Source organism: Oryza glaberrima, chromosome 1, assembly GCF_000147395.1.
Source record: "Oryza glaberrima chromosome 1, OglaRS2, whole genome shotgun sequence".
Lineage (NCBI taxonomy): Eukaryota > Viridiplantae > Streptophyta > Magnoliopsida > Poales > Poaceae > Oryza > Oryza glaberrima.
The window spans coordinates 6,283,559-6,564,597 of NC_068326.1; the positions used below are offsets into that span (position 1 = coordinate 6,283,559).

General features: G+C 42.6%; 28 protein-coding genes, 1 long non-coding RNA gene and 3 pseudogenes across 56 annotated transcripts; 22 read left to right on the forward strand and 10 right to left on the reverse strand.

Annotated features, from left to right (window-relative positions):
- Positions 1–1,054: 1,054 nt before the first annotated feature.
- On the forward strand, positions 1,055–3,523 carry LOC127760528 (reticulon-like protein B1). The gene is made up of 5 exons (XM_052284810.1): positions 1,055–1,405; positions 2,351–2,531; positions 2,645–2,786; positions 2,869–2,938; positions 3,038–3,523. Exons 1-5 carry the CDS (start codon positions 1,126–1,128, stop codon positions 3,202–3,204), a joined length of 840 nt encoding a protein of 279 aa, XP_052140770.1. The 5' UTR covers positions 1,055–1,125; the 3' UTR covers positions 3,205–3,523.
- A 724-nt stretch (positions 3,524–4,247) lies between these two features.
- Positions 4,248–10,148, reverse strand: LOC127767186 (uncharacterized). The gene is made up of 15 exons (XM_052292477.1): positions 9,702–10,148; positions 8,856–8,977; positions 8,672–8,760; positions 8,556–8,594; positions 8,241–8,334; positions 7,509–7,551; positions 7,320–7,420; positions 6,656–7,214; positions 6,493–6,580; positions 6,196–6,363; positions 5,361–5,929; positions 5,108–5,246; positions 4,964–5,032; positions 4,751–4,870; positions 4,248–4,619 (listed from the first exon to the last, which is right to left on the reverse strand). The coding sequence occupies exons 1-15, from the start codon at positions 9,911–9,913 to the stop codon at positions 4,506–4,508; spliced, it is 2,526 nt and encodes an 841-aa protein (XP_052148437.1). The 5' UTR covers positions 9,914–10,148; the 3' UTR covers positions 4,248–4,505.
- Positions 10,149–13,165: 3,017 nt separating this feature from the next.
- LOC127760474 (U11/U12 small nuclear ribonucleoprotein 59 kDa protein) lies at positions 13,166–19,269 on the forward strand. 5 transcript variants are annotated; one of them, XR_008015085.1, is made up of 10 exons: positions 13,166–13,310; positions 13,405–13,601; positions 13,730–14,105; positions 14,198–14,281; positions 14,385–14,450; positions 14,950–15,022; positions 15,881–16,266; positions 16,662–16,702; positions 17,209–17,364; positions 18,943–19,269. XR_008015085.1 is itself a non-coding variant. In XM_052284742.1 (9 exons), exons 2-9 carry the CDS (start codon positions 13,414–13,416, stop codon positions 17,303–17,305), a joined length of 1,311 nt encoding a protein of 436 aa, XP_052140702.1. In that variant the 5' UTR covers positions 13,166–13,310; positions 13,400–13,413; the 3' UTR covers positions 17,306–18,666. The 5 variants fall into 5 exon arrangements, 2 of the variants coding, with proteins under 2 accessions (XP_052140702.1, XP_052140700.1); XR_008015083.1 differs by having other exon boundaries at positions 18,946–19,269; XR_008015084.1 differs by lacking the exon at positions 18,943–19,269 and adding an exon at positions 18,695–18,935.
- A 2,193-nt stretch (positions 19,270–21,462) lies between these two features.
- Positions 21,463–27,135, forward strand: LOC127761206 (S-type anion channel SLAH3-like). 5 transcript variants are annotated; one of them, XM_052285487.1, is made up of 5 exons: positions 23,996–24,474; positions 24,604–24,710; positions 24,790–25,431; positions 25,555–26,334; positions 26,433–27,135. In XM_052285487.1, the coding sequence occupies exons 2-5, from the start codon at positions 24,618–24,620 to the stop codon at positions 26,892–26,894; spliced, it is 1,977 nt and encodes a 658-aa protein (XP_052141447.1). In that variant the 5' UTR covers positions 23,996–24,474; positions 24,604–24,617; the 3' UTR covers positions 26,895–27,135. The 5 variants fall into 5 exon arrangements, with proteins under 5 accessions (XP_052141430.1, XP_052141422.1, XP_052141447.1 ...); XM_052285495.1 differs by having other exon boundaries at positions 23,999–24,474; positions 25,555–26,325; XM_052285470.1 differs by lacking the exon at positions 23,996–24,474 and adding an exon at positions 21,463–21,583 and having other exon boundaries at positions 24,790–26,334.
- Positions 27,136–45,064: 17,929 nt separating this feature from the next.
- Positions 45,065–46,498, forward strand: LOC127766604 (uncharacterized). The gene has a single exon (XM_052291702.1). It carries the CDS (start codon positions 45,126–45,128, stop codon positions 46,314–46,316), a length of 1,191 nt encoding a protein of 396 aa, XP_052147662.1. The 5' UTR covers positions 45,065–45,125; the 3' UTR covers positions 46,317–46,498.
- A 6,097-nt stretch (positions 46,499–52,595) lies between these two features.
- On the forward strand, positions 52,596–54,891 carry LOC127755854 (transcription factor GAMYB-like; annotated as a pseudogene).
- Positions 54,892–60,540: 5,649 nt separating this feature from the next.
- LOC127753004 (probable chlorophyll(ide) b reductase NYC1, chloroplastic) lies at positions 60,541–66,814 on the forward strand. The gene is made up of 10 exons (XM_052278460.1): positions 60,541–60,931; positions 61,858–61,936; positions 62,049–62,184; positions 62,552–62,626; positions 62,741–62,936; positions 63,123–63,191; positions 63,343–63,482; positions 63,653–63,775; positions 64,620–64,812; positions 66,102–66,814. Exons 1-10 carry the CDS (start codon positions 60,614–60,616, stop codon positions 66,285–66,287), a joined length of 1,515 nt encoding a protein of 504 aa, XP_052134420.1. The 5' UTR covers positions 60,541–60,613; the 3' UTR covers positions 66,288–66,814.
- A 7,530-nt stretch (positions 66,815–74,344) lies between these two features.
- Positions 74,345–79,170, forward strand: LOC127754107 (proline-rich receptor-like protein kinase PERK1). Its single transcript, XM_052279575.1, has 8 exons — positions 74,345–75,086; positions 75,739–76,254; positions 76,799–76,885; positions 76,991–77,061; positions 77,441–77,517; positions 77,673–77,820; positions 78,266–78,427; positions 78,667–79,170. Exons 1-8 carry the CDS (start codon positions 74,681–74,683, stop codon positions 78,985–78,987), a joined length of 1,788 nt encoding a protein of 595 aa, XP_052135535.1. The 5' UTR covers positions 74,345–74,680; the 3' UTR covers positions 78,988–79,170.
- A 1,071-nt stretch (positions 79,171–80,241) lies between these two features.
- Positions 80,242–83,833, forward strand: LOC127782646 (ras-related protein Rab7). Its single transcript, XM_052309918.1, has 7 exons — positions 80,242–80,466; positions 80,593–80,619; positions 80,745–80,844; positions 82,393–82,539; positions 82,625–82,705; positions 82,792–82,937; positions 83,316–83,833. Exons 1-7 carry the CDS (start codon positions 80,414–80,416, stop codon positions 83,383–83,385), a joined length of 624 nt encoding a protein of 207 aa, XP_052165878.1. The 5' UTR covers positions 80,242–80,413; the 3' UTR covers positions 83,386–83,833.
- Positions 83,834–84,420: 587 nt separating this feature from the next.
- On the forward strand, positions 84,421–87,085 carry LOC127782636 (cytochrome P450 71A1-like). The gene is made up of 2 exons (XM_052309909.1): positions 84,421–85,565; positions 86,161–87,085. The coding sequence occupies exons 1-2, from the start codon at positions 84,561–84,563 to the stop codon at positions 86,836–86,838; spliced, it is 1,683 nt and encodes a 560-aa protein (XP_052165869.1). The 5' UTR covers positions 84,421–84,560; the 3' UTR covers positions 86,839–87,085.
- Positions 87,086–89,461: 2,376 nt separating this feature from the next.
- Positions 89,462–92,724, forward strand: LOC127761269 (cytochrome P450 71A1-like). Its single transcript, XM_052285543.1, has 2 exons — positions 89,462–90,511; positions 91,870–92,724. Exons 1-2 carry the CDS (start codon positions 89,462–89,464, stop codon positions 92,569–92,571), a joined length of 1,752 nt encoding a protein of 583 aa, XP_052141503.1. The 3' UTR covers positions 92,572–92,724.
- A 5,603-nt stretch (positions 92,725–98,327) lies between these two features.
- On the forward strand, positions 98,328–102,341 carry LOC127759802 (cytochrome P450 71A1-like). The gene is made up of 2 exons (XM_052284027.1): positions 98,328–99,535; positions 101,651–102,341. Exons 1-2 carry the CDS (start codon positions 98,546–98,548, stop codon positions 102,278–102,280), a joined length of 1,620 nt encoding a protein of 539 aa, XP_052139987.1. The 5' UTR covers positions 98,328–98,545; the 3' UTR covers positions 102,281–102,341.
- Positions 102,342–108,682: 6,341 nt separating this feature from the next.
- Positions 108,683–115,579, forward strand: LOC127760782 (cytochrome P450 71A1-like). 3 transcript variants are annotated; one of them, XM_052285080.1, is made up of 2 exons: positions 108,683–109,756; positions 109,863–111,216. In XM_052285080.1, the coding sequence occupies exons 1-2, from the start codon at positions 108,737–108,739 to the stop codon at positions 110,490–110,492; spliced, it is 1,650 nt and encodes a 549-aa protein (XP_052141040.1). In that variant the 5' UTR covers positions 108,683–108,736; the 3' UTR covers positions 110,493–111,216. The 3 variants fall into 3 exon arrangements, with proteins under 3 accessions (XP_052141040.1, XP_052141045.1, XP_052141053.1); XM_052285085.1 differs by lacking the exon at positions 109,863–111,216 and adding an exon at positions 114,569–115,579 and having other exon boundaries at positions 108,684–109,756; XM_052285093.1 differs by lacking the exons at positions 108,683–109,756; positions 109,863–111,216 and adding exons at positions 113,222–114,202; positions 114,569–115,579.
- A 3,756-nt stretch (positions 115,580–119,335) lies between these two features.
- LOC127760215 (cytochrome P450 71A1-like) lies at positions 119,336–121,627 on the forward strand (annotated as a pseudogene).
- A 4,506-nt stretch (positions 121,628–126,133) lies between these two features.
- On the forward strand, positions 126,134–128,965 carry LOC127756101 (probable LRR receptor-like serine/threonine-protein kinase At3g47570; annotated as a pseudogene).
- Positions 128,966–129,384: 419 nt separating this feature from the next.
- On the forward strand, positions 129,385–133,109 carry LOC127760676 (probable LRR receptor-like serine/threonine-protein kinase At3g47570). The gene is made up of 2 exons (XM_052284967.1): positions 129,385–132,350; positions 132,713–133,109. Exons 1-2 carry the CDS (start codon positions 129,386–129,388, stop codon positions 133,054–133,056), a joined length of 3,309 nt encoding a protein of 1,102 aa, XP_052140927.1. The 5' UTR covers position 129,385; the 3' UTR covers positions 133,057–133,109.
- Positions 133,110–133,245: 136 nt separating this feature from the next.
- LOC127760680 (uncharacterized) lies at positions 133,246–136,693 on the reverse strand. Its single transcript, XM_052284975.1, has 3 exons — positions 136,394–136,693; positions 135,237–135,328; positions 133,246–133,999 (listed from the first exon to the last, which is right to left on the reverse strand). The coding sequence occupies exons 1-3, from the start codon at positions 136,562–136,564 to the stop codon at positions 133,600–133,602; spliced, it is 663 nt and encodes a 220-aa protein (XP_052140935.1). The 5' UTR covers positions 136,565–136,693; the 3' UTR covers positions 133,246–133,599.
- Positions 136,694–139,092: 2,399 nt separating this feature from the next.
- On the forward strand, positions 139,093–142,514 carry LOC127760677 (pentatricopeptide repeat-containing protein At5g25630). Its single transcript, XM_052284968.1, has 4 exons — positions 139,093–139,425; positions 140,111–140,244; positions 140,354–141,328; positions 141,407–142,514. The coding sequence occupies exons 2-4, from the start codon at positions 140,146–140,148 to the stop codon at positions 142,259–142,261; spliced, it is 1,929 nt and encodes a 642-aa protein (XP_052140928.1). The 5' UTR covers positions 139,093–139,425; positions 140,111–140,145; the 3' UTR covers positions 142,262–142,514.
- Positions 142,515–142,800: 286 nt separating this feature from the next.
- On the reverse strand, positions 142,801–145,717 carry LOC127760678 (uncharacterized). Of its 3 annotated transcripts, none has more exons than XM_052284971.1 (4): positions 145,632–145,717; positions 143,973–144,563; positions 143,533–143,718; positions 142,801–143,427 (listed from the first exon to the last, which is right to left on the reverse strand). In XM_052284971.1, the coding sequence occupies exons 2-4, from the start codon at positions 144,495–144,497 to the stop codon at positions 143,149–143,151; spliced, it is 990 nt and encodes a 329-aa protein (XP_052140931.1). In that variant the 5' UTR covers positions 144,498–144,563; positions 145,632–145,717; the 3' UTR covers positions 142,801–143,148. The 3 variants fall into 3 exon arrangements, with proteins under 3 accessions (XP_052140931.1, XP_052140930.1, XP_052140929.1); XM_052284970.1 differs by lacking the exon at positions 145,632–145,717 and adding an exon at positions 145,485–145,565; XM_052284969.1 differs by lacking the exon at positions 145,632–145,717 and adding an exon at positions 144,973–145,237.
- Positions 145,718–147,239: 1,522 nt separating this feature from the next.
- Positions 147,240–150,713, reverse strand: LOC127760679 (hydroxyphenylpyruvate reductase). 2 transcript variants are annotated; one of them, XM_052284972.1, is made up of 2 exons: positions 150,098–150,700; positions 147,240–147,956 (listed from the first exon to the last, which is right to left on the reverse strand). In XM_052284972.1, the coding sequence occupies exons 1-2, from the start codon at positions 150,527–150,529 to the stop codon at positions 147,438–147,440; spliced, it is 951 nt and encodes a 316-aa protein (XP_052140932.1). In that variant the 5' UTR covers positions 150,530–150,700; the 3' UTR covers positions 147,240–147,437. The 2 variants fall into 2 exon arrangements, with proteins under 2 accessions (XP_052140932.1, XP_052140933.1); XM_052284973.1 differs by lacking the exon at positions 147,240–147,956 and adding an exon at positions 148,158–148,881 and having other exon boundaries at positions 150,098–150,713.
- Positions 150,714–152,375: 1,662 nt separating this feature from the next.
- On the reverse strand, positions 152,376–156,814 carry LOC127759970 (uncharacterized). Of its 2 annotated transcripts, XM_052284180.1 has the most exons (5): positions 156,496–156,814; positions 155,583–155,675; positions 154,155–155,459; positions 153,817–153,937; positions 152,376–153,266 (listed from the first exon to the last, which is right to left on the reverse strand). In XM_052284180.1, exons 3-5 carry the CDS (start codon positions 155,445–155,447, stop codon positions 152,617–152,619), a joined length of 2,064 nt encoding a protein of 687 aa, XP_052140140.1. In that variant the 5' UTR covers positions 155,448–155,459; positions 155,583–155,675; positions 156,496–156,814; the 3' UTR covers positions 152,376–152,616. The 2 variants fall into 2 exon arrangements, with proteins under 2 accessions (XP_052140140.1, XP_052140139.1); XM_052284179.1 differs by lacking the exons at positions 155,583–155,675; positions 156,496–156,814 and having other exon boundaries at positions 154,155–155,471.
- An 8,195-nt stretch (positions 156,815–165,009) lies between these two features.
- LOC127754985 (transcription factor MYB3R-1-like) lies at positions 165,010–173,106 on the forward strand. Its single transcript, XM_052280605.1, has 12 exons — positions 165,010–165,385; positions 166,208–166,446; positions 166,529–166,583; positions 167,192–167,249; positions 167,878–167,972; positions 168,064–168,167; positions 168,551–168,679; positions 169,086–170,874; positions 171,090–171,295; positions 172,104–172,188; positions 172,425–172,634; positions 172,875–173,106. Exons 2-12 carry the CDS (start codon positions 166,328–166,330, stop codon positions 173,004–173,006), a joined length of 2,982 nt encoding a protein of 993 aa, XP_052136565.1. The 5' UTR covers positions 165,010–165,385; positions 166,208–166,327; the 3' UTR covers positions 173,007–173,106.
- Positions 173,107–174,602: 1,496 nt separating this feature from the next.
- On the reverse strand, positions 174,603–178,123 carry LOC127766907 (uncharacterized). The gene is made up of 7 exons (XM_052292085.1): positions 177,538–178,123; positions 176,970–177,301; positions 176,337–176,676; positions 175,635–175,783; positions 175,468–175,561; positions 175,095–175,166; positions 174,603–174,971 (listed from the first exon to the last, which is right to left on the reverse strand). The coding sequence occupies exons 1-7, from the start codon at positions 178,069–178,071 to the stop codon at positions 174,927–174,929; spliced, it is 1,566 nt and encodes a 521-aa protein (XP_052148045.1). The 5' UTR covers positions 178,072–178,123; the 3' UTR covers positions 174,603–174,926.
- Positions 178,124–178,401: 278 nt separating this feature from the next.
- LOC127766899 (TOM1-like protein 9) lies at positions 178,402–186,513 on the forward strand. Its single transcript, XM_052292072.1, has 10 exons — positions 178,402–178,709; positions 180,146–180,224; positions 180,672–180,770; positions 180,856–180,969; positions 181,162–181,304; positions 181,916–181,997; positions 182,625–182,710; positions 183,079–183,312; positions 184,879–185,357; positions 185,504–186,513. Exons 1-10 carry the CDS (start codon positions 178,609–178,611, stop codon positions 186,229–186,231), a joined length of 2,145 nt encoding a protein of 714 aa, XP_052148032.1. The 5' UTR covers positions 178,402–178,608; the 3' UTR covers positions 186,232–186,513.
- A 19,643-nt stretch (positions 186,514–206,156) lies between these two features.
- Positions 206,157–213,141, forward strand: LOC127778249 (protein EMBRYONIC FLOWER 1). The gene is made up of 6 exons (XM_052304826.1): positions 206,157–206,721; positions 207,459–207,851; positions 208,930–209,360; positions 209,447–210,555; positions 210,866–212,423; positions 212,509–213,141. The coding sequence occupies exons 2-5, from the start codon at positions 207,667–207,669 to the stop codon at positions 212,312–212,314; spliced, it is 3,174 nt and encodes a 1,057-aa protein (XP_052160786.1). The 5' UTR covers positions 206,157–206,721; positions 207,459–207,666; the 3' UTR covers positions 212,315–212,423; positions 212,509–213,141.
- Positions 213,142–213,217: 76 nt separating this feature from the next.
- Positions 213,218–215,937, reverse strand: LOC127778261 (rac-like GTP-binding protein 1). The gene is made up of 8 exons (XM_052304836.1): positions 215,670–215,937; positions 215,455–215,542; positions 215,168–215,277; positions 214,420–214,483; positions 214,203–214,267; positions 213,853–213,918; positions 213,633–213,739; positions 213,218–213,504 (listed from the first exon to the last, which is right to left on the reverse strand). The coding sequence occupies exons 1-8, from the start codon at positions 215,778–215,780 to the stop codon at positions 213,471–213,473; spliced, it is 645 nt and encodes a 214-aa protein (XP_052160796.1). The 5' UTR covers positions 215,781–215,937; the 3' UTR covers positions 213,218–213,470.
- Positions 215,938–222,158: 6,221 nt separating this feature from the next.
- Positions 222,159–224,385, forward strand: LOC127760040 (uncharacterized). The gene is made up of 3 exons (XM_052284250.1): positions 222,159–222,439; positions 222,584–222,724; positions 224,023–224,385. The coding sequence occupies exons 1-3, from the start codon at positions 222,239–222,241 to the stop codon at positions 224,182–224,184; spliced, it is 504 nt and encodes a 167-aa protein (XP_052140210.1). The 5' UTR covers positions 222,159–222,238; the 3' UTR covers positions 224,185–224,385.
- A 124-nt stretch (positions 224,386–224,509) lies between these two features.
- LOC127760039 (uncharacterized) lies at positions 224,510–227,479 on the forward strand. Its single transcript, XM_052284249.1, has 4 exons — positions 224,510–224,917; positions 225,046–225,186; positions 225,294–227,087; positions 227,178–227,479. Exons 1-3 carry the CDS (start codon positions 224,705–224,707, stop codon positions 225,462–225,464), a joined length of 525 nt encoding a protein of 174 aa, XP_052140209.1. The 5' UTR covers positions 224,510–224,704; the 3' UTR covers positions 225,465–227,087; positions 227,178–227,479.
- On the reverse strand, positions 225,953–232,610 carry LOC127760038 (putative E3 ubiquitin-protein ligase LIN). The gene is made up of 14 exons (XM_052284248.1): positions 231,747–232,610; positions 231,382–231,654; positions 231,068–231,177; positions 229,740–230,969; positions 229,257–229,401; positions 228,916–229,164; positions 228,225–228,534; positions 227,933–228,057; positions 227,734–227,850; positions 227,508–227,639; positions 227,289–227,408; positions 226,950–227,213; positions 226,100–226,354; positions 225,953–225,970 (listed from the first exon to the last, which is right to left on the reverse strand). Exons 1-14 carry the CDS (start codon positions 232,584–232,586, stop codon positions 225,953–225,955), a joined length of 4,188 nt encoding a protein of 1,395 aa, XP_052140208.1. The 5' UTR covers positions 232,587–232,610.
- A 1,494-nt stretch (positions 232,611–234,104) lies between these two features.
- Positions 234,105–236,621, reverse strand: LOC127756293 (bark storage protein A-like). Its single transcript, XM_052281673.1, has 4 exons — positions 236,399–236,621; positions 235,641–235,708; positions 235,043–235,438; positions 234,105–234,482 (listed from the first exon to the last, which is right to left on the reverse strand). The coding sequence occupies exons 1-4, from the start codon at positions 236,619–236,621 to the stop codon at positions 234,105–234,107; spliced, it is 1,065 nt and encodes a 354-aa protein (XP_052137633.1).
- Positions 236,622–245,560: 8,939 nt separating this feature from the next.
- Positions 245,561–260,079, forward strand: LOC127779644 (uncharacterized). 9 transcript variants are annotated; one of them, XR_008018709.1, is made up of 6 exons: positions 245,561–245,911; positions 248,537–248,647; positions 248,740–249,087; positions 249,413–249,554; positions 250,116–250,269; positions 250,991–260,079. It is a non-coding gene; the product is annotated as an uncharacterized LOC127779644 (long non-coding RNA). The 9 variants fall into 9 exon arrangements; XR_008018711.1 differs by having other exon boundaries at positions 253,141–260,079; XR_008018712.1 differs by having other exon boundaries at positions 258,951–260,079.
- A 1,349-nt stretch (positions 260,080–261,428) lies between these two features.
- LOC127760520 (transcription factor bHLH68-like) lies at positions 261,429–270,273 on the reverse strand. Of its 6 annotated transcripts, none has more exons than XM_052284797.1 (9): positions 269,643–270,273; positions 268,981–269,338; positions 268,375–268,452; positions 268,148–268,183; positions 267,968–268,033; positions 267,180–267,245; positions 266,015–266,074; positions 262,719–262,778; positions 261,429–262,034 (listed from the first exon to the last, which is right to left on the reverse strand). In XM_052284797.1, the coding sequence occupies exons 1-9, from the start codon at positions 269,972–269,974 to the stop codon at positions 261,837–261,839; spliced, it is 1,254 nt and encodes a 417-aa protein (XP_052140757.1). In that variant the 5' UTR covers positions 269,975–270,273; the 3' UTR covers positions 261,429–261,836. The 6 variants fall into 6 exon arrangements, with proteins under 6 accessions (XP_052140757.1, XP_052140756.1, XP_052140759.1 ...); XM_052284796.1 differs by having other exon boundaries at positions 268,981–269,341; XM_052284801.1 differs by having other exon boundaries at positions 261,904–262,034; positions 262,719–262,800; positions 268,981–269,341.
- Positions 270,274–281,039: the final 10,766 nt, after the last annotated feature.

Consider the following 281,039-nt stretch of genomic DNA (forward strand, 5'->3'; position numbering starts at 1 on the left):
GCTCTAAAAATGAACTTATTTTGGTACAAATGGAAGAAACTAAAAATATGGGACGGAGGAAGTACTCATTTAGGAGTAACATTCAAGTTCATAGCTTTTTTTTTTTTTTGAGACGGAGCTAGTTGTACTCAATATAGAGAAAATATATTTGATATTGAGAAAATGTCTTTCAACGTTAAACAAATTTGAGATAAGGGAGCATGTGGAAAACCCAAATCGTCACTAACATGATCTTAACCAACTTTTATAACCTCAAACAAGTTCTTTTTTTTTGAAAAAAGGAAAAAACATTGTAACAATATACTAGCATTCTACTATAATTGATAGCATAGTTTAAAAAGGTACTCCCTCCGCCCTAAAAGAATGTTTTTTTACTATGAATAGTGTCTAGGTTCAAACAAGATATAATTAGGTATCTAGGTTCAAACAAGTAGATAGAAAATACTATTTTAACTATGAATCTGGATAATATCCATTATCTAGGTTCTATTGTCCATGTTAATTGCTAAAAATACATTCTTTTGGGGATGGATAGTGTTATACTCACTATAGAGAAAAATAGTCGACGTCGAGAAAATTGAACTTGGATAATCAACCTCAAATAAATTTGACAGAAGGGAGTACCTGAAAAAAAAAAACCAAATCAGCTCCGCTCGGTGTTAGCTGATTTGGAGAAAAATCTCTATGCTCAAGCTTCCTAAAGTACTAAATGTTGCTCTTTTTTTAAAAAAAAACAGAAAAATCACTTAAAAAATCAAATCAAATCATTTTTAATTTAATAATAATTAATAATTAATTAATCATGTGTTTATCTTTTTTTTCCCTCCTTCCAAACACACTCGAGTACCCCAAGCATTTCCCCATTCCAACCCTGCGTAGCCAGTAGGACATGCGTATTGTGGTCCACTCCTCCGCAAAAAGCGCCCCCCACCGTCCACCCCCATCGCTTTCCACCGTCCAATCCAAATCCAACGTTCACGATTCCCCCATCTGCCCTAAACCCCCAACCCCACTATAAAACCCCCATCCCCTTCCACACCGTTCCACGTCTCCTCAACTCAGATCTCCCCCATTTCAACTCCCTCCTCCTCCACTTTCCCCCCCGCATCGAGCAGCGAAGCGGCGATGGCGGAGGAGCAGCCGCGCGCGGCGGCGGAGGGCGGCGGCGAGACGCTGATGGAGAAGATCGCCGACAAGCTCCACATCGGTGGGGACGGGTCGTCGTCCGACTCCGACGCCGACGAGCGCAAGCAGCCGAAGCCCTCGGCGCCGCCGGCCCCGGCCGAGGTCGCAACGGAGTCGTTTGTTGATTCGGCTGCTGCTGCCGCGGCCGAGGCCAAGGCCAAGATGTTCCGCCTCTTCGGGCGCGAGGAGCCCATCCACAAGGTCCTCGGTGGAGGCAAACGTATGGCTGCTCTCTCTCTGCTGATGATCTCTCTCTCTGTTTCAAAGCTGATTTGGTTTGAATTTGTTAGAGCGGGTGGGGATGGGCTGGATCTGGATTGATTGGGAGTGTTGGGTTTCGGGCTAGATCTGGTAGATTAGCACTTGGCCAATGGGAGTAGGGTTTTAGCCTTTTGCTATGTGTGACCATCTATTCAGATCTGTGGGTATTTGGGGATGAGTTTAGATATCTTTGACAAATCGGAACAACTAATGTGATCCTCGCTGTGCTAGTTAATTCAAATTTCGGCAATGCAGGTTGCGTGCATCTCGTATACTCGTATACAATCTGATCTATGTGATTTCATTTTATCCGTATCTTTTTGAGTAAGTAGTGGACATGTTTAGCTTTGATGAATCATAAGCGATTGTGGCAAAGAGAAAAGATATGCTTGTATGTGTCAGGATCCATGTGAAGCGGGGTTTTGATTGACATGTAAAAAGTAATGGAATAATTGAATTCATGATTTCCTTGGTTGGTCTGTCACATTATTGTCTGCTGGTGTGCTAGTACTGGTCCCTTTAGAGTGACAATGAGCATGAATTGAACTGTTTGTAAACAGTATGTGTTTGAAGGTTAGTGATTAGCAATAGTGTACTCCGCCTCGTCACACAGTTAAGCCGTAGCTAACACAATCATATTGAATGAGGATGTACCTCATTCTGGTGAATCCTTATCAATAGCTACAAAGGATTACTATAAGCCACATGTGCTGTTGATTATTGCTATATTTGTCTGGGATTGTTAGTCTTCTGCTGTCCTGCCTTCAAAACAAACACCTTTGCTCTCTCCATAGGGGTGGTCATATTTTGTGGTTGAGGTGAAATTTCCATTATGTGCTCATGTTATATAGCCTGATTATCCATTGTTCATCCTGCCATATTGATTTCAGTTCTCTATTTGCAGCCGCTGATGTGTTCCTATGGAGGAACAGGAACATCTCTGCCGGTGTACTAGGCGGTGCCACTGCGATCTGGATCCTTTTTGAATTGCTTGGCTACCACCTCCTGACTTTCGTTTGCCATGGGCTCATATTCTCTTTGGGTCTTCTCTTTCTCTGGTCTAACGCCTCATCATTTATTAACAAGTAAGATTGTTTTTCATCTCTATCACAACTTGTTCAAGTTTTGGCAAAGCATAATCATGTTCCACAGGTAGATAATTACATAAAAGGTCTCTAAACTGTGCCCTTTCTTTCAGGTCTCCCCCGCGGATCCCAGAGGTGATTATTCCAGAAGATTTGGTTGTCAACATTGCTCTATCTACACGTTATGAGATCAACAGGGCCTTTGCCAATCTTCGTCAGATTGCTCTTGGCCGGGACATCAAGAAGTTCCTTATTGTATGTCTGTGATGCTTTTGTGTTTGTATAATTATTGTTCCCATAGCAAACTGAATATTTATGATCTATACCACACTTTTAGGTGATTGCTGGCCTTTGGTTGCTTTCTGTTCTTGGAAGCTGCTGCAACTTCTTGACCTTGGTTTATATTGGTAAGTGGTTTGGGCTACTTTGGACAGAATTATTCTTTATTACCTCTTCAAACTATAGATTTGACTAATGTTAGATCTTTTGCTTCTTATGCCAAACAGTGTTTGTGGTGCTGCACACAGTCCCAATTCTGTATGAGAAGTATGAAGATCAGATTGACTCATATGGTGAGAAGGGGTGGGTTGAGATTAAGAAACAGTATGCTGTGTTCGATGCTAAGGTCCTGAGTAAAGTACCAAGGGGCCCCTTGAAAGACAAGAAGCACTAGGAAGAGGTGATGCAGTGCCTCGTGGCAGGTGATAGTAGTGGTTGGGTTGTGGTTCTTGAGATGCACTGCTGTCACCTATTGCCTTGTGTTGTGTATGGCTCTTTTGTTGTCTGGTCTTGATGGGAGTAGCTGAGTAGCTTGCCCTACAACAGTATGCAGCTGCAGCGCATGCTTTGCTCCATCGCTGTTTGATTTTTGATCTGTAAGATGTCGCATGCATATTGTTTATGCGATATTGTTTTGTTACTAAGATTGCTGCATTTTGGAATTTGGTGATATTTATGAACCAATGTTGAGACTAGATGTCATCTACCCGTCATTTTTGTTGTTGACGTTGGTGAAAAATCTTGTTATGTTGTGCTATTAAAGATTCAGCCTGCGATGTGCACATTTATTTTTTCAGTTTGAAGAAATTTTGAAGCTATTCCAAACTTTGGCTTTAGGACTTGGAAAAATTTGTGGTGTTGCGTCACTCGACGAGTCATTTGGGGAATGCAGCATCATTTTCTATCCATAATGAAGTTTTAATATTGAAACATCATCTGATGCTGCTTTGTAAAGGCTTATAAGGAACCAAATTTGGTCCCTTCGACTCCTTGAGTCCTTGATCCTTGAAAGCAAACGTAACACTTGGGCTTCTGATGTTCACTTTTGCTCTTCTTCCAGGCTAATCTATGAGCTGCCACAGCTTTCTCACATGCCAATGTTTTGAGTAACCATGGTCTCATCATGGGCAGCACTACCGGTCTACCTTTGCTTTTTTGCTTCCTCATAAGCCATTTGATTGCATTAAACTCTCAATCTGGCTAATATAACAAGCTACACTTTCGCTCTCAAAAGATGATTCTTCCGCGTCATGGTTCGTGCGATGCGCTTAGATTCTTGCTGCAGCAGTGCAGCTAGCCGGCATCGCTGGAACTCGTGGCGTAATGGCATGTTTGGCTGGTGCCAGCCACACTTTGTCATGCCATACTTTCTTATTTTTGGTTATTTTGGCACGGAGGAGTATGCAAAAAGAGCACAGGGATGGAAATAAAAAAAGAGACAAAAGAAAACAAACGTCCGCTCCGGATTCATTATTCTGAAGCACAACAACCGGAGGCAGGCAAAACATAGTCCCTGTGTATGGAAGTTCTCTATCAAGTTTTACAACAAAAAAAAACCGGTTTCATAACCAGGCTCCTTTGGTCCCAAACATTCTTAACTGGTGGAACTTAAAACACTGGACTATTTTCACATGGTTGTTTTCCGTCTATTCTAGTTTTCAAATTATGTTCATACACTCTGGATATTTAGATAGTTCAGAGAAAGTATGTCAACTGTTGTTTCTTTCTGGAGCCTCCTTCACCGTACAACTCATTCCATTGCTTCAGCTCACCCATTATTGTTCCTTCAGCAGCAAAGCTTGCCGCCACCTGCATTTCAAAGTTTCCACAAATTGTTAACAAGCAAGTATAATGCTAACAGTTTTTCAGTTTTATATTAGCAAGAATTACGTTCTGTGCATGTTTCAGAATTCTAAATTCATCTGTAACAAAAGATTCACCTGGTTTTTTGCTTCTTTCAAATCTTTCATGTTTAGTGGCCTTAGTATGATCGTCTCGTCCTTCTCTTTCATCTTCGAAGCATCTGAACCATTGCCTCCTTGTTCCCGCTTCTTCTTCTCCTGAAGATATTAGGCATATATATTTTACTTTTAGTATAAAATTTCACAAAATTGTCTCCAGTGAATGCTTAAGTATCACAGTGACTAGATTACCAGTTCCTTCTTTCTTTCCTTTTGGATCAGTTCCCTCACTGGACGATATGCTGCTGTTGTGCACAGGTTCTGTCACACAGCAGACTACTGAGTTAACCAAAGAGTTCTTTGGGTTGACATAGATTCATGTCTTATGATACTGACCTTTAGATCACTGCCACTATATCCTTCAGTCATGGTGGCTAGTTCCTTATAGTCTAGCCCGCCATCAACTTTCTCCTTTGACAGAAGGCTCCTCAAAATCAATTCCCGACTTTCCAATGATGGCAGGCCGACCATGATCCTAAAGAAGCAAGGCAACACACTCAGGCATGGAACTTGGAACAATCGAAAGGGGCTAAAAAAAAGTTTAGATACAGATGAGAGAACTAGCATCTAGCAAGGAAGAGATGCAAACCTGCGCTCAAACCTTCGAATGATAGCTTCATCAAGATCAAAGGGTCGGTTGGTCGCAGCAAGGACAAGAATTTTTTGATCTGGTCTTGACAAGAGGCCATCCCAGTGTGTCATGAACTCATTTTTTATCTTCCTCATTGCCTCGTGCTCTCCAGCTCTGTTCCGCTGACCAAGCATGCTGTCGACCTCATCGACAAAAATGATCGTCGGTGATACTTTGGCAGCTAATGTGAACAATGCTCTAACATTCTTTTCATCTTCACCAAACCATTTCGATGTGATAGTCGACATTGAAACATTTATGAAACTCGCTTGAGCTTCATTTGCAATAGCCTTGGCTAGCATCGTCTTGCCAGTTCCAGGAGGACCAAAAAGTAATATACCTCTGCAAGGTTTAAGAAGACCCCCTTTGAAGAGATCTGGTCTTCTGAGAGGGAGCATGACAAGTTCTTGAAGGGATTCTTTGATATCACTTAATGCACCGATATCATCAAATGTGACACCGATTTCATTAGCAGGTATCACTTCAGGTCTGATGCGCTTTTCAAACTCATTGTCTGGCGGCATTTCCTGAATACACGAAAAGGATGCAATTACACATTATCAAAATTAGATTCATGGGGCTTGTGAAAGTAACATAAAACGGCACAAGATATTTTTTAAGAACTACGTATGATATATCAAAGTCATAAAAAAACCTTTCAATAATTGATTTCAAGGAACTACGCTTTACTCTGCACAGCATTTAACAGAACGACACTTCCATAATAACCAACGGTTCTGTAATAGTTTTGCTGGTGCACGTGTGCTTTTAGACTTTTAATTAATGCTCTTACAGGTGCTTTTGCAGCTGGAGATGGATTATCCTTCTTCTCGAATTTCTCTGGTTCTGCTTTGCTCTCAACAGGAGGGGCAGCAGCAGCTGTAGGAGGTACTGGTGGTAGCAAAGTTGCAGGTTTTGTTTCTGATTTTGCAGCAAATGGAGCAATTCCCCTGTCAGCCACCTGTAAGTGAGGCATAATACATGAATAACGGTTCGTTAAAAAAAACATGAATAACTACAAATCAACAGAATATTCTGAATTTCCTGAAGCGTATGAAGTTAATCCAAAAGCAGTAGAAATAAAACAAACCTTTGAAGCATCACGCTTTGCTTCCAACTTCATGCTATCCTTATCATACATCTTGTTCTCTTGAAAAATTTCCAGTGCATGGGACAAGCTGTGTCATGAGAGAGTCATAAAGCGGAGAAGAGATGAAGAAACCAACAGACAACTATACAAAAATGCTAAGTACCTCTTTGCAGATAGAAGTAATTTTCCGTTTCGGTACTCCGGATCTTTCTTATTCATCAGGTGATAAGAAACTGCTGAAACCACAATCTCCTCAATGTACCTACCTAGAACCATAGTATCAGATAGGCATATCGAGCCTAAATCATCACACTCAAGGTCGTTTTCGGCAAGGACTTCCGTAATATGGTTCCGGTTATCCTGGAACTGAATCATCTTCATATCTTCTTCTAATTGGGAGTTCCAGCTCACAAGGTGGTTCTCATTTTCTGGTGGCTTGATTTCGATGTTGTATGGAAATAAAGCAGTTAGTCTTTCATCCAACTCTTCATCAAAGTCCATATCCACAATTCTTGAGCCAAGGACTAGCACTGGCCCTTCAAGTTTATTCAGTAGTTTTTCAAACATGACATACATTTTTTTGGACTTGTGAAGAAACTTCTCAACATCTCTTATGTAGAGAACAATTGGGTTCTTCTTAGATACTGAATGCAGTACCTTGTATACTGCTTGCACCAAAATCTTCTCATCAAAAGTCCAGCTGCTAGCACGTCTGAGAGAAGCTGCAGTGTTTAACCAAATACAACATGACTCATGAGAAACAGATATAGGTGCAAAATACCAGAAGCCTCAGGACAAATTTTGTGTGCAAGAGATTTTAATATGACCTGGATTATTTGGAGGGCCTTGTGATGCCAGACTACTCATATCAGATGAAGTTGAGGCATTCCTTTTAAGCTTCGGGAAGCTGCTCGTACTTTCAGAGCTCCTGCAAAATACATAAAGAAAGCATATCAACAGCAGCCAATGATTTGCAGTTTCTGTAACAGGTTCACAGAAGCACAATTTTCCAGTACCTTAATTTCATGTCCGTCATGCTGCTTTGTCTACGAATAGTTCCTGTGATAAAAAATAAACCAAACTAAGATAACAAATATACAGCTGCAAAACTTCCTGAGGTAGAATGAAATACATAATTCAGTTATGCTCTACGGTCATTCAGCTGCAAAACTTCTGAGGTAGAACGAAATACAATTAAGTTATGCTCTACATTCTGCAAATGCAAGCAAATTCATTTTTTTTTAAGGTAAGCACTATTACATTCGTTCACAGCATCAGAATTTCAGACCAACTTGAGGCTAAATTATGTGAAGTCAAGAACAGTTGTTTTGTGCTTTGCTGGCAGTAAGTGTACTTATTCATTCTCTCAGTTCAGCAGGAATTGTAGTTTTCTGAAACTCTGTTTGAATACCGATGCCATTCATCCATATTAATAACAGCATATACAGATGGAATCGCTAGACATTTTTGTTTCAGATAACTGAGAATGACAGCAACATGGCTGTATTCAAGATCTCAACCGTGGTGTGCAAAAGTGTGAATTTCACATGAAAATACATGTTCCATCTAGTTTGTTCTAATAGAAATGAAACCAGAAAAGTTCATGTCGTCTGCTAATGACTGAGCAGAGTTGCAAAAATTCCATGCAAGAACTGAAGCAGACTACTGACAAGCAAACATAATTATTCTGCCCTACTTCAGAATAAGGAACAGTTGAACATTTCTTATTGTGAAGTCGATCATGTCACCTTTGGGTTTCTCCTTTTGTGGTAGAATCGAAAGAGATCCAAGTAATCCAGACACCTTTTCAAGGGTCGTCTCAGATATGGATCTTTTGAAAGACTGATAAGGAGAAAGTGCTCACAAGTTAATAGTTAATTTAAACTGGCCACTACTTGGGTAGTTGATAAAAATTCTAAATTTCACAACAATGTAGGGAAAAAAAAGCACTACAATGTCAAGAATAAGCAAAACAGGACACACACATTTATATTCTCCAAGGTTCGGAAATCAGAAGAATGGTGACCTTACAACAAATACGACAAAGCGTGTTGAGTTCTTACCGAGTCTGTGCTGCTACCACCACCATATTTGCTATGGATCTGTGAGGAAGAAAAGTCTGTATCACAAACATACTTAAAAATGTACATGAAAGGAAATCTGTGCCAGCCAAACTCACCTTTATGAGAAAATCTGTAGGATCTAGCAACAGCAATTTTGCTTCAAAATAGTGGGCAAGCGCTTTGGCAAGCATTTGCTGGTAAAGTTCTTCAAGATAGGAACTTAATTAGCCTTAACTTAGTCAGGGCCAGAAGAAGAGTGATTCAGCAACTCCTTAACCTGTGCAATGGAATATGATTTACCTGCAGGGCCTGACAATAGAATCGCACGACTAGCTGGTGCAAGATTCCTGGTGTATTGTGAGATGTCTGCTTGCTTCAAGTGAACATACGCCGCGCTTGTCAGCAATACACGCGTTTGCTCGCTGCAAATCATAGTTTGGGGAAAAAGAGAAACAAAGGATGATGACATGGAGGGTGGAAAAGGAAATGAACGTGTACATTAAAAAAGAGAACAGAGCTAGAAATCTATCGTTCATCTAGCATCTTCCTTGTCCTGCTGGGTGATCATTAAAATTGAATTCCAGCTAATATTTTGATCTTGAAAGTGAACAAACAGACGTTTGACGTCTCATCGATGTTGTTCTGTATGTGTTCTATCGTCCCCTCATTTTTTTCTTTAACCAATTCTACCAGCACTACCTTTCAAGGCTGCCATTTTTCAATCACAAAGAGGAACATTTCAGAAAAGCAGGGTTGTCTCTCGTCGCCTCCCACGCAAAATTATGAACAAGCTAATCTACAGAAATATAGCAGTGCCACTGTCTTCAGTCAGAGCGTTCATTTTGTGATCTCCGAGCCAAAAGATTGTTGAAACCTTTCAAAACATTTCTCTCTCTCTCTCTCTCTTTCTAATTTGCCAAACTACACAGTTCATCTGAAAATCTGTTGCTTGCATATCACAGACATAGAATTATTTGTGCATGATAAGGTCATAAGAACGGAGGGAAAAACATATCCCCTATACAGGACAGAACAAAGGGAAAAAAAATCCTAAAAAAAAAAAAAACTGACGATGCAAGGTGACGGAACAGTTGCATAGCTCGATGAACGGGAGGAAAAAAAAAAGACGTTGTTGATGTTAATCACCTGAGGTAGTAGGGGAACCCGTCGAAGGTGACCCTGCTGTCGGCGCCGTCGACGACGAGGCGGCGGAGCTCCTGCTCCACCCTCTCCACCGTGACCCCGACCCTCGCCCCCTGCCCGCCGCCGCCTGCCCACGGCGCGGACGCCAGCCCCAGCCCCACCCCGACGCCTATCCCGATCCCCACCGCCGACATCACCACGTGCTTCCCCTCCATCCTCTCCCCGCCGCCGGCGTTCGTCCTCCTAGCAAGGTGGTGAGACGCACGGAGCGCAGCGATCGATCGGTGGCGCGGCGCGGCGAGCGGAGGAGGAGGAGGAGGAGGGTTAATGCGGGGGAGGGGTGGAGGTGGCGGAATGGGTGGCTCGGCGAGAATGGATGGGAGGGAGGGAGGGAACAACCAACAACAGCTACTGCTCGATCGATCGATCGCCGCGGGTTTCTCGGTGCTTCTGCTGCTGCGGGCTGCGTGTGCTGCCTGCGTCTGCGTGCGCGCGTCGCGGCGGGGGGGCAAATCCGGGGCGGCCACGCGGGGCGCGTACGTGGGCTATTTCACGGGGAGAGGTGGCGCACTGTGGCGCTGTCCAAACCGGGGGGAGGTTTTGCGTATGGGGCCACAAGTTTCTCTGTAATTGCGTGATGGTTCCTTCCCTTGTTTTCTTTCCCTCACATGGATGTTGGGATATTCCTTGAGCAGGTACAATAGTAGGCTATAAGCCAGCTATAAATATATTTTAAAGAGATAAAGTAAAAGATAAGAGTAGCGGGCTATATATTTATAGCTAGCTGCAACACGGACTCCAAGACGTAATGTGTGTATGACAGGTGGGACCGGATATTAATAGTATAGTAAGCAACTATGGTATGAATTGGCTACTACATTGGCTATAGATGATTTGGAGCCAGTAGTGGGCTATACTATTGAACTTGCTCTTAGGGCCTGTTTGGTAGGCTCCAACTCCTAAATTTAGCTCCATGAGTTGGGTCTGGAGTGGAGTTGTGGAGCTGCCTAAACCCAGCTCCACCTCTCTAGTTCATTTTGTGAGAGAGCTCCACCTAGCTCCGTTCACATTTCTAGTGGAACTGAAACTGTTTGTCTAAGCTTTAGCTCCAGGAGATGTCCTGGATTCTTATACTGTGAGTTAGAGAAAGTACTTCTATCGTCTCAAACATAGAATCTAGAATTCGTGTTATGTGTCACATTCTGTATTGGATTTTTTTATTTTATTTTGAAACAGAGAGGATGCTGAATTCGATACATCATATTATTGTAAAGTAAAGGAAAATTTTGGAAAATACCATCGTATATGAGAATGACATGTGGGGCCGAACCCACATGTCAATGACACATACGATGGTATTTTTCAACTCCGTGATTTTTGTGATGGTACTAAACAAATTAGGCCTATTGTAAATTTGGATATATCTATGTCTGAATTTATACTCTCTCCATACTCATAAAGAAAGTCATTTAGAACAATGTTTAAGTCAAACATTGGGAATATAAATCATGAATAACTCTCAAGTTGTTGAGTTTGAAAATATAAAAATTATATGTACAGATTTGTCTTGAAAAATAATTTCATAAAAGTATACAGATATCACTTTTCAATAAATATTTTTATAGAAATAAGAAGTCAAAGTTATGTTTTGGAGACCGTGTCGCTGTCCTTAACGACTTCCTTTACGAGTACGAGGGAGTACAGTTTTAAGAACGGTCACTGTTGGTTTTTATTGAGGACAAAAAAATGATTTTTTTTTTTACGATTCACTGCATGTATCATAATTGATTGGTTCAATAATTCAAAGCAAGGGATTTGATTCGATCATATTGATTTTTTTTATAAAAAAATCGTATACAGTTATCCACAAACCCATGTACGTGTACGGGCATCAACGTCGACTCGTGTGAATTGTGACAGTTTGACACGACTGGCACGATCTCTGGCAACGAAAAGGAGAAAAATGGCGTAACTCGGGACTTGCACCGTCCGTCCTGTTCTTCAGGCAGCTGCGGATTGGAGGAATCAACAGCGACCATGCATGTGCCAGCTACATAAGTATTTTAATGAGATAAAAAGATAAGAGAGAAGAGTAGCGGGTTACAGATTTGTAGCTAACTGCAGCATGGACTCTAAGACACAATGTATGTATGATAGGTGGGACAGTATACTAATAGCATAGTAAACAACTATTGTATAAATTAGCTATTAGATTAACTATAGATAAATTGGAGCTAACAGTTGGCTATATTATTAATCTTGCTCTACTGCGGTGGAATCACCAATCCCGGATTTTACCGGCCGGGGCGACCTGAACATGTCCATGCCCATACCCATGCCCCATGCAGATGCACCGATATGATCCAACGCACCTCCGCTTGAGATATGATCAAACTGTTTTGAATCATTGGCATCCCCCAACTTGCTGTACTACTTACCGCCCCGCCCGGTGTCCCCGTGCAACGCATCTCGCCGCAAAAATCTACACCGGTTCCTGTACAGTTCTTAGCCTGGACTGCGACTTAGACAGTCATATTATGGCTATCCATTAATTATTATAACAAAAAGCACAAAATTATTATAACAATGTTACTGTAGCATTAATTTAGACCTTCCATTGAAAAATTAAATGAACAAGCTCTTGTGTAAGCTCCTAACGAGAGCAGCTGTAGATGAGAATGCACCCGATCCCAATGTCGCGCGCTCCATGCGCTGGGCGCACGGGTTAACTGCCGCTGGGTTGCACAGAGACAGAGGCTGCGGACTTCAGCTGCGGGTGAAGCCGCCACCCGGCACGTCGGGTCGGGACTCCGGGAGCGAGTACGCGCTCTCTCGGGTGTCTTCGGTGGTCGCATCGAAGGCCTTGTTTAGTTTTAAAGTTTTTTTCCTAAACTTCTAACATTCCATCACATAAAACTTTTCATGCATAACTTTTTAGTCACATCATTTCAATTTCAAACATACTTTCAAACTTTCAAACTTTAGTGTAAAGTAAACATGAATAAAGTAAAGTTTTTTTTTTCATCTCTCTCGTTTGCCACACGTCCTCTCTCGCCGGAGCACGCGGTGACGAGACTCATCGCTGGATAAAATGCCCAAAGCCTCAGATGCAGAGTTGAGAAAGAAGAAGAACGCTCTAGTAACCGCCAGTCCTTCATGAGTTCATGTGCTTCAAAACCAAGCTATAAAAGATAAATATTTTTTCTGTGCTTTGGACGATGACAACCTAGCGCGACGTGGCAGCGCGCCACTGGCTCGGAGAGGCTACGTGGCACGCATGCACACGCCTCGGGATGCGAGCGAGACGCAGAAAGAAAAATATCTCTCACCCGGCGGCAGGCGTCCTCGCGGCACGGGCCTTCTTCTTGCGGCCCACCAAGGGGAGGAGGCGAAACGTACGTGGGCCACTGGGCCGTGCGTTTCGTTTCCTGGACTCCACCGAGCGAGCCCGCGGCTTCCTCCTCCTCCTCCCCTCTCCCTCCGCTCCGGCGGAGCGCCGCGAAACGCCCGCCGCAAACCGAGCCCACTGTCGAGGCGATCGGCGGCGGAGGCGAGCGCCGCCGCCTTCCGTCGCAGGGGTCACCGTCTTCGTCCTCCCCCGGTCTCCCCCTGGTAAGACTCGATTTCCCCTGAGCCTGATTCCGCCCGTTCCTCGCCTCAACTGCAGCATGGTGAACTGACCTAATGGAGGGGATTTTGAGGGAAGCTGCCCGCCATGTTCCGACCACCGGGTGCTTTCGTGGTCGCACCCCCGCCGCCGCCGCCGCAGCAGCAGCAGCAGCATCAGCCATGGCAGTGGCAGCCGCCTTTCCAGCCGCCGGCCGCTACATCCTTTTGGCAGCGGGACAATGTGCGGGAGCATGTGGGGAGGCTGCAGGAAACCATCGAATTAGCCACTGCAGTGTGAGTTCCTGAACCGCCTAAAGCTAGCGATAATCATGCAACTTTGTCTCAAAATCGAAGGCATTTCCTTTATTGCTAATTTATTAGACCTTTTTTTTTGTGGACTGAAAATGGAATTGAATTGGCAGGATAAATGAGCTCGAGGAAATTGCGCAGGCTAGAAGCTCGGTCGATGCTAGCACGCAAGGACCTGACTCGTCTTCAGCAAAATTGTCATCAGAGCCTGATGGTTCTTCTGCAGATAGGCCCCGGCATTTCGTTGAGCTTGCTAGAGCTATGAAGATTAGTCAAGACACTCATGAGTCTCTGGCCACAGATGCTGCTAATTATCTTTGTTCTCAGATTCAGAACCTTCTTGCACCTATTTATCCTGCTGTGAACCAAGGGGGTCCTTGGGAAGAGAGGTCTGCAATGATTAGGTTAGCTCAGAAGCTGCAGAAATCCAAGAGAAATAAGCGATGGAGAAAGAGAAAAAGAAAGCATGTTGCAGAGCTTTTCCAGAAGGTGCGCTCATCAATACGTTTTTCTGTTTATATTGTGATCAAATCAAAGTGACAACTGACCATAATGACATCAATTGTCTTGATGTTTCACAGGAGCATGCAGATTATGACAGAATTGATCAGGAAGCTGATGAATGGAGGGCTAGGCAAATAGCCAAGGACATGGCGCAGCGCAAGGTTCTTTCTCATTTTTGAATTTGTCATTTTGTTAGTGGGGTTGTTTTGGGTAAGATACTCTGTTGCTCCACAGATGATCAATTCATTGATACTGTGAAATCAGGTGGAAAACATGAAGCAGATTGCCAAGAAAAAAGCAAATGAGGAAAGAAAGCGTCTAGAATCTGAGGTAAAGTTAATGCTTACATTGTGGTGTGGAAATCCTGCTTGTCTGTGGACATCTGCGTGGAAGTTGTGAGCGCTATGTTTCATTAATTCATTTGCATACACTGCTGAATTACTATACATTGTGATACCTTGAGTTATGAATTTTGTTAAGTTGTAGTAAGCATTAAGTTACACCATTTTTTATCTTTGACCTTATCTGATTTTCTACAAATTTAGGAAACTCTATAAGCTTGCTTCTAAAATTTCTTAAAGTCTTGTATATTTGTGTTTGATATGCTGCAACCCAACATCTTCAATTACACCACCTACCTACCTGTTTTCTTTCATTCAGAATTATTGTGCAATCAGTTTGTGAATTCTTGAGTGGTTATTTCAGTATGTTATATTTAGATTCCAAACTATTAATATTCTCTGTAGAAATTGTAAATTCAAGAGTGGCAAATACAATAGTCTTGTTTTCTAGAAAACTAATTTTCTCAATACAAATCTTCTATTTTCAGCTTGAGCTTGCCCTAATGGTCGAGAAACTACAGGAGCTTCGCTCTATGAGAGTTCAAAAAATGAAGAAACAAGGCAGGATATATTCATCTACCCATTATTTTTAAGAATTTCCTTCTTTTTATTTATTTCAATATATGAGTCCATCAAACCTATAGTCATAATCTAAAGAGTTGCAAAATGTGGGAAATGGTTAATACATGGGGGTCAATCTTACTATAATGGGTCAATCACATTGTAATGCTTCAAGAATTTGTCCCTTGTTTAAATGATTGCCAAATTTTGGCATTCCCATTCTTCTCTGTCATATCTGATGCATTTCTTGCCAATCTGTTGTCCAAATGGGTGGTGTCTGAAAACTTCACAAAAATATTTGCTATAAAATTATGGTAGGCTCGCGCGAACACACTAAGGCCCTGTTTGTTTCAGCTTATGATTATTATAATCTAGATTATTAAGCCAGATTACTATAAGCTGGATTATAATAAGCTGTCATAGAATAAGCTGTGAGTTGTTTGTTTGTCTGGATTATTGAAGGCATGGATTATTGGGTTTGAAAGGCTAAAGTCTATAATGCCCTCAGCTATCTGTTCGGTTGATGGCATAGGTTGGTAATTTTTCTCAAGTATGTAGGGGTAGTGGGTCTTTAGCCACTCAATAATCTGAAAAAAGCTCCTCTAGAGCAGCTTATCAGATTATAATAATCTGGCTTATATATTATAATAATCTGCTATAATAATCTACTTGTTTGTTTCAGCTTACTCCTAATAAGCTAGATTATAATAATCCTAAGCTGAATCAAACAGGGCCTAAAATCACCTGCAAACTTTGCTTTTTCCTTGTTAGTAGCTGTTTTTTTTTCCCTGTTTTAGTACAGTTAATCAACCTAAACACATGGAACTGATGCATGAGTTACCATGTAATATATTTCAGGTCATTTTCTGCCAGAAGAAGATGATAAATATCTTGAGCGTGTTAAGGCTGCAGTTGAGGAAGAGGAGCGCCAAGCTGCAAGTGCTGCTCGGACTGATGCTGCCAAGGATGCTATTCTGACCGCGGAAGAGTCGAGGAAGGCTGTGCAGCGTTCAAATTCAAGAGAAGATGATTCTGATCAAGCCAAAAGTGCACCAACACTGGAACAAAACCAGAGAGATCCAGGAATAAGCGGCAGAAATCATCATGCAAGCCAAAAAACAGAGCATGAACTTCATAAAGATGACAGCAAAGGGCATGGGCATTATGATTCTGTTTCCAGTCTGCCTTTTGAGTTCTACCATTATTATCATGGAAGCAGCTACGACATGGGAACACTCATTGAGGTAACTTATGCTGGCTTTTCAACTTCATGCTACCATTAAGGTTTTGTGGAGTGTATAAGAATAAGACAGTGTAAATTTGAACTTGGCTTTGCACTATCAGTCTATCACAGCCAAAATTCTGAACTAGGCTTTACATATCAATCTATCAGAGTCATAGATATGGCATGGCGGGTTTCACACTTCCATTGAATACCATAATTGGCTCATCTGGGAGTTTTGCGAATGCTTTATGTGTTAATCAGTTAATGTGATTTCTACCAAGTGGATGTTTTAGGATGATCCTATCGATGGTCTCATATCAATGCAAATGTGCAATTACTCAATATGTTTTTTGATTGGGAATTACTCAATAGATTCACTCAGCCATCATGTATGTATTCCACCTTTGATTGCAGGTCCGCAGGATGTGGGATTCCTTTATTAGAGCTGGAGGAAGGTATGACTTTCACTCTGCTAAATATAATATGCAAACTAAATTCACTCAACAAGCATCTTTGCCATACAACAAAAAACAATGGAAATATATTTTGCTGATTCTCTGAAGAACTAATACCAAGATGAGAAAAAAAGAACTCATGAGAATATATAATGTTCTATTGATTTGGGTTATATATGAGGTTTATGCCATAGGAAAGTGCAATCTCTTTTAGTAAACAGAATGATGGTTGTTGGATACATTCGAAGTTTGTTGGGCTACTTGTATAGTACTCTGGAACGCTTTCTTGTAATTTCAGTACTGGGATAGCATTATAGTGCTGAATGTCCTGTGGTTCTTTCAAGCCATCTACTAATAACTTATGGTAGCATTCATGTTATTTTATTGAAGTGCTCTGATGATAGGATTTAGTACATTGTGCTCTCGATTGTAGTGCTTTACCATGTGAAACGAATTCTATGTAGCATTCGCTTATTTAACAGTGCAATTGTCTCACCTGCCTGCAGCCGAATACCTGGGCACTGGGTTCAGCCACCCCCTCCAGCTGATGAAGTATGGGCATCCTATTTAGTGCAGCCCAACTGTCCAAGTAACTCCACTTAGCTGTAATGAATTTAATCTTCTTCTGCCTAACCACTGGAAGTTTTCAAGGTTATCACAAGGCAAGTAGGTGTTTGAGTTGCTACTTTTTCCCCTTCATGTCAACTATTAATGCAGAAATTTGATTTAATATGTAGCCAATTGCATTGATGAAAATTAAATTGACTAAGCAAAGTTCAATTGCTTGCACTATGAACCCTCAGTTAAACACTTAATTATCTTATGGTTTCACATGAGTTATCCAATATAAGGCCCTGTGAGTTTCTTCACCAGCATAAACACTAAAAAAAATATTACGAAGAAATTGTGTTCCGGTCTATGCTTTTTCCAGGATGTCTTTTTGCACATCCATGATACGCTCCACTTATGGTCCGAAAATTTTAATCAATTTTGTTGACTGTGGGGCAAGATTGATACTGTCAGTGACCCAGTCCTGAACTTCTGATAAGTGATAACCGCTTCTGCAGTCTTGAGTCACCATTGTAGTTCAAATGTGTTGCTTTGTAAGTTCTATGTAATCAAGTACTAAACATTGGAAACACCATTAAACTTCTTTGCCTTCTCTAAAGAGAACTTATTGTAGTTCATGCCAAGGACCAAATTGGATGTATACAATTCAGCCTTGCGAACTCGTTTTATATTCGGAATCAAGAAAAAATGAAGAAAAATGCTAGAATGGGCATCCCTTTTCTGATAATGGTATGCAGACATGGTGGAGGCTTTTCTATGTGATGATTACTGGCCACAGGTCCTTTTCTGATCTGTTGAGTAGTTCATGACAACTACCAGATCGTGACTCAAAATCAATGGGATTTTACATATTAGATCAACCAGTGTTGTTCCTATCCACTGCTCTAATTGTTACGAATGCATGGAGACATCATGTTATACTTACGTACCCATCTGTTCTTATGGTGTTGAACTGAACGTACAAAACTATTGTAGGCTGTTGCTTAGACTGTAAGCTATATATTCAACAGGCTGGTGATATACCTTGAATAAATGTTAGGAATCGTTTGCCCCCTTCCTAATGATATTCCATAGTAACCTGCATCATGAATCACCACCTGAGAAATGAATAGCTTAGCATATGAGCTATAATGTTTCAGCATTTGATCAAACTCCCAGTACAGCCCAAGATTATCTTGAAATCTAAAACACTGTTGTATGAAAATTACATATTCATAACATAACCTTAGTATTAATTATAGTTATAGTGTTTATTCAGTTAGTACCACAATACCAGTTAAATTTTACCCTATATATCTCTTTGATATGAGGTTTTCATTGAATATTTATCTACGATGCAATCGGTCCTGAAAGCACTTTAAAAAAATATATATGTTCTACTCTGTTTAAAGTTTCTGAGAAGCTTTGTGTTTGTTGGATCAGATACCCTGGTGAAGATTTAAACCGAGGAATGTTTTGGATTCAATTTTCTGAGTAAGATAGGACTAAGAAGTGGACCGGCAAATCTAGACTTGGAACTGTATCTAGCAATAGTCAACAGATACGAGCAAATAACTTCATAACATGATAGCTTAGATGAATAGCGGATTTGTTCTTCAGCTTATCATTTCAATACATTTTATTCATACTGAGTGCTTGACCATTTCTATCTCCATGCATTACTTTTCCAGCAGCTGCATTTTGGGACTATTGGTTAGGACTTCAGCTTTTCCCCTATGATGAGCCATATAGATGGCCCCGAGAAAAAGATGGCCAACGAAAAAATCGTGGACACCATTAGGAGAAAACAAGAGGTTAGTGAATTGGATGGCATTAGCACCCAGTACTATATATCTCTATAATAGAGTAATAAGGACACGGCATAATGCCTGCTGCCTTTCTTGTTGTGCTTGCTTGCTCCTCCCATTTTCTTATCTCTTTGAGGTGATTAGTGATTACACAGACCAACAACTGAATCCTAAAGCTCGTAATGACAAATTTGATGATACTTGCAATTATGGAAAGATATCTTATTGCTTTTATGAAAAAATAATGCCGCTTTAGTCATTGAAGAATTATTGGGTGCACTTGGTTTTTGGGCCTAATAAGAAACGAAGCATTCTATTATGATGAAAGAATGTTGATTCTTCCTGGATTTCGAGAAAACTGTGCTTATCAAGTAACCCTCTGACTTTGCTGGGACGGTTTCTTTTCTGCATTTGGGCATGACGGGTTAGAAAGCAGGTCAATGAAGCAAAGCAAAGGTAGCATGCAAAAAAACGTGCTCCTCCTTGCGGGTGACAAGAATTTTGAACATCGACATGTTCTTTAAAATGCGGCTGACCACTAATTTCTGCTAAAAAGAAAAATAAAAAACAATACAAGTATAGTATTATTAAAGTTATTTTCAAGGCGATTTTAAACATACGATTTTCATACATCCAACATAAGCATTTAAAAAGATATTTATGCTCAAGGTTTGTAAGGTTTAACTTAAAACATGTCCGGAAAATGATATGTTATCGCAACAAGGTAGTTTCTTAGTTTGTCGCCAGAAACTCAATTTACAAAAAAAAGAAAGAAATAAATAAAATTGATCTCTCACACAAGGGGCGCTCGCACTCAAAATTTATAAACAAATCAATATCCCAAGTTTTTTCCATCTGAACTCTATTATTGGTTTAAGCTATTTTGAATGTAATTCAGATTGCTAAAGGTTAAAAACGACTTAATCGTGCTCTCTCTTTTTTTTTTTTCAAAAAGTAACCAAGCTTGACTATTCCCCTTTTGTTTTCACCTTTTAGTTTGTACTCCCTCCGTTTTTTAATAGATGATGCCGTTGACTTTTTCTCACATGTTTGACCATTCGTCTTATTCAAAAATTTTATGCAAATGTATAAGATATAAATCACACTTAAAATACTATGAGTGATAAAACAACTCATAACAAAATAAATTATAATTATGTAAATTTTTGGAATAAGACGAATGGTCAAATATGTGAGAAAAAGTCAACGGCGTCATCTATTAAAAAACGGAGATAGTAATAATTTATACAGAATTTGTCCTTTCGTTTAAATTAAAGCGTGGCACCTTTGGCTCTTTTGCACTTTTCTTCCCCTCATCTTTCTTGCAAAAATGACCTTGATTTTGACATCCCCTTTTCCACATAGTCTGGTGTGACACTCTCCTCAGCTAGGCTGTATGTATACCTGCCTGGTCATGCACTCATGTCAAGTGCTAATGATGCTTTAAAGAAAAACATAGGATATGTTTATTTCGCAACCTTACTTTACTATGTCTAACCACCTTAGACATGCCGCAATAATCAGTCAGGTTTGTATTAATCGCAGGAGTCATGGCAAGCATATGTATATAGCTTCTCTGGGTACATGTCAGGTTCTGTTTTACCTTGTTTTAAATTTTGTTTTACTTGTGGCTAACAATTTATTGGTCGTAAAGTATTTAATCTATAATATTATTAAAATAATTTTGAAATGAGATATCACGTTCGCTGTGGATGCTAGAAATTCTCACGTTAATCGAAGAAAAAGAGAAAGAGAGCTCATGTAGGAATACAATTTAGAAATAACTAAAATTCTAAATTAAAAATAAACAATATTGAAAAAAGAGTCCATATAAAAACCAAATACAAGAGTTCATATCGAACAAGCAAATAAAGAAATAGGTGATAGAAATAAGGGGGTAGTAACTGGTGTGACTTTCAAAAACTATAAAAGTGGAATCATGGAGATGATAAGTTTTGGTTTCAAAGTATTATGACAATGAGATAGTTGTTTAGTAAATTTTAAGTAAAAATCATATTAAAAATAGATAATTTTGTACGTATGCTAACCGCGCAATTGAGCGGACCACCAGTTAGTTTTGGTAAAGATCATATTGGCAACTTGCAATTTACGAAAGCATATTAATTCAGTTAAGCACGTGCACACTGGGGTTATTTTTACAACGAAACCGAGTGGAAGGTGGATAACTGGATATTTACAACAAAATAACTTATGAGGTGAAATATTAAACTTCAAATAACTTTTAGAAATGGTTTTTGTAATTTTCCCTACTACTACTACTAGTCTGGAGAGGGTAGTTCGTTACTGCAAGGATGTTACTCCGCATAACTGGAGAATAGAGACCAGAGGTGGTGTAAACTTCCGTATATAAATTGGACGTGCGAGGCTGAGAGAGAGACGCACACATGACACACCGGCGGACAAGGCGAGCGAAGCTGCGAAAGAGCTGCCTCTGCAACCCACGTCAAGAGCTCCCCACATCACAATGTGTGCTGTGTATGCCTGATCTGTCAAAACTCTCGAGGTCAGTTCACTTGGTGTCTCTAGAATCTCCAAAAATCTTTCGTTTTCTACACGTGCTTCCTCCGTAAAACAAACAAACCTAAGTTAGTTTTTTACGGAGAAACCGAGAGAGTACGAGCAGGTATAATAGCAGACTGTAAGCCAGTTATATACATATTTTAAAGAGATAAAAGAGGAGAGATAAGAATAGCGGGCTACATATTTGTAGCCAGCTACAGGACGGACTCCAAGATACGTATATGTATGACAGGTGGGACCAAACATTAATGATGTAGTACATGTTTATAGGTAACTATTGTATGAATTGGCTATTAAATTAACTATATATGATTTGGAGCCGATAGTTGGCTATACTATTAAACTTGCTCTAACACTCTGAGTGATAAGTTCTACTACCTCCGTTTCAAAATACTTGTCTCTTTAAGATTTTAATTTTGTCCCCAAATACTTATCACTATGGAGTACTTGTTGTCCCATCAATCACTTTCTATTCAAAAGTTTTCCTATTTTACCCTCAATAACCATTTCACTTCTCATCATACATTATTTATAAACTTTTGTATTAAACTTTAATCTATTCTAAACAATCTAGAATCATAACTATTGTGGGATGGAGGGAGTAGTACGTAGTAGGAGCATCACAACTATTGTTCCTAACTGCACGAATCACGATGCATCGGTAATTCTATTTGCGCCCAGAGTCACTCACCGCAGGTCATCACGGCTTGGACCCCACATGTCATGCTAACGCAGCCTCTCACGTACCCGGGGTGTGGGGGCCCACATGGACCAGCCCCGAGAGAAGGCTCCCGGCTAAGCTGAGCCGTTGATTCCTCGCGCTGGGATCCCAGATCGACGGCCACGATTACCACGAAGGACCCCCCCCCCTCCCCCGAGTCCGACACTCCAGCCCCACAAGCAGCCACACAGAGAGAGAACACCCGCCACCTTCGCGGGCCACCCACCACCGATCGCCGCCGCTCCGGCGGCTCCCAGCTCGCGCGCCGCGCCCCCACGACCACCGCCGCCTCCGCCTCGCCGGCCGCCGCCGACATGACCGGACTCCTCCTGCATTCTTCCCTTCCCCCACGTGCATCCCGCCCGGGTAATCATCCTTCCACCATGCCGATGGAAAATGCTTTTCTCTCTCTTTTTTTTGGTGAGATCGATTTTGCTGAACCTGAAAAATTTCCAGCCTCACGCGGACCGCATAGCCCACACGCCTTCGTCTTCCTCTCGACACGCTTCTCGGCCATCACGATGCCCTGCCAGTTAGGGATGCTCTTGTTTTCGCTCGCTCCAGAATTCTTCTCTGAAAGCGACGAGAGGCCATGTCTCTGGCGTGGTTTACTTTCAGACCTCGATGGCCTGCTGTTCTTGAGTTCGGTAGGAGGGGTAGTGAGACGCTGTCAGTGATGGGAGGGAAAACCTTGAGCTCGATCGCGTTGTCTGCCAGATCGTGCAGGCAGTTCGTTTTCAGTTCAGAAAGCTTGCAGTTGGCCTAGTTCATTTGTAGGTGTCGCTGATCATAGAAAGATACGCGTTTACATGCAAGAATGGGGCAGGGTAGAGGAAATTCGGAGAGGATTTTCGGTTTCTGTTCCATCTTGGTTGATGGTGATTGCTGAAAGAGTTATATAACAGCACAATAACAGGTGTCCTTATGCATGCATCCGTTCATGAAATTTGGTAATGATTTAGTATGATATTATGACCAGATAAATTTATCATATAAAGATCATATGCCAAGATTAAAACTTAGGTGCCTATCTGAAGAAGATACATTAAAAAAAAACCTTTAGAACTGCTTCCTTTTGTCCATGATGGGTGAGAATCCTCTACTATAATATTACTACCATTACAGTTACTGTTATGTTTGTCCCACACGTCAGTGCCTGTAATGGTAGTGCCATACTACCAGTATGGTAGAGGATATGAACCCCCTTATAATATATGACCGGCGGGGTATGCAGTTATTAACCGGAGAAGTAGTAGCATAACTGCATAACCAAATTTTCACACCATACTTTTCACATACTTTTTTCTTGTTTGTAGAGATGCGTCCAAATAAGAGGACAGTGTATGTATGATAAGCGAATCGAGCACATTCTGTCGTGTCATCGACGACTCCCAAAAACACTATGATTTAGTGGTCAATTTCATGCTGTTGAGATTTTTACTGAGACCGGCCGAAGATTAGCAGTCAGACAGAGAACTGGTAGAAACATTCAGAGCTTTCCTGCACTGCATGCGTGCCCTGCCCTGCCCTGCCTGATGGGCAGCATTTCATCTTGCCTATACCGAGCCTGTTTTTGCAGTAGATGCCATCATCGATGTATCTGACTTACTGTTATCTTACCCAGATTTGCTCACACTCTTCACAACCATGAGCTGATGAGTGATGAGACTAGACTACTAGAGTCTAGAGACCAAGGCTGGTTGCCAATTGCGAGGGTTACCAGCCACCCAGGACAGATTCTGCCATTTATGTCTCTGGAATTCCCTGCCTAACATTGCTAAACCTGCAGCCAGAAGCCCAGAACCAAAACTTGAGTGCCACAAGTGCCAAGGTTTGCTTTGATGTCCTGCACGAACGCCACACATTTGTACGGCCCAGAATGCATCTGCATTTGACTGCAATCTCTGCCTAATCAGGCTGCCCCGTGAGTTATACGACTGTTGCTGGTTTGAAGTTGCATTCAATGCTGCCGTATAAATGCACTCACTGATCAAGCTAGTAGCAGAAAACATTGGCGAGACTTGTGTAGAGTTCAGATAAGCGGACAGAATCTTCTTCTGATTCTGATAAGATAAGCAGAAAGTTCGAAGCTTGGTTTGGTCTCACGGTGAACTCATTGTCGTTGCCTAAGCCGCATTGCAAAGTGTGCCCTCGTAAGACACATCTCATGGCTGAAATATCATTAGTTGTATCTGTTCTTGGACACTAAAACAATGTGATCTCAACTATCCATTCTTGATTCTTCTTCTTCTTATGATGATGATGGTTTACATGTGTTGCAGGTTTCCCGAGGTTGATGGAAGCTGACGAATCCGGTGTACCGCCGCGGCCGGTCGCCGGAGATGTTCACATCCCGGCGAGCCGCTCTGCCAAGGAGCCAATCTTCATGGTAAGTTTCGGGCCGTCTTCATGGTTAACGCAGATCACCTGATCGGAGCACGAGTATGAACAGTCGCGTGCCGGTGTAGGAGCGGCACGGCGGCGACCTGCTCATCGCCATGGCGTCCTCCCCGGACACCACGCTGGCGTTCCACGCGGCGCGCCCGGTGTCCATCAGCCTGCCGGCGTCGCCGACCGGGTTCGACGTCGCCAGGTCCGGGGTGGAGCTCCAGCGTCACGCCATGACGGACGCCCCGTGCATGCTGCCGCTGCCCGGGTGGCCGGCGATGATGGCCGTCGCGCAGCCCGACAGGATGATCTTCCGCTCACAGCCGATCGCCGTCCTCGGCGGCGCGGCCGCTCTGCCCCAGCAGAGCAGAAGCTCCCAGGTGCAAGACGGCACGAGCCGCGATGGCGCGCCGCGCGCGGCGGCGACGACGACGGGCAAGGCGCGCGGGCGCAGGGACACGAGCTACGACTCGTTCAAGACGTGGTCAGGGAAGCTGGAGAAGCAGATCACCACCCACCTGAGAGGCGGCCGGCAACAGCAGCAGCAGCAACAGCAGCAGCAACAGCCAGAGCAGCGGCGGCAGGATGAGGAACCCGAGGACGACGACGCGGCAGCGGCGGCGGCGACGACGACGGCGAGCAGCAGCCGGTCGTACTCGTCGATGCCGAGAGTGCAGCGCTTCTTCGCGGCGCTGGAAGGCCCCGAGCTTGACAAACTACGGGTACACCATCAGCAACCCTCTCCCTGTCGTCTCGCATTGGTCGAACAGTTGGCATGCACCCTAGTACGTAGTCGCTCACAACGCGCCGCCGTGGTGGTGGTGTTGGTGTCGTGTCGTCGGCAGTCGTCGGAGGCGCTGGTCCTGCCGTCGGACAAGACGTGGCCGTTCCTGCTCCGGTTCCCGGTGTCGGCGTTCGGCATGTGCATGGGCATGAGCAGCCAGGCGATCCTGTGGAAGAACATCGCCATCTCGACGTCGACGAGGTTCCTGCACATCACCGTCAAGATCAACCTCGTGCTCTGGTGCGTCTCCGTGGCGCTCATGTGCGCCGTGTCGGCGCTGTACGCGTGCAAGGTCGCCTTCTACTTCGAGGCCGTCCGGCGGGAGTACTACCACCCGGTGCGCGTCAACTTCTTCTTCGCGCCGTGGATCGCCTGCCTCTTCCTCGCCATCGGCGTGCCGCCGATGGTGGCGGCGAGCCTCCCGCACTGGCTGTGGTACCTGCTCATGGCGCCGATCGTGTGCCTGGAGCTCAAGATCTACGGGCAGTGGATCTCCGGTGGCCAGCGGCGGCTGTCGAGGGTGGCGAACCCGTCCAACCACCTGTCCATCGTCGGCAACTTCGTCGGCGCGCTGCTCGGCGCCACCATGGGCCTCCGCGAGGGCCCCATCTTCTTCTTCGCCGTCGGGCTCGCCCACTACATCGTGCTGTTCGTCACGCTGTACCAGCGGCTCCCCACCAGCGAGACGCTCCCGCGCGACCTCCACCCCGTCTTCTTCCTCTTCGTCGCCGCCCCCAGCGTCGCCTGCCTCGCCTGGGCCAGGATCACCGGCGAGTTCGGCTACGGCTCCCGCGTCGCCTACTTCATCGCCATGTTCCTCTACGCCTCGCTGGTACGCTACGTACGCACGCGCACACTGACACTGCCTAGCTAGCTTTCTACGCCGCGCGCCATTGCAGCGAGCAGCTGATGCGATCGATGTTGGGTGTGCTTGTGCAGGCGGTGAGGATCAACCTGTTCAGGGGGTTCAGGTTCTCGCTGGCGTGGTGGGCGTACACGTTCCCGATGACGAGCGCGGCGATCGCGTCGATCCGGTACTCGTCGGAGGTGAAGAACGTGTTCACGCAGTCGCTCTGCATCGCGCTGTCCGTGCTGGCGACGCTCACGGTCACGGCGCTGTTCCTCACCACGCTGCTGCACGCCGCCGTCCACCGCGACCTCTTCCCCAACGACATCTCCATCGCCATCACCGAGCGCAAGCTCAAGCCCATCGCCGAGATCCACGAGCAGCAGCAGCAGCAGCGCGACAAGAACGCCACCACCGCCGCCGACATCCACCCCGACTCCGCCTGCATTAAGGACCTCGAAGCCGGCGTGCCGCCGCCGCCGTCGTACGCCGGCGATCGATCGACGACGACGACGTCGACGGACCCGTGCCCGCTCGGCGCCGGGCAGTTCTGACCGTGCGATCGATCGATGGTTCTTCAGACAGCGACGTGGACGTGCGTGTCAGTGTAATTAATTAGCTTAATTAATTTGCTGTAACTACTCGTATCGTATGCGTACGTGGCGATGTAGATAGGAGATTGAGTCGTTGACGACTTGGGATAAGGCTAAGCTAGCGCCAGTAATAAGTCCATCTGTCTCAGCCTCTCAGAAGCATATGCACCATGCAGTGTACAATGGTTCGATATTGTGGTCATCCCCGGTAGATCGTGGCGTACTGGCGTGAGTATGATGAAGTACTACCAACGTCTCCCATTGTTGTAGACTTGTAGTACAGTACAATTGCGACTTTGCCAAAAAGACAGGCCGACTCGTCCAGCTCGGCCCAATACCAAAGGACGGTTGGGTGGAATAAGTTCACTTTAGGTCTCTCATTTATAAAACCGGATCACAAGAAGGAAAAGGTCCATTTCTCATCCCTTAGCTATGGACCGAGTTTTGATTCGCGTCCCTCGATCACAAAAGACTCTTTTAACTATTAAAACCGGGTATTGACATCCTTGACTCTTTTTTAAAACAGTTTTAGCTGATATGATGTCTACATGACATGTTCACTTGGTCTTCATCCTAGATGAGGCTTGCATGGCACTTACATGAAAAATTATAGTTAAAAACAATTTTTTTAAAAAAAAAAAGTGGCACCCACATGCATGGAAGTGGATTTTGATCCCTGCAGGGGATATCCCCTTGTTGCTTGTATGGCACTCAAATGCTTATGAAAAAATTTGAGAAGATGTATTAACATGCGATATATCACTCCATAAACATGAAAGTAAAAAATTCAACTTCTACATCTCGCAACGAAAAAACAAATTTGACTCTGAATATACGTTAACTATGTACGATTTAATTCATTTTTTTTACGAGATGTAGAAGTTGAATTTGAACTTACATGTTTGTGGAGTGTTATATCACATGTTAATACACCTTCTCAATTTTTTTTAAATTTTTTTAATAATCATTTGAGTGACATAAAAAAAACGAGGGGATATCCCCTCGAGAGATTAAAATAGTTTGTCCACATGTAAGTGACAACCCTTTCCTCTTTCTCAACCTAAAGAATGGTACCGCAGTACTGCGGTTTGGACGACTATGCATGGCGCGAGCCCACAACAATGGCTACCCAACTTATGGAAGATAATGATTCCGTTGCAGGAGTTGCACCAAATATTTATGGAACTTTGCTAGGCATGTGACTTCCTCTGTGTGTAGAACAAACTAATGGGTCTCACCGGCTGTGTAAGTGAAGAAAATTTCCAACGGTTCATAGTTTCATACGAGAAAACAACAATAATGGAAAAAAAAAAAAGCGTTTGCATCTAAGCAGAGATTTTTTCCCTCAAAAATACAGGAGGACGCTGCATTTCATTTTAGCCTTTTAGGCCTGTTGGGAAGAAAAGCTTCGGCTGTATATATAGTAACAGCAGCAGAAGTCACACTGCTTATACTGTTGAGGCAGTGCAGCTATCGCCGCAACTGCCTCCACTGTAAGAACGCTGGTAGCTGGGATAATGGAAGGACACGGTGCGATCAGGCAGGTGGTTTTCCTCCATTTTCTTCGTACCTTGATCTCCTGATGATCCATTGATCGGTCTTGACGACGATGGATAGAAAGGAAGCTCGAGGCGTTGATGCTGTGCAGCGAGTAGGGGCAGGGATGGTTGCCGAAGCTTTTGACCAACACGTGAAGAAACCGGCGGTTCATCGTCGCCGGAAATAATTCCGGCCGGCGGCGGTAGCAGATCGCCGGACGGAGAGAGATCGATCGGCGCAGCTAGCGCAGGCGGCGGCTGGCTGGGCGGACTCGACGCACTCTAGGGCGCGACGAGTCAGGGGTTTTGCCAATGGACAGGCCGAATCGTCTGGGCCGGCCCAATTGGCGGAAAACTGCATGTTGGTCGGCCTGCGGTTGAGTCACTCCTGCCATCTGTGCCCCCCAACGTTTATCCCCACATGGGCCGGCCCATATTGCAAGAAAATATGTAGCGTAAATCACAACTATAGAAAATGTGAAACTTACCGTTGATTAAAAAATAGACGTCTCATATTTATCCATGTACTGCCTGTAAAATTTTTACTAATAATTTAATCTAGTAGTAAAAGTTTTACTGATGTGAACAACCTTAGACACCTATTTTAATCCAATGATAGTTTAGCATTACATATATAGTTTGTATCACATATAGGGCAGGTTCACTTTGATATCCTTTTCGACCATACCTTCTTTTTTTTTTAAAGTTGTCAAAAAAATGTCTACGTTTAGTTTGTTGCTAAATTTGGTCAATACATAAGAAATCCTGCCAAAATTTAGTAAGGTTTGTTTTGGCTACAATCTAAACATGCTCATACTCTCATGTATCTCTACTAATTATAAAAGCACAGTTTTACTGACAAAGGCAGGAGGTGGTCGGCTCCTTTTGTGTGTACGTAACCATCGTAGAATCCTGTTCTCAGTTCATCCACCCACCTAGTCAATCAATTACTCCCTCCATTTCATAATGTAAGTCATTCTAATATTTTCCACATTCATATTGATGTTAATAAATCTAGACATATATATTTATATAGATTCATTAACATCAATATAAATATGGGAAATACTAGAATAACTTACATTGCGAAACAGAGGAAGTGTTATATAGGTCTGACTCGTTGTAAAGCAAGAACATATTACTAATTGAGGGAAAAGGCCAAATCGTTTCCCTGTTCAGGTGAGGTTAACTTAAAGGTAGCAATTAGGATGCATGCATCATCAGGGGAGCGTATCCTATGCACACAGGCCCTCACGTGTACACACCGTGTACACCAACTAAAAATTTTCATAAAAAATTCTAGGAAAATTCATACATGTACTTTTAATAGTATTACATCTACGTGTAAAGTCGCATATTCAAATTCATTCTACATAGAGAATAACAAAAAAGATAAAATTCTGACAAAATTGCAACCTTAAAACTGTCAGATTTTTTATTTTTTTTGTTACGGCTAAAATATAATGAATTTGACGTTAAGATTTTAACCTAAGTGTAATACAATTGAAAGTATGTGTATGATTTTTTTTAGATTTTTTGGTGACATTTTTTAGTTGGTGTGCACGTATGTACACGTGAGAGCCTGTATACATAGGATATGTTGCCCATCATCAGGTGCATGTGCGATTGTGCATGCACGGAACGTTGGGTACAGCGAATCGAGACCCTGCACGCGGCGTACGTACGCAGGCGAGTCCATTGCATGCACATGCATGCATGCATGAACAACAATGGATTATGGATCAAAGCGATCGAATATATGGCCGGCCATGGTCCCGATCAAGAGAGCGCCGACGCGCCCGATCGTGCTGCTCATGCATCGATCTACTGTTATATATAGTACGTACACCAGGACCAGTACTCCAGTAGCATATGTTTCTTTTTCCGTGCACGGCCTTTTTCCTCGACGGGGAGCTACCCGTGTATGCTGAAACAGTAAATCGACCATGCATAATAAATGAAACGCAACGCTATTGTAGGTTGAAAAAAAAAAGGACAAAATCATATACTCCCTTTGCCCTACAATAAGTCATTCTAGCATTGGATATTACACTATCTAGCTGTATAACGAATATAGACAGCCTTCAAATTCATTGTAGTATGTCAGATCCAATTTTAGATTGTTAGATTTCCCTACTAGCTGTCAATTAACACATGTTTCTAATCTATTATATACTAAAAGTCCATTAAACTTCCTAGAAACGCTCTTAAGCCGCCATGTGGCGTTCCTACAAATACTCCTAGACCGCCACATGGCACTGTTTAATCTCACCGTTGATTTTCATTTAAATTGGTGGACCCGATACTTTATACCGTTAGATTAGATATACTATTTAAAAAAAAGGTATGCTGTGGGCGTAAAAGGAAACAAAACATAAGTAATTCATGTACGTACGTACGTACATACAGGAAAGGAAAAATGAATCTTATCTCATGTTCATCGGAAGAAAATAAAACATGCATACCGACTTACGATAAAAGCGATTAAGTAAAAAAAAAGCATACGTAATGTTGGTACGTAAAGCCATTGAAGAAAAAATCGATGGTCCATAAAATAGGATTTTCTACTATTTTAAAATAAAATATATTACTCTATAAACTGATGCAAATATGTGTAGTTAAACTAGATCATCTACCATAGAAAAATCAAATATCCTATCAATGCTCTTTAAATGTCCTATATATAATTATTTTAGAATCATGGATCTAATTTGTGATCCAGTTGGATTCCTCTAATTAAATAAACTATTGATGTCTATGTTCCTAAATACATCGTAATACATGATGTCGACATATAACAAAAAAATGTTATGATAATATTTTAAGAAAAGAATAACGAATTACCCTTGAACTATCACGGTCGACCGAATTACCCGCATAAACCCGAAAACCAGCCAGCTTTCATCCTCAATTATTAATACCGGACGAATTACCCCTCCCCCCTCAACTCAACTCAGAGTGGTTTTGGTCCTAGGTGGCAGTTCAGTCAGCATTTTCTTAAAAAAATGGTGGGACCTAGATATCATATCTCTTCCTCACCCCTTCATCATCTCTCTCTCTTCTCCCTCCACATCTGTCAATCGGCAAGGCTAGGGGCGGCGAGCGGCGGAGGTGACTCCTCCTCGCCCTCTGCCAGCACACGCCTCCTTGACGGTCGCGTAGTTTCTCCTCGACCTCCACTGGTGCATGATGAAGCGGACATGGCGGGGCAGAGGAGCTCGAGCGGTGGAGGATGCTCCACCTCAGCTATCTCGGCAACTACATGTGCACTCCAGCGGAGGCCGTCATGTCCATCCTTTCCGTTGCATCTCATCGTCATGTGACGAGTGTTGCGGCTGCCGGAGATGAGCACCTGCATTGGTCCTCAATGGCCAAGTTCAGCTATGCCCCCGCCATCGAGAACTCGCCCAACAAATGCGGCGGCAGCTCTTTCTACCGTAGCATGTCATCCCACCACAATTCTTAATCGATCCCCACCACCAGTGCCTCTCTCCGGAAGAGACAGCGAGGTAGATCAATCAAGCAAGCAAGACCAAGGGAATAGACAAAGGAGAAGGAGAAGAGCGTCGGCCGGCCCTTGCATCAATGGGAGGGAGAAGAGAGAGGCCAGGGAATGGGATTGAGGAAGAGAGGGAGAGAGAGAGAGGTGAGAGGGGAGAGGGACAGAGTGGGTGGAGAATGTGATAGCCATGTAGGAGCAAAACCACTCAGTGTTGTGTTGGGGAGGGGGGATAATTCATCCGGTATTAATAATTGAGGGTGAAAGATATCTAGTTTTTAGGTTTACGTGGGTAATTCGGTCAACTGTAATAGTTAGGGGGTAATTCGTAATTTTCCTATTTTAAATAATTTTACATCATATTTCAGGTGTCAAATATCACTTGACGAATATACAATGCTAATTTAAAGCTACACGTGTAAAACAATTGAAAACAACACAATTTAGTTGTGTATTTTTAATTTGATATGATTTAGTTTTAATTTGTCTAAGATTAAGATTCTCATTTTTTTTCTAATTTATAACTATTTCATTAGTATATGATAAGTGGGCAACACAAATGTACATAGATGTAAAAAATTATGAAAAATATTTCAAGCCAATGATCTTGCTATAATACAACCACTTAGTTCATCATGAGATTTATAATCATATATGTATATTTTTCTCTTTGTCAAATAGTTTTGGTAACAAATGAACAATCAAGTAACATGCGCAATAAACAACTCATAATATATTTTCTTACAGTTGAGGAATTCCAACATATCAAACATAATTTGATGAATGTATGTCATACACCCTATTGACGTGACTATGAAATATACTTCAATCAATTAGTTATTATAAATAAGTTTGGAAAAGTAGATTCATTCTCCAAATTAATTAGTAAAGGTGTCTTTTGTGATTATGAAAAATAGGCGTTGAAAAACACCAGATGCAAAATTATAGATATTTTGTCAACATATAACTAACAATATGGTCCTTTAGAGATTTTATCATGATGGTATTTAAAAAAACCCTTATTCAGGTTTAAAAAATCACATATAGCACAAATAGATATGAAACAACTCCATTATTCTATTATTGTTTCATTATCATGACACATGTTGTTCTCATAAATTCATGTTGTTATGATAGCGGTATGGTTTCAAGTGATGCGTCCAAACCAGATATTAAAAAAACATGTTTAAAATAGTGTCAAGATCTATGTTAAAAATATAATCCGCATGTAAACATTCACAATAAAAATTCAAGCAACATTAAATAAGTGCCCGCGCATATGCGCGGGCTAACATCCTAGTTGAACTAGTAATGTATCCATACTCTGCAACGTGTCAGATCTATATAACTAAAAGTTGACTAGGATGTTAGATTGAGGATAAGGCAGGAGCTAAGCCTTATATAACTGGGATTGTTGGGTGAGTGAATTAAGAAGAAAGTGCTGGATACTATAATGGTTACGCGACCTCCATGGTGAGAAAGGAATAGGAGGATGAAGAATGTGCTTTTAAAGGAGCATTGATGTTAATACTATACTACATCTTCATGGAGCACAACTTTCGTTTTAACTTGTGATGATGTGCAACTAGCTAGTAGCTAGAAACATACTATGCCTTGGGTAAAGAAACAGCTGTGGACAAAACCAACACTAGTAGATCGATCAGCTATCTCCGTTCTCCTCCGGCTCCACCACACTAGTACGTGGCTGATCCCCCTGTTTTACACTCCAACAAGGCAATAATGCGTCATCCGTGGACCATCTGGTACACGCCAAGTCTCTTCTGGTCCACGCCAAAGTAAAGTCTCTTCGCTCAACATATATACGTGAACCATGCATCAGAGCCCACGAATGCTTCTTGTGGGGGATCGATCGATATGATCAGGCCGGCCGGCCGGCGCTAATCCATCAATCACCACTCATCATCAATCAGTTACAGCTGCTGCTGCTGCTGCTTCGCACGTCACCCTGGCCTCTCGGCCTACTGCTACATATGAGTGGATCGAGTACCAATCACACGCATGCATGCATCGATCTGATCTGATCTGGCGATGATGATCTCTACCTGGTTCCCTCCTGTTCCGTGCACTTGCCTCCCTCCCCCCTCGACCCCACTTGATATTAGATTCACATGTGTAAAGTTTTAGCGTATCACATTAGATATTATATGAAGTGTCGCATGAAGTGTTAGGGCACTAATAAAAAAATTATTTACAGAATCCGTCAGTAAACCGCGAGACAAATTTATTAAACCTAATTAATCCGTTATTGACAAATGTTTACTGTAGCGCCACATTGTCAAATTAATCGCAATCTATATAATTAATTATTTTTAGCATATATTTAATACTTTATGCAGATGTTCAAACGTTGTAAAATTTTTACGTGGGAAAGTCTCACTTCTCATCAGTTTCTCACCAAGCGGCCGGGCGGGACGAGCGAGGGGACCCAGGCGACGCGACACGGGCACGAGCGTGCGACAAGGGTAGTAGGACAAGAGGCGACACGTCAGTCGCACGTACATCTGCCTCCCCCTGCGTGGCCCGGCCCTCTCTTGCACAGTTGCATATGCTAAACTCTCCTACCGTGTTTAGTTCCAAAATAATTCTTTACACTTTCAATTTTTCTATCACATATCAAAACTTTTCTACACACATAAACTTCTAACTTTCCCGTCATATCATTTTAATTTTTACCAAACTTTTAATTTTGGTGTAAATTAAACGCAGCCTAAGTCTCTTTTTGGACGACTTCGCTGCTTGATTCATGCATGCCGTCCCCCCTGGCCTCTCGACCTCTTGGCTCTTTTGCTCTTGCATGCATGTACAGCGTGTACAGTGTACGCATACACACGCAATACGCGTGCATATATACGTGATGAGACTAGGTACAGGTAATGTATATGTACAATTAATGTGTACGCAATGCGACAGTGTACATGTCGTTTCTGCCAGCCATACACTGTAATGTGGCGCTTAATTCACTCTTTGAGAGATACGTAGTACAGCTCATTGAGATATATTATACATGTTTGATCACAATTTTATATCAGAATATATATCTTCATGAAGTAATAAATTTGTACAATTAAAAAGTGTGTAGTTTTTCAAGATAAATATACATGTACCATGCATCTTTTATGTTTTTAAGCTATATAAGGCCCCCGTTCGATAGGGAGGATAGGCCGGGGTGAGCTTATTATAAGCTACACATAAAACGAAGCGAGTGATTAGGGTATAATTAATTGAGTATTAACTATTATAAGATTAAAAATAAATTTATTTGATTTTTTAAAGAAACTTTGACATGAAGAGTTTTTGAAAACTGTATCATTGAGCGGTTCAGTAAGTGTGCTTAAGATATACAGTATAAACGAGAAAGTAGTCCCCTAGAGTAGATTAATTAATTAGAACGGGGCAAAGTAATTTATAGCCGTACAAATCAACGATATTTAAATCTTATATATATCCAAACCGTAATGATTTGTGACCGAAACGAGTACTACCTCCGTCCCAAATTAGTGATCACTTTAACATTTCTCTTGTAACGTTTGACCATTTATCTTATTTGAAAATTTTATGTAAATATAAAAAAGATAAGTCATACATAAATTACTTTTGATAATAAAACAAATCATAAACAAAATAAATAATAATTTTATAATTTTTAGAATACGACGAATAATAAAAATTACAAATAAAAACTTAAAATGATAAATATTTTGGGACGGAGGAAGTACAGATTGGTTGAAACGGAGCTTCTTGGCTAGCTGCAGGCCAAGAGCTTGCGTCTAACCGCAAGAGTAAGCAACACATATGCCCCCGGCTCGAATGGCTAGCTAAACTAGCTTGCTGCTTCCAGCAATCCGACACAACCAACTCCAAGCAATCGATCACGAGGCATATGCAGTTTTAATCCCTGCTGATCTCGTCGGCGCGATCTCCGAGGCAAGTGTATAGGGTTGTGTTTAGATCCAAAGTTTGGATCTAAACTTCAGTCCTTTTGTATCACATCAACCTGTCACATCATCTTCAACTTCAAACAAAATTTAAACTTTGTGCTGAACTAAAGACAGCCTACGTCATCAGCTCCGTTCAAAGAAACCCATGCAGCTGTTCCAGAGGAAGATATTCGTAGTCGTAGTAGCAGCAACAGCAATTTTTACAGCAAAATTAATGATACAGTATGATTCGATTCGGTACGAACAGAGAAACCATTTCCCCATGTTTCAAACGGGCAACAGTGTACGTACGTCATCCCGGTAGATCGATGATATCATATCCATGCTTGCACATGCATGTTAAAAAAAACGATACTACAGACTTATTATTCTATCCATTTGCATGCGTTTGATTCAAGATGTGGGATGGGTTGGTTTGGATCAAACTATTTTTCATTTTATTTGGTTTGAGAATAAGGGAATTAATTGGATGATTCTTGAGATCGTGAGGCCTGGTGGGGATTGGAGGGGAATTAAGGGGGAATAACTCACACTAAAATAATTGTGGAATAATTTTCCTCCAATCCCTTCTTCTCGAGGATTAATTAAACATGACCTGAAAGAGAATATTTTCATAAAGTCTGGGTTGCCCTTTATCCTTAAAAAAAAAACTAACGGACTAATTCAACTTACTTTTTTTTTCCTCTTGATAACATGCTGGACATCTTTAAAAAAATAGAACTATTCCATTTCTTATGCCAAACGAATCCAAAAACAAGGATGAGTACGTTCAACTTTATCTCACCTCGTCACAAACCAAAACACATGAGATTATTCTATTTATCTACTGTTCCGGCAAAAACGATAATGTATTGTATACTAGCTAGTACGTTCACGCATGCACTGATATGCACACAACTCCAACTCCTGTAGTGTGGTAGCTAGGAGGAATCGTTCACTGTTTCGTACATTTGTTATTTGCGCGCACACACTGTTCTTACGGTGCACTGCACATACGCACGCATGGGGGCGAGCAACCCTTGTCGGTCGATCGACGAACAAAAACTGTTCGTCATCACTAGTACGAGTCCAGCCTGCCAACATGCAGGCATGCAGCTGCCGCCATGGCGTTGACACGATGATGACGACGACGACGACGACATATGTTGTCACGTTGAAGGCCACTACAACAAAACAGTTTATTTTTCGAGATTTAGAGGGAGAGATGCTGCTCCAACAATACTTTAAGAAAAAAATGAGCATGTTGAGAATTGAACACGGACCGGACCTTGGTTGAAACTACAAACCCTTTATTAAATAGCTATCAAGTACATCTTTACAATAAAACGGTAAATAAGGGATGATCCTATAGATACATGAAACTTTAGACCTGGGGTTTATCAAACCGCCGGAGCTGGGGTTACCGTGTCCCGGCAGTAAGCACGGTTACCGCGCGGTAACCGTGGCAAACAGTACGAAACAGTGTAAAATTTATCAAAATTTTAAATTATTTTTTAAATTTACTTAAATTTAAGGAGGTTACTGTAGTTTTCTTTTTACCGTGCCCCACGGTAAATATGGTTACCGGTGGTTGTGTAAACCCTCGATGCCAATAGAGCTTTACGTGGTAGAGCTGCTCTCCGTTCACCTTTGTGAACTACTCCAACAAAGGACGACGTACGCTTGGATTTGGATGCATGTATATACTTGATCCACAGCGACGTGTACTATACTACAGAAGCATGCATGCATGCTGTTGCACGTACGTATACTGTCGGCTCAATCTTGCGTCAAGTCGATCAGCATGCAGCTGTTGATTGATCACAGGTGCTGGCTGGCTAGCTTGTCACGTCAAGCACAAATGTTGAGCTGCTATAGCTGGTGTACGTGGTGCGTTTCATCGATCGACACAAAACTTAATATGCGTTCATGAACGCACGCATGGTTGTACATCTTCCATTCAGCTCATATATTACTGATCTCTCTGTTTCTAACATATACTAGCATTAATTGTTAAGTTCTTTGAAAAAAAAACTAAGGTAACAGGAAATATTATTTTTTTTTTCACTTCGGTAGTCGAATTTCGAATTTCAAATTACTTAGATTTTCTTCTGAAGCATCTCATTGGCTAAAAATATATAGATTTCCGTGCATTTTAAAATCAGTGCTAAGAAATCCTTTGTACATCAAGATGAAGAAGGCATATTTCATTCGTCTCAAAATAAACCAACCTCGTATTACAATGTGTCACATGCCAACAGCGGTGAACCTAGAAAAAAAATAAGGGTGCCTAGTACATATATACTAATAAGCTAGTAAGTACTTGAATAACACTACAATTAACGTAGCTAATACAAATAAAAATGGACAAGTTATATATCCAGTGTCTGATGCATTCACCGGGGGCGCAAGCAACATACATAAGCAAGGCTGTGATAGCGTGGTGGTTGATGTCTTAGGCTGTGAGTCGTAGGGTGCTGGGTTCGAATCCTGATATCCCTCCTTTTGTTCTCTTGACTACTTGACTACTCACTCTTATGCTCCTTTCGAATTTCTATAATTTGTTTTATTTTATAAATAAAGATAGAAAAAGAAAACGTGAGAAAAAAAGAAAAAGCATATTAATAAAGAATGAGAGAGAGAAGAAAAAGGGAAAACTAAAAATAAATAAAGATAGAAAAATAAAACGAGAGAAAAAAAAGAAAAAAAAATATTAATAAGGAGTGAGAAAGAAAAGAAAAAGGGAAAACTAAAAAAGAAAAAAAAAAGGAGAGATGGGAATCGAAACCTGCCCCCCAGGGTTAAAGAAGAATTCTACTACCATTGGGCTATCAGGGAGATGTTACTTGGAATGCCTCCGCATTAATTTAAATCGTAGGGACCTCAGTGCCAAGTTATTTGGCGCTAAGCTTCGATGACTCAGCAAATTCATGCCACCTCGGATTAGAGCTTAGCGCCAATGACATTGGCGCTGAGACGTTATAGTTCAGCCCCAAGATCATGGCGCTGAGTCTACGGCCTTTTTTTGGCTGAAGTTTTTTATAGGGACTAGTTACGAAATAAGTTTTTGAAAATGACCAATTTATTTAAAAAACGGCTGCCGTATTTTTTTTAATAAATTGGTCCTTTTTCAAAAACTTTGCAGAAACGCCCCTGCGATCGAGCCAGTGGATTTCTATACCAGTGGATCAGTTGACTGGTATAGAATGGAACCAATTAATATAATCCTAGCTAGTCGAATGTAGGAACATCCTTTTCTTCCTTCCAAAATAGTGATGTGCAAAGCTTTTACACATTCGAAAAAAAAAAAGGGAACATGATCGCCAAAGCTGTGTATACACACACAGTATAGTAAATAACCTTAAGAGGGGTATCAGGCTAAGGGTACAGACGTAGAGTAGCATGTAACATACTCGTATATATATGGTACAACCATAGTACTATACCCTTTTCCTTTCTTTTGCTAGGAGTACATGGAATAAGGCCTGGTTAGACGGCACTACAGTTGCAGGCTATTCAGGATAAGAAGGGTGAGGAGACTATAGAGGCAAAAGGGCCCAACAGGGTTGCAGGTGATTTGATGTTGGGGAGAAATGCGTTTTCAAATCGAGGCTGTACGCTTGCCACTGCCACAGTACCTAGTCTCCTTTTTTGAAACTCAATGTTGATCAACAGAAAATTTTCCAGAAATTCTACGGGCAATGCCTTCCAAACAAGCCGGCCTCAAAAACCCTGCATGCAGCGACACACTGTTCAGAGAAACCCTGTTGGAAGTGGAGTGTGCTCTCTTAACTTCGTTTTGTTTTTTCAACTGTTACAAAACTGTCACAAAGGTACACATTTTATACTATGTGTCAAGCTACAAGAAAACCTACATTCTGTCCTGGTAAAAAACATACTCCTAACATTGTTGAGCATCTGATCAAATTATGCAGTACATTACTGAATTTGCTTCCCTGAAGAATTGCAGTGGCCAGTGTGTATGTGTTTTCAGATTTGGTTTGATTTCTCTGTTCTTGAGCTAGAGCTAAACTAGTTGAGTCAGTAGAGGCATGGTGCCTCTGCCCCAGCCTTAGACAGGAAAGCATATGAATGAATGGAGTAGTAATGGCCATTGGAATGTTGCCTATGGATGCGAAAAGCAGAGGCTAGTTATTGGAGGATAAGGACATGCATCTGCTCAAAGTAATGCTAGGTCAAGGACTCCTGCCACGCCTACATGGGAGAGTTGTTGAATGCAGCGTCTATGATTGATGCTCAATGCATAGGAGTATCAAATTTATGCACCATACACTGCAATTTATACAAAGATACACTTTTTTCATGGTTGGTTTGGTTCATCTCCTTATCGGCATGTTTTGGTAGCAAAATAAGGATCCGAAAAAACGCATTCATACTGCTGGATTTTACTGAGTCAAGAAAAAAAATCACTTCCGAGAGTCGGTTATTGTGTCAATGGTTTAACTACTCCATTCGTTTCATAATATATGGTGTTTTTGCTTTGTTTGACCAAGTTTACATTCTTATAATATATTTTGAAGAAGTTTTCGACCTAGATTAAAACCAAAACATCTGACATTCTGAAAAACGGAAGGATTACGTAATATTCTTGTTCTTCTTGATATATGGATCAGAGATAGTATATACTCGCTCCCTCCTGAAAAAAACCCAATCTAGGATGGGATTTAACCCCTCCTAGTTGTCCAGATTCATTGTACTAAGAGGAGTCATATCTTCTCTTAGGTTGGGTTTTTTTTGGAACCGAGAGATTATGTACTAGAAAAATAGGAGTATATGATTTTATAAATGCAGGGTATATATAGGAGTATTTGTGGATTGTGAGATGCGTTCTTTGGCTGAAAGCATCAGAATTCATAAGCTGCAGAGGGAGTAAAGGGAAGGTGGTGGATGCAGAGGGGAGGGCGTTGGAAACATCCTCTTTGCCAGGCGAAATAATGAGGCCATCCATTTCAAATGTTGCATTGGCTAGCTGCCTAGTAGCACACAGAAGAGAAGAAGATGCCACCGTTGGGTAGAGTACTCTCCCCCTACCCTGCGGCGCGAGACGCAATATAAAAAATACTGACCCCGGTTCCTTCGGATCTGAGCGCAGCATTCATGGCGATCGATCGATCCATGCACACCGGTGTGGATGGAATGTGTATCAGAGGAGGAGACCACGCATGTCTGCACATCGTTTTGTGTGCTTCGTCGTACTGTACCACTACTGTTCATTCCTACTGTACTCTCTCCTCCTCCTACTCGTATACAAAGCCTCAACTATGGCCCTGTTTAATTAGATCACACCTTAAATTTTGTCGTCATATCGTATCGAGCGTTTAACACCTGTAAGAAATATTAAATATAGGCTTAAAAAATAACTAATTGTATAGATTGCGACTAATTTACGAGACGAATCTTTTAAGCCTAATTGCTCCATGATTTGACAATGTGTTGCTACAGTAAACATTTGCTAATGATGGATTAATTAGGCTTAAAAATCCGTCTCGCGGTTTACTGACGGATTCTATAATTAGTTTTTTATTAGTGCTCGAATACCCTATACGATACCCTATATAATATCCGATGTGACATGATAAAACTTTACACCCCTGGATCTAAACACCCTCTATCATTGCATATGCTACTGAAACTAATTAGTACTGCTACTCCTACATCTACTATAATTAACAAGATGCTGCTAATAATAACTGAAACTCATGATCAAGGCATGCGATTTGCCTGCCTGCCAGCCATGTGATGCGAGTACACTCCGGTATGTGACTGAGGTAACATAGTACAGTACTCTCCGTCTCTCCCTCGCAATGTGATCGAGACTTTTTGTGAGATTCTACTGCTAGCATTGCGAACAAAAGGCAGCTATAGCTCCTAGTACTCCATTTACGCCCGACGCAGCTGCAGGAAGCTACCACGAATGTACTACTATGCCAGTATGCCTGATGCAAACGATGCATTGAATGGTGGAGTATACGGCTCCTCCAGCTAGCACTAGCCACATGCTCCTAGTTATAGAGGCTGTGTTTACCCTAAAACTTCACTGTTTGCCTGCTCAAACCTACTCCTACATATTTCTGGCAACCTAGATGAGATGATCAACCGATCGATCAGGAAGAAGAAGAAGCCGGCCGGGGGACCATATAGACGATGCAGAGTCCTACTTTTTTTTTTATCTCATAAAAAAACAACATATTATTGGATATGACGTACATATCATATTCTAGTAATATAAATTTGGATATCCATCTATCTTGATTCATATTAATAGGATACCTATCAAATTCGTTTTTATGGGACGGAGGTGCGAAGAAGACGTACGTACGGGGGGCCCTCCTGCGCGGTTGCGAGGTGCATCGGCGCGTTGCAGATCTGTTGCAGTGGCTATCCTTAATTAGCTTATCCCCTCTGGTCTCTGCGATGCAAGCCGATCGAGCCAGCGATCTGTAGTGTGTAGGGATGGAGGCAGGACGGAAGGAGAAGCAGAGAGAAGGGCGTCGAGAGGATGGTGGGGATCAGAGTAGCGTTGTGTCTGTGCAGCCTCGTGTTTTCGTTATGCGATGCAAAAATCCCCTGCTGCCGCCTGCAGCCTCGTGCTGTGTCTCCTCTTCTCCTCGCCCCCCTTCACGTGCAGTATATCGATCCATCGATGGCTTTGTGATTAACGGCCCCGTTTTTGTCAGGGTGATGAAAATCTGTCAGGCGAGAGAATCCATACGCTAATATGCAACCAAAAACTATTACTAATAGTCGCAGAGTCACAGGCTGAAATTACGCTCTGTCACCTGCTCGCTGCTTATCCGTACACAATGCATGCACGGCTACGGTTCGAGTTCACTTCTTTTTGAATAGCTTAAAAATAGAATTTTAAGAAGCAGGTACTATTCCAATTTAAATGTTGTTAGAGATTTCTATGTTAAATGTTTGACTATCCATCTTATTTAAAAAAAAGTATTAAAAAGTTAAAAATTTAGTCACGTATAAAGTACTATTCATGTTTTATCATCTAATAACAATAAAAAAGTACTATAATCATTATTTTTTTCAAATAAGATAAATGGTCAAACATTGAACATAAACAATGCAAAAATGTGGTCTTTCTAGAACGGAGGTAGTATTTAGTACTACCTCCATTTCAACCTCCATTTCAAAATATAAGATACAACCACCTTTAACCTAAAAATTAAAAAACAATTATTATCATCTTTTAGTTTGGATCACCCTAATAAATATAATACATATAATAGAATTAAAGATCTCTACGGTGAAGGATTTAGAAAAAGAATAGTTTAGTGGAGAGGAGGTGCTAATTAATTGCATGCATACATGCAGTCCTTATATTATGAAACATCTTGTCGAGAAATGAGCCTCTCTAGCGGGTGATCGAGAGATCCCCTTTTGTGAGTTCGGCCGGGGGAAAGGGCACGCTGATCGAGATCGAGTATCCGCTTCGAGTTCTCCGAGACCGCGCATGGGAGCCAAGATTATACAGGTTCGGGCCGCTTGGAGCGTAATACCCTACTCCTATGCGTGGGATTTATGATTGAGTGCTACAAAGGTTCCTAAACACCAAGGAGCACACTCGCTCTTCTTCCTCTAGGGTTTAGGCTCACTGAGCGTCGTCCTTTTTCTCGGCGGGCAAAGTCCTCCTTTTATAGTCCAAGGGGATACCACACGCACCGCCTCTACCTACTCCTCCACGGGAGGGGGACCCACTCCGCTTAGACCGGATCACGATTCGTGCCTTCGCCTGGAAGCTAAGCAGCCGTCCGTCCTCGAGTGGGGCCCAGCACCGCCCCCCGCCGACACGGGGGACACCCTTGTCATTCCCTCTTAAATGAATGGAGACTTGTGGCAGTCCTTCTCATGTGGAGGGGGCTTTAGATGATGCTTCGATGGGACGGGGCATACCTACCCCTACTCCGCCGGGTACAGGGTGGAACGTGGGGGCATCACCGCCCGTCCAATCAAACGTGACCGACGATAGGCCGGTCACAGTCTGGTCCCGCCTGATTGACGTGGGTCAATCATGCAGTGCCGCACGTCCGCCCTTGCCGCATTAGATGCGGTGAGGGACGGTTGGGGCGCCGCGCATTGATGGCGGCTCAGCCTGAGTCTCCGTCCCACTCGCTCCCCTCGCCACGTGGCGGTTGGGCGAGGGCTTCGGGGCGAGGCAGCGCGAGGGCCCGAGGGGCGTGACGTAGCACCCCGAGGCCCCTTGGTTGCCTCTGCGTCGCCCGCGATGTGGGGGGAGAGCCAGGCTGTAGGGCCGTGTGGCTTGATGGGAAGGTGACTCCCCCATACTTAGCATACCCCCGGACCCATATCACCGACATCTGAAAAAATAATTGTGCCTTATAATCCCTCCGTCCCAAAATAAGTGTAGTTTTGCACTATTCACGTTCAACATTACGTCTTATTTGAAAATTTTTTATGATTAGTATTTTTATTGTTGTTAGATGATAAAACATGAATAGTACTTTATGTGTGACTAAATATTTTTAATTTTTTCACAAAATTTTTAAATAAGACGGACGGTCAAACGTTGGGTATGGATATCCACGGCTGCACTTATTTTGGTACGGAGATAGTATTATGAAATGGAGGGAGTAGCCAGCTTCTGATAATTGAAGAAAGCTCGATTTGTTTCTTAGTTTCTAGATTTTAATTCATTTTCTAGATTCTATAACCACATCTTTTTAGAATTTGAACGAAAGTTGAAACTGAACTATTTACAAAATCTTATGATTTTGAAAGAAACTGCAGCTAACATAAACTCTCCTAAGAGCAAGTTTAATAATATAGCCCACTACTAGCTCCAAAATTTAAATCATCATCTATAGTCAATCTAATAGCTCACTCATATAGTAGTTAGCTGTAGAAATATACTGCATCATTAACATGGTTCATTGAACCTCGTGTTACAGCTAGCTATAAATTCGTAGCCCGTTTATGTCATCTTATTGTACCCGCTCCAAACGCGTACTCAATGGTTGAATGTCACCTAGCTAGCACGTGACCCGCCTTTTCCCCGCACGTCCCCTTGCCTGCCTGCGGCCCAGCCAGTGCGCGTACGCGTACACACCTCCCCCTCCCCGTTTCAAAATCGCGGCGTCTCCCGCTATATATAACGCCACTGCCTCGCCGCCGCTGCTACCACCTCTCGCCGTGCGACTGGCTGAGCTACTGGTGGTAGCTGCCAATGGCGATGGATCATCGTGGTGGTGGTGGTGGTGGTGGGAGGAGCAGCAGCCGGCTGCGGGACAGGCTGGCGAGGATGTTCCGGCCGGGCGCGCTGCTCCGGTCGACGTGCAACAACCACGCCACCGCGTCGACGTCCTCGTCATCGTCGTCGGCGGCGGCGGCGGCGGGTGGGGTGGTGACGGCGTCCGCGTGCTCGTCCAGCAGGGCGCTGCTCGCCGCGGACGCGGCGGCGGCGGTCGACTACTGCGGCAGGGAGTCGTTCTTGGCGTCGTCCCGCCGCGACTACAGCGACGCGGCGGCCACCGCGCTCGTCGGCCGCACCGAGTCGTTCTCCACCGCGCTGGACCGCCTCCACCGCCGCGGCGGCGGCACTCCGCTGCCACCGTCGAGGTTCTCCGTCGACGCGTCGCCGAAGAAGGAGGATGCGGCGGCGGCGGCGGCGGCGGCCAAGGAGAAGGAGATGACCACCGCTGCTGCTCGCGACGTTCAGGGCTTCCACTACCACCACCACCGCCGCCATGGCAGCCTCGGCGGCGGCGGCGGCGGCGGCTGCGGGAAGAGTGACAAGGCCAGGAGGCTGCTCTCCAACCCCTACGGCTTCACAACGTCCGACGACGCCGACACCGATGGCGACGACGTCTTCAGCAGCGACGCCGACGACCGCGGCGGCCGCGTCGTTGCCGGCGGCGGCGGCGGCGCCAAGAAGGGGGAAACCGAGGCATTCTTCTCCTCCTCACGAAGCTTCTCCTCCGACTCCTCCGAGTTCTACACCAAGAAGAAGAAGAAGAACAAGCCCAAGAAGAAGTCCCCCTCCACCGCATCGTCCAAGGCGGCGCCGCCGCCGCCGCCTCCTCCTCCGACGACGACGAGGCACCAGATAAGGCGCAAGCGCCGCGCGGCGAGGGCGAGCAGCTGCGTTGACACGTGCGGCGTCAGGGACGGGTTCCGCCCCGTGGTGTCGGCGGCGGAGGAGCAGGTCCGGCGCGGGTTCGCCGTGGTGAAGCGGTCGCGGGACCCGTACGCCGACTTCCGGTCGTCCATGGTGGAGATGGTCGTCGGGCGGCAGCTGTTCGGCGCGGCGGAGCTGGAGCGGCTGCTCCGGTCGTACCTCTCCCTGAACGCGCCGCGCCACCACCCCGTCATCCTCCAGGCCTTCTCCGACATCTGGGTCGTCCTCCATGGCGGCTAGCTACTAGCTAGCTTATTAGCCTTAATAAAAAGAGAGAAAAAAATCACCGTGTTTAATTAATTAGCTCAGTCCCAGGATGATTAATCACTGAGATTAGCCAGAGTACTACTCCATCTTGCAGTAATCATGTGTGTTCATTACTTAATCTTTCTCAGAGTTTAATTAATCTCCTCTTGTGTTGATTTAATTGCCTCTCATGTATAATGGTCGATCAGTTGGGTTAATTTGAGCTTAATTAATTACACTTGGGCATGCATGCATGCACTGGACCGTGGACACTGGCCTCTAGCGGTGTGTGTGTGTGTGTGATGTACCTGCACTGTTCTTGGTTCTGACCAACCTTTGACTTATCACGCTAGTTTTTTCTTTTTCTTTTTTGAAGACTGGAAGAATCTGATTTGGAAGGGGATTTGGATTGACCAGAGAGTGAGGTGTGGTTTGTTTGGTAGCCAGAGAGAAGCTGTGCTGCGTTTGAACTTTGGGATCAATCATTTGGAAATCATGATTGTATGCATACGAGCTAGTACTGTTCCTATTTGTGTCGGCAGTTATTGGGTGGAATTTTGATCAGTTTAAATTTGAAAATTGATCAGTGTGCACCTTTTCAGGAGAAAAGAGTAATTTATCATCAGAGTAACATGGTTCACCATATGGTTACATACATGCTCCATTTTCCTCTTAATCATAAACTAGCTAGGGTCTTTCGTTTTTGCATAATACAAAACTCAAGTGACTTGAGGTAAGTTCAGATGCATATTGACAAGCGGCTACAAGTCAAAATGGCACTTAAATTGGAGTAAAAAGCAACTATACCCTCACTTTATACTCTAGCTCTGCTGAAAAAGAGAGAGACATATGTACTGCCAAACAAACAGCCCAGGATATCATCACAAGCTCATTATTCATCCATCTAGAGACAACCATGCCCGGTCAAATTTCAAACGGGACACTATAAATTCTCCTTTGAGCATTACTTGTACTCCCTCCGGCCGATAATACAAGGTATTTTGAATTTTTGTTTATAGTGTTTGACCACTAATCTTATTCAAAAAATTTATGCAAATATAAAAAACAAAAAGTTGTATGTAAAATACTTTGGATAACAAAGTAAGTCACAAAAAAATAAATAATAATTCCAAAATTTTTTAAATAAGACGAGTAGTCAAACCGTACAAACAAAAACTCAAAATCCCTTATATTATAGGACGGAGAGAGTACATGTATTGGAGGCAGTACTTGTACTGGTAATACATGAAGTATCATTACATCAATCTCCTCAAAAGAACATATGCCTTTGCCGGCACAACAGGTCAAAGGGAAAAGGGAATGGAAGATGGCAATAGAGTATGCCTTTCTATGCTCACATCACTAGCTTGGGATTTGAGCCTTTGCATTTGCTGCTCTGCTCTGCTCTCTACTATCTCTCTCCTCCTGCATAGCCTTTCACCTCTCTCACCTACAAATCCAGGTTTCCAAATCAAATCACCAGGTGTGTTCAGTCTAACACAAGCAAAGGTACAACTACTAGTACAACTTGTATACTAGTAGTGCTCCAGTACAAGTACAAGTAGGAGTACGTGTACTAGTACATGATTTGAGTTTAGTTAAGTATAGCTAGGAGTATTAGTAGTAGTAAGACGTTGGAATTTCACCTTGGAGCAGGTGCTGTGCATCTTTCTCCAAGGACATTCAGAAGAGTGTGTGGAAAAGGTTGAGGCTAACTATAGGATGCAAATATACTCTAGGTCTATTTGCGTTTGAACTTGGGAAAAGGTGGGTGGCCTTGGCGCATTGTCCAGATCATGCTCTTGGATTGGATGTGCCCTGTTTGCTCGAGGGAATTAAGTTTAGTTAAATGGCTGTGGGATTAGGTTTGTGGGGCGGTGTTTCAATTAATTGATTAATTAAGGACAGGATATGTCACTGCACCAAAGTCGAACTTGTTGCTTTCTGCTTAGGACTTTAGTGATACTATTACAAGGGACACCAGCCAAGCGACCTGAATGCCATGCCATGACATGCCTTTGCAGTACTAGCTTTGCGTGTGGGGGTACTCCATATTATTCACAATGACATTTGGGAAGCTAATTAACTACTTTGCTACATTGTCTTGGCAGCATTGAGTTGTACTTGTGTGCATATATGGTTTAAATTACACCTAACACTAATAGTACTATTTTCCTACTGACCATGTTCCAAACGAATTAACTCGGTGACATGACACTGCATGTTGTCTTGCTAGAAGCATACATGCGCGCCTACGGACTATGACACATTTGCCATTTCAGATGAAGCCTGACCATTCAAATGTCCCTATTGTCAGCATTGCAAATCAAATCAAATCAGCTCGAGGTACACAATTCAAGTGAGTGACCAACGGTGTGCTAGCTAGCAATAGCTTTTTCACTATTTCTCGAAGCAGAATTCAAGCACGCATGCAGCACGCTGTCTTGTCCTGTGGCTGCCTGCTATGGTAGTTTGACAATGCTCTTGAGGTTAATGTAAGAAAACTTTGTTTAATGATAATATTTCAAAAGGAAACTTTGTTTAATGATCTTAATTTCAAAAAGGAACTTTTTGTTGATAACACAAAGTGTTCTCTCACTTCTAAGTCAAGAGAAAAAAAGCAGCTGCTAGTACCTGTGTTCCCTTTTGACTCGGAGGCTAATCTCCACGTTTTCTGCTTTGGAAAGATCGCTTTTAGTCAGCCTAAAAGGCGATCGATCGATCGATCACCTCGAGAGGTAGTGGCCTCAACTGTTTGCTGCAGAATTTGCAGATCAAAACACGTACGGTGTATTGGAGATTGGTGGTAGTACGTAGTACGAATTAAAAGCCAACAATGAACACAGTATAAAAAGCAAGTGTACTATTAATACTCTCTTAATCCCTCCCTATCGAGAGAATTAATTAATGTCTCCTCGTTTCTCTTTGTATCATGCATAGGTTAATGTGTAACGTATCACTCCATAAACATATAAGTTCAAATTTACCCTTCTATAATTTGTAAAAAAAATATTACTCTAAATATATGAGCATGATCGATCGATAGTCTCATGTGTTCTTGTTTTCTAACTATCTTTAAAGGGATTTCTAGCTACTATTCAAATATATAACATGAGATATATACATGCATGTGAGGCCATGCATTCTCTCGAGATTAGGATCCATTAATTAGCTAAAGGTTCAATTGAACATATACACGAGCTAGATACGCGTACTATACATACGTACGGTGCATATATATGGTGAGCGTGAACAGTCGGATTGTACATTTTGCTGGGGGGTGATGTACTGCGTACAGTGGCGCCACGTTCTTTGAGAGATTGCGAGACATTGTTTGTAGTGGCGGGCAGGCAGTCATGTCATGCATGTGTACACGTACGCCCCCTGCACGGCCTCTACAGTGCGCGACGCTGTAAGCCTGTAACCTTGTCATAGTAGCGTTGTTGAGTTTCTTCGATCGATCTCCTCTTCTCTCTGTAGATTCTTAATTATGTTTTTTTTTCCTGACGGTCGTTTATAACGATCGATCTACTCTACCTGTGGCTGGTTATGTGGTCACCAGCTCATTGGTCGAGCTTTGCAATTGGGTAGAACAGTTACAGATGAGATGTGTCGCACCGTAAATTTAGGCCCTCTTTGGATGCAGGGACTTTTTGGATGCAGGGACTTTTTAGTCCCTATCATATCGAATGTTTAAACATTAATTTAGAGTATTAAATATAGACTAATGATAAAACCCATTCCATAACTCTGGACTAATTCACGAGACGAATCTATTGAGTCTAGTTAATCCATGATTAAACTACGTGATGCTAAGTAAACATGTGCTAATTATGGATTAATTAGGCTTAAAAATTTGTCTCGCGAATTAGTTCTCATTTATACAATTAGTTTTATTATTAGTCTATGTTTAATACTTTAAATTAGTGCCTAAACATCCGATGTGAATTAGTCCCTGTATCCAAACACCACCTTAGCTTGTTAATTAAAGATGACAAGTCGTCGGTGATGGGTGTGAACACGATATCATATCGAATTTATTTTATGTCATTGAGTTTACTCTACTTCAACGATTTGCTATCGACTTTATCTCCTCTATGGCTCTATAATATGCCACTGATTTTATCTTTTTTTTACATTATGCTATTAAGGTGGATACTTTTCAAAAAAAAAAAAACCTTCATGTCATACCAGAGTTGACAATTGTTTAACCCCATGGAAGTTTTAGAAAAATATAAGTTTTTTGTACTTAGCCTTCCTACAAAATATAGAAGTTTGTATGTGTATTTTATTTCTTTCATGTTTTTTTATGAAACACTTTTATTATGTAGAATATGAAAGAGAAATCGCATACTCCATCCGTAAAAAAAAAAACCTAATCTAGAGGGATGCGACCCCTCCTAATACAACGAGTCTGATCTAGATTCATTGTACTAGGAGGGGTCACATATTATTTTTTTTTTTTTACCGAGAGAGTACACAAAAGATAGCCGCATCAGAAAAAAAATATATGGCAGGTGATTCTATTGGCATATAACACATAAATTATTCTATTGGCATATAAAACATAAATTATTTTTTGAAAATTAATATATGCAAAATGGAAATCTTGAAATTTACACACACTTTTGTATATTATGCAAGGAGGATACATAAAAATTTTCATATTATTTTTTGAAACTTCTAGTAAGCCAATCAATTATAACCTCTTATAAGCCTTGAAAAGCATTTTTAGGCATTTTTTAAAAAGTATCCATCCCTAATAAAATACTGTAGAAAAAAATAACAAAGTCAGTGACATATAATTAACAAAGGGAAACGAAATTAATGGTAAATCATTGAACTGGAGTAAACTCAAATTTTGATCCGTGATACAGTATGTGAGTACTAGTGAGAATATATCCACGATGCAGCGAGAGTGCATCGTGTCGGGACCGATCGACGGGTGCGCGCGAGTAGGCGGATCAGATCGACGCCGCCGCCGACGTACGTACGCGCGTTTCACGGTCTAGCCGGGACCGATCCCGACGCGACGTAGCTGCAGATCGGAGATGTAGGAATACGTACGTAGTACTGTATATATAGTAGCTGAGACGTGTACGTACACCGAGTAGCTAGATTGGCTCATAGCTAGGGGGGCTTTGAGCTCTGCCGCTAGCTTTAGCTTTGTGGTCTAAAAAGCTGCCTGTGCGGTGGCTGGCTTCCTGCACTGCATGCAGGTCGATCTCTGCGACGGGCGACGGCGCGCGTCGAGGCGTTGGCGGCATGCGCGGTCATCGCTCACGCGTCCGCGGGGATGGTGGCCTGCGGTGACCGCGGAGCTTGTAGCCATGTGTACATTTGCACGCAGGAGCGGATTCATAAATAAATAGCATGAAAGGTATTCCCTCCGTTCCATGTTAAGATGTTTTAACTTTGATCAAAGTCAAACTACTTTAATTTTAACTAAGTTTATAGACTAATATAGTAAAATTTATAATACCAAATTAGTTTCATTAAATCAACAATTGTATATATTTTCATAATAAATTTGTCTTGGATTAAAAATGTTATTATTTTTTTCTACAAACTTAGTCAAACTTGAATCAGTTTGACTTTGACCAAAGTCAAAATGTCTTATAACCTGAAACAGAGGTAGAGGTAGTAATTAAATTTAGAGCAGTTCAGTGGGAGCTTTCATAGTCCTAGTGTCGATAGTGAGGGCTCAAGCTCCCACGGCACCAATAGCAGATCTGCCATTGCAAGCACGTTATTAGTTGTCGATGGTAGCTAGCGCTTCCCTCAATATGTTACACACTAGTACAAATGTTCTTTATTTTCCAACACCTATAAGCTTTTAGTGGTGTGCTGGATACTTTCTTTGTGGAAGATTAAATTGCCAACAACATTCTTTACATCCACATCACCTAATGAGAGGATTGTGTGCAGGAAGGGATTACTAGCTTGCACCGTAAAACACACAAAGAACGGTCTATACATCACCCGACCCGAGTAAACCCCTGCTCAGAATTAATATTGTTGGATGTCCAGACCATTGTCGTCAATATGGAACTGTGAGTGTATCTCCTGATTATTTTTTTATAAGGAGGCGTCATTCCATTTCTTGATTCTAGAAAGTACGTGCATTATATGTATATTATCAAGATTCTTATATGGTGCGATTTTTTTGTAAAAGTTCTATATGTGTATAAAGCCGTGGCCACTGACCTAAAATTTTCATGTGCACATATTTCTTGTTTTATTCTTGATAGTTCAACTTGTGTTCGTGACAGGATGCACAGGAGCGGCAGCGATCCTGATTCTGACAGGGCGCACTGGTATATGAGCAATAGCGATGACGAGTCATTTGTTGATAAAGATAAAGATTGCAGAAGGGGCACCGTAGCCCCGCTGCTGAAGAAAGGCCCATGGACATCATTGGAGAACTCCATCTTAGAGAAGTACATTAAGAAGCATGGTGAAAGGAATTGGAAGCTTGTGCAGAAGAACACTGGCCTCTTGAGGTGTGGCAAGAGTTGCCGTCTCTAGTGGATAAACCATCTGAGACCTAACCTAAAGAAGGGGGCTTTCAGCAAGGAAGAAAAGAATAAAATTATTAATCTTCATCGCAAAATAGGGAATAAGTGGTCTCGGATGGCTGCCGATATAAGTTCACCTTGTAGTTCATTGTTTTTTCTTTTGCTCTCAGAATATATATCTCTTGAAACCGTTTATAAAAGTGTTGTTCTTTAATAGTTTTTGCATCATAAGTATGTTTGGTGACCTTTACATGGAGGGGAGGTGCGGGGGATATTAATATTTGTAGTTCATCCATTGGTAAAGTTATTTAATTTAAAGTTGGTTAGTTTTTTTTTTCCAATTGCATTACAAGTATGTTTTGCAACCTTTACATGGAGGTATGGGTATTATTAATATTTGTAGTTCAACTGTTGGTGAAGTTATTTTCTTTAACTAAACGAATGTTATCCATTTCATTTATTTCAATTAATATTTGGTAGTTTTTGCATTACCAGTTTATCCTAAAATATGATTATCATCACAAATCAGATCAACCCTAATAAGCATATGTAAATATTGTCAAAGTCCCATCCTTGAAATTATCTTAGAAATGTAGCCTATTTTTGCTTGTATAGCTTAGGGGTTGCTATTTAAACTAAACTGCTAGTATCTTTCATTGCACTTGCATTCATCGGCCTGGTTTAGTTCTACTGAAAATAAGGAGCCGTGGGACAAGCTAAGTTAAAGTGAAACTTGGGGTCTAGCTTTATGCATATAACTATCTTAGTTGTTGTTTTAGAACATTGTTACTATTATATGCATTGTTCTATCCATTATCATTGTTATTAACTTGACCACATGTTCTCAATTGCCAGGGCGTACTGATAATGAAATAAAGAACTACTGGAACACTCGAATAAAGAAATGCAAGAACAATCGTTGGCTTTTATATCCTGCTAATGTATGCAACGATGCTTTGAATGAAGATCAATATGGGTCTGTTGACCCCAGTGTTAGGGAGAAGCTAACCAATAATCAACTAGAAGATACTACTAGTATGTATTCTGCACCCCAGTTTTCATATGCTTCCATCAGTAATATACTTGATAGGAGACTTGCATCAAAAGATTATGACTCCATAGAAGATCAAAGAAACCGAATAGAAATTGCAGCAGAATATGAGATTTCACTTCCTGTGTTGAAAACAACCAACAATGACATATTTCCATCAGGTGAGCTATCCCCTAAACCACTCTGAGAAGTTCACATAAGCTTTTGGTATTGACTTTGTATCACTTTGTGACTAACTCTAATGATAAGACCATGCCATCTTTTGCAGCCTCTATCTTTGCCAACCATGGCATTTCAAATGGCAATCTCTCTGCTTTGTCCACAACTGATGCTTTGCAGATGGAGCTCCCTTTAATCCAATTTGATCCAAACAACCAGTTCATTTACTCAAGGGATTATGCGATGCACCTAACAAACTTAGCTTTATTAAATGATCAATCAGAAGAATTACTAAATCATATTGATGTATTGAACTATGTGGTGATGAAAGAAGAGCTTTCTGGAGGGAGTTTGAGTCCCACTATTAATATGCCATGTGAAGCAACGGCATATTCTTTAGAACTCCCTTTATGCAAGGGATATCGGGAACAAGATCTTGATTTTTACACACAATAGTCCAGTATCGTTGAAAGAGCTTCATAACTTTGATCTTTCTTTCGGTTCGTATAGTTTACTTATTTCATCTTTTACTTACATAGTAGTTTAGCTATTGATTTGTTGATATCTTTTTGAAGCACATACCTCCATGACTCCCTCCAGTGAGCTGGTGGTGCCACGGTATGAAGGAGATGTTCCACCTCTTCAAGATGATTTCACACCATATCTCTATTTGAATGGTGCCAATCTATCCATCTTCGAAGACATAAAGTGAATTGTTTCTGGAAAACAAGTTGGATACTAAAGGTGAACTTGTGATGACATGTTATGTTTCATAAAACTTGCTTATGGTTGAAATCATCGTTTTCTAAAAATATTCGTTCTTGCAATTTCAGGTAATTGACGTCAGATTGTCATGAGTTGATGCCCTCTTGGACAAACTCATCATGAAACCAAGCATTTTATTCCATGAAGCTCATGAAGACGATCGAGCCAGTCGTTGCTATCTCTCTTATAAGGATTTCCAGTTTGGATATTGCCGTACTCTGTTACTTTTCTTCATGTCGAATTTACCATGCGTGCTACGTTGAATTTCATCTGCTGTTGTGTGTGTTAAACTATCGAATTCAAAAGAGTTTGCTGAAACACGTTGCAACGTTGTGCCACCGAATGCAGAGACCGTTCTATTTCATGTTGCGTATAATGTTTGATTTGGTTGCATTTGCATCTGGTTGGTGTTTCTCTGACGGCTTGCCCTGTTCGACATACCGTCAGATGTTTAAATAAGTTTTAATTATTTAAAATTGAAACATAAATTTATATTTAAAGTAACTTTGATATAGAATATTTTCATATAAAAAATGGTATCATTTAACACTTAGAGAAACATGTTAACCAATGAAACTTACTTCCTCGGTCCCACAATAAGTTCACTTTTAGCTCTTTCCATTTATCTCACAATAAGTTTATTTTTAAAGCTCTTTCCATTTATCTCACAATAAGTTCACAGTAAGTTCATTTGTAAAGCAATCATTACATCAGAATTTGTGAAATTAGAGAATAATTATATTATAAGTAGATAAAGTGAGAAATAGTTAAGTTGAGATTTGATAAAGGAATATTATTATAGTTTTTTTTTCTTTGTATTGGTATCTAGGAGTCATTGTGGCTTTGAAAACGTCGCTAACCTTGGTGTCGTCGCAGACTCACTGAAACTCTGTGAAAGTGAATCAATGAGACGAACCAACTCCAAAACCAAAACCCGCACCACCCTTGCGTAAGCGCCGTGCCACCTCATCACCCCACCCACGGAATACTCGTGCTCGCGCCGCGCCGCCACCCCCACAACTCCCCGCTCCGCCATTGCCGGGGGAAGCAATCTCCCATCTCCATCTCCCATCTCGCATCCACGACGAACTCTCCTTCCCATCGCCTATCTTCCGTCGCGGAGGGTGGCGGTGACCATTTCTGGCGATCTTCGGGAGGGCGGAGGTTTCTCCCGGCTCCGGCGACACTTGACTTGAGAGCCCACCGCTCCGTCACCCTGCGTTTTTGGTTAGGTAAAAAATGGCTTTAGGATCACCGGTGTGTTGCTTTTTTCTTTTTGTTATGTTTAATGGTTTGATTGGTGAATTGCTGGGAATAGTCTTACGAGATTTTAGCGGATCTGTTTCTTGTGCGATATGTTGTATAATCTGAGCTCGTTTCAATCTACTTTCCTGAACTTACCAATCACACAGTTGAGATTGGAAGGTCCCCCTCCTTGTAACCTCCTTATCACTATCCTCCTCTATCTTCTCTAGCTCAAGTGTCCTTCGTCTTTAACATCATACCATTGCATTCATTGCCTCTTTCCACTAGCTCCTAACGCTCCAACGACAAGCTTTCCTCGTCATTCAAACTGGCCCACCGATCTCCTATTATCCCATGGCTGAGGTGGTGTCATTGTGCTAACACCGCACCATCAATCTCTGTAAGGTGGGAACACCTCCACCCTCTCGCTGTTTGGAGTAGTTCTTTCCCTTCTTTCATCTAGCTACGACTTTGTTTTTCTTTTCTTTTTTCTTCCCCTGGGCATAGGCTTGTCTGGACGATTGCGTCGTGTAATAAAAAGAACTCTTTCTTTCTAATATATTGATGTGCTATCCTTTTACGCTTCCAAAAAAAGTAAGGTGGGAACACTTCCCACCTTCTGTAGATTTGTCGACTTTCCACCTTCTGTAGATCCGTCGAGACACGAATTATAGAGCAAATCAAAGGTCAGAATTCACGTGATTCTGTCCATCATCACTGACTGATGTATAGCATTTCCAAAAATTGGATTCTACCATGGCCTCTTAAAAAAAGTCATGTATTCGGGAAAATAACGAAAAGCATAGCATCATGGGTGTACTGATGAATCTTTTAGCTGAGGCGTCAGGGAAAGCTCATGAATTATGCTCTGACGACTCTTTTAGCTGAGGCAGGGATATATGGAAGTTGGGCTTGTCAGACCGACACTATCTAACTACTTTGCCGCTGACGATCAAATGGCTAACCAAGCACGTGTGAACAAAAAAGCTACGAGTGTCTTTTTTCCCCCTTTCCAATCGGGTGTGATCGTAATTTTAAAAAGCTGAAGCATGATTAATGTTACTGTGCCTTTTATTTTGTTGTGAAATTGATGTATTTTTTCGCTGATTTGAGTTGAACTTGGGATGGAAGTGTTGGTGAGAAATTAAGCGGACAATTTTTTTTTCAAAAAAACTGATTAATTAAAAAGTACTACCAAATTAATTCCAGTTCAATGTTCCTGCAATCCGAGTAGGAAGCGGTCGATCGACAGCAGAATCTGATTCTACGCCAAGTTGCCGATCCCCCGAACAGCGAAGAGAGAGAGAGAGAGAGAGAGAGAGGAGAATGACAAACAGATCGGAGTGAATGCTCACATTCTGTGTTGCCTGGCAGGGAGAGCTTGGCATCTTCCTGCGGGCAATTCGGGCAGAACGGCGACCGAGGCAAAAAAAAACAACAAAGCCAGCGCCAGTGAACCAAACCGGACCTCGTCGGGCTCCGCGCCGCATGGGCTCTCGCTGCGTCGATGTCGCGGGAGCGGACACTGCCATCCTGCGTACTTGTACGAGTAGGTGCAGCAAGTACGTATAGGCGCGCATGCCGCGGCGGACGCCAGCAGCTGCTGCGGTCCACACTACTCGACGACTCTCGCGACTGCCGTTGTTCTCGCCGTCGTCGACACGGGAGAGGGCGGAAGCAGCAGCAGCCGACCGGGCCGGCGTCGCGGCTGGGGCTCCCATCCTTGTCGTATACTCGTCTGCGGTGGCTTGTGCCAGCGCGCGGCTTCTGCTGGGGCGGCACGCTCGCCCCTGCACGGCTGCACCGGTTTTCCTGTCTGTCGCTGGAAGTTTGGTGATGATTTTGAACCCCTTGGACCAAGTGAGTGACAAACGACCGGCCCAATCGTATCGTCGGCGAATAAGCGAAACGGCGTAGAAGTATTTGTAAATGAAAAATAATTTATAAATAAAACTTATATATATATATATATATATATATATAGATATATATATATATATATATATATATATATATATATATATATATATATATATATATATATATATATATATATATATATATATATATATATATATATATATATATATATGTTCTTAGCGATTCAGAAGTATAGGCTGAAAAATAAACTTCAATGAAAAAAAACCCTAAAATCAACTCCAAATTTAAGATTGCAAATTCAAATTTTAGCTGATAAGTATAAGCATAAGCGAAAAGATGGGGCTGGACGACGCGGCGTAGGAAGAGTTGGAGACTTGATGATCTGTTTGGCAGAGTTTCAATTTTTGAATTTAGCTTTAAGAGTTGAGTCTGGAGTGGAGTTGTGAAGCAGCCTAAATCCAACTCTATCTCTCTAGTTTATTTTGTGAGAGCGCTCCATCTAGCTTCGTTCTCATTTTAGATTGAACTGAAACTGTTTGGATGGACTCTATCTTTAGTAGGCTGGAGCTATGCCAAACTGGCCTTGGAAGTTTTGAGTAAGCTTGCAGTAGACGGCAGGCAGGTTTAGGCTGTGTTCGGAACACAGGGTTCCCAACCCAAACTGTTCGCACGGAAAACGAACGGTCTATTAGTGCATCATTAATTAAGTATTTACTATTTTTTTTAAAAAAAATGGATCAATATGATTTTTTTAAGCAACTTTCGTATAAAAACTTTTTATAAAAACACATCATTTAATAGTTTGCAAAGCGTGCGTACGGAAAATAAGAGGGGAGTGTTGGGAACTCGCTCTTGCAAACTCAGCCTAAACTGTTGATTGTATGGGCCAAGTGGGCCTCAGAGAAAGTCCAATAAGCAACGTCGTCACTGGGCCGACTTTAATTGGGCCCACCGTGTGCTGTTGTTTCTAATCACCTGTCAGGACGGCACTAATAAGCAGCAGCGAGCCAGTGATTCTTTCTTTTTCTTTCTAGTACTACTACTACTACTAGTATACTACTACACTACTAGTAGAGTACTTCCTCGGTCGTTAAGTGTAGTTTTAGCTAGTAAGTCACTGTTAAGCTAAAATTAAACTTATTTAGTATAAATAGAGAGTAGTTTCTACTGATGCATGCATCGAGAATTCTACTAGCCAGTCAAGTTGTACTCCTACATAACGTAACTTCTTGTAGTAGCAATACGGGAAGGAAAAGAAACTGCTGAGAATTTAGTACTAACACGCACGCACGCCACGGTCGACACGAATGACACACGGCTCTCGTTCTCAAACACTCCTTGGCCCTGGCTCTCCCCTCGTCGTCATTATCCAGCAGTCAGAGAGTGCTACTACACTAGCAAGCGGTTGAGTGCACGCATAAAGCATTCCTCAGCTTACATACGGCCAGACAAATCACCTGTACGTTCAACTGTTCCACCAGTAATGACCACACCTCCTACGCGTCAACACTCGACACGCGGGGGCCACTGACCCGTCCGGGTCAGCTCAGTTGCGTGTGCGTGCCAAGCATTCCGTGCACGCAGCAGCAAGCACGATCGCTCGCATCGCGCGCACGGGAGGCATTCGCACGGCTGATTTACCTGAAACACACGTACTCCACTCCTCCTCTGCGATTTGGCTGCCGCGCGCGCCCGCCTTGAGAGATCGATTTCCAGCGAGTTAGTAGTTACCGTCGACGACGACGACGAGGTTGATCGAGTTACTACCTGTTGTTACCGTGCGGAGATATTTCCGGACGGTGACAACGAAAATATCCTCGGTTTTGCTCACGCTCCATCTGGGACAGCGAGGGGTTGGTTTGGGGGAGGCAGACAGAGGAGGGCGACCCCAAAAAGCTAAAGCAAAGCGACGACGAGGAGGACGCCGACGAGGCGGCCCGCTGCGGCCACGTGGCGCGTGGCGCCGGCGGGGATGAGGTTGCTTCAACATGTGGCCACCTCGTCTTTGTGCTTGCGCCTTCCCCGCAACCTAGATCTTTTTTTGTCCTCACCCAGTCACTCGTCCGAACACTTGTCTAATCCTCTTGCCAAACTAAAATTAAAACGTGCAGCATGATAGTAAAATTAACGCTGTCGTGCCAATAATTTCTTGACGACAACGACGTACTACCTCCGTTTTTTAATAAATAACGCCGTTAGATTTTTTCTCACATGTTTGACCATTCATCTTATTCGAAACATTTACGTAATTATAATTTATTTTGTTATGAGTTGTTTTATCACTCATAGTACTTTAAGTGTGATTTATATCTTATACATTTGTATAAAATTTTTGAATAAGACGAATGGTCAAACATGTGAGAAAAAATCAACGGCTTCATCTATTAAAAAATGGAGGGAGTATAATGTTGAAATTAGAGGTAGATAAATTTTGGGAACGAAATTAGGAATGACTTATATCTCAAATCATCATTATGGTTCAGTTTAACCCGATGGATTTGGACCTGAACGTAATTTCGAAACTTCCCAAGGGTATTTCACCAAGCCGTACGCATTATTTAACCGATGGTGAAGTGGTGGGCACACGCCCTCTCCTAAAACCAAGGAACCCAACCCCACAAAAAAGCGTAGGACGCCGGAGTGCGAAATCCTTATCCGCTCGCGGCGACGCCATGGCCGCCGCCGCGGTGGTCCACCTCTCCGTGCACGGCCGCCTCCGCCGCTCGCCGGAGCTCCACGCCCGGCCATACCACCGCCCGTCGCTGCTCCGGTGCCGCGCGTTCAAGCAGGAGGCCGATAACGGCGGGGAGGAGGCTTCGTCGTCGCCGCCGCCGCCGACGACGGCCGAGGCGCGGAGGCGCAGGAAGGGCCCGCTGTACAAGCTGAAGGCGGCGATTCAGGGGCTCGCCGGGTCGCGGTCGGCGGCCGCGGAGGCGTACGGGGGCGAGTACCAGCGCGCCGTCGAGAAGGCCGAGGAGATCTTCTTCTCGGTGAGCTCCATTCCTGAACCCCCTCAAGCTCCCCCGCAAGCGCAGTTTCTCTACATGATAATATGATAATATGTTTATGGCCGATTTTTTCATCTGATCGTGTGATCTACTAGTACGACTGCCTTTAATTGTTGCCACGTATCGGGAGGCTCAACCACTCAATGCGTTAGCGAGCGCTACTACCTTAATCAGCTCTTGCTTAGCTGCATATGGGAATTGCACCCATCAGATGCTACAGCTACAAGTGAGTTTAGGCGATCTATGTTGTTTCAATGGGTGTTAGGATCCAATACACTAGCTGTGGCACAAATCGATGAGCTGATCAACACTAATCAGCTTGTTTCTTACTAGTAATACAGTAGGCTCCAGTTACTGTGAAATTCTGTAATGTCAGTTCCCTTTATGTTTATGTGCTGGAGAGCAAATTCTGCCTGCGCTAAAATTAATCGCAGGCCTGTGAAGCAATTTGCCTGGGCAGAGGATGCGGCTCGTAGCCAGAGGTGTCATTTTGTGTAGCCTTTGTTGCTTTTGAAACTATTTTAAACTTCTTTGAAACTCGCTCTTGATTAAATTTACTTCGCCCCTCATTTATATGGGCCTAGATTCTCTGTTTCTTGCATCTACCATTGTATGGGGGGCATGGGCTGCCAGGCTCATGGTTTTACATGTCCGACTGTAAGTGCATGCACAGGCCTGCTTTATAGTTCAATTGAATTGCTTCCTAGGCATGCTGATTCTTTGTATTGATATAAATAAAATCTCCGGTATCGGCTGATTCTCTAACCTAAGCACATCAGTAATTTTCTATTTGTTGCAAACCTGAACAGGGTGGTTCTGAATTTATCACTACTGAGTTGTAGGATCAACTCCTTTTCTGAAATAGGTGTTCTTTTTTTCAAATTGACTTATTTCCTTCTCCTTTTCAGGTTGCTACGCAAGTAGGCCGATATGTTATCACTATGATGAGCAGCGGTGTTGTACTTGGAGTTGGATTTCAGTTATCAGGTTAGTTACATTCATTTGATATATTGCATTGCCTTTGGATACTTCTGTTTTTTTTTCCCCACAATGGGCATTTTCAGAGTTTCAGTAATGACCTAGCTACCTTTCTATTTAGGCGGAGACAGCCAAATGAATACACTAATTTGGTATAGTTGGCTCGGGGGAGTAATTATTGGCACGATGATAGGTGCAAACAGTGTCCTAGAGGAACACTGCAAAGCTGGACCTCGCAATGTTGTCATAACTGGAAGGTAACCCATTTTGCATTCTTCCTTTCACATGCCATCTGAATCTTTTGCTAGGAAGCATGCATACTGTGAGTACAGGTCAAAGGTAATAATCAAAACTAATGAATTTATTCCTAGATAGGAAATACTATTTCACCTTCTATTATTCTCTATTTTCTTATTTGATGAGTGGAGTATAACCATAACAATCACCAAGTTTATACGGGTTGGTGCATAGAGGAGATTATGAGGTGCAGTCATATGAACAAATCATTAACCTCATAAACATGTTAATATAAACATGACTTCTCATTGCATCAATTGTGAGCTGATTTCTTTTTAGTATCCATGTTCTGCAATCAACATTGAAGTTATAGTTTGATTTTGGCAGCACAAGAGGATTAGGGAAAGCACTTGCTCGGGAATTCCTTCTTTCTGGAGATCGTGTTGTAATTGCTTCACGCAGGTGGTACTCATAGACATGTAGCTCAATGTGTGTTGTTGTTGCATATCCATGATATTCTTTTTATGAAATGCAATGCGTTGTCCTAGTTTTAAATATCCTATTTTTTGAAGGCAGCCCTGAATCGGTCCTTCAGACCATCAATGAGCTTGAAGAGAACATACAGGAGGGCTTGTCAGTTGCGAAAAAGAAACAGAGAGAAATTTTGCTACATGCCAAGGTTGTTGGTACATCATGTGATGTTTGTAAACCAGAAGATGTGAAAAAGTTGGTGAACTTTGCCAAGGATGAGCTTGGATCAATTGATATTTGGGTAAATAATTTACTTTTACATATCTATCCCCATCATTTATTCTGCATTATTTCACGGTCGGGTACTCAGTTGGATACTTGGATTGAGTGCACAAGTTTTTGTACTTATAACCTTTTTATTTTGTTCTGTACTGTGGCATCGCAGAATGTACTTAACATGTGCTATTCTTCTTATTCTTATGTATAGATAAATAACGCTGGCACAAACAAAGGTTTTAGGCCACTGGTAAACTTTTCAGATGAAGATATTTCTCAGGTACGTTAGTTATCTTCGGAAAATCAGAGTCTTTTCCATTCTAATAGAGTTCATAGAACTATATTCGTCATGCAACCTGACTTAGTTATTTCATCTTATTTTTCTTTCTGCTTAGCCTAAACAACATTATTGTGTCCTTTTCTGTTTGCAGATTGTCTCAACAAACCTAGTTGGCTCTTTACTGTGCACCAGAGAAGCCATGAATGTCATGCAATACCAACAAAAGGGAGGTCACGTATTTAACATGGATGGAGCAGGTTCTGGAGGATCAAGTACACCATTGACAGCTGTGTAAGTACCTAATGATTTCAATTTTTTAATGCTCCACTGTTCGTGTAGCTCTTATACTGGACAGGGATATTGTCTTGTGGTTTCTTCATTGGCTAAAAACGAGTATAATTGTATTGATGTTGTTACTTGTGCAGTGAAACTAAAACTGACACTATTTTGCAAACTTGCAGTTATGGTTCAACTAAGTGTGGCCTTAGACAGTTTCAAGCATCACTTCTGAAGGAAAGCAGAAGATCAAAAGTTGGTGTACACACTGCTTCTCCTGGAATGGTCCTTACGGACCTCCTTTTGAGGTAACCTCTGAAGTTATTTAGATGCAATTATTGATGATTTGCTTGTTTAGTTCATTCTGAACTTCAATATATTTATTGCTTGGTGCACATGTTGTCCAAACTCCAAACCACACTTTGTGTGATGATAGTAAAACAAGATAAGACTTCAAGTGCATAAGAAGTTTTCAGTAGGATCTTTATGGAACCACACATATTGGTTAATCAGAATTTCACGCTATCTTCATTTTGAATTTATTTTAGTTAATCAACAATCAGAATATGTCTCCTTTGTTGAATGGGGAAGAGTCAAAATTTTGAGATACCTCGCTGCCCAAATCTTCTTTGTTTCAATCTCTTCTTTCTAGGATTTGATTTGTGGCAACTATTTCTGTAGAATCAGCTTCACATTAATTATTAAGTTGCTTTTGCTACTACACTTCTAGCTCTGGCTTTTCCTATCTGCTATAATCCTGATGACACGGTAAACTGGGTGCGTGGCGGTTAATCAGAACCTGAAAGAATTAATGTTCCATTCTTGTGCAAATACTCTGCCTTGTAAATCCAGTTCAAAGTTGTGATGTTGCACATACTTTATACTTGTAAGGCTTCATAGTTTCTGTCAATATATAAATAACTTGTGAGATAACTTCCAGATATAATTATTACAAATGACTAATGCACTGGAAAGTTCTAACATATTAATATTTTTTATTGGTAATACTATATACGGAGAATAATATGTTTTTTAACTTCAATTGATGGTGCATGCCACTTCTTCCATATTTATCTGGTCAGCTCTTCTGTTGCCACATGCCCAACTATGCAGACTGCTTTAGTTAACTTATAATCCTTCTATCTTTTGCAGCGGTTCTTCTCTGAGAAATAAACAGATGTTCAATTTAATATGTGAGCTTCCAGAAACAGTTGCAAGGACATTGGTTCCGAGGATGCGAGTTGTGAAAGGAAGTGGAAAGGCGATAAACTACTTGACACCACCAAGGATCTTGCTTGCCTTGGTTACTGCATGGGTTCGCCGAGGCCGATGGTTTGATGAAGAGGTATGTTTCTTCTCTATGCAGCTAGTACTTTTCAGCTTTACCTTTTATTTCAGCAATGCCAGTATATGAAATATGCTGAATTCCTGCAGAAGCCATGCGTGCAAACATGATTGTTGTTTTCATTATTATGCATCTTGCATGCACTTTTCATGATATTGAACCTCAAGACTTTTGAGCTATTATGCTTCTGAAATAGTGAAATATACATTTCTAGAGAAAGAGTACCAAGCTCTTCTACCGTTGCACCAAATGTATATGAAACTCATTGTTGAATATAAAGAACACTGGACATAGACTATTCAAATTATGCCTGTGGTGATTTTCTTGTAAATTATGCTAAATAAGCAGTATTCGTTCTAAGACTGGATCAACCAGGCGAGTCAGATCATAATGAAACTTGAGACCAGTGTCCAGTTCTGTCAGGTCTCTACGTAAGTAAGAGCCATAAATAGGGTCTGTCTTGATGGTTCAGTTTCCAGGTTCATTATGACCAGCTCAGTCCATCACCTTTACTGCTAGTTGGCCAGAGCTCTTCTGGAAGGCCTTAGGCTGGTCCTCCCCTCAATGGCGGCTTCAAACACCTGGTTCCACCATGGCTTAGCTCGGTCCAACAGTCTCAGTGCTATTGTTTGTACTGCATGTTAAATATGGCATAGTTAATTCTCACATGTATTGCTGGATCTCACCTAGTCCACATGAAATCCAGCAACAGATTTAACTGGAGAGAATGATAGGGGTTTTAAAAAGCAACTGCACCCGTCAAATGATTGCACTCTAGTAATATTTTGGGGCTGAAATGGGCACAAGTATACATATTGACGTTTTTTTTGGTATCTCACTGGTTTATTGGCTGTGATTTTGGGAAAGAAAATCACCTGCAAATTTTGGTACCGTCGAAGCTTCTCACCATTAGATTGACAATTATTAATGGAAAAACTGAATGAACACATGTATTATTTTCGCAAGATATTTAGGAAACATGACATTTGAGAAAAAAAAATGCTGAGAAGTGGGTAATAATTTAATTATAACGTTTGTGTTCCTTCAGAATCTTTCACAATATAACTGAAGAAAAGTGCTGTATACATCACTGTCTTTTGTGATGGACAATGCTCCAATCATCCTATGTGCAAGGTTGAAAATCAAACAGATGAAGTAAAAGAATATTATATTCTTACAAATGAGAGATCAGCATACCAAGCGACTTTATGCATACTTCACAGTTCATAATACTTTCAGTCTGATGATTAATTCATGTGAATGTGTGATTGATCATAAGCACATTGCAGGGAAGAGCAGTATATGCAGCAGAGGCTGATAGAATCCGTAATTGGGCTGAAAGTCGAGCACGCTTCTCTTTCACAGATGCCATGGAGATGTACACAGAAAACACATGGGTTTCTGTGTTCTCGCTCTCTGTCGTCTGCGCATTCATAATTCTTTCCAGCTCAGGTGGACCTCTTCCAGGCACATGATCCCAGGAGTTGCCAAACTAGATGGCTACACACACCATTTTTCTTCAGTACGGGGATTCTATTATGTACTGATATATGACACACGAAACTTATGAAGGGGGGAAATTGAACCCAGAAAGCTTACTGCGTACATACGCCCAACGGTGAGAAGCATCAGCTGCCACTCACCATTTAAGGTCAAGCTAACCATGTGCTCAGTAAAAATGGGTAAATAGCATTTGTTGTGTGGGCATTCCACTGTTTGTAAGCTGACTTGTAAAAACGTGTATCTGAGCTAAACTGAGCACGAACAGATTCGATGGACAATGTTATCTGCTGTACATGCATGTAGTAATGTAGTTTTGATGACTGTAATTCTCTGGTCGTCGCTTCCAGTTGCACGGTTGCACCGTATGTTGCAACCACCAATAGAACTGAAAGTAAGTGAGAGTAATCAAGCCAGCATCTGCTATGTATATATATGACTCATCAGTCTGTTATATATCACAAGGAAAGCTTCTTCAAAGCTAAAAGCAAAGCTATCAGTAAGACAGTAATCCTGTGTTTTTGTCCATTTGAATTCTTGATCACAACAGGGGAGATTCAGAAGTTGCATTAAGGTATACTACTACTATCATTTATGCAGTTTGTTGCACCTGCAGCCTTGCAGAGTGATGATTCTTCTTGATGGGGAAGCAGGACGTTCACTTCACCTCGTACAAACAATGTACGGATTTCTGTGTGCGAGCCATTGTGAGCAAGGGGCTTTCTTTTCTTCCAAAAGGAAAATACAGGCTAGTGCTTTTTTCATGAAAAATATCTGATGGTGAGTGGAGAGTGCACACGCTGATGAGCAGCCGAGCCGGAGCATGCGTTGGCAACTTTTCTGAACTACAAGCTGGAGACGACGTGAGGCTTCTTTCCGAGAGTTGATAGCAGCGTGCACTTCCGAAGTTGGGTGTCGATTTCTCCCTTTTTTTCTGCTGAGCAATGGCACCTTCCATTAGTTGGAGGGTGGAAGCTTCCTTCTTGAGTCCGAGGCCCCAATGTCACCAATCCTGTCTCTTCTGCATTGTTCGTTGGAGTATAAGACAATTTAGGGGCGGAGCTAAAACGAAATAGAGAGATGTACCATTCACTTGCTTTACTCTACTTTAAACCAAGTTTAAGCTAATATGAGTATTTGAGTTTGGATTAAGGAGGTACATATATAGTAAAAATACTAAAAAAATTTTCTTGGCCGGGTTTCTGGGCACCCCTCTCTCCTACCTAGCTCTGCCCCTAAGTGCATTGCCCGTTCTTCTCTACTAGTCAAGTTTTAGGTTGAACTTTTTTTTTAGGGGATAGTTTTAGGTTGAACTGATCTATCCATATATGCCCTTTAATTTTCCGTCAGCTTAATCACTGGGGTTAAAATAAAATATGCATGCAAACTTTGCCTTACTAACACGCATTTTGTATTCATATAGATATATATATAATCAGGAAACTTATTCCCACCTTACACAAAAAGAACAAAAAAAAAACTTGCAATTGCTTAGCTGATTGAAATCTCACTAAATCTGCTGCTACTTTCATTGGATTAACCAACTACAGACAAGTTGACTGCCCTGGCCGGGCAGTGAACATGGCTGGTACAGTAATACTCCTCTTGGACCTCTGATTGCAGCTTGCTACCAGCAGCAGCCACGGCGGCGTTTGTTTTGCATGTCAATGTTTAGAGGGTGTTTGGTTGCCAGTCACACTGCTGTTTACTACATCTAAGATTAGATAGATTTAATCCTATTAGCAGCTGTTTGTTGTAGCCATAGCTGTGACAAGATTCTTTTCTAATAAACTAAGTCTCACGTGTCATTGACTCAGAAAAATGTAACAAGATTCTCTTAGACTTACTAAGGTGTGGCCAATAATTTAATCGCCTCAACTTAGACCGTGTGACAATATTTATTGATAAATGACAACAAAGTATGGTTAGGAACCAAACACACCCTTAATTCACCTAGCAAAGCCACTTCTTGGCCTTTTTCTTTCTAGTCTTCAACATTGCCATCATCATGTACATACATGCCACTGCCAGACCAGTACAGATTATTCCAATGTCGCGTGGTGTTCATCCTGAACAGTGGCTAATGTGCCTTGAGGTCAATGATTTTTTTGGTTTCTTGAAGCGACTAGACGGTGTGAGTGCTCTCCAAGATTGAACTCAACCGTCCGATCCACTTGTGCTGGGAGAGGGCTCCTTTTTTGTGGATGGCTTTGCATGCAGGATGGAACCATGGAGGAATTCATGTAGTCATGTATTTTATGTAAGTGGTCTGTGGAGCCCTCAAGGCAAAAGAATTATTGGAGAATAATTTTGCTTGTCCTCATGGAGAAATGGTTTGTCGCACATGGACACGGTTAGATCTCTCAATCTAGCTTTACTATCCAACCGTGCCTCCTTCAATACACGGGAATGTTACAACAATCGGTTCAATTTTTATTGGAATTGGTTTCCTTTTTTATATTTTTTAAATAATAAAAGGTTTATTGAACTCAATCAATTATATCAAGACGATACAACCATCTGAGACTCTCCTGCATAATTAATATGCACAAAGCGGAATCGTACATCCACACACTAGGTTTCCTCCAAACAAAAGAGATTACAGAATTTTATATGAATTTTACAAGAATCAGTTCAATTTATATCGGAACTGGAGTTCTGAAAAGGTTGAAGTTGCCAACTTACCACCAAGGAGGCAAGGACAAAATTAACCCATTTTAAAATCTTAAAGCAACAGAAATAAAATGGATAGAGCTAGGCAGAGTAGTTGTACAATCTATTCCACGACAAGACGAATCCCACACTAATTAAGTCACTGATTTGAACTAGTATCACAAAGGGGGATTAGGCTAAGTTATTCGGCCCGGTGCGTCACCGCATCATATTCATATTCATATCTCATATTTAATTGGTGGCCGTTATCATATGAGGACATGATCGAGGTTTAGCCTTTGGAATGTTTATCCAAATTCCAAAACGATCAAAAGATGTTCATATGGGGCTTGTCTATAGCTGAAGGCGATGTGCATGAATCAGAATATACACAACACAACGCACGCGTGGAGTGGAGACAGTGGCGTATTCAAGAAAAAAAATAATAGGTGGGTCTAAACAACTTAGAACAAAGTTACAGTCCTCTCCTATCTACATGTGGCAAAAAAAAAAATTTGTGGGGGCTTTGGTGGTGTTCTTTTCTCCTAAAGATGATGATGATGATTAAGTTTTTTTTACATAAAACGAGGTGGTATTAACGTATGATTGATTGAGTTTTAACTATTATAAACTTAAAAATAGATTAATATGATATTTTAGAGCAACTTTCATAGAGAAAGTTTTCACACAAAACATACCGTTTAATAGTTTGAAAAACGTGACATGAAAATCTTAATCAATCATACGTTAATGCATCCAACTCTGGTTGGAGAAAAGAACAGTGACCTTTATGAGGGCTCCAATAGTACTCACGTAAGTAGCGGAGGTTCGAGTCCTCATTGCGCCCATGCTAATCCACCCTTGCGTGGAGATGATATATTGCATCCTGCATGAAATGAAATGGCATATTTTTGATACTGCGCGATGTGTGCATGCGTGCATGGCCAGTGCAAAGTCACACACACATGTGATGCTGTGAGCTTGTTGGGGGCAGAAGGATCGAAAGCAACGGCCACTGTCGAATCTGCAACCTTTTTATTTTTGGCGTAATGTTGTGTGATCTTGTGTAGAGTTTGCACCGAGCTATTGCTTTGCAAGATTTGATGTTATGTTTTTGGTATAAAAAGGTCGATGTAATATGTCTTTCTTTCTTCCCAGGGAAATTTGACCATGCGTGGAACATAACGCATTGGGTTATATGATTATATTTTTTTTAAAGAAAAGGAAATTGAAGGTATAGACAACTATACTACATATAATCATTGATATATATAGTTCGTGGTATGTTCTGGAAAATTTGTGCACATAAAAAAAATCCGTTTGTTGACAATAATTAAAATAACAATTGGGGAGATAGACAACCTATGGTTTGACGCAGAACTATTGGAGTAACTAACTAAACTAATCCATAATCATGTATATAGATATGCATCCTCTGCTTTTCAGTTCAATAGGCAGGTACCTTCCGTCCCTCTCTTAAAGGAGAAGAAGCATGTGCTGTCCTTGGACTATGCTGCTGAAAAAAAAAATCAATGGTCTGGAGCAGAGGTCATGAGGGAAATGTACCCTACAGATCAGAATTGGCGTAATAATGCTGCAATGGGGCCTACGGTGGCTGAAGCAAATTAAATTTCAATAATTTTTACTGATATGCTAACTGTATTTTTCAGAGAAATTCAGACATGAATAATTTGTGGACAATAGAATGTAAATTCTTGATGAAATGTTACCGTGGTTTGATTATATTGTCTTAGGAGACTCAAACCATTAGAATTTTAGAACTGTGCTTGGCCATCAGAATTCACGTGCTATGAGTGCTGAGATTCCTGCATGTTACCTTTGTGTCCTACATGCATGATGAATTGCTCAGATAAGATGATCTTTCTAAAAGAAAAAAAAATAGTTGATGATTGCCAAACATTTCCAATCATTACAATGAACAAAATATTTGGAAGGACTATGATGCAGGCAATGTGGTTAACTCAATTAATAGAGATTTTGGTTATCATGATCGAATTCCTTTGAGTTAGACATACATTTGGTTTGTAGCCACAACCGTGACGAAAATATTACTCTTTTTACTATCTAGGTCCCACGTGTCATTAATGTGTAATGGTGCTGCGAGATTTTCATCTCGCTGGCACCGTGTCATGCTGATTATGATAACCTAACCAACTCGAGTTTAGACATAATAAATGTAGTAAATTTGGGCAACTTATGTATAAACCAAAGACAGTGACAATGTTCACGAGTTTTGTATGCTAAACGGTTTGGTCAATACGTTGGGCTACCGATCATGCCATTCTTTTAGGGCTCGTTGGGTAGAGCTCGAACTCCTAAATTAACTTCAGAAGTTAGGTTTAGAGTTAAATTGTGGAGCATCTTAAACCCAGCTCCACATCTTTAATTTATTTTATGAAAGCGCTTCAGCTAGCTCCATTCTTATTCAGATGAAGTTGAAACTGTTTGTCTGAGTTTCAACTCTAGAAGAGATAAAGTTAGAGCTGGAGCCATGGCAAACATACCCTTAGTTTCAATTTTGCAGTAACTATCTAATCAATTGATCGTAGTATTTCTGCCAAAATCAAATGTGGAAAACGAGGGCATCGACTAGCACTCTACCAGTAGCCTGCAGGACACACATTTATGCATAAAACCTCCCAACGGGATTTAATTTGCAACACAAAACGTCATTAATTGGTGCTGACTTTCAGTTGTTCCATATATTTGCTACTCCTACCTGCTGTCAATCTTATAAGACATGCAAGTAAACACAGCCACAGAAACGGTGTACAGAAGACAAATGCAATTAATGAATAACTTTGCTTGCATACGCACCGATTCTAGCTAGCTTGAATAAGACTGTTAGCTATAGTAAGTAATTGATTAAAGATTAAGAGATCAAATAAAGCAAATATCAACCAATCATGCTTCAAACTCCCATCATAGGCTCGTAGCTGTATCAACCACATATTAAGATCAATCATAGCTTCATTAACCATGTCTACGTCATATCAAACAACACTCCAAATTTAACCTTGCTAGCTAGCTGCCATAGGCTTGTTGCGTAGATCATCTTTGGTGCTGACACTTGTATACTATGTGCACACATAGGTTGATGGTTTGTCAGGTTGTGGTGGTCACAGAATCTATATTGTGACTGTACATCAGACCATATAATCACAAACCGCGTACCCGCGATACACGTGAGGCCTAGAGTAAACCACGCTAACAAAATACTACCTTTATTTTAAATTATGAAACATGTACCATTAATTTTAAAAAATCTGTATAGCTTAATAACACGTGGGTTATATTACGAAACTTATTTCTCCATCCCAAAATAAGTTCTTTTTTAAGTAATCATTATATTGAAGTTAGTAAGAAATAGTTGCATTGAGATTTTATAAAGCAGAGGTATTCTAGTTCTTTATTGGTATGTGTGAGATATGTAAAAAATAAACTTATTTTGGAACGGAGAGAGTATTTGTTATGGTGAATCTCTAAGAGTTTGGAATCTCATTGTATGGAACTATAATAATTTATCGAAATTGATAGTCAAATATTAGGACAACCCAGAACAACATGAGTATTTTAATTCAAAATTATGTATTTTAAAAAATCGACATGCCACAGTAAAAAATAGAAAAAATAATGGGCCTATTGCTTGAATCACCATTTCCCAGGTATTTGCAAGCTTAGTTATCCCATCTGTTAAGAAAAATAAAGCATATTTTGCTTCGTTATAACATGACCAACCATTTTCCTATTAGGATATAATCAGTGGGACAAATTTAATACCATTAGATCTGTACTTAAAAGTACTACTAATATATTTTTATTTAGTAAAATAGTTATTAGCCAAAAAAAGTTCATCTTATAATAGAAAAAAAGTATAGACGGGGTAATTGATGAATTACCCTACGTACCCAACCCATCAGTAGCAATTAATTTCACTACGCTAGGTGGTCCTACATATATATTAATGTGATCATCTAGTGCTCCTCTGAATCGTAGAAATGGAAAAACGGGGGAATAGAAAAAACACAAGATTCTAACAGGAATGCAGGTGTAAAATAGAGGATTGGAAAATACAGGAAAAATATAAGAATGACTGTTTGATTGGATCACAGGAAAATCGCAGGAATCGGATGAGAGAGATAGACTCAAAGAAATTTTTTCAAGAGGTTGGACCTCTGCTAATTTCTCTTCAAAATCTCTATAGGATTACCCATTCCATAAGAATTTTAACGGATATAATAAGATTCAATCCTTTATTTCAAAAACTTTCAATGAAATTTTTCTATAGGATTGTTCCTACACTTTTCCTACAAATCAAACGGACCCTTAAAATGCATATATACCGCTAATTTTTCCTTGAAACCACCGCATATTTCCCCTAGTTTGCCTGCTTTTATCGATCAAATTTGTCAACTCATTTGGAAAAGAATTGCCACTCTTCAGTTTTCACCCGTACATTTGACATGGCAACTCTCTCATCCAATAATAATTATATATAGTACTCTCATAGTATGAGTCATGACACGTCACCTTCTCCCTTAGCTCACACGACAAGTGTCGCCGCGAAAAAGGGGACAGCAGCAGGAGTAACCCTCCTTTCACTGACGCATGGGACCCACCTCGCAGTAACGCCACCCTCACCCAAGTCACCGTCGCGCGTAACGCCCCCGCCATAATCACGCCGTGAGAGAGAAGCAAGCGTGAGCCTGACAACCCGGCCCCACTCGACAGCACCCCGTTCACTGACAGATGGGCCCCAGGAGGAACGGGGTTGCTTCGCCGAAAAGCGCGGGTAGGAGGAGGTGTCGCCGTGTGAATTTTTTTCCTATTCCTTCTCTTTGGAACGTTTTAATAATTTTAAAAATAAACCTTTCCAATACTTTTCAATATCCGTTTTTGCCACACCAACCAAATTAATGTAGCAGAACGCAGTACTCCCTCTGGTTTCATAACTATCGACGTTTTGGATAAAGACACGGTTTTCGAAATATATTTTGACTTTGTGTTTTCTATTACTGTATGATATATACAACAAATAAATGCATTCTAATTTTTATTATATAACTTTGAAAGACAAATTTATATATATTATTTTAATTCTTTTAAACTAAATACTTTTAAAGTCATTGATATTGAAAGTTATAAAAATTTGACTATAATCTTATCCAAAACATCAAGAACTATAAAACCGGAGGGAGTATTATTTAGCCATTCAACCACATGATTAAAAGATCCACATTTTAAAAATAAGTTTTTAGAAATGCTTGCTTTTAAAATAAAAGAAATTTCAAAAAAACAATAGAAATTCTCGCCGTGTTCTTCTTCCCCTCCCCGGCTCGTCCTCCCTTCGACCCGCTCGATTCCCCGCGCTTTTATTCCCTCCTCTCTCTCTCTTCTTCTTCTTCTCCCCCACGTCGCGTCGCCAGTAGACTCCACTGGGGACGGTGTGGGTGGTGGTGGTAGTAGTAGTTCTCGCCCCCCTCAGGTCGCAATCCGCTCCAATTCCCCACCACCACCATCACCACCGCCGCGAGGGAGAAAAAGCTCTTGCCTGCTCTTTTCTTGGCTCCGCTTTGTTCTTGCTCTCTTCTTGCTCGTGGCGTGGTAGTCTTCGACTCGTTCTTGTTGTTGTTGTTGTTGTGGTGGTGGTGGTGGTGGTGGTGGTAGTGCGTGAGTGAGTGAGTGAGTGGTGGCGATGTCGTCGCCGTCGCCGCCGCCGCCGGCTAACCAGACGGCGACACCGCCTCCGGCTAACCAGACGGCGGCGCCACCTCCGGCGAGCAACAACTCATCGTCGCCGCCGGCGCCGGGCTCTTTGTCTCCGCCCTCGCTGACGCCTCCCGCAGCGCCGTCGCCTCCGTCGACCACGCCCTCCTCGCCGGCGGCGGCGGCGTCGAGCTCGGGGCTGACGACGCCCGTGGTGGTGGGGATCGTGGTGGGCGGCCTCGTCGTGCTGCTGCTCGTCACCATCCTGCTCGTCTGCCTGTTCAAGAAGAAGAAGCGGCACCACCACCACCCCCCTCCTCCGCCGCCGCCGCCGCACCTCCTGCACTACTACGGCCACCCGCCGCCGCCGCCGCCGCCCCCGCCGCCGTTCAAAGGTGAGATGGAGATGGACACCTCTAAATTCCTACTACTTGCCTTGTCCCAGAGGAGATATACAGATCTTCTGTTTCCTTTTTGTCTCACTAGCAACACAGCTGCAAGACGTTGCTATCAACTGAAAATTTTGCTAAATTGCTGTCATGGTAAATGTTTTTTTTTGGATTTATTGAAAAATTTTGAAGGACTTATTCTTGTTTGTTATGGGATGGAAGAACATATCGTTAGGCAAAAAAACACAGGATGTAGGTTTTGGTGTGGATTGTGCTAAGTTTACCATGGATGGAGTAGTGGTGTTGTGGATTATCAGTTCATCACTTGTGTTGAGATAACACAAAAGGTTAATTCTGGAAAGAAAGTGACAAGACCTGACATGGTCGTGTAGTCCTGAGGTTACCTTACTTTTAAGCCAAATCATTTGGCAAACAAAAAGCATGTCATTTTCTTACTTTTCAATTCTTTGAGTTAACCATCACAGAGTTGAATATGTTTCTTTACATATATTTAATCTGTGAGCAATCATCTAAAAAGAAACAAAAACAAATGTGCAATCAATCATATCCTTCTCATATCATTCTGCATTGAGAAAATCTATTTGGAATATTAACTATGATCGGCGGTCTTTTCAGTACAATTCTTGCTGAGCTGCAGGGGATCACTATGGTGGGGTGTACCAAAATTGGCAGCAAAATGGTCCTCCACCTCCACCTGATCATGTGCTGAAGAAGGTGCCTTCGCATCCTTCCCCTCCACCACCTCCTGCTCCACTAAATGTACACAGTGGTGGTTCTGGTTCAAATTACTCCGGTGGCGACAACAGCCAACCTCTAGTGTCACCTGGTGCTGCATTGGGTTTTTCAAGGTGTACTTTCACTTATGAGGACTTGTCAGCGGCGACCGATGGATTCTCCGATGCTAATCTGCTCGGACAGGGCGGTTTTGGGTATGTTCACAAAGGAGTTCTGCCGAATGGGACAGAGGTTGCTGTGAAGCAATTGAGAGATGGGAGTGGGCAGGGAGAGCGTGAATTTCAGGCGGAGGTTGAGATTATCAGCCGGGTACATCACAAGCATCTTGTAACATTGGTTGGTTATTGCATTTCTGGAGGGAAGAGGTTGCTTGTCTATGAGTATGTTCCAAACAACACATTGGAGCTCCACTTGCATGGTACACTCTCTTCTTGTGATCTCATTCTCACCGCTTCTTGCTTTATTTCAAAATCCTCTATGTACTTTGTGTTTAAAAGATAAGTAGCATGAACAGATATTAAAATGATTTAATACAAATTTAAGATATTTCTCTCTTGCTAGATTACAGTAGACAAAATACCTATTGCATTATTAAGAGAAATAAAATCCCATGAATTATTACAGTGCAGTGAAATCCCTCATCCTTAACTGTTGAGGAATTTCATCAATGCTCAATCGGGCAAGTTCACGAATACCTGGAAGATACTATCTTTCATGTCACTTTTTTCAGTTAAAATTATCTTCTGGGGATTTGTCAGAATGATAATAAACAACATGCAGTATTTTTTTACACCAAATAGAAAAAAGAGAAAATGCTCTCTAGGTTCTTCAAATGCCCTTTTATGTAAAATCCAGAAACTTGCCTTGAAACAGCTGTCAATCTGTCATGAAATCCATGTTGTATACACATTTGGTTTGTCTGCTCTTGAGCATTTGTTAATGGCTATTTTTACCTCTTTCAGGGAGAGGCCGACCAACCATGGAATGGCCTACAAGATTACGCATTGCTTTGGGTGCTGCGAAGGGATTGGCATATCTTCATGAAGATTGTGAGTGAACACCCATATCACTCGTTTTTCTTTTGGTTCCATTTTCCACTTTCTTATAGGTATACATGCCTATTATATCCTGATTTTCTCTCACACACTTTACAGGCCATCCTAAGATCATTCACCGTGACATAAAGTCAGCAAATATTCTTCTTGACGCGAGATTTGAGGCAAAGGTGCGCTATACATTTTGTGTTTTGTTTCCTTTCTGTTTTAGAAGTGCATACTGATTGGTAATTACAGTCATCAAAGATTTTACAAATCAATATTTACATTGCGATCTTTTGATTAGACTTAAAGCACATTTTGTGAGCAAACAGTGCCTTCCATTCATTGGCAAGGTGGTTTTGACTGTTCTGATGTACTATGGTCAACTGGTAATCTGCCTGAAGGCGTACACAATTTTGATATAGGCTAAACTTTTCTGTCTACCTGATAAGTAAATTCAGAGAAATAGTAGTTGGCATATATCCAATCATAATTACAGTTATAGAGTTGATACGCATACTACCAAATAGTTTAATGTGTAATTTGCTATGTGAAACTCTTTTACAGGTGGCAGATTTCGGACTTGCAAAATTGACTTCTGATAATAACACTCATGTTTCAACCAGAGTAATGGGCACATTTGGGTATGTTCTATCTACTTGTGTAGCAAGCATCAGTTCATATTTTCGAAAAAAAAGATTAATCAAAATCTATAATAAAGAATCATTTTTTAAGCTAGTGCATTACAGCATCAGCCGTATCAAAATCAGTTCCCTTGTAATACTTTTCCTGCCCTTAGGTACCTTGCACCAGAGTATGCGTCTTCTGGCCAGCTAACTGAGAAATCAGATGTCTTTTCTTTCGGAGTAATGCTTCTTGAGCTAATAACTGGCCGCCGTCCTGTGAGATCGAACCAATCACAGATGGATGACAGCTTGGTTGATTGGGTAAGTTATTTCTCGAAACTAATTAACTTTATTGTCCACAATACTTTCAGAGGTTTCGTAAAAAGAAAAGCAATACTTTCAGAGGTTATGCAATTTCTTTCAGTATATATACTTATCGTTGATTTTACATGATGATCCGTTGTAATTAATTTTATGAATACAACCCAATCATATCTTGAGGTCCATATTTGAAAATTTAAGTAACTACATTCTATACATTACTTTCCGCGAATCTAGTATCCAGATTCAGTGAAGTACTTTGTCCTTTATGTTTACTTTTGGCCTTCGTGTACATCTTTCTATACTTTAGTTTCTTGTACCGTTCATCATCCTGTGAAATTCTACAGTCTAGATAACGAGTTCCTCATGCCTATTTCCTGAACATGTGTTATGTTCTTTGAAAATCTTGTGTACAATCAATTGATTTTGTTCCTCCTACCTGCAGGCAAGGCCTTTAATGATGCGAGCATCAGATGATGGTAATTATGATGCTTTAGTGGATCCACGGCTAGGACAGGAGTACAATGGTAACGAGATGGCGAGGATGATTGCTTGTGCAGCTGCTTGTGTACGCCATTCTGCACGCCGACGCCCACGGATGAGCCAGGTACCTTCTTGTACTTCAAGGTTCCTGTTCTTTTCTTTCATCAGTTTTCATCAGCACAGATTCATACAAGACAACAAATTTCAGTGCAAAATATATTACTTACAGTGGACTATCAGCTACACTAGTTTCACTTCCAATGACAAAATTGATTCATCTGTGTAATTACAGGAAGGCAGCATATCATTTTTATCTAGTCTCTGAAGTCCTAACTACCGTTTGATTGATGCAATGAACAACAGGTTGTTCGGGCCTTGGAAGGCGATGTGTCATTGGATGATCTGAACGAAGGTGTTCGTCCTGGCCATAGCCGATTCTTGGGATCATACAACAGCAACGAGTACGACACGGGCCATTACAATGAAGACCTGAAGAAATTCAGGAAGATGGCATTTGGCAGTGGCAATCTAGAGAGCAGCCAGCAAACGCAGCCCACCGAGTTCGTCCCGAATCGATCCGTATCAATGGGGGATGCGCGTCAAACACCGGAGACGGAGATGGAGATGGGGAGTTTGAAGAAAGATGGCGACAGCAATGGCACCAGAGACAGCCAAGCTTCATGAGATAACCTCATCTTCCTTGTTTTTTTAGGACATTGCAACTACCGTAGCTTGTAAAGTCCCAGCCTTAGCTGAAAATTCTCATAAGTTGCTGAAATTGTTTGCAACGAACCGAAATTGTTTGGTTGAGATATATATAGTTCGAGAGTTCTCGGTAGCTGCAATTCACTGCTTCTTTTCACTGAATTTTTCCTGTGCACCTTTCTGATCTGCATTACGTTTTTTTCGCTTGCCATATTGTTGTTCAGAATATGCCACCAGATTGTGTTCATCTCTTGATACAATTGCAGTCCAGAGCAACCCAACAAAAGCAAGAATTGGACAAAAATTCTGTAGAACAGAATTGCGAGCTGGACTCCTCATGCTGTTTCTGGCTGGACTCTCGAGTGTGATGGTTGGTAGAAGAAAGCTGATGCAGATGCTGTTGAATTCAGACATCAGGACCATACAGAGACAGGCATGAATTGGTTGGACCAGGCTGTACTGGAAACTTGTGCTTCCTTGTCACTTCTCATTTTGATTTTGATTGGTGCAGCCCAAGAATCCCATGTTCTGTCGTCAGGCAGTTTGCTTCTGTATTGCAAACAATAGAAAGGTTGCAATTGTAGCTGCAAACGGCAGTAATGCACTCCTGTGAAATTTCACAAAATACAGTATAATAATTTTATAAAACTTCTTTTTTAAAAAATACAGAGACAGAAATATTCACGTTTTTTTTAAAAAAAACAAGTATAAGATATAACAAAACAATTGTTTATTTCACCGTCCAACTGTTATAAGCTGTTCTCATATGTTAATGATTGCGAAGTATAAACTACACAAGCTTTCACTATCGTATGGACTAATTTTACAAGTCACCATCAAAACCACAAACAATATCTCCATTCTCCAAGAAGTAAGCGAAAGGGTATTACAGAAACCAAAATACATACACAGACTCCATTGTCCAACCACCACAAAATTTAGAGGGTGATAGAGCATCCACAAGTATACACTACGTTTCGGTTTTGACCATTTTCCCAATTTCTATAGGCATGTTTTTCAAACTGCTGAACGATGTATTTTGTGGAAAAACTTTATTATTTTAAAAAACAAATTAATTTACTTTTCAACTATCTAAATTAATACTCAATTAATCATATTTTAATTACCTTTATATTTCACGTGTGACTAATCACTACTACTTCAAAACGCACTTTAGACGAAATAAATCTCATAAATAAATTAGCCAGACCATCCAAGCAACAAACGAACAAAAGATCCCTCCAAAAAAAAACGCCTTTTTTTTTTCTTGAGCACACAAGAGACGCCAATCCCAAAGCAAAGAGAAGCGCAAAGATCATCTCTTTGCTTCTCGCCTTCTCCTCCTCCTCCTCTTCTCCCTCCTCGTGCTCCGCCCGATCCGTCCGCCGCCTCCAGATCCGCGCCCATGGCGTCGCGCAGGCGAATGCTCCTCAAGGTCATCATCCTCGGTGACAGCGGGTGCGAAAAAGCAAAAAAAATCCCCCACCTTTTCGTTCAATTTCTACTGGGGGATATTCTTTCTGGGCGAAATTTATTCTGTTTCTCTGATCGCTGATGCGTCTCTTTTTTTTTTCTCGTTGGCAGGGTCGGGAAGACGTCTCTGATGAACCAGTAAGATCAAGGGGGCGCAATCTTGCGTTGTCCGATTCGTCAAATTTGAGGGTTTTTTTAGGCGTTGTTTGAAGGGGGACTTCGCGATGTTGAATGATTTGGGTGATTTTGTTTTTGTTGTTCAGGTACGTGAACAAGAAGTTCAGCAATCAGTACAAAGCGACGATCGGCGCGGATTTCCTGACCAAGGAGGTGCAGATCGACGACCGGCTCTTCACATTGCAGGTTCGGTCTAATCTGCTTTCCCACAATCACTTCGCAGCTTCATCGCAGCTGGATTTTGGTGCGCGGTGATAGTTTGTTTTGGGGGGATTATTGGGGTGCTTAGATCTTTGCAGATAAGTAGGGGAATTGGGGATTAGGGCGTGATGCACATGCACCGTTGACTGATTGTGGTCGGAATTGCTTTTTTGCCAAATCGTGCAGACCTGATTTAGCTTGACCGTCTACTAGTACTGTAGGTTTGGTCTACTAGACAACAATGGATTCAGATAATATTGGGGGAACAGTAAAATCGTTTTGCTCAAAAGAAAAAATATTTTGCTTGTGACAGTTAGAGTTTAGGTTTCATGTAATTATTTTGCTGGGTACTCTTGTTTTATTTTAGTGTGAGATGTGAGATACCTGTGCAACCATCATGTAATTGCTTATTGGAGACGTTAATGAGATCACAAAAGATGTAAAACACAAATATGACAGAAGGGATAGAGCGGTTACTAGAAAATTGTTTTTATTCCACTCTATTTACGCAGTTTGGAAGCCATATTGCATAGCTCCTTTCATAAGCTACAATGAGGATTATGTTACGATTGCATAAGTACATCAAGTTATATCTAGTTCAGTACTGCATTTTCGGTTGCTGGTTGTACAATGGTCAATCTCTCAGGGATGACGTTTTCTTAGCACGGTATTGCTTCCTAATGTAAGTTACTAGTGCTAGTGTCTGGGATTCTGTACCACCTGTATCAGGGATTCTTTATTACTTTTTATTGTTTGTGCAAGAACTGCAGTTGGATGGGACAATAAGTTGTCCCTTACATCTCCTCCCTGGTTGTCTGACAATGTGTTGTTCCCCTCGTGAAAAGCGAGTACTATTCTGTTCTATTCCCTCTATCCCAAAATATAAGGACTTCTAGATTTTTTCTTGAGAGAGATTAATGATGAAGGGAAAAGACTATGATGCTCCTCATTAAATGTTGGGTGATTGGGGAGTGGGAAGGTGGTTTGGGGTAAAATTGGGTGAAAATTAAATGAGCGTTAGTTGGTGGGAGAAGTAGTACTATGGAAGTCCTTATATTTTGAGACAAATTTCAAACGCTTGAAGATATGTTGGGACAGAGGGAGTAGTAAATATTATATTACATTATTAATTGGCAAATGCTTTTCTAAGACAAAATCAACTGCAGTAGAGAATCATCTTGACTATGTGGAACTAATGATACCCTCACTTTACAGCAAGTTGGAGAAAATATCCACACCCATAATGCTCTTTGATAGTAGTCCATCAGTGCCAAAAATTATATTCACTTTCCCACATTTATTGGAACAAAGACTGTAGTTTTCGATTTGTATCTAACTCGTAAATCAGCAAAGTAACTCCAACGTTTGCTGTTATAGCTCAATACCTGATAATTATTACCAATATCTGCTGGTTTAAGTGTTATAAATCATAGAAATACTAGAATGTATGGCAATCAAAGTAGTACCTTGCCATTTGTCAAACAGTAATTCTGTCTACATTTACGCTAATACTTGTGTTTACCTGGAACTTAGATTTGGGACACAGCGGGACAGGAGCGATTTCAGAGTCTTGGTGTGGCATTTTACCGGGGAGCTGACTGCTGTGTTCTTGTATATGATGTCAATGTTACCAAGTCATTTGAAAGGCTCAACAGCTGGCGTGAGGAATTCCTAATTCAAGTAAGTAGCTTACTTATCGATTACCCAAAATTCCAAATGTACTGCAATCTGTTTATTGAAAGTTGAATCATTATTCTCAATGCAGGCTAGCCCATCAGATCCAGAGAATTTCCCTTTTGTTGTACTTGGAAACAAAATTGATGTTGATGGTGGTAATAGCCGGACTGTGAGTATTTGTCCTCATAGAACTGCCTTTAGCCTCTGATTTCCTGATTTGCATTGTGCTTTTCTTAACCTAGTTGTTCTTCCCAGGTTTCTGAGAAGAAAGCTAAAGCTTGGTGTGCTTCTAAGGGGAACATCCCTTATTTTGAGACATCTGCTAAAGAAGGCTTCAACGTGGAGGCTGCTTTTGAGTGTATAGCAAGGAATGCTATCAAGAATGAACCGGAAGAGGAGATGTAAGTTAATTATTGCCCTGTTTGAATCTGATGAAGATGAAGATTTAAGTACGCACACGTAAAACGAGAAAGCCATTAGCACATGATTAATTTAAGTTTTAATTATTTTAAACTTGAAAAATTGGATTTGTTTGATATTCAGAGCAACTTCTATATAAAAAGATTTCGCACGAGAAATATACTGTTTAGCAGTTTGAAAAGCGTTGCTAATGGAAATCGAGGTAAAATTTGTATCTTGCAGCCTCCCAGTAGAAACATCAATTTTAAAAAAACTCAATTCTTTTTCCTGATAAGGGGAGCATTTAGAAGTACTAACGCAGAGATGAACTACAAAGGGCAAACCATGCCGTTCAATGACACTTTGCTATAATTTTGTAGATATCTTCCTGATACAATTGATGTTGGAGGTGCTGGAAGGCAACAGCGCTCGTCAGGCTGTGAATGCTAGAAGATATGGCACCAGCGATATCGCCAGTTGATTCTACCGGATCGGTGTAGATCATCATCCTCACCTCTTCCACTGTGTGATATCTTTAGTTTGAAAGCCTCTATCTATGTCCAATGCTACATATTGTTTTTTTAGTGCTCCAACATAATTGGAGAAGATTCATTTGTAACTGTTTTTACTCCTACCTTTGTATCTGCTAGATGCTAGAGTTGGGATACCTTTTTAGTCTTTCTACCCTTCTGTTTGATTGCTGCAGTGCACATATCTTTTCTGTTTGATTGCTTCAGTGCATATCTGGAGAGACCAAAACATGTTCTGTGAAAGCTTGTAAATTGACAGAACAACCTATCAATCTGGTTCTGTTCTCTGCCCATTTTGATGGTAGAGCGTGCCAGATCTGTATCTATATGGCTTGCTACTTGCTAATACAATCCTTCCATTATGTCTTGCTTGATGTACAGTTCATGTCCGTGCTCTGTACTACATTTTGATCCATCGAATTCATTGCTCGTTTGGACTTTGGAGGTTCTGTTTTTTGGCCACAAAAAATAGAAAATACGGTTGTGAAATTGCCCTTTTTTCTCTGGAAAGATCGTGCATTTGTCCTGAGCTTTCAACCATATCCAGGACCAACGAGAGCTACAATTTTTCTTTTGATTACATGGCAATCGTGAGCACACACGCAACATCTCACTCACACATATGTGAATGCGTCCCCTAACACATGCTCAAACCAACTGTACATTATTGATTTCATTAAAGTCCTCTTGAAAACCTACGCGTCCCCTAACACATGCTCTAAAAGACAGAAACCAACGACATACTACTGAAATTATTAAAGTCTTGTTGAAAGTTCACCTGTATGTGCGTAATAGTCGTGGGCACCAATATTTAAGCTCACCTGCATGTGCGTAATATTTACGGCCACCAGGATTTAAACTACAGTAGGTGAAGTCATACACCCATAACTCCATCAGCACATCACCGATGCTTCCCCAACGAGAGCTACATTTTCGTCTTTATTGTCTGAATTTAGTTTTTTTTTTGAAATAAATCTCGTTTCAAAGAAAAAAAAATACAAACATTGTACATCACAAACAATTTCCCTTTCAGTGTAGATTTGTTCCCATTCCCCACGAACGGATCGAGGTGAGTTAGAGTACACTCGTTCAGAAATGGAGCTCTCGTCGTCGCTTGCTGCCGTGTTGCACTCACCTCTCTTCCTCCTCGCCGCGCTCCTGCTCCTTCCCGTGTTCACCTTGCTGAGCTTCTCGTCGGCGAAGAAGCCAGGCGATGGCGGCAGCCGGCGGCTGCCGCTTCCTCCGTCGCCGCGGGGCGTCCCGTTTCTGGGGCACCTACCGCTTCTTGGCTCCTTGCCGCACCGGAAGCTCCGGTCGATGGCCGAGGCGCACGGGCCGGTGATGCTGCTCTGGTTCGGCCGCGTGCCCACCGTCGTGGCGTCGTCGGCGGCCGCGGCGCAGGAGGCCATGAGGGCCCGCGACGCGGCGTTCGCGAGCCGCGCCAGGATGCGCATGGCGGAGCGGCTCATCTATGGGCGTGACATGGTGTTCGCGCCATACGGCGAGTTCTGGCGCCAGGCGCGCCGCGTCAGCGTGCTCCACCTCCTCAGCCCGCGCCGCATCGCCTCCTTCCGCGGCGTCAGGGAGCAGGAGGTCGCCGCGCTCCTCGACCGCGTCCGGCGCCGCTGCTGCGTTCGCGGTGGCGGCGAGACCGTGAACCTGAGCGACCTGCTCATGTCCTACGCCAACGGCGTCATCTCGCGCGCCGCGTTCGGCGACGGCGCGTATGGCCTCGACGGCGACGAGGGCGGCGAGAAGCTGAGGGAGCTGTTCGCCAACTTCGAGGCGCTTCTCGGGACGGCGACGGTGGGGGAGTTCGTGCCGTGGCTGGCGTGGGTGGACAAGCTGATGGGCCTCGACGCCAAGGCGGCGCGCATATCGGCGGAGCTCGACGGCTTGCTGGAGCGTGTCATCGCGGACCACCGCGAGCGCCGCCGCCTCAGCCAGCCGGACGGCCGCGACGGCGACGGCGACGGCGATGAGAACGTTGATCACCGGGACTTCGTGGACGTGCTGCTGGACGTGAGCGAGGTGGAGGAGGGCGCCGGCGCCGGAGAAGTGCTGCTGTTCGACACTGTCGCCATCAAGGCCATTATCCTGGTGAGTCCTTTCGTTGTGACACGACACGTTGATTATTGCGATCGAAACCGTCTCATATAATTTTGCAAAATCATGGAGTATCTTCTAAATATTCCACTTCATCAAAATCCAAATAATACGGAGTATAATCCTAGTTTCCATGACAATAAATCCACACCACACCAGTATCTATCTTGGCTCTGGTTCAAAGTATCATGTTCAAAGTCATAGTGATACTACGTGATGCATATTAATTGCCAATATTAAACCGTGTTTTCAATTTTTCATATCACTTTTCAATACAACTACTACAGTATTACTCCATCCGTTTCAGGTTATAAGACGTTTTAACTTTAGAAAAAATCAAACTACATCAAATTTGACTAAGTTTAATGACAAATATAATAATATTTATAATACCAAATTAGTTTCTTTAAATCAATAATTGAATATATTTTCATAATAAATTTGTTTTGGGTTAAAAATATTATTATTATTTTCTACAAACTTAGTTAAATTTAAAACAGTTTGATTTTGACCAAAGTCAAAAAGTCTTGTAACAAACAGGTATATTTCAATTATTAATGAATGACGCATATGAACACTGAAAAAGCAGGACATGATAGCGGCCGCCACAGACACCACCTTCACGACCTTGGAATGGGCCATGGCGGAGCTCATCAACCACCCTCCCGTCATGCGCAAGCTGCAGTGCGAGATCCGTGCGGCCGTCGGCGTCCCCGGCGCCTCCGGCGGCGCCGAAGTCACCGAGGACCACCTCGGCGAGCTCCGGCTCCTCAGGGCCGTGGTCAAGGAGACGCTCCGGCTGCACGCGCCGGTGCCGCTGCTCGTGCCCCGCGAGACGGTGGAGGACACGGAGCTGCTGGGCTACCGCGTCCCGGCGCGGACGCGGGTGATCATCAACGTGTGGGCTATTGGCCGCGACGCGGCGGCGTGGGGCGACCGCGCGGAGGAGTTCGTGCCGGAGCGGTGGCTCGACGGCGGCGGCGGCGGCGAGGCGGTGGAGTACGCGGCGCAGCTGGGGCAGGACTTCAGGTTCGTGCCGTTCGGCGCCGGGAGGAGGGGGTGCCCCGGCGCCGGGTTCGCCGCGCCGAGCATCGAGCTGGCGCTCACCAACCTGCTGTACCACTTCGACTGGGAGCTACCGCCACATGCCGACGGAGCGGCGGCGGCGACGGCGGCGAGGCTGGACATGGGTGAGCTGTTTGGGCTGTCCATGCGAATGAAGACGACGCTGAATCTAGTCGCAAAGCCATGGTCTTCCGATGTTTGATGTGTTCAGTATGAAAGCTGCTAGGCAGGCTAGCTACCATCTGTGCCTATTGCAACATATAATTTGTGTAGCGAGGGTCATCTATATTTAAGGGGTAAGTGCATGTGCACCTACACGTGCTTCACCGTTAGATTTGCTTTGACATTAGTGTATACTTTTTATATTTTAGTTAAGCACAATATATATTATGTTCTCGGTATAACATGAATTCATAATATCAGTAAAGCATTTAATGGCTTAGTACGTAGATAGAGTGCACATGAACTTAGAGCAATGATAATAGTGGGGCAGTCCCAACCTAGAAATTATCTAATGGTTTTAATCCATATTTATCTGTCATATAGACACTAAGCATGCATAAAAACTGTATACCCGATAGATAGTTTCTTCATAATAAATTATCATCCAATTAATCACCTCTTTTCTCTCTACATTCGTCCATGTATTCTCTTATTTCATTCTTTATTCCTGTATAAAACTAATTTTTTTCATGAAAAATGGTTTCTTAATCTTTTTTCCTCTCTCATCAGTAAATCCTCTTGCCACCTAGCTTTTTGATTATGTGATAGTATATTAATGTTATGTAAACTAGTTGAGGTGGAGGGTTGGGACTACCCCAAGGCTAATATAATCTTATATGGAGAAGAGAGATAAAGAAAAATATAGAGGTTGGCTCTCCGCCGGATGACAATGACCTCATCCAAGAGATCCTCTTATGCCTCCCCTCGCACTCGTCCTCTATCTCTCGTGCCTTCCTCGTCTACAAGCGGTGGCGCCGCCTTATCTCCGACTACGATTTCCTTCTCTGCTTCCGCGCCCACCACCCCGGATCATCCCCTTCTCGTCATCTTCAAGGACAAGCTCCGCTACCTCGTCTCCTGATCCGTCCTTGACCCGCCAGATCTCGTCCCGCTCGACCACACTTCACCCCTGTGGCTCAACGGCGACCGGCGCGACCGCGTCACGAGCCTCCTCAGCTATTGTCGACGGGGATACTCACGGACCGTATTCTGAGGATATTGGGGTATGTTGATACGAGGATCTACACGATACGACATCAAGCACATAAGAGACAGAGATTATATTGGTTTAGGTCTCTCGCAAGGTAATAGCCCTAATCTAGTTTATATGGGATTATGAAGAAAACTACATAGTACAATAGAGAACAACAAAAATCCCGAGACTACCGATAACTACTTGATGAGACCTATCTGCAAGTTGGTTTTCAAGTAGTCCTCTGGATTGCTCCTGCTGTGGTGGGTGTCTTGCACTAAGATTCGATGATATGTATTTATACCGCAGATCACCTTAGTCTCCAAGTAGAACTCAGAGATAACAGACCCCGTATGATACGACAACATCCTTATTTCCACTTTCGTGATCAAACATGAAGCACCAGGGAACGGATATGGCCGGAAGGGCCTTTACCATGCATATACTGACTCGGACACTGACTTTCAGTGTTTGTGGATGTTGAAGGCCGACCCATGGCACGGGGTTTTGGCCCAACCCAAGCACACGACCCGATCTTTGGGCCATGCTTGGGCCTTTGCCTCGGCATGATGGGCCGACCCGGCACGACCTGGTCCAATGATTAGGGAGTTAAATAGAGGAGGGACCAAAATAGACTTATTTCCAGCCATATAATGCATGGCCCAAAGATGGTGATTTCTTTTTTTTTTTTTGAGAACATGATGGTGATTCCGTATGGACTTTGTAGAGGTTCTAGACGGCTTGTTTGGCAACGTGAGGGAAGGGGATTGGGAGTTTATACAAGGGAATTGATGGTGAGATTAAGATAGGAATTTGATTTTTAATCCCAGTATCTTTTTTGATAGAGGTGGTGGAAACTGATAGGGAGTTTAGTTGGAGATTAGGTTATTAATAAAAACGGATGGCTGAGACTTGTTTAGGTAAAGTAAAGGAGGAATTCCCTCCCAATTACCACCACCTACCCATGTATTGAAAAGGAGGGAGTTCCTCCCTCAATTCCTCATCCCCATCCCACCAAAATTCCCATGTATCCCAACCAAACAAAGCAGTTAATAGTCTTATCCTTCTAAACTCCCAATCCCTCCTGAAAACTCCCTCCAACCAAACGGGCCGTCTGTGTATGTAGAATTGTAGACTCCAAGTTACTGTCGTGACTTTTCCAATTTCTCTGGAAGGATTGTGCTTAGTTTCTACTTTTTTTATTTTAAGGGTATTTTTTTTTACACGGCCTCTACATCTAACCGGATATATGCAACCTTTATAAATTATAAACTTAGCCCTCAAATAACCTAATATAAAGTTCGCTCATATGAAAATTTAAACTCAAAACCTTAGAATGCTACTCAGATCACTGCAACCACTAGACTACATGCTCTTTTACGCTTATTTTCTACAATGTCAACTATACGCGAGAGCTACATTTTTGTCTACTTCGTTTTGATCACGTCAACCAGCATTTTGGCTTTTCCATCAACACAAATTATTCTGCAGTGACATGCATGCCTGATTTAAATCTTTGAACAAAATCTCATTTTGGAGAGAGAAACACAATCATTGGCCGAACAGTAAAAACATCATTTTCGAGAGATAAACAGAATCATTTTATCATTTACCTCTACGTGCCACGGCGATGTTAAATCACTGTCATTGGACACAAGCGGATCGAGCCGAGTACACTCGTTCAGACATGGAGCTCTCGTCGCTTGCTGCTCTGTTGCACTCACCCCTCCTCCTCGCCGTGCTCCTGCTCGTCTTCTCATGGCTGATCGTCTCGTCGACCAAGAAGAGGCCTCCTCCGCCCTGCGGCGATGGCGGCCGGCGGCTGCCGCTGCCACCGTCGCCGCCGGGTGTCCCGCTACTCGGGCACCTCCCGCTTCTTGGCACCTTGCCGCACCGGAAGCTCCGGTCGATGGCCGAGGCGCACGGCCCGGTGATGCTGCTGCGGCTCGGCCGCGTGCCCGCCGTCGTGGCGTCGTCGGCGGCCGCGGCTGAGGAGGTGATGAGGACCCGGGACCTGGCGTTCGCGAGCCGGCCCAGGGTGCGCATGGCGGAGCGGCTCTTCTACGGCCGCGACATGGCGTTCGCGCCCTACGGCGAGTTCTGGCGCCAGGCGCGCCGCGTCACCGTGCTCCACCTCCTCAGCCCGCGCCGCGTCCTCTCCCTCCGCGGCGTCCGGGAGCAGGAGGTCGCCGCGCTGCTGGACCGCGTCCGGCGCCGCTGCGGCGGCGGCGGCGAGACCGTGAACCTGAGCGACCTGCTCATGTCCTACGCCCACGGCGTCATCTCCCGGGCGGCGTTCGGCCACGGCGGCGCGCACGGGTTCGACGGCGACGAGGGGGGAGAGAAGCTGAGGAAGCTGTTCGCCGACTTCGAGGGGCTTCTCGGGACGATGACGGTGGGGGAGTTCGTGCCATGGCTGGCGTGGGTGGACAAGCTGACGGGCCTTGACGCCAAGGTGGCGCGCACGTCGGCGGCGATGGACGGCTTGCTGGAGCGTGTCATCGCGGACCACCGCGAGCGGCGGCGCAGCCGCGGCCAGGCGGTCGGCGACGGCGAGGCGGACGCTGATCACCGGGACTTCGTGGACGTGATGCTGGACGTGAGCGAGGCGGAGGAGGGCGCCGGCGCCGGCGCCGGAGGAGTGCTGTTCGACACTGTCGCCATCAAGGCCGTTATCCTGGTACGTACTCCACTTGTTGTGGTACTACTCACTTGCAGATCAGCAGATGCGGTCCCGTTGATTACTTCCTTTGGAATCAAACATAAATAATTTAACATTTTCAAGAAAATATTAATGAAAATTGCCTATCTTTTTTTCAGTCCAGTAAGAATAAATACTAGTTTAAGACATTTTTTTATTGTTTAGAATGAGTTAAGATTCGTGCAGCTACAAACCTTTATTGTTCCTCTCTCTCTGTACGACGCGATTTCGCCACACCGTCGGATCATGAGCCTATCCCCAACCCACCACCACCCTCCAACCTAAACTGACCGGAGCGAGGTGTCCCTGCTCGTCAGTTTTATCATACCGGTTATTCATACAGTAGCAGATGCCATGGCCGCTCTCCTTTTCAACCACTCTAGATCCCACGCTCTCACCGCTAACGCCTGACTTTGTCCACCAGCCTAGCCTCCTTGCCCATAGGTTCATGATCCAACCATTGTTGTGAATATAGAAAAAAAGATCCTCTAGCGGGTCCATATGCATAATTGCATATACATGTGACCCACTGCAAAAGAGAGTCATATGTGCACACCATAGTCCTTTCGGCTGCCCACCACCGGTCCATCGTGTCTTCGCCCATACGCTGGGAGAAAAACCCCTTCTCCACTAGGCTAGTGTCATCGTCACATACTTGTAGTCTGCTAAGCGTGAAGAAAACCTCTTTTCACCCTTACCCCAAAACTCCTGGTCGGCATCATGTCGTTGTTGGAGAAGTGTAAAAGGACACCACTGCTGGGCCGGGAAGAAGACCGGGATCACAAATCTCATGTTAATTTCTTCTCATCCACCCAAAGCTCTAAGCAAACGTCGCTTTCTAGATATTTATACACCTCATTTTCTAGATTTTTATTCATAGAGAGCTATATCTAACACCAAGTCATGCCATTGGATTTGCTTTTTTTCAAAATTAGTGATCTGTGCTGAATATATGCCATCTCAATTTTCTCTGTCACTACTACACAACACTTAATTTTTCATGAAAAATTCCAAGCAATATGATATATACAGGCACAACTAAACATGCCTACTCCCTCTGTTTCATAATATAAGTCTTTTGAACCTTTTTAAGTCACACTTGGTTAAGTTTGATTAAGTTTATAGAAAAAATTAACAATATCTAAAATATGAAATTAGTTTCATTAAATATAGTTTGATAATATGTTTATTTTATGTTAAAAATACTACTACATTTTTTAATTAATTTGGTCAAACTCAACAAAGTTTGATTAGGAAAAAAGAGGAACGACTTATATATGAAACAGAGAAAGTACCACGTGTGACATGCATGAATGAGAGGTTCATCGATCGAGCAGGACATGATGGCCGCCGGCACAGACTCCAGCTTCACCACCACGGAATGGGTCATGGCGGAGCTCATCAACCATCCACGCGTGATGCGCAAGCTGCAGGATGAGATTCGCGCGGTCGTGGGCACATCGAGTGCATCCGCCGCCGCCGCCGCCGCCGCCACCACCGGCGGCGGCCAAGTCACCGAGGACCACCTCGGCGAGCTGCCCTTCCTCAGGGCCGTGATCAAGGAGATGCTCCGGCTGCACGCGCCGGGGCCGCTTCTCCTCCCCCGCGAGACGGTGGAGGACACGGAGCTGCTGGGCTACCGCGTCCCGGCGCGCACGCGGGTGATCATCAACGCGTGGGCCATCGGCCGCGACGCGGCGGCGTGGGGTGATTCCGCGGAGGAGTTCGTGCCGGAGCGGTGGCTCGATGGCGGCGGCGGTGGCGGCGTGGAGTACGCGCAGCAGCTGGGGCAGGACTCCAGGTTTGTGCCGTTCGGCGCCGGGAGGAGAGGCTGCCCCGGCGCCGGGTTCGCCGCGCTGAGCGTCGAGCTGGCGCTCGCCAACCTGCTGTACCACTTCGACTGGGAGTTGCCACCGCCGGCGGCCAGCGGGATCATGGCGACGACGAGATTGGACATGGACGAGCTGTTCGGATTGTCCGTGCGTCTCAAGGCGGATCTGAATCTAGTTGCCAAGCCGTGGTCTCCTGGAGCATCTTAATTAATTTCTCTGTATACTATATCTCATTATAAATTTATTACGTTTTCTATGTGTTTCAAACTTTCATTTGTGTGACTGCGTTGATGCTACTTATGTATGTATGTATGTATATATATGAGTTTGCACAGTGAATGTTTTTGTTTTATAAGTAAAGGAATAGATTTATTCCAATCTCTGCATATACAAGACATGCGTGAAGTAGTTCTAGTTTAATTAAGATCAACAGTGCTAATTAATAAAGTAGCACCCTTTCACAAAATTCAAGCTTGAATGGAAAAAAACACTTAAACACAAAGCCTATTACTTCCTTCGTCGTCTCAGGATTTTGTGATCCTAAAGACAGCATTTTAATTTCCACCTATATTAACTTTTATACTATTTATTTTTCACGTACTAGCTTTTATACTAGTTTATTCTCCTCATTATCATCTTTTATATCACGAGTAGCTGTCCTTTGCTACTTCTTTCAATTTTGTAAAAAAACGATACTAATCCCTTATATTATGAGATAGTAAGAATAGTAAGCATCCACCCACAATTGTAAAAAAAATTGTCACCATACTAAGAATAGTCTCCATTATGTCATACCCACTTTATCCGCTCCCTTGCAGCAAGGCCTAGAAACGAGTTTCTTATGTTCCGCTGAAGATATACCTACGTGTGTGTATAGTATTTTGTGCAGTTAAATTGCCGTCTATAGAATAATCAATTAATAATGGATTTAAGATAAGTAGTATATGCATACATACCTATGTCTGTCTTTTGTAGGAAATTGATGCAGTCTCTGTTATAAGAAATTTTACCGTATGCGAAGTATAAAAAAATTATGTGAATTTGGTATCTTTCTAGTCTGAAATATTGAGAGATACTACATTTTCAATAGAATCATGGTATACTTATTAAGAACAGTAAAATCATTCGTCTAATACTAGACTTATAATCTTTGTTTTAATTTGCAAAAAATGGCCCAGAAGAGTCCGCGTGAAGAACTGAAGACCCAACATACTGAGCCCAATTAACCATCGGCTCTGAAGTCCGAACTCCGAAAATGCAAAGGCAGTAGTCGAGGACTCACAATAATAGGTTATCTCAACTACGGCCTCAAATAAAAACATTTTTTTTCATTCTTTTACAAATATAATTACGATTTTGCTATATATTTATTGACAAATTTTTCCCCAAAAATTTGACAGATGTAATTACAGTATAATCGTAGTGTAATTACACTGTAACTTGCATGTAATTACACTGTAACTATAGTGTAACTTGTATGTAACTTTAAAAAATCTCTTCATAACATGTTATTTTGGTAAAATGGAGGTCGTGGGAACAAATTCTTTCACATATGTGTGTGCTATGATTTGTTTTCTTTCTCACCAAAACAAAAATCTTGTAATAGATCTAATGATTTAAAATTATGTGAAACTTACATATAAGTTACACTGTAGTTACATATAAGTTACAGTGTAATTACATACAAGTTACAATGTAATTACACTACGATTGTACTATAATTACATCTGTCAAATTTTTAGGGAAAAATTTGTCGACAAATGTATAGGTAGTCCCATATAATTATATGCGAACACAAGGCCCATATACACACGTGCACCTTTACCCAAAAGTGAAAAGGTAGCCGGCGCGTACGTGCCGGCAACGCGCACGCCACGCAGATTCTTTTTTTTTCGGATTCTTTTTTCAATGAGTTAACGTAACTGATTCGGTTAGTTAAGGATAATGAATGTATTAAGAGAAGATTTTTTTAATTGAAAATTTTTAAGTTAGATTTGAAAACTTTCGAGTTAAAATTTAAATTTTAAGGTCAAAGTTTGAAAACTTTTAACTCAAATTTTGGAAATTTGTAACTCAAAATTCAAATTTGTAAGATAAATTTAAAAACTTCCAACTCAGATTTAAAAACTTTCAACTCAAGATTGAAAACTTTCAACTCGAGATTGAAAAACTTTTAACTCAGATTTGAAAAACTTTCAACTCAGATTTAAAAACTTTCAACTCAAGATTGAAAACTTTCAACTCGAGATTGAAAAACTTTTAACTCAGATTTGAAAAACTTTCAACTCAGATTTGAAAACTTTCGACTCAAGATAGTTGCATTCAACCTATAGTTGCAGTTGTAAAATTCACCTTTTCTTGTTGAGGAAAGGCGCAGAGCCCCCTTGAATTGGAGATTTACCTGCCATGTCAGAAGAAATTATCATTGATACTCTTCTCTAGAAACAAAAGCCTGTGTGGGTGCCATAACACATACTAAAGAAAATATAGTTAGTGCAGCTGAAAAATCAACAAAAAGGAACAATTAAAATCACAAGATTAACAGAATGGCCATCGTTTGCAGCTGCTTGTGTAATATTGCTTAAAAGTAAATGATCTAACATTTAGGATGAATAAATCATACCCAAACGGAACAAATAGAAACATAAACTTCACTGAACAGATCTTATAAGTTTATTCAGAAGCTTGAAAGGACATGAGATGAAAGATGAGTATGTATGAGATCAAAAGAGCTGTCACAGTAGACGTGCGGCCTCTCATGCAACATTTGGGACTTGTTCTTGAAAGTTCAATGGAATCAAATACATGAACTGCGGTAAAGAACGAATGAGCCAAAGTTTTTTTGTTTTTTTGGAAGTACAGTTTGTGACAAAAACTCAATGGGCCGCTGCATATGCCTTTTACCAATGGGCTATCTGTACGGGTTTGATGTTTCCATTCAGAAGGAAGTACTCCCTCCGTTTTACAATGTAAGACTTTCTAACATTACCCACATACATATAGATATTAATGAATCTGAACACATATATATGTCTAGATTCATTAACATCTAAATAAATATGGACAATGCTAAAAAGTCTTACATTGTGAAACGGAGGAAGTAAACCACAAGATAAATTCTAACAAAAATTCTAACAAGTCTATCTAGAAGAGAATAACAGCTAGTGAGCATATGAATTTGAAAAAAAAAAACTTCTGAAAAGCGTATCCCAGGTGTACATGTGTAAATGAACAATGTAAATATGGCAGCAAACATGCATCTTTTGTTTGAGTCGTATAGTAACTGCAAAAAACTCCTGCCACAGCAATTCTCAAAAATGGTTCAAATCTCATCAGTTATTCTTAATGATCAGACGCCCATACCTCCCATATGCCCTGGCGGAGGCGATGCGATGAAGGGCCGCATGGCATGAGGGTGATGAAGATATTCCTGGCGACGTCTGCAGTGAGGAGCAGATCACCGCTGAAGGCGTCGGCGGCCACCTGGCAACGGGAAGGGATTCGTGCGGCGGGGATCGGTGGCAGATCGGATCACCGCGGAAGGCGTCGGCGGCGACCTGACGTCGGGAGGACTTCGTGCGGCGGGGATCGGTGGACCAGGACGGTGATCGGCGACGACGTGAATCCTGGCAGAGGACAGGTGATGGGGATCGTGTAGGGCGAGCCGGCGGCGGGGATCGGTGGCAGATCGGTGATGCAGATGACGGCGCCGCGGCTGATAGAGAGGGGAGCACTGATGGCGGAGCTCTTTCCGGCGTCAGCGCGTGCGGGAGCGGAATCCTGGCGGTGGCGCAGGTGCTAGTTGGAGAGAGAGAGAGAGAGAGCGTGCGGCAATTCCGCGATTGAGGGAGAGGGGGCGTGCGGTGATTGAGGGAGGTGGGAGGTGGGATCGATCTCCGCCGTTTGGATTTTACCGAGATGATCTGGACCCTTGACGCTTGAGTGATGAATGAAAGAATGAAAAATGAGTGAAACAACTTTTTGAACTATAGGATGTATAAATAAATAAATAATAAGATGAATATGAACATATATACATCGATATCCCTTCTTATCTTATCCATTTGAGAGAGACGGGAGGGAAGAAGAGTTCAACATACAGGCTATCATCACTATTCAATTTGCAGTATCGTCCAGAAATGAAGTACAAAACGTACATGCACCGGAAACGTACGTGTCAAGAGTTCTGCACAGTGTTAAGAGCGAATATAAACTCCTCTTGGTATGTAGTAATAATAGAGCAGATAGATAAACTGCAAACTGGAGGCTCGCACGGATGCACTAGCTGCCCTGTTACTTCCTTTGTAAAATAAAAACTAAATTTTCTATATGAATTTAAGCATGATCTATATTCAGATTTATAAGTCATCTAAATAGTCATATAAAAATTTAAAAAAAAAATAAGATAGATTAATATAAAATATATCACTTTACAAACATGTAAATACCAATTCAACTTCTCTATTCACGTTACTTAATAATAATAAATATAACTATGTATATGCATTAACTATTTTCAGTTTAATTTGTTTTTTGTTTTGTAACTTGTAGAGAAGTTCAATTTAGTTTTATATGTTTATGGAGTGATATATTTCATGCTAACATATGTTATCAAATTATTATAAGCTTTTCTATGACTATTTAAGTAGTATAAAAAAAAGAGGATATCCTTTCTAAAAATGAAAATCCAATTCCTGATATGGACGAATTGATGTCAAAAAATTGATGTCAACCATTCCAGGAGCTGTGCCCACAGATGAAAACCATCATGGATATACATACATACATACATACATACATACATACATATATATATATATATATATATATATATATATATATATATATATATATATATATGGGAGCGTATCCTATGCACACAGGCCCTCACATGTATACACCGTGTACACCAACTAAAAATTATCACAAAAAATTCTAGGAAAATTCATACATATACTTTCAATAGTATTACATCTACGTGCAAAGTCGCATCTTCAAATTCATTCTACATAGAGAATAACAAAAAAGATAAAATTCTGACAAAATTGCAACCTTAAAACTGTCAGATTTTTTGTTTTTTTTGTTACGGCTAAAATATAATGAATTTGACGTTAAGATTTTAACCCTAGGTGTAATACAATTGAAAGTATGTGTATGATTTTTTCTAGATTTTTTGGTGACATTTTTTAGTTGGTGTGCACGTGTGTACACGTGAGGGCCTGTGTGTATAGGATATGTATATATATATATATATATATATATATATATATATATATATATATATATATATATATATATATGATTCAGATGCGTTTAATCTTTACGTTCCCGTTGAAATATTGCCCCAACGGCTGCTGTTGCGTGATCGCATTGCGAATGATGAGAAAATAGTATATCGTAATGGATATGTAATAAATGGGTGGATGTCTATTCGAGCTGTTAACAGTTTCCCATATCGTATATGTCAACCATACCAGGAGCCGTGCCCACAGATTCGTCGCGAAAACCATCATGGATATATATATATGATTCATATGCGTTTAATCTTTACGTTCCCGTTGAAATTGCTCCCACGGCTGCTGTTGCATGATCGCATTGCGAATAATGAGAAAATAGTATATCGTACTGGACATGTAATAAATAGGTGGACGTCTATTCGAGCTGTTAACAGTTTCCCATATCGTATATGTCAACCATGCCAGGAGCCGTGCCCACAGATTCGTTGCGAAAACCATCATGGATATATATATATATATATATATATATATATATATATATATATATATATATATATATATATATATATATATATATATATATATATATATATATATATATATGATTCAGATGCGTTTAATCTTTATGTTCCCGTTGAAATTGCTCCCACTGCTGCTGTTGCATGATCGCATTGCGAATGATGAGAAAATAATATATCGTACTGGACATGTAATAAATGGGTGGACGTCTCTTCGAGTTGTTAAAATAGTTTCCCATATCGTACTCGTACGTGTCGCTCGTGCGACTGCCGCCAAATTTTCCCCAATCCGTTGTACAAGTACATCCTATCCAACACCAAGTGTATTCTCACGCGATCGAGACGTGAGAATCCAAATTGCATAAAATCCACCGATAACCCTGCTGCTGCACGTACTTACGCGGCCACCAAACGAACACCTGTTGCATGCACGCGCGCAAACGGCGGTGTGCAACCATGGCCGTCTCGCTCGTCGTCGTCGTCGTCGTCGTCATCGCCATCGTCGTGCCGCTCCTGTACCTCGTGCTGCTTCCTGCCTGGAAGCCGGCGCGGCGGGACGACGGTGACGGTGGAATGAGGAGGAGGCTTCCGCCGTCGCCGCCGTGGGGGCTCCCGCTGCTCGGACACCTCCACCTGCTCGGCGCCCTGCCGCACCGGGCGCTCCGGTCCCTCGCCGCGGCGCACGGCCCGGTGCTGCTGCTCCGTCTCGGGCGCATCCCCGTGGTGGTCGTGTCGTCGGCGGCCGCCGCCGAGGAGGTGATGCGGACGCGCGACCTGGAGTTCGCGAGCCGGCCCAGGGTCGCCATGGCCGAGCGGCTGCTCTACGGCGGCCGCGACGTCGCGTTCGCGCCCTACGGCGAGTACTGGCGCCAGACGCGCCGCATCTGCGTGGTCCACCTCCTCAGCGCGCGCCGCGTGCTGTCCTTCCGCCGCGTCAGGGAGGAGGAGGCCGCCGCGCTCGTCGCCCGCGTCCGCGCCGCGGGCGGCGCCGTCGATTTGGTCGAGCACCTCACCGCCTACTCCAACACCGTCGTCTCCCGCGCCGTGTTCGGCGACGAGAGCGCGCGTGGCTTGTACGGCGACGTCGACAGGGGGCGCGTGCTGAGGAAGCTGTTCGACGACTTCGTGGAGCTACTCGGGCAAGAGCCGATGGGGGAGCTCCTGCCATGGCTCGGGTGGGTGGACGCTTTGAACGGAATGGAGGTGAAGGTGCAGCGCACATTTGAGGCGCTGGACGGCATCCTCGAGAAGGTGATCGACGACCACCGTCGCCGCCGCCGTGAGGTCGGTAGGCAGATGGACGACGGCGGCGGCGGCGATCACCGGGATTTCGTGGACGTGTTGCTCGACGTCAACGAGACGGACATGGACGCTGGTGTTCAGCTCGGCACGATCGAAATCAAGGCCATTATACTGGTACGTATGAATCGGGCATATATGCTACTATACTTAAAAAAAAATATCCGTGCGTTGGAACAAATGAAAAAGAAATTCGATTATAAAATACGCTTTTCATACATAACCATATCAATGATAATATTTGTATCGGTTGTTATAGCTAAGACATATCATAAGAAAAACGGGAACATATTCAATGTAATGGTCCAACCTCGACGGTGGTAACCTTATCAATGGCTACTTTACCCAAAAGAATTGGATTATTTATCTAGTAAAATGCATATAATCTGAAATACTCTTTCAATCTAATTCTTTCAACCAATAATAATAGGATCAATCAAATCGACACGGCCTCTATGGTCAACTCTAAACAAAAAATAGAGCCACCGTGCACTCTTCTCTAAATAATAATTAAAAACATATTTTTTTTATTATTTTCATATGATACGTTATAAAGAATAGTAGCTATATTTAACAAAGTAGTCTAATAATTATCTATAGACGGGCATAACCTCCAAGACAATAGATGAGGGAGCAAAAGTCGTGTAAGAGATGGAAACAATCTATGGATTCTATCCTACCCAAGCATCCATTAATTTGATCTCGTTCGGAGAAAGAAAAGGCTCAAGCAAGACTTATTTTAGATCAGAACATCAGAACATTCAACAAATGCTTTGTAAAAACCAAACCGACATCGTAGACCTGACGATATAAATGTTACAATTTTTTTCCTCGAATCAGATGTTTTCTTCGAAATAGGAAAGTTTTTTTCGCATTGCATGGTTCGAAACAGATTTTCTTTCATAAATCGTGGTTTTTTCTCGCATTGAGTTGGACAGTTCTTTTATAAATGGTGGTTTTTCCCGCGTTGAGTTGGACGGTTTTCTCAAACTATTCTTTTAGAAACGGCGTTTTTTTTCTTGCTTTGAGTAGGAAATTTTTTTATCCGTATTTTTTTTATAAACAACGATCTTTTCTGACAGTTTTTTTAGCGTTTTTTTTTCTGAACAGAAATTTTATAAACAGTGGTTTTTTATTGTGTACAGTCGGATGGTTTTTTATTCATAGTTTATATAAACAATGATTTTTTTCTGAAAGTTTTTTGGAGTATTTTTGTTGCAAATTTGTTTATAAACATGGTTTTTTTTGTTGTCGTTGAGTCGGACGGTTTTGTTATAAGTGGTGGTTTTTTTCTCGCGTTGAATAAGACGGTTTTGTTATACTGGTGGTTTTTTTCGATCCGGATATTTTATAAACACCGATTTTTTCTAATAGTTTTTTCTCAGAGGATTTTTTTCTGCATGTGTTTTTTGTTATCTTTACATAGACTGAAACTTTTTTTTTCTTTTTAAGTAGTAGAAGTATAGATTAGTCTGCTTTGATTTTTTTTTCTCGTAGACAATTTTTTTTAAGTTTAACCAAGTTTATAGGAAAACATATCAATATTTTCAGCATAAAACAAATATATTATAAAAAATATTAAATGTTAATTTAACGGGAACTAATTTGGTGTTGTAGATGTTGCTAATTTTTTTTATAAACTTGCCCAAATTTAAAGAAGTTCAAAACAAAACAGGGGTAGTACTTTCTTGACAAATAAGTACTCCTATCAAAATTTTACATTACTATTTGGGAAACATGAAAAAAAATTGAAAGGACATTCCTAAGACAGTAAAAGAGTTCGCCCGTAGTAGATCTCATACAACGGGGAAACTCTTTTATTGTCTTTAAGGGATGTCCTCTCAATCTTTTTCATGTTTCCCAAATAGTAATGTAAAAATTTGATAAAATAGTTTATCATGCTATATATATCACTCCATGAACACATAAGTTTAAATTTAACTTCTACAACTTAAAAAAAATCAAATATGATTGTGAGCACATGTATTCTAGTTAGAGGTGAATTTGATATATGTTTTACAATTTATGGAGTAATGGAGATCGAATTTGAACTTCCATATTTCTGAAGTGATATACAACATATTAATAAATCTTGCCAATTTTTTCAATATTTTATAATTATTTAGATGACATGTAGGAACGAGAAAACATCCCCTCAAGGGATTAGAATCCATTTGTTGTACTATGTTCCACTAGTTGATTTGTTTCTGGTGTCGACACTGATGTGAGCAGGACATGTTCGCGGCGGGCACGGACACCACAACGACAGTGATAGAATGGGCCATGGCGGAGTTGATCACCCATCCGGATGCAATGCGCAACGCACAGGACGAGATCAAGGCGGTCGTCGGCATCACCAGCCACATCACCGAGGACCACTTGGACAGGCTACCTTACCTCAAGGCTGTACTTAAGGAAACGCTCCGGCTGCACCCGCCGCTCCCACTACTTGTGCCACATGAACCGTCATCAGATGCCAAGATCCTGGGCTATAGCATCCCGGCACGCACTCGAATAGTGATCAACGCGTGGACTATCGGCCGTGACCAGGCGACATGGGGAGAGCATGCGGAGGAGTTCATACCTGAGAGATTCCTGGAGAGTGGCTTGGACTACATAGGGCAAGACTTTGTGCTAGTGCCATTTGGTGCCGGTAGGAGGGGGTGTCCTGGGGTCGGGTTCGCTGTGCAAGCCATGGAGATGGCATTGGCGAGCTTGCTGTACAATTTTGACTGGGAGACGAGAGTGGTGGATAGGAGAAGCGAGTTTGGGACTTCATCACTAGACATGAGTGAGATGAATGGGCTTTCAGTCCGTCTCAAGTACGGACTACCCCTCATTGCTATATCGCGCTTTCTTTAATATAAAAGGGATTGTATGTATTTATGTTGCCACATTAAATAAAATAAAAAAATTTAACATGAGTTTCACGATATAATTCCATCTTTAGTTGTAGATTTCATGTATTTTAGTATTGACATTATAAATTTCAAACCTTACGCCATAGTTTTTCCCCTAATATATATATATATATATATATATATATATATATATATATATATATATATATATATATATATAGGGACGCGCTAAACCGCGTATGGGGTGCGTAATAACTAAACTACTCCCCTCACAGCACCCCCTCCCCCAACCCCACCCCCACCCCGTCCCCCGTCCCCCCTCCCCCCACCCACCCACCAATCCCCTGCACCATTTCAAAATAAGTAAAGTTATTACTAAAGCTTAGAAAATGGCACATTACACTATAAGTAAATTAGTTACTATACGTATAAATTTGATGGTGCAACCATCCGCACTCCCCACCCGCCACCCACCACCCCCGCACCCCACCCCCTCCCAGTCGTCGCACACATGCCGCACAAAGTCAAGATTGGATTGTTAGTAACAATATTACTAGCAATATCTTTAGTTTCTGTGAGTAAAGTAGTTACTTGATTATGTTGTTCTGATCTGTCAGTAAATGAGTTGCTGATGATTCTTTGGTTTGATTCCGCACTAACCAACCGTGAAAGATTTTTAGTTTGTGTGGGTAAAGTAGTTACTGATGGTATTGTCTGTCATTAAAGGAGTTACTGAAGATTATTTGATTTGCTTCCGCACTAACCAACCGAGTAATATTTTTTAGTTTGTGTGAGTAAAGCAGTTACTTAATTATGATGTTTGGTCTAGCAGTAATGGAGTTACTGAGGATTATTTGGTTTGCTTCCGCAATAACGAGCCGAGTAACGCGTGTGTCACACCTGTAACCTCTGAAGGTTTGACTTAGTAACTCATTTACTATGACTATATAAATATATCGTTAGCAAAAAATGTACTATTGTTGATAGATGCTTGCAGAATCTCATCCTCGATCGCACTGTCATCACGGAGGGAAAAGTTACGTGCGATTTAGTAATTATCTTACGATAAGAACCTCATTTTTTCAGTTAGCAAACAATTTACTATTGATTCAATTAGTGCACAGCGATTATTTTTGCCCTTACTTACTTATGGTTTTTTTTAATATATTAATTGAGTCGGTAGTAAAATTTTTACTGGACGTTAAAATTACTGTTTCTGGAAGCTTTGATAGTGAATTGTGCGCTGTAATTTCGAAGGTTTTTATTAAATGTTATTTTTATAAAAAAAATGGGAATGTAGGGAGGTAGTTATGGATTGTGATCCAGTGAATTTGATACTCCTGACTTTTTCTGGCATCTTGCCCTTCCGCTTCATCTACAGAAGGATGGGTGAAATTAAAAGAACCATGAGCAACTTGAATCTATCCAAAAAAAATGCACGGATTGATGAAGCTATGCTTGATGATAGTTAAATAGATAGATGAGATGAGTATGTAGGGATGGGGGATGCAGATCTCACGTTTTCAGGATTCTTTGAAACAATGGTGGCTGGCCGTGGATTCTGAAGCCACCGTCACCGGCGGTAGGCTGATCAGTCCGGCGTCGTCGGAGCAAGCCCTTTAGGGGACGCAGAATCAGGTCGTCGGCTCGCCCCTCCGGTGTCCTCCGTCACAAGCCCACGGTCGCCGGGAACCGCCGCCGCCGCCTGCGGAGCGATAAAAACAGAAAGGATATGGAAGATGGGGAATCAATCCGATTGACTGGTTAGTCCAAGAAAAAAAAAACGTGCCTTTAGGAAACGTTCGTTGCTATCCATCCAGGATCGAAAGAATATTATTGACAAAAAAAATAGCAATTTAAATATTTACTACAAATTAAAATAATTCTCATGGATTCGACATTGGCCTTTGTTGAATATAAATAATAATTAAATAGGGTGGCAAATATTATGATTATGGATAGATTTTTATAAAACTCAGTACTATTATTTGTAATATATATAAAATATAAAAGGACTTTAGATTAAAAAAGCAACATATGTACATGCGTACGGAAATTTTGCAGCGGCTGATTCATAGTAATTAAATTACTATCAGTACAGATATGGAGGGGTTTGGGCAGATAATTAAACAATCAATCAAGGCATCTCCTATAATAAGTAATTAAATAAGGTGGCAATGATTATGATTATGAATGGATTTTATAAAACTCAAAACAATTATTTCTAACATATTTAGCGGCTAATTCATAGTAATAAAATTACTATTGGTATAGATACTGAGTGGTTTGGAGGATAATTAGAAATAAGAACCAAGGCTTCCCTTGTAGTAAATACATTACTACAATGAAAATAGTTCTTCATGTAGTAAACCGGTTACTAACCGAATTAAAGGTTTGGACAGACTGAAAAAGATGCGCCAGACTAGGAGAGGTGGAGGGGACCATCATAGTTTACTACGATGACAATACGTGTAGGGAGAGGGAGGGGGACGCAGGGGAGGGGGGGCACCAGGTTGGTTGGGGGGAGGGGGTGGGGGGGGGTGGGTGCATTATAATACAACGCACCCCATCTGTAGTAGTATAGTATAGTGTGTGTGTTTTGTGTGTGTAAAAGTGTTAGCATAATAGGCATTGATTGTCTATTTGATGTTTTTTTTTCAAAAATATATAAGTCCAAATTAACATATAGGTAAAAAACAAAATAAGAGTCACGAAAGATGAAATAGGAGAGATAAAATATATTTTCATATGAGAACGAGTTAATTAAAAATCACAAAGTGAAAAAAAAAATGGTGCCACTTTTTTTGAGTTAGCCGCTGATCATCGGCCTTGAACTTTGTAAGCACTAGCGGGCTAGATCGAATTAGATCTCACCTCAACATGCCTCAAAATCGACAATTTTGCTATTTGTCGATTCCTAATTTTTATCTTATTGCCAGTGGCTATAATTACTCTCTCGTGTTTTAAATATAGCTACCTTTACATAGGTACAAAGATTAAGAAAATAGATAAAAATAAAATGGTGGATGGTTATAAATTAGATACTATGTCAATGGCCAAATTAAACCCCTAGTAAAAAAGAACATTGGTAGTATATTTTCTATTTTACCAAATAGAGAAAGAGGAAAAGGAAACGTTATTTGTCGTGTATTTTCACCACTGACATTGACATCCACCATCACGGCATCACCGAAGTTGTTCTGATGGTAAGTGCCTAAGTGGGATCATTTGCCGGCAACTGATTTACAAATTACAACTCAGTAACTATCTGATGGTATCTTTCACTTCAATTCGACTTCAGCCATTGACGCTGATGTGGTGAAATTCAATCGTCAAAATAATCGGATATTGATCCTGGAGATGTTATTTCCTGAATTGAGTAAGATAATGACTACATATAACTCGCAAGCTGCTGCGAAACAATGGTTAAGTTTCACCCTAACCATAGAAATAAGTTGTTCTCTTTATATATATTTAGATTAAAAAATATTAAAAATTTTGGTCAAAATAATATCATATCAGATGGTCGAAATTTTCAACTGGAATTTCTAACCCTGAGCGCGGTACCCAAGCGCCGTCGCGGACGAGGCACCGGTGTGATGCGGCCTGCCATCTATAGCCACACGTGGTCCCGCGGATTGGTCGTGTGTTGGCCTGGTGGCACCCAATTTATTTAATTTTGTCGCAATGAACAAGAAAATTGATGCGACACGTATAAAAATCAAGATTTAATTAAGAAATCTACATCGAATTCATCGATCGAGCTTAACTATATGAATCTATACCTAACAAATGAAGAATGTTTGGACCGGTGGCTCCATTCACTGAATAAAATTAAACTTTATTCAACCTGATCACTAAGCTAGTTTCTTCTCCTTCCCTCCTCCTCTCTTCAATTACTTTTCTCCTCAATTATTTACCTGATCTACAATTTGATCACAGATCACACTATTATATTCTTTGAAATTAAATCTTTACAACAAGATGTCGTATAACTATATTATGATAAAACTATATTATGATAAAACTAGATGTTTCATTACGTGATAGTGACATGTTTACATGTGTATTTTCACTGTGTTTCACAAAACTCACCCCTATTCTCCCTCCACTCCATCCTGCATGTATTTAGTGATCTTCAAAACGATTTTTCTTCTAAATTACTTATCCGATTACAACGTTATATTTGTTGTAATTAAATATTTATAACAAGTATCGCATGATTAAATTCTAATGAAAAAACATATATTTCAATCCATTAACACTCGATGTGTCATACTGTCATGGTTACAGATAAGACATACCTCATATCCTATGACTTATGGAATATACGAATATGGTATACCTTCGAGTATATGATATGTTTCCTTATATGATAATGAAACTAACAAGAGATTATAGAAATTATTCTCACAGGCAAGTGAATATCAGAGTCCTACTTGGAAAAGATTAGGTTTATATTATATCGTGTGGGGACCATAGTCTCCGAGTTCTACTTGAAGACTTAGGTGATTCACGGTATAAAAGACACACCCCCTGAGGGGTTTAGATCATCGAATCATAGCGCCAACACAACCACCATAGCCTACAATCCGGAGGACGTGAAGCCTACTCACAGGACTTCTCGTCGAGACCATCTCGACAAGGGATCTCGCCGGTAATCTCGGGATCGTTGGTTCTCTATTTGTAATCTATGGTCTTTCCATATCAATCTTATATAAATTGGATTAGTGCTATTACCTTATGAGGGGTCTGAACCAGTATAATCCTTGTATTCTTGTTTGCTTGATGTCGATCATGTATATCCTCGTACCAACGTATCCTAATACCCTATTCATCCAGTTTACAGGTATCCCCGTCGACACATACGTGATAGCAACATGTTTCAACGTGTGCCTTTATTATGTTTCACAAAAGTTTTCAATGACTCAGTGACTTTATTTGTTTTCCACCATGTGTAACTTAATTTTTACCATGGTCAACTGAAACATTTGGATCATTTGATTTATTTAGAACAATCGAGCGCCAGATTTGAAGTTTTCTCCCTAATAAATCTATGGAAGAAAGCAACCACGCTAGTTAATTAGCTGGACGAAAAGTGACCACGCTATTTAATCGCCATCGATCCGTCTGCCATTCGGCGTGACCAATTTGCGCGACTGCGTCGGTTCCACGTCCCCGATCCACGAGCGGTCACGTGTGATGGCATCGCAACACCATCTCTTCCATTTGTCTCACGTCTTCGAGGGTGACGACTCCCTCGTCCCTCGCGCTCCCTAGCCCGTGAGGTATGCATATTTGCACAAACAAATTTAAAACATGTACTCTCTTCGTTCGAAAATACTCCCTTTATTCTAAAATATAAGGTATAATCACTCCTACCTCAAAGATAAGAAAATAATTATTATCATCTTGTAGTTTGGATCATCCTAATAAATACTCCCTCCATACTCATAAAGGAAGTCGTTTAAAATAATGTTTAAGTCAAACCTTGGGAATATAAATCATGAATAACTTTCAAGTTGTTGAGTTTGAAAATGTAAAAATTATATGTATAGATTTGTCTTGTAAAATACTTTCATAAAAGTTTACATATATTACTTTTTAATAAATATTTTTATAGAAATAAGAAGTCAAAGTTATGTTTTGGAGACCGTGTCGCTGTCCTAAACGACTTCCTTTACGAGTATGGAGGGAGTGAGAATAGAATTAGAGAACATGAGAGTGGAGGATTTAAAAAAGTAATAATTTAATGAAGAAGTGAGCATAGTTAATGGCCTACATGCATGTATGCCTTATATTATAAAACATCTTAAAAAAAAAGTAGTTGTGCATAATAGGAGTACTTATCATTCTATATAGTTTAGCATAGGTTAAACTTTAAGGAAAAAATAATAGTTCCATTCATTTATAAATGATGTATAGTTAGGATTGGAGTGGTACTTGAAGGCCGGGGTGGAGATAGGAGTAGAGCAGGTAGAGCTGTAGCCCTAGTCTTGATCCTATATATTCATTGAAATTTTATTTTAAACCTTCAAAAAATTAGAAGATAAAGGCAAAATTTTATTAATTCAATTAAGGTCCAGAAAAATTATGGCTCTACCACTAGCACTACTTGAAGGGTATAATAGAGAAAATTTTCTGGATGGGAGTATGGGACCTATAGTACTTTAGAGATATGGCGGTAGTATATATAGTACGTGTACAACATCGTGAGAGATGAGTTATATTTAAAAACGAAAAATTCCTCAACATTATCACTTGTCCCTTGCTCCCATTCACCACCAGAAAATATACTTTTCGTGAGGGGCCGTCACCGTCAGCCCGTCCAGTTTCTGGCTGTTGATTTGCTACCCTTCCTTCCGTCCTCAACATTATCAATAGTCCCATGCTGCTGCCGCGCGCAACTACAACCAAGTAACCAAACGCTTTCCGTTGCACGCACGCGCGCAAAACAATGGCCGTCTCACTCCTCCCCGCCGTCCTTGTACTCCTCGCCATCGTCGCGCCGCTCCTGTACCTCGTGCTGCTTCCCGCCGTGAAGTACACGACGAGCAATGGCGCTGCGAGGTGGGAGGACGACGACGGCGGCGATGGCCGGCGCCGCCGGAGGCTGCCGCCGTCGCCGCGGGGGCTCCCGCTGCTCGGCCACCTCCACCTGCTCGGCGCGCTGCCGCACCGGGCGCTCCGGTCCCTCGCCGCGGCGCACGGCCCGGTGCTGCTGCTGCGGCTCGGGCGCGTCCCCGCGGTGGTCGTGTCGTCGGCGGCCGCCGCCGAGGAGGTGATGCGGTCGCGCGACCTGCAGTTCGCGAGCCGGCCCAGGGTCGCCATGGCCGAGCGGCTGCTCTACGGCGGCCGCGACGTCGCGTTCGCGCCCTACGGCGAGTACTGGCGCCAGGCGCGCCGCATCTGCGTGGTCCACCTCCTCAGCGCGCGCCGCGTGCTGTCCTTCCACCGCGTCAGGGAGGAGGAGGCCGCCGCGCTCGTCGCCCGCGTCCGCGCCGCCGCGCGCGCGCCCGGGGCGCGGGGCGCCGTCGATTTGGTCGAGCACCTCACCGCCTACTCCAACACCGTCGTCTCCCGCGCCGTGTTCGGCGACGAGAGCGCGCGCGGCTTGTACGGCGACGTCGACAGGGGGCGCGCGCTGAGAAAGCTGTTCGAAAACTTCGCGAGGTTGCTCGGGACGGAGCCGATGGGGGAGCTCCTGCCATGGCTCGGGTGGGTGGACGCTGTCAGGGGGCTGGACGGGAAGGTGCAGCGCACGTTTGAGGCGCTGGACAGCATCATCGAGAAGGTGATCGACGATCACCGTCGCCGCCGGCGCCGCCGTGAAGTCGGCAGGCAGATGGACAGCGACGACGACGGTGGCGGCGGCGGCGATCACCGGGATTTCGTGGACGTCTTACTCGACGTGAACGAGACAGACAAGGACGCAGGCATTCATCTCGGCACGATCGAAATCAAGGCCATTATCCTGGTATGGATTAAGCACGATAGTTTCATTGAAACATATATATGCAATTATGCACCCCCCATATACTTGATTTGTTTCTGGCGTCGACGCGGACGCGGGACGCGAGCAGGACATGTTCGCGGCGGGCACGGACACCACGACGACGGCGATGGAATGGGCCATGGCAGAGCTGATCACCCACGGGAACGCAATGCACAAGGTGCAGGACGAGATCAGGGCGGTCGTCGGCGTCACAGGATGCGTCACGGAGGACCACATTGACAGGCTGCCTTACCTCAAGGCCGTGCTCAAGGAGACGCTCCGGCTACACCCACCAAACCCACTGCTCGTGCCGCACGTACCATTAGCAGACACCGAGATCCTAGGCTACATGGTCCCAACGCACACCCGGGTATTGATCAACGCGTGGACCATCGGCCGCGATCCGGCGACATGGGGAGAGCACGCTGAGAAGTTCATACCAGAGAGGTTCCTTAACAACAACGTGGACTACAAGGGGCAGGACTTTGGGCTAGTCCCGTTCGGTGCCGGTAGGAGGGGGTGCCCTGGGATGGGGTTCGCTGTGCCGACCATAGAGATGGCATTGGCAAGCTTATTGTACAATTTCAGCTGGGAGACGAGACCGGTGGATTGGAGGTGTAAGGCGGGCACGTCATCGCTAGACATGAGCGAGGTGAATGGGATCTCCGTGCGTCTCAAGTATGGTTTGCCACTCATTGCTAAATCTCACTTTCCTTAATGTAAAAGGCACTATAAGTATTTATGACGTAGCATTTTTAGGTAAAAGAAATAGTTGAAATGTTCAACATTAATTTCATGACATAATTCCACCATGTTATATTGTAAATTCCATATATTTTTCGTGTTTACATTATAAATTTCTAGGAAAGAAAAAGAGAAGGAAATGAGACAAAAAGAGAGAAGGAGAATGAAAAAAAATAGAAGAAAAATAAAAGGACAAATAATTTCTTAAGTTCTACAGTACACACAAAGAATACGCATATGTTTGAGGAGACCGTGAAAACATGGTATTTAGTTACTTGACACTCAACATATTATTTTAGTATTATTTACGGAGAGAACTGAGAGAAAAATCACATGGAAAAGTACTAATTTGCCCCTCGTGTCAATCGGCCTCTGCATGCTGCTGCTCTGCGGCCATGACACGGCCAGCCATCGCAACAGCTGCCCCAGTATCCGGAGTCCTTATCATTGTTGTCTTGTTGTAGCAGTTGCCTCCCTTCATTTCATGCCGCCTCAGTCTTAAGCTCTTGGCATGCATCTGCAAGATGCTGGTGAAGAAGGCCTCAGTGGTGTGTTAATTGAATTTGTTTCATGTTTTTTAAGTTTCTCTTTCATCTAGTTCAACTGAGCGGCCGCCAAGCCCCAAGTTGGATCTGGATCAAAATCTAAGAGAATTTATCCCAGGTAGTAGATCCAAATTTTTGTTTTGATTTTTCTATTGGGAACATAACTTTATTTGGGCCAAACCGTCAAAAGATAGAACAATAAAGTTGTTCATCGCAAGCTTGAATCAGAAGTTCAGAATTGTTTGTGGAGTAAGGCGACAGGGAGAGAAGTGAGGAAGCGTCCTGAACTGTCCACGGGCCATGGGGAAACTCTTTTATGTACTCGATTGGGCATCCACTCGAGTTTTACATGTCAATTAAATGGTTAAGGAGAAAAAAACAAAAAAATTTAATAAGATAGATTAATGTATACTCCCTCCGTATTATATTATAAATCGTTAAATTTTTTTCAGTAAAATTTTGTTAAGTTTGACCAAGTTTATAGAAAAATATAGCAGTATTTTCAACATAAAATAAATATATTATCAAAATATATTTCATTTAGATTTAATGAAACTATATGATATTTTAGATGTTGCTAAATTTTTCTATAAGCTTGGTCAAACTAAAACGAAGTTTAACTAGAAAAAAAGTCAAATGAATTATAATATGAAACAAAGGGAGTAATAAAACTCCACAAACATGCAAGTTCAAATTTATATTCTACAAGTTGTAACAAAAATAACAAATTAAAGTCAGGCATATTCAACATATTTGACTGTGAATATGCTTATGCTAGTTAGACTTTAATTTGTTTTTTTATAATTTATAGAAGTTAAATTTGATCATGCATGTTTGTGGTACTAGATAGACTTTAAGTTTTTACTTTTGTTATAATTTATAGAAGTTGAATTTAAACTTGCATGTTTGTGGAGTGATATACATATTAATCTATCTTATAATTTTATTTTATTTTTAAAAAAACTATTTAGTTGATATGTAAAAAATGAGGGGATATCCACACGAGAGATTAGAAATTTAGAATCCATCTCCACGGGTCGTGGCCTAGCAAGTTGCCAACGAACATCCCCTCCTTCCCGGAGTGCAGATGCAGTCGACCAATAGTCATGCAGCTGCCACCACCACTGCTGTTACACCTTACGCCATCTACGGCCACCCGTGCTCGCGGGTCAGCTGCGGCGAGAGGCAGGGGCAATCCGTTTCCCACTACAGCGGCCACACCTCCTCAATCTGCACTCATCTCCCTGAAAACGCATCGCACTCCTCGTCGCCTTTCACCACGAATGTCAGCCGGCCGGCCACCCCTGCCACCTCTTCTTCTGAGAGCCTCGTCCCCGTCTGCGTCTGCGCATTGGCCTGTTAGCCAAGCCGAGCGAGCAATCACCCGGGAGAGTGGCCCTGTTTGTCTAGTTGAACGAAATCCTGTCGCATTATAAAAAGATAGCTCCATGAGCAAACTTATCTTATTATAACAGTTTTCTCTCTTTTTTTTATCGGATATAATAAAAAAAATACGTCAGGTGACTAATTACTATATTTTTATATTTTTACAGTGTCTTCAACAAGCATATACGTGTATTTTGGATGTTCTATAGCAAATTATATACTTTGAGTGTACTATTGTTAATTTTACCAAAATACAATTATGTAGTCGTCAGTTTGTAGCATCGTCAGGAAATTTCATCTCTCTCCATAGAAGGAAAATAATTGCGTGTTCATCGCTGCAAGTATGTTTTCGACCTCATTTCCATTTCCATCACATGTCACTTCTTGTCGGCTGTTGCTCAGATTTGACGCTAAAACCATCATGGCAAATTAGGTAGAAAACGTACGTGCACCGAAAACATACGTGTCAATAGTTCTGCACATGTTAAGAGTGTGTAAATTCGTCGCTAAAACCATCATGATTCACATACTTTTAATTTGTACACGTTCCCGTTGAAATTACTCCCATGGGACATGGCTGCTGTTGCGTGAGATTGCATATATTACATCGTACTCCTACGTGTCGCTCGCGCGACTGCCGCCGAATTTAGCACAGCCCATCGTACAACCCATGCAACACCGTGTGAATTCTGATGCGTGCGACACGTGAGAATCCAAGTGCATAAAATCCACACCCCGCTGCTGCACGCAGCCACCAAATTAAACCAACACTTGCCGCGCGGGAAACGGCGGTGCAACCATGGTCGTCGTCGTCGTCGTCGTCGCCATCGCCATCGTCGTGCCGCTCCTGTACCTCGTGCTGCTGCCTCCTGCGCGGCGTGGCGGCGGTGATGGCGCAAGGAGGAGGCTTCCGCCGTCGCCGCGGGGGCTCCCGCTGCTCGGCCACCTCCACCTGCTCGGCGCGCTGCCGCACCGGGCGCTCCGGTCCCTCGCCGCGGCGCACGGCCCGGTGCTGCTGCTGCGGCTCGGACGCGTTCCCGTGGTGGTCGTGTCGTCGGCGGCCGCCGCCGAGGAGGTGATGCGGGCGCGCGACGTGGCGTTCGCGAGCCGGCCCAGGGTCGCCATGGCCGAGCGGCTGCTCTACGGCGGCCGCGACGTCGCGTTCGCGCCCTACGGCGAGTACTGGCGCCAGGCGCGCCGCATCTGCGTCGTCCACCTCCTCAGCGCGCGCCGCGTGCTGTCCTTCCGCCGCGTCAGGGAGGAGGAGGCCGCCGCGCTCGTCGCCCGCGTCCGCGCCGCCGCGGGCGGCGCCGTCGATTTGGTCGAGCACCTCACCGCCTACTCCAACACCGTCGTCTCCCGCGCCGTGTTCGGCGACGAGAGCGCGCGCGGCTTGTACGGCGACGTCGACAGGGGGCGCGCGCTGAGGAAGCTGTTCGACGACTTTGTGGAGCTACTCGGGCAAGAGCCGATGGGGGAGCTCCTACCATGGCTCGGGTGGGTGGACGCTGTCAGGGGGCTGGACGGGAAGGTGCAGCGCACGTTTGAGGCGCTGGACAGCATCCTCGAGAAGGTGATCGACGACCACCGTCACCGCCGCCGTGAAGTCGGCAGGCAGATGGACGACGACAGCGGCGGCGGCGGCGGCGGCGGTCACCGGGATTTCGTGGACGTGTTACTGGACGTGAACGAGACAGACAAGGACGACGCAGGCGTTCATCTCGGCACGATCGAAATCAAGGCCATTATCCTGGTACGAAAATTGAACATCGTAGTCTCATTGAAACCTATATATGCGCATGGGGAGCGGATTCTAAACACTCTATGGGACATCGCCTCATTATTTGTATTTCATCCAAATAGTTACGAAAAAGATTAAAAAATGCAACTATATAGATTAATATGTGATAGATCACTCCACAAACAAGAAAATTAAAATTCAGCTTCTACAAGTTAAAAAAAAACAAATTAAACTACGACTAGTTAACGTATATCCATAGTTAAATTTGTTTTTTTGGTTGCAACTTGTAGAAGTTAAATTTGAACATGCATATTTGTGTAGTGATTTATCACATATTAATTTATTTATGACGTTGACACGGACTCGGGACGTGAGCAGGACATGTTCGCGGCGGGCACGGTCACCACGACAACGGCGATGGAATGGGCCATGGCAGAGCTGATCACCCACCGGGAAGCGATGCGCAAGGCGCAGGATGAGATTAGGGAAGTTGTCGGCGTCACGGGTCGCGTCACAGAGGACCACATGGATAGGCTGCCTTACCTCAAGGCCATGCTCAAGGAGACGCTCCGGCTGCACCCACCAAACCCACTACTCGTGCCGCACGTACCATTAGCAGACGTCGAGATCCTAGATTGCACAGTCCCCGCGCACACCCGGGTATTTATCAACGCGTGGACCATCGGCCGTGACCCAACGACATGGGGAGAGCACGCTGAGAAGTTCATGCCAGAGAGGTTTCTGAACAACAACTTGGACTACAAGGGGCAGGACTTTGAGCTAATCCCATTCGGTGCCGGTAGGAGGGGGTGCCCCGGGATTAGGTTTGTTGTGCCGACCATAGAAATGGCATTGGCAAGCTTGTTGTACTATTTCGACTGGGAAGCGAGACCAGTGGATAGGAGGAGCAAATCGGGCACGTCATCACTAGACATGAGCGAGGTGAACGGGATTTCCGTGCGTCTCAAGTATGGTCTGCCTCTCATGGCTAAATCGTACTTTTCTTAATATAAAAGGGACTATAAGTATTTATGCTGCTGCAATTTTAAGTAAAGAAAACAGTTAAAATGTTCAACATGAATTTCACAATAAAATCTCACCATGTTATATTGTAGATTCCATGTATTTTCGTGTTTACACTATAATGTTCTTGGAAAAAGGGAGAGAACAAAATGAAAGGGAAAAAAGGAGAGAAGGAGAAGGGAAAAGAGAAGAAAATAAATTTCTTAAGTGAGTTCTATTTGTTAGACTATAGACGGGTAAGTTAATGACGATGCCACACCAGTATTTGTATTTGTGTGGCATATGTCACGGAAACGCCACATAAGATTTCAAAAGAGATTATGGCAATTGGGGGCCAGAATAATACAATTTAACAGTTATGGGAAATAGATTTGTACTTTAAGAGTATATATGGAGACCTGTATGATTCAAGAGATCAAGTTTCTTGTTCGGACCGGCTATTTAATTTACTATTTTAAAAAATATTTTTTAAATAACCTTATCAGAGAAGTGGAAACAAAGATCCTCACTCTCCCTCAGATGCTCGGGGCACTGCGGGAACTGCCATGGTCAAAATAAGAAAAAGCGTAAGGATAAAAGCGTTGTCCCGAGCTGATAAAGACGACCCATCTTATCTTAAGAATCCATTTGAGAGAGACAGGAGGAAGAAGAGTGCAAAATACATGCTATATATCATCACTAGTCGTCAGTATCATGCAAAAATTCCATCTCTCTGTAATGGGGAAAAATTATATGTTCACCGCTGCATGTACATTTTCGGTCCCATTTCCATTTTCATCACACACTACTATAAAATCGATTTTTTTTACGAGACCCTTTTATGTTACAGACGGATTATAACTGCCCCCACATGTGAAAATCACTCCCTAAATGACGGTTTAAGAACCGCCTGTATTTTCGTGGAACATGGCCTCTTATGAAAATCAATTTTTCTTTCATACAGACGTTCTCTCCTCTGCCTGCAGTTCATGCAACCGCTGCCCTTCACTTAATTTTTTTTTTTTTTTTGCCCACGTATCCATCCTCTCCGCCTCTTCCATTTTTCCTTCTCTCGTCCGCATCCACGTCCATGCATCTTCTTCACTTTCCTCTCCTCCTTCCTCCACTTCCCAGCGGAGACGGCGGCCACGACGACGGGCAGATCCACCGTCCCCACCTTGAGTACGTACGGATCCACAACAACGCTGGTGCTTAACTCGGCACGATCGAAATCAAGACCGCTATACTAGTACGTACGAATCGAGCATACATGCTACTCCCTCAGTTTCATATTATATAAGTCACCTCGATTTTTTTTTCATAATCTTTCTTTGCAAACTACTCCCTCCGTTTTTTAATTGATGACGCCGTTGACTTTTTCTCACATGTTTGACCATTCGTCTTATTCAAAAATTTACGTAATTATAATTTGTTTTGTTATGAGTTGTTTTATCATTCATAGTACTTTAAGTGTGATTTATATCTTATATATTTGTATAAAATTTTTAAATAAGACGAATGATCATACATATGAGAAAAAGTCAACTGCGTCATCTATTAAAAAACGGAGGAAATATATCTTAAAAGTGTAATTTGTCCGTTCTTAAAGGGCTTCTTTGTAATACTGGATGTATCCCTATCCAGATCTGTGCTAGATGCATTGTGACCACTCATGTAATCTAACATAGTTGTATCCATAAAGGCATGTGTTTTCTTAAAAAAAAAATCGGGATGTAAATTGAGAAAACTATTTGGATTAATTGATAAAACATCGGATTCATCGATCGAGCTAGCTAGCTTAACTGTTTGAATCTAGGCCTCACAAATCCATGGAAGAAAGCAACCACGTACGCTAGTTAATCGCCATCGATCCATCTGCCGGAACAAATCGCGCTCTCGCGCGCAAATTAGAATGCTGCACCGTCCCCGATCCGCGGGCGGTCGCGCACTCGCGCGAGATGGTGCCGTGCCGCACCCCGTCTCTTCCGTCGCTCTAGTGTCATCAAGCACAATTAGTAGTTAATTAGTTGGAGTAATAGTTTTTAATTAGCATAATTAGCTATTACCTCTATTTTTTAATACTCTCTCCTACCCTAAATGTTTGACGCCGTTGATTTTTTAAACATATTTGACCGTTTATCTTATTCAAAAACTTTTGTAAAATGTGTAAAACTATATGTATATATAAAAAATATATTTAACAATAAATCAAATGATAGGAACAAATTAATAATTACTTAAATTTTTTGAATAAGAGGAACGGTCAAACATTTATTAAAAAGTCAACAGCGTCAAACATTTTGGGATAGAGGGAGTATATGATATCATTAATTTTTTAACAAACATTTTACCATTCATCTTATTCAATATCTTTATACAAATATAAAAAATAAATCATAGTCAAATAATATTTGACGATAAATTAAGTAACAATTAAATAAATGATAATTACATAAATTTTTGAAATAATATGAACGGTCGAACGTATATCACAAAGTCAACAACGTTAACGTTATATATTAAGATACAAAGGAGTATTAGTTAACTACTAATTTAGGATAAGACAACAAGTTCGCTACGCATAACGCGCGCTAGTTCGCAGCGACCACACGCGTGACTATGAGTTCGCTTCCTTATCCACGATGATGGTATATTTTTTTCAATTCTTTTCAAATGTATATATTCATGTAAAACTGATAAAAAAAAGTATATTTTCAAAATTTTTTTCATCTTCCAGCTACGCGCCGGTGGCGGTGACGTGTCCTAACCCATGACCATGAGGTATATATATTTTCGCAAATATTTCAAAAACACGAATGTCTATGTAAAATCCTAAGAGTTTTGTATATCTCAAAATGTAATTCCTCAACATTATCACTTGTCACTTTCTCCGCTTTGTTAGGCTACAATAATGTAATGCAAGTGCTGGCCTATCTTTTCCATACACCCTATAAGGGCATTTACAGTGCGCCACTGGTTTTTGGTGAGCCTCATGAGCCAGCTAGACTGGAACAATGGTTAGCCACATCTCTCACAATGCAACAATACAAGTTACAACTTCTTGTGGGTCCCATCAACCAGCTTTTACCATTTTTTTCTCTCCCCTCACTCTCCTGCCTTCTTTCCCCACCGTAGAGCACCGAGCGCATCGCCATCCGTGGCCGAGCAGCCAAGCGGCGACGGCGCCGACCGGAGGCGTGAAAGGGCTTGGCGCTCGCCGGCGCACCACCCTCCTCTCCCCCCTCCCCTCCCCCCGAAAAAACGGCGAGCGCCGGCGCACGGAAGTGGCGGAGGGCTCGGTGGCGGACGAGTCGCGGCGGCAGAGGACGGTGGCGGAGGAGCTCGGGGGCGGACGAATCGCGTCGGTCGATCTAGGACGGCGCCGGGCGGCGGGGCGGTCAAGCGACGGCCCGAGCTCCTCAGCTCGAGCTGGGACGGCGCGCGGAAGCAGCGGAGGACTCGGCGGCGGAGGGCTCGGTGGCGGACGAGTTGCGGCGGCGGAGGGCTCGACGGCGGAGGACTCGGTGGCGGAGGATCTCAACGGTGGAGGAGCTCAGGGGCGGACGAGTCGCGGCGGCGGAGGGCTCGACGGCAGAGGACTCGGTGGCGGAGGAGCTCGGGGGCGGACGAGTCGCGGCGGTCGATCTGGGACGGCGCCGGGCGGCGGGGCAGTCAAGCGGCGGCCCGAGCTCCTCCGCTCGAGCTGGGACGACGCCGGGCGGCGGGGGACGACGCGCGGGAGCTCAACGGCGGATCTGGCCTTCTCTTCCTCAGGCGCCAACAGCGAGGTGCCGCCGCCACCGCCGCCATCTTCCTTCTCGCTGCAGCCTCCTCTTCATCCGGCACCGCCATCTTCCTCTCATCGGCAACCGAGAGGAGAAGGCTGGCGGCGCGTGAAGCCACGGAGCGACGAGGCGACGACCTCCACAACGCCGCGACCCGCCTTTCTCCCCGTGCCGCACACCTCGATTGAAGCGAAGCCCTTGTGACCAATTTTGGCTCCGCGCGCTTCGGTTGGCTCCGCGGCTGGCCGACGTGTCATCGAATATTCGCATCTTTGGCGTGAGGCTAAATGACACGTCCTTGCGTTGTGAATGCCCTAACCAAGCAAACAAACGCTTTGCTGTCGCTTTGCTGTTGCACGCACGAGCAAAGCCGCAAACAATGGCCGTCTCGCTCCTCGTCGTCCTCCTTGTAGTCCTCGCCATCGTCGTACCGTTCCTGTACCTCGTGCTGCTTCCCGCCGGGAACACGACGAGAAATGGCGCTGCGAGGTGGGAGGACGACGGCGGTGATGGCCGGCGCCGCCGGAGGCTGCCGCCGTCGCCGCGGGGGCTCCCGCTGCTCGGCCACCTCCACCTGCTCGGCGCGCTGCCGCACCGGGCACTGCGGTCCCTCGCCGCGGCGCAAGGCCCGGTGCTGCTGCTGCGGCTCGGCCGCGTTCCCGTGGTGGTCGTGTCGTCGGCGGCCGCGGCCGAGGAGGTGATGCGGTCGCGGGACGTGGAGTTCGCGAGCCGGCCCAGGATGGCCATGGCCGAGCTGCTGCTCTACGGCGACCGCGACGTCGCGTTCGCGCCCTACGGCGAGTACTGGCGCCAGGCGCGCCGCATCTGCGTGGTCCACCTCCTCAGCGCGCGCCGCGTCCTCTCGTTCCGCCGCGTCAGGGAGGAGGACGCCGCCGCGCTCGTCGGCCGCGTCCGCGCCGCCGCCGCCGACGTCGTCGACCTGTCCGACCTCCTCATCGCTTACTCCAACACCGTCTTGACGCGCATCGCGTTCGGCGACGAGAGCGCGCGCGGCGGCGGCGGCGGCGACAGGGGGCGCGAGCTGAGGAAGGTGTTCGACGACTTCGCGAGGTTGCTCGGGACGGAGCCGATGGGGGAGCTCTTGCCATGGTTCTGGTGGGTGGACGCCTTGAGGGGGATAGACGGGAAGGTGCAGCGCACGTTTGAGGGCGCTGGACGGCATCCTCGAGAGGGTGATCGACGATCACCGTCGCCGCCGTGAAGGCGGCCGGCGTATGGACGACGACGGCGGCGGCGATCACCGGGATTTCGTGGACGTGTTGCTCGACGTGAACGAGACGGACAAGGACGCTGGCATTCAGCTCGGCACCGTCGAAATCAAGGCTATTATCATGGTATGAATCGAGCTATAGTCTAGTTGGAATACTAGCACTCCTTAGTCCAAAGGTTTTAAAACTCTGATCGTCATGTTATCTTGGAACAATTTTATAATATTAAATAGGTGTAATTGTAGTGATTTTTAAGGTAATTGTATGCAAAATATGTTTCTTGTTTCAAACTAGGCAATAAAAAATTATTAATGATCAAAGTTTTAAAAGATTAACAAAATTTTATTCTAAATATCACATATTTATGACAAAAGTGAATACTGAATATTAATATAGCTGATAGGGCAATTTTACCATATTAAAACAGTGTCGGGAGGTATCGTATTTATTAGTATAAAATTTAGTACCTCCAGGTACTAATTAATTAGGTATCAAAAAATTTAGTGCAAAATTTAGATACCTTGAGGTTAAGGTACTGTGAAATTTCCGTAGCTGATATGCTTCTTACTTCACGGACACGAGCAGGACATATTTGTAGGGGGCTCAGACACTACGACCACGATGATGGCATGGACCATGGCCGAGCTGATCAACCACCCACGCGCCATGCGCAAAGCGCAGAACGAGATCCGGGCAGTCGTGAGCAACACTAGTCATGTCACCAAGGACCACGTGGACAAGCTGCCCTACCTCAAGGCTGTTTTCAAGGAGACGCTCCGGCTACACCCACCACTCCCGCTCCTCATCCCACGAGAGCCACCGGCGAACGCCCAGATCCTGGGTTACACCATACCGGCGCACACGTGGGTGGTGATCAACGCGTGGGCCATCGGCCGAGACCCGTCAGCATGGGGGCAGCAACCGGACGAGTTCTCACTGGAGAAATTCCTCAACGGCGCCATTGACTACAAGGGACAGGACTTCGAGCTGCTACCATTTGGCGCCGGTAGGAGGGGGTGCCCCGGGATCGTGTTCGGGGTGTCAGCCATGGAGATAGCACTCGCGAGCTTGCTCTACCATTTTGACTGGGAGGCGGCGGCAACTGATCACAGGAGGAGGGGCAGCCAAGCATGGGCGTTGCCAGTGGACATGAGTGAGGTCAATGGGATAGCTGTTCATCTCAAGTATGGTCTACATGTCGTCGCTAAACCACGTATGCCTTAACTTGAGAAAAGATGTTACCATCTGCAGTTCAACTGATAGGACCCTGGTTATGTATTGGTTGATTAACTTTTGAGGATATGGGATATCCTATCAATGTAGACCTCACTCGAGGAGATTGAATCGATAATGTGGAACACAACTACAACAGTCCATGAGTGATGGTGATGGACGACGCTGGCCACCAATAAAGTGCTACCAAAAACAGGAGTTTGCACCCTAATCCTATTAACAACATGGCTGTAAGTTTTCATATGTGCTTAAAGTTTCATTTCATGAACTGGCACTTAAAGTATCTCAATTCCATTGAGTACAGCAGAAGTTAAAGGAAGTTTTACAGGCATGAAGAATTATTATATAAAGAAAAATAAAGTGAAATAAAGCTAAGGGAATAAGCTGTGAGAGCAGGGATGGATTTACTGTGGAGGCGCGGGGAGGGAGGGGAGGAGAGGGATCTTCAGACCCCACTATCAACCCCGGAACCATGGAGACCTCCATGAACCCCCCACTAAAAACTTCTTCCATAGATCCATGGGATGTGGGGGCTGAAGGTTCATCAGATCGTCAACATCGGCTGGAGGGGAGGCTAGAGGTTGAAGATGAAGTATTTCGCGATTTGGGCTGACTAAGAAGAGCAACCCATGAGCTCAATCTTCAAATTTTGGCCCAACACACTCCAAGCAATGAAGCAAGGCGCACTCCCAAACCAACAGGTCAAGCCGGCCCACTCGGCCACTTCCTCAATTGGCCACTGCCAACTCCCCACCTCCCCTCTCCAAATCTCCAAGGACCTAGCTAGGCACGGGTGTGGGGGCGGCTGATGGGCGACGGGAGACGGCCGTGCACGGTGGACAGGCAAGGACGCAAGGTGCCGAGGCAGCCAGCACCCGGCGACAACACCAGCTGACGAGGGTACGAGTAGGGGTGGCAATGGGGCGGGGCGGGCCCGGGTTGGGCTGGAATACCCCCGCCCACCCTCTTGCAGGTATCCCCACCCCCGGCCCCACAAAGGAAGTCGAGTGAAAAACATCGCCCGTCCTTGCCCCCACAGGGGACCCGGCGAGTGATCAGGGCCCCGCATCACCCGGATGGAGTTAATACTCTGTAAAATTTATTGTAATACACTGAATAATAGTGTGATAAAATTTCAATAGCCTCCGGCGGTGAGGGTTGGTTGAAGGAAGGAAATGGATTACGGTTGAGGAGAACTAGGATATTGAGCTTTTATATGTCAATTTTGAATGGGTTTATTGGGTCTATATTATTGCAATGGGCTAATTTTGGAAAAGTAACTCATATATATTTGGGGCCCCTCCGGGTCACCCGCGGATTAATTCGGATCCCCACCCCTGTCCTCGGAATTTTGCGGGGCCCCGTCCCCACTCACCTGCCGGTGAGAATTCTCCCCCGGTCCCGACCCCGTAGGGGCGGGTCCCCGCCGGGTCACCGGACCCAATAGGGAAATTGCCACCCCTAGGCACGAGGCAACGTGGCTCGTGGCCCCATGGGTGTGCGGCGTGTAGCAAGCAGGCGGGTGGCAAGCCGCGAGCACCAAACAAGCTAGGGGCCTGGAGGGTGGGACGGGAGACATGCCAAGCGGCGGTCTAGTGCCGGGTAGGTAGCGAGACACGAGCTGGGCCAGGGCACCAGGCGGCGATCCTGCGCTGACACGCCGGCAGGGAGGTGCCGAGCCTGGAGCCGGCGAGGGCGCAAGGTAGGCAGGCAGCGGCGCAGTGGCCGGCAACTACACAACTTGCAGCAGCAACCGGTGATTGAAGTTAAATTTGGTAGCCTACTAACCTCTAATACTAATACACAGTCTAAAATTGTGCCTCAATAGTTCAAGTTAAGTTAAGTGAGGTAGTGATTGAAATTTATAATTGTTTCTGTACATTTATAGATTGTCAGCATGTCAAAAAGAACATGGTTCACGTATTATAATAGTTCAAGCAACACTATCAGTGATCCCTAGGTCTCTAAATTATTTGAATTCGTTAGTTTGCCTTTTTCTTTGTATAGATTATTACTCATGAAGAATAATAGGCAATTGGGTGTGACATATTATCTATTGGACATTAGTTTGGTATGGACAAAATTCTCTACATATCATTAATTCAATGTATGTGTACTTTGAACTAGATATGTAGCCAATTTATATGTGATACATGTTTTGATTTATACTAGCATAGTTTGTCCAGCCCCACTATTATTTTTTCCTGGATCCACAGAGCTTTTTGCTAGCGATCAGGTTTTGGCCTACTCCTTAATTTTCGTCCAAAGTTCCTTGTACTAGAACACTCTCCGGTAGTTCGGTTTCTCTCCTCTCGAATTTCGGCTTACAACAAGGAAAAGAAATGGAACTTACTCCAATGTAGATGGGTGTTCGTTTAGACTCAAGTTCACACGACGATGAATAGGAAAGTAAATCGTCAATTTCAGTCTAAAACGAGAGGTGCATATGACCGTTTGGCTCTTTAGAAGCAAAAGCGGTACAGGTTATTAGGAAAAATAACTTACGAATAAAACTTTTATATACATGTTTATAACGATCAATTAAAAACAAATACAGTAAAATAAACTACGATAAAAAAAATCATAAAATCGAAAATAAATTTTTAAATTTAAATTTTGGCTTATAAGAGTTAGAAGAAGCGAAACGATGGAAGCATAAATTTGTAAACGAACAGCAGCACGATTTCCGCAGCAAGTATCCACAGTAGAATACCAAGCAGGCGAGGCGGCGGCGGCGGCGGCGCCCAACGACGACGACGACGACGATGAGGAGGCTGCGTCGACGACCGCGACGATGCCCGGAGCTTGCCATCGTCAACCGCGGCCATCTGCGCCCCGCGGCGCTCGTCGGCCGCCGCCGCGAGCTGCTGTCGCTGATCGCTCTCCTCTTTGAGCCGCCGCTCCTCCTCGAGTCTCGCCACGAACTTCTGCCTCCGGTGCTCGGGCATGCGGCGCCAGTACTCCTCCCTCACCCTGGCGATCAGCGACCGGACCTCCTCCCTGTCGCCGGCGCCGTACTCCGGCCACCGCGCCATGCCGCGGTCCCGCAGGAGCCTCTCCTCGTACCACGTCCTCAGCTCCTTGGCGTCGAGGTCGTAGACGATCCAGTAGCCGAGGCGCGTCATCCTGATGAGCCGCCGGTGCGCCTGCGACCACACGCCGTAGTCGTTCCTGATGAGGAAAGACGAGCGGGCGGCGAACTTCCTCCGGTATATGTGGAGCCCGAAGCTTTTCGACGGCCACCCGCCATGGATGAGCCGCAGCAGCCGCCGCCGCCGCCGCCTCCTCTCATTGCTTCCTTTTCGTTGATGATCCGAGCTGTCCATATATAAGTGTATTGCGGTGTCCGAAATTCGAAAGAATCATGGCCTTGTGAAATTAATCATCGATATATACGAATATATGTTGCCATCTCGGTAGAATCGATCGATGGGCAGTATACCTAGCTTCATACGTGACGATTGGATTGCGTAATAAGCACAGTCATATGAGGGTTGTGAAACCGAACACTGGTAGAGAAACCATCTTTGGTCGGTCGACCCAAATTCATAATAGTCCCAGTTCCATTAAAAACCGGAACTAAAAATAATTTTTAGTCCCGGTTAATAAGAGGAAGATCTTTAGTCCCGGTTGTTGTTACCAACCGGGACTAAAAATCATCTTTAGTCCCGGTTGGTAACTCCAACCAAGACTAAAGTTCATTTTTAGTCCCGGTTGATTCCATGTCAGGCCGTGTCAGGGCTCTATGATCTTTAGTCCCGGTTAGTAACACCAACCGGGACTAAAAACCTATTTTTAGTTCCGGTTGGTGTTATTAACCGGGAATAAAAATCAAAACACACTATATAATCCATAGTACCGATCCTCTTTTCCCGTCTACACAACAAACTCCTCCCTCTATCTCTTTTTTTCCTCTCTAACTTCTTATCTCTTTCCTTATCTCTAACTCCCCTCCTCTCCTTCTTTTTTTCCTTCACCACAGTGCAGGCGGCCGGTGCGGAGGCGGCGACGCGGGGGACGGCGCGGAGGTGGCCTGCGCGGCGGCCGGCGTGGCGGCTCGGGGGGCCGCGCGGCGACGGCGGTGGGCGGCCGGCGCGGCGGCGGCGCGGGGGGGGGCGCGCGGCGGCGGCGGCTGCGGTGGGCGGCCGCTCGGCGGTGACCGGCGCGGCGCCGGCCGGCCGGCGCGGAGGTGAGGAGGGGAGACGGCAGTGGCCGCCGGCCGGATTTTTTTTCTTTTTTTTTTGAGATGTGAATCTGTGATGTATTTTTGTTTGAGATGTGAATCTGTGATGAATTTTTTAGAACCCTGTGATGTAATTTTTTTAAGAGTTTGTGATGTATTTGGAGATGATTTGTTTGAGGATTTGGAGATGTTCTGTAATATGTGATGATTTGGATATGGGAGGGGATGGTGTGAAATCAATATTCAATACTAAAAGCAGAAAAAAAAAGAAAAAATATCTTTAGTCTCGGTTGGTGTTATCAACCGGGACTAAAGATGCTCCCATCTTTAGTCCCGGTTGGTAACACCAACCGGGACTAAAGATTGATATTTAGTCCCGGTTATTTGAACCGGGACTAAAGATAGCGATCTTTAGTCCCGGATTCGTAGTCCCGGTTGAAAAACCGGGACTACAAGAGGGTTACGAACCGGGACTAAAAAGCATTTCTCCACCAGTGGAATCTCCCTTGGGATGAAAAAGCTACCCCTATCATATAGAAGGGTTTTTTTTCCCGGCAAGCCGTGCCATGATTCGTCGCAATTCTTTTTAATAGATTAAATCGGTCTCTACATCTAAACAGAAAATAGATACTAAACACCGGAACCTGATAAAGGTACTAAACACTTGTTCCGACATATAGTTCAGAGCATTGGTGCTCCAGTACATGCTCAATGGCAGCTTAGACAAGCTCCTACACTCTCAAGGCACAAGTTATTTGGGGTTGTTAGAGCAAATATAGTAGGTATAATCAGCGGGCGGTAGTACTATTCATCTAAGATAAATCCTAGATGGAAGAGTAAGAAAATAGGAGAGAGAGTAACCAGCGCTTAATCTATCACCCGGCTACAGCGATAGTAAAAAGCAGCATGACCAATCGTCATCCATGCATGCTGCAACTGTAAGCTTTTCCCACCATTTGCACGCTTCCCAATTGCCTCGATGAGACAGAGAATAGATATTGTGAGAGGTGGGAAGTACTGTAAGGGCACCCACAATGGTTATCTATAGGCTCTCTATAAGAGATCCATGTCAGCATATTTTTCTACTTGGAAGAGATTAAATGAAGAGATAGAGCAAAGCTATCTACTAACCTGGAGATAGTTTATAGAGAAAAACGAGGCAACGTATTAGAGAGCTATAGATACCCATGTAGACATACTATTGAGATGGTTTACTATTAATCTAGTCTATTGCTGAGATGTATATGTTTTATAGATAGCATCTTACTTTACCATTGCGGGTGCTCTAAGGAGTATAAATAATTTTTAGAAACCCGTGTATAATAATTTAGTACTAGCTAACTATTTGTTAGTATTGGATATAATTTTTGCTGAGTTAGATCTTTTATAGCCGGTTGCCGGCTATACTATTAAACCTGCTCTTATAAAGGTTAGACATCACGCTAGATGTGTCGATGGCGATGGAGTACTGTGACCAGAAGCCTAGCAATGTGCTATTTGACGAGGAAACGACGGTGCATGTGGCGGACTTTGGCATCGCAAAGCTGCTGCTGGGTGATGACACCTCCAAGATCACCAATCACGGCAAGCATGCCTGGAACATTTGGGTACATGGCACCAGGTACTAACATAATACATTTTAATTTCCATAAACAAATTGACTGACTGGAATATATCATCATGGATATTACTTTTGTTAGATTATCAATCATGCTTAAAAAATTTGGAGCAATTGTGTTTCTGCCCTTGCTTTACGATTCAATTGTGATTTTACCATGTATTTTAGGGTTTGTGATTTTTACCCCTATTTTTTTAAATGAAACAGCCTTCTGCCACTAGGTTTGACAGAAGTCTGGTGGGCCGGAATTTCCGAATTAAACGAAAAAGAAAATGTTATTATAATTTGTGAATGACTATGCTACCCTTGGTTCAATGAAAGAGCCAAATCCCCCAATCCCTTACTACTACCTCCGTCCCAGAATATTTGTCGCTTTAAGTTTTTGTTTGTAAAGTTTGATCATTCGTCTTATTCAAAATATTATGGAATTATTTTTATTTTTTTTGACTTGCTTTATTATCAATACTACTTTAAGTATGACTTATCATTTTTTATATTTGCACTAATTTTTCAAATAAGACGAATGGTCAAACATCGAAAGAAAAAAGTCAAAGTGACAACTATTATGGGACGGAGGTAGTATTTCCGATTTCCAATCCAAAACCCTACCTGGGTTGCAAGCGGCGGCGGCGGCGCACGCGACAAGCGGCGGTGTGGGCCAGCGCGCGGCGGAGTCTGGCGCGCGCAAGGAGGCGCGGCGCAGCGGCCCCGCGGGTGCATGCGTAGGGAGGCGCGGTGGCCGGCGGCCCCGCGGCCAGCGCGCGGCGGAGAGGAGCGGCGGCTCCGTCGGCCAGTGAGCCAGCGAGCCAGCAAGCAGCGAGCAGGGAAGCTTGGCGGCAGGATGGCGCAGCGTATGGGAAGGCGGCGAATCTGGCGCAGCGCCACGGGAAGGCGGCGGCGAAGGCTGCGGCGAGGCAGCTCCTGTACAACGCACGGGCAAGCGAGCAGCGAGCAGCATGGTGCGGCAAGCCGGCAATAGCGACGCACGGCGAGCAGCTCGTCCACAAAGACAAACAATGCCATGTCGTTTGCTGCTTGATTTTCCTTTTATTTTTTTCCCCATCTCATCACTTGCGACGAATTTGTGATGAATCTTTATGCTAAAGTTCTGCAACCGTGCGAATTGTGTGAAAATGCTATCAAAATTCTAAAAGAAGTTGGACAAATGTTCAAGGGTATACATGTCTTTTTATGAGTGAATTGACACTGTTAGCTGATGATAACAGAATAGGGGTAAACTGAAGCTTCGTTTGAGAAAAGTAAGGGCAAAAATGCACCCTAAAAAAGGAGTAAAATCATAATTAGAATACAAAGTAGGGGTAAGTACACAATTGCCCGAAAAATTTTGTTTCTAAATCTCCTAAGCAAAGTACGGATCACTCGGAAAGGCGTCGTGCAAGAGCGACGTGTTCAGCTTCGGAATCATGCTCCTTGAAGTCTTCACTGGAAAGCGACCTATGGATCGATCGTTTGTTCGTTGGAGAAGTGGCCATTAGGCAGTGGGTCAATCAAGCATTTTCGGCGAAGCTTGTTCATGTTCTGGACGACAAGCTACAGCTAGATGAGTCCTCTATCGAAGACCTGAATCACCTTCTTTTGCCAATATTTGAGGTTGGTTTGCTCTGCTCAAGTGACTCGCCTGACCAGAGGATGTCAATGGCCGATGTGGTGGTGACACCGAAGAAGATTAGAAAGGATTATGAAAAAAAATTGGCATTATATTAGAGGATGTCAAATTGTCAATGGCCGATGTTGTGGTGACACTGAAGAAGATTAGAAAGGATTATGAAAAAAGAAATTGACATTAGATTAGCTGCCGTGCAGAGTTGTAGGCAATCATTGGTTGGCGTTGATGGACCGCGTTGGTTTGATACAGCCAATGAAGGCTGTTTACCAGCAGTCCTGCACACAGATTTTGGGTCGATGAATTGGTCATGCGCCAGTCAACGATACTACACTGAAAAATGGAAACCCTGAAGAAATTGTTGTACAGCTAACTATAGAAAGAGCCGTTAATCAAAATGAGCTACTCCTACATTGCCGTGTTGACCCGGCAAAATTGCCTCGCTGCCTGTACATACATATATATGTCGTCGTCTCTCACGGTGATCAGATTAATTGGGCATTCAATTCGTGCATGCAACCATGGCCGCCGCAGCCATCAACGTCACGCCGGAGTTGTTGATCATCTCGCTGACAGTGACAGCCCTTGCAGCAGGTGCCTCTTCTTCTCCATCTCCATCCATCAACAGCAGCAGCGGCGGCGGCGCCGCAGCCGACCTCGCGGCGCTGCTGGCTTTCAAGGCCCAGCTCGCCGATCCTCTCGGCGTCCTCGCCGGCAGCTGGACGACCAACGTCTCCTTCTGCAACTGGGTCGGCGTCTCCTGCAGCCGCCGCCGCCGGCCGGAGCGCGTCACCGGCCTGTCGCTGCCGGACGCGCCGCTCGGAGGGGAGCTCACCGCCCACCTCGGTAACCTCTCTTTCCTCTACACCCTCGACCTCACCAACACCAGCCTCGTCGGCCCCGTCCCCGCCGACCTCGGCAGGCTACGCCGGCTACGGAGTCTCCTCCTCGGCGACAACCTGCTATCGGCTGCCATCCCACCCGCCATAGCCAACCTCACGATGCTCGAGCTCCTTCACCTGGGCAACAACAACCTCTCCGGGGAGATCCCGCCCGACCTGCTGCACGGCATGCGCCGCCTCTCGAGGATCGCTCTGCACATGAACCAGCTGACCGGAGACCTGCCGCCGCTTCTGTTCAACGGCACGCCCTCGCTGACGTTCGTCAACCTCGGGAACAACAGCCTGACGGGCGGCGTACCGCACGGCGTGGCGTCGTCGCCGTCGTCGCTGCCGATGCTCGAGTACCTCAACCTGCGCGGCAACCGCCTCGCCGGCGCGGTGCCGCCGGCCGTCTACAACATGTCGAGGCTGCGAGGGTTGGTGCTCTCGCACAACAACCTGACAGGGTGGATCCCGACGACGAGCAACGGGAGCTTTCACCTGCCGATGCTGCGCACATTCTCCATCAGCTCCAACGGCTTCGCCGGCCGGATTCCGGCAGGGCTCGCGGCATGCCGATACCTGCAAACCCTGTCCATTTCGTCGAATAGCTTCGTGGATGTCGTGCCGGCATGGTTGGCTCAGCTGCCATACCTCACCGAGCTTTTCTTGGGTGGAAATCAGCTCACTGGCTCTATCCCTCCTGGTCTCGGCAACCTCACCGGTGTTACCTCGCTGGACCTCTCCTTCTGCAACCTGACCGGTGAAATTCCTTCAGAGTTAGGCCTTATGAGAAGTCTCTCAACTCTGCGTCTCACATACAACCAGCTGACAGGTCCAATCCCAACTTCTCTTGGGAATTTATCGCAATTATCTTTCCTAGATTTGCAGATGAATCAATTGACTGGGGCAGTGCCAGCAACACTAGGCAATATCCCAGCTCTCAACTGGCTCACTCTGTCACTGAATAATCTAGAGGGGAACCTTGGCTTCTTGTCTTCCCTTTCTAATTGCCAACAAATTTGGATCATTACCTTGGATTCAAATTCTTTCACCGGGGATCTCCCCGATCATACCGGCAACCTGTCTGCGCAATTGAGTATATTTTCCGCGAGCGAAAATAAGCTAACAGGTGGGCTCCCATCGTCACTGTCAAATTTGAGCAGTCTTGAACAGCTACAACTTCCTGGAAACCAGCTCACTGGGCCAATCCCAGAATCCATCACCATGATGCCAAATCTCGTAAGGCTAGATGTGTCTAGCAATGATATCTCAGGCCCTATCCCGACTCAGATTGGCATGCTCAGCAGCTTACAGAGATTGGATCTCCAGAGAAACAGATTATTTGGCTCCATACCAGATAGCATCGGCAACCTGAGTGAATTAGAACACATCATGTTGTCCCATAACCAACTGAACTCAACAATACCTGCAAGCTTCTTCAACCTTGGCAAACTGGTGCGACTAAATCTTTCTCACAACTCCTTCACTGGTGCACTACCAAATGATCTTAGCAGGCTAAAACAAGGTGATACAATTGATTTATCGTCCAATTCTTTGCTTGGAAGTATCCCAGAATCATTTGGACAAATCAGGATGCTGACCTACCTAAATCTATCGCACAACTCATTTGGAGACTCAATACCGTACTCATTTCAAGAGCTTGCTAACTTGGCAACATTGGACCTCTCCTCCAACAACCTCTCTGGTACCATACCAAAATTCCTTGCAAATTTCACATACTTGACAGCCTTGAATCTGTCCTTCAATAGGCTAGAAGGCCAGATACCAGATGGTGGTGTTTTCTCAAACATTACGCTACAGTCCTTGATCGGGAATGCTGCATTATGCGGTGCTCCACGTCTAGGATTTTCACCATGTCTTCAGAAGTCTCACTCAAACAGTAGACACTTCCTAAGATTTCTACTTCCAGTTGTCACCGTAGCATTTGGCTGTATGGTTATTTGCATTTTCCTAATGATCAGAAGGAAAAGTAAGAACAAGAAAGAGGATTCAAGTCACACTCCAGGCGATGACATGAATCATTTGATAGTCACCTACCATGAGCTCGCTCGTGCCACCGATAAATTTAGCGATGACAACTTATTGGGGAGTGGGAGCTTCGGAAAAGTTTTCAAGGGCCAACTGAGCTGCGGTTTGGTGGTTGCGATAAAAGTTTTAGATATGCACCTGGAAGAAGTGGCCATTAGAAGCTTCGATGCCGAATGCCGTGTGCTTCGCATGGCTCGGCACCGGAACCTGATAAAGGTACTGAACACCTGCTCCAACATGGAGTTCAGAGCACTGGTGCTTCAGTACATGCCCAATGGCAGCTTAGACATGCTCCTGCACTCTCAAGGCACAAGTTCTTTGGGGTTGTTGAAGAGGTTGGACATCATGCTAGATGTGTCGATGGCGATGGAATATCTTCACCATGAGCATTATGAGGTTGTCCTACACTGTGACCTGAAGCCTAGCAATGTGTTATTTGATGAGGAAATGACGGCGCATGTGGCGGACTTCGGCATCGCAAAGTTGCTACTGGGTGATGACACCTCAAAGATCACGGCAAGCATGCCTGGAACATTTGGGTACATGGCACCAGGTACTAATATAATACTCCATCCGTATTTTAATGTATGATGCCATTAACTTTTTTAACAAATGTATGATCATTCGTCTTATTCAAAATTTTTGTGCAAATATAAAAATACTTGTGTCATGCTTAAAGAACATTTGATGATAAATCAAGTCACAATAAAATAAGTGATAATTACATTTTTTTAATACGACGACGGATCAAACGTTGATAAAAAAAAGTTAACAGCGTCATGCATTAAAATATGGAGGGAGTAAATTTTAATTTCCATAAACCCATTGACTGACTGGAATATATCATCATGGAGATTACTTTTGTTAGATTATCAATCATGCTTAAAAATTTTTGTTTCTGAATTTCCTGAGCAGAGTACGGATCACTCGGAAAGGCGTCGCGCAATAGCGACGTGTTCAGCTTCGGAATCATGCTCCTTGAAGTCTTTACTGGAAAGCGACCCACGGATCGTTTGTTCGTTGGAGAAGTGACCATTAGGCAGTGGGTCAATCAAGCATTTCCAGCGAAGCTTGTTCATGTTCTGGACGACAAGCTACAGCTAGATGAGTCTTCTATCCAAGACCTGAATCACCTTCTTTTGCCAATATTTGAGGTTGGCTTGCTCTGCTCAAGTGACTCGCCTGACCAGAGGATGTCAATGGCCGATGTTGTGGTGACACTGAAGAAGATTAGAAAGGATTATGAAGAAAAAAATTGACATTAGATTAGCTGCCGTGCAGAGTTGTAGCCAATGATTGGTTGGTGTTATTGATATTATGGTTTTGTTTGCTTATGCTATAGAAGAATAGCGTCAGCGGCAGAGGATTTATACAACATTTTTGCCTACTCTTCTTTAAATCTCATCGACTTTATATGCATGTTAGTTGTTGAATTCAGTGCGTTCAGCTGCTTTGGAAGCACATATTTCAACCACATGAAGTTACAGAATCGCTTGTACAAACATTCAGAGATACAGACACAAGTAGAACAACTTGAGCAATATTTTCCTTGGCATTAAACATGAAACAAATCTCTACACAGATATTGATGCTCAGCTCTGCTTGGTACTGCAATTGCGCTTAAAACAATGGCTACCATAGCAGCAAGTGTTTCTCTTTTCCAGTGTTTTTTTCATGGATCAGCCAAAGCATACGAAGGTTGATCCAAATGACAGAAGACAAATTTTCTGGGATGCCCGGTGTTTTGCCGGGTGATGTTACTGGATCCAGGACCATGTCGAAAGGACCGTGCCTGATCCACATCAAACCTTGCCCTTCTGGCCTTCGATTTTCTGGAATGATGTGAACCATTGCTTCCAAGGTGCATCTCCTTGTTGATCGATCCACGACAAGAAGCAACTGTCTAAGAGGCAGAACAGGTTCACGTAAAGGAGCTGATATCGCACAGGAATGAAGCGGAAATTTGCGATTTGCACAGCTGGCCAGATGGTTCCCCCTAGAACTAGAGCAGGAATGAAGTCCCTCTTCACATCATCCTTCACCTGCTCTACACTCCTTCCTGATGCAAGACCAACATATGAGAAGAACAAGAGAAGATCTACTGGTCCAAATAGGAGACCATCCGCAGCAACTTTTGACGCAACAAATTTGAAGGTCTTAGGCTGGTATCTCCTCAGGATGAAGCGATCCAAGTATTCATACCTAGGTGACAGAAACAAGCGCAAGTTATATGCCAGCCTGTTGTATAAAATTGCTTCAGAACAGGATTCTCATTTTTAAGCAAAAGCATATTTGTTGGAAGCATGGATTTCACAATATCCCAGGTTTTGCATATGAGTAGACTGCAACAAATAAGTGAGAGGAAACCATAGAATCGCCATTCATAACAAAAACAAACACAAAAATGTAGGGCAGGGCAGTAGAAGTCCATCAACAAGTATTATTTATATTCAATTATTAGCTTATTTCACAAAAAAGGATGCATATGATCATGTTATTAATTTGAAGTTTTGTATAGTATGGCGTACTATAGAAAGAAATGCACTGTTAAGTGGTCTCAAATACCAAAATCTTCCCAGTTGAAAACCTTGTGGTCAATTAAAATGTAGAACACTAACCACAAAGCGGAGCAGATCAATCACGAAATGCTCTCAAGAGAAGAATATTTTACAGTTTAACTACACATACGTAATGAATGGTAAGCATGAAAAGGCAAGAAATTGTGACATGGTGAAAAACAAGTCTATGTTGAAGTGGATAGGTAAGCACACAAATGAACATAAACATGAAGCGCAGCTGCAGAGTGCATCAATATCTACTTAACTCCAAAAGATGATGTATGCCCCTTGCGTGACACAAGATTCAGTAAAAGAAGCCACTGGTAGCACACAGCACACTCATAATGGATGACTATAGTGTGATGGCTTTCTTATATTATGTTAGAAAAAGATGCATCAGTTCATCTAAAAAAAAGCACAGCAGTTCTATAAAGATAGCACCCACTGCATCCAATCTAACCCACCATTCGATACCCACCACAGTGAATATCGAAACTTAAAAGAACTAAAAGGACCTAGATATATTCAAGCAAAGCATCTGATATTTAACTATCTTCAGTTTTTCATAGTTGGAACCCATTGATACTAATACGATAAAGCAACATTCATATCATTCTCTAGATATGACAACCTAAATGGAAAAGCTCAGTGCAGGATGGAGATTATGTCTTCCATGTCACCTATTTTTCTCTTTTCCTTAATCTACACCATGTTGCTGGTTGGGACTGGGAGAGATAAAGTCTGCTAGCAGATTTTCAGTTGTTAATGGGTAAAACCTCCAAAAAGTTCTTGCCAATTTATGACCATAAGAAAGGAATCCACAAACAAAATTGACCCTAACACCATCTGTTCATGCTCAATATGAAAAGGATGGAACTAACCAGTAATGTCCAACTGGTCCAACAAAAGCAAATCCAAATGAGCTTGTGATGCCCACCCTCTTCCAATCAATTTTGAACTCTTTATCTTTATCCTGAAAAGTGACAAATATTCAAATTGTAGAATGAGGAAACCTCTTGGAAGGGATGGTAAGAAATAATATAAGGTTGAAAGTGCCCCTGGACCACTTGTAAGGTGTCCCATAGTTCAAACAAAATCCATGTCCGAATTCCTTAGATTTCCCAATCTCTTAGCTGAACAAAGGCACCATGAACAGCAATAAATATCTTGTTTCAACAAACTTTCCTGTTCATAGCAACATAACCAACTCTTTAGCTGCCACCACATCAATTCCGTTTACCAAAAAAGGTAACCAGAAAAGTACTTCTGACCCTGCTACCATAGGATAGAACCGTGGTTGGCTTTGATACATGATCCCATCTAAACAGTGGTTTAACGATTACCAAAAGAATATTTCATTCACTGAAATCAAAATATTAACTGGTCAGCTATTTAGGGATTAACCACTGAACTTCCTATGTAGTAGAGGCAGTGACCAAATCAAGCTCACCGCCTATCTGATCTCGATGCTGAAATAGAAAATACATCTAAAGCTACAGGATTTGAGTATGACACTGTTACCTAAGACAAACCAAACATACCAGGCCATTTTTAGCAACAGAAAAAAAATCATGTCTCCCTACCAGCAGACGACTCGATTGTTCTCAAACCACCCCGACGAAACCACGGTTCCGCAAAGTAGATCCTAGGGCTCCAAGCAGGAGAACATCAGCCCAAAATTGCACCATTTATGTCACCAAACCATCGTTATCACGGCCGTTCTCCACCCAAAATATTCCCAGTCCTTTACAGGGAAGCTCACCGGCCAGAGAACAAATCCGGCCATTCCCAACATACAGGAGTTGATAACTTGCATAAGTTTTTGAGATACTATTTCGATTCACCTACACACCATCAATCGATTAGACAACCCCTACGCCCTAAAATCCCACCTTTGCTAGGTTATCTCCACCTCCAAGCTCCCAGCCAAGGAAGAGGAACGGCTAACAACAACATCTCAACGAGTCCGCATCCACGCACCACAGGAGAATCCAATCCTCAGATCACCTAAAGGTTGAACAGATAGGAGATTGGCTACCTCGGGAGGATTCTTGGCGTGGTGGTGGTGGGAGCGTCCGGGGGCGGAGTAGTGGGTGACGGCCTGGGCGCCGATGTCGCCGAGGCCCCAGAGGATGCCGGAGCTGACCACCTGCGTGCGCACGGGGTGGGTGGCCAGGCACTGCTGGTACCACCGCCATAGCCGCCGCATCCCCACGGGGGAAAGAGGAGGAGAGAATTGGCGACGGCGAGAGGAGAGAGGAAAGGGGAGGGCGTGGGCGTGTCTCCCACTCTCTTCTTTTTTGTTCTTTGTGTTTTTTTTTCTTTTTTCTTGTGAATTTTCAGATTAGGGTTTGGTGGGAACCATGGTGGTTGGAAACTTGGAATGGAACAATTTTTAGGTGCGTCAAGCTAGTCAGATTAGGGGGTTTCCGAGATAGGAGTGCAAGAGTTCAGGTCAAAGAATACAGTTTTAATGCACATGTGGATGGAATATTGAACATTTCAAGATTCTATATGAAAATTAATTTAGTGTACCTCCAATGATTTTGAGGGTGGTGTAGTTTTTTTTTTTCTAAAAGAAGATATGGAAATTATATCTAAAGTAGTGAAAGCACTGAGCTTTCATAAAACTTGATTAGACCACGTTATCAGAAAATTATAGAATGTGAGATGCAGCAAGCTATCCAATAGTCACCATCATATCTTAAATGGATCTTAGGAAATGTTAGTCAAATAGTCCTATGGGCACTCGTAAATCTGCAATAGCATGTAAAAGTTTTTAACGGTTTTTTTTAATAAGTATAAACTAAATATATGATTTGCAATCGCAAAATAATAATGAACCCCTTTATAGTAAGAGAAAAAAAATACTTGACCAAAAATTATGACTATTGCCTTAATTATAAGCTATAAATGTATACGATCCAATACTCTCATATTGGAAGGAAAGCTGTGAACTTCGTAGTAACTATTTAACTCTAATTTTAAACCTTCAAGAGAAAAATACTACCAGCTAACTCAAAGCTCTGAAACTACACACATGGTATGTCACTCTAACAATAGGTCATAAACTCTAACGCTTATTACTGACTTCAAAACACACGCGCGCGTGCAGTGTGTGCGCGCCCGAGCGTGTGCGTGTGTGTTTAGCGACTTAAAAGACAATGTAAAAAACAAACTGCGATGAAAAAAAATTAAAATCAACTTTAAAAATTTGTTTATTAATTTAAATTTTGGCTATGACTGGTAGGCTGATATGTTGATCAAAGCTCTTTTGGGACGCGAGATCTAAAAGCACAGTACCAGTAAAAATGCATAAATAGGATCCACGTTCTAACATAATCCTTATAGGATTCCAAAACTCAGGAATAATACAGAGTAGGTGTTTGGATGGTTCATAGAAATAAAAATAGGAATACTAGGGTAAATTCTTTGTGCTAGAGAGAAAGAAAGAGGGTGCATTAGACTTCTTAGAGGAAAATAAAAGGGTATTTGATCCATGCCACTGCAAACATGTCATTTTAGATAAATGCTATTACAATTCATCGTCATCAACAGGCCAAAATATGTCATTGGACACCGACCGCGATGTCAACAGGCCATTGTCGTCCCGACCCATCCTGACTAGACAACGGGTGTGGCCACGTTTGGGGGGGAGAGGCGATAGAGGGGATGATGGAGGCCGAGAGGTGGTGGAGAAATGGAAAAAAAAAGGAGGGGGATAGAGGAAGATCAATCTGCCGGGTGGGTCCCACATGCAGATGAGAAAGATGGAAAACATGACGACGGAACAATCCTAATTTTATAAAATTTCTGTGATATAGATATGAATAGACGGATTGTAATGATATTTATCTGAAATGGCATGAATCGAATTAATCCAAAATAAAACATGAGGTATGACTCATGCTTATTTTCGATTTGAATGGAGGTATTCTTTTATTTTAAATAGAAGAAAAGAAGTCAATCCATAGAAAATTTGACGTCCATATTCCTTTGGTCTAAAGAGCCTCGTATGAAAACTTTCTTGAGATTTTCAAAAACCACCAATCCAAAGGAGCCCGAAAGTTAAAACAAATGGTAGTCAAAATTTATAGCACTTCACAAGTATGTTAGGAGTTGTATTTGCGGGTGTACACGGGTGGTGTTGGGTATGTCCGTGTGTGCATGTTGTGTAATAGAAAAAATTCCACCCATAATTAGAAATTGACAAGTGCAATGACAAGATTGGTTACTACACTACCATGTGATTTTTAGGATGTTCACTTTGCTACCATTTTAACCTTTTTTTTGGCAAAGTTACTAAAAAAATTGGGCAAATTTAGTTTGCTGCTAAATTTTAGTAAGTGCATATGAAATCTTGCCAAAATTTTGGTAACCTTATCAAAATTTGGTAATACCAAAATTTGGTAAGGTTGAAAATGGTAGCAAAGTTAAGGCCTTTGTTAGCTTTGCGTCGTTTTTATACCGGCCCGCCTGCACGTTGAAGTGAAAAGAGCTAGTATTAGCTTTGGCTCGATCAGATCCAACGCTGCGTCAGGTGAGCGACCACAGGGTGTCCCGTCCCGATCCAACGGCCACGACCGGGGCCTCGCGGGATCGGACGCCTCCCGGCAAACCGCGCCACGCGGCCGCACCGGAGCCTCACCCAACCGGCGACGCGACGCTCCCTCGGCGTCCGGTCCAGTTCGCCCCGGCAACGGCGCCAACCGCCAAAGCGGCCGCGCTTCCCCCGCCACCCGTTTCGCTCCTCACCGCGGATAAAGCGCAAGCCACCACTCTCCCCTAGCTCCCTCCCACCTCCAAACCCAAGAAAAAGCTCCACCGGGGACAAAAAGCGGGACGCCGCCTGCGCCTCTCGTTCTTCCACGTACAGCGACGGCTGGCTGGCCACGCGCGGCGTGTGCGTGGACGGGGGGAGGGAGGCACGAGGCAGTACACTGACCACCACCAGCTGCAGCTGCAGCCTGCAGCGCAGCTCGCTCTCCTTGGCCAATGAACGCTCGCTGCTGTGCTGCCAGTAGCTAGCTTCTTCCTCCTCCGCCGCGCCGGCGCGCGGCGGATTCTCAGGTGAACGCGCACTCTCGCTCGCTCGTCTTCTCTACCGGGCTTCGTCATGAATTAGCTTCTAGTCTTATCTCTCTCGTAGGCAGTTTCTTGTCGACTGACGCTCTGCAACTGTTTTTTTTTTTTTTTTTTACTTTGCTACGTGTATAAAATAATTCTGTTACTATAATCTGTGAAAATAATGGAATTTCTACACTTGGATTGGTTTAGGCTTCAGGATAAGGCCGGTTTTATATTTCAGATCCTGAGGTAATTTTGTTTCTGTTGTCTTCCTTTTTTTTTTTTTAGCTCTGGTAGTTTGACTGTCCATCAACTGCTTTGGCCATTGGATTTGTTAATACAACACGTGTTCCATGAAATCTGAAGATGATGTTGATTATCATGACCCCTAAAATTCTGTAAAGGATGTTTTCATTGTTAGGAATTTAGGATGCCCCTTGTGAAATGCGTCCTTCACTGTGGAAATGGATCAGAGAAATATCACATTTTGCTCTTAACAGCTTTCCAGGAATATGCAATTCTTTTGGTTTTAAAAACAAACAAGAGTAGGAACATCAATTTCTTCTATACACTCCAAATGCGTGCATGTGTTTCTTGCTCACTGACTGCACTAGTGTAGTATATGTGTTGGGGACTTGCTGAAATTGAGCTCAATTCTGAATTCTAAAATTCTAAAATTATGGTTCAGGTTGAGGAGCTGGCTGACAGAAGCTTAGTACCACCATGGTAGACAACGGTGTGCAGCTCACATTGACCTCCACTGTCAAGACCAATGGCAAGATAAGAATCAATGGAGAAGTGCTAAACGGATCACATCTCAAAGTATTCTTTTTCATATAATTGCACCTCGTTTGTTTCATCCTTGTGCCTGTCTACCTGAGAAAACGAAGAACACTTCCATTGATTTCTGTCTCTGTGTGTGTGTGTTCAGGAGAAGCACGAAGCTGGCAGCAATGGCGCCCTGCACCCATCGAACGGGCAGGCCAAGCAGCCGCCGTCGCCGCCGCCGCCGCCGCCGCAGAAGCAGAAGCAGAAGCAGAAGCTGCTCTGCACGACGTGCGGCAAGGGGCACACGTGCCAGGCGGTGATCGCCCGGACGCGGCAGATGCGCGCCATGATCGACGCGAGGAGGCCGCACCAGGCGCACTCGGCGTTCCGCCACCTCGTCGACGACGGCCACCGCCCGTCGCTGGTGACGTACACCACGCTGCTCGCGGCGCTGACGAGCCAGCGGGCGTTCGACACCATCCCGTGGCTGCTCGCCGAGGTGGAGGACGCCGGCCTCCGCCCGGACTCCATCTTCTTCAACGCGCTCATCAACGCCCTCGTCGAGGCCCGGCGGATGGGCGAGGCGACGAACACCTTCCTCAGGATGGGCCACTCCGGCTGCCGCCCCACGGCGAGCACGTTCAACACGCTGATCAAGGGCTACGGCATCGCCGGCCGCCCCGAGGAGTCGCAGCGGGTGTTCGACATGATGGCCTCCGGCGGCGCCGGCGGCGAGGCGGCGGTCAGGCCGAACCTGACGACGTACAACATCCTCGTCAAGGCGTGGTGCGACGCCGGGAGGCTGGAGGAGGCGTGGCGGGTGGTGGCGAGGATGCGCGCGTCGGGCGCCGACCCGGACGTCGTCACGTACAACACCCTCGCCAGCGCGTACGCCAAGAACGACGAGACGTGGCGCGCCGAGGAGCTCGTCGTGGAGATGGCGCAGCAGGCAGGGCTCCGCACCAGCGAGCGCACCTGGGGCATCATCGTCGGCGGCTACTGCCGCGAGGGCCGCCTCGGCGAGGCGCTCCGCTGCGTCCGCCAGATGAAGGACTCCGGCGTGCTCCCCAACGTCATCGTCTTCAACACCCTGCTCAAGGGCTTCCTCGACGCCAACGACATGGCCGCCGTCGACGACGTGAGCTATCATCACAAAACAATAACCAAGAACACTAAACGAAATCGAGTTTTCATCTGCGATCTTGTGTTCTTGCAGGTTCTTGGGCTGATGGAGCAGTTCGGGATCAAGCCGGACATCGTGACCTACAGCCACCAGCTGAACGCGCTGAGCTCCATGGGGCACATGGCCAAGTGCATGAAGGTGTTCGACAAAATGATCGAGGCCGGGATCGAGCCGGACCCGCAGGTGTACAGCATCCTCGCCAAGGGCTACGTGCGCGCGCAGCAGCCGGAGAAGGCGGAGGAGCTCCTGCGCCAGATGGGCCGCCTCGGCGTCCGCCCCAACGTCGTCACCTTCACCACCGTCATCAGCGGGTGGTGCAGCGTCGCCGACATGGGCAACGCCGTGAGGGTCTACGCCGCCATGCGCGACGCCGGCGTGCGCCCGAACCTCAGGACGTTCGAGACCCTCATCTGGGGCTACAGCGAGCTGAAGCAGCCATGGAAGGCCGAGGATGTGCTCCAGATGATGCAGGACGCCGGCGTCCGCCCCAAGCAGACCACCTACTGCCTCGTCGCCGACGCGTGGAAGGCCGTCGGCCTCGTCGAGAACGCCAACCGCGCGCTCGGCTCCTCCTCCTCCTCCGGCGACCTCCTCGACGCCGACGACGACGAGGAGCCCTACTTCCCGGACAACCATGGCGACGACAAGCTGCAGAGCTTCGAGAGAACCAATGGCCATGCCAAGAGTGACGCGTCACGATCCATGCAGGTGACAAGAGCTTCCATGAGCTTGAAGACGGCGAGGTCGTCGTCGCCGTCGCCGTCGCTGCTCCGGCGATCGTGCCGGCTTCCGGTGAGATCCACGTGGCTTTGCAGGAAGCAGCTTCAGATGCAGTGTGGAGTGTATGGCCAGAGCATCAGCTCACTGAAGATGGTGTTCCTCAGTTAGAGGAGGCCATCTTGTGTTGTTGCTCAGTAAAAAAGAAAAATGTACACTGGCAAGAACCTGTCAATTACAATTCTTACTATTTCTCAACACACATTGGATGATTTCTGCTGTGCCAAGAACTCGCTTCAGATGTCTCCAAAATTTTGGAAGGAAGACTGGGAAATATGTTTATGTAAGATAGCAAATGTATGTTGATCATGGACAGCTTGTTTTCCAAAACACTGATGATATATGGTATGTCTAGTTCAATGAATCAGGTTGTCATTGCTGAGGACAGGAAGAGAACTCAAATTGTTGAATGATTCTGTGAAAAATTTGAAGATGTAGAATTAGAATGAAACTCTGTTCAGGAGATAACTTCTTTTTTCCACCTTCAATTTCTTTCTGAACCATTTCATTGATCTATGAAACTAACAGAGGATATTGTTTAAAACCAACTTCTAAATTAGTGTATAAAAACTTGTCGCAAAGCGCAATGACATGTAACACTGATAAAACGACATCACAATATGTTAGCAAGAGATATCAACATGGCAAAATTGGAAGATAAAACTACTGCTTATTTTCTTGTTTGCTCATGTCATGAAGGACCTAAATATCTACTCCCTCCGTCTCACAATATAAGAGATTTTGATTTTTTACATGTAACGTTTGACCACTTGTCTTATTCAATTTTTTTTTGCAAATATAAAAAATAAAAAGTTATGCTTAAAGTATTTTAGATAATAAAGTAAGTCACAAATAAAATAATTAATAATTTCAAAAAAATTTGAATAAGACGAGTGGTCAAACGTTACAAACAAAAACTTAAAATCCCTTATATTATAGGACGGAGGGAGTACATGATCACAGCCCTTATTGAGATTATAGAAGGCCAAGGCACTGCATCAGGTGTAACTACAAGCACTCTGGGTAAACCTAATCGGCTTGGAGCTACCGGAATCGATAACCACCGGGCATTTCACACGCTTTGTGTGTGTCACCCTCACAAGCTTACCAATCACATACCCTCTAGCTCTTACCACCAAGTCTAGAGTCAGTGGCACAGCACCTCCAGCATTCGACAAGGCGAATGTTTCTCCAGCTCCATATAGAGGGATCTTCTCGCCATGAACGATCGCCGAGGCGACATGATGGCTTGACCTTGGCTGGTAGAACTTCTCCAACTGCAGAGCAGCAGGATGAATTGAGCTTAAGAATGTGGTTGTAGTTCAATATGGAAAAGGAAATTGCAGTACAGAAATTCTGGTGCTGAAGGTGCTAGCTGCTACCTGACCGTTGGCGATCGCGATTTGCGAGAACAAGATCTGAATCGATGTCGAAGAGACATGAATGCCGAACATCGTGGAAGGGTTGTGAACATTTATCTGCAGAGAGCAGTTCATTGTCACCAGCTTTGTCGGCACCCCGGTCCGGTCTATACCTTCTCCGGCATAAAAGTTCCCCACTGTCAAGCTCTGAAGAAACACAGAACAAACTCTTAGTACAATGCCACTAGAATCAGACAAAAGATCAGTAATAATTTAACAAGTTCAAAAACCATCACAAACTCATTATGAATTTGCGTTCTTGAAGAAACACAAAAACAAACACTTAGTACAATGCTACTAGAATCAGACAAAAGATCAGTAATAATTTAACAAGTTCAAAAAACCATCACAAACTCATTATGAACCTGTGTGATTTGGATACGAATTCAGTGATAATATACCTTGACAAGAACTCCAGGTTTGTAATGGCGAGCGATTCCCCAGACGATGAGGCAGACGAGGGTGAAGGCTAGAGCAAGAAGCGAGAACCGGAAGGCGAGGACGCAGCATCTGGATGGCTCATAGCCGCCATCATCGTCGTCGTCGAACTCGTCGTACGCGCCTTCCTCCTCCTCGTCGATGATGGCGTCGACGTCGCGCCACCCCTTGGCGCCCAACCGCCTCCGGCCGCCGCCGCCACCAAGCCTGCTCCTCCCGGACGCCGACCGGAGGTTGCCGGAGAAGCGGCTGGCGGAGGAGACCCTGGAGTGGCGGCCGAAGGAGGAGGAGTGGTGCGACGGCGAGTCGAGAGGGCTGTTGTTGTACACCGGCGTGGCCTGCGTCGACGGCGACTTGTCGCCGTCGTCGTGGGAGTCGCGCGACGGGCTGATCTGGACGTAGTACGCCGCCGCCGCCGCCTTGGGCGACCGCGACGGCGACGACGTCGCGAGGCTCGTCATGTCGGACTCCGACGTCGCCGGCTTCATCCTCCTTCGCAAAGCTTAGCTTCGCGGTCTGAATCCGATCGAGTTTAGCTCTTGCTGAAACTGAACCTGCAATTTTACCAGAAGCATCTGAAGATGACAACCTGTTGAACCTATCTGAAGAAGAAAAAGCCAATATCTTCTTCAGCATGAGCTGTAGACCATATTCAGTTTCGATCAAACCTACTTTTGTTTGAATGTATGAAACAGTCGTGTACAAGACTCAACTGAAAAAAGAAGAAGAAAAGAACCAACTGTACATCTCTATCCTAAGAGCAGTTCATCCTAGAAAGATTTATTAGAGGAAGAGAGAAAACCCATAAGAAAAGAAACTGCAAGCATACACATTTTTGTCCATGAAGACGAAAGGCACATGGAGAACGTACCCTAAGGTTTGTGTTTGGAAATTTTCGAGAAAAAGAACAAGAATAAATAAATCCAAAACCGGAAGGAAAAGCTATGGAGCGTACAGTACCACCTTGCAATGGCAGATCTCTTCAAAATCTCACATTTTCGCTGGAACAAAGAGGTGCAATGCAAGCATGAGTCCCGAGAAGAAGAACCCGGCAAGAGACACATAGGACTAATCTAAATCTAATCTACATCGAATTTCGCAAACAGAAAAAGGAAGCAGAAAAAAGGGTGAACTTTTGCGTTGAAAATGCTGTCTGCAAAGCGAAGGGAGGACCATGCCACGTGTAGCATAAGCTCAACAGCGGACAGAAAAAGGTAGCACTGCTACCACCGATGCAGCAGATCTCGCCAAGTGTCACCACCACCGGACCTTCCTCCCCGGCAATTCTGTTTGTACAGAAGAAACAGGGCGCGTTTTTCTTTTTCATTTTTTTCCTAGTTGAAAATTTAGTGGGAAATGGGTGAACAAAAATACAAAAAGTTTGATCCGCATTCGCAACCTGATCACATAATAAAGCACATCGAGTTGAATACGGTGATCAAATCAAAAGGGACAAAAGAAGAAAGATAACCAACCTAGTTTCAGAAAACAATCGGATTGAGAAGGAAGAGGAAGAGAAGATTTGGGAGTTGTCGGGCAGAAACCATCACTTCCCCCCCCCCCCCCCCCCCCCGCACCGCTGTGATGATGGAAGTGGGGATTTTGGGAAGGCCGAAACGTACGGATCGAAACGAATGGGATTTGTGCGGTTGTGCCCCCTCGATCTCCGCCGCGCGAGAGGAACACGAGCGGAGAGCCAGAGAGGAAGAAAGGCCGGGGAAGAAGACGACGCTTTTGTCTCTTCTTCTTCTTCTTATTCTTCACCAGCGCCGGTAGCAGCCAAACCCTACCACTCGGAAGCGGCGGCGAGGGGAACAGACAGGAGCTAGCCAAGCCGAGTGAGCGAGAGAGACACGGGAGAGGAACTCGTGTGGCTGTCTCCCGGACCCTACCTTTTGACCATGCAACGCGTGGCCCCCACCTGTCGGTTAATCTCTTGGACGGTAATCCTTCCGTCCAAAAAAATCAACCTAGCATTAGAATATAAAAAAATACCTATGCGATGCTATTTTAATTTTATTGTTGTTATACGGTTTAGTTAAGGTGAAATGCACTGTGAGAATTTGCTTGGATATATACATTTTCTTTAGAAAATCATAAGCTGCAATTAGGAGTCCGATCGTTTCAAGTTAGCATGTGAGTTTTTCTAAAGTGATTTCTTATATGACTACTTCTATATTTTTAAAAGCGAATAAACTTAAAAACTGACTCAAATACGGATATGTATTTTCAAAAGAACTTAAAAACCGACGCATAGATGCATGACGTATCAAAATACCGGCAAAAACGTCTTTGATTTTTATAATATTAGAGATAATACAATTAATATGGATGTGAGTATGTTCAGATTCATATTCATTATATATGGTCCCGTCCGTTTCTCCTGTAGGAATTGGATGAAAATTTTCATCTTCGTGACACGTTTTTCAAACTGCTAAACAATGTATTTCATGTGAAAACTTTTTATATGAAAGTTGCTCTAAAATATCAGATAAATCTATTTTCAAGTTTGTAATAATTAAAACTCAATTAATCATACGTAAATATCACCTTATTTTGCGTAAAACACTAAATCTTCATTTTTATCTTCGTCTACACCACAAAAGAACACCACTGTGGATTAGTTTTTTAGGGATGGAAGGAGTATATACTAGTACTCCTATATAATACTCTATTACTCGGCCGAAAACATGCTAATCCGATGCTAATCCGACGCTAGAGTGCGACTGGATTTGCCCCTATGCAGGGGGCTTTTCAAGACACTGATTATTTGTTTCAACAGTGTGAGTTCTTCAAGGAAACGTGGGGCCTTGTCACTGCTGCCCAGGGTATCAAAAATAACCAATCTTATTGCTCCATTGCTGAATGGATGACATGCATTGTGCAAAATGAAAGCAAGATGGAAGCCAAGAGCTGAAGCCCCGGTTAAGACGCAGTGGCATATCTGGCTTCAAAGAAACGCATAAATTTTAGGGGGAGAAGAACCAGACACGCGAAGGACATCACACCAAATCATTCAAGATATTCGTGAAAGTAGCATCTGTGCTAGACACTTCGCAAAGAGGCTTTGGTCTCTAAGTAGTTGCTTACCGCTTCTTAATGTAATCGCTCCTCTGTAATCCCTGAATTTCTATTTCCCTCTAATATATTCGGCAATACTCTTGCCGTTTTCCTTTCAGAAAAAAAAATAATACTCTATTACTCTACCTGAAATAGCAGTGGCAATGCAGTTCCGTTTCAACCCAACACACTTTTCACATTTCCAATGACAAATATTAAATCGTTATTACTGGATCGTCCCAGACCGACCGTGTTTACAAAAAGGGAAAACAGATTTTTCACATCCTGAAACAGTACATACTACATTTTGTCGAATTGCAACTGCTTTGGAATCAATCAAATCAGAATCATCCAGTCACTCAATTAGCTCACACCACCTGCGTCAGCAGCGGCTTGCCGGCGACATGCGCCTCCAGGTTGCCGAGCACCAGGTCGGCCATGGCCGTGCGCGTCTCGTGCGTCGCGCTGCCCACATGCGGCACCAGCACGACGTTGTCCATCCCGAGCAGCGCCTCGGGCACGTTCGGCTCGTCCTCGAACACGTCCAGCCCGGCGCCGCCGAGCCGGCCGTCGGCCAGCGCCGCCACCATCGCCGTCTCGTCGACGTGCGGGCCCCGGCCGATGTTGATCAGCACGCCCCTGGGCCCCAGCGCCTCCATCACCTCCCGGTTGACGATGTGCCGGGTGTGCTCGTTCAGCGGGCACGCCACCACCAGCACGTCGCTGCTCGCCGCCAGCTCCGCCACCGACGGGTAGTAGGTGTAGCCGGGGTGATCCTGCTTCGTCCTCTGGTAGTAGTTCACCGGGCAGTCGAAGGCCTCCACTCGCTTCGCGACGGCGAGCCCGATCCTGCCCAGCCCGATGATGCCAACTCTCTTGCCACTGAACTGCAAAAAGGATAAACAAAAAACTCTTATCAGAAGATCATATCATGTTGAACATAGAAAGATGATTTTTGTTACAAGATGATGAGAGAGATAATAGGGTGATGACAAAACTGGGAAGAGTAGTATAGGCTCTGACAGAATGGAAAAATGTAAGCAGGAGAAACTGAGAATATGTGAATATATCATCCAAAGACAGGGAGATTCAACTTCTGGAACTGATCATCTTATTTGTCATGGTTGATTGAATGACAGCATAAGGCCGATAAAATGATGTCTTACAAAAGAGTGGCATATGTCCCTAATGATGGGTAAAATGAAGAACTAATAAACAGAACATAGAAAACTAACTGGGATTACAGAATGTAGTAGTGGTGGCACAATCATCCCAGACTTCTAACAGAAACAATCAGATGACTGGAGTGAGTAAAGGCTGATTCAATGCATGTGCCTCTAAATTTTGTAGAACTAGATCAGCCATCGCCCGGCATGTTTCTTCTGTGTCACTCCCCACATGAGGCACTAAGACAACATTATCTAACTCAAAAAGCTGCTCTGGAGCAAAGGGCTCATCCTCAAACACATCAAGGCCTGCTCCTCCCAAGCGTTTCTCAAGAAGCGCGGATATAAGCTCAGGTTCATCCACATGTGCTCCACGAGCAATGTTTATGAGCACTCCCTCTGGTCCTAGTGCATCAATGGCCTTACGGTTTACAATGTGATGGGTCTCTGGATTAAGTGAGCATGCTACGACGAGCACATCACAGTTGGCTGCCAGGTCAACAACATTTGGATAAAATTTGTACTTTGGAAATGGTTTCTCTGATCTTGAATGATAGCTGATTGGGCAATCAAATGCCTCAGCTCTTTTTGCTACGGCTAAGCCTATCCTGCCAAGCCCCAGAATACCAACTCTTTTACCACTGAACTGCAGAAAAATAAGAATACCAAGCATTACATTCCCACGAACGCACCAATTTATGCATAATGAATCGAACATTAGCAGATTAATCTTTCTTCTAGCTATATTGTCCTTCAGACAGTGCATCTGAACATAAAGTTTACTGTAATGCAATTTTAATTGAATGGAAAAATTCTCCAGGCACAATAACAGCAGCATATGCATAGTAAAACGGATGGACAAACTCTGGTAAATAGACTAACATCCTAATATATGACTGCTATCAGTGCGCCACTCAGTAAGAACCATCTGCAACCCAAAATTAGCACCCAGCATTATCAGATGAGTAACTGCTGAACACGTTGATTCTCTTTAGAACCATAGAAAATCACTGCAACTACAATCAGCAACAACCTGCTCGAAACAAGTTTAAATTTCAGCCAAATAAGATGCATTTCCAACTCACAAAAACGCATCCACCAGAGCTTTGAAACCATTTCCTAGTTGGTGCTTCCTTAGTTAAATAGTTCACATGGTACAAAAGAACGATGTTTGAATAATCAAATTAAGATTAGACTATCTGAGGAAGATATCTAATGATGTGAAACAAAAATTAGGGCCATATCTGATCAGGACCAACAATTTCTCACTTCCAGCCCTCCCTTTCTGGCTTCTTTCCTTCCATTCAATCGTATTTTCCACTGTACCCAATAGTACCCAACCAAACAGTTCGTGCTGTACAATCAGTTTTAGTGCTATATTTGCTTCGACTAAACCAAACTGTAAGGCCTTGTTTGGTTCCCAAAACAAAAACTTTTCACCCATCACATCGAATATTTGGGCATATGCATGAAGTATTAAATGTGGACAATAAAAAAAATAATTACACAATTTGCGTGTAAATTGCGAGACGAATCTTTTAAGCCTAATTGCGCCGATTTGATAATGTGGTGCTACAGTAAACATTTGCTAATGACAGATTAATTAGGCTTAATAAATTCGTCTCGCAGTTTCCTAGCGGAATCTGTAATTTGCTTTGTTATTAGGCTACGTTTAATACTTAAAATGTATGTTCGTATATCCATGTGACAACCAAACCTAAAAATTTTCCCCAACTAAACAAGGCCTAAATAAACTACGGATCAAACCTAAGAACTTTTTCCTTTGAGAAAGATTAAGCAAAATCGTAAATGGATAACACTAGTAGAACGGAAGCATAGGAATTCGGAAAAAACAAACCGACCCGAGTGGTGAGCGTGAAGTCGCCCTTGGACTTCCACTTGCCGGCGCGGACGTAGCGGTCGGCCTGGGGGATCTTGCGGAGCGCGGCGATGGCGAGGCCCACGGCGAGGTCTGCGACGTCGTCGGTGAGGACGTCGGGGGTGTTGGTGACGCGGACCCCGCGGCGGCGGCAGGCGTCGAGGTCGACGCGGTCGATGCCGACGGAGTAGGAGGAGACGATCTCGAGCGAGGGGAGGGCGTCGATCATCGCGGCGTCGACGCCGTGGGGGGCGTAGGGGACGACGGCGCGGATGGAGGAGGCGTGGGCCCGGAGGTAGTCGTCGCGGCGGTCGGCGGGGGACTCCCAGAGGCGGAAGAGGCGGCACCGCCGGTCCAGCTCCTGCTCCAGGTAGGCGTTCATCGGCGCCACCAGCAGCACGCCCAGGGAATCCATCGCTCGCCGCCTCGCAGTCGCAGTCGCAGGCGGCGAAGAGGAGGAGGAGGATTGGTGTGTGGTGGTGGGTCGCCGGAGTCGCCGGCCGTGGCCTATTTGGCGTTGGATTTGTTGCGGGCCGCGGGTTGCAACTTGCAATCGTGCCGGACAAAAAAAATGAGGTTCGTCAAACACTCGCCACAAGTCCACAGGACCACAACTTTCACAAATCTAGTACTACCTATTCCCTCCGTCCCCTAATATAAAATTTTTTTTTTTATATTTTACTTATACTATTTGACCACTCATCTTATTAAAAAAATTTATGTAAATATAAAAAATAAAAAGTTGTGCTTAAAGTATCTTAGATAATAAAGTAAGTCACAAATAAAATAAATAATAGTTTTAATTTTTTAAATAAAACAAATAGTAAAACAGTGCAAACAAAATGTCAAAATCCCTTATATTAGGGGGACGGAGGGAGTATACTCCATCCTACTATTCGAGAGCTAACTAATTTTTAGTTTCGAAATTTATTATCTCAAAATATAACAACTTCTTCATCAGTTTCGAAATTTATCTCAAAATATAACAACTTCTTCATCGGCATTCTCTTCTCAATCAACCGCAATCCTCCACCATTCAATTTTTCTACTTGCTTTCACTTCTCGACAAATCATAATCTTTTCTACCTATAAATCATAAACATTTTTTGGAAGGCACGGGTATTTAAAAAATAGATAGAGATAATTGAAGGAGAATTGTGATTGGTTGAGAAGAGAAAATAGGTAAAGAGAATAGTTATGATTGGCTGAGAGTAGATGGTAGGTGGAGAAATAACTTCATTTGGAACAAGTCAATGTGCTAGTATCTTTTAAAAATGGAGATAGTATCTTGTTAATAATTGTGTCTAACTCTAAAACTTGTTGGGACGGGTGTAATACTTTTTGTTTGTAAAAGGGACTTGATGAGTTGCTCACTTTGGATTAAAAGGTCTTAAATATCGAACCACACCATCAAGTGCTGGTTAAGAAATGAAAAAACAAGTGCTTGCAGTGGCAGAACTAGCATCACCATCGAGCTCGAACGACTAATAGCGTTTTTGAATGATCGGTTTATTTTTATAGGTATCGATGGTTGTTGACAATGAATAAGGCAGAGACGGAGCCTAGGAGGCCACCCGAGTTGCCTGGGAGCTATCTCCATCGGTAAGTGCTTACTCTTTTGATTCACAGGTTTCATAATATTGTTACGTTTCTCTCCTGTTTATTGTCCATCTTCCCCTCGCCCCCTGCATTGTATAAAAAAGTTCTCAAGATAAAAAATGATTAGTTAAAAAAAGACGCTCTTTTAGACCAAATTAACATCCAGCTTATTTCCGATGGTATATGCCAACTGTAATGCATGGGCATATTTCTAGTTGAGAAAGAAAAACAACTTTTTTTTCCCTCTGACCATTAATGTCTTCACTAATCTCATGCTAGTTACTTCCTCCATTTTACAATATAAGTCATTCTAGCATTTTCTACATTCATATTAATGTCTATTTAGATTTACTAACATCAATATGAATGTAGAAAATGATAGAATGACTTATATTGTGAAACGGATGAAATACTACTTTAAAAATGGAGCCGTCCTCATTTTATTTCCTCCTCTCAAGTACGTGTGTTCGTTCGCAAAAAGTAACCACCAGATCCAATATTGTATCATCAATCACCCGCCTAATCCGTCCCTAATTATATGGATGTGATCCTACAGCGTATGGACATGTAACTAGTTTTTTTTTTTTTAAGAAATGAAAACAAGAACTGTCCTTGCTCATTGCTATTTGCGATTCCTCAGCATTGTTCACTCATCGAAAGGAAAAAGAGAAACGAAACATTGCTCTTTGTCTATTCCAAATTACAATTGTTTCTTGGTGAAGACAACTCCATCACTTTTTTAGGCAACTCTCTAAATCATTGCACATTTTTTACACAGGTGAAATGTAACACAAGATAGATACAAACTGGAAACTGGAAATCATGAGAAGTGCCAGCCAAGTGGAGAACAAAGCTAGAAATTCTCCAAGAACGCAAGAACCACCTAGGCTTCATTTTCCCAGATCAATGTACCCACATGTCCAGAGCAGCTTCTTCGATAAGCCCTGATAAAATGCTCTCCCCAACATCTCTTATGAAGCATTGTGTTTCCTCCATGAAAATCCAATCTTCCCAGCCCATATCCCACACGCTGTTGATCGACGCATCTGTGCATCTCAGATCCTTCTCCAGTTTCATGTATAGTGTGTCTTTTGTAGTGCAGCCATCGTCGTTTTCGGTATAGATGCTCAGCTTTCGAGTCGCATCGCGAATATCTGTCAGCAATGCCTCCAGTGAGAAGTATGGTGCTGTTCTGCATTTCTGGCTCCAAATTCCTGTGTAACACAAGCTGTTTCGCTGACGATGCTTCCGCTCCAGCTGCTCTGTTGCGGTGTCCACGAAAAGCTCATGGTTACCCATCTGGGCCTTGTGGATACCTTTATATCGGTTGATCAGATGCCCCGGTTCGCCGATGCCAATGAGTTCTGCTGCCCGGGTAAGGAATGGTTGATCACTTAGGAGAAGCAGACTCATCTCGTCTTTTATTTCAACTTCATTTTTTGATACTAAGTGTGTCGATGGGTGAAAAGGATCTCCGTTAGCTGAATCGGTTCTTTCCGCATAGCTGGTAGTCACTGAAGCTTCATAGGATTCACTCAAATCTTCCCGAATGCCTGTCATGAAAAGATTTCTGTTTAGTGTGGAAACACCTATTTTCATTGCAAGAGAGAACATTTAGGTTTTTAAGTGGTGAAATTAATCATCTTGGACTATTATTAGATACAAACCTGTAAATAGAAGTGGAATTAATGTCTACAATAGTTAAAGCGGAATGATTTTTTTTAATTTTTAATTTTAAAAATAAACCCTATCAAAACTAGCGTGGCAAAACAATACTGTCACGCCGGTCTAGCTGGTGTGGCAGTGTTTTTTGGTCACGCTGGTCTAGCTGGCGACTGGCGTGGCAGCGTTATTTGTCCACGCCACCCTTGCTGGCTTGGCGGGACAAAACTGTCACACCCGTTGCGTGTGAATTCCAAAACTGTCACATTCCACTTGCAAATAAGCAGCAAATTCCTCACTAAATGGTTTATTCCAAATTTCAACATTCGATTGAAGTTCAATATTTGAAATTTTCTTACTTCACAGGCTTCAAATTGTATTAGTGACAAATAAAAATGAAAACATGTTTAGAAGAATGAAAAGAAATTCAGCGTTCCTTACCATCAATGCTAGGCTCTGTGTCCCAATCAACAACACTTTGGCAGCTTTCATCACTAGGTGTTGCGTTATGTTCAGTGGATGGACCATCAACTTGTATGAACTCTCTGTGCAGCTCATATGCCTATGTTAGGAGCAAAAAAAAGATCCCGTGATTTAAGCGAAATAAATTATTTCAACGAACTGTTCCAATTCAAGGTCTGAATGATTTAACTGAAACTTCTAAAGGGAAAAATAAGATAAATGTTGTTTTTAAATCTGAGGGTACAATGTTCCAAAATAGTTTAATATTTCAGATGAATAAAATATTCCCAGGCTATGCTATAATAGAAGATGCATACCACAATGTCATCAATAGTTGAGTTCTTGCGACTTCTACTGGACACTGCCTTCTCCCTCGAATTACTAGGTGCTTTACGTGCGACTGGCTTCCTTGTGCGACATGTTGAAGAGCTGCTACTTGATGCAATCATTGATTTCTTATCAGGCCTTTTCACTGTATTAGCACTAGAACGAGATGCTGATCCTGTTTTAGACTTGGTATCCTTCCTCCCTTCTCTGTTCCTATAAGTCGAATGAGGTCTTTGTTTGTCACTACTTCTCCTGCCCATTTCAGTGGTCTCTTTTATTTGTTGCTTTCGACTTGTGTGAGATACAACCTTGATATCCTTGGCTGCTCGGGTTTGAGGTTGCTCTATGCCTTTTTCCCTCCTAATTGTTTTCATTGAGCCAATCTCATTAACCACAGTAGAATCATACAGAAAAACATTACTTTTTCGGGAATAAGGAGAACTCATATGAGCATCATTTTGCTGGACCTTAGGCATCTCAATATCAAAAAGTGCCCTTGGTGAACTTACTGTCTTCATTGACTCGTCTTTTTTGAAGGTATTGCTATTGTGTGTAGGCAATCCATCAAGGCCCATGAGCTTTGCTACCAAGCTTGGGGATTTGGACTTCTCAGACTGCCCTGGTGCACAAGATGGCAATGATCTTGGTGCTGCCTTCTTCTGCTCATTAGGCTTGGATAACAAATTCTTGTTTGGCATGTAATGTAATGACTGGCTCATGGAAGCCTGTTCATCATTGGGATATACCGACAAGATGTTCTTCCTGTAAAAGCTATCCTTGATCACTCTTTTCAGCTCATCAGTAGAATTCGTTAATTCCCCATCCAATCCACTGCTGGCGCTTCTACCCACCATCTTCTTGGCGTTTGACGCTTCCGACAGGGCTCCACGGAATCCACTTGTGTCCGGTGATCTCTCACAACCCTCTCGCCTTCTCTTCTTGTTTGACACTCTCATGCTCCGTGACGCAGTTTGGAACTTCTCGAGCATCGCGAGCGAATCCTGGAGGTCCATGGCTCCTCTTAGGAGGTCCTCCGCGAAGCGCCTCGAGAGCGAGGATGCCATCAGGTAATCTTTCTGCAACATCATGGACATATCCTCCCTGTTGCTTTGTGATGGGCTCCAATCCCGGCCTTGGCAGCCTCGACAAACCGTAGGTTGCAATGTGACAACACAAGGGACAGCACATTGAGCTATTTCAGGGTAGCTGCTCTCTTTGGTTTTGGAGGAAAGACTCTTTGAAAGGGATCTGCAAACCACCGACCTGAAACTGTCTTGATGCATTTTCTCTATTCTCTGGAGCAACATAAGAAAGGCAAATTGACAAACCGAAATGGTCAGAAAATAGCAACAGATGATAAACAAATTCAAGTGAACAAATTATCCCACAGGTCAGACTGAGGAGGGAGGAAAGCTTACATTATCTTTGAATCTTTATAAAATAGTTTATGAAGGAGGTGTCAATTTAAGAACTTGTTTCCTTGAGGAATTGGTGTCTGCTTTATCCTGAAGCTGCAAATCACAAGAAAGCTACTCTTACAGAGGGAAATATAGAAAATTAGGATATCATATACCAAGGTTTATCTTTTGCAAGAAATAATGCAGAGAAATTGAATGTCAAGGAGAAGCAGTTGAACAAGTGGTTACAAGAAAGAAAGCTACTACGAGGGTTCTCTATCTGCCCACGGAATATCCATGCATTGACCAGCTACCTACCTGGCCTCTTCTCTCGATTCACCAGTGCTCGAATTTCATATGGATCATGTCAAGAATAAAGAACTGATAGCTCACAAGCAGTGCACTACACTTTTCTCTTATAGAAAGGTGAAAAGGGAAAGGGGGAAAGTGAATCAAGGTGATGGAAGCTGGAAGGTAGTAGTTTGTAGTTAGAGGTCATTTGCTCTCATTAACTCTGTACATGACTCCCATACTGTAAAATCGAACATGCAAATCCTAAACCAAAAATCCCAGACTGCCTATTACAACAGTGTAATGAATCATGTATCAACACTGGACAGTTTATTTTATCTCCCCAAAGACATGGAATCCTCCAAATTTTACTGTAGAGCGCCAAAAAAAAAACCCCCAAATTAACTAGCTAAACAAGATGACCAATAAACAAGAAGTCCCCTGCATTCTTCTTGTTGTTACCTCCCCCAAGTAAACAATCAAAAAAACCAGAGTGGCCAAGCAAATGAACTCACAGAAGCTTTTTTTCAGAAACCATCTATATGACTATCTCCGATTATCAACTCAATCCCCAACCCCCAAATTGTCAGTTTACAACCAAAAACAAAAGCCAAGAACGAAGACGGGAATAAATGGCACCCACCTCTAGCTCCTCTTTCGCAAGAACGCAGGCCTCTCTCTCCGAGGTTCGTCTGCTGCAAGCCTGCAACTGGCTGATTGCGCCCCCAAGATCTGTGCAAGAAGAAGAAGAAGAAGGCCAAGAAGGCTACTACTAGTATTATACTGCTGCTGCTACGACGACTAGCTACTTCAGCGGCATGTGGGCTAGTGCAGTGACCTCCTACTGCTGCCACTACCACGGCACAGTGCTAGTGGTGGTGGCCATGAGGAGAGAGCTCAAGCTCTGTCTTTTGATGAGCAAAGGGAGTTAGGGGACAGGTTGCCACCGGTGGTGGCCTCGTTTACTTTGACCATGCCCTCTCTTCTTCTCTTCTCTGATGATGGTTGATGATGTCACTCACACTCAGGGTCAGGGAGGGTATGTGTGTCTGTGCAGTAGGGCCACTGTGTCATACTCAGGCAGGTCCCATTTCTGAAGCTTTTTTTTTTCCTTAAATCTGAACCTTATGCCCAGTTTGATTTATTCTGTTCTTTTTGGGTTGAGATACATATCCTATCTCGTTTTTTTGTTTGAATGCTTATCAAACTGTTAAACGGTGTATTTTATATGAAAAGCTTTCTACTCCCTCTGTCTCATAATGTAGCAACCTAGGATGGGTTGACTACAAATCTGGACATGCCTCGAATGTGTCTCATCCCATTTTAAGTTGCTATATTATGAGAGAGAGGGAGTATATACAATTTTTTTAAACTATTAAATCAAATTTACAATAAATAAAACTCAATTAATTATATGCTAGTGGCTTTTCTTTTTTCTTTAACTTTATCTTCTACAGTATAAACAAATACCACCTAAGGTGTTTAATTATTATCAAGGGAACATTATTACCATGAATTATCTGCTTGATTATTATAAGAATAAATTAAATATTTAAGAAATAAGCTTTAAAAATATTTAGAATAAGCGTTTAAAATAATATAGTATAAGAAGTATTTTACCCAAAAAAATATTTTTTTAGCGTGGAGCAAATACTAACAGTATGTTGTTTTAATAAACCAATGAATAATCTAAAAGGAACAGTCCGGTAGTACAGGTTACAGCAAAAGGAGAGGATGTTGCATGTTGCCTGTTTCTCAGGATTTCTCTTGGATCGTTGGGTAGGAGTAAGTTGTTGTCTGATACTCCCTCCGTCTCAAAATAAGTGTAGTTTTGCACTATTCACATTCAATGTTTGACTGTTCATTTTATTTGAAAAATTTTTATGATTAATATTTTTTATTGCTATTAGATGATAAAACATAAATAGTACTCTATGTGTGATATCTTCAAATTTTTTACAAATTTTTCAAATAAGACAGACGGTCAGGCATTGGACATGGATATCCACGGCTACTTATTTAGGGACGGAGGTAGTATTTAGATTTGACGTAGTAAGCATTTAATTTTACCCGGTTTTCTTGTCCAAGGTTTCCTGGTGCTGCAATTTATCATGGCACTTTTAAGAGTAAGCATCCGTGCTCATGGGCAGATAAAGTGACCACACAATCTTTAATTGTAGATGCGGGTAGCAGGACAATAACAATAATGATCCCGGGGGTGAAGTATTGTTTTTACAATAGGGAGCAGAACAAAATACTACCGAGTAGGTAGTACATTACTAGTCCTACACAAGTTACTGAATTAGGGCTTATTTTTTTTAAAAAAACATGATTATAAAATACATAGGAATAGAGAAAAAGTATTATATAGAATCACATACGATCCTAAAATACAGAAATAGTATATTTTTCACCGTCTTTGGATGGTTCACGGGAAGTAAAAATGAATTTACATGTGGTAGAGAGATGGAGAAAGAATGCATTGGACTTCTCGAAGGAGAATAAAAACATGATGTTAGAGCTTATATTTATTTTCCTGACGGTATAGGACATTAGGAGGTAGTAGGAGGCCAATCCATAGGAATTTACGCATCTCAGAGCCTATCGATTGGCCTAATAAACTAAAGCAAAAGTCAAAATTTAAATGTTTGATTTTAATTTTGAAGTTGAATTTAAGATATCTTAGCGTTGGCTTTTAAGTCGATGCAAACAAATATATATAAGTTTTAACTATAAATTAAATTTTATTCTCTGATAAGCCATTTTGGCTTATTAGGGAATATGGGAACCGATGAGACTCTCATTTCTTGTTTCAAAGGTATTTATAGGAATTTTTTTTTCTTATAGGATTTAAATTCTCTAAAATTCCCAAGAAAATCCTTCCATTGAAAAGATCCCTTATCTTCAGATTTTGGGATTACTTTGAGATCCAAGGGGCCACCAATCCCAACCTAACAAGGTTTGCTAGGGACCAGAGCATGATCAGAGGAGAGTTTGTCGTAGCAGCAGGGGAAAAATCAGACAGAGACACATCATTAGCGGCGGTGCCCAACCATCGTGAACCACGTTTTTCTTCAGAGTTCAGACCATCTGAATAATACAACAACTCTCTGAAGTTTTGAATCTTGCCGGTCAGTGAGAATGTGTCCTCGTAGTCCTTCAGCTGTGGGGAGAGGGTGATCAGGCAAGAGGCCCCATGGGCCATGGCGCATGTGCCGGCAACACCGAGTCCGGATCGGAGCTCTGTCATCACCCCTGACCGGAGAGATCTCCAATTCCCCAACTAACCAATCGCAAGGGTTATGTTTAGATTCTAACTTTTTTTTCTTTGAACTTTTAACTTTTCCGTCACATCGTTCTATTAAACACATCCTAGAGAGAAAAAAATTGGCCCTTGCCGTGTGATCGTGTCAGTGTCACACTGCCACAGCGCATGTGTTACATACTGCTACGAGGATTTGCTAGTACTAGAGCTAGCCCGTTTAACAGTGTTTCAATTCCTAAATTTAACTTAAAAACTAGGTCTGCAATGAAATTATAAAATAGTATAAACTCAACTCTACCTCGTTAGTTTATTTTTGATAGCATTTACGCTATTCTATTTTCTTAGGTGAAGCTAAAATTATTTGGTTGAGTTTTAGCTTTCTTTTTTTAAGGTGAAGCTAATATTGTTTGGTTGAGTTCTAGCTTTAAAAGAGATGAAGCCACTCCCTTCGTCTCAAAATAAATTAATCTACTACGAGATATAACACATTTCAGTACTATGAATATGAACATACGTATTCTCAGATTTATAGTATTCGTATGTGTTACATCTAGATCGCGTAGGAGATTGATTTACTTTTGGAGCGGAGTAGGTTCTGCCTACACATGCTCCTAGCGGTAGGTAGCTCCCGGGCGGTGGCCGCATGTCGTGCGTCGGTGCAGCAGCAGGCCACTCCTTGTTTGCATCGGTTTGGAAGCCTGGACGGAGGAGGACGGAGGCCGCGCCGCGCGGACGGACGCGGTGGACGGACGCGCGGCGTGCGGCGCGGCGCAGACGTGCGGTTGCAGGGGGGAGCACATGCGCGCGCGGCTGCGACACGGTGCGCTGAGGAGTAGTAGTAGTGGTGACGTGCTTAGAGTTTTGTCCACTCGAAGTGTGTTTACTTCACGTTAAAATTAAAAATTTGATTAAAATTAGAACGATACGGCAGAAAAGTTGAAAGTTTATGTGTAAGAAAGTTTTGATGTGATGGAAAAATTGAAAGTTTGAAGAAAAAATTGATAACTAAATCCGGCCTTGAGTTGTGGGATTAATTTCTTCGGTGTAATGGTGGTGCGGTAGTGGTGGAGTAGTGCTGCCGTACTGGTAGTATTGATTATGGGTATGGCCTTATTATGGGAGAGGAGGAGCAGAGGTACACCAGTGTAAATGGTTTCCAGTGAGATCCTGGGGACAAGGCAAATCTTAAACGTGCCCGTTCGCATATTTGTATATTTGAGTTTGTTGACTTGGATGAGCATGAGCCCAGATCGGACAACCCACCTCCACGAGTCTAGCATCCTTTTCGTTTGTCATATTGAAGAAAAAAAAAAGCGAAACAGTATATAAAAAATAATTTATAAATAAAGCTTATATATATATATATGTTTTTAAATGATATAAAAATAAAGGCTAAAAAATAAACTACGTTGAAAAACAAAATCCTAAAATCAACTCTAAATTTAAGGTTGAAAATTTTAATTTTAGCTAATAAGTATATACAATTAGGCATAAACAAAAAATATGAGGCTGTGCGGCAATTACCATTGCCAAGTTGTGTCCGAGCACGAATATATACTAAGTAGCATGTCTATAATTCTTGAAAAAAATATTCTAAAAAAAAGTAGCATGTGTCTATATGTTGTAGTAAATTATAATGGGCTAGACGGATGATTAAAGTTGTGTTCAACACTACCATTTTTCAACTTCTACACACTTGTTTTTTAAGGACACACTTTCTAAACTACTGAACGATAATTTTTTTAAAAAAATAATTCTATAGAAAAGTTGCTTTATAAATTTATATCAACACATTTTAAAGTTTTTATAGCTAATTCTCAATTAATAATGTGCTAATGAACCATTTTGTTTTACATGTAGGCTTGAATATATATTTTTTCGAACGCGCAAAAAGATTGCACGTCAATATATTAGAAGTAAAAGAGTTTTTTTACACAACATAATATGCCAGACAAGCCTATACCAGGGGGAAGAAAGAAAAAAAACCAAAAAGTAAAAGAAGGGAAAACTATTGCAAAAAAATGGTTACTCCAAACAACGAGAGGGAGGAGGCGCCGAGGCGGAACTACACTACGCTCCCAGCAAACCCCAAAAGCGGCAATGCCTGTGGAAGACCACATGCTTGAATATATCCTAACCTTGAATAAAATTAGGTTCCAGCAAATTCCCAAAAACGGTAATGCCTGCGGAAGACCACGTGCTTAAATATATCTCAACCTTGAATAAAATTAGGTTTAGTACTGCTTGATCAAAACGACAGGCCACGCCTAAGGGAACGAGTGTGATGTTGTGGTCGACTACCAGGTGCACTGAAGCACAATTGTTATACAGTGGAAATAACTTTTAGGTTATGCACAAATTATAGATGGACATGATTATTTAATTATGAGCATCATGATTTTAACCTTTATAAGTGAAGTCACGGTAAACTTGACGCAATCACTGGTGTCGCTAAAGAGGATGCTAATAATAGGCATCATATGCTCATTGCTCACTGAGACAATGACTATCCCGCTGTGTAAACAAGGATATGTCAATTTGGAAGATTTCCGGCCCTATTGTTTCACTTATTCATGAAATAAGCCAAATAATGTATTTGCAAACGAAAAGTAATTTTTGAATAAAATTTTTATATACGTATTTTTAGCGATTTAAAAACAATGGCTGAAAAGTAAACTTCAATGAGAAAACCCAAAATTAGCTCAAAAATAAGGTTGAAAAATTCAAATTTTGGCTGATAAGCATAAGTATAAGCGAAAAGATGAAGCCGCTTATCTTATGGAACATGTGTTGTCGACGTTTGATGTCTCGATTACGGTATTTGCATGGCATGGGGATCGTTGGTACTAGGGTATACGCGAGACCGAGGTAAAAGAGATGGAGACGAGGATTTTTATACAGGTTCGGGCCCCTGATTTGTCAGGTAATAAACCTACATCCTGTTGGCCGAAGCCGGTATTGCTCTTATTCATGATAATCACACCAGTACAATATTTGGGGTAGCCTATCTAACTGTTGTCGACATGGCGGTCTGACGATCTGACTCGTAGTTGTGTTAACAACCAAATTTGGTAACATCTGTGTCAGGAAAGAGGATTGGATCAAAGCGAAGTCGGAAGCGGAGATCAAGTTCGGAAACAGAGCAGGAATCGGCCGGAGTTCAGATCAGCTACGGTTAGGATCGGCTGGGTCTGAGTCGGGCTAAGTAAGCCGATACAGCCGATTCCGACAATACGACTTGTACACGACATCGGGTTCAAGTTAATGTGCTTCAAGATGATTGCCACGCACGGATATAGTCCTGGGAAGGCAATTGTATCTATTAATTAGGATATCTTATGTAAATTACTTATAGATAAATATGGGCAAAAGTCTGCCACAAAGACTTATGGTATCTTAGAGTTTGTTAGAGAAAATAGTCGTGTCCGGTATGGGCATATCTTGTAATTCTCGGGTATAAATAGACCCCGAGCCCTATGTAATTTTTAACAACACACGTTCAATACAATCTCGGCTCATCGCCACCCTTTTTGCTTTAGTTTTGTTTCGACGAGTTCTTGCTTTCGGGTTGAGCTACATCGATTTCGATCTTCAATAAGAGGTAAAATTCGTTATGACGGATTGCGTTCTTAGGATTAGTGCTTCCATCTTTATGATATTCTAATCCCGTTTATGTAATTCGTCGAGTTATCATATGTCTTACATAATCTCTAGCAATATCATCATCTACCTTGCCATCGGTTAACATCTGTTAATAGAGGGTAGCCGATTAGGTTAAATATTGATGTTGATCTAGATTATATGAGATATCTAACATTCTATGAAACTTCTAGCGGCTTGATTGTCTAGATATCGTTCTTCTTTTCATACTTAATGCTGCATCAGTTGAGTTTGATCTATTAAGTCGTGCTTAGAATATCGATCTCTAGCCTGCCTTCTAGTTGCCGATTAGAATAGCATCGGAGTTTCAGCCGATCGTATCTGATTTAACTATATTTATTATATATGCCTAATTGATATGTTAAATCTGCCCTTTACATCAAGATATTGTTGTATCTAAATATGTTAGGCCTTTGTTTGATACATTATTCTTGCTTTAATATCCTGGTATAGAGTAGTATCGGAGTATTAGCCGATACATGCTAGATTTATCTGATCGGCTATGCTATAAACATATATAGTCCTGTTATTGATATATATTTCGATCTAAGTGATTTATACTGTCTCGGCATGATGACCGATCTATCACAATCACTTGATTTAAGTATACATCGATATAAGGAGTATATATCGTTAATATCTACAGCCGATCGAGTAGATTTAGTCCTTCTTTACTTATTCATGACTGTCGATCGATGCACAGATGACATCAGTTTAAAGGTAAATGATATGTTATCGGCATCTAGCCGATCGGCTATCATTTATAGGTTTAACCACGGTTTCTTTGCTTCTATTTCTTGTTGATTACAGGATTAAATCAACTGGCACGCTAACACATCTGAAGGCGAGCTTTGGACCTGCACTGGAGTTAAGCAGATCTCCCAGGCCACGTGTTTTCCGTCAACACGTCGATAACAGGGTAGCCTTCCTCCTCGAATACGTGCCGGGTGAGATTAGAGATAGCGCTTTCGTCTCTCCTGACAGTATCCGGAGACACCGTAGGGTACTAGCCGTGCTTATCCCTGAAGTCGATATCCGACGGCGTGTCTTGGCGTATGTAGGCTTCTATGTTGTGGCTTCCATGTCCATTGTGTTGGGTGTGTGGATTCTGTCCCTCTCCTCCTAGGGGGACTTGTATTTATACCCATAGGTGTCCCCTTGTCCAAGTAGAACTAGAGAACCAATATAGATACAATCCGAGTAGTCCTTATCGTTTTCATGTAGAACTCTGGTTGTCTTTCCTTATCCGGAACTTTTCCTATATCCACAGGTAGTTTCCATATAGGACATGGTATGTGGTGGGTCTTGCCGAGATTTAGTCAACTACTATTAGGTATGTGGTATCCATAACCCTGACATGTGTATTGTGGTACAGTGAGATCTCCAAACCCTGGTTAGATTAGGCTACAATAAATCAAAGCCAAATAAAATGAGCCGAGCTCGACAATGACTTAAAACTCAGGCTCGAGCCTTGGGCTTTCCTAGGTCACATCGAATTTATTAGTTTTTTTAGCTACAAAATGTGGTTTTGAGTTTAACCCGGTAGCATAAAGCCTTGCAACATGAAAAATATAACTATGAATTACTTTTATTTTACGAATTCCTGTTTGTATCCTATGAGTGCATGCCAATAAATAGCAATACTAGCTAGAGAATTTGAAATAATTTATATGTACTTTCACATGAAGTAATTGCAAATGAAATATTTATTCACGGGAAAGAGAAAAATACCATGGGTGAAATGTAACTATTGTTGGCCATAACATGATAACAACGTGTATGGAACATTTATTGCCATCTATAATTTCAAATTTTCTTCAAACGTAAGAAACAGTGAAAACCAAATCTCAATTGTTTCTACATTTTCACCACACACGCAAACAATTATTCTGTTCCAGTTGCATCACACACAAAACAAATGCTTTCCCCATCCTTTCAAAACGAATTTTGTTTTACCCCATTCCCAAATTAAAAACCATCGAAACAAAAGGGAAAGAAAAAAAAAGGTAACAAAACAACAACCAACGACTAGCCGCAATCCAGCCGTTGGCATTCAAAAATTGCCGAAGCGGGACACAAAGGCGGCCGACGTGGAAACGGACGGCCCAGATCGCGCGGATCCCACGCGGGCCATCTCCCCGCCGTCCATTTCACACCCCCGCGCCCCCTCGCGTGCCCGTCCTTTTTGCAGAAAACACCCTGGAAAAATCGCCAAATAGCCATCCACTCCTCTTCTCATCTTCCCCTCTCTTCCGAAATTCCGCCGCGCGCCGCCGATGCGCGTCGCGGCCGCCGCCGGCGAAGCCCCCCTCCTCCTATGCGCGCCGCCGCCGCCTTCTTCCATCGACCTCCCCGCAGGCGCCTCCCTCCGTTCTCCCACCTCCGCAAATCGCGCCGTCATCGCTCGGGCCGGGCGGCGTCCGCAGCAGCAGCCGCCGCGGTGGTTGAGTTGAGAGCGTCTGGTAAGGATTTCGGGCCACCCAGATCCAGGCAGGCAGCGGCAGCAGCAGAAGCCGCGGAAGGGACGCGCTCCCGGCGGACGAGGCGGCGGCACGGCAGAGGAGTCTCGCGTCCAGGCTCGCCCGTCGGCAAGGCGATTGGTGATCTGGTATATATCTCTCCCTCTCTCTGCTTGATTAATTGTTGCTTTGGGATGTTGCTTCGTTGGTGATTGGGTTGAAGTGTTGTGCTGATTTGAGTTTGAATATGGAGGAGGTGCTATGCTATACGATATAAACCGACTTACGAGCCCAGATAATTCGTATCACTAAGATCTGTGTTATATATTTTTTGTCTGGTAAATTCCACAGCGAAAGTCAGACGCTTTTAGCACCAAATAAACCTGAAACCCAGACAGAGGAGGTCCATATTTTTAGATTATGGATAAACCAGGAGATAATTCACATTTTGCAGAAAATACAATCCTCAAATCTAAAAGGAGAAAAAACATTTTACTACCCTAAAACTATTTTATATATTGCAGAAAGCTTAAGGTTTACTCCCCCTAAATGTGAAATTAGCTACTTCAGTAGTTCGGACTTCGGAGGGTAGAATGAGCTAATAAGTAGATTTGCAGAATAGTTTACGGAAGCAAAGAGGAGTTTTTCCCCATTTGCAAGTTGTCCACTTGACTGCATATCAATCAACCATCTACATATACATCAGGGTGAATGATGCATTTTTTAGTTTTCATAAAGATGTACAACGAGGGGGTGTAGACACATTATCACCCCAACTCTTTTTTTAGATAAAATATTATACAATCCATCTCTATAATAAAACGAAAATGACATGAATTCTACCCCAACTCCTTTGAAATGAGAATTCATGTTCTTATGAGGGTAGTCAATGTCCTGTCCTCTATGCATCCCTGAATGCTTCTATTGTTACATCTTGTGACAATATCTTCATTCGTCCAATTCTTTTGCAGCTTATGATTGCTTCTCCCTTGGAGCAACTCCCTGAAGGCCTCACTGAGGCTTGACAATATAATGATTTTTATATCCCTTGGAGGTTTCTACTGCAAAGTGAGGATTGATTGTCTTCACTCATGATGACAAGCGATAACGGAAAGGCTCCAGATAAGGATGGAGAGCCTTCTAGACCTCCGTCGGCTCCTCAAGAAGGAGAAATCAGCAATGAACCAAAAAGGCGACGACCTCTCAATGGGTAAAAGGCTAAAAGCTCTTTTGACTATCGTAATGTATATTGTACTAAATTTTGTTTTGTTTCTTTGTCCATGCAAATTTAGGAGGACCACCGGTCCGACACGGCGTTCCACCAAAGGAAATTGGACCCCTGAAGAGGTATACCACATGAATGTCATCTTGTGTTTCTGTTGACAAAGAGTCCTTTTCCTGTACGAATTATTAAATGGTGACTGAAAATCCTATTTTATGTATTGTTGAGAATGATTGACTGTAGACATCTAATGTGTTTAATGGCAAAGACCTATAGTTTTTTAATATGAAAAAACATTTCAATTTAAATCCTGACTCTTGTGTGGAGGCTTGAGTTGCTTAATTTGGCGCTTTATTCCTACAAACCAAGTTGAATATGATAATTTACTAATTGCTAAAATCCAAGGGAGCCATGGGCAACTTTAGGTCAACGAGTGGATTGCATGTACTCTGAGGCAAATCATAAACTTCACTCTTCTACCTTGGGGTTTCCTGCTATTCTGTTTTTGTCATATACTCATGTGTGCAATTATATTCTGATTCTATGCTTTGTAAATTGTAACCAGCAGCATTTTGGTTCTATTTTGTATATGCCTTTTAATGCCTCACTGATATGTGAGCCTGGACCCATCTTATCAGCCTCTCATGCAACATTTAAAATTTCCATGTGTCTTATACATAAATTTTCTTGCTTACACGGTTTAACATTGCGCATATGTGATATTCAAATATAGGATGCCATATTGTCCACAGCTGTTCAGACATACAACGGGAAGAACTGGAAAAAAATTGGTATGCTCTTTCGATTGCTGCAATGATATGGAAAATCATGCAATGATTCTTTGGCTATTTCCTTAGTCCTTACTCTTTATCATTGTATTTGTATTGTATCTTTTAGCTGACATACTTTTCTTTTTCTTGAATTCTTTATGGTTGTTTTTTTTATGTTGGAATATATAAACAAAATAAAATAGCCTTCTAAAATCCATTTGGTATCTACATAACACTGCATTTTATAGCTTATCACGCATATGTTAGATTCCCTTGGATTTTTTCTTTTATTTTTTTTGCGCATTTGGTTTATGATTACATACTGTTGTATGGCAATTCATGTCAGGTTCTAACAGGAATAATATTTATATTTCACAATATTATACATAACATCTAATGCATTTTTACCATATTGTTCTCAAGGCTTCCTTTTTCTAACCATTGTTTATATTTGTACTTTAGTGCACTAGGATATCATAAACCAATCAGCATATTTTATATTTTATTTTCGATGTTATGCTAACTCATGTACAGGAAAGCATTCTGCTGTTTCATTAACTCACACCCTAGACATGCTTACCCTGTTGATGAGATTTCCAGTATATTGTTAAAAATCCAAGTTTTAATAGAGAACATTCTAATTTTCCAGCGGAATGCTTTCCGGATAGAACCGATGTACAATGCTTGCACAGGTGGCAAAAGGTTCTAAACCCTGAATTAGTCAAAGGGCCATGGTCCAAAGAAGTAAGCATGCTATTTGATTTATTTTCATCTCTTAAATAATACTGTATTGGTTACTCATCTTACGCTCACAATGGCATGCTCCTTTTTTCAGGAAGATGAAATCATTGTTCAGATGGTAAACAAACTTGGACCAAAGAAATGGTCAACCATTGCTCAAGCTTTGCCTGGACGTATAGGAAAGCAATGTCGAGAACGGTAATGCCATGAAAATTACTTATTCCATTTAGCTTGCACCAAGTAAAAAAAAAAATAGAACAATATATTTTGTGGGTCTCAACAGGGTAGCTTCTTTGTGCTAGCAACTACTGCTTTCTTCTAGTCCTTTGTTCTGCAGATGAATGCAGGTTTTCTTTTGACATAGTTCTTCCATAGACCATATATGTTGTACAATGAAGGCTGCCAAACCATGTGGTGGATTTAAACAATCCATATATGTTGTACAATTTATTTTAACAATGCAGTATTTTGTAAACTATACTAACTTTGTTTCTTAATATGCATGGTAGCATTATTTTTAATTTGAGTATCATTACAATGTATTGGATGCCTTACAGATGTATCATCTAATCTGCATTTAGGTGGTACAACCATCTTAACCCTGGCATAAACAAGGAGGCATGGACACAAGAAGAGGAAATTACCCTCATACATGCTCATCGAATGTATGGAAATAAATGGGCCGAGCTGACAAAATTTTTACCAGGAAGGTAATGTTTCTTCCTTACCTAAGAGCTGCTTGAAATTAATCTATGTTCTTTTCCATGAAATGATGCATGCAAAATTTTTGTTTTACGGCCATTTTGACACATCTATTCAAGTTTAGCATTCTTGCCTTCTCTAGCTGTTTATGACCTACTCCCTCCGTCCCATAAAAAAACCTAGTACTGGATGTGACATATCCTAATACAACGAATATGGACATACATTTGTCCAGATTCATTGTACTAGAATGTGTCACATCCAGTCCTAGATTCACTTTTTTTGGGACGGAGGGAGTAATGCACAATGATCTAGTACTTTTGTGCAATTAATTCTTCTTGTTAATTTTTTTAAAAAAACCTCTTTTAGACTATTGAAGTCATTGAATTTTTAAAATTCTGTTTCCCCTATCAGGACGGACAATTCAATTAAAAATCACTGGAACAGTTCAGTAAAGAAGAAAGTCAATTCATACATGTCATCAGGTTTACTTACCCAAGTTTCGTGTCTCCCTCTAAATGAATATTCTGCAAATTGTAATTCCTCACCAGCGATGACCCAACAAAACAGTGAAGATAGTGGTTGTTTTGCTGTCCGAGAGGTTGAAAATTCATCAGGGTGTAGTCAATCATCACTTGCCAAGGTTTCTTGCTCCCAAGTGCATGATACTACTGTGCCATTGGGCTGTGATTTGCAAGTAAACGCGAATTTTGACAAGAATGAAGCACATGATTCTCAATCTTCCATGGGTCCCCAAGCATGCTATACTTCTGCGGAGGCTGTTGCATCTGCTTTGCCTGCTGTGCATTGCCATGTTTCTTCCTCTAACTTGGATCCAGATCAACACTTGCAAGAGGACTTTGCTCAAGGACTGAATTTGGACATGACTATAGATGAAATGCCAACTGTTCCTAGTTTTGCAGACAACCAGACTGTTTGTAGTATAGAAAATCATGAAAGATCTCTGGAGCCATATGATGTAGCAATGGAGGTGCCTCTCTCTATGTTATCAAGTGATTCTGGAGCTGAGCAAAAACTACATTTCATGTCTGAGGCTGACTTCAACAGTCCTAACTGTCTGAAATCTGAACTCTGGCAGGATATTTCCTTACAGGGCCTTCTTTCTGGACCTGATGCAGTTGAAGCTGATTCATTTTCAAGATCAAATCACCAATTGGATGTATATTCCTCTGAAGCAGATACCCATTTTTTAGCACCACCCTACATGCCACAGACATCAAATTCTTCAAGTGTGATGGGGCTTGCTGATGACCAGAGTCCACAGATGTCAGTACCTCCATCTCTTATTTGTTCAAATGCTATGACTGATGATGCACCTTTCGATAATAGACCAGGGCGGAAGGAAATGCCACTTTCTCAGGCAGAAGTGGTTACCCAATCTTCCAGTTCTTCTGGTGATGCTGAAATGTTTGCTAACCCTGGTTGTAGCAATGACAGACATGTTCCTTCTTCAACGATGGAAAGCATACCTGAATGTGGGGACCAACAGGTTACTAATGCGGAAGAACCTGAAGCCAGTCTAGAGAAAGAACCATCGCTTACACAGAGTGTGACTGCACCAGATGAACAGGACAAGGGAGCCCTCTACTACGAACCTCCTCGTTTTCCAAGCCTGGATGTTCCATTTGTCAGTTGCGATCTTGTAACCTCTGGTGATCTCCAAGAGTTTAGTCCCCTTGGCATTCGGCAGTTAATGCATTCAACCATGAATGTCTGCACGCCAATGAGATTGTGGGGCTCCCCTACTCATGATGAAAGCACGGGCGTTTTGCTGAAGAGTGCTGCCAAAAGCTTCATATGCACGCCATCAATACTGAAGAAACGTCACAGAGATCTCTTGTCTCCTATTCCAGATAAAAGAATCGAGAAGAAATATGGGACTGAAAAGGATCGTGGGGTGTCAGACACATCCTCCACCGGCATTCAAACAAGTTGTATCAATGCCACTAAAGATGATGCACTTATAACTACAGTTTTGCGTATTGAGCGATCTGCTTCTTCTAAATCTCTGGAAAAGAAACTTGTTTTCTCTGATGAAAACAAGGAAAATTTGGGCTACACAACTGAACAGACAAAAGATGGAAAGAGTGCTGGAAATGACGAACACATGGACGAGCAGACAACAGGGGAACGCAGTTCTGCAACAAATGTAGCTACTAATGCTGACCTGTCAGGCAATTTAGTAAGTACTTCCAGTTTCTGATGATATTTAGCTTGTCAGTAGTACCTTATTTCTTTGAGGAGGTGGACCAAGTTAATGCCCTGAATGACTGAGTGTAGCAAGTGCTTTTTAACCATGTTAGTAGTATGAAATATGGGGGCTGGGCAGACCCGGGCAAAATAGCAAATGAGTTTTGCTGATGATCTTGTTCTTATCTATATTGTTGTTTGATGCAGCAACCTGCAGGTATTCTTATTGAACACAGCGGCGATGATCCCATTTCCTCAGATTATGGCAAAAATACCATGAATCAGAAGCTGAACACAAATGTGAAATCTTTATCAGTCTGTAAGGAGGGAGTGTGTGCTAAATCAAAGCCCACTGAACTCATCGTGGAGAAATCTTCACCATGTATAAATGTGGATTATGAATATGTGAACATGTAAGACCTCACACCACTCACATGTTCCTTTGTTGTTTTCCATCAGATTCTTTTGTTTGGTTATCTTCTCAGATTATGTGAAAATCAAAGTTTTTTTGGAAACTGATCTCTATTGAATGATGAGTTCCTCCTTTTCTTGATATTAGCAAGCATCAATGCATTGAACCCATACTCCTGCATGCTTCTGAATAGTTGTGAAGCAGTGGCGTAGCTAGGATTTAAAGTAGGTGGTCCATCTATATGTACTAGGTCAATTAAAAGGGTGGTCCACTATACAATTTTTATTATATTAACCAGTAAATATACTATAGTTTTAATCTTGATCAAATTTGTAGGTGGACCACAGTGCCACCTAGCTAGCTACGCCACTGTTGTGAAGTCTGCTAAACCTAAACTTAAACTGGGTCTTGCAGGGTTTTCATGTTGAACTTAGTTCAGTGGTGTGGCATATTTCACTTTCCTGATATCTACTTAGATACTTAATCCAGTACAAGATTTATGAAGTTGATGCTCATCCTTGTCTATGCAATCAGAATATCCCTTCAAGAGCTTCCATCTTTAGACAGAAACTGAAAATATTTTTGTATCAAATGAATTATCATAAGCCTTTTAGCCACCATCTTACTGTAATTGGCACGTTATTTCATCTGAAATGTGGGTTTAATTCCCTAATGCATTTAGGATGATACATTTAGGATAATACATCAGGGAATTAAACCCACTACTGAAGTCTGAAGAGATTGTTTTATGATCCTTGTTCCTTCAGTTAATTTGTCGTTCTGAAATTCTGAACTGTTGCTCTTGTTAGATTGGCTGATACCCCAGGTATCAAAAGAGGACTAGAATCTCCTTCAGCATGGAAGTCCCCTTGGTTCGTCGATATGCATTTTCAGGTACATTTACCTCTTTTTTTAATTTTATTTCTCATGTTCATATTGTGTCATATAGAAATCCAGTGTTTGGAAAAAGCATGGACTACTGGGTTAAGTTAAGTGGATGGAAATATATTGGAGGACTACTGGGTTGTGCCTGATAATAGTTTTTCATTAATCCTTCATGCTGTCAAGCATTTGGTACTTTGTTTACTGTTATTTTCTTTGGTTAACTTCTGTCCATACGTTCCTCCCAGGGTTCATACTTCACCAGCCCAGCTGATAGTTACGACGCACTAGGATTGATGAAGCAGATAAATGTGCAGACTGCTGCTGCTTTGGTGGAAGCCCGTGAGGTACTGGCAAGCGGCGGCCAATGTGACAACATAAGCTCTGATAAGGAAAACACGGGGAATCCAGATGCCAAGAAGGAACCAGGGACAACCAAATTGCAAACAAAAATCATGGTACGCGGCAGTGAACTGCCTTTGCGTTAATATTCTTAGCTTGTAGCTCTTGCAAAATCTTGGTTTGTGAGTGCCAAAATGGTAGCAATTTGTTGAAAAATAGAAAAGGAAATAAAAGGATAGCAGTTGTTTTTTTTTTTCTGTAATTGGTCACTTTTGAGCATAAATTAACATCCTCAGTAATGTCATTGTTTGGTTGTATTATCACTATTGATCGTAATTTTTATCCATATTTTTCAGGCAGAGGGTAGAGTCCTGGATTTCGAGTGTACCACACCTGTAAGATCATCAGACAAAAATGCTGGCAGCAATCTGGGAAGATATCTGAGCTCACCTATTCCTTCGTCCCATCTTCTGAAAAGTTTTAGATAGCTTGATATACCATGTGAGGAATACACCTCAGACTTGCTGTAACAATCATTATGCGAACGATCTTGTTCATTACCGTAAAAAAAGATGCTTCTTGTGACTTGCTCTCGACCTTACAATTTCAGCCCAGAAGCTACATTATTCCGCTCTATGATCACACTTCTGGTAGTACTAGAATATCTGATAATGGTATAAGTTTACCTGGCTATTAGAAATTCTTCAAGTTTATGCCTGTTATACTCAAATCCTACACCTAGATTTTCATTTTCAGCTATAAAATGTTGAAGCTAAACCATAGCTTCCAAAAGGCAACAGGATCCATGGGCTGTTCAAACTGTTATATTTAATTTTAATTCATTCCTGTTTAATGTGTCACATATTCATAATCCGCATTTATGCATGGTGAAGGTGAAGATTTCTCCAGGCTTTTCACCAGAAAAGTCGGGTAGATAAGCAGTAGTTGAAATTTAGAGTCCACCGTTTGCGAAAAGCCAGGTCGATAATTATGCTTTTGTGGAGTGTAATAGCTAGATTTCAGCATGGTATGGTGCTAAACTTCAAGTCTTCAACTTTGGAAGTTTGGACTGTGCCATAGCTGAAAGCATGTAGCCAGCCAGTCATGGTCCCAGTAAAATGTGGTGCCATGGCCTGAATGTAGGGCTGAAAACTTAAAGGATTCCGGACCTATTTTCAAAAACAGAATCTGTCAGTCGGAATTTTTTTGAAATTTTTCGGAAACAGAAACGAATTCGGAAATATTTTCTCGGAAACGGAATCGAAAATGATAAGGGCAGTTTCCGTCGGAACTCGGAATCGGTCGGAAACTTTCGGGAAATTTTCTCGGAATTCGGAATTTTTTTTCAGAATTTCTAGAAATTTTGTAACTTAAATACTCTAGGTTTATTTTTTAAGCACTTAATAGTGAATACCATGGTGTTTTCCTGTTATTTTTTTTAAAAAATATTTTTTATGCAAATCTAAAATTACATAAGAATATTTTTTTCCTGCATTGAGATTTATCAACTGCGTTACTCTCTAAAACATAGATAATTTATTACATAGATTGTGTTTTGTGATGTACTGTTAATACTTAACAATTGGACTTATATGATTGTGTTTCATGATGAATCGTTGACCGTTGAGACTTGAGAATTGAATTTATCAGTTTGAGGGTTTCTTTATTCCGATAAATTTTCATTACCGTATTTGTGCCGGTTCGTTTTCGCTCCGTTTTCGGTTTCGATAATATTCAATTCCGTTTTCGTATCCGGAGTTACCGATTCCGATTCCGAAAAAGAAATATGAAAACGAAAACGATAAAGATGGTTTCCGTACCGTTTTCACCCCTACCCGAATGTGGATGTGAGCAAGGTTCTTTGACGTTAATTTTGGGGTTCGTATGCTGGAACAGATCTGTGCAGAGCATCTTCAAGACAGACAACATTGTAACGCAGCCAGCTGCAGCGACCTTATGCTTCCTTTGGAATTTGAAGAATGTTTGGATGATTTTTATAAGAATTGAACTAATCCCCCGTGCTCCAAAGATGCCTTAGCGTTTTTTTCCCCTTATCGGGTCACGTTAAAAAAACAGAAGTAATGTCGCAAAATATTTTCTTACCATTTACCCAATTTCACGAGCAATTGGATCACAAGGACTATATCGAACAGCTAGAAGAGATAATAGCTCAACTACTGTATAGAATCATCACAGAAAACGCCATGATGGCACAGTAGTGATAATTCAAACTTCAGACTCTGAAGTTCCTACAATTTTCAAAAAGAATTTACCGGTTCATCTCTGAAGTCAAAAAGGAGTACAAAAGGCACATATATTAATAAGTACACAATAACTATCATGAGTGCCTCTTGCAACAGCTAAACTAAGTGGGGATGTACCCCGCTCCTCCATGATTCCTACCAGGCTCAGTCAAACTGTACTTTCTCCAGTTCACCAATCATTTCCTCAAACTGCAGGATAATAGTAAAGATTTGAAGGTATAGCAACATACACATTATTTTCAGAAGAAATAGTGAAATGCAAATGGTAGTAGTGGTTCACAGCAAGGTCATGCCAAGCGGTGGTATGGATACCTTTAAAATCTGTCTCAAAAAGTAATCACCATGGCGCTTGATTGGTTTGGACTCCATGACATGAATAACATCCTGCATGGTTGCACATAGATTATTGGCAGTTAATTATAGTGTCAAACTAGATGCATAATGGCATATGCCAATAGAGGATTAGAGGATCACACATAAAAGCCAAACCCAAATATTCAAGAACTAAATATCAACTTGAAATTGGAGAATTTGCAACGTTAAAGAAGAAGTTTTACAGCTATGCAGTTCTATTTACTAGCTGGAAGGTATCAAGACAGCGGAAAAGAGGAATTGTATATCAACACAAGAAATGGTTACAAAAATATTCTGGGCCTCAGAGAAGGGTATTATTATGGCACATTACCTCCTTAATGTAGAAATCAAAGTCTGCGCTGGAAACAATCTTTCCATTATTGTCAACTGCATGCATTTTGTGCTTGTACGTCATCAGGATAGACCTGTACAAATATTGACTTAAGTTCTTCATGGCCCTTTGAAATATTACCAAGAAAAGTTAATTATCATACAGACCTAAGCGTTGCCTCATCCACTTCCATATATTGCGCAAGTTTGGCAATAGTTATTGTTGAATACAATTTTAGATAGCTTCTGATCCCTGAAAGCAACTGTTGTTGCTTCACTTCATAAAGGAACAACTTCAATTGAAGGCGGTATGCATCCTGTTACAAAATAGTAAAACAATAAACAAAATGTAGTAAACAAGAAAGTCAAATCCTATAGAATTAGACATCCACAATAATCAGAAACACACCATTTTGTGTAATCAACAAACGTGTAAATTTAGCCTACATTCTATCATTTCCATGTGACAAGATAACATGCCTATTTCTTATGACCCCTTTAGGAGCTTTAAATGGAATTTAAACCACCGGAATGTTTTACTGCAGAAGAATTTACTTTGTTTAACAGGGAAGAACAATTTCACCCTAAAATTGAATGTGCAATAGTCTGAAACAAGGAAAAGTAACTAAAGGGCTATTTGACTTTATTAATTTGTTTTTGGGAAAGAGTAAATTAGCTGTCAGAACTTTGGCAAACACAATAAAGTCCATGAAGAGAAGGCAAAAGGGCTCAAGGAGTGACAACATCCAGTAGCTGCAGTCGTGAACCAAACACCAGGAGACAAATTTCTAGATTGACTGCAGTAACAACTAGATAGGACGTATCTATGAATCAGAAAAATACATTATTATTTAACACCAAAAGCATTACCTGGTTATAATTTGTAAGTGGCTGATCCAGGGCTGGAGGTGATGGAGTAATAAACTTGGGGCATGCGTATGAAAACAGTTCATCATACGCAGCATAGGCTTCCTCATCAAACCTCTGCATCTTTGTCATTTTGTCATTATACTTTTCTTTCAGCTGGGTGCTAACATTCTCATCAATGAGGTTGTGCTGCGGGCATAAGGAAAGGCAAACTGCCAACAAGGCATACATCTGTTCATTTTTCTTCAAGATCTGGTCATACTGCGGGGACTTCTGATGGTACTGCTTATATTTCAGAATGTATAGCAAGATTTTGTTGAATTCACGTATGGCTTCAGCATATCTACCAGAAGAATATAGCATTAGCTAAAACAACCATCTTGGGCAATTTCAAGAAAGTTAATTAAAAAATAAATTCATAAAATGGGGTTTTACTGAAAAGAATGCTTATATCCTAGGTGTGGCTGTACAACATGACTCAATCTGATTTTACTGGAAATAATGTTTATATCCTAGGACGCATTTCATGTGATTTAAGTACAATTTGAACATAGAAGAGCAAAAAACTCTGCGTCTAACATGGCACTGTAGATTGAAGTATCCATTGATTCCAAGGCAGTCAATGAACTTTAGTACCTGCACATCATAAGATTTGCAAAGCCATAGTGGTAGATAGCAGAGATGTGACTCCCAATCACAATGGTGTAGACCCCCTGCTGGTTAAGGTCGATTGGTGCCAAGCACTTGAGGCCAGTGCGGTAATCCCCAAGGAGGCAGTGTATCCTGAGCAGCCCAATCATGCTGTAATAACCGAGCATCTTGAGCACATTGCTGCCACCCTGGTAGTCGTAGCCGTCGGTGGCAGTGAACTGCTCGAGCCCTTCCTTCTCCCTCTCCAGAATCTGCGCGATCATGGACTTCTCCACCAGCGCTTGCAGGTAATTGAGAACCCCGTACACATTCCACGCCTGCAGCAATTCAGCAAACCACATTAGATTGTACACCACGGCTAAGAACAAATCAGAAAATCATATTAGATTGTACCCCACAGCTAAGAACAATTCAGCAAACCGGATTACCGATTATATTATGCGCCGCAGATAAGAAAGAAACTGAATTACATATTAGATTAGGCTGCAGCTAAGAAAGAATAGTAGTAATAATGCATAATCAAGAAGCATTGGTGGTGAGCTGGGTGTGTCACCTTGTCGAACTGCTTGAGCTGGTGGAGCTCGTCGTCGGACTTGTTCTTGAGCTTGGCGCGGTACTGGCAGAAGCTCTGGAACTGGTAGACGAACTCGTCGACCATGTCCCAGAGCCACTGGTTGGGGAGCTGCATGTTGACGACGCCGTGGAGGACGACGCTGAAGAGGTCGCAGTAGTTCGCCCACGACTCGGCGCGCTGGCCGGCGGTGAGCGGCGCGGACGACGACGACGACGAGGAGGCCCGCGCGTAGGCGTGGCGGTACCAGAGCTCCCGGTAGAGGAGGAGGAAGACGTGGTCGCCGTCGCAGTAGGGCGAGACGGCCTCCGCCGCCGGCCACGGCGCGTCGCGGAAGAGGCGGTCGGAGAGCCGCTGGAACCCGCCCTCGTACATCTGGTGGATCTCGTACACGTTCTTGTCCCTGACGTGCCTGTACATGTGCGCCACGAACGTCTTCACCGAATCCGGCACGTAGCTCGGGTCGTACACCGCTCCACCTCCGCTGCCGCCACCCTCCGCCGCCGCCGCCGCCATTGCTAGGGTTTCGCGCTTCCGGCGGCGCGTGCGGAGGGAGGAAGACGAAGACGCCTCCCCGCTCCAGGTTTCCGTTTTTAATGGGCCTCAGTGTTTCGGCCCACGTAGAGTATGGGCCAAAATGGGCCTGGTAGTGGAGGCCCACATTGAGGGAAAAGTGACAGTTATGATGTGGGGGACAGCTCAGATCCATCCGACAAGCCGCCACCTACCAAACGAACTCGTTAACTTTCCTAAAAAAAAATAAAAAAAATGATTTATTTATTCATTTTTATTTTTTTTGGGAGAGCTAATTTGGCGGGGAGAAATTTCCAAGAAAAGAAAATAGGAGGAAATCGTTAGACAAGGCGGGTGGGGGGGCATCGCATCTGGAGGTGGAGGCCAATCCGCTCGCTCGCTCGCTCGCCGGCGACCCGAATCCGGCCAGGAGGGGGGGCGGCTGGCCGGAGCTAGGGTGGGTGGGTGGTTGGCCGCACCACCTTCCTCCGCGCCGCCGGAGCGTGGGCAGCGGCGGCGGCCGGTGGGAGGAGGGGAAGCATGGCGGGCTCCATGGTGGACCGGGCGACCAGCGACATGCTCATCGGGCCCGACTGGGCCAAGAACATGGAGATCTGCGACATCTGCAACCGCGACCCCGGGTACGTGTGCTCCTCTTGATCCCGTGGCGGTGGCGGGCTGCCTGATCTTGATCCGCGGCGAGCGGTGGTGGTGGTGTGGTTTCTCGTTGGGATGATGGGGCACAGCGGCGCGGGAATTGGATCCTTCTATTCTGAAAATTAGAATGCGATTGGGGGGTGGTGGGTGAATGAATGCTAGTGCTAGATGGGAGGAGGAGATCAGGATTTGCGGTGGCGGTGGATCTGGCTCCGCTCGCATCCTGGTTCGCCATGAGGTCTTTGATTGTGAGGAGGAAGTTTTGGAAATGGCTAGATAGAATTGCTGGGGATTGGTGCTTGCTTTGCCGTTCAATTGGCTTATTTGGTGAGGTGACAAGATGATACGCTGCAGTTAGATCGCAAGAGCGTGGTGGTATTCATGGATTCACTGGCAAATTGCTAGTGGAACCAACCGTAACCGAGGAGAAAATACGAGCTACCATATGGAATAATATTGCTTTCATAAACAATTTTCAGTAACCTGTGAGTTTCATAACTTACGAGGTGTTCCTAGTGACACACATACTAGTAGAGAGAAAAAAAAAAGAAACTGCAGATAATATAGCAACCTAGGATGGTTCGTACTCCCTCCATCCCACAATATAGCAAGGTAGTAGATATTATTGTGAGAAGGTTGAAAAATAGAAATGGTGAATGTTTGCTCGCCACTGCAACTTGACTGTTTTCTTCAAACAAATGACAACTAGCCCATTTGACTCGGGATGCAGTTTGTCAGCTGCTGTAAAAATTAGGTTAGCTTACATTAATCCTACTAAGATTAGTTCAGCCCAATTTTTGTGCTTGGCAGCTAACAACATTAATCAAAATTAGTGATTAGATAGAGGAGGAGGAGGTTAGCTGGAGAGAAAATAGAACTCAGGGGGTTAGTTAAGTGTCTCCAAGATTATTTGGTTGTTTAAACGGCTACCCCATTTATTAACCTTAAAACCTAACAAGCACAGCTTTAGGATAAACTGTGAAGCATTAATTGCATATTAGAGTACCTTTAATTCCTTATCGTAAGGCAGCTACTTGAGTGCTGCTTCATGATTCACCTGCATGCTTTTAAACTAGTATTTCTGTACTGCTGCTGCAACGTATGATCTTTATCAGTTGAATACTTAGCATACAGCTACTAACGGTAGTCATTAGTTGTTACAACTTACAACTAAGTTAGTGGTGGAGGCCACCAAAAGTTTGATGCAGTTGGGCTGTTTAATGTGTCTGCTGGTTTTGATGAGGCAATGATTCTGTTCCTGTCTAGAGGTTTTATAGTTTGCCTTGATTCATGGTCGGTTATTGTGATTGGAAACCAAATGGTTGAGGTTGACTCTGAAGATGAATATTTATTGTATTGTAAATAATTTCTTTCGTTTTGGTTCATCAATTATTGATGAGCAAACATTTGTCATGTACAGGCAATCAAAAGATGTTGTTAAGGCACTCAAGAAAAGGATTGGGCACAAAAATCCAAAAGTCCAAATTCTTGCGCTGACTGTGAGTTTATCATAACTTTACATCCTTTTTAAGAGTGGTGCTAATGGTACAAGCAATGGGAAGAATCTCTTCTCTGTGTGTTTTAACATCAAGCATATATGTCTATTGCTCAGCTATATTTGTGTGTTTATTTTGTTCACTAAGCACTACTGTTCCAGTCTGTATTAATATTATTGTCCAATATTTCATGAACATGTGTTAATGTAATGATCAGTTGCAACCATGCAACCTGAAGCATCATTAGCACAAAGGAACATCATTTCATCATAAACATGTGTGTATTAATTCCTTGTCCAGTCCACGAAGGTGGGAGGGAGATTTGATGAGGATACAACTTATTTTACTTATGCTTCATTATTATTTTGGAGATGTATCTTGTTTAGGACAACTTGCACAGGATCTAAAATGAATAATATCCTGATTTTTTTTGGGGGGGCTCTGTTTCAGCTCTTGGAAACTGCAATCAAGAACTGTGGGGATATATTCCACATGCATGTTGCAGAAAGAGATGTGTTGCATGAGATGGTGAAGATAGTGAAGAAAAAGGTTTGATATGCTCCATAGTTTTGATCTCAAGCTGTTTTGTTTTAATGTCCTGAATATGATGGCATATGTTCTTGTCCTATTACAGTCTGATCAGAATGTCAAAGAGAAGGTATTAACTATGATAGATACATGGCAAGAAGCATTCGGGGGACCACGTGCAAGATATCCACAGTACTATGCAGCGTACCATGACTTGGTGGTATGGTTTTGAATCCCAGATTGGTTTATCAAGCTCTGAAGTTTTTTCCCACACTGAATTTTCCATATTCAGAAGTCGTTGCATTGTTTGATCATGTGATTAATTGGTTACTGATCTATCTATATTTGTTAGAATTAAAGGGGAATTCACCTTGCTGTTTGACATAGCTATCCTCCTATTTCACTATTGCAGCGTGCTGGAGCTGCATTTCCAAAGAGATCTGATCGACCTGCACCATTGTTTAATGGCCAGTCTCCAGCAGGCAGAAATATGCGTAGTCCTGATCAGCAAGATGAAGCTGAATCGTCTGCTGGAAATGATTTTCCTGCTTTGAGGTGTGCTTTCATACTTTTCATTTTCTGATTTGATAATATCTTTTCCTATATGTTCTCTTTACTGGTTTGAGATTATCACATGAACATGTGGAAAACTATAACTATTAGAAGATCACTATTCACTAGTCAGTACCTCCTGCTGATCTGTTTAGCAAAGTTGTGTGTAAAGTGCTATGACAATACTAGCGTAGTACCTAACTACCTGTGAATTTCAATGGATCTCAAATAAATATACTATAAATTCTAAACTTAAAACAAATAAATACGCCCTAAAAGAATTGCATACAGAATTCACATCACATCAATTGACACCTTATACGCACATGTGCTGTGCAGAGGATGTAATCCTTTATAGAAGATATTACAAATAATTTGAAAATGTTTGTGTAAACCCATCCACAAAAGAATCCTTGAAAGAAGGGGGATAGATGAAGAACTTCATCACAACCACCAAGTCACTAATTCCTTTGGAGTAAAGTTTTTTTTTTTCGTCTCCAGTGAGAACCTTTGAATAACTCATCTACTTCACCTTGCTTTGCCTGATGTTTCTCTAACCTTATATTCTTTTTCTGTCATTTGAAGTAAAACTGAATGTATGCTTATATTTTCAGCATGTCAGAGATTCAGAATGCTCGTGGTATAATGGATGTGCTAGCCGAGATGCTAAATGCTTTAGACCCTGGAAACAGAGAGGTACCGATAACACTTACCTTGCTTTTAAACTCAAGCTGCACAAAAAAAAAGCACATCTAAATGTTAGTGTCACAAATACCTGTTAAAGAAAACTATCCATCTTGTTTTATTTTGAGAAATAACTCCTGATCTTTTAATTTGAGAAATGGTCTTGTTCTAACCACATAAAACTTACTATGCTGTGGAGTGTGTTTTTGCCCTTACTTGCTTATGTTCTATAAACATTTGAGTATATGACACGTCAGCCTGTAGTCTATCAAATGTTCATTGATTCCAAGCAGCATTACTTGAAATACCATTTGCCTGGTTGCCGTGTACCCTATATTGTTATGAAATCTATTTGGTATGGTAACTAAGGTATCGAAGCATGAACATGGTATACCATTGTTTTCATGCTTTTGATAACGTTCGTATGTGGGTTTGGACACCCATATTTAAAAATCTTAGAATAAAGGAGTACTCCATTATATTTTAAAATCCATTTATTATGGAAGAATAAACAGAAGTCTAAATGGAATTTTAATTCGAGGTTCAAATCTGTACTTATATGTTCCATACTTAGTTACTTAACAACCTCCTTTTGTGTTAGGTTTACTGATTTTGTTTGTCTGACTACTCTGTACACAGGGACTAAGGCAGGAGGTAATTGTGGAGCTTGTTGATCAGTGTCGCACTTACAAGCAGAGAGTGGTACTACTAGTTAATGCTACCGCGTGAGTAAATCTAATATTTGGTGAATATAGTTTTTACTTCTAAGATATGGATGAAGTTGACTGACTGAACTTCCTTGACAACCCTGGATTCTGGACATGTGTCTGAGTAGAGGATGGTAAAAAGGATGGTCTTTGTCATTTTTGTGAATTAATCTCTATAACATTTCCTCCTGTGTGAGATATAATGTTATGCTCAAGAAGAGCTGATCATAAGAATTATCTTATCATCTTATAAAGCATTTGGATCCAAATATAAAATATTCACTCATGAAAAGCTGGCAAAAGTAGCCCTTGGCTGGCATCTGTATTATCTCATTTAACTATTTATTGCAACATATATACTAAAATTCTGGTTTGGCCATTTACAGGGATGAGGAACTTATGTCACAAGGGCTTGCACTGAATGATGACTTGCAACGTGTTCTCGCAAAACACGATGCAATTGCTGCAGGCATTGCAGTTCGAGTGGAGAAGAAACCTAAGTCTCTGCAGGCACTTGTAGACACTGAGGATTCTATGAACCAAGACTCTAAGAAAGAGCAGGCACTTGTAGATATTGAGGATCCTACAACCCAAGAGACTAATAAAGAACCAAGCCAAAGGTTATAATCTTCTGTTACATTTGCATATTTCTTATTTCTAGGTAATATTGAATGATATCAGCCCATGTGCGTGCGATTTTTGTGCATAAATGCTGGAAACAATTTTTTTATTAGTAATTAGCCATTATTCTTTATTAACAAGTGCTTAAACACTGTAATATAGTTCTTCAGTTTTGGTGATGTACAATTGTACCATCCACCATGTTTCTGTGGGTATTTCAGGCTTCTCCTTTTCCATTGCAGAGTTCTATTCTTCTAAACTGCTAATTATACTTGGTCTAAAGAACAAACAAGTTTGTACATTGTAATTGATCAATACAGTTTGTGCTATTGGCAGCAATTTGCCCAGTGTAGTGTAGCTGTTTAGGCTTGTGAACATATGCACTTCCAGACAACATGTTGTCATGTGTATAAAATTTCCTATTTATGTTCCTGATAAAGCCAGTATCATAAACACCGATTAAAATCCAAAAAGTCATCACCATTGCTGCTTACCTCCACATATGTACATATATTTTTTGTTTATGAACACCCCTACAAGTCTGATAGTCAATGCATTTATACCCTTGACAAGTACTTCCTCCGTTACATATTATAAGACTTTCTAGCATTGCTCACATTCATATATGTTAATGAATCTAGACATATATGTGTGCCTAGATTCATTAACATCTATATGAATGTGCGCAATGCTAGAAAGTCTTATAACCTGAAACGGAGATAGTACTTTTTTTTTGTTTTTATCAACACCCCTGCAATCCATTTTATCATCAAATTATACCCTGGGGCTAAATTTTTCTCATCTTCTCACTACTTTCTCTTGTTTAATCATAAAAGGTCAGTGGCTATATGGAAGCCCAATGGCATCTACAAATGCTAGTGACCCAAACCACTGAACAATCACACCCATGGCTCCCTTTCTGCACAGTACTAGTATATCAAAATTATTAGGACATGTTGGAGGGTAGGTCCATGCCAGCCTATTTGCATATGTACATCTTATACATGGTAGCCACTGTTTGCATATGAGGAGCCTTGGCCTGTGACTACTGACTCCTCATGGTAATCACTGTGACTACTGATTGGGGCCCTTAACTGCTACCTGGTGTGGTATCAGTTTTTGTTTTCTACACTAAATCTACAATCCGACTGTTCTTATTTTACTTGAATTGGTGGTATTGGAAATCGTAGTTCTGTCTTTTACAAATTTGTTGAATATCCGTTTTCTGTAACTTATGGTAGAGGGTGTTTTGGTAGCAAACAGAGCAAACTGTGGCTCTCAGCTCTGTAAGGTATTGTAGAACTAAAAAGATAGTTGTTGAGAGAAAGCACGTAGGTAGAACCTTCTCTCTCTAAAATAAAGATAAATGTGCATTTCTTGAACCTAGCCAAATTTTATGATCCAAACTGCATTTAGTGTTGATTTGTTTGTTTCTCTTGGCTTTCATAGTATCACTAGACCATAGTGATGATCTATATTCGTAACTTTTTTTTTTTGATTATTTATCATGTTTTACCTGGCTTCTTTAATAACATCTGTTTGCATGTGACCTGCCTTTGTAACAGTGCCAATGTGCAGTCACCATTTGAGCAACTAGCGCTTCCAGCACCTCCGGTGTCAAATGGCTCAGCAACCCCAGCACCAAAATCCGATCTTGGCGTCGATCTTCTTAGCTGGGATGACAACCCATCTACAACAGAAAATTCACTAGCGCTTGTCCCAGTTACTGATCCAGTAGTTGATTCTACTCCAAGTCAAAATGCACTAGCTATCGTTGACATATTCTCTCAAAACAACACAACCAATAACATTGCCAAACCTGCGGATCCCTTTGGTGTTAATTCTAGCTCTACTCTTCCTGGATCACAGCCATACAATGCTCCAACCCAGCATCCTCTGCAAGCACAGCAGCAGCCTCAGCAGGTGGGCCTCTATCCTAATGGGGGAGCTGTGAACCCTGGAACATCATACCCCACAAGTTCTGGGTGGAATGGTCAAATTGCGAACAATGCGACGCCTCCAGCGCAGCAAACAGTGAATTATGGTATTGCAATTTATTTATACATTTACATTTCTCAACCTTTTTCCTACACCATCATCCCTATCATTGGATGTCAGAACCACGCATGTCCATGCTTGTGTTCTGTTTGAGCTTTGAAGAAATTCTGATGGGTCTCCTGAATTTTGTAGATGAGCAAAGTGGAGCCCTTCCCCCACCTCCTTGGGAAGCTCAGTCAGCGCCAAGCGGTGACATGTCAAATGGCGGTATGCAGTCTCACCCGGTGTCAAACGGCCAATTTGGAGGTATGCCATCTCTCCCAACACCATCAAACCAGATGGGTGGGATGCAGCCCTTGCACCCGCAGATGAACCAGATGGGAGGTCCACAAGCCCACCAAATGTACAACAACCAACAACCGGGAGCCATGCAACCCAGCCAACCTGCTGTAACCCAGATGCAATCAGGCTTTGCGAACCAATTCGGTTCGATGCCACCACACTCCATGCCAGGAATGCAATTCCCCGGGATGCAACCTTCGCCGATGCCAGGAGCGCAGCCAGTCATGATGTATGCGCAACCGATGATGATGCCGGGTATGCAGTTTGCAGCCATGCCGCAACCACGAATGTATGGCCCCCAGATGTCCCAGTACCGGCTTGTGCAGCAGCAAGCGGCACAATACTACAGCAACAGCCAAGGGAGGCCAACATACTACGCTGGTATGAATGACCTCTCCCAGAAAATGTATGGCCTCTCCATGCAAGACAGCTCTTACATGGGGATGAACAGCTCGCCCTACTCTACAACACCTTCATCATCATCTTCCATGGGGCAACCTATAAAGCCATCGAAGCCTGAGGACAAGCTGTTTGGAGATCTTCTTAGCATTGCCAAAACAAAGCAGAACAAGGCTTAATGAGAAACAATCAAATGGAGTATTAAAGAAAAAGTGTGAAGAGATCTAATATCTCTTGTGTAATTGTTACACATTTTTTTCCCCACGTGGCTTGATCATACGCTGTTGTAGCATTTGAATGTATAATCTTGTTCCGGTTTTGTACGATGCCCGGCCCCGATTGATTTCATTTGATTCGTTATACATACAGTACCGTGTGTACTGATCACGGCCGCTGAGAGGATACGCTGGTAAATTAATTGATGATCTAGTATAATAAGCATGTATTTTTCCCCCCTCTGATATACTACTGTCTTTAATATAGCAGGACTGTGTCCGTACTTGCCTTGGTGGCAGTCTCTGCTGTACCCTACTCCTACCTGCTAAAAGAGGCATCTTCGATGAACGCCACCCAATCTAGATATGATATGGATATCTTTATTGATGGTACGCAACAGCTAGTCTACTGTCCATATATATGTATTTGCGTGAAGGAGTGCAGGTCAGCGTCACTAGTACATATTTATTACTGCCCGGCTGCCAAGAGAAGAGAGGGTAAATTAAAGGCTACTACACGACGTGTTATATACTGTCATCACCAACCTTCTTTCACATCTTTGGACATTGTTATGACGTTTCAGATTATTATTATCTAACAATATTCCCAGTCTTAAAAACATTTTTTACTGTTCAATTAACTAGGAGCTCCACAATTAATACTCTCTCTGACAGTCAACATTATTCCGTGAAAGTTTTAAAACTTTGATTATCAATACATCTCGAACTATTTAGTTTGAAAACACATAATCATATGGGCGAATTTTTATTTCTTTGTAGTTACTTTTACAAAATTACAATTTAATTTCCCAAATATACCAACTTCTTTCTATGTATTTAGAGAAATGGATGTCGGATAGGGTTATATTTTAAAACGAAGGCAATAGATATCATTGTAATATTCTAACAGAAAAAATTGTTGTCAAAGTTACATGATATTATTGACAATACGCATTCAAAAAAAATATTATTGACAATAACTGAATAAAATCAGCCATGTTATATATAGAGATACTCCATCCATAAAAAAAACCTAGGAGAGAATGTGTCTCCTCCTAATGGCTAATATAATGAATCTAGACAACCCCCTCATAATATAACAAATCTGGGCATCTATTTGTCCAGAGTCATTATACTAGGAGTAACATCATCTTCTAAGTTTTTTTTGGGAGTACTCCCTCCGTCCCAAAAAATAAACCCTAGGTTTCCGTGTCCAACGTTTGACTGTTTGTCTTATATAAATTTTTTTTATAATTAGTATTTTCATTGTTGTTAGATGATAAAACATGATTAATACTTTATGCGTGTCTTATCTTTTTAATTTTTTTTAAATAAGACGGAGGGTCAAACGTTGGACACGAAAACCCAGGATTTGTCTTTTTTTTTTTTTTTTTTGACAGAGGGAGTACGTAGCAAGACTATTTACGACCTTTTTATCCATACATCCACGATAGGAACTTGCAACTGGAGCATGCACGTAGTATTAATTTTGTGCAGCAGCACACCGGGCGTGTGATATCCTACTAGCTAGTACTCCTGCCATGTCTGTACTCTGCTTGCATAACTGCATATGCATGCGTCCACACGGCTCCACGCATCGCTCATGATCTCGATCGGTCGCTTCCCGGCTTCAGTGTGCCGCGCCCTGATCGGTAGCAAATTAAACCTTAGCTACCCGTCCCCCCGCGCCGCGACGCACTGCCCCCGCGTTGCATTGCATGCGCTGCTCGTGTCGTCACAAGCTTGCATAATGTGGAAAATAACTGTTACGATCAGGCAAAAAAAATACCAAGGAATTTACTAATTTTTCTATTAAAATTTGTTCAAAAAGTTCATACTCTAGTGATTAAGCCCTACTCTTGATATAATCCTGACTCCGCCCCCTGTTGATATACTATATGTTAGAGGTTGGCTAGGAATTGAGGGCCTGTTCAGATTATAACCAAAATAAATCTTACCAAATTTTGGCAATTGGTAAGAGGGTAATATTGCTAAAATTTTAGTAGGATTTATTATGTATTTATTAAATTTGCTAACAAACTAAACATAGATAGTTTTTTAGTAACTTTACCAAAATGGTATAGTTGAAAATGTCATCAATCTGAACAGTCACCGAGTCTATGACACATACATAGAACACGTAAGGTGCTAAGGGCTTGTTTGTTTTGATACCAATTTATTACCGTACCAAAATTTTGGTAACTTCAATAGTAGCAAGTGTATGTTTGGTTTGCTACCAAATTTTATCCATAATAGTTCAAATTGAATACTATCCAATTTGATAGTGCCAAAATTTACCAATGTTTTGACACTACTGTAGGGTAAAAATTTACTCCAAACCAAACAAGCCCTAAGAAATTATGTATGGTAAGCTGTAGAAAAAAACTAAGAAACTACAGCAAACCACATAAAAAAGTTATGGTTTATCTAGCTAAGGATGCGTTTGAAATAGCAGTTAGTTCGGCTGAGCTAGTTAGTTTAGAGGTTATTAGCGCCGAATAATTAAGTATTAACTATTATAAATTTAAAAACAAATTTATTTGATTTTAAGGAAACTTTTATTTATAACTTTTTCTTTCACGAAATGTATTGTTAGCAGTCTAGCTAGGATCGAAACATGTTCAAGATAAACAAGAAAATAGCTTATCTTATAAACTGATAAGAAGAACTCAGTAAAAGACGTGACGTGGCAAGCTACTTCTGTCAAAAAAAAGTTCTGGATGAATTTGGGCAACATTATATATGTTCAAATTTATTTCTCTAGAATCGGTTTTTCTTCACACACATATATATAGGCGTGAGCGAAAAAAGCTCAAACTCTCATGCTGTACAGGACGTCATTCCTCGCACGCGTACCGGCAGCCGTATAGACTATTTGAGCTTTGCTTCAATTACACGCGCTAGCTAGCTATAGCTTGCACGTACGCACGTACAAAATTAGTTAATTCCATGCGCCATTGCTAGTGTACATCGCGTGTACGCAGTACATAAGTACGTTACGTACGTAGCATATGTGTATATATATCCCTTGGCATGTATATCCACTTTCCAGTATGCATGACAAGCGAGCTAGGCATGCAGATACTAGCTATCGTTTCGCTTATGGAATAAGCGAAAAGTAATTTGTAAATAAAACTTTTATACACGTGTTTTTAGCTATCTAACAGTAAAGGCTGAAAAATAAACTTTAATGAGAAAACCTTAAAATTAGTTTCAAAATTAAGGTTAAAAATTTAAATTTTGGCTTATAAGTATAAGCATAAGCGAAAAGATGACTATATATAGCTAGAGGTAATAATTAACTTAATTGCTTATTATTACCGCGTGGACACGTGGCTAATTGGTGGTAGAGATGATCAGTGATACATTAAGCTGCTAAATAGCACTCCATCCGTTTCACAATGTAAGACTTTCTAGCATTGCTCACATACATATAGATGCTAGTGAATATAAACACATACATATGTCTAGATTCATTAACATCTAAATGAATGTAGGCAATCCTAGAAAGTCTTATATTATGAAATGGAGGAAGTAAGATTTCTTTGGAACCTTTTTCATCATTATATTTTTAGAAAAAACATTTTAAAACAATATTTTAACTTACAAAATTTAATACATTCGTATACATCAATTAATAATTATCAGAAATTCAAAATCATCCAACACGTATAAACAAACGGACCTCATTACATGCTTCTTTCCTCACAGCCCCAGCTCTATATTTTAGAGGGTTTTAGGCAAACCTAGTAACATACACCCTCAAGATTAAATAACTTGTAATATATACTTTTATAAATCATATATCATCAAAAATGATGCTAACAGATATTATAAACACCTAAAAATATTATGTAAATTAATTAACAGGAACAAAATAAAATACTAGCCCAATTTTCAGACTAATTAGATGCAATAAGAAGACGAAAACATCACAAGTCTTAGCCACGATGAAATAAGGTGTGACCACGTGGGAATCGAACGTAAGGTGTGACCACCTTGGTTGGTGATGGGTCCCATACCAACTTGGGCCCTAGACGGTCATACAACCGACTTAGGCCCCTAAGACGACCATGCTTCTTTATTCTCCTTTCATTTTCCGGCTTTTCTATATATAGGGTGTGTTTAGTTCACGTCAAAATTAAAAGTTTGGTTAAAATTAGAACGATGTGACGGAAATGTTGGAAGTTTACGTGTGTAGAAAAGTTTTGATGTGATGAAAAAATTTAAAGTTTGAAGAAAAAATTTAGAACTAAACTCGGTCATATATGTCTAGCTAGCTAGCACTGACTAATTAACTGTACATATATACACATACATGCATAAATGTCGCAGGCATTGGGTCAGACCAAAGCAGTGAATCAGATGCATAAATGTTTTTTTCTCTTCGGTGTAAATCTACATTTTCATTACTCCTTCTGACAGTGTTTATCCATCGTAACCTCGTATCGTGACAACATATTTCTTTCGTCTAAAAAAAATCTAACCTACTCCTAGATAAAGATGGGATAGGGTAATTCATTGTCTTGAATTGTATTTCATCTTAGTTTTTTTTTTTTTTAAGGGAGTAGAGATGTCACCGGCGAGGCCGCGATATCCAGGTGATGAGCTGCAATAACCGCAGCTGCATACCTAGCTAGTATAACTAGCTTTTGCCCTCAAATAAGCACAACTAGCTACAACAACTGACCTGTTGCATACACAATCCTCTCGCCGCCGGCGGGCGGCCGGCCAGTCGCTGCCGCCGCGCGCGTAACTATATAATCCCTCCGTTTCTAAATAATTTATGCCTTTAATTTTTTTAAACATGTTTAATCATTCGTCTTATTAAAAAATTAAATAATTATTAATTCTTTTCCTATCATTTGATTCATTGTTAAATATACTTTCATGTATACATATAGTTTTACATATTTCACAATTTTTTTATAAGACGAATGGTCAAACATATGCTAAAAAGTTAACGGTGCCAAACAATTAGAAACGGAGGGAGTAGTACTTAGCTAGCTACGCATACTACTCCTTCCCGATAAAAAATCCAGTCATAGCTAGCAACGATGCGTCTCGAGATTCGTTGTTAGGATTAGGCTTTTTTTTTTTTGACGGAGGGGTAGCTAGCTTCGATCGTTTCGTCGTTTAATTATTAATTTAATTGCTTTGTAGGAGTAGTATATACGTAAGATAAAGAAAAACTAATGGTTAATTGTTGTGGTGAGACTGTTAGAATACTCTACTACTGGTAGGGTGTTGGGGCAGGGATGAGAGTGATGGGGAAAGGGACGAGATAAGAAAGATGATGATACTGGGATATGGACAATTTGTAGAGCAGTCCAGTTGTCTAGCTAATGGCCGATGTGACCCGGCCAATTTATTTAATGACCAATGGGACCCAACTAAGTTGGCCCATGCCTCGATCAGTGATATATATATATATACACACACACATTTATATATAAACTTGAATTGTTTATATCATTTTTAATTTATGTACTCCAAGTTAATTGTAGTATTGATTTGTTTTCAACTTTAATTTCCATTCCTATATATGTTCTGCAACAGCTTATTTCCTCTTTCTATACCATATGCTCTGGGATGCGTGTCAGCATTCGTGTGTGTGACCATGCAGTAATATATAAGGTTATATTTTCTTAATTTTAGCTATTAATTATGATTAACTAATAGTACTAACTACTGGATATTCCTTCTCGATCGATTGGAAAAGAACTGATAATAAATAGGATCGAGTATAATTCTCAAGATGAAAAAACATCGTCTGATATGGTACTCTGCACGATCTGTTTTCAACTTTGCACACATATTTGTGCATATTACACAGCAAGAAAATATAACTGTACTGTACAGAAGTGAAAAAAAGACTTTAATTATGAACTTATATATTTTTTAAAGAACTTATGAACTTATATATTACTATCATAGATGAGCGTATACATTCTACTCCCCTTTGTGTTTTGGCATGACGGCATGACCCCCACGAGTTCGCTATATAATTAAGTTATTTCATCATACATTACCACTAGTTTGTCACGTTGAACCAAATTAATAAGATTCAATTTTTTTGGTAAATTCATGTATATATATAGTTCTCAATTTCCTAACCACCAATTAATTAAGCCATCTTCGTACCAACAGTATACACAATTACACACATGCATCTAGTAGCCCCCTGCTAAAAAAGGCATCTAGCACATGATTATTATTAAATTAAAGCATATATAAATTTACATCTCATTCATCTAGCACATGATCTGTCTGGTGTGTACTTATGCGCAGCAGATGGATTAATTAGTGCACCATCAACAGATGTCTGCGAAATTATCACTGATCTCTTTTCCTTGTTTTTTCTGAACATATATATCACACTGAGATCTCTTTTCTTGCTATATGGAGGGGTTGATCGTATACTTTCTGGACTGACATAAGCTAGATTCCAATATTCCATCCATCACCACTGAAAACGCTCTGGACATGGACCAGACCAATTATGAACCCCACAAACACCAGGCCAGAACTGCATGAGCCTCTTGCATATATGACCGGCCAGTAATTCATGCATTCTGCATGTGTACGTTTCTTAATTAATTACTTAAAATATGGGTTAATATATATCTGTCACGCACCCAATAATTTTTTTTATTTTTTAGACTTTTTTATGTTTTAGTTTTATTAATAGACATTTCCAAAAAAAAAATTTCAAGAAATAAACCTTCTTGCCACGCCAGCTGAGGCAGGGCTGTTTGGCCACGCTAGTCATAATGCCATAATGGCATGGAAGGCCAGTATTGTGGCGTGACAGAGCTATTTGGCCATTCCAGGTGGTCTGACACAACCAAAAGGTTCAAATTTGAAAATATATTTTAATGGTCTATTAATAAAATTAAAACATAAAAAGGTCTATAAAATAAAAAAATTTCCGCACCCAATATCTTTTTGATCTCTGTGGCCTACTCCATATATATACTTAAGTCGTTTTCGTGAACTGGCAAAAAAAAAATACACATCAATATATTAATACTGGAGTAGTGCGTGCATCCATCATAATTTCTTCCTTGACTAGCTAGCTAGCTATAGCCGGTAGTTCGATCAAGTCATTACACATCAAATTAATCGACCTGTACGTTTCTTAATTACTTAATTAGTAGTTTAATGATACAATCTATATTAATTTAATCCCGTTTGTACGAGATAGGTATAGTACTACTCCTAGCAAAGTACAGTGGATTTCTGATCAACGTGTGCTGATCTACTCTTGAGACACTGGAGTACTAGCTAGTATTTAGTCATCGAGTGTAGGACTAGCTAGCTAATACTCCTACCTGATGGTGCTACATATAATAATATTTTTTCTCTATATTATAGTAAAAGAATACTCCCTCCATAAAAAAAAGATAAACCCTAGATTTCCATGTCCAACTTTAACTGTCCTTCTTATATAAAATTTTTTTATAATTCATATTTTTATTGTTGTGACTTGTCTTTTTAATCTTTTTATATTTTTTTAAATAAGACGGACGGTCAAACATTAGACACGAAAATTAGGGTTTGTCTTTTCTTTTTTTTTCTTTTTTTTTTTACCGAGGGAGTATGGAGTACTACGCACTATCCAGAAGACTAGAGATATCTCTCCGATCCTTGGCAATCTTTAGATCTACGAAAAACTCTGATGATGTGAGAATCCTATAGCTAAGCTATTCCTTGATCTTATGGATGGGACGTCCTAGTTAATTGCTTCCTAGGTTTTTCCACCCGGGGAGCAACATGCTTTACGTACCAGGTATTGTACCTACTCCCTCCGTCCCTTGTGCTAAGGCCTGCCCCTTTGATTTATAGGATTGGCAAAGAATTTTCATAGGATTCAAATTCCTATGATTTTTTTCTACATGTCCCTTTGATTCATAGGAAAGGAAGGAAATTTTTCATAGGATCGTATTCCTATGCTTCAGAAAAATAGCAAGAGGTGTGACCTCTTTGTGAACTTTCCTTTGTTTTTCCCATAGCACTATCAAAGGACTTCTATTGTCTTTTCTGTGTTTGCTGATTCCTATAGGATTTGAAAACCTACTACTTCAATTCCTGTTCAATTCCTGTGTTTTTCCTATTCTGCGAATCAAAGGGGCCCTTAGTTCCCAAAATTTTTTCCCACGAACATCGCATTGAATCTTTGGACACATGCATAAAGTATTAAATATAGATAAAAAGAAAAAAAACCAATTGTACAGTTTGCATGGAAATCGCGAGACAAATCTTTTGAGCCTAATTAGTTCATGATTAACCATAAGTGCTACAGTAACCCGCATGTGCTAATGACGAAATAATTAGGCTTAATAAATTCGTCTTATGGTTTCTAGGCGAGTTATGAAATTAGTTTTTTCATTCGTGTCTGAAAATCCCTTTAGACATCCAATCAAATGTCCGATGTGACACCCAAAAATTTTCTTTTCGCGAACTAAACACACCCTAAGTGTTTCTATGGCTCTAGTTTTTTTTTTCTCAAAATAAGTGTACTTCTAAGGTGCTAGTACATGTTTCATAAATCGTTTCTTATTTAAAATTTCTACACATCTTACCCCCAACCATCTCTACACTTTCAGCACTTTCAACCATCTCTTATTTAATTGAGCTCTGTTACACGTACTAAGTTTTTACTAACAATCATCTCAATCATTTGATTTAGGTAGATGAAAGTTATAAAAGATCTAGATGTACTTATAGCATGATACATCAGTACTATTAGTAAGAATTTAGTAAGAAAAAAATAGTATGTATAGCATTTTCCTATTTTATTTGGAGGCATAGTTATTTATTTATATTCCCTATTAATTTGTGCTTCACATGCTAAAAATGTACTTATTTAGAGATGGGGGTAGTAGTTAATTACTTTCCTAGTAAGGTTTTCAATGGTTGCTTCGCTAGATATTACGACAGCTCTGTGTTCTCCGTTGAAGTCTTGATATAGAAGAATTATTTACGTTTTCTAGATAAAGTACACACAGTACTTGCTACTCTAACTATGTATACAATATATCTAAAATGACCATCTAGTGCATCGATTCCAAAATATAAACAAGTATTTCTAGGTTGTTTATTAAATATTAAAGTTAAGGAGAAAAAAATTACTGTCTCTAGATCAATAAATAAGAAATGGATGAGTGTGATATATATATATGTGAGGTAAGATAGGGAAAAAATCGAATAGAAAGTGATTGATTTGAATGGTAGTACTGTGGATAATGTTAGGAATTATTATTTTAGAACTAATTTGAATCCTAGAAGTTTTTTTGGGATGAAGTATAAAATACTCATATAGGTTTCATCTTGGGGTATATACCACGCCAACATGTACACACAGAAATTTATGAGTGTTTTATCGTTTGTAGATTATCTTGCATGCCACAAAAATATCCTATATACTATATATGCCATCTTTTTTTCTTCTATATATGCATACCAGATCTCTCTTAGTAATTAGCTTCCTATATATAAACGACAATTCAGAGGGTTAATTAATTTATATTTCTAATATAATATAATCTGGGGTACGTTACGATAGTGCATGAATTTGTAAAAGATACGGTGTCAATTAGTGCCATGGTTTTTTTGGTTCGTGATGTCACAAAAGAAACTCAATAAGAAAGTTCGAGAAAACTGTACGTACTTGGAGTCTTTATATAGAATTCCCTATTTGTCCCAAAGGACACAGCTTGTAGAGATGTGGTGTATTGTAATTATGCAATATCATGTGAATTCTCTTGTTTTCCTATCTTAATTTGTCTGTACGATGTCGTTAGCATTTCCCTTTTAGATCTGTAACATTTTTTCTACTATGGTACAATATGTACTGTTTCACGACCAAAACATATATATAGCGTTTTATCTTCTTCCACAATAGCTACTATTCTAGTGCAAAATGTGTGCATGGTCTATGCCGGCCCATTTTCACTTCCAAACTTTCGACCGTGAGATTCCTCCTCATGCTTGGAAATGGTGAAAAATTCAGATCATTTACAAAATGTTTGATAATTTTGTTTGCGTTGTGGATTTACCTTTGATATTGTAGACCATTTAATGTATTTTTTTTTGATCTCCCTTTTCTTTTTCCTTATTCTCCGTATGATTTTATTTACTGGATCCTTGTTTTAATCCTTCTATTCTCTTGTTGGATCTGAATAATGTGTGATAATTTCTTTATATTTTGGATTCGCTGTTTTACCTAAATTCACCATACATATTAATCAGATTATATGAATGAAAGACGTATAGTCTGGAACACCCCCCGCCCCCAACACACCCTCTCCCCCTCTAGTAGGCGTTGGCGTGTGGTACATCTAATGACAGTCATGTTATTTATCTCCATGAACGGGCTGAGTTCATCATCGTAATTAATTATGTTCTTTTTTTGAGCTTGCGCTTTCATTTTCTCCCTTTTTTTTTCTTCCTTATGTTTGATTCAATCTACCTATTCCATTGTTTTAATTCTTAAATTTCTCTTTGCTAGATTTGATATTTTTGGTTTTCTCCATTTTGCCCTGATCTAGCTCTCTCTCTCTCTCTCTCACACACACGCGTAGCAAATATTTCCGTTTCTCTCCGATCTACCTTCCCATTGTAGTTTAGGCCAGTAAGTGCAAAATTGCCCTCGCAAGTATAATACCCTCTTGTTAATCTTCTTTTGTCTTGCACCTCCTCTGCCTGAAAGTATGAAAATTGTACTGTCTAATTAATTGGATTATTTTCTGTCTGCACCTCTTTTTTGGAATGCTTCTACTATACATTAACCAAAATATGTTTTAAAAAATTGGTGTGGCCGGGTGGATTGGAGCGCACAATGGTAGATAAAAATCAAGGACATTTGAGTGTTAAACTTCACCTCCAAACTACAACTTTTCCATTTTCCTTTAGCACGCTTCCCGAACTATAAACAACACGTTTCGTGCAAATATTTTCAATACATAAGTTTTTTTCTAAAATCAAATAATTTTTCAAACTTATAACAATTAGTACTTAATTAATCAGTGGTAATATGCATGCTACTTTAATATATAGAGTTTCAAACGGGCCCTTATTAGCAGCAAGAGCACCGATCTATCTTTGTCATAACATAGTCATGTTGCTCACAAGTGGGAAAAAGAGGGAAACATGAGTGAGTTTGGTGTGGATGGAGCGCACAATGAACACATACAAGGAAACTAAGCGGCAAGGAGTGGTAGGTGGGGGTAAAGGGGAGATGCATATCAGCCTGAAAAGAGAGGATGGGACACAATCACACAAATTAAAAGGTTTGCATGCATTTATATATATATATATATATATATATATATATATATATATATATATATATATATGTATGTATGTATGTATGTATGTACATGCGCTCACGAATTATAGGGAAGAAAAAACAAATTACTAATGGAGATTTGGATATAGAGAATTTTCTGTAAACTAAGGGGTTAAAAAAATAAAACAACACTAGCTAACACGTAACAGACAGGTTTTTAATGATAGGAAATAATTTATAAAATTATATACGTAGTTTAAGTGTTTAACTGTGTTACCATACTAATAACTAATTTCATCAAAATATAATTCCGAGGACAACCAAAAGTGTTAGGTTTTGATATTATTGGGTGCTATTTGTTTTGTTGAGTTAAACACACAAAGCTAATTAACAGCTATTGACTAGAAAGATAATAAAATGGCTGATTCAACATAATTTGTTATTGTTCTATTTTACTTGACGTTTTGACTTTTCATGGTTTTCGAGTTGTAATTTTGACTATATATATTTTTTTAAAAGATATAATCATAAAATTATTACAGATATGTTTAATGATACAATTTTTTATTTCTGAATATATGAACAGTCAAATTTCAGAGTATATCAGATATCCTCATATTTCTATAAAACAAATTAATAACCATCAATCCAAACAAACCCCCTGTATATGACCCACCAAACCCTGACCAAATCAGCCCCTAAACATCCATTCCTCCCTTAAACTCATGCAATTAATATATTGCAGTGTATACTCCACCACGAGAGAGAGAGAGAGATGTTGCTTTCTGAGGTGCACTATTTGGTGTGCACATTGCCTCACCAAAATGAAAAGGCATCACAGCAGCAGCAGCAAACCACCACCATTATTTTGTCCTTTTGCTTCACACAGTCCCCCTCCTTGAATGCTTTGATTGCTTTCCCCCACCAAGCTACTGGTACTACTACTCCTAGCCCCACACACCCATTTTCTCATTATTTTATTGTCACCATTATTTAATTGCCTGCACCCCGGTTAGGGTTGGGTTAGGGTTAAGCCACCTGTGGTTAGGGTTAGGGTTAGGGTTTCCTTTTGGCTGGTCCTCTGCATAGGTTTGCGTGAGTGGAGCAAAAGCTAGTGGGGGTCTCTATGCTGTTGTGGATGGATGGATGGATCGGGTGGTGTTGGCATCTGATTCGATCTCTCACCCTCACCCATTTCAGATCCTGGATTCTCTGTGCAACCCCTCCCTGCAGCTGCCTCTGCTGCATGACTGATGAGATTGGGGAGAAACCCATCGGTTGCCCTTATTTCTTGAAAGTGACCTTGTGAATGAAATGAACGTACTAATGTTGTTTTAAATTCGAGAAGGAAATCTTTTTTTATACAAGAAGGAATTTAATTTTAAGTACTTTTTTTATAAGTTATGGCAAATTAGGGGCAGTCTTAGTATACCTTAAATTGCTTAGATTTAATAAATTATACCTTTGTTTAGTACTAGAAATAATAGAATGTGCAAGTACATAAATGTAAGAATTTTGAATTGGTAAGTGGTTCAGAGGAAAAGGACACGTCGTCTCAGGCAAAATTGTATATTGACATAAATAAACCTGCTCAATTCCAAAACAGGGCATATATATGTTTTCTAAAGTAAAATAAAATCATAGTAAATAATCGTAACATTTCCTAGTGGCTTTTACTGATTAAATTAATCTTGTTATTTAGAAAATCTACTTTTGGCATATGTATGGTCCCAAATCACTACCATCTAAATTTTGGAAGTAATTTTTGAACGCTTATGTTTATACAATTGGTGGCCATGATATGTAATCCAACGGATTTATTTCATGGTTTGTTTTTAAATATTGGAATGAACATGTCCTCTATTTTGTAAAACCACTCACACTAGACGCACTATTTTTTTTTTAACAAGATGTATGTGCTGTGTATAAAAAAATCCTACTAGCTGGCCCCCTATTTTGCAAAATGTACTGCAAATACTGATCGAGAACTTCAGTTGTCAAAAGAAGGACCTATACTATGCATGTTTTGCATGATAAGATAAAGCACGAAACGCTTAAAAATTCTATAATAGTTATTAGTTACATATATTTTCTAGTAAAAGGCATATGCATATTTTTTTACGGGTTCATTTGAATGTTTATTACGTACAAATCACGGTATCCAAATTACAAAAGTGTTTTAGTCGGGTTTTTAACTACACATTAATTGGCGTTTGCAAGCATAGCCAATTAGCTTATCGCAGGTCTATATATGTAGTTAGACATGGTGTAGATTACGTTATGCTGTGTGTTTTATTATTGTATTTGCTAGTCTCTCTCTTGAAAAGAAAATTCTCTACTCAGTAATTAATTGAATTATTTTGTGCCTTATGCTCACAAATGCTAGGATGTATATATAATGATCAATTCCTTCAAAGAGTGTGCAAAAATGCAGCTTCAAATTAACTTCTTGCAAGAAAGGTATTACAGATCGAAGGCAGATATATATATTATCCACGCATGCATCCACAAAAGGTATATATGACATGCAGTAGACATACGTATACATCCCGTAAAAATGCTCGTAAACTAAGTTAATGTTGTTGCGATTCCTTGTATTTAATTGCCCGGGTTTAATTTGGCCTACAATAATATGATGTGAGACATGTGACAGACAGCAAATATACTTCCAGTATTGCTTGGAAGGTTGCAGCTTAATTTACCTAATATAGATCAAACAAAAGAAGTGGTACAGATCAACACACTCATGCAGTTCAAACTTAATTTACGAAGTAATCCGTAAACTAAACGAAGATGAAAAAAGGGGGAAAACTGAAGAGATTCCTTATTGCTAATCACTGCAAATATATATTTGTCCAAAGATCGATCCGATGCAAATGTGAACTAAGCTAGCTAGCTAATTAATTATATAATTGAGGCCATGTGAAGAAACTAACTGGAAAAAGAACGCAAACGAGCAGAAGAAAGGAACAGAAACAAAAACGTACGCACTGCTCAGAAATTAACGTGTGCCTTTTGTCAGAAATTATAGACACTGACCTGCAGGTTAATTGAGAATTCTAGAAGCGATGAAGTTGATCAAAAGATACGTTGCTGCAGGTAATCTGTATAAGGACGATAAGTATAATATATCCAGAAGTTGTAGACTATCGACAGCTGAGATCGTCACGAAAGATACGATTAATTCCTGGTAGTACACCTATATATGAACGTTAATTAACAGGCTGATAAAAGGGGTTCAAAATATATAAAGTGTATCGATCTCCATAAATTATATCCCGAGCTGGGAATTTCATCAATAGAAAAGTGATCACTACTCATGAGCAAGATGATGAAAATAATTTACAAAATGACCTGGAGATAAATTTGCAGACGACTGACGGCATGCGCATGCCAAAATTTTACACAAATTAAAGGCGCTTAATTGTGAAAGGTAAAATTGAGTAAAAAAAATGTAAATATTAGGCAAGGGCCTAATATCAAATAATTAGAAAGAGTGAGGCTTCGAACTCAGGTCATTTAGCTCACCACCTTTTGGAGCTAGCCGGAAGACCCCTCGGTGTTTCTCAAGTAACTAAGAGTAAAACGCATTTAATCAAACTGCTGGTGTAAATTTTGTTCATGCATGAAACCACAAACAGTAGTGACATATATACTCAGGAGAGAGATGATCAATGCCAAATGGATTAATCCGAAAACTCCGTGAAGAGTTGCTTGACAAATTAATAGCAGTAAGAATAAGAAATGCGCTTTGGTCCTTATATATGGATCGATCCCCTATTTTGTGTCTATTATCATTTTTTCTCTTTTTGAATCATGCGTAGTTTTCCCTTTTTAAATCGACTGAGAATCAACATTAATTCTTAGCGAACAAAAATTCTTAGAGAAAATGGCAGGAAAGATCGATGCATATATATGATGTTAATTCATCTACTTTCCTGTTTTGTTTTTACTTTTATTTTGCGGGGAGACTGTTTTGTTTTTATTTGTTCTTTGATAATGTTATAGACTTATAGTTATTCCGCTATATTTCCTATCTATATATATATGTCTTGCATATGTATATGATATGGATAGTTAACATTTTTTCTTTCTTCATATATACCATTTTTACTATGTGAGATATATGTGTGTCACACACACTAAAAGATTATACTACCGCCGGAATCAAATAAACCATGCCATTTATGCTTTTCGCATATTGCATTGGATATCAACTATCTATATATATGTGTGTCCATGACACATTTACTACTTGCTGGAGAGGTATACATTCATTGATCAAAAAGGGTAATGCTAACACCATAAACTAATTTAATCTGTTGCAGTAGTGTCTATTTTTTATCTAAACAAAGGAATTAAACCTAGCTACAAGAACCAAACGCTGCCAAAACCCATTTCCAGTAATTTGCTGCTATGTACAGTAGCTAGGGCCAGTGGTATGGGCTGTTGTGCTGATGTAGCGACGAGGGCACATGTCTCACATCTCCCGAGGATGGAAACATGAATCCACGTCCACACAGACACCTTCACACAATTGATTACTCCTCTTGCTTCTAGCTTTTCTTCCCACATCATCAGTATCTTCTCATCCTTCCTAGCGTAGAAAAAAATGGTGAGATTTGCTACTATCATATCGTCACTTTTATTATATTGCCATTCGTGACACTGACACGTGGGACCATCCGAGTAAATGACATGTGGACCATCCGCTTTGTTTTGTGAAGGGACAAAATAGTAAATCCCCATCCCCATCCCCCTCTCTCAATCCCACCCCCGCCCTGGCCCCACACCCCCGCGCCTGTCCCTTTCTCTCTCTCTTCGCCTCTCCAAAACCCTAGCACGCGACTTTTCCCCATCCACCTCCCCAAATTCCCGTTGGAGCCGCCGCTGCCGCCACCGACGCCATCGCTTGGATCTGTGCCCCCGTAGTCGCCGCCGCTTGGATTTGTGCCCCCGCCTCCCCAGTTCCCGACGGAGTCTCACCGTCTTGCCTCAGAGCTGTGCCCCCACCTCCAAATCGTCGACAAACTCATCCGCCAGTCGTTGCACCGTCTCCTACCATAGATCGGTAAGTTTTCTCATCGTGATTATTTCCGTCCTTTTTTGTGTTCTTCCTTTTCTTTTATGTTTTCTCTCTAACTTTAATTCAATATTGTTGGTCCCATCGATTTAATCCTCTGAATTTGTTGGATTCGATCTGTTTAGGTTATGTCTTTTGCTTCGATCTAGGTTCTTGGCCCCAAACTAGGTTCCTACGGTAGATTTAGGTTGATGACTAAATATTTTTCCCGTGGGGATTTAATCCCCTTTTGATTAATCATCTTATTAGCCATATACCCCCTCTAATCGGTTGTTTCATGGAGAAAGATTTGATATTTGTGACGCACGGAAGGAGCTTGGTTAGGGTTGACGAAAAAGTTCGAGGCTCGCGATCAGCTCGAACCGAACTCAAGTATATGCCAAAGCTCATGAGCTTTGTCGAGCTGAGCTCGATCTAGCTCCATAGTATATGATTTTTATTACATGCATTTGTATGGATTCACACGATGGATTAGTATTTGTTGGCATCATATATTTATCTTATTCCTTTTCTCCTCTTTCATTAATGTGATTAACAACAAATTATTTATTTTTATTGATATTATATATCCTTAAAATATATCTTATACTAATTAAGAACCATGCTTCGTAGTCGAGGTCGAGGCGAGCCCGCTTGGAAGCTCGAAGATTATATAGGCTTGCTTGAGCTTGTGTTAAAGTCGAGCCTAGGCAGGTGACCTCAGCTCGTCGATAGCCCTAGGCGTGGTCTAGGAAGAAAGGGGTCTTCTTGGATGCAAATTTTCTCCTCCTTGTGCTCCTACTGGAAAGGATGTCAGCTATCGCCTGGTAGGCCTTAGATCTATCGTTGATTGGATTTCGCTGGGCTAGCTAGGTAGACAAGGGTTCAAAATGTGACGAACATTATTGAGCTAATACATAACAAGAAACCAACTTGGTATATAGGTCAATTTCAAAAGAAACAAGCTGACAAAATTCGTCCAATTTCACTAGTTTTTGTCAGTAATTGAATGGTAATCATGGTTATCGACAAAACCGCTTAGGAGTGCTATTTGGTGATGGAATGGTTTATAAAACTTTGGACCGGAGTAGCAGTACAATGGCTTGTCTGAACAGGCTAGGTAGCATAGTAGGTCCTTTTGCCTTGGTTGCACTGTTCTGTCGGCTTGATAGGGGAATCTATTGGCTCAATGGAAGGGAAAATAGTGTGATTAGCATCATTGATTAGCTTGCTATCGTGTTTGAGCATCATTGACATGTGGGTGTCAATCTAGGAGACTATGAATCTAGCGAATCCTCACTAGTATGCACATGCACAACGACATCATGCAGCTATATGTACAACAATGTAGGAATGGTAGCTCTACTCGGATTGGTGGCCGCATTCCTACATTGCTAGAAAAACAAACAAACACACACACACACACACACACACACACAAACAAACATAGGACGCTGCAACACCTCTTCCCTGGCTACCACTATCGCCAAATGCCAAGCATGGTTGTGTTGACCTCCCTCCTTAGCTGCCACTGTGTCCACTTCAAAATCCATAACCACGACATCTTCCCTTCTTCTACAATTGTTACTACTGTTCTTGAAGAGGTTCTTGTCCTACCGACTTACTAAAGACCAACCATTGGTCAGCAGAGCATCTCGAGACTTCTATACCAAAGTAACATTGAGAGGTCAATGGCATGTAGGACCATCACTCCGTCTGCATTGACCAATCAGAGATGAGTCTGAACAATTTCAACCCGTAAAAACGGTCCACAATTTGATTCATCTATTGGTTTGCTGTCTGCCCATGGCCCTGCATCTTGATTGTTTATGATCTTTTTTAGTTATCTCTTGAGATTTAATCTACCTAATTGTGTCATTTTAATCCTTTGATTTATCTTGATTGGATTCGGTCTACTTTGGTTTCACCATCTTAGCCCCGATATGATCTTGGTAGCCCTTTTTTCCTCGCACTAATCATTTTCGATTCTCGACTCCAATCTAAGTTCCCATGGTAGATTTAGGTCAATAAGTGAAAAACAATTTCCCTTACAATTTAATCCCCTTTTGAGTAATGACCTTCGTACTTCCTCAAACGATGGTTTCATGGATAAAGATTTGATCTTTGTGGCGCACGGATGGGGCATGGCTTATGAAGAAAATGAGCTCATTGGATTGGTATTTTCTCCTCCATGCTCCTATTGGTAAAAATATTGGTTTAGTTGGATAGTCAGGTTAGAGCGGGATTTAAAAATGTGACTACAACCAGTCGTTTATCGCGGTTGCACATGGGTGTCAACGGGTGACTGCCTGTGTTGGCGTCAATAATTTAGAATTAGAGGTGTCGGCTTAATGCTGGTAGATTGTGGATATCCTCCCATACACGTAGGCGTCGATGGCTTCATGTGCGTACGTGTCGTCCTGCATAGGATGGGTAGCAAGGGAGGAAGGCTGGCTTTGTTGACTTGTAGCCTCACTAAGGCCAACTGCCTATTGGCAATGAAGTTGTTTTTGTTTAAGGAGAAACAAACTTTTGAGCTAGGCAACATCGGTATGTAGCAGGCCATTCTCTAGGTCAATGGCACTTAGAGTCGGAGCATGCCGGCGGTGCCTATTACAACATGGTTATCATGTGCATGTGGCAAGGGCACACATTACACGTCCCCATTGTCTAACATCGTAGACTATGAGTTTGATAGAAGAAACCCAACTGAAAGGTCAGTGTCAAATCCATTCTACCTGCATCGAGAACTAAGGTTAAGCGTTTTATATAGATTAGAACACTCACATACATATGTTGTGCATGGGGTGGTGAGAGCCATTATGTACCACTAGTGACATGTGTCCATATAGTTATATGATCTATCGATTGAAAATTCGACTGAGATAAGAATAACTATGTGGTATATTTAACTTGGTACAACATATAGTGGTTGGAACATCACATTAGACATGCCTTGGCAGGAAGAAAGCCGCTGTAGTTTAATTTAACATGTTAAACACCACATAGTGAGTAATCAATCTAGGCTTAAAAAAAATAAAGACAACACAAACAAACACAGAGAACACATAAACACAGAGGGGGCAATCAACTCTGTTGTTTGATCTATACTTCATCAGAGTTTGATATATCTCTGCTCTTTGCATTTTAAAACTACTTATATTACAAAGCACTGCATGTTATATAGTAATACTTTGTAGATCATACACAGATAGATACAATTTTTTTTACTCCTACGTATTTACGTATTAACCGGTACAATATTATTTACCATGCATGTACGCGTGATATTAGAGTGGAGTATACTACCTACGCATGCTCGGGCAGTATCGGTACCTCTATACCTACCTATATACACATACCAGGTGGTACAGCGGCAGGTAGAGTACACAGTAGTATATGGAGCTTATTTTATCATTTTTATTACTGGAGATAGAAGAAGAAGAGAAAGGAGAGACAGAGAGAGAAAGAGTGGAAGGGAAAGGCGTGCGGGGCCCACACACGCAGCAGGGCAGCGCTGCGGAGGTGAGGTGAGGGCAGGGGCAGGGGCAGGGCGGACTGGCCAACGCCAACTCCAACTCCCGTACAAATAAAATATACAATCCTTTCTTTTTCCTCCTCCTCTTTTCCCTTCCATTCCACCCCCCTCTCTCTCTCTTCTCCACTCCAAATCCCTTCTTACCCTATTCCCCTCCCCCCGCAGCTTCTCTTCTCCTGCAGTACTCGCCGCCACCACCACCGCGCCGCCTCCGCCGGCCGCGTTCCGAGACCCACTCGATCGGAATCCACCGCGGCGCGCCCGCGCGCCTGCGTCCTCTTCCTTCCCCGGGAGCCGACCGACCACGGCGACCAGTCGATCTCCCTCTCCGGGCGCCAACCGCGTCTTAGCTTCATCGAATCCACCGCCCCACCCCGCATCTCCTCCTCCTCCTCCTCCGACGACGACTACTACTAGTCTTCTCCAATAAGCCCCCCTCCCGCTCCCCCCGCCTGAAGAAGCAGCAGCAGCTAGCTCCGGGGAGAGGTCGACGGCGCGCCGGGTAGATCGCGCCCCGCCCCGCCTGCGTCGCGGCTGTCGGAGCAAACGCAAACCCCCCAGGTAATCAACGAACTTTTCCTCCGCCGCAAGAACAGCCCCCGCGGGGGGTTTGGTTTTGATCGATTTCTTCCCCCCTCCCCCCAAATCGACCCATCCAATTTCGCCTCGATTTACTTCCGATTTCCCCACTTTTTTTTCTTCCTTTCGGGTTGGGGGGTTGCGGTTTTGGGGGAGGAGAGGGGTTCAGCTCATCCGAAGCCCCACGTTAGGTCCGCCCCCTTTCCAGCTGTGCCCCTCTCTCGGGCCTCGAGCTCCTCGCCTCCATGGGAACCAAAGCCCTTATATTTCATGTCGCGGAAGAAAAAAAAAATCCCGTCTTTTGCGGGGATCCTCGCGGCTACGTACGAGCCCTAGTTACCGCGCGAATTTTAGTTACGGCGGTTTATGCGGCCCCTCCCTCTAGGTTTTAGATCTACCCATCTCTCTCTCTCTCTCTGTGTGCATGCATGTGTCTATCTTAGCTATACCTGTATTATTTGGAAGGTTAATTATGGTTGTGTATATGTGGCGCGGTAATTAATTAGTTTAATTCGCACCCCCTCTCTCTTTGTTTATCTAGGTTTTGGGGAATTTACTTCTTGCTATAATTTTGCCCGCTCGAATTTCTGGTGCTCTTATATTCCATGAGCTGATTGAAGTGGATATATATTGTGCGTGCGTGCGTGCTATTGCTACATCGGCTTGACTTCTTCTTGCCTACTACTTCATTAATTTGTCTCTTCTGGTTTCTGTTTCAGGTTGTTCTAGCGTGTGCAGCGGCTAGCTGATTGATTGTCTTCTGTGATATATCCAGAGCTCGTGTTTTGTGGTTTGTGGTTTGTGGTTTGTGCTTGGATTGTTGATGTGCTAATTCGCGGCGTTACAAGATCACTGCTGGATTGATATTGAGTTGTGCGTCGGCTGTGCTAGCTGTGTGTTGATTCTCTCCTCGTCGTGGTGATCGATATGGAGATTGTTGCAGTAGATCAGGAGGGAGCTCGTGTTGTTGGGACGAACTGTATGCTTGCTCGTGGTGGAACTGGTGCTGTAGCGCCAGTGTTGGAGCTGACAGCGACGCCTCGTCAGGATGCAGCCGCTGAAGCTGGTGTAGACGAACCGGCACAACACCAATGCGAGCATTTCTCCATAAGGTAATCATTTTCTGTATTTCCAATTCCAGTATCGCGTTGTGGATGAATAATGAATCGGCATGTCATGCCATATTGCACTGTTTGATGGAAGAGTATGATTGATCGTGGTTTTGCACAGTTTGCTGTTGGGACTTATATGGTCATCTGTTTTGTACGATCGTATACACTGGGTCGACATGCTTATGACTTTGGTTCGATTTAGGAAGTCAATACATCCACTACTAGCTCTATATCTAGCCATGTGAACTCATTTATGCCATAGCACAGCTAGCAGGCTAGCAGCAAAAAATATATATAATATTTGCATATATGTTGGTGTTTCATGTATCTTTATACTCTACGTACATCCATTAATATCTTCAATGTATGAATCTGAGCACATGATTGTGAGTGCTACACATATGCATGTCTGTATGTGTGTTCATTAGGTGTTTGATCATATTTGTTTGTGTTGGGGTGCGCATGCATTTATTCAGGCCATGCTGTAGGCTGTAGCTAGATATTTGTGTTTGTATATTATTTCTGTTGAACAAGCTGATTACTAATGAAATTAACCTTTTTGGGGTACACTCATATATTGGGCCCTACATTTTTGTAATCATTTTTCCTTTGTGCTGAGGTTCAGCATAAAACTTTTTTATCATAAGCATGTTTACATCCTAGGAGATTCTTAGAACTGATGGTTTCTTCATATTTGCATTATGTTTGATTTGATAGTCCATTATTATTTTAAGCCTTTTCAATTGTTTAGAGATTCTAGAGATGATATATATCAACCATAGACTTGTCACGTTTTGGTTTAATACTTTCTAGAACTAATTAGATTATTATTTTTGTAGTTTATCCTGTCATGCTATTTGTATTATCTTTGAATTCAAACCGCAATACTAAGATTATCTTGAAGGTCCTCTTTTTCTGGACTGTACAAGCTATGTATGAAATGCCTACCTCCCAGCATCCTTTAGATTATGTAGGGCCTTTTCTGAGTTTATCAGTTGTATATTGACTGAAGCACGCAATGTGCTATATATATGTGCCATGCATCTTTATAATGATAATCTTATTTTTCTTGTACCAGAGGGTATGTTGCTCTTCTTCAGAAGAAGGATCCAAAATTCTGCTCTCTATCTCGGATTTTCCATGACCAGAAAAAATGTGATGAACACAAAGCTAGTTCAAGCCCATTTTCTGTAGCAAAGTTTCGACGATGGGATTGCTCGAAGTGCTTGGATAAGTTGAAAACTTCAGATAATGGAACAGCACCAAGAACTCTTCCCGCAAAGCAGAATGGCACAAGTGATGGTTGCTCCATCACATTTGTTCGGAGCACTTTTGTGCCTGCTAGTGTTGGTTCCCAAAAAGTGTCTCCTAGCACACAATCATCTCAAGGGAAGAATGCTGATAGATCAACTCTTCCAAAGAGTGTGCAAGAAGGCAATGACTCCAAATGCAATGCGCCTTCTGGCAAGAATGGAGCTGCTGAGGCCAATACTGATTCACCAATGAAAGGTATGGTAGATGTAGAGCCTTTCAAATTCCTAAGTAGGATTTTATTTAAGGTATAGAATAAACTAATGTTTGTGTGATTTTCTCAGATTTGCAAGGGCCAGCCCAAAATTATGATGTGGCAGCAAATGTCTCTGAGGACAACACTTCTGTTGATGTTGGGGCTTTACCTGAAGTTCCCCAGATTACATGGCACATAGAAGTAAATGGTGCAGATCAACCTCCATCCACTCCAAAACTTTCTGAAGTGGTCCTCAAAAGAAATGAAGATGAAAATGGAAAAACTGAAGAGACTCTTGTTGCTGAGCAGTGCAATTTGACCAAAGATCCTAACCCAATGTCTGGAAAGGAACGTGATCAGGTTGCTGAGCAGTGCAATTTGACCAAAGATCCGAAACCAGTGTCTGGGCAGAAATGTGAGCAGATCTGCAATGAGCCATGTGAAGAAGTTGTTCTCAAAAGAAGCTCCAAATCTAAGAGGAAGACGGATAAGAAGTTGATGAAGAAGCAGCAGCACAGCAAGAAACGCACTGCCCAGGCTGATGTTTCAGATGCAAAGCTTTGTCGGAGAAAGCCAAAAAAGGTGCGGCTTCTATCAGAAATTATAAACGCTAACCAGGTTGAGGATTCTAGAAGTGACGAAGTTCATCGTGAAAATGCCGCTGATCCCTGTGAGGATGATAGAAGTACCATCCCGGTCCCGATGGAAGTAAGCATGGATATTCCTGTTAGCAACCATACAGTGGGAGAAGATGGGTTAAAATCAAGTAAGAACAAGACAAAACGCAAATACTCTGATGTTGTAGATGATGGATCATCACTTATGAACTGGCTGAATGGAAAAAAGAAAAGAACTGGAAGTGTGCATCACACAGTTGCTCATCCAGCTGGGAATTTGAGCAACAAAAAAGTGACACCCACTGCGAGTACTCAGCATGATGATGAGAATGATACTGAAAATGGTCTTGACACAAATATGCATAAGACAGATGTCTGTCAGCATGTATCAGAAATCTCCACACAAAGGTGCTCATCAAAGGGGAAAACAGCGGGTTTGAGTAAGGGGAAAACACATTCAGCTGCTAGTACCAAATATGGTGGTGAAAGCACCAGAAATGGTCAGAACATACATGTACTCAGCGCAGAAGATCAATGCCAGATGGAAACCGAAAACTCTGTTCTGAGTCGCTCGGCAAAGGTACGAATTTTGTGAATCATGAGGAATTTTTGCTTTTTAAATTGACTGAATCAACATTTATCTGGATGAAGGAATAATATTGGTGCATAACAATGTTAAGAAATATGCATACAATGTTTATTTATATGCTTTCCACTGTTCTTCTTTACTTATGTTTTGATACTCTTTTTGTGTGTGCGTGCATGTGTGCATGTGTGTGTGTGTGTGTGTGCGCGCGCGTGTGTGTGCACGTGCGTGGCGCAATATTCTTTTTTAGACTCATATTATAGTGATTGTACTGGACTGACATTTTCCTCATTTCTCATCTCAGGTTTCTCCAGCTGAGCATGATATCCAAATTATGTCTGACCTTCATGAGCAGAGTCTACCCAAGAAGAAAAAGAAGCAAAAACTTGAAGTGACTCGTGAAAAACAGACCATGATAGATGACATCCCCATGGATATTGTTGAACTGCTAGCTAAAAACCAGCATGAGAGGCAGCTTATGACTGAGACTGATTGTTCTGACATCAACCGTATTCAATCCAAGACAACTGCTGATGATGATTGTGTAATAGTAGCTGCCAAGGATGGTTCAGATTATGCATCAAGTGTGTTTGACACTAATTCCCAACAGAAGTCCTTGGCATCCCAAAGTACACAGAAGGAGTTACAGGGTCATTTGGCATTGACCACACAAGAGTCTCCACATCCTCAGAACTTTCAGTCTACTCAGGAACAGCAGACACATTTGCGGATGGAAGAAATGGTCACTATTGCTGCAAGCTCACCACTATTTTCACATCATGATGATCAGTATATTGCTGAAGCACCAACTGAACATTGGGGCCGTAAGGACACAAAGAAGCTAACGTGGGAGCAATTTAAGGCCACTACAAGAAATTCTCCAGCAGCAACATGTGGTGCTCAATTTAGACCTGGTATCCAAGCAGTTGACTTGACTTCTACTCATGTCATGGGATCTTCCAGCAATTATGCATCTCGCCAACCAGTAATTGCGCCACTGGACCGCTATGCTGAAAGAGCGGTTAACCAGGTCCATGCAAGAAAGTTTCCAAGCACAATAGCAACCATGGAAGCGAGTAAGTTATGTGATCGGAGAAATGCTGGACAAGTAGTCTTGTATCCTAAAGAATCCATGCCTGCGACGCATCTTCTGAGAATGATGGATCCATCAACATTAGCAAGCTTCCCCAACTATGGAACTTCTAGCAGGAACCAGATGGAGTCTCAACTTCATAGTTCTCAGTATGCACATAATCAGTACAAAGGATCAACCAGCACATCATATGGCAGTAACCTGAATGGAAAGATTCCATTGACATTCGAAGACTTATCGCGGCATCAGCTGCATGATCTGCACAGACCTTTACGCCCACATCCTAGAGTTGGTGTGCTTGGCTCCTTGCTGCAGAAGGAAATTGCAAACTGGTCGGAGAACTGTGGCACACAATCTGGTTATAAGTTAGGAGTGTCAACAGGAATAACATCGCATCAGATGAACAGAAAGGAACATTTTGAAGCCCTGAATTCTGGAATGTTTTCAGCAAAATGGAATGCATTGCAGTTGGGTTCTGTTAGCTCCAGTGCAGATTTTTTATCAGCGAGGAACAGCATAGCTCAATCTTGGACCAGAGGCAAGGGTAAAATGGTTCATCCCTTGGATCGGTTTGTGAGACAGGATATCTGTATAACTAACAAGAACCCAGCTGATTTTACTACAATCAGTAACGATAACGAGTATATGGATTACCGCTGAAGCAGAAAGTGGTGTGCATAATTCCTGAACATTTACAATCATACATTTCATCTTTATGGCGCCAAATAGTCATACTGTAAGAGGAGGGCTTTGCTGGATCTGCTGTAAAGTAAGTTGAACTTTTTCTTCTTGCAAGTTTATCAGTTTAAGAAAAAAAGAATGATTACTTATGTTAGCAAGGATGGTTCTTGCAGGCTTCTTGTAAGTTGTGGATGCCCCATTTTCTGGATGGGAACCTGCCAGACAGTGAACAAGGGTTTGCAAGGTGCAGCATCCGGTTTTTGTTTTGCCAGTCCAAGAAACGTCCTCCTGTTACTTTGTAGTTGTACTCATACTAGTGCGCTTGTTTGTACAAGGAGAAATGTGTAACCTTGTTGAAAAAATGTCTCCCCCATTTTGTAATTACCATAAGGAGGTTTATAGTGTTGTGAGCTGTGTGTGACTGACGGCGAGAAATGGTTTTGTCGGTGTTAAGGTTGAAACGACTAGCTCTCGTTATCAATGTGTTGTAAACTTCTAGATTGATGTGTTACCTTACTCTTGAAGTCAACACCGGAGAATTTACAGTACTTTTTTGCCGTGCCATTTTTCTGGATCTCTGTGTGATCTGAAGAAGCTGGGTATATATGCTTCTTGTTTCTTTGTTTTGATTGTTTCTTGTAATCCATTCATGTATAGGAGACTTGCATTCTCCTTTTTCAGCCACGTGTTGTTTCATTGCTTCAATTGCTTGGCCTAATGGTAACATGGATGATGAATTGGTGAAACCATGATGTAATTAACTTCCTATGTATTCAATCCAAAGTATATAAGAAAAGGTTGAAGCATGTGGCTTCTTGTTTGTTTGTCTGTTAGGTCCAGTAGTTTCCAACATTTCGCAAAGTGAAAGGAGATACGGGTAAAGGTAGCCATCCAGAAGAGCACATCTTATTACCAAGGGTAAAACTTTCTGGAGCTTTTACAACATAAGAAAAAAAGAGAAAGGAGAAACAAAAGGAGCTCCACTGCAGTACAAAAGAGAACTAGAAGTTCCTCCTAGCTGCAAGCAATGTTGATTCAACCATGATCTTCTATCCCATTCTGAGTAGACCCATGGGGCCATCTGAACATCATGGTGATGGAACAAAAACCACATTTTTTTCTTCTTGGTTATTGACTACGCGAAACAAGCGCTTCCGCAAAAGTACCGCCTACAGAATCATGATCAAGTGTCAAAGGCCTCATTGGAAATCAAAATGCTGAACTGGAAAAGATGATGCACCACTGATGAAGTGATGACTGATGAAGTGTGAGCAGACAGTGTAAACTTCAAAGGTACCTTACTGGCCGATTGGAGCTTGATTGGAGTTTCTTTCTGGTTACATCCTTATGTCTTGGAGGTTGAAGCACCACTTTGATGGCAGTGTCGAAAACAGCTTTAATGTTCTACAAGTCCAAGAAAAAGAACATTTCTTTAGATTAGGATGTGAGTAAATGATTAAATATGAAGGAGCTCAAAATTCCAAAGTTTTCCTGCATAGGGTATAACAGAAGCATACTCTCTGTGTCTTGGAGCTGCATTCGATGTAGGCGACCGCTCCTATTAGCTTCCTCAGTTCTTCTCCCTAACATGCAGAAAGAGTCAGGAAAGTCTCATTGTTGAGGATGTGTGCCACATCTTGCCACAATTTTCTTCCGAAAGTGTGGGCAACACACACAAAGCATGGCTAACAAATCAAGTGCCACAAGTATTTGGAAAAATTGTGTGTGACAAGTGTGACAAGGTGCTCAGAAAGTGTGTTGAGCCACAACTTTGGCATGAACCAAACTGTGACCTAAAAATGTGAAACCTGGCTAACCTAAATGTGGCAAAAATGTGTCATTCTCTTGTCACAGTCAAAACACCAACCTGCTCCGTTGTTATTATGGAAGAAGCTGGATGATCAGCAAGATAGGCCCTATCTTCACGGAGATCTGAACAGACAGGAAATCGGTAATGCAGCATCAGCAAAGAATGTCACTGGGTTGTGGTTACTGTATCAAATATCTTCGTGGGGTTGAATGGCGTTCAAAAAATTAAGAAATTTCAGAAGGTAAAGGGTGAATTAATGAATAGCATAGCATACCCAACTTGGTTCCAACAAGAACTACAGGAACACCAGGCGCAAACCGGCGAAGCTCTGGCATCCACTGTCCAGATGAAGTCAGGTCATTAGTACACACTTTAGAGATTCTAAAGGTAATGAGACAAAGCATGATGCAATGTGGTGTACATGTAAATGGGCTTTCTTGTCTCTAGGTAGTAAGCTTCGTGTTGATATCTTATTTACATTAGGAAGCTATTATAGAGCAAACAACCGGAGGCGTTTTACCATTATCGAAGTAAATCAAAAGTGAGCCACAACTCCTAACAATTTTGTCAACTGGTAATTAATTCGGCATTAACAGAAATTATCTCCTTTGCTCGCAATTTCATCTTCGGCTTTATATTATAACCTTGCATATAATGCACAAACAGCTGCAAAAGAAAAGCGTGACGAGCAAAGTCTAAGTTTCCACGGCTCAACTGGCCTTGTTCTTTTCGAGGAAAGCAATTGTACGAATCACGCTTTTAGAAAGCGTTATTATTACACACGACAAATTGTTCAATGCTTTTAATATTCTTCCATGTTTGTTTGACATGATACCTCCTCAGCATAATGCCCACCTGAATACCTGAAACAGTGCGTATTTCTGAACTACATATCTACAATCTTGCCAATGCAATGCATCAGGAAACCATAGCGATTCTACTAGCGCAATGCGAAGGAAAGTAACATATCCAACCAAGTAAAAAATTGCATCAGAATGAGAAGGGGTTTCTAAGCAGTTCACCTTCTTCTGAACATTCTCATAGCTCGCCCTGCTTATCAGGGAGAAGGACAGGATGAACACATCGGCTCCCCTGTAGCTCAGAGGCCTCAACCTGCTGTAATCCTCCTGACCTGCAACCAACAGTCCCCAACCAAAACGAGAATCAAAATCACTAAATCAGATCTTTCTCTGAGCTGAGCACAAGTGAGCAGCAACACTTGAGAAAATAAAATCAAAGAGGAGAACAAGATTTGCAAGCCCCAGCTTGAGATTGAGATTGAGGGTGAGCTTGAGCTAGCTTTCCCCACCTGCAGTGTCCCAGAGGCCGAGGTTGACGACGCTCCCGTCCACGGAGACATTGGCGCTGAAGTTGTCGAACACGGTGGGGATGTAATCCTGCCCAAACCAAACCGAATCAAATCAAACCAAACCAAACCAAATCGAGCCGAAGAGAAGATAGGCCAGCACGGCGGGCCGGAGCAAGAACGGAGAGGAAGGGATTAGCGGCGGCGCGGCACTCAACGGTGGGGAACTTGTTGCAGGTGTAGCAGATGAGCATGCACGTCTTCCCCACCGCGCCGTCCCCCACGGTGACGCACTTGATGAACCTCGTCGCCGCCGCCGCCGAGCTCATCTCCCCCGCCCACTCCGGCCACTCTTCTTGGTTCTTGCTGGTTGCTGTACTAGCTTAGCTTATCTCTTGTTCACTCTCACAGTCTCACTCTAGCTCTGCCTCCAGCTCCGTTTGAACTTGCCATCATCATCTCGTGGCTACAGAATTAATAAGTGCAATCAGCGTTAAGTATGGCGTGTTAATGATGGTGCCAAGCACTGCGGTTTGCACGTGGGGCGTCGTCGTGTCGTCTCGTCGTGTCTGACACTGTGACACTGACACTGAGCTTAAGCTTTGTCTTTAGCTTTGGGACGCTGCACGGGCTTTAAATCCAGTGGCCTAAAGTTTTAAAGTGTTACATCGGCTATTATATTATATGTTGTGCAGGGTTCAGGCATTAATAAAAAATTAATTACACAATCCATCAGTAAACTGCGAGACGAATTTATTAAACCTAATTAATCCATCATTAAATATTTACTGTAGCATTATATTAATTATCAAATCATGGAGATATTAGGCTTAAAAGATTCGTCTCGTAAATTAGTCGCAATCTGTGTAATTAGATATTTTAGCCTATATTTAATATTTTATATAGGTGTTTAAACGTTCGATGTGACAGGATGAAAAATTTTGGGTGGGATGCCTTACCACTGGAACACACAAGAGAACAGACACACAGTAGAAAGAAGCGGAGCGATGGATGGTTGCGAGTGCCCGTGTCGCAACCGGCGCACTCGGGCATTTGGCATGACATGGCATGGCAATGGAGATCAGATCCCTGGGTTGCACGTCGTTTTGTCGGATCTTCTGAGGTTCCTGTGCCGCTGATGCTTCCTGCACATGGTGATGGTAATTGCGCGAAGAAAATATGTAGTGTAAAAAAAATATATGAAAACTATTTTAGCACGTAAAAATAGACGTCTGGTACATATTTGTCTCCGTTATTGTTAGGAAAATATTTGCTCCCCGTTACACTTTTACTCATGGTTCTGAGAGTAAAAGTTTTACTCGTGCTTACGTGGATAAATCTCATATGTCCATTTTTCATCCTACGTTATTTTTCATATTTCCAATATATATATATATATATATATATATATATATATATATATATATATATATATATATATATATATATATATATATATATATATATATATATATATATATATATTCACTGCATATTCCCTCATTGGGATGGGGATGATGCCGTGTTGTTGGACTCTTCACTACAAAAGTATTTATTCTGTTGAAATTTAAATCAATGACATATTCTGTGTAGGTTAGCCGTGTATATCCGCACATGATATAGAAGGCCGAGTTTTAATCCATTATAAAAAAACATCTGGTATTAATTTAGTGAGGCTCATGGGTCAGCCCAAGGACTAACATGGCATTAGCCTAAGGCTCGGGGACAACCTGTTGCACTTTGCTTCGTGCTTGAATTTACATGATAAAAATATGCCTTACATAGTGGGCTTTCAATCCTCACGTATGGATCCGTCGGCACATTTTATTTTAGCTCACGTCAAATTTTCACATGGTGGATTTATAGGCCTTCACTTATGAGGCTTTGTACTATGGCCTAAGTTGTTTAGGGTCTAGGTCCACCCCTTAGGATATTTATGTGTGGCTTGTGCCGATAAAATCAAACCAAGAGAGATAGAGGTGAGGATTTCGTTCGATTTGAGCATGGAGCAAGTAAACAAAACATCAAGATTCTTTGGTTTGAACCAACAAAGCTAGCTAAACTAGTCCGAGTCGCTAGCGTACAAAATCATAATTGTTACTAGCAGGAAGGAGTCAAGTAACCGATGCATAAGTTGGCACCCACCACCAATAGGAAGGAGCCCACTCATCGAAGCGCGACCACCTTAGGGAAGCTCACGCATGAGTCCCCACCTCGAGGGAAAGAGGTGGCAGCACATGACAAGAAGGCTATGTCATGTTGTCAAATTGGAGTTCAAAGCCACTAGATGAATGTTGATGTTGCCGGAATGGAGCTCATTTACTACTCAATTAACCAAATCACCGTTGGATCGAAGCTTTGCACACTAGATCGTGTATCCATCACAAGATCAGAGTTCCCCACTTCTAGATCAAGGTGGCTTCCATTAAATCATATCTTCACATCACCGTCATCAGGCTACTCACTCACTTTGGCATTGCTTATCAATGTACATGAGAAGAAAGATAAAAAAGGGAAATGGAAGAGACATTAGAAGAAAAAGATTGATTTTTAATACCTATATGTTGGCCCCCACATAAAAACGTTGTATACGCCGTGAGGTACCTAACAAAACCAAAATTTAAGAACCATGGGTCTAGGTCCCACTCTTTTATGTTGGTTCGATTCTACAGCGGTGCACTTACAGAAATTTGAGTTAAAAATAGAAATCATCATTATGGAGTGAAAAAAAACACTCAGAAAAGAGTTTTAAACAAACTTAAAAGATTTAAAAATGAATTGTATTTGATAGGCGCTTATTTTTCAATCAAAATCCCGTCAAATTTAGGCTATTGGATCTCATACAAAGGTGAAAGCCTTCCTCCTGCCTATACCCTAGTTCAACCTCTAATGGAACACCTACCCTCTAGATTTACTTATTGTTGCCACCACCTCGTCCCCCCCCCCTCCCACACCCGCATCGTGTCCCTCTACGACATCAATGAAGCCTATTAGTAACCACTTTTTCATCGACAATGATATATCGCTATGTGGTCTCTTGGCCCCAACACTATCCGTAATTCCCTTTTCATCGCCATGACCATCGGGTTTTTTTTCTTACAATGCTTATGATGTTATTTTATTTAGAAAAAACCATTATTTTCCATAATTTTAATGGTATATTCATGTTATCCTATCACAACCATATGTAGCCAGTATGTTTTAACTAAACAAAATTAGGATTTTTAAAAGAAAGGAAAATGGACTTGAGATGTGCAAATTTGTGGAAAGGTTTTCAAACAAATTAGAAGAAAGTTTTAAAAATCACACCAAATACATTAACTTTTTGTTATAAAGATGTTGGGAATGATGGTGCATTATACTATTCATGCATCTCAATTCTAGATATACTGTTGATAAATTTGTTGCTCACATTTTGTTTTTAGGGGGGGGGGAGAGATGAGTCTTTGCATGTGGAATATATAAAAAGGGATAAATTTCTTTTAAATATGAGTATTTGTGGCTTGTAGGTGGACTAGTGTTTTGGTGATTTAATTTAGTGTTTCAACCACTGTTGGTCTAAGTAGTGTTGTGTTGTTGTCTCATTTTCACGTGCCATACTAAATTACTAACATAGTGTGTTATTTTCTCAAATGTAGTGTTCAAAATTGGTTCTCACCAGCATATGAGCACCTAGAGGGTGGGTTTGGTTGGAGGGAGCTTATATGAGGGATTGGGAGATTAGAGGGATGAGGCTATTAATTGTTATGTTTGTTTAGAGGGTGTGGGAGTTTTGGTGGGATGGGAATAAAAAATTGAGGAATAAATTATCTACTTTTTGATACTCCCTCGAGTTCTAATCTTGTTGACGTTTTGGGGATAGAACCAAAGTATGCTAATTTTTGATGTTTTAGTCGCTTTCCCCTACATGCATGCATCCCATTACTGCAGAGTGCTTAGTTTCTATACTGTCCAGGTCGCTTCGTTCCCTGCGCACAATGCACATAAGCTAGTGATAGGCTTAAACTACCTAGGATATAACAACTTGTTGATTCCAATTAGCACATCACCATATTTAATATGGATAGAGAAGGAATTAGGCATCTAATAAATCACTCCTTGGTATGCGAGATTATGTCCAAAATGTCAAGAAAATCATAATTGGAGGGAGTATTTGGGTAGGGAATGGGAGTTAGGAAGAAATTCCCACTTAAAGTTGCCTAGACACATTTCAGTTATCTATTTCACTTAATATCTAATCTCCATCTAAACTCCTACTAATCACAATTACCTCTATCAAATAAGAGATTGGTATTAAAAATCAAATTACCATGCTAATCTCGCCATCAGTTCCCTCATTCAAACTTCCAACCCTCTTCCCTCAGGTTTCCAAACAAGCTAAGAGAGGAATGTGAATATTTAAAGCTCATATGAGAACCCCCATTAAATACTTCATGTAGGGAGTTTTTTTTCCTCTATAGACGATTTGACACTCATATGTCTACGACATGTATGACCCACGTGTAAACGAGCCATTGGGTAGAACAACTTGAAATTGCCACCCGAAAGAGTGACAAATGCTCGTGCTTCAGCCTCCCCAATTTCCACAAGAGATCTTGCTTAATCTGTGCCCCGTCTATGCATCACCATAATCCGTTGATGAACTGGCCGCCTCCCACCATGCATCGATAAGTCCTGCATCGTGATTATTTATGTCTTTTTTGCATTCTCTCTTTTCTTTTTCTCTCCCTAGGTTTGATTTAATACTTGGTCGATCGTTTTAATTCTCTGATTTCTCTTTGTTGGATTTGTTCTAGTTGTGTTTTGTCGATCTGTCCTGATCTAACTTCTTGGCTCTAAGTAGATTTAGGCCGCTGAGTGAAAACAAATTCCCCTATAGATTTAATGATCCTTTTGTAATTAATAGTAGCCATATATCTCCTCTAGTCGATGGTTTCATGGAGAAAGATTTGGTCTTGGTGGTGCACGAAAGAGGCTTGATCTAGGAAGAAAGGCGTCTTCTCAGCCATGGATTTTCTCCTCCTTACTCCTGATAGAAAAGATATTAACATTCCCCTTATAAAACTTAGAAATATCAAGATATCATTTCCTTGATTTTTGATTTTGCTAGGTAGATAGGTTAAACCAAGATTTTGAAAATTCAACGGTAACTGTTCGTTTATCATGGTTATTAAACTAAGTGTTCAAAGTCATGATGTTGCTTATGTTGAGGGGGTGCTGCCATTTGAGACATAATCGGTAGCATGCAGACCTCTAATTAAGTCAATGGTAAGTAGGCCAGAGCATGCCAATCATGCCTATGGTAGCATAGGGGTTAGAGTAGATTGCAATCTAAAATATACCTTGGTCACAAGAGAACATTCATCACTACTAACTACTAACATGTTAAATAGAGCATTATCCACAATTGATCTAGATTGCACACAAACACAACATTGAACACAAAAAAAAAGCACAAAGAAAGAACTCACAAACAAATAGAACATTGTCACACCTCCTTTCTTATCGCCACCGTGTCAACTTCCCTCCGATCACCAGGCGCGGTCATATCGACCTCCCTCCCTGGCCGACACCACGTCCTCTTTTGAAATCCGTTGCCACCACTTTATGCCTTCTTCCAATACAATTGCTAATGTTCTTGAAGAGGTTATATTTAAAAGAGAGCCTCACATTTATTTAAAAGCACTAGTTGATACGTCACACATTGCTGAAGGGCATTGTGGTTATTAAAAAAATTGCAAAACTTTGTGGTTACAAACAGATTTGGAGAAATTAAAACACCAAAAATAGATGTGCAAAAATAATCATTGTGCTTTTCAAGCCCATCAAACGATTAGTGGCCTAATCATACGATTAGAAAGTTCTCATGCCAAATGTAATATGGGTGTATAGCTCATCAAAAGATCGAGATGGCTCAAATCAGATAAAGGATATCGATCTAACGTGACCCATATTTATGGATTATGTGGCCTCATGTATCATCAACTTTCGATAAGTGGTTGCCTCTTATTGGTTGTAATTATATAGATAAATAGATTTGCTATGCTACTTGCTATAGAAAATCAGTCGAGGAGAAACTTCTCTTTTTTGATAGTTGGGTTTACTTGAAGATTCGTGTGTGGGAGTTTCATTTTTACACACATTCCTTTGTTTGATAGTAGACAGGAGAATTATATGGAGTATGGATGGGAATTGAATTTTAAGTGATGATGTACGACTCAGATTTATCTCCTCATACTTAGAAGGGGATTCCCTCCCAATTACCTGCGCCTACCTAGATATTGAAAATGTGGGAGTTCGCTCTTAAATTCTGCTTCCCAATCTCTTATAAAACTCTAACGATTTATCAACGAAACAATAGACTTAACAGTCCCCACCCCTTAAACTCACATTCCAATGTAACTATTTCCCCCAACCAAATGCGTCGTAAGCGTTGTGCGGGAGGGCTGGACTCGAATCCGTGACACGTAATGTGCTTTTCACGTGCCCCACTATTGAGTTATAATCTAATCACGTATAATATTTTTGAGTTGTATTGTAATTACACTATTTTCATTATATAACAGTAGTTATATCTAAAAACTTTTAGGGAAGTTCTCAAAAAAAAAAAAATGTGTTTTTTACACAAGAGTCTTTGCAGTTTGCATGTGAGGTTTCAATAGAAGAATGAAAAGAAAATGTCTTTCACACATATATGTGCCAGACGGACGGGGTCATCTTCCTGAGCTAGTCAAACCCGTCCACCCGCCGCCCGCCGCACGCCGGCGAAAACCAGTCGCGCGCCCGCATGGGCGGCAGCGCTGCGGCGGCGCCGCCGGCCCCGGCGTGGATGGCCGCCGGTGCCCGGAGGTGGCTGGAGGAAGCCGGCGTCGCCTTCGACGGCTCCGACCGCCGCGCCTTCAACGCGCTGCCCCTCGCCGGCGCGCGCGTCTCCCTCGCCGAGGCCGGCCGCGCCGTCTGCTCGCTCCGCGTGACCGCCGAGCTCACGGTACGCGCCGCATCCCATCTCCACCCCACGGCGCCGCCCTCTGCTTCCGCCGCGCGCCGGCGACGCGCGTCCCTCCGCTCTCGCGGCGTTTTCTTGATTTGATTTGATTTGGTTTTGATTTTGACATCGGCGCGGCGGCGGCAGGACGCGGAGGGGAACTGGCACCCGGGGGCGATCGCGGCGGCGGCGGACGACGTGTGCGCAGCGGCGATCATGTCGGTGGAGGGCATCATCAAGGTCTCCGTCCACTACGACATCTCCTACTTCTCGCCGGCCAAGCTCCATGTCCGTAAACCAACCTACTCCCCCCATTGCCATTTTTTTCCTAGCAATTTCTTGTCCCAAGACGCCAATAGAGGAGAAAAAAAAAATAATAGAACAGAACAGAACAGCGAATAGTTTAGGTTAGCACGATCACAATCAATCGATCAATGGTTGACTCTTCGTATCATTTTTCTTTTTTTTTTTCGTATCGCTTCGTGAATGATGAAATCAAATGGTTTCTTTTTTCAAGCACTACAAAAAGTAACAAGTAAATTAGATTATCGGCTTGGTCATGCTGGAACAAGTATGATTATATTCTGAATAATAAGATTTATAGTTTGCCTTTGTGTTAAGGAACCTACATTAACAGGAAAGCTGATTTTTTTTTAGCGCCAAGAATTTCGTTTTATAACTATCTTTATTTAATGCACACACAAAAAAACTATTTTATTTACATACAATGTGCAATACTGCAATGTAAAGCATAGTTGTGCTTCTCTGGAGACTTTTATGAACAATTACTTCTTGGACTAGTTAGGCAAGCTCTTTCATGATCAAGAATTGAAGATTGCAAGGTTATCATTCATTTCTGTCAATTCAACTTGGGTTGCTTGGTTGTTTCTAGTACAAGCCCCTCTAAGCCTTTTTTAGCTAAGATGCACCAGAATCAGAATTCTCAGAAGCAACCATGATACGGTGATACTGTAGTAGTCAAAACAGCAAAATTTGATTCAGTGGCACCGAAAGATCAGCAGTTCAATTTATAGATAAAACTATATTCTGATTATGTATTCTAAGTTTATAGACCTGAATTCAAGTCGTGTAAAGATAAGTTGTTATCTTTCAGTGTCAATGAAACCAGATTTTTCCAAAAAGTTTAGTCCGGAACATTTTCGGTTGCAGCACATTGTGCTTTAAGAACATATTCTAGCTAGAGCCCAAACCAGGCATCTCCTGTGTCCAGACGCTTCTCTGTTACGATCCAATTTGTACTCGTCAAATTAATTCCACTGAAGAAAGTACTTTTCGAATCATGCTCGCTGCTATTCTCATTTTCGGAAACTTCAACAGAGCAACATCATTCCATTAGCTTCTGAAAGGTTGAACAAACCTTGAAAAAGAGACTGAATTGTGACTGAGGCCTGGTTTAGTTCCTAACTTTTTCTTCAAACTTCCAATTTTTCCATCACATTAAAACTTTCCTACACACACAAACTTCTAACTTTTCCGTCACATCGTTCCAACTTCAATCAAACTTTCTATTTTAGCGTGAACTAAACACAGCCTGATGCAAAACCTCCCTGAACTCTGTACTGCAGGAGGAAGTTGAGCTGGACGGCAGGGTGGTGGAGCAGAAAGGGAAGATGACGGCGGTGACGGTGGAGATCCGGAAGAAGGATTCCGGCGAGCTGGTGGCGATCGGCCGGCAGTGGATGTCGACCACCAGGCCAAAGAAGGATCAAGCTAGCAGCAAGCTGTGACTCTGAACCAGGTATGCCTACCTAGCTCCCAATGGAGTTCTTCAGTTCATCTATTGCTCACGTTAGCAACCATCGAGGTGATTGTAACTTTTGTGTGTTGCAAGAAAAATCTCTCTCATTTTTTGTATTCTGAAACATACTGAATTTTAACTTAATTGAAAGGGTATAGAGAACTAGAGAGATCCATGTTGCCAATGTGAATTGTCCAAAAAAAATAAGATTCTTTCTGTGATTGTGAAAGGGGACAGCTGGACAGGTTCTATGCTCTAAAAGCCTCAACCACTAACTTTAAAAACATCTAAATTACTCCTGGACTCCTCGTCGTCGTGAAAGGACGACGGCAACGTGATCATAAATAAATTTAAAATTGCAATCGATATTAGCAAAATCCTATCCTATCTGAAAGGGAAGCCATCGTGCAAAATACACGAAGCTTCTCATCATGGAGGAGATGAAGAAGAGCTTTGCTCGGAGAGTGAGCCAGTGAGGCAGTCAAGCTAGCATTAGCAAGGGCGGCGACATGGACGGCGAGTCGCCGGCGGCGGCGGCGGCGGCGCTGCGGCTGGCCGCCGTGGCGAGGAGGTGGCTGGAGAACCCCCGGGACTCGCTGGCGAGGAGCAGAGAGGAAGGCTGCGGCGACGCGTTCAACACGGTGGTGATGCCCGGGTTCCGCGTCTCCCTCGCCGAGCCCGGCCGCCTCGTCTGCTCCTTCCGCGTCCCCGCCGCCGTCGCCGTACGTGCGTCCTCCTTCCTTTCCCGGCGGCCATGTCGGTCGCCACGCCGTGTTCGTTCGCACTCCGATTCGGTCTCACCTGCTTGTTCTTGGTTTCTGCTGCTGCGGCGGTGGCGGCGGCGGCGCAGGACGCGGACGGGAGGTGGCACGCCGGGGCGATGGCGGCGGCGGTGGACAACCTGTGCGCGGCGGTGGTGTACACGGCGGACGGCGTGCACAGGTTCACCATCAGCCAGGCCATGTCCTTCTTCTCCCCCGCCGCGCACGGCGTACGGTTTCTCCATGGATCATCATCTTCATCTTGCTCTCTTCTCCTGTGAATCGGCCAGCCGCCATTAACCCGCTCTTCTCCGGCGAATGATGATTGCGCGCGCAGGAGGAGGTGGAGATGGATGGGAGGGTGGCGCACCGGAAGGGGAAGCTGACGGCCGCCGTGGTGGAGGTGCGGAGGAAGGCGTCCGGCGAGCTGGTGGCGATAGGGAGGCAGTGGATGACCTCTACGCGGGCGAGGCCGGAGAAGAATGGCGAGAGCAGGAGCAAACTCTGAAACGAAAATTTCCTCTAAAAATCGTTTTCTCTTCTTTTCTGATTTCATCATCTCAACACCTAAAGAAAACTGTTGTAAATTCTCAAGATAGTGATGATGGCGTCCATTCGAAAGTGCCAGTAACAGTAAGTAAACTGTTGTAAATTCTCAAGATGGTATAAAAGCTCTTTTCTTCTATTAATATCAAGTAGGAGTATATGAATACAAAGCCAGCCACTTCTTTTTTCTGTTTTTGCTAGGGAAGAAATGAGTAATTCAGTATGGACATGATCAATATGTACACATTGCAGGTCATGCAAAAGCGTGCCAACAAAATTAAATCAAATTACAAGCATATCATCTCTATCTTCTCACTTTATTCACCACAAGGAATACCCCCAACTTAATTATTCCTTAATCTCCCTCCAATGTCCATTAATCTGAACAATCCTTTTTTGTCCAAAATAATCTCAACAATCCTTTTCTCCACAATAATATCAACAATCCGATCAAGTCAATCCCCAAGCCTGCAAAACCAAGACAAGCCCAATGTGAGTGCCACAAACAAATCTCATCATTCTCAACCAGCTCTGCTCTCTACAATTCCTTAACCAAGAAACAGAAGAAGAAAAAAAAATGCATTTTCTTTTCCAAACCTGAATTCTGCCGTCCGATGTCCCGACGACGATGACATCGCCGTCGGCGTCGACGGCCATGCACTGGACCCGGCCGCCACCGCCGCCGCCGCCGGCCTGGAGAGCGCCGATCCTGGTCAGCTTCTCCCTCGACCAGATCTCCACGACGCCATTCCTGGAGCCGAGGTACACCAGGTCCGAGCTCACCACCAGCGACCTCACCTCCACCGACGACGGTATCGTCCCGACCAGGCTGTAGTTCGAGCTGCTCCATATCTGCACCCAGAAAAAAGAGAACAAAATTCACATCCTATTTCATCATCACCACATGCCTAGACCAGAAACCACACTAATACATCGACTGTGTGCATGAATTTCACAGGGTACAGTTCAGTTCTGATTGAAATTTCGTCAAACTTTGCTGTGTTTCAAACGGAGCTTCGACATACTTCATAGTTTTGGTCTTCTATAGGAATGACATTTTTTTTCGGAGAGTTTCAAGTCGAAATTGCTATATTTAGCGCAGTTGTGTTCTCAGCACATACTTTCAGATAAGAGGAATTTTACAGTTCTTGAAAAAGTACTTTGAGGTACCTAAATTTTACACTAAAAATTTTGGTACCTTGAAATAATTAGTATCTAGATGTATCAAATTTTACAGAAGAAAACATAGTACCTCTAGGATGGTAAAATTACTCTTCACATAAATGTTTCCAGAGTTGAAAGTTGTATGATAGAGTCGACTGTTTTGTATGAAGTACACATTTTCAGTTGAGAGTTATATGATTTGAGTTCGAACTTTGGCATGTTTCAAACTGTCAAAACTTTATCAAGCTTTCCGAGTTTTTCATTTTTGCTTTTTTATTGGTACCTTGACTGATGCGCCGTCGAGCGAGGTGCTGCCGGTGTAGAGGAGGTCGCCGTGAAGATGCAGAGAGTAGATCGGGCTGGCCTTGCCGATGATCCTCTTGCTCCCTTGCTGGATCACGCCGATCGTCCCGCTCGCCAGGTCGATCTCCTGCACGCCGCCGTCGTTGCAGCCGCAGAAGAGCTTCCCGTGCACCAGCGCCATGGATCTCACCACCTTGCTCGCGTTCAGGACCTTGGCGCCGCCACCATTGTTCCAGCTTAGCACCTGCAAAACACAGACCAAGTTAGGTGGCCATCCATGGAAGCGCCTCGCCGGATGATGTGATCGGCGATCGATCACCTTGACGCCGGAGCCCTGCGGCGCGAAGCAGGCCATGGCGGCGGCGACGGCGAGGCTCTGAACCGGGTCCTTGGCGTCGTGGACCTCGACGCACCGGAGGGCGTCTCGGAGCTGCCACACCTGGTGATCAGTTGTTCAGCAGAGATGAACATGTTAAATTTCTGAAATTTTATGCGATGTTTTTTGTTTCATGATTTTGCCAAGAAAATTCAGACATACTCTGATAGTTCTATCCAGTGATCCACTGAACAGTTTCTCCTCTGAGTGTAGCACTGCTAAGCTGGTGATTGCTTTCGTGTGTTCTTGGGATTCATGGACTAGGCGAAGGATATTCTCACTTCCCTCCCAGACCTGAACATTTAAATTCCACAGATTTCTAAAACTGAAACTACAATGTTATGATCTCAGGAAAAAAATTTCGGAATTTTGAAAGAGAGAATTAAACCTTTAGTGTTCCATCAGAGTGGCCGGAGAAGATGTAGCTCTTGAAGTAGGCGATCGATGTGACCTCACCATTCGAGCTGCAGTCTGCGTGATTGAGCTCCTTGTGATTCCACATATCCTGGAACAAAAAGAACAGAAATGTTCAGTAAAAACCGGAATTTCAGATTCGCTGCAAGAACAGCTGAGAAAAATGCAATTACAATGCTGGATTCTTGTCCATCTGACAGCAGCTTGAGCATCTCGAACGCGAGGCCGGACGATTTCTTCAGCTCCCTGAGCGTCCTGAGCACGTCCTTGATGTACGTCGTGATCTCGTGCATCCCCTCTGAAATTTCACAATGTTAGGATAAAAATGTTCAGAGATTCTTTCTTTCTGAACCAAAAAATAACAAAAAATTCAGAGTTCTCTCTCTCTCTCTCTCTCTCTCTCTCTCTCTCTCTCTCTCTTCTGAAATTCTTGTGGCAAGATTGGTAATGGACGGTGTGACCAACCGCGATCGTTCATGAAGCTCCTGAGGGCCACCATGGCGAGGGCCCTGTCGCTGCCGTGCTTGCCTGACCGGAGGACGAGCACGAGCTGCCGGAGCAGGCACACCCTGGCGGCGCCGAGCACGCCGGTGTCGGGGAGGAGGGGGAGCATGCGGACCAGCCACGCCGCCGACACGAGGCTCGCCGTGAACAGCTCGCCGTTCTTGGCCGCCGCGAGGCACCCCGACAGCGCCTCGAACACCAGCCCGAACTCATGGCTGACCAGCGCGTACGCCGCCTTCCTCTCCCACTCCGCCGCCGCCTTCTCTTCCTCCTAAAAAAAAAAAAAAAACATCGCAAGTGAACTCGATGTATGAAATCCAGCAGGTTTTTTTATAGAGAAAACTTCTGAAAATTGGCAATGTAAAGTACGGTGATATCTATCAGTTCACCAAAAATTAAGTTCAAATTCGACCTGCTCATCGTGAAAAAAAAGAGACAAATTCACATGTAAACAATATACTATTATTCACACTGAATTTGTATTTTTTTTTTATATCTCGACGTGTGAGTTGAGTTTGGACCTAAAATTTTATAGACATGTTGCATGAGTGTTTTCAAATTTTTTAAAGAATTTTTCATAACCATAAGATGGTTTTTAAGCGAACTGAGGAGACATTCCCCTTTAGTGACCAAAATAGTTTCCCAATACTACCATTTCGTCCTCGCCGGCGCCGCGAGAAATGCTGAGATCGTGCGACGGCCGGTGCCTCTCTTTCACCCTGGCAAGCTTAAGCAGCGATGAGCGTGAGAGTGGCCGGCCCGACGAGGAGAACTTGCCGGAGAGATTCATGATGGTCTCGGCGGCGAGCAGCTGGCTCCTCGGGTAATCCGAGTTCTTGAGGCACTGGATGAGGCTGTCCACTGCTTCCTCCCTGTACATGCTGATCTTCCTCGGCTCCACCTGACAAACCATTTGCGCATTGATCTCGCCATCAAACATGAGATTTTTTTTGACAAATCTGAAGAAATGTTGCGAGAAAAAGTTGTTTTTACTAGGAGATCTAGCTGAAGAAGTAGCCCTGCAACGACAGGGCTCTGCTCCGGTGTCGTGGATTGCAGGTACACGAGAAGCGTGTGCATCATGCTGAAGGAGCTCGCCTCCTTGATCGTCCGAAGAAGACGATCAGCAGCTGATCGCCTGAAAAATAAGTTGAGATTTTGTTTTAGATGTGGATAATTTTGTCATTCTTAAGAGGATATATGAAGATACCATATATTTTTGAATGTAAAGTTTACTACCTCTAGGTGGTGTTCATCAAACCGTTTTGAATGTGGTTACCACCACTCCACAGAAAAGGCGGTTATCGAGGTAACTGTACGGTTACCGCGAGGTTTACCGTGATTTAAAAACTGAGAATGTTATCACACATGATAATTGTGTGATGATCGTACGGTTTTGTAAACCCTGCCTCTAAGTAGTAGGGTACTCGAGATTTTTTTTTTAAGGACCGTAAAATGGAGGAGCTTTGGGGTTACCGTTTGAGCTTGAGCAGTTCGGAGAGGAGCCGCACGATGTCGAACTTGTCGGCGTCGCCGACGACGTGGAACGCGTCGAGGACGGCGGCGAGGGCCGAGTTCTCGACGATGCTGCTCCGGCAATGGCCGTCCTCAGCGACGCACCGCAGTAGGATCCTCACGGCGGCGACCCTCTCCTCCACCTGCTCGGCTTCCAAGCTCGCCGCCACGCTCCTGATGAACCTCTCGGAGACCAGGGCGGACTTGGCCACCGCCGGCGACGAGCTGTCCCGGCCGCCTTCGACGAGGATCTGGCTCAGGAGGATCACCGACGCGGCCTTCGGCTTGACGCACATCTTGACCACCGCGCCGCCGTCGTCGTCGCCGCCGCCTCGCCGGATGGTGGCGACCAGCGCGTCGGCCATGTCCATCTCGACAAGCTGCTCCGGCGAGGGGGAGAGGAGGTGGATGAGCGAGACGGCCTCGACGAGGCCCTTCTTGAAGAGCGCGACGAGGCAGTCCACGTCGGAGTCCACCCTCGTCAGCGTCTGCACGACGGCGTCGTCGCGGGAGGCGAGCTCGGCGAGGAGGAAGACGGCCACCTGGAGCACCTGCGCGCTCACGGAGTTGAAGAGGATCTCCACGAAGCCGTTGACGACGGCGGGCTTAGCGAGCGCGGCGAGGACGACGTGCTCGGCACCGGCGGCCTCGCGCCATAGCCGCTCGATCCGGAGCACCGACCTCTCCGAGTCGGCGAGCTCCTCCGACGTGCAGAGGCAGGACACCGCGGCGCGGAGCTCGCCGACGGCGCTGTCGAGGGACGCCTGCGCGATGACGCTGGTCGGCGACGGCGCGCTGGCCTGGCTCACGGTGGCGTCCGGCGACGGCGAGCTGATCTTGAACGGGGCCGCGGCGGCGGGGCTATCCATCGTCGTCGTCGCCGGCGGCGGCGGCGTGGGCGCGGAGGAGGAGGCGGCGGGGTTCTGGTCGCGCCAGGCGGCGATGAGGCGCTTGAGGACGTAGTTGGTGCTGGGGAGGTGGGCGCCGTGGAGGCGGTGGCGCGTGATGGGGCAGGTGGCGTTGCCGCGGTCGAGCCACTCCTGGATGGCGCGGCGCTCGTACGTCTGCCCGGTCTCGAGCGTGACGGGGTCGTCGAACACCTGGCTCGTGATCGGGCACACGAAGTCCTTGGGCGTCGCCACCACCGGCCGCCGCGCCACGTCGCCGCCGCCGTCGCCGCCCATCACAGAACTGCATTAAGAATAATCCGCCGCCGCCGCGGCGTCGCCATCGTCACATCAGGAACGGTGTTGCTTTGGAGGCGAGCGCGAGGACGCCAGCTAGCTTACCTCGCGTGCTCCGGAGAGAGCATGGCGGCGACGTCGTCGTCGTCGTCTTCCTCGCCGCGTGGACGCGCTCTGCCTGCAGGCCGTGACAGCGGCGAGGCCGTGTGCTTTTCCTAGGAGACGAGACAGCAACATTGAAACCTCAGCTATGATCTGTTCAACTTTGTATTTTAAAACAACTCTATTTGTTTATGAAAACATCGCCTGCATCTTCTCTAATTAACAAATGGAGTGAGATATGATGCTAATCTTAGCTTTCTTAGCGTCCTAGATTACATATTAAACGAGTTGCACCAAGACTAATTCAGAGCACTGACCTCTCTGCCGGCGAGGAGCTCAGAGGAGGAGGAGGGGGAGTCCTCCATGCTGACGTCGGAAGAAGGCGTCGCCGGCGAGTGCCCGGCGCGCAGCCTCGCCACCGGGCTTCCTCTGCCGGTCGGCGACGGCGACGACTGCTGCTGCTGCACTATGAGGTGCGGCGGCACGCGCTGCGGGTACAGGCTCGGCGGCCGCATCAGCTCCCTCCGCCCCTTGCCGCTGCCCTGCCGCGGGTACAGGTCGGCCGCCTCGTCGGCGTCCGCCCAGATCGGCTGCAAAAGATCACCGGAACATGACGTCACCATGGTGTCGACACCGTCGAGCCGACCACGCTGATGGGATAGGTTTGTGTTCGTAGCATTACGTTGTACCGTACGTCGTTCTGCGAGCTGACGGCCTCGTCGGTCTCCGCCGTGGTCTCGTCGTCGACGTCGCCGTCCTGGTCGTCGTCTCCGACGCCGAATACGAGCTCTGGAGGCGGTGGCGGCGGGGAGTACGTCTCCTTCGCCGCGTCGCCGGCTTCAAGGATCTTCTTTAGGTAGAGCGCGTACGCTATGCAGTTCGCGTCGAGCACCTTCTCGTACTCGCGCTCCAGGTCCCTCATCTCCTGCGCCTGGGCGCCGCTCATCAGGGACAGAACCCTCATCGCCGACATCGCGGCGGTCTCCACGGACCCGTCCTCGCCGCGCTGGGACGCCGCCTCCGCCGCGGCGGCGGCGGTGGACGCGCGGCGCGCGGCGAAGTGGCGCATGACGGGGAGGAGGCGCGGCGCGAAGAGCGCCTCGAAGGCCGCCGGCGCGAGCTCGTGCCGCGCGAGCGCCGGGTCGAGCGCGAAGAGGTCCAGCACCGCGGCCGCCGCCGCCGCCGCCGCCGCCGCCCCGCCGCGGCGGCGCGAGGCGGACGCGAGCGCGAGGAGGAGGCACGACAGCGGGGTCGAGACGGGGAGCGACAGCAGCAGCCGCTCGGCGGCGCGGAGGGAGGACAGCGACGGCGGCGCGGACGCGGCGGTGTCGAGCGCGTCCGACACGAGCGACAGCGCCTGCAGCGTCGCCGCCGGGTGCTGCCGCTGCTTCCGCCCCACGCCGCCCGCCGCCGCGGCGGCGGAGAGCAGGTGTCGCCGGAGGAGCGGGTCGGCGATGAGCTCCGCGAGGAACGCCGCTGTGTGCGCCACCACCGACGAGTACGTCGGCGTCGGCCCCGCCATGTCTGACGAGCACTTCACACACAAACCCACGGGAAGGTTTTGTCTCGAGGGTCGTGGAGGCGAGGTGACGCGCAAAGACTGAACTGCCCCCTCGAGCTCCGAGTAGTCATGCCTACTCGAGCAGGGGTAGGACCGGGATTTCGTCTCCTTGGGGTTTAAATTATGGCGGGAGAGGAGACCGGGGCGGCAGCGGCCGGCAGCGCGGCCGCCTGACGCGTGGAGGGAGACGGTCGCCGCCGCGTCGGAAAGGAACGTTTCGGAGGGTCTCGCCGTGGCTGTTTCATGGAAGTCAATATATGACTCTATAGCTATCTTACAAGTTGGAAGATTTATTAATCCAGAGGATTATGTTATGTTAATCACATGGTTTTCGAAATTAAGAAATGAAGTTTTAAGTTGTCTACTATTATTAGAGTCGATATGACTATGTGTGATATTTCCATGGGGGGTAGGTTTCAAATTAACGCTGTAATTGTCACCCGAAACATTAGGGATGGCCGGATGAGAACATGCCAAATGGAGACAAGAGAGACATCACATCACAAAATCAGCGCTAGCGAGAGTTGGTTGGGATATAATTGATGCGGAAACCAGTTAATTAATTATCATCTTGTTATGCAATCTTAGTTCAAAGATCTTTGTAATCCAGCTTAATTTAATTATACTAACTTCGCTATTTTTTTTAAAAGATCATCCATCTTATTAAAAAAATACGTAAATGTCATTTACTTTGTTGCCTTATTTTATCATATTAAACGTTTTTAATCATAACTTATATTTTATATATTTACACTAATATTTTTTAAATAACACAAATATCAAATATCATGTTCAAAAATCATATATATAGCACCATACATTTAAAAGCGGATAGAGTAATTGTCACACTTGTACATCGGTAATTTTTTTTAATTAGGTGTTATTTGTTTGTGGACTATCTATATATCTATCAATATTTTTTTCTTAAATATAAATTTATTATAATTTAGTGTAATTACATAACTACAAACAATATAATTTGTACATATAGCTTTTAGAGACGCTTCAAGGGAGGCCGTGGGATTGAATCCCCTCATTTGTATGTCTATGCTATGATTTTTTTTCCTTCCTTGCTTGGACGAATCTCGGAACAAATCTAACATTTCAAAATTATGTGAAAGTTATACATAGTTATACAAAATCTTTTTAGCAAATGCGATTTTTTATTTGGCAAATTAAATCGTTTGTTTGATGTGAGGATGCATGCATGGGTTCTTGAAACCAACCAGGGTGGGTGACAGCCAAAATATTTCTCTGGAAACATAATTCAATAATGTGAAAGACGTAGTACTGCATTCCAAGCTGAAAATTTCAAAGTACAAATGAGCAAATTAATCACGGTGACGAGGCCACGTAAACGTGGGCACGGTCAATTATTTCTCTGCAACTAGAGCACTTAACAACGGTACGGTTACAAGTTGGGTTTAATTTGCAAATCGGTTGATCATGTCGTCGAAGTTGCATGCAGCAGTGGCTCGATCACATGTCCGCCGCCACGGCGTCGTGCGCGGCGCCGCCGTCGGCGAGGAGCGGGACGAAGTTGAGCATGACGTCGACGGCGTTCTGGGCGGCGATGGCGAGGAACTCGCCGGCCTCGTTGCCGAGCGAGGAGCCGCCGCCAGCGAGGTCGGAGAGGGAGCGGATGGTGAGGAACGGGACGGCGTGCTGGTGCGCCACGAGCGCCACGGCGGCGCTCTCCATCTCCACCGGCGTGCACCCGAACTTGGCCCGCAGGAACTGACGGTAGGCGGCGTTGTCGAGGAACACGTTGGCGCTGCACCCCCTCCTCACCCTCGTCACCCTCGGCGCCCGCGGCAGGCACGTCGTCGCGTTCACGCACGCCGGCAGCTCCATCCCCTGCACCACCACCACCGCGCGTGTGTCAGACAACCAACCGATTTTTTTTTTGAACTTTTTTAATTTTTAATTTTAAAAATAAAATTTTTCAAAATAAACTTATTTTTAGATTTTGAACCTTCTGACCACACCAGCCTGTCTGGCGTGACCAGGGTTCAATCTTTAGTTTTCGAACATATTTAATCAAATTTGAAGAAAATATTTCCAAATTTAAAAAATGAAAAAAAATTCCGTTGAAATAATATCATATCAAAAACTGACGGAACTGAAATTTCATTACGGAATTTTGAACCCTGAACATAACAAAACAACATTAATGCATGACAGTTTTGTCTAACGCTGGTCACGCTAGCCAGACCGATGAGCTCGTTGAGCTCAGTATATGTATGTGTGTACCAAAATTTCGTTACGCAATTTTGAACCATGGGCGTGACAAAACAACATTAATGCACACCACACACAGTGAGAGCGTGACGGTTTTGTCTTGCCACACGCGATCAAATAACGCTGGTCACGCCAGCCAGGCCGGTGATCTCGTTGAGCTCAGTATATGTGTGTACCTCTAGCTTCTCGGCGAGGGAGAAGTAGCGGGAGCTGACGGGGACCCAGAAGGCGTGTTGGCGCTGCTCCGGCGTGCCGGAGACGGGGAAGATCTCCTCGGGCTGGAACCAGATGCTGTTGAGCTCGTTGGGGGAGGGGCCGGCGGCGGTGTAGTCGGAGAAGTTGAGGAAGCCGAGGTCGCGGGTGTAGTCGCCGGCGGCCTCGAGCGGCAGCTCGTTCTCCGGGCCGTCGCCGTAGCGCTGCCAGTTCCAGAGGGAGAGGTGCGCCCAGTGCTCCGGGATGGTGACGTCGCCGATCTGGAGGCCCTCGTCGGCGTTGCCGGCGATGCCCCAGTGCACGATGCCCTTCACCCTGAACAGGCTCAGCAGCAGCTGGGTCGTCAGCCCAGCATTCAGCTGCATGATGCATAATTTGCAGATTAATTAATTATTCGATTAGGGAAACCGATCGATTAATAATTAATACTTTCTCCGTTTTATAACTTAGATCTTTCTAGCATTGCTAATATTCATCTGGATTACATTACAACAGTTTTAGTTGAGCTACTTTTGATAGGTAGTAGCATAATTGCAGTCATGTGTGTATAGTAGTACGTACCATGCTAAGCCCTGTCATGACCATGACAACGTTTTGGCCACCAATGGCACCGAAGCGAAACCTTCGTCCTTAATTAATTACAAGGAAAAATGAATCATTAGTGTGTGTGTGTTAATTAACGTTTTGGTCGTGTTAATCAGTTTTCTTCTTGGGTAAACGTTCGCTCGTCCATTTCAATTTCTCATCACAGTATCAAACATTCACTATTCAGGTAGCACATCTCTTTCTCGCCATATGTACGTGAGCTTAATTAAGTCACACATATATCTTGATCATTAATTATCCGCTGATAGTGTGATGCCACTTTCAGGTTATTATATTATCGCATGCACGCTGTAATTAGCTTCACGCATGCATGCATCGTCCTTAACTAACTGTCCAATTAATTAACTGATGAAGAGGCTATAGCTGCATGAAATTAGCATATGCAGTAAGGGCACCCACAATGATAAAGTAAGGTGCTCTCTATAAAACATGTACATCTCAACAATAGACTAGCTAAATTAATAGTAAACCACCTCAATAGTATGTCTATATGGGTATCTATAGCTCTCTAATCCATTGCCTCGTTTTTCTCTATATACTATCTTTAGGTTAGTAGATAGCTTTGCTCTCTCTCTTTATTTAATCTTTTCCATGTAAGAAAACATGCTGACATGAATCTCTTGTAGATAGCTTATAGATAACCATTGCGGGTGCCCTAATGGATGCAAATTAATTAGAAGCTAGCTAGGTTAATTAATTACGTCGTTAATTACCTTGGATGTCGAGGTAGGAGGGCAGGGTAGGGGTAGGGGTGAAGCTTGGGGAGTTGAGGACGGGATCCATCTCGTAGGCGTTGGGCACGACGAGCCCCACGAACGGCCCGCCACGGTCGTTCGCCCGCCGGACGGCCGACCACGTCTTCGCCGAGATGAACCCCTCCGCCGCCGTCGCCATCATCGCCGCCGCCACCAGCACCGGCCACCACCTCATCGCCATGGCTCTGTGCCTAGCTAGCTCGATATATCTCTTACTCGATCTTACTCCTCTAGTTGTGTCTAAGCTAATTAAGCGCGCGTAACTCACAACAAGCTTAGTTAACTTTTTATTCTGATCTGTGATATTTTGATGGATCACTTCTGCGTGTGTGCGTGTGTATATATGTGGGTGTGCTGGTCTGCTACTCTGGTGTGTATATATATAGATATAGAGCTGAGCCCCACTCGCCACACCACGTATAAGTTCATCGGGCTAATGGGAAATAATTGTACTGTAAATTTCCGTGGTATAAAATAGAAACTAGTTGGGTGGCCCGCACAATTGCGCGGCTAGCACCCAAACAAAATCATATATTTTTCATATCCTTCTTTATTTACTTGCTCGGTCTACCACTATTCCTATTTATTCTTCTTGAAACCTTTAAAAATTGGATCTTATAGTTTTTTGAGTTTATTATCTCGTTGGGTTTCGTTTTTATAATTTCTGGAAGTCCCGTCAAACGCTGCCATTATACTCCTTTACAGCCCATCCACTGTCTTTTCTCTTTATTGTCATTAGAATTTTACAAATCGAACATAATTATTGTTCAAGTTCATTTTTTACTTTCTATAAGTCCTGCCGAACCGTCAACGGCTTTGGCATTATATTCTTTTATGGCTCACCCGTTGTCTCCCTTCTTTATTGTCATTGAGATTTTAAAATCATACATGATTATCATTGTTTTTTTTTACTTTTTAGAAGTTCCGAACCTTTAAAAATTGGACCTTGTAGTTTTTACAATTTATTGTCTTGTTGGGTTTCATTTTTTAATTATAATTTTTAGAAGTGACATCACATGATGCCACTATACTCCTCTACGACCCATCCGCCGCCTACTCTTTATTGTCATTGGGATTCTGAAATTCGAACATAACTATCGTTTCAATTCATTTTTTATTTTCTAGAAGTCCCGCCAACCATCGGTGGCTCTGGAACTATAATCCTATACATCCTGCCCGCTGCTTCTCTTTTTTATTATCATTGAGATTTTGAAAATCGAATATGATTATCAATGGGGTTTTTTTTCACTTTCTAGAAGTCCCGGCAACCGTCTTACATGTTTGCTTCACGGCCTGCCTATCGTCCCTCCTTTTAATCATCATCAAGATTCTATTTGGTGTTTTACTAATAGTTTTTATATGTCGTATCAACCGCCACCACTCTACACTCTACTCTTTTATAGGCTTGTTACTTAATTTATCTCATCGTATGTTTTATATGGTCTTTTTTTTCAATAGTCTTTATTTTTATCACCAATTTTAGTTATTTATAAATTGTATTCCTAATTGAAATATTTTGTTTATTTTTCTAATTTTAGAATTTATTTTTTAAAAATTTTATTTAATACCATATAGCGTTCTTTTAATATTTTTATTTTTTATTTTTGAATTTTAGTTGTTTCAAAATTGTATTCCTACTTGAACTCTCTTTTAATTTTTCTAATTTTGGATATTATTTTATTTCTTTATTTTGAATTTTAATTAATCTCGTATTGGGTTCTTATATGGATCCTTCTTTTAATATTGCTTATTTTTAATTGCGAATTTCAGTTAATTTTAAATTATATTCCTACTTGAACTCTTATTTTCTTTTTGCTAATTTCGGATTTTATTTTTATTTTTATTCTGAATATTAACTAATCTCGTATTGGGTTCTTATATGGACTCTTCTCTCAATATTCCTTATTTTTAATTCCGAATTTCAGTTATTTTTAAATTATATTCCTACTTGGACTCTCCTTTTATTTTCTAATTTCAGATTTTATTTTATTTTTATTTCAAATTTTGATTAATCTCGTATTGGGTTCTTATATGGACACTTCTTTCAATATTGCTTATTTTTAATTCTGAATCTCTGTTAATTTTAAATTGTATTCATACTTGAACTCTCCTTTTCTTTTTGCTAATTTCAGATTTTATTTTTATCCGAATATTAACTAATATCGTATTGGGTTCTTATATGGACTCTTCTCTCAATATTCCTTATTTTTAATTCCGAATTTCAGTTATTTTTAAATTATATTCCTACTTGGACTCTCCTTTTATTTTCTAATTTCGGATTTTATTTTATTTTTATTTTGAATTTTGATTAATTTCGTATTGGGTTCTTATATGGACACATATTTCAATATTGCTTATTTTTAATTCTGAATTTCAGCTATTTTTGAATTGTATTTCTAGTTGGACTCTCCTTTTCTTTTTCTCCGATTAATGTGAGAATTTTTAGCTTTCACAGCGAACGTGGTGCCTCCTTTCAAGGTTGTTTTAATAATATAATAGATAGATAGATGTCTGCCGCATGTGCACCACTATAATGGTGACATGATTCAATATTTTATCTAGATGCTGAGATGCCAGGCTGACAAAGCCGCCATGCATGATACGTTATGCATGTCATAACACGAGGAAAAAAATGCGTATCTTATAAAACTAGCTGGGTGCTGGGGGTGGCCCGCGCAATTACGTGGCTAGCATCCCATATAAAATTATATATTTTTTAATATGATTTTACTTAAAATTTATTAAATAGTTATCTCGTTGTCTTACGATTTTGAAAGACCAAATCTTATCATCCTCGTGTTTCTAATTTTATAGTTTTTAAAAGTCGCACCAGTTACTACCCCTTATTTCTATCATATCATTCTTTATTTGCTTGCTCGATCTACTACTGTTCCTATTCATTCTCATTGGAACCTTTAGAAATTGGATTTTATAGTTTTTTAGAGTTTATTGTCCTGTTGGGTTTCATTTTTATAATTTCTAGAAGTCCCGTCAAATGTTGCTATTATACTCCTCTACAGTCGTCCACTGCCTCTTCTCTTTATTTTTATTGGTATTTTACAAATTGAACATAATTATCGTTTAGGTTCATTTTTTTACATTCCAAAAGTTCCGCTAAAACGTCAACGACTTTGTCACTATATTCCTCTACAGCTCGCCCGTTGCCTTCCTTCTTTATTGTCATTGAGATTTTAAAATCAAACATGATTTGGGGTTTATTTTTTATTTTTTAAGAAGCTCGAACATTTAAATATTGGATCTTATGGTTTTTAGAGTTTATTTTTTATTTTCAATTTCAGTTGTTTCATAATTGTATTCCTACTTGATCTTTCTTTTTAATTTGTCTAATTTCAGATTTTATTTCATTTTTTATTGAGAATTTTAATTAATCTCGTATTGTGTTCTTATATGTACTTTTATTTCAATATTGTTTCCATTTAATTCCGAATTCTAGTTAATTTTAAATTGTATTCCTACTTGAACTCTTCTTTTCTTTTCTCTTTTCTAATTTTGATTTTTTTTATTTTGTATTCCGAATTTTAATAATCTCGTATTGGGTTTTTATATGGATTCTTATTTCAATATTGCTTAATTTTAATTCCAATTTTAGTTATTTTTAAATTGTACTCCCTCCATACTCGTAAAGGAAGTCGTTTAGGACAATGTTTAAGTCAAACCTTGGGAATATAAATCATGAATAACTCTCAAGTTGTTGAGTTTGGAAATGTAAAAATTATATGAATAGATTTGTCTTGAAAAGTATTTTCATAAAAGTATAAATATATCACTTTTTAATAAATATTTTTATAGAAAATAAGAAGTCAAAGTTGTGTTTTGGAGACCGTGTCACTGTCCAAAACGACTTTCTTTACGAGTATGGAGGGAGTATTTCTACTTGAACTTTTCTTTTCCATTTTTTCTAATTTCGGAATTTATTTTATTTTTGTTTCGAATTTTAACTAATATTGTATTGTGTTCTTTTATTTTTTATTTTTAATTTCAGTTGTTTCAAAATTGTATTCCTACTTGAACTCTGTTTTTAATTTGTCTAATTTCTGATTTTATTTTATTACATGTACTCTTATTTCAATATTGCTTGTTGATTTTAAATTGTATTCCCACTTGAACTCTTCTTTTCTTTTTTTTCTAATTTCTATTTTTTTTATTTTTATTCCGAATTTTAATAATCTCGTATTGGGTTTTTATATGGACTCTCCTTTCAACATTGCTAAATTTTAATTCCGAATTACATGTAAAATAGGATTGGGGCTATAAATTGATCTCTTTATGAAAGACCTCCATCTGTTTACTCATTTCAATTATTTGTGAAAGGATATCAAATTATCAATTGCTAGAACCTTCGATAAAAGAAAGTAAATTGTACTTCTACTCGAACTCTTCTTTTCCTTTTTTGCTAGTTTCGGATTTTATTTTATTTTTTATTTCGAATATTAGTTAATCTTGAATTGTGTTCTTATAAGGACTCTTCATTCAATAGTGCTTATTTTTAAATCCTAATTTTAGTTATTTTTAAAATGTATTTTTAGTTTGACTCTCCTTTTCTTTCTTTCTGATTAATGTGGGAATTTCTAATCCTACAGCGAACGTAGTGCCTTATTTCAAGGCTGTTTTATAATAATATAATAGATACATATATTTTGGGATGGTGATAGTCCGTTCGATAAAAAGAAAAGAGTGTGCAATAATATATATACCTATGCGTCTCTTTAAAAGAAAATAAGGAACAAAATAAACTATATATATTCATCCGTATAAAAAATTAAATAAATTGGGATACATGCCCAATTAAATAGGAATATAAGAGATAAAAAAATAAATATTTTCTATGAATCTACAATATAGTCCATGCAAAAAGTAGAAGAATATCAACTACTTTAAAATTAAGAAAGAGGGACTAACTAAAAAAACGCCACAAGTTTTTTAAGAGAAAACTTTTAAATCTAACTATAGTAATCTAACTATAGTATACTATAACTGCAATACAACTTATATATAACTATTAAAATAATACGCGCAACTTTATATCTAACTTATATAGAAATTAAAATATAGTTACACTATAAGTACAACATAACTATAGTCTAATTACAACTATACTATACTTACATTTGAAAGTTTTTTTTCCAAAAAAAAAACTTGCGATTTTAGAAATTCTGTAGACAAATAATTAAAATTCTAAAAGAAAAATCATTCAAATGAAACGGCCCATATGTCATTCAAAGAAAAGAACCACGATTTATTTGATTGTTTTGCATCCAAGCACATGCAGCTTCTTAATTTCAAAGGGTGGTCCAGTGGTCCCAGACAAAAAAAAAATCGCGGCCAATATAGGTTTTCAAAAAAAAAAAAGGAAAGTAATATATCAGGTATGATATGCAAAGACGTCAGCAATAACATCAATATGATATATCAACCAGCTGCTTCTAAGAATCTTAAACTTTCTAAATAAGCCATAAGTATCTCGTTCGGACAAGATATGTTTCCGTAGTAGCCTTCTATATATAAAGAGGCTGCAAGCAGTGACAATCTCATGTTCAACCTCCCAGGACCTGGGTATGGTACTGGTTTATTTAATGATACAACATAACACAACAAAACAAATGGTATTTATATAATTTTTTAATAGAATGAATGGTCAAGTGTTATGTCAAAAGTCAACGGTGTTATTTATTATAAAAAACAGTTAGAGGAGATAGCTAGATAATGATCAGAAGTGTGAAGTAGGGTGTTTTTTTCTCTAAACACGCCAAACATGTAAGTTAGCTTTAATAAATTAAAGCCCTCCTGCATTTCGTCGAGAGACATGTAATAATTCATAGATTTGTGTTTGTATAATCAAACACTGTTGCAAATAATTAAGTCAAGTTAGTGAGGATTGGACCTACGGCTATATATAACGGTTCTGTTTTCGTCAGAGTGGATCATGCGCACCTCAAAAAAAAGGAAAAACGGATCACGCGCATCACGCGCTTGCTCATAACGTTAAATTATTTGATGCAAGAGAGATGCGTCTTCTCCCTTGTTCAAAATTTATTTGTTCGGCTAATAGAAATTAATAGGGACTCTCTCTCTCTCTGGTGTGGCAAATTAATTAAATTAGGGTCTGTTCATATTTATCACTCTTAGCATGCTCTAACTTTAAGGAAGTACTCCCGATTACTAGTAGTTAGAAGTTCCATGCGTGATATCACTAGGCAAAATAAAATAAGAACATGCATACACTACTAAAAAAAATAATTTTTCTAGACGAACACTCCAATAGATTATAGATGGATCATAAGTATATGCGTCTGCAAAAATTGACCCACATTATATTTTTCATACATCTTCTTAAGAAACCCGCATACAAAATTTATTTTTTTCCAAGCGGCTCTCTTAAAAAACCCGCATACGAAAATAATTAAGGGTATTTTCGCATTGAGGACCAATAGAGAGCTGTCCTGTCACCGGTTACTTTGTTAAGAAACCCGCATGCAAATTCATTTTTTCCAAGTGGGCCTCTTAAAAGACCCGCATATGAGAATAAGGGTATTTTCGCCTTGAAAACCAATAGAGAGTTGTCGGGTGTCATTAGTGGCCGGCCAGTCACCGGTTGGTTACTTTGGGGAGGTGTCACCGTATCTGGTGTCGTAGCCTCGACGGCACCAAACTAAACCAGCAGCTAATTAACACCTCACTCTTTCCTGTAGAAAGCTACCTTCGTCCCATAAAAAAAATCATTTTTCATTTTGAAAATGATGTCATACATTTTTTAATATAGTATTTGCAAAAATCCAGTAAAAATCGGATTTTGCCGTCATGTGTGTAAATCGAGATGTGGTTCAACGGCAAGGGATGACTCAGCGACTCAACATTAGCGAGGATGATGCAACGCATCTCAACTGTGGTGAGGACGACATGACACATCTTTGACTGTGCCAAGGACGACACATCCTGACTGGCCTCCATCTCCTCCAAGGCCTAGCTCACCTAGGCCTCCTCGATGGCTCTCTAGCGTCGGTGTCGTCCACGGCGGCGAAGTTGCAGAGGAAGAGAGGTGGCGGCGGGTGTGCATGGGCAGGCGGCCGAGGAGTGGAGCCGGGCGGAGGATGGTGAGCTTGATATCCCCGTTGTGGAATCTGGCCTCAACGAAGATGCGGCTGACGACGGGGTCATCGAGGACGACCATGAGGGAGTTGGAGACAGGGGCCTTTTGGCCTCGGCTCGTCGGCTCACGCGGCCTCCGGGTGATCTCTTCCTCCAATCCAACCGCCTATCCAGTTAGCGCACATGAGAGGATAGCCCGACTAGCGCTGCAGCCTGACCACCTTGCGCCGGCGCCTCCCCCTGCGCTTGGTGCCGCTGCCCGGCCGAGCTCCTCCTCCGCTCAGTCATGCCCCGCCACATCAGCATTGCCGTCAGCCGCCCGTCATCGATCTGCCCGGACGCCGCGCCTCCATGGTCGCGCCATGCCGTCAACTGCCCTGGCCGCCAGTGTCGCCTACGCTGACCTCGCCCCACCGCGCCTCCGAGGCTGCTGTGCCGTTCCCGGCGAAGTCGATGGGAAGGGGAAAACAAGGAAAGAGAAGGAGAAAACGAAGGAAAGAGAAGGGGCAATCCGAGCATTTAGAAAAATATCTCACCTCTTTTGATCCAGAAATAATAAAATAATACGACCGGTGTCTTATAGCCAATTACACGGTTTTTGTAGTGTCCATCAGCCGTGTCATGTTTTCGTGGTGTCTCCTAGAAAAAAAAAGGGCAAATCTAAGAGGGGGTATTTGGATATGGCAAATAATTATATTCCCCTGGAAATAAAGGGGTATACCGTTCCAACGGTAATATCTCCCTCTTTTTTGAGTAGTAAAAATCACGTCTCGTTCCAACGGTAATATCACGTAAAAGAAAGAGAATTCTCCCGTCTCGTTGTCTCCTCCGCTGCTTGTACCGTCGTGAAGACGAGTCGCGGCTGAACATAGGAGGGGCGGCGATCTTCATTTGCGGCAAGCATAGCAGGGGATGGGATAGGATCCTGCTGACCTGTGAGCATCCACATCTCTTTCTGATTCATCTCTCTCCTACCCCACCCCACGTGACCTGGAATTTGCTTGCGTTTGTTAACCCTAGTAGCTTCTCTAGTATTGTGAGACATAAATTTTAGACTATCATATCTAATATCCTGATACTTGGTCTTATACATATGAGTATCATATCGGATATCTAATAGTACCACGTCTGATACCCATGAGTATCAGATCTGATACCCAGTTACTAGGTTTGAATACCTAGGTAATGAGTATGATACCTATGAATAGCAGATGAGATAACGAGTTATCGGGTCTGATACCTATGAGTAACGGATCCGATACCTAGGTATCAAGCATGATATAGATTTGTTGCAGATCTGATATTTAGATACCGGGTCTTATACATATTAGTAGTGGATCTGATACCATATACATGACCCATGTAAACCTAAAGAGGTGTACGAGTAGTGTCGTATTGGAGTATTTCATAGCTATTTTTGTACCGTAGGAGAAAAGAGCAATGGCAGTAGTTAGTGTAGACCTGAGGGTCACCAATATGAACCGCACATAACACGTTTTGAGAGAGAGAAAAAATCCGGGCCTGTTTAGATCTCCTAGCAACATTTTACACCCTCTTGCATCGAATGTTTTGACACATGCATGGAGTATTAAATATAAACATCCGGGCCTGTTTAGATCTCCTAGCAACATTTTACACTCTCTCGCATCGAATGTTTGGATACATGCATGGAGTATTAAATATAAACGAAAAAAATAATTAATTACACAGATTGCATATAAATTGCGAGACAAATCTTTTAAGTCTAATTGCGCCATTATTTGATAATATAGTGTTACACTAAACATTTATTAATGACGAATTAATTAGGCTTAATAAATTCGTCTCGCCATTTACAGGCAGATTCTGTAATTAGTTTTTTTATCAATCCGCGTTTAATAATTTAAATTAGTGTCCGTATATCCGATGTGACCCGCCAAAACTTTACACCCCTCCTAAACAGCCCATAGTGAGTCCTAATGGATAGTGAGTCCTAACGGTAATATCTCCAACGGTAGTATCGCGTAAAAGAAAGAGAAATCTCCCGTCTCGTTGTCTCCTCCGCTGCTTGCGCCGCCGCCAAGACGAGTCGCGGCTGAGCATGGGAGGGGGCGGCGATCTCCATCCGGCGAGCAGAGCAGGGGAGAGGAGAGGATCCTGGTGAGGGGCTGCGATCTCCATCCGGCGATCTTCTCGGGCGCTCGCGCTTCCGGTCCCCCCAGGCGGCGATGGCGGCCGCGGCGGTTGGGGTCGCGAGCAGAGCACGCCGGAGTTCTGGCCCGAGGGGAGTGGCATTCTGCCGATGGACGAACGGCCTCCTCCACCCGCGCTTCGTCTTCCCCGAGGCCGCCGCGGTGGCGGGCTCTTGGGCTGGCTCCGCTCAAGGTACAATCCGCCGTGAACTCCCTAGGTTTTCTTTTTGGTGGCTCGGTTGCGGGATCTACCGCGCGTTTGGGATTCCGATGGGTGCGCGCGCGCGCGCTTCGCGTTCCGATCGATCGTTCATCAGATCAATGTGATGTGATGCCTGTCGCATGATTCGAGTTCTAGATAGTAGATTGATGCATTAATTCATTTGCGTACTACTCTGAAATTTGGGGATGTGAGTAGTAGGTTATCTGAACATCACGGGATGCTATCGGACCAAAGTAATTAGAGAATTTCCCTAGGGTGTTTGGGTGCTGGATTGGAGATGTTTAGAGTGGAGACTGGACAATCTACGTTGCAGGAGTTCTTCTGGTGCTACACACATTTTGCATCCACTTGTTTAAGCTTATGCTTTAGCAAATGTGCTGCTCTGCCCCGGCAAACACGTTGCATTAGGAAATGTGCTACTCTATAGTGAACTGCGGAATTAATTCCTCGCCATGTTTTTTCTTTGGGGATACAGACTGCATTGCATTGAGAAACGCCATTATGCCAATGAAAATTTCTCCATATGCTTCCTATACTGGTTCACATAGTGTTCAACACTGTAAGTTCCTGACAGCTGGAACTTACAGCATCCTCACTTCCTGTGCCCATGTTCTGAACCGTTCCATATGCATTTCCCACTTGATGTTATTTCAAATTGCTGTGTTCCACTTTTGGGCCATATATCTGGCAGTAATTCAAACAAATATAGTTTTGCCAGGAGTTCTAGCTAACGTCTCTTCCCGGTCCTTGAGATCACATCCGCTTGGTTTTGCATGTCCTATTGTTTGAAACTTGCTGCCTATTAGAACCTCCTTAGTTGTCTCAATACTTTTACTTTTATTACTGCCATATTAATTATCTTGTTGCTGAGTCCTGTTTTGATGATTATGCACAAAGTATTCAGTTGTTATGGTACCTAAATGAGTAGTTTGCTTGCTGGCGTATCACATGACGTAAACAATAATACTTCTCTTCATCAACTGTTGCAATCTTTTTAACATAGCAGTTGCTTTGCAAAAAATAATATGTAAGTTTTGCATGGCATATATATCTTCCTCTTCCAAAAAGGGTTCCATAAAACATTGCATGGTCAAAAGATGATATCTTAATGAAATTATACTGGCAAGCGAACCTATAATGAATACTTAATAATTATCACTTTATAAGCATGCTGAAAATAAATCAATATAAACCGAAGCTAGGAAGAACTGTTAATGTATAATCCATAGACCTGGAATAAGCTTGCTACTACATAGAGATTAAGAAATTAAGTCAATAAAAAGGGAAAAAAACTTGCTATTACATACAGATCAAGAAATTAAGTCAAAAAATGGAGAATAAAAGAATGGTACCTTCAGTGTGGCCAAATTGAAAGGTTGGATGTGATAGTATGCCAAGATTGTTAGGTTTACATAGAATCTTTCGTGAGAACCATTGCCATTGTAAGATCATCCACAAAGAATACCATCAATGCATATGTATTATCATCCTGTGTACAAAAATAGCGGGCAACAAATTAACCAATAAAAACCTGCTCATAGCATAAACAGCTAAACCTAAATAGGACCACATATATCATTCATGTTGAACTAATAATGAGCAGCAAACCAAGAACAGGGAGGATCAGTGGCTAGATCAAATAGGTACACTTGCATATAGTAGATGGAAATCATAGTACAACACAAAGGGAAAAATCGTTCATTGCTTTAAGTAGAACTGCATACCAAATAGGGTTTAGCCGAGTCGTCGCCATACGTTGGTATAGTCATGGCTTGTTATTGTTGTCCTAGTCGTGGCCGAGCCGCCGCTCTCAATCTCTCTTGTCGTCCCTGGCGTCCTAGCCATCACTCGGATCTGGCACTTAATGGAGTGGAGAGCGATTAGAAGAGGGCGAGGGCGAGGGCGAGGGCGAGGGAGGCGATGGTGGGGTGGAGATGGAAGAGGAGAAGATGGTGGCGGCGACTCGTGTCCCTCGCTTCCCTGTCACCAGATCCACCGGTGACTTATGCGACGGCCTCTCTCGGAGAGAGCGGCGGAGGCGCGGTGAAGATGGCTGGAGGAGGGTGAGGAGGCACGCGGGTGAGGATGGGTGGCGGCGCTAGTTGTGACGACGCGGGTGAGAGGAGGAGGACGGCTAGGGTTTTGGTGCGGTGTGGTGACATCTGCGCCGTTCATTCCCTATCTGACGAGCGCACGGTTTAGGAAGCCACAAAGGGACACGTGGGTTTGTCAAGTCGACGTTAGTGCGAGATCCAACGGACGACAGCAATGGGGCCTGGCACGTAATTAACAGAATTGCGGGGGCATTTTTTGCAAAAGTGATAGCTGACGTGGCATCCCTACTTCCAGCAATCCCACGGCATTTAGAGAGATTAATATATCCAGCGGTCCAAAACCAAATTGGTGTGTTGGCTGGTTAAGAGTGAGTGCAACTTCTATACAGTCGCATGTGCCTGTTAAATATAGTTGTTAGTGCTCTACTTGAAAAAGTTGCTGTTATTTGTTTAAATCTTATGCTTTAGCTGGAAAACAGTATAATCTCTAAAGCAGCATCGGCATTTTCGAAGAGCTTAACATTTGGTTGATTATATGCAGCTTGACGCATGTGCACATCCCTTCTTTGATGAGCTACGAGAGCCCAATGCACACCTGCCATGGCAAATGGTCGTCCATTCCCTCCTCTGTTCAACTTCAAGCATGAAGTAGGTAAACGAGAACATTTTCGAACAGTCGCTTTTTATGTTACATTTATATTTACCTGTCATGGATGCTTATCAGTGCTCATTTCTGCAATGCAGCTAGCTGGCGCCTCTCCAGAACTCGTCCACAGATTCATACCGTATCATATCAGACGGCAACATGGCCTCAACTTGCGCATGCTGGGAGTTAGAATGGCACCGTTTTGTTCGTTTATTTTTCCATGAGCTGGACATTGCAATCCTAGATGACTCCATTGTCTTGGACTTGGGACTCCATCTCAGATTGCACCATCCATGATTCTTCCATGATCTATCCATCCGTCCAGCCATTTCAGCAAGGACTCAGTACCAGAGAAGTACAATTATGTAAATTATCTAGCCATGGAGAAATGCGTGCTGCTGCTGCTGGTGTTAAGTACGTGACGGGGTATGCTGGTTGAGTAGTAGGTAAGGTTAAGGATAAATGTAGTTGGTGGAGACTGAGAGACATGTTAAGCTAGGGGAAGCTTTCTTTTTTTCTCCTTTCATTTTGGTTTCTTCCCATTTTGTGATCTTAGCATTGCCCTACAGTAGTGTAGCTGCTCCCTGTTTTGTTTGCTCTTTCATCATGTAAATGCCAATCCCAATCCCAATCGCAATGAACCCTCTTCCTTTACATCCTGGTCTACTCCCTGTGAGTCTTAGGTCTGTGAGTTTGTGCTGCTGGTTCTCCATTCAAGGTGCCTTGGGTGTGCGTTCTGATCGATTTGGCGTGACGTGTTTGTTTCCGCAGGGAAGGACTGCAAGGAGAAGCACCCTAACGTCAAGCAGGTATCTTGTGGCGCATTTGGGTTGCTCTGCTGCGTTAACTGCTACAATGTGTGTTCTGACTTGGTTGATTTGGTGGTGACAAGTGCAAGTCCATGTCTGATGCTGTGAGTTCCTCACTTCCTGTGCCCATGTTCTGAACCGTTCCATATGCATTTCTCACTTGATGTAATTTCAAATTTTGGGCCATATATCTGGTAGTTTTGGGCCATATATCTGGTAGTAATTCAAACAAATATAGTTTTACCTGGAGTTCTAGCTAACATCTCTTCCCGATCCTTGAGATCACATCCGTTTGGTTCTGCATGTCCTATTGTTTGAAACTTGCTGCCTATTAGAACCTCCTTAGTTGTCTCAATACTTTTACTTTTATTACTGCCATATTAATTATCTTGTTGCTGAGTCCTGTTTTGATGATTATGCACAAAGTATCCAGTTGTTCTGGTACCTAAATGAGTAGTTTGTTTGCTGGCGTATCACATGACTTAAACAATAATAATTCTCTTTTTGTAACTGCATTTCTTGGTTCAAGCTTATATCTCAGTTGACCATAGGCTATAGTGGAAAGTTCATAGATCAAATATGTTAAGGGTAATGGAATCTATTTGCTCTGCTGTGCATTTAATTGAAGCAGAGATTTATTAATCTGGTTGGCTATTTGATATCAGGTGAAAGCAAATATTTGAATGATATTATGTGAAACATACGACAGGTTTTGGCACTTGACAAATGCTTTGTTGACCCACGTTGTTTATTAAATCCCACACAAGTAATGAAGAGGGCATTATACCATTAACAGATGCTATTCCCAATATTCCAATCGTAAGTTTTATTTTATGTTGGTGAAAATCTAGTTTTCATTGTTTTCTCCATAAATGCCTTGCATGTGTAATTCTTGTACATATACTCCCTGAACTGTTATTAATATAGTATGGTTCATATGATTCTGTCCCGTGTTTGATTAAAAAATTTAGGATATCGCCTAAAAGATGCTATTTCTAATTTCATGTTAGAATGATGGCAGAGTAGAATGAATTGTACCTTTGTTTGTAAGTTAAAAACTTTGGGTTATTTATTCTTGTATTTGGTAATACAATGATGTCCTGTTGCCTTGCTTCTATAACGTGGCAATAATAGGTTGGGCTACTCAATGTCGCTAAGGGCTACTATGGCTCAGATTTACCTTTTAAAAAAATAATAGGAAAGCCCTGGTCAAAAAAAAAAAGGAAAGCACTAAACTAATTTTAATTTATCTTTGTAATGGATGATTTTTTGGGATTGTGTTTCTGTGTGTGTGGGGGAGGGGGGATGCGAATCCATATCTGTAGTTAGGGGCATGCGAATTTGGAAATTTCAATACACTGGGAAGGACAAATTTATTGCATTGTTCATGTATATGGTATTTCTCTCAAATACAAGAGTACATTGATGACATATATTCAGATGTTTGCAAATTTCTTTACTGTAAACTTCCGTTATCAGCTTATACCCAACAGAACCAGTTTATTACAAGGGTACCAAGATAAGTTTTTTTTTTTTCTAGAAAGGAAGACAAATGGAAAACCTGCTACAAGTACTAGTTTAGAAGCTTTAAAATACAAAGGGCAACAAACATTCTCCTCTCTTCTCGAAACTTCTTTTGGTATTCTAAACAATGAGTAACATCCCTTGATTATTTTTAATAACATTTCTCGATTTTGTAATCGATACATTTATATGGATTATACATGTCCAGTTTCTAACCTACAATTGTTTTTTGTTCGGAATTTGGTGTTAACTTTTGTGTGTTCGATGTTTTTGTTTGTGTTTTAAAGCTTTAATTCTGCATTTCAGATTGGATTGAGACTCTACTTTGGACCTTATTTCGTTTCTTGCATGGCATTTAATACTATTGGTTTCTTACTGTATGCTAATATTTGGACTTGACAGATTCAGTTCTATATGCCTAAATGCTTTTATTAAAGTTGATGTTTCTTTTTTTTAATCATCTGTTGCTTTGCACTTCAATCAATTTTCTAAAGCTTTAATTTGGTATTTCTAATTTATTATCCAAAAATTATGATTTGTTTTGCAATTCCTTGGTTTCATCCTTGATACTTTTTTTGGGATTCAGAAAATTCAGATTTGTTTTTTTTTAATTTGGTACTCCCAACTATAGAAATAGGATATTCTAGTTCACACGTGACTCTTTTAATTTGTAATCTGTTCCCTCCATAAAAACAGTGAATTGGTTTCTTCCCGGACACTTTTAAGTCGGTGTTTCCTTTTATCCATAAATACTTTCTTAAGATTTCGGACCTATTCTCTACTTGAACTCTTCCGCTTTAGCTTGGTACTTATGATTGGATTTTTAGAGATTGGTGTTCTTTTTTAAAAAAGAAGGCCTCTTAGTCTTATGTTTTTTTGGTTATGCTATTTTCAAAAAGAAAATATTTGCTTGTATTGGACCTTGTGGCTTTTTTTGTCCCTCGAGGTTTCATTTCCCGTCCTCGTTTAAACTTTATGTTTTTATTTGAATTTATATATCTTCGAACGTTCTTCTCTATTAATGGTTTTGATCTGCTATTTGGACTTTAAAACTTTAATCTGGTTCTTTAGATACCTGTTGTTTTTTCTTCCTTGAGTTTCAACTAGGTATTTTACCAAACTCTCCTTTTGGAACTTCCCTTTGGACATTAAAGCTTTATTTTTCTTCTGAAATCACATTTTCCGTAATTTTCTATGAAGTTATGCTTACTAGCTTGTGAAAAGAAAATATTTGTTTACATTTCAACCCTGTGGCTTTTTTTCCCTCGACGCTTCATTTTCCGTCGTCATTTAACTTTATGTTTTTAATTGGATTTCTTCTTCTGTATTAATGGTTTTGATCTGCTATTTGGACTTTAAAACATTAATTTGGTTCCTCACTTACCGGTTCCTTGAGTTTCAACTTGGTATTTTCTGTTTGATTTCTTCAATTACCAACTCTCTTTATAGAACTTCCCTTTGGACTTTAAAGCTTTATTTTGCTTTTGAAATATAATTTTATGTAATTTTCTATGAAGTTATGCTTACTAATTTGTGAAAAGAAAATATTTGCTCACATTTCAACCTTGTGGCTTGTTTGTCCCTCGACGCTTCGTTTTCCGTCCTCGTTTAAACTTTTTGTTTTTAGTTGGATTTATTTATCTTCGAATGTTTTTCTCTTTTAATGGTTTTGATCTGCTATATTGACTTCAAAAAAATTAATTTGGTTCCTTACTTTCCGGTTGTTTTTTCACCCTTGAGTTTCAACTTGTTTTTTTTTAGTTTGATTTCTTCAATTACAAACTCTCTTTTTGTAACTTCCTTTTGGACTTTAAAGCTTTATTTTATTTTTGAAATGCCAATTTCCGTAAGCTTGTTTGAACTTATGGTTACTAGGTTGTGAAAAGGAAATATTTGCTTACATTTCAGTCTTGCGGCTTTTTTTTTTTTTTGTCCCTCGACGCTTCATTTTCCATCCTCGTTTAATCTTTATGTTTTTAGTTGGATTTATTTATATTCGAACGTTTTACTCAATGGTTTTGATTTGTTATTTGGCCTTTAAAACTTTAATTTGGTTCCTCACTTACCGGTTGTTTTTTCACCCTTGAGTTTCAACTTGCTTTTTTCCAATTTGATTTATTCAAAAAAAATTACAAACTTTTCTCTTCGATTTCTTGATTTTGAAAGGTTCTTCATGCATCAATTCTTCAAATATCACTGCCCTGCTCGCCTCGGGCTCCGGGGCGAACTCGTCAAGGAAGGACGCCGACGACTTCACTTGGACGGTCTGGCCCGCATTCTCGGCCACGATGCAGCGGTGGTGGCTATGGCTTCGGCGACGCTGGGGAAGAAGGACGCCTCAAAGGTCTAGGACCACGCCCTCGCATCTAGTTTTTTTTCTTTCCCTTGGAGGGCCTATGTAGGTGGAGCGTAGCTCGGCAGTAGTATGTACTTAGGTTTATTTTAATGAAAAGCTCAGCTTTTGCCACTCTGTGCTCCCGGCCGTTCCGGCCCGTTCTGAACGCAGGTTCCAGCTTCCTTCTCCGCTCTAGCTCTCGCTCCGGAGGTCGGTCGGAGGGAATTGTTGCCGACGATCGTTGTTGTGATGGCCGTGACTCCGAACGCGGCCAGCCCTTCATTGCCTGCACCCAGAGTTGCTCAGCCTGGCATCCGGAGCGGAGCGAGCTCCTCCAACTCCTTCCACTAGGAGACCTCCGACGAGGACTCGGACTTCGATGCGGAGGGGTGGTCGCCTCTTCCCCTTGGCGAAGACGATTTAGACTTCAGCGTTTTTGACGCGCCGCAGCCGGGCTCCAGTATACGGTCCGCTGTGGAGGCGCTAGGGCTTGGTTACCATCCTTCTCACGGGATCCAACCCCGTCGACGCCCTACCAAGCGCTCCGCAGGTCGCGTCCGAGGTGAGAGTTCGCAGGTGCCTCCTCGGGAGGTTCATCGCGGATCCGGAGGCGGAGGCGGGGGCGTTCCCAACAAGATGGTCTACTGTCGCGGGATGCCCTTTTGGCTAGGTCTTCGCAAGCGACCTCGTTAGGACGCCCTTGTTTCTTTTTGTTGTATAGTCGGAATGTACGTTGTAAATGTTAGCCTACCTTACTAATGAAAAAAAAAATCCTTAAACCATCCTACTCCTTGCCGTACTCCGCTCCCCCCCCTTTTTTTGAGTAAAGCTGCGGAGATTTACTTTGCTCGGCGGAGCCAAAGCGGTCTCGACACGAGCTTGGCCACGGAGATTTACTTCGCTCGGCGAGGGCTGGAGAGGTCTCGACGATGGTGTGCCACGGACATTCACTTCGCTCGGCCGGATCCGGAGCGGTCTCAACAATGGCATTTTTTTTAAGTAAAGCTACGGAGATTTAATTCGCTCGGCCGGAGCCAGAGCGGTCTCGACGCGAGCTTGGCCACGGAGATTTACTTCGCTCGGTGAGGGCCGGAGCAGTCTCGACGATGGCGTGCCACGGAGATTCACTTTGCTCGACCGGAGCCAGAGCGGTCTCAACGATGGCATTTTTTTTTGTTTTGTTTTTTTAGTAAAGCTGCGGAGATTTACTTCGCTTGGCCGGAGCCATAGTGGTCTTGACGCGAGCTTGGCCACGGAGATTTACTTCGCTCGGCGAGGGCCAGAGCGGTCTCGACGATGACGTGCCACGGAGATTTACTTCGCTCGACCGGAGCCGGAGCGGTCTCAACGATGGCTTTTTAAGCGGGGGGCCTAGCTACGCCCACAAGGGGGCAACACGTCGTCTAATAGGGGCCATGCGACAAGACCCCGGAGAGCTTGCCGCGCGGTAACTTCCCGTTTCCAACTAAGTGAATAAACACGTGGCTTTCTGAACACGGAGCATAATATTTTTCATTAGCACAAAAGTCATGACATCACAACTGGCCTCGGGCCGGAGGCCAACATTCATAAGGCTAAACTCTCTTAGATGCAATACCATTTGAGGAGGTATGCATTCCATGAGCACGGGAAAGGGGTCCCATCGAGCTCCGTCAGGTGACAAGCTCCGCATGTGCCAGTTCCTGCCACCAGGAAGGGGCTTTCCCATTTGCTGTAGCTTGCTGGGGCTCAGGGCGCCCCTTAGGACGGCCTCGCTCAGACTAAATGCTCGTGGGGCCACTTTCTTGTTATACCATAGCTGCGTCGCTACGATGTATTTTCGTAGTTTCTTGGCTGCAGCCATCCTCATCTCCTCGACGTGGTCCACCGAGACCTCGCGCTCGCCAGCGTGCTCCGGAAGGACGACTCGCAGTGATTGACCCTTGATCTCCGCGGGGGTCATGGCCTCGTCTCCGAAAAGGAGCTTGAACGGGGTAAAGCCGGTGGCCCTGGTCACCGAGGTGCAGTGGCCCCACAGTACGGCAGGGAGTTCATCCGCCCATGTACCACGCGAAGCGTCGACCAGACGCTTGTTGAGGGAGGAGAGAATGTTGCCATTCGCCCGCTCCACCGCTTCGTTACTCTACGGATGACAAACGGAGGCGAAACACAGCTCTGTACCCATGCCTTCGCAGAAGTTCTTGAAGCTATCGAAGTCAAACTGACGCCCATTGTCCATCGTTAGGTGCCTGGGCACCTCGAACCGGCACATGATGTTGCGCCAAACGAAGCTTTGTATTGTCCTTGCGGTTATGGATGCTAGGGCCTCCGCCTCTACCCACTTGGAGAAGTACAAGTACTCAACTGCTACCAAGGCGAAGCGCATGTTCCCTGGGGCCTGAGGCAGCAGCCCAACGATGTCTATGCCCCACCGTGCGAAGGGCCACATGGGCGGAATCGGTGTCAGCCTAGTGGGGGGCATGTGCGAAGCTCGCCTCATCCACTGGCACCCCTGGCAATGGCGTACCAAGTGCTCCGCGTCAGCCGCTATCGTGGGCCAGTACAGCCCCTACCGGAGCGTCTTGGCTGCCAAGGTTCGCAGAGCGAGCTGCGTCCCGCAGTGCCCGTCGTGCACTTCTTTGAGGAGCTCCGCCCCTTGGCTTTGGCTGACGCACCGCAAGACGGGTGCACAAACTCCTATCGTAAAAGGCCCCCTCGACCAGCACGTAGCCCCTTGCGCGCTGGCGAAAGCGCTGATGCTCCGTTGCAGAAGAAGGCTCGGCGCGACCCGTCAAGATGTCTGTTATCTGCAGCCGCTAATCGGGCTCCGTGTCGATCACTGCGTCGGATGCGGCCGGGGAGCGCAATACCTCATAGAGTACGTGCGAAGGCAACAGCGTACTACCGGCGGCCGCCTTTGCCAGGGCATCGTCGTCCGCTATCGTGGCCCGGGGGACTCCGGACACTGTGATGCCCCGAAAGCGCGCCTCGGCCTTGCGAAATGCTTCCAGGTACTTGGCGAGCTCTGGGCTGCGAGCTTGATATGACTTGTCGATATGCCTGGCGACAACCTGCGAGTCTGTGTGGATCACGAGGCACTGGGCGCCCATTGCCCGTGCTTTGCGAAGGGCCAGCATAATGGCCTCGTACTTGGCGGTGTTATTGGTGGTCGGGAATTCCAACCGAGCTGCGAATGACGTGGACCAGCCAGTAGGCGAAGTGATAGCCGACCGAGATATGAAGGAGATGGCGAAAGACGCACCGAAAGCGTTGCATGCTCCGTCGGTTCGGGCTATCCAGACCTCCTCCACAGGAGGCTCCGGCTGATCGGAGCAAGGCCTGGTCCGTTCCACGATGAAATCCGCCAGGATCTGTGACTTGATAGCCGACCGAGATACGAAGGAGATGGTGAAAGACGCCAACTCGACGGCCCATTTGCCGATTCGGCCTGTGGCCTCTCTGTTCCGGAGCATATCGCCCAACGGATAAGAGGTCAGCACCATGATGTCGTGGGCCAGGAAGTAGTGCCGGAGCTTCCGGGAGGCCATGACCAGCAAGTATGCCATTTTTTCCGGCTCTGTGTACCGTGTTTTAGGGCCCGCCAAGGCCTCCGAAACGTAGTACACGGGCGTTGCAGCGGCTTCGGCCCGGAGTCGTCTTCCAGCACCAGGACCGCCGACACCGCGGCGAGCGAAGCAGCCAGGTACAATAGCAGCCATTGGCCCGAGGGAGGAGTCGCTAGTGCCGTCAACTTGGATAGGTGTTCTTTAAGGCCCTCGAAAGCTTGCTGACACTCAGGCGTCCATCGGAAGGGCGACGCACCTCGGAGCACAACAAAGAAGGGGTGGCAGTTCTCCGCGGATTTGGCCAGGAAACGCGAGAGGGAGGCCAGGCGTCCCGTAAGGCACTGCACTTCTTTGGGAGTTTGAGGGGAGCCCATGTCAGTGATGGCCTTGATTTTTCTCTGGATTGGCCTCTATCCTCCTCTTAGAGACGAGGTAGCCCAGGAGCTTTCCCTTGTCGTGCCGAAGGTACACTTCTCGGGGTTCAACTTGATGCCCGCTCTCCGCAAGCTATCGAACGTCTCTCGGAGGTTTGCGACGTGGTTCGAAGCCAGCTTGCTCTTGATCACAACGTCGCCAATGTACGCTTCGACGTTGCGGCCCAACTGGGCCTTTAGCGCGGAGTGGATCAGCTGGGCATTTCGAAGGCCAAAGGGCATCCGGATGTAACGGTACACCCCGTCAGGAGTGACGAAACTGGTCTTGGCCTTATCCTCCGGAGCCAGGCAGATCTAATGGTAGCCGGAGTAAGCATCCAGGAAGCTCAAGAGCTCACAGCCTGCCGTGGAATCGACCAGCTAGTCGATGCGACGCAGCAATAAGGGGTCCCGGGGGCATGCCTTGTTTAGGGCGGTGAAGTCGATGCACATCCACCACTTGCCGTTGGCCTTGTTGACGAGCACTGGGTTTAAGAGCCACTCGGAGAACTGGACCTCACGAATGACCCTAGCCTCGAGCAATTTCTTCACTTCTTCGCGGGCTGCCTAGGCCCGCTCGGCAGACATCTTCTGGAGCCCCTGGCGCACCGGCCGGGCCCCCGGGTGGACGTCTAGGCGATGCTCCGTAATGCATCTGTTGACGCCCTTAAGGTCCGAAGCGGACTAGGCGAAGACGTCTAGGTTCTCTCGAAGGACAGCCACGATGGCCACCTCCACGTCGCTTGCCAACCCGTCTCCGAGCCGGAAGGCCCGCTTCGAGTGGGCTGGGTCAGGGTGCAACCCGTGCGTCCCCTCGTCTGCCTCTGGCTTGACGAAGCGGACAGTACACTCCGGGTCGGCACCGTCCACCTCATGCACGTGCCTGGCCTCGGCCTACGGCTCGTGCCCGTACGCGATTTTCCTAGCCCCGAGCTGATCGCCCCTTACTGTGATCACGCCGGCAAGGCCGGGCATCTTCGTGCACAAATAATTCTAGTGGATGGCTGCCCCAAACTTGTTTAGGGAGCCCCTTCCCATTATTGCGTTGTAAGCATATGGAAGGTCGACGACATCGAAGGTGACCTGCTTCGTCCGGGCGCTCCGGCCTATACCGAAGGAGACCGGGAGAGTTATCAGCCCGAGCGCTTCCACCGTATCCTCGCTGAAGCCCCTCAAGGGCCAACGAACCTTGCTTAGCTGGCATCGAGGAATCCTCATTTGGTCGAAGGGAGTTATGAACAAGATGTCCGCTGAGCTGCCTCCGTCCACGAGAATTCGGTGGACGTCGGCCTCCGCGATACGGGCCGTAATGATGGCCATGGCCGTCTTCCGGGGAGGAGACCGGAGCCGCCGCGCAGGCCGGCGGAGCAACCGAGCTTACTAGAGCTAGGTTCAGCACGTCGCCCGCATAGTCGCGGCGTTGACGCTTTGATTCATGCACGGCGGAGCTCCCTCCGGATGTATTCACAATTGTCCGGGATGAAAACTATTATTTCAATTCATATTTGCTCGGGATGGGAACTACTATTGTCTTTAACTTGTGTTTGAAGTTGAAATGTGATTCTTTTCAAAGGAAGTTTTTTGTTCAGGTTTTATTGCACATGATGTGTATACGTGTTTTATAGTTCCATGTTGTACTTGTTGAGTATTTCCGTACTCACTCTTGTGTTTATTTGATTTTAGGTACACATTGAGATTGGCATGCATGGGGGGAGTAGCACCCTTGGATTACATACTTTATTGCACAACCAAAATTTGGTTTTAGATTATGATCTTGCTTAGTATAAGTTTTGCGTAAACTCGTAAAGATCAATTAAAGTTCTGGTTCGTATTTTTATGTGGGATTTATGGAACTAGGATGGCTTGGAATGGGCGAATAATTTCGTTATTGATTTATCTTATAACTGTCTGTCGTGGATGTCCGTATTTATAGGGGAGACTGCAGAAATTTCTAATAATTTTGGGAGTTAATGGTTTTGAGTGTATTTTGGTGTGGCACTCTTGGTATATGGTTACCTGAGGTGTTACATTATGTTTTAAATGGATAGGATGCCACGTCCTCATTCTAGATGGAACGAACACGTTATCTCACGGGTGAATTAATCCATTCATCGATAATGTGGTTTTGTGAAACTAAACTACCAAAATATATGTACTTAAGTGCCAAGTGTCAAAATGTGTGTGGTTTTCTACAACTTGAACCATAAAACATGTAGTTTTGTGAAATTTACTCTTTTTTTTAAATAAGGTAGATGATTAAAGTTGGACATGGAAATTCATAGCTACACTTAAAACCAGATGAAGGGAGTAAGTAATCGATGAAAATTTAGTTCCTTGGGCCAGCCCTTGGGATTTTCACTAGCTGGCTGACAGCCATCTGGGCCATACACGTAGCCCAACAAAGGCCCATGGACAGCTGCATTAATGCCTTGGAATAAGTTCACTTTAGGTCCCTTAACTTGTCAACGAATCCGATTTCCGTCCCTCTACCAGAAAACCAGACACAGCGGCTCCCTCAACTATCAAAATCGGTATAGATTAGGTCCCTCGGCGGTTTTGAGGGCGGTTTTGGCTGATGTGGCGCTTACGTGGCTAATTTGATTAGGTCTGTCCCACGTGGCATTGATGTGGCGCTTACGTGGCAATTATATATAGGAAAAATAATAAAAACCGTGGGCCCACATGTAGCTACATAAAAATAATAATAAAAAAGTGGGGCCCATATGTCAGCTACACAACAAATAAATATGGTGGGGCCCACATGGGCCCCACGTCAGTCAGTAGCAATTTATTTCTCCTTTCTCACCCTTCTTCTCCCCTATCTTCGTGTGGGTGGTAGAGCAGCGGGGTCGAGTGGGGGGTGGCGGCGGGCGAACGACGGTGTGAAGCCGACGGGGCAGAGTGGGCAGCGGCGGTGGACGCGAGGGCGGAGTGGTTGCGCCCGAAGCCGATGGGGGCGGCGGAGCCAAGCGGAGGGCGCCAGCCTCGTCGTCGGTGGGGAGTGGCGCCGAGTTCCTGCCCATGTGCGGCTCCAACTCGGCCGAGGCCCCCGCGCCGCAGGAGCAAAGGCGGAGCTCGAGCTTACCATCCCGTCGATAGGCAGGTGGGAGGCGGTTGCCGAGGAGGGGGTCGCGGTAGGTGGCGGCCGATGAGGAAGACGGAGGTGAGGAAGAGGGGAGGGGAGCTGGCGAGCTCGAGCTCACCATCCCGCCAGCCATCTTCCACTCCGATGTTGCCTGCTTGCTCCCCACCATCGGCTCACGGTGGCGTCTTTCCCAGGAGCGAGGTCCGCCGAACAAAGGGCACCAGGCAGCAGGCCTCCAGGCTCCCAATGGCGACGGGCGGCCAGCCTCCAGATCTTGGCACCAAGCGGCGGCGGCATCTTCCAGGTCGGCGCGCTTTGTCCCTTTTCCCCGCCGGCCATTGCTCGTCGTGTCGCCCTTCCGGCCGCCGTGACATGGATCCCAACATTGGGGAGGAGGAGGAGGAGACGGGGTGGCCGCTGCCGTGCCGCCGCATTTGGGGTGGTGGTGGTAGGCGCGGCGGCGGGCGTGGGATGGTGTGCGCTGCGGCGGGGGCGATGGCGGCGAGGAAGCCGTAGATGTTGGAGGTGCCGAGGGAGACGGCGCGCCCGCCGTTGAGGTCAATGGTGTCGAGGAAGCCGAGGGAGAGGGATGAAGGGAGGAGTGAGGCTGACATGTGGGACCCACGTGGGCCCTACCATTTTTAAATTATTTTCTGTGTGAACTAACTTGCGGGCCCCATGGGTTTTATTATTTTTTCGGATCGAATTGCCACATCAGCGCCACGTGAGTGCCATGTCAGTTGAAGACCGAGTCAAATTAGCCATATAAGCGCCACATCAGCCAAAACCGCCCTCAAAAACGCCGAGGGACCTAATTTGTACCAGTTTTGATAGTTGAGGGACCCGTTGTGTCTGGTTTTCCGGTTGAGGGACGAAAATCGGATTCGTTGACAAGTTAAGGGACCTCCGATGAACTTATTCCTAATGCCTTTCTCCGTTTCCAGTCATTCTTGGGCCTCAAGCCTTTTTGGGCTGAAACTATACAGTTCCCTGCGAGAAGGGCGAAGCCCCCATCTACTCAGTGCCATCCTGTTTCTGAAGAATGTATAGTTTCCACTAAAAAAAACAGCAATAAATAGCACCACCTTAATCGCTCAAATTATTTCGAGAATGTAATCCCAAAAACAATTTGAACAGCAAGGAAATGTATATTATATACGTAGCAAAGTGTGTGCAATAGTACATATTTATGAGCATATATATACTTTGCATAGCATCAAGAGCAATCAGCCTTAATCATGACAGATTGACTGCTCCTGATGGTATGTATATTTCGATAATCGATCGACAGCTAATTAATTAAGCCCTATAAACGCCATAAGGAGAAAATAATCATCGTTTAAAATCACACGAAACCAAACAAAACCAAAATAATAGTACGTGCGTGGATGCATTAATTTGGCCAAAACTTCACCACCGATGCGTCGTCGTCGTCGTCTGTGCATATGATCGAAGATGAACGTGTAGCAGTAGGCCCGGCCGGCCTACCGCAGGTTCATGCCGGCGAGGGGCGGCGCGCCGCCGCCGCCGCCGCCGGCGGCGGCGGCCCAGAAGTCGGAGCCGACGACGACGTCGTCGGCGGCCAGGTGGGGCATGCACGAGACCGGGACCAGGCACAGCCCTCTGCTCCTCAGGTCGTCGTCCTTCTTCGCCTGTTGCTTCTTTCCATCCTTTTCTGCATCCTGTATATTAATTTACACGTATATATGAATATATATATATATATATAATTCATGCATGCCAAATTAATTAATTGATTCAGATCTGTATATATATTAATTTGCTTATCGCTGTACCTTATATGTATGTATATATACTTGGTAGTAAATTAGTTAATTACATAAATGGATTAATTAATTTGACGCTAATTAAGTACTCCCTCCATTCCATAATATAAGACACAAATATTTTTTTCAAATGTTCCATAATATAAGGCGCCCATGCATGCATGTAATTAATTAGCACATCTTCTTTATTAAATTATTATTATTATTTAAATCCTTCACTCTTAAGTTCTCTAATTCTATTGGGTGCATGCATTATATTTATTATGGTGATATAAATTAGGAGGTGATAATTATTTCTTGGTCTTTAAGTTAAGGGTGGTTGTGTTTTATATTTTGGAATTGAGGGAGTAATAAGCTGCTTTAATTTATTCAGGCCTGCATGAATTATCAGCTGGGGCATTGATGTGTTGACTACTGCTACAGTTTAGCAACTGAAAAGCATGCATGCCAGAAACACATAAACTGAAAACAAGATATGGTATGGTCGCATTGCATCATATCGGTTCAACTCTAATAAAATTTAGCAAGATTTTATATGCATGCACAGCACATATATCAGATACTACAGTAGTATGCTACCTGGCCAGCTGGGAACTCCGGGAAGAGGCCATCAGTGCTCCTTTCTCCTGCCATTATTCCCTGCATATTTGCACACACACAGCTGCTAGCAATGAGATCGAAATTGATCAGCTGAAGCATGGAGAGAGAGAGAGAGAGAGACAGAACATACAGGCGTGCAAAAAGCTTCAGCTGAAATTAATCATCTAGAGCTACCCGACGTGCATATATCATTGAATCACATGTGCTACCTAGCTAGAGCTAGATCGATGGAGATATATATATGTGTGTGTAGTTAGCCCCTCCATATCACGGTCCATACCTGGAACCTGTCCCTACCTAGTTATAATTTCAAGTTCAGTATACTGATTGCAGGCTCTGTAAATAATTTATGGTACCAGTACAAAGTTAACGGAAAAGAGTTGTTAATTTATGAGAGTGAATTAACTGGCGAGATTTCCTGTTAACTGTTACTTCCTTCGTTTCACAATGTAAGTTATTCTAGCATTTCCCACATTCATATATTGATGTTAATGAATCAAAACATTTATATATGTCTAGATTCATTAACGTTAATATGAATGTGGGAAATGCTAGAATGACTTACATTGTGAAACGGAGGGAGTATATGACCTAATGTGTATGTAGATTAATTTTAGTACCTCACACGAGATAAAGGGCTAGCTAATGGTTATTAGATTCTACAGAAAACATTGTGAAATTAAATGGGGACTAACACATATACAGTACATTATATTAAATCTTATAGGCCTTACACACAATATAAAAACCATTCCCGTACGTGTAGGGATCTGGACCACCGTCGGCATACTCAGTTATTGTTTGCTTTTACGCGGAATTAAATTAATGATGAATATATTTTATGTATTTCTGTGGTATGTTTCTAAAAATTAAAGCACGCATTTGGAAGACCGCTAGCATATGTGTGCGTGTTATGTGTATTGTGTACAGTAGATCGATCAATATAATTGTCCAATATGTGTAACGAGTAAAAAAGGTGCATATATTAGATTATTACACTACAAGAAAAATACTTTGTAGAGACATTTTTCTAGTACTGTAGAGGCACTTTTCAAATGCCTTTACAACAATATAGAGGCATTTTAAAAAATGTCTAATAAGTGTCTTGTAGTGAATTGTCTCTGTAAACGAAGGGACATTTATAAAATGTCTATAAGATGGTAGAGGCATTTTCTAGAGACATTAAATTGTACCACAAACATATAAAGCCAATCCAAAAATGAGAATAAAATAGTTTTCTTTCTTTTGTCAAGCCTTGAACTCACGACCTCCTGGTTAAATCATTTTTATCTTAAATGCACTAACCAACTCAACTCCATATCATTACTTTTATGTTAGTTCCTTTAGTTACTTATATTTAGTCCTTTAGTACACATTATCATTCTAAAAAGTGTCTCTACATAGTTTAAAATGTCTCAACAAAATGCCTTTACATATTAGACGCATTTTATAGTACCGAAAAAATGCCTCTACAAGATAAAATCTAACAAACTGAGCTAAAAATGTCTCTAGAGTAAAAGTTTTCTAGACAATTTGTAAAGTGCCTTTATAAAGTGTCTCTACACTATAAAACTTCTGATCTTAGAAGCAATTTGCAAAACGCCTCTACAAAAGTTCCTCTATACCAGGTTTTTGTTGTAGTGTTATCTGTGAGAATATATAAAAGCATACGTGGGCGTCGTGCTAGCTAGCTAGTACGTGTATTCCTTTCAGGTTTCGACAAAGGCTGTGTTTAGATCCAAAGTTTGGATCCAAACTTCAGTCATTTTCCATCACATCAACCTGTCATACACACATAGCTTTTCAGTTACATCATCTCCAATTTTAACTAGAATCTAAACTTTGAGCTGAACTAAACACAGCCAAAACACACTAATTATTCCTTCTGTTTCTTGGGTAGTACTGATGAGTACATATATTGTAATATTGATATATATCCTCCTAGCTATATATTGCATGTAATTTCTCCTTTCTCATAGATAATTGTATATACTGTATAATTATCATATACTAGTACTGCTTATATCCTTTCTTTTTCTTTTGAGTCACAAAGGGATTCCTTTCAAAAAGAGTGAAAACAAATGGTACGTGTTAACGTGTATGTATAGTTCTTGTAGAGGACACCAGAAAGCTTTATTTACTTTTGCTACTCATATATACCATGCATACCTCCTTTGCAAAAGCTTCTCCATATATACATGCTAATTAACCTATCGTATGTCTACAACAAGCCAAAGTCGAAACTTCAATTATTTCTAGGGAAAATTGGTTCCACGCCACCGAAAGTTCTCCAATTTTACTTTGTACCACTGGAAGTTGCCGGTGCACTTTAATACCACCCAAATTTTGCTCCATTAGCTTTTATACCACAACCGTGTACCTACTGTTAGATATTGTTTTTCCTTTTTAATTTTTTGCTAGAATATGAAGGTATATGACCATATTGCCCCTGCTCTACACATCTAAGCCCTGCATCTCGTTTTTAGTCGTGGATAGTCAGGCGTTGCTGTGCGCCTGTGCGCTGGAGAAGCACGGGCGAGCGCGCGGCGGCGCGTGGGAGGAGCTCGGCGGCAAGTGGCGGCAGGAGCTCGGGCAGCGGCGAGCGACGATGAGCAGCACCGATGGGAGGCCCGCAACTGCACGGCTTCGGCGCACGCGACGGCCTAGAACGACGAGCGGCTGCACGGCTTCAGCGACCACCCGGCCAGGGAGGACCAGTTGCTCCGGCGAGAGGCGAAAATCTGCACGGCGGCGGCCATGGACGACGAGCGGCTGCACGGCTTCGGCGGCCAGGGAGGACCAGCGACTCCGGCAGGAGGCGCGTAGCTACAGGCGCACGCTGTGGCCAGGACGATGAGCGGCTTCGGCGCAAGCACAGCTTCGTGCTCCGGTTGCATCATGCGCGGCGGCGGACATACATACAGGCCAACGCCATGTATGGATTGGTTGCGCTTGAGGCTTGACCTTGTTGACCAGAAACAAGGGCATTTTAGATATGCTTAACGGGAGAAACTCTGACTTACACGGAAATGGTATGAAAGCTAACGGAGCAAATTTTGGGTGGTATTAAAGTGCACTGGCAACTTTCAGTGGTACAAAGTAAAACTGGACAACTTTCGGTGGCGTGGAACCAATTTTCCCTTATTTCTAAGGCACATAACCTTTAGTTGCACGTGCCCAACTAAGCTTCTTAATTAACTGCAAGTACACTTTCACGTACCTAAGTATTGTGCGTCTATATATATTATACTTGCATCACTGAGAGAGAGACTTACAGTTTGCTGTTGCATGGGGTTCGCAGAGCAGCATTGCCCCAAGTATGGGTAGCTGAGAGCCTACAAATTAGACAACGAGTACTAGTCATGTACTTGCTTATATATGTCGTAATGTCACAAATTTATGGAGATGCATTTGCCACTGAAATAATAACGATGAAGGATGTTTGGTTCCAACACCAAGATCGATTTTGTGTTCAATTCTTAACACGTACAATCATACTTTTATTATTATTATTATTCGACATCAAGTTTCTCCTCCTTAATTTAAGAGAGAGAGAGAGAGAGGAGATGCCAATGCATGCAATCAACAAGAGGGAATCTACAGTATTACTGAATTACTGATTTTTTTTAGAACTACTGAATTACTGATGTATCTGAATTACTAGCTATAGAACAAGACATCACACATGTTGCATGTACTACTGAAGGGTACATGCATCTGTGCAACTTGCTGCTGTGGCTTCAGCCTGATGCGCAGGCTGCAGCTGCTACGATGACCCAGCCATGCCATGCATATGCAAACGAGCTTTAACAGCGTGCTCTTACACCCAGCCCCACACATGCAGTACCCTTCAATATAAGTCCTCTTTTTTAGGGGGGTTCACCTATTTACATAATAATTTCTGTCACATGTATACGTGTAAGCCCCACATCCTGCTGCTAACCTCACATTTGGTAATTATATATATATATATATATATATATATATATATATATATATATATATATATATATATATATATATATATATATATATATATATATATATATATATATATATATATATATATATATATATATATATATCTCCAAATATGCTTGCATTGCTTCAGAAGTTAATTAATTGCACAAACTAATGATTCAAAGAGACAAATCAAAACTGAAACAGAAAGTTTTGAGCTTTCCTTTTTGATCAAGACAGAGAAAACATGCATATGCATTAATTAGTGGATAGCTTGGTACTGCGATATATAATCATTCATACTTGATATAATCAATTATCAGAAATTATTAACATATGCATATATAGCTTTATAGATCAGAGACAGACACACACATGCACTCTGAAGTTAATTAGAACTCTCTCTATGTATATATATGGATGGAAATGATAGAAATGGAGTGGCTAATTGATTAGCCAGGGTGAGAGAAGGGGTTGGACCTCAATTTGACCCAGGAGGAATCTAATGTAACCAATGGTCTCTTGCAGTACGGATGCAGTGTCAGTCTGCAAAAGAAGGAACACGTATACATGTCAGAGACTTGCTTTACTTTCACTCACACGACTCCTATAAAGTGAAAGAAGCTGCTGCATGCAGCTCAAAAGCGAGGAGATGGGCAGAAACTACACTATGCTACTCCAGTAGTACATTTGTTAATTTGTACTACGTGTTACGGTGTTAGCAGTACATTTGTGTCATTGTGTGTGTGTTAACAGCAGTTGCAAAAAGGAAAAGGCCAGAGTTCAAAGCCTATACATGCACAAGAGATTCAGATGTACAAACAACCATGCGTAAGAATATTTTTGACATGTTGTGCATGAACTAGAACTACCTAGGTACTAGAATATATGCATGCACATGCAAAGTATAAAATCTACTGGTAGTAGATATATTTGGGGCTAGCTAGGCTAGCCTCTTTGTGTGCAGTTTACAAATATAATGCAGTGCACTACTACATCCATTTAAAAATAATTGTAATTCTAATTTATTTAGCATATATTAAGGTTTAAGATGAAAGACTATGGTACTTCTCATTAAATGATGTATAGGTAAGAGTGAGAGGTAGTTGAGGATAAAATAGGAATAGATCTGAATAAGAAATGATATGGAACAATTAGTAATGTACAGTGACAATTATTTTAAGACAAATTTGAATATAATTATATTGTGGGACACAGGTAGTATTATATTAACTAGTGATGTGTGGTTAATTAAGTTGCTGTAGTACCTTGCCAAATGGGGAAACTATCTGGTGAAGAGCTGTTATTCTGTCCCCAAGCCTCTCCTTCCTGACCTGAAATAAAATGTTTGGTATAGAAGAGATACAAATTATGTATTGTAATGCATGCAATGTAGCAAGCTACGATCTTCAATTCCATTGATGTATTTGTTCTGCGAGGACACGTACACTTTCTAAATGTAAACGTGACCACATACACAAGACCTACGACAAAATTAAATCCATCAGAAACCAGAGAATCTTAAAGTGTTAATGTTAATTTCCCTTACATCTTTTGTTTTACAGGCTAGATTGTATATACGAGACAGATTCCAAAATGCGGTTAGCTAGGCACAAGATGAACATATACTCCAAAGATGATAAAGTGAGATATGAAAAGGAGTGCGTGAAGAAACCTTTAGGGTAGATTGCGCTGAAGAAGAGGCTTGAACCCTAGCCTTCTTAAGAGCTGAACCTGTCTCTGTGCTGTTACACTGCAGCAGCAGAGAAACAACAAATTAAACAAGCCAATGCAAAAGCAAGAACCATCATGAGGCCATTCCATCCTTGTCCCAAGATGAGCAACTATATATAGCTAGCTAATAAGGTCGAAAATATATATAGCTTAGCTAGCTCAGTACACACTGACTTTATGGATGTAAAAATAAATAACTTTGCCCGTGTGGCATGATGCAATTAAAGTGTATCCATCTCTCTACAACCTTAGCAAGGGATCATCATGAAAGCAAGATCCCAAATGAAAAGTTTGAAACATGGGATCAGGTTTGGCACATGTACATGCATAAGCAGCAAACAAAAAGTGGTTTTTTTTCCCTAAGGGACATGGAAAATGTAGTAGCTTTTCACCAAAGGAGGGAAATTATAGCAAAGCTCAATTGAGTCATTCTGCACAATTACCAAGGAGATCACATCTGTGAGAATGTAGAAAGAAAGAAGAAATTTCCATACAAATTTACAAAATGAATTTTCACAGTACAGTCTTGATTAGTTTTTTTTCTCACCTCCGACGAGTTATCTGACTGGCCTGCATGGTGTTTCCTCGTCAACTCCGGCTCCGCCGCCGGCGCCACCGCCGCGGTGTTGGAGAACTCCATCATGCTGCTGCCGAGGCCGCTGGTGGTGACGCATGACCTAGGAGAGGATGCCGCCGCCTGCAGGAGCATCTGGCTCAGCTGCGACTTGCAGCTGCTGGCCTCCGGCGATGCCTGCAGGATCTCATCGCCGGCGCCGCCGCCATGTCCATAGAAATCATAAGCAGCAGCTGATGCCTCGTGAGGCATAGAGGCCTCATCATCTAGCCCTTTGGACAGGAGAGCTGTGGCCACACTGTATTTCTCGTGATCTCCAACTAATCCACCACTGCTTATGATTTGTAGTTTCCCAAGGCAAGTAGGAGTACATGTATACACACATATGCAGGAAGAAACAATTAGTGTCAAGTTAGTGCCATGCATGTGTGAGATGTACATGTGATTAATTGCTGATTAGCAAAGCACCCAAAAGCGGAATAAAAGCAGCAGACAACTGCTTTAACTACTTTCCTCGCCTGAAGTAATTAACCTACAATTACTTTAACAATCAAATTAGCTAGTGCACCTACAATTTCATGACTAGACCACAGAGAATTAATTCAGAGATGCATGGAGAGAGGGTAATTAATTACAGAAGCAGTTGTCTCCATGACTGATCTGGCATGCCGCTGATGATCTCCTGCTGCTGCACATCGCCATGGAAGCTCCCAAGAGGATGAAGACCAGTGCTGAGATTCACCTCAGGAATGTTCAGACATGGCGATGAATTAGAAGATGCATGAAGCAGCAGCTGCTGGGGGAGGAAGAGCATGGAGGCTGGAGACGAAGCTGCATCTTGCTCCTCAGAACAAGGCAGCTGCCTCAAGCTGCCCATGATGCTGCTGCTGCTGCTGTTGCCCGTGCCAACCCACACCATCTGCTGCACCAAGGAGGAGCTCTTCAACTCCCCTCCACTACTCAGCATGCTAGCTTGATTGAGATGAGCACAGAATAATTGCAAGGGGAGAAAAGAATTTTTCTTGCAATTGCAACAGATATATATATCAAGGTGATATATCTCGTTGTGTTGTTGTTGTTGCAAATTTCCTGTGCAAATCTCAGGTCAATCTTTAAGGTCTCTCATGGCCTTTTTTTAGAGCTTTCTTTCATAGCTCCTTTATCTTTCTAGAGATGGGTCTAGTGAGAGAGAGAAAGAGAGAGAGAGAAACAAGAGAGAGAGAGAGAGAGAGAGAGAAACAAGAGAGAGAGATTGGAGGGGAAATGGGCATGGCATGTTTGGAGAGGAATCTGGGCTTTTGTTTTGTTTGTTTTATCTTCCTTTTGCTTCACTCCTTTCATTTCTGAACTTTCCCCTGCAATTCTTCTCCTGCTTTTGTGATGTCCATTTTTTTTTCCAAGCCTCCTCTCTCTCTCTCTCTACTTTTGCTTTATCAACAGAAATCGGGAAAGCTATGTGCGACACACAATTTCTGGGCAAAAGGGAGCAGTTTATGGAGGGTTGGCATTAGTTAATTGGTTCTTATGATAACTCAACTACAATTAATTAAGTATTGGTTGGTGACAGTTACCAGCAAGAGCCTTACTACCTTATCCGGTCAAGGTTCTTTGATTTGGATTTACTCAAGTCTCCAGTACTGATCAGCATTTTTATTTTTGGTATAAACGATTTTAATTAAATAGATCCACCATTTAGCGCCCTTAACGCCGCGGTAATTAGCGGTTCCGTGCTTTCAAAATTTTAATCTTTAACTAGTTAGATTCTACATGCGGTGGAACCATTCCACCTATAGGGCCGTGTTTAGTTATTTGGCTAAAATTGTTTTAAAGTATACGGGCACATATTTGAAGTATTAAATATAGATTAATAATAAAATAAATTACAGATTCCGCCTGTAAACTGCGAGATGAATTTATTAAATCTAATTAATCTATCATTAGTAAATGTTTACTATAGCATCACATTGTTAAATCATGACGCAATTAGGCTCAAAAGATTCGTCTCGCAATTTACATGCAAATTGTGCAATTGGTTTTTTTCATCCACATTTAATACCCTATGCATGTGTCCAAACATTTGATGTGACATTTTTGACAAAAAAAAATTTGTGATCTAAACACCCTAAGTTCAAGTTCTAAACTTATTACTCTTTCAGTGATAGACGACACACCCGTCAACAACGAGGTACTCATGATACCTTCATAATTTCAGGATATATATCGGCCCAGTCTTTCGAGGGTTCATTGAAGTAGAGTATGCATATGTGTATTGATAGAAGTGAGTGTGCACGTGTTGTGAGCGTATGTATTTGTACTGTATTTCCTAAAAATATATAACTTTCATTAATATTTCGCTTTCAGTTACAGTATACTGCCCACAACTACAAACTACCAAATACTGATCATATACAGTAAGGGTTCACAAAACATAACCACTATATTATCATTGTCGTTATATATCGACCTTATTGCGAAGTGAGCTTAACTCAACTAGTTAGGTTCTCATGCATATCGTGTGACGTGCCCAACGATAACAAGGCATCCGTGATGATTTTCTCAATCTCAAGATATGACAGTTTTGTCTCCCGGAGATGCTCATAGGGACATGATGTGCATGTGTGAGTTCATATATAAGAGTAAGTGTGTGTGTGTTATGAGTGTTTTTGTTTATATTGTGTTTCCTAAAAAAAATTCAAGCTTATTAATGAGGTGCACATCGGTAAAACTTGGTGGAATTCGGTACTATTCGGCGAATTGTTTCAATTCTTTTAGTTAACATTTAGCATATTGGGGTAGTTTTTTTCTTTTTCAACACACACCACCCACGACATGCATGGAGACTCCATGATAAAGGCTGAACTAAACAAAATCCCCGCTATTATTATAAAGCATTCTCATGTGCTTAAATATATGAACACTAAAATTTTAACTCCTAGCCTAGCCGTAGATGAAGTTATACACGCACAACTCCACCTCTCTACTTAAATTAATTAGCACGTGCTTAGTTTCGGTTTATTCACTAGTACAACATATGCGCAGGATGTAAACATACATGTGGTCAAATAATATATACTCGATGTATATAAACTTACAAGATAAGAAACTTGGGTTGATGATTAATCTACCAAACCCTAGCTATAGCCCGTATATATAGCAGGCCACCAATATACTCCCTCCGTTTCAAAATGTTTGACACCGTTGATTTTTTAAATACGTGTTTGACCATTCGTCTTATTCAAAAAATTTAAGTAATTATTTATTCTTTTCATATCATTTGATTCATTGTTAAATATACTTTTATGTACACATATAGTTTTACATATTTCATAAAAATTTTTTAATAAGACGAACGGTTAAACATGTGCTAAAAAGTTAACGGTGTCAAACATTTTGAAACGGATGGAGGGAGTATATTATAGCTAATTTAGCTTGCGTTAATTACACACTTACCGACGACGACGTACCCCGGCCCTTTGGATCAATTATTCCATCCATGCAATGTGTGATAGATTTACTTGAGGTAGACGCTAGCTTAGCTTAATTAGCTACATCTACCGACAATTCAGCACTGAGACACACTCAGGCTGCAGTGATCGATCTCGATCGATTGATCAATATCGATATAGGAGTATATCGCTATCGATCGTGGCCGTCGATGGATGGACACACGCACACGTGGCGATCTTGCTGCCTCGAGAAGCATATGTATGTGCATGCGTGATTGATGGATTGATTGCGAACAAAACAAAACAAAATTGTAGATAAAATTTCTGTAAATACTCGTATATTTTAGTTCTTATAAAAGTCGAAAGCTGACAAATAAAATTACGATAAAAAATCAAAATCAACTATATGATTAAAATTTTAATCTCACGTTTAGCTACAGCTATAAGCTGATCTCGAGCAAACGATGGTCAAACCAGGAATGATTTGTACGGTTGAGATTCCTCTGTTAGTTGCTTGATTGCTCCCTGCGTACGTCTCCGGACTCTTGGAGATCGACATTAGTAATTCTCTCGATCGATCGAATCGAATCGAATCTATGTATTTTGTGTGGTGGCCCATGCATCGGGCGGTCGCGTGTACATGGAGCATGGATGCATAATTGGCTAGCTAATTGCCCAAAAGAAGAAGCAACCTACTAATCCCCTGTAGATGATGCATACTCCTACATGCATGGCTAACCTAGTGGTTGCATATTCCATAGGCTAAATTCCTTTTTTTAAAAAAAAACAAATGTTGCATATATGCGGTTGGATATAGAAGCCGGGTAAAAAAATACCCTTAAAAAAAAACATGCATGGGTAGCTACTCTCGTAGTTGGCATTATACTTTTGTTAATTATGTACGGCCCGGCCGGACGCATCGATTGATCAGTTGGGAGCTAATCTTGATTAATTTGACCAAATTAATGATCGTTTGGCTTAACTGATAAGCACTACTCGTTGCAAGTGAGTGTTTATCCCTTTACTTCTTTCATTTTTAGTACTTCTGTAATTTGTATAGGTCAGTTCAATTCTCGGTGAAGGTTCAGAGCAGAGGGTAGACGAAGCAGGAGAGAGCACCTGTGCTTTTCCGGCCCATGTCTACGGGAGACCCACGTCGGCGCATGTCCGGCCGGCCCAATTCTTCCGGAAGTACAGCCCAGTTCACGTGAAGACTGGGCCTTCTAAATGGACCATGGTTGAGCCCATTTGTGAACCGGCCCATCTATAACGAGCCCATCCTAACTTAATTTGAGTATCTTTTGTGTGTGTTGCCGGTGTTGGTCGTGTGAAACACTACTCTTCTGATCCATCGATGAATCTTGAGCTATTACAGCAATCATTCATTCATCTTCTGACGTAGTAGTGGTTTCGTTTCTGCAGTACTCTTGAACACGCTGTACATATATACCCCCTCTGTCCCTAAACATTTGACTGCGCTTTGGTGAATCACTTGAGCCCTGAGACAATTTCGGTGCCATGGAGCTAGACCAGTGAGCTATTATGCTTTCTTCAAAGGATGGCTGCTTCCAAGCCCACCTACTGGTTGTCATCGCTCGATCCTTTTCCACTAAGTGATTGCTTAGGGACCTTAGCGTACGATCTGGGTTGTTTCGCTCTCGACTTTAGATCTTAGCACCCAATCAGTCAGTCTGTACTAAGGATGACAGCCTGTATTCGGAGTTTCCCTGGAGTTGGTAAAGCGAAATGGGGGCCACCCTAGCCCATTGAGTGCTCTACCTCGGGCCTCCCCTCATTTCTGGGCTGCTTATTCGTCATCACGGAGCAACCTGGTACCTTTTCTTAGGCGAGCGACTGAGACGAGAGCTTTCAATTATGTTGTTTTGGTTAAATCCTAGAGAGCAGCGAAAGAAGCCCACAGAACGGAGCGGTTATTTTTCCTGTAAAACTTGAAGAAGTCTCTGATGGACGGAAGGGAGCGGGAGTCAGCTCCCTTCCTATGAAAGACACAAGCTTACTGGGATGATACCCCTGGAGGGGGATACTAGCCACCCCTCATTGAGTATGATCTGAGATCCCGATTACCTTAGCACGACAGTATGTAGGGATACGTTCAAAGTGGAAAAGAAAGAAGACAGCCGTTGCAAGAGCCATTGATTCAACACTTCGACCAGGGGAAGGGAAGATAGTTCTCGAACAAGCACTCAAAAAGATTCTGGAGGATCCTTGTGATTAGGTACTCAAACCTCGCTATAGACATATATATCGTTGGCCTCATCTCGTGAGTTAACACATTTGCTTGCTAGTGAGTGAAGTGATCACCTTCTTATTTTAGTACCTTGCACGGACGATAGAAATGAAAATGGAAAATCCTACCTCCTGTACCTCTTTGACTGCCCATCTTTTTGTCTCAGTGGAGTCTTTCAGTGGCATGTTTCAGTCCGCTCATCTTTCTTCTCAATCTACACCTCGTTCCGCGAGAGCCCTATCCTCGTTTCGAAATAAGGGACCGTAGTGAGGATCGAACCCAGATAAGTGAGTCAGTGTAGGGACAGAGGAGCTGTAACACTAGTTGGTCGTTTTCTGGACAGGCTGTGACACCACTTGGTCTTTTTCTGGACAAGTTGTTTTTAGCGGAGAGTTATTTTTCGAGGAAAGTTATAAAATAAATTGACGCCGTTAACTTTTTTTAAAATGTTTGACCGTTCGTCTTATACAAAAACTTTTGTGAAATATGTAAAACTATATATATACATAAAAGTATATTTAACAATGAATCAAATTATAGGAAAAGAATTAATAATTACTTATTTTTTAAATAAGGAAAAAGTTAACGGCGTTAAATATTTAGAGACGGAGGGAGTATTTCCATTCTCAAAGTGCCAAAGTGGAAGCTGGCATGAATTGCAGCAAATCCTGTCGATCGAACTAGAAGCCCACTAGTGGCTACACTAATAATTTTGGGACAATTGCATCCATACCCCCACTTTCAAACACAATTGCTGTTTTATCCTTACTTTTTAGGGTTTGCAGTTTTACCCCCCACTTTTTAAATCCGAACCAGCCTTATGCCCCCACTTGTAACAGTCGGTTTGACGGTGTTAGTTGTAGAGCAAAAGGACATTTATACCCTTGGTGGTTATTGTAATTTTTGCTCCTATTTTTTTCAGCTGGTGTGATTTTGCCCCCATTGTATGATTTTAGCTTGTGTGATTAACAGAACAGCAAGCATTACAAAGTGTCCCCATACAAATATAGTACATTAGCTACTTTCTCAATAAACGTCAATTACCAAATACATATTGTTGGGTCTATGTACTCCATTCAAGTGATGCTAATATAGTTAATTGGAGGAGTTAGGAAGGAAATGGTAGTTACTAGTTCGCATCCAGCCACCACCTACCTCGTCGCATCCTGTGGCCGTCGCCTGCCTCGTCGCCTGCCGCACCTGGGAGTGGCCGCCACCGCGTGGAAGCCTGGGAAAGGCATCACGTGAATGGCTCGCCGGCTGGCTACCCACTGGCCGCGGCGCCTAGCTACCGCCGGCCCGCCCTCGCCGCGGCGGCCGCCGCCGGGCGCACACCCTCGCTGCGGCTGCCGCCATAGCGCGCACGCCCTCGCCGCGTCCCCTTTCGATTTCGATTCATGCACGGGGTGGGAGGACCTTATCCATTCCCTCAGGGGCATAAAGGTAAATTCATATTTTCTAAAACCTTTTTTTTATTTCCTTTTGTATTTCTTTAACACAAAACGTGGGACCCACCAAACGGCCGTTACAAGTGAGGATAGACGGATGATTCAGATTCAAAAGGTGAGGGTAAAACTACAAACCCTAAAAAGTGGGGGTAAAACAGTAATTGGGTTTAAAACTGGGGGCATGGATGCAATTGTCCCAATAATTTTCTTCGCAATCTCTCAAAGAAACTCCTCTTCAATTTATGCGGTTCTTCTCGTGATATCTGTCGCTCGCCAACTTTGTTTCAACTATGATCATCAGTATTTCTGGATTATATCCCTGTTTTCTAAGCGAGAAATTATATGGTTATATATTTAACACATGATATCATTTGACAATATGTTATATTTCAAATATTTGTAAATTTGTTGCTAAAATAAGAGTGACAAAAAAATTGCATATGAATAATGTCTGGTACCCAGTATTTAGGAAAGGATGAGTGTATATCAACACTGGGTGCACAGCTCATCCTTTACTTATTAGCTTATCAGCTACAACTAAAATTTAAATTTTAAAACTTAATTCTAAGAATTTTTTTATCTTAGTCTATTTTCAACATTGACTTTTAAATCATAAATAATATATAATATAGATATAAAAAATGTACCTATAAATTATTTTGTATTGATTCGTTTTTTTTCTTACGACTTATCAACCGTAGGTCAAGCAATTAGACTTTTAATGCTGTCATTATTACAGTCACATATGGATTCATATCATTATGTCCAATTAATATACTACCTCCGTCCCCTAATATATTACAGTCACATATGGACTCATATCATTATGTCCGATTAATATACTACCTCCGTCCCCTAACGTAAGAGATATTCACTATTTTCTCGTCACGTTTGACCACTCGTCTTATTCAAAAAATTTGTGCAAATATAAAAAACGAAAAGTTATGCTTAAAATACTTTAGATAATAAAGTAAGTCACAAATAAAATAAATAATAATTTCATATTTTTTTAATAAAACGAATGGTCAAATAGTGCAAGCAAAATGTCGAAATCCCTTATATGACGGAGGGAGTATATATATATACACATATATATATATATATATATATATATATATATATATATATATATATATATATATATATATATATATATATATATATATATATATATATATATATATATAGGTTGTTACTGTGAAATTTATAGGTTGTTACTGCGGTTTTTTGCAGGAACATCATGATGAAATTATAGTAACAGAGAACATATATTAGTAACAGTACTACCACAGTACCACTACTTGTGCATAGCTTTTTTAAATCTCAATCTTGTACAAAATACAAGTGCTAAAAAATGCATGTGCATATGCATAGTCACAAGTTAACACAAAGTGCTAAAAGTACTTTTATTTGTCCATACAAAGATACATAGTAGCAAGTTTAGTACAAGTAAACTTTTAGAATTCTAATCTTTAAACAATAATTCAATTGGCTTGTTACTACACGATAATCGAGACAACATACTTAACGAAAGTAGATCCATCATGACTATTTTATAACACTGTTACTACGAAAAGTAGTCGTGTTACTACTAGGCTGTACCCGCGAGACGAGAACTAAAAATAAATAAATCTCAATATTTAGAGAGCAATATCTCTCACGTTATATATTATTTTTCTAATCCGTCTGCACCATAATGTTCGTTAAAAAAGTGCTTAACAAAACTAGATCCATCATGACTATTTTTCGATATTGTTACTGCGAGAAAGTTGTCATGTTACTACACGATGATTGCTATGTTACTGCGGAATTCCTGCGAGACGTGAACAACCAAGTGGTGGGCGGGGGAGGGAGTCAATGGGCGGTTTGACTCGGGTTTGACCGGCGGGAGAGGGCTTTGACCAGCCTTTGACTGAGGTGGGAGAGGGGATTTGGGCCCTAGGAAGGGTGGGGGAGGTGGGATTGGCCCATGGGAGAGGGGGTGTATAATAGTTATTCTAGGGGAGGGGTGTAGAATAGATTTTATATATATATATATATATATATATATATATATATATATATATATATATATATATATATATATATATATATATATATATATATATATATATATATATATATATATATATATATATATATATATATAGACACACACACAAAGAAATGGGCTGTGTTTGATCGATCGATGGAGAGACAATAATATGCAAGTGGAGTTAAGTGAGTGAATCCTCCACATTCTATTGTCGGGAACAAGTTTCCGGCGGTCAACTTATCCGCTCCTCTTTTCGTCATTCCCTCTATTGGCCTTTTGTTTCACTTTTCTCCTATCATGCATCTCATTTATTTATTTATCTATTCACTTCTCACTAGCAATTGATTAATAAAGCACTTTGCTCCATCTTAGTAATTCTCAACTGAAGGAACATACCTACCCATAATGCAGTAGTAAGATTTGAGAAATGCTAGCTGCAAAGTGACTTTAAACAAGTAGCTAGTAATCCACTAGCTATATATACTAGCAATGTGTGCAGAACTGCAGATCACACAGTGCATGAACTGCTTGCATCTAGAAGGTGTAAAATGTGCCGGCAGGCCGCACATGGCGAGGCTCTTTTTTGTATCAGAAAAATGCAGTGATCTTATAGATAGATGTTGTAGCACCGACATTCTTCAGATATCCATCTCGACGATCGGCGACGGACGACCGTTTTTCAACACCTGCAAGATTCGACTGATCATGTTCATATCGAGGCCCATCGTCCATCGATCAGTGCTAGCTGGGCCACACGAGCAACCCTAGCTTGTCGATCAATGGGTACAGAGGCTCCAATGCCATGTTGCATTGTACACCAACAGTGGTGGTACTGGAGGAGCTGCAGCTGCAGGAACATGATCTGCAGCTAGTGCAGCTTGCCTACTCTCATGCAGTGATTGAAATTTTGGAGTGAAATTTCAGAAATCCCCCCCCCCCCCCCCCAACTGGCAAGCATATATTTCGCCTGAAATTTTGGGTTTTTTCTAAATTTTTTGAATTTGATCAAAGTTTATTCAAATCCATTTAAAATTTGTGAAATTTTCAAATAATTTCGGTTCTTTCGGCTCTCTCCAGCAAAAAAACATAGTTTCGAAATTGCAATCCCTGCTCTCAAAGCATGTTCCTTGTTACTACTTGACACTGCTGATCAAGGTGATTTTTTACCCCTTTTTTTCTTTTTAGAGAAGGGTATTTTTTTTACCTAGTCTCTATATCCAACCAGATATATGCAACATTTTTAAATTAGGAACTTAGCCTTTAAATAACCCAATCTAAAATTTGCTCTTATGAAGATTTTAACTTAGGACTTTAGGGTACTACTAAGGAGGTCATTATAACCACTAAGTTACACGTCCTTTCACTTGTGATTTTACCTTATACCAATAAAGACTTTTAAGACTACGATGTTTTTGTGAATCCGTGAATGTAAGTGTAATAGTTTTATGTAGCATGCAAAACACGTTGTAAAAGATGACCCTTCAAAGTTTTATATCCGGTGTCAAGTTAAAAAGGAAACAGAGAAAGTAGCCAGCATCTCGGCTGCACGCCATGATCGACCAGGTGCTCTCTGATAAGGACGTGTACTAGCTTGTGCTGTGCACTGAACCAAAGCCCATTTGTAGCTAGGCCGGCGTCCCAAAATCATGGCGACGACGGTGTCGCCTGGATGGATGGCTTCCGAGTTCCGACGCCGGCGCCGACGATGGTGGTGCGGCGAGCTCGATCTGCTCGGATCGCCCGGTGGAGGAGATACCATCCATCTAGGTCCATTTGAATTCACAAAGGTGAAGTTAGGGCACGTAAAACAATAAAGATATTAGTGTGTGATTAATTGAGTTTCAATTATTGTAGACTTATAAAATTGATTTATTTGATATTTTAAAACAATTTTTACATAAAAAATTTCCGTATGAAACACACCGTTAAACAGTTTGAAAAGCAAATACTAACAAAAATCAAGGTAAAATCTATATTGTAATAATATCCGTAAAGACGTGGGATGCAAATTCTCTGCACTTTTTTCGCAGAGGTGTACAGCAGAAGTAAATATATTTTTGGGAGGGATGGAGGAAATATCAACAATAATCTAATCAATATATGCACCGCAACAAATTTACTGTAGCATAGATAGGAGTGTTTCATCACTCGGATGGCTATGTGATACTTTCAGTATAGATTCTAGAGGATTTTTTTTTTTCTAAAAAAAAGTGATATTTGTAGGGAAAGATGTCCCTCTAAACATTTTTAAGAAGAAATTATGAGTGTGTTAGATATTGAACACTTAACTTAATTTAGAGTTGAGACCACACATTCCTTATCACTGCACTTGAAAGTGCATCTCTAGAGGATTGTTTTTTCCTCAAAAGAAAATGTAGAGGATTGTTCATTCTCTGCATCAAACCTCTATTGCAGTGAGACGATTATACATGTCATCGTTTGATCAGATATCAGCCGCCGTGCATGATAGATCGATCAGAACGAACGACGTGGACGTTGAAAAAGATAAGGATTTCCCCTCATATATATACTCTCGTGAAGTGCTAAATTTCTTTTCGTTGACTTCCAAGTCTCTCGCTACCACTACCCTGATTCTCCGGCTGCTGCCGCCGCTAATTCCAACTTGCAATCGGTTGAAATTTAACCACAATCAAGTGAACCAACTAGGCATGACTTTCCACTCAAAAAAAAAGGAAAAAAAAACTAGGCATAATTTGATCGTTAATACCGCCTCGTGCGTTGATCCTGGCATGCAGTTGGGGAATGTTCAGAGAGCTGATTAAGGGTTTCTTTTTGGTTTGTGGCCAAACTCAACCAAACTAAAAAAAAATTGGCACGCTAAAAATGTAGCCATC

Coding starts and splice junctions, on each gene's coding strand:
- LOC127760528 (XM_052284810.1), top strand. CDS start 1,126: ATGGCGGAGGAGCAGCCGCGCGCGGCGGCGGAGGGCGGCGGCGAGACG. Junction 2,532..2,644: donor GCCTCATCATTTATTAACAA/GTAAGATTGTTT, acceptor CCTTTCTTTCAG/GTCTCCCCCGCGGATCCCAG. Junction 2,787..2,868: donor ACATCAAGAAGTTCCTTATT/GTATGTCTGTGA, acceptor CCACACTTTTAG/GTGATTGCTGGCCTTTGGTT.
- LOC127767186 (XM_052292477.1), bottom strand. CDS start 9,913: ATGGAGGGGAAGCACGTGGTGATGTCGGCGGTGGGGATCGGGATAGGC. Junction 7,421..7,508: donor ATGACGGACATGAAATTAAG/GTACTGGAAAAT, acceptor TGTATTTTGCAG/GAGCTCTGAAAGTACGAGCA. Junction 6,581..6,655: donor TTACTTCTATCTGCAAAGAG/GTACTTAGCATT, acceptor CTCATGACACAG/CTTGTCCCATGCACTGGAAA.
- LOC127760474 (XM_052284742.1), top strand. CDS start 13,414: ATGTTCCGACCACCGGGTGCTTTCGTGGTCGCACCCCCGCCGCCGCCG. Junction 14,282..14,384: donor AGGACATGGCGCAGCGCAAG/GTTCTTTCTCAT, acceptor CTGTGAAATCAG/GTGGAAAACATGAAGCAGAT. Junction 16,703..17,208: donor TTTATTAGAGCTGGAGGAAG/GTATGACTTTCA, acceptor ACCTGCCTGCAG/CCGAATACCTGGGCACTGGG.
- LOC127761206 (XM_052285470.1), top strand. CDS start 24,618: ATGGAAGCTGACGAATCCGGTGTACCGCCGCGGCCGGTCGCCGGAGAT. Junction 24,711..24,789: donor CCAAGGAGCCAATCTTCATG/GTAAGTTTCGGG, acceptor GTGCCGGTGTAG/GAGCGGCACGGCGGCGACCT. Junction 26,335..26,432: donor ACGCCTCGCTGGTACGCTAC/GTACGCACGCGC, acceptor GTGCTTGTGCAG/GCGGTGAGGATCAACCTGTT.
- LOC127766604 (XM_052291702.1), top strand. CDS start 45,126: ATGGCGATGGATCATCGTGGTGGTGGTGGTGGTGGTGGGAGGAGCAGC.
- LOC127753004 (XM_052278460.1), top strand. CDS start 60,614: ATGGCCGCCGCCGCGGTGGTCCACCTCTCCGTGCACGGCCGCCTCCGC. Junction 60,932..61,857: donor CCGAGGAGATCTTCTTCTCG/GTGAGCTCCATT, acceptor TCTCCTTTTCAG/GTTGCTACGCAAGTAGGCCG. Junction 63,192..63,342: donor CAGATGAAGATATTTCTCAG/GTACGTTAGTTA, acceptor TTCTGTTTGCAG/ATTGTCTCAACAAACCTAGT.
- LOC127754107 (XM_052279575.1), top strand. CDS start 74,681: ATGTCGTCGCCGTCGCCGCCGCCGCCGGCTAACCAGACGGCGACACCG. Junction 76,886..76,990: donor GGCATATCTTCATGAAGATT/GTGAGTGAACAC, acceptor CACACTTTACAG/GCCATCCTAAGATCATTCAC. Junction 78,428..78,666: donor GACGCCCACGGATGAGCCAG/GTACCTTCTTGT, acceptor AATGAACAACAG/GTTGTTCGGGCCTTGGAAGG.
- LOC127782646 (XM_052309918.1), top strand. CDS start 80,414: ATGGCGTCGCGCAGGCGAATGCTCCTCAAGGTCATCATCCTCGGTGAC. Junction 80,620..80,744: donor AAGACGTCTCTGATGAACCA/GTAAGATCAAGG, acceptor TTTGTTGTTCAG/GTACGTGAACAAGAAGTTCA. Junction 82,540..82,624: donor GTGAGGAATTCCTAATTCAA/GTAAGTAGCTTA, acceptor TTCTCAATGCAG/GCTAGCCCATCAGATCCAGA.
- LOC127782636 (XM_052309909.1), top strand. CDS start 84,561: ATGGAGCTCTCGTCGTCGCTTGCTGCCGTGTTGCACTCACCTCTCTTC. Junction 85,566..86,160: donor CCATCAAGGCCATTATCCTG/GTGAGTCCTTTC, acceptor CTGAAAAAGCAG/GACATGATAGCGGCCGCCAC.
- LOC127761269 (XM_052285543.1), top strand. CDS start 89,462: ATGTTAAATCACTGTCATTGGACACAAGCGGATCGAGCCGAGTACACT. Junction 90,512..91,869: donor CCATCAAGGCCGTTATCCTG/GTACGTACTCCA, acceptor TCGATCGAGCAG/GACATGATGGCCGCCGGCAC.
- LOC127759802 (XM_052284027.1), top strand. CDS start 98,546: ATGCACGCGCGCAAACGGCGGTGTGCAACCATGGCCGTCTCGCTCGTC. Junction 99,536..101,650: donor AAATCAAGGCCATTATACTG/GTACGTATGAAT, acceptor TGATGTGAGCAG/GACATGTTCGCGGCGGGCAC.
- LOC127760782 (XM_052285080.1), top strand. CDS start 108,737: ATGGCCGTCTCACTCCTCCCCGCCGTCCTTGTACTCCTCGCCATCGTC. Junction 109,757..109,862: donor AAATCAAGGCCATTATCCTG/GTATGGATTAAG, acceptor GGACGCGAGCAG/GACATGTTCGCGGCGGGCAC.
- LOC127760676 (XM_052284967.1), top strand. CDS start 129,386: ATGGCCGCCGCAGCCATCAACGTCACGCCGGAGTTGTTGATCATCTCG. Junction 132,351..132,712: donor ATTTGGGTACATGGCACCAG/GTACTAATATAA, acceptor TTTCCTGAGCAG/AGTACGGATCACTCGGAAAG.
- LOC127760680 (XM_052284975.1), bottom strand. CDS start 136,564: ATGCGGCGGCTATGGCGGTGGTACCAGCAGTGCCTGGCCACCCACCCC. Junction 135,329..136,393: donor ACGCCAAGAATCCTCCCGAG/GTAGCCAATCTC, acceptor GTCACTTTTCAG/GATAAAGATAAAGAGTTCAA. Junction 134,000..135,236: donor GGACCAGTTGGACATTACTG/GTTAGTTCCATC, acceptor TCTGTCACCTAG/GTATGAATACTTGGATCGCT.
- LOC127760677 (XM_052284968.1), top strand. CDS start 140,146: ATGGTAGACAACGGTGTGCAGCTCACATTGACCTCCACTGTCAAGACC. Junction 140,245..140,353: donor TAAACGGATCACATCTCAAA/GTATTCTTTTTC, acceptor GTGTGTGTTCAG/GAGAAGCACGAAGCTGGCAG. Junction 141,329..141,406: donor ACATGGCCGCCGTCGACGAC/GTGAGCTATCAT, acceptor GTGTTCTTGCAG/GTTCTTGGGCTGATGGAGCA.
- LOC127760678 (XM_052284971.1), bottom strand. CDS start 144,497: ATGAAGCCGGCGACGTCGGAGTCCGACATGACGAGCCTCGCGACGTCG. Junction 143,719..143,972: donor AACCTGGAGTTCTTGTCAAG/GTATATTATCAC, acceptor GTGTTTCTTCAG/AGCTTGACAGTGGGGAACTT. Junction 143,428..143,532: donor TCGCGATCGCCAACGGTCAG/GTAGCAGCTAGC, acceptor GCTGCTCTGCAG/TTGGAGAAGTTCTACCAGCC.
- LOC127760679 (XM_052284972.1), bottom strand. CDS start 150,529: ATGGATTCCCTGGGCGTGCTGCTGGTGGCGCCGATGAACGCCTACCTG. Junction 147,957..150,097: donor ACTTCACGCTCACCACTCGG/GTCGGTTTGTTT, acceptor TCCTTTTTGCAG/TTCAGTGGCAAGAGAGTTGG.
- LOC127759970 (XM_052284179.1), bottom strand. CDS start 155,471: ATGTTGCTCCAGAGAATAGAGAAAATGCATCAAGACAGTTTCAGGTCG. Junction 153,938..154,154: donor CAACTATTGATGACATTGTG/GTATGCATCTTC, acceptor CTCCTAACATAG/GCATATGAGCTGCACAGAGA. Junction 153,267..153,816: donor CACAGAGCCTAGCATTGATG/GTAAGGAACGCT, acceptor TTTTCATGACAG/GCATTCGGGAAGATTTGAGT.
- LOC127754985 (XM_052280605.1), top strand. CDS start 166,328: ATGATGACAAGCGATAACGGAAAGGCTCCAGATAAGGATGGAGAGCCT. Junction 167,250..167,877: donor GAAGAACTGGAAAAAAATTG/GTATGCTCTTTC, acceptor CTAATTTTCCAG/CGGAATGCTTTCCGGATAGA. Junction 170,875..171,089: donor CTGACCTGTCAGGCAATTTA/GTAAGTACTTCC, acceptor TGTTTGATGCAG/CAACCTGCAGGTATTCTTAT.
- LOC127766907 (XM_052292085.1), bottom strand. CDS start 178,071: ATGGCGGCGGCGGCGGCGGAGGGTGGCGGCAGCGGAGGTGGAGCGGTG. Junction 175,167..175,467: donor TTGATTTCTACATTAAGGAG/GTAATGTGCCAT, acceptor GCAACCATGCAG/GATGTTATTCATGTCATGGA. Junction 174,972..175,094: donor TTTTGAGACAGATTTTAAAG/GTATCCATACCA, acceptor ATTATCCTGCAG/TTTGAGGAAATGATTGGTGA.
- LOC127766899 (XM_052292072.1), top strand. CDS start 178,609: ATGGCGGGCTCCATGGTGGACCGGGCGACCAGCGACATGCTCATCGGG. Junction 178,710..180,145: donor ATCTGCAACCGCGACCCCGG/GTACGTGTGCTC, acceptor TGTCATGTACAG/GCAATCAAAAGATGTTGTTA. Junction 181,305..181,915: donor AATGATTTTCCTGCTTTGAG/GTGTGCTTTCAT, acceptor TTATATTTTCAG/CATGTCAGAGATTCAGAATG.
- LOC127778249 (XM_052304826.1), top strand. CDS start 207,667: ATGGAGATTGTTGCAGTAGATCAGGAGGGAGCTCGTGTTGTTGGGACG. Junction 207,852..208,929: donor TGCGAGCATTTCTCCATAAG/GTAATCATTTTC, acceptor TTCTTGTACCAG/AGGGTATGTTGCTCTTCTTC. Junction 209,361..209,446: donor TACTGATTCACCAATGAAAG/GTATGGTAGATG, acceptor TGATTTTCTCAG/ATTTGCAAGGGCCAGCCCAA.
- LOC127778261 (XM_052304836.1), bottom strand. CDS start 215,780: ATGAGCTCGGCGGCGGCGGCGACGAGGTTCATCAAGTGCGTCACCGTG. Junction 213,919..214,202: donor CCATAATAACAACGGAGCAG/GTTGGTGTTTTG, acceptor TCTGCATGTTAG/GGAGAAGAACTGAGGAAGCT. Junction 213,505..213,632: donor AGCTCCAATCGGCCAGTAAG/GTACCTTTGAAG, acceptor ATGATTCTGTAG/GCGGTACTTTTGCGGAAGCG.
- LOC127760040 (XM_052284250.1), top strand. CDS start 222,239: ATGGGCGGCAGCGCTGCGGCGGCGCCGCCGGCCCCGGCGTGGATGGCC. Junction 222,440..222,583: donor GCGTGACCGCCGAGCTCACG/GTACGCGCCGCA, acceptor CGGCGGCGGCAG/GACGCGGAGGGGAACTGGCA. Junction 222,725..224,022: donor TCTCGCCGGCCAAGCTCCAT/GTCCGTAAACCA, acceptor TCTGTACTGCAG/GAGGAAGTTGAGCTGGACGG.
- LOC127760039 (XM_052284249.1), top strand. CDS start 224,705: ATGGACGGCGAGTCGCCGGCGGCGGCGGCGGCGGCGCTGCGGCTGGCC. Junction 224,918..225,045: donor GCGTCCCCGCCGCCGTCGCC/GTACGTGCGTCC, acceptor GCGGCGGCGCAG/GACGCGGACGGGAGGTGGCA. Junction 225,187..225,293: donor TCTCCCCCGCCGCGCACGGC/GTACGGTTTCTC, acceptor TTGCGCGCGCAG/GAGGAGGTGGAGATGGATGG.
- LOC127760038 (XM_052284248.1), bottom strand. CDS start 232,586: ATGGCGGGGCCGACGCCGACGTACTCGTCGGTGGTGGCGCACACAGCG. Junction 230,970..231,067: donor CTCTCTCCGGAGCACGCGAG/GTAAGCTAGCTG, acceptor TTCTTAATGCAG/TTCTGTGATGGGCGGCGACG. Junction 229,402..229,739: donor GAACTGCTCAAGCTCAAACG/GTAACCCCAAAG, acceptor CTTATTTTTCAG/GCGATCAGCTGCTGATCGTC.
- LOC127756293 (XM_052281673.1), bottom strand. CDS start 236,621: ATGGCGATGAGGTGGTGGCCGGTGCTGGTGGCGGCGGCGATGATGGCG. Junction 235,709..236,398: donor CTCCTACCTCGACATCCAAG/GTAATTAACGAC, acceptor TAATTAATTAAG/GACGAAGGTTTCGCTTCGGT. Junction 235,439..235,640: donor TCATGACAGGGCTTAGCATG/GTACGTACTACT, acceptor TGCATCATGCAG/CTGAATGCTGGGCTGACGAC.
- LOC127760520 (XM_052284796.1), bottom strand. CDS start 269,974: ATGCTGAGTAGTGGAGGGGAGTTGAAGAGCTCCTCCTTGGTGCAGCAG. Junction 267,246..267,967: donor TAGTTTCCCCATTTGGCAAG/GTACTACAGCAA, acceptor CTTCTTTTGCAG/ACTGACACTGCATCCGTACT. Junction 266,075..267,179: donor TCCTCCTGGGTCAAATTGAG/GTCCAACCCCTT, acceptor TCTAATTTGTAG/GCTCTCAGCTACCCATACTT.